This window comes from Symphalangus syndactylus, chromosome 13 (genome assembly GCF_028878055.3).
Source record: "Symphalangus syndactylus isolate Jambi chromosome 13, NHGRI_mSymSyn1-v2.1_pri, whole genome shotgun sequence".
In the NCBI taxonomy this organism is placed as follows: domain Eukaryota; kingdom Metazoa; phylum Chordata; class Mammalia; order Primates; family Hylobatidae; genus Symphalangus; species Symphalangus syndactylus.
Genome location: NC_072435.2, coordinates 83,194,823 through 83,483,180, shown reverse-complemented (window position 1 = coordinate 83,483,180; position 288,358 = coordinate 83,194,823). Strand labels below are relative to the sequence as shown.

Sequence of the window (288,358 nt, the reverse complement as noted above, 5' to 3'; positions counted from 1 at the left end):
TGAGATAATTCAGAAACCAAGTCTCTGACATTAAGGAGTTTAAAGACTCTCTGGGAAGTCAAGACAAGTGCAAATGAAATGGCATAGAATTATTACATAACAATTTCTAAAAAGTGCACAATATTAAAATGATGTAGAAAAAAGTAGGAGTAAATTATGATTAATCACTAAAGACAAGAGGTGGGCACCCATATCCAGAAATAAATTGGGTTGCCAGGTGCATAATACAAATGGAGATGTGCTGAGAAAAATTTTGAGAGGAAAAATTTATCCCTTGGCAGTCCTTCAAAACGACTTTAATTTTCACCATTAGTCCAACCCATCAACTATTCATTTAACCAGAAAATATTTATTGAGTATCACACACCATGTTGCATGGGCACTAGCATAAGTATTTTTCTTTCTTCTTCCTTTCCTTTAGTTGAGCCACTTGAACTATGATTGTCTTCTGGAAGAGATTAGGTAGACAGCCATTATCATATCCTAACATGCAATTATGAGCCACACCTTTTTCTCTTCTCTTGTCCCTAATTTTACTAAGCAATTACAATAGTCCTTAGATACTTCCCAGCTATCTATTGTATACACTATTGCCAGAGCAATCTTCTAAAATCATGATTCTCATTATCTTCTACTTACTATTCACCAGTCAAAATTTACTTGTTTCAGTGACCCAATTCTTCAGGGCTCTAAAAAAAGAGCTGAAGTGAAATGAAGAAAAGTTTCGACAGAGGAGAGGAGTTCAGGAAATGACTAGAACTTCATTACATTATGAAGTCTGTAGGTCCTGGTAAAAGATTCAAATGAGAGATAATTGGTAATGATACGATGGAGAAGGAGTGGATGAATATCTTTGAAATGTATCATCCTGTGGGCAGAAAGATAAGAGTTCAATATTTAATATGAGTATGATTGATCTGCAGATAATTATGGAGAGTTTAAAACTAAAGACAGACTTTTATCCATCAATCAATTCATACAAAGTAGGTAAATTCATACCATAAGAATGGAGGGCACGAGGGTGGTGGCTCACGCCTGTAATTCCAGCACTTTGAAAGGCCGAGGCAGGTGGATCACCTGAGGTCAGGAGTTCGAGACCAGCCTGGCTGACATGGTGAAAATCCATCTCTAGTAAAAATACAAAAATTAGCCTGGTGTGGTGGTGCGCACCTGTAATCCCAACTACTTGGGAAGCTAAGGCAAGAGAATCGCTTGAACCCGGGAGACAGAAGTTGCCATGAGCCAAGATTGTGCCATTGTACTCCAGCCCAGGCAACAAGAGGGAAACTCCATCTAAAAAGAAAAAACAAAAAAAGAATGGAGGAGCTTCTGGCTTCTAAGAAAGATAAACGTTAAGGGAAAGGAGCAAGGAACAAGGAAGTAATTTCTGGAAATCCCTGAATGTGGATATAAAAAAAAGAAGAAACAGGATTAAAGGGAGAAATAATAGAAGAAATGAATGTTATAAAATGTGTTTGTTTTAGGGCTTCTTAAAAAGTTATATTTTAGTTGCAGTCAAAGAATTTGTGTATAGGATGATGTAACTAAAATAAAGTGTTCAGTGAAATTCCTCCTGATTCTCCTTTGGGTCAGGTAGATTTTGATATTAAGCAGGCTAAATGGTTCCAATTTTTCTTTTCTGGGAATTAAATAAACCAGAGCTGCTTTTTTGACTGTTTATAAAAGAAGAAAATGAGCTGCCAAGACACAGTTAATAATATTGTATATGTTTGAATTTGTCACAGAGGAACTTTTAACAAGCCCTAGAATGACATCTTGTTTTTGCATACCCCCAGCCAAATAACTTCCCAAATTTCTTACTCTTAAAACAGCTCATAAGTATAAGCTGGTAGCCAAACTATAGCATGAGCCAAGAAACATTGCTTATTAAGCCACTAGGACAAACTGAGTTGCTTTAAGTGATTTTACCTACTGAATCATTAAAATGAACCATAATAATCCAATCTTTTTATTTATGTTGAAGTAGCTAAAGGCTAAAGGTGTTTTAATTTATCAACATGAGTTTATATAGAACTTGACTATGAAGAAAAACATCATTTTGGGATGCTATCCAAGAACACAGACCCTGCATGAAGAGACAGGAAGCAAAGAATGAAAAAGCAAAAGAAGAAAGTTCATACAGTCTTCCAACTCTTAACTTCCCATTATATAAGTGTTTCAGAGGTCCATATGCCCAGGGATGACATATACTGCCAAACCTTTATCCCTTTCCAATTGCCAATTGATCATAGTCCTCCTTTCTCCTGAATGAAGATAAGCCAACGCAGAATTCCAAGCAGCTACTACCAATTGAAAAGTCAGCATGTTATTCAAAAACAAAGTGCCATTTCTAAGACATTCAAAAGTTTTTCGGAAAAAGAGTTTGAAAGAGGCTTTTTTTTTTTTTTTGAGACGGAGTCTGACTCTGTCACCCAGGATGCAGTGTGGTGGCACAATGTCGGCTCACTGCAGCCTCCGCCTCCCTGGTTCCAGTGATTCTCATGCCTCAGCCTCCAGAGTAACTGGGATTACAGGTGTGGGCCACCACACCGGGTTAATTTTTGTATTTTTAGAAGAGAAAAGGTTTCACCATGTTGGCCAGGTTATTCTCGAACTCCTGGCTTAAAGTGATCCGCCCACCTCAGCCTGCGAAAGTGCTGGGATTATAGGCATAAGCCACCATGCCTGGCCTGAAAGAGGCAATTTTGTAACATACTTTCAGAATAGTATATGACCATAGGTTTATAATCCATTAATTAAAGAGAGCAACACAATATTATCTATCATCCATATCCATCCATCCTTCCATCCATTTATTTTTTGTTACATCTCTTAGCACAGAGTCCCATGAGCTGTTGCCTTAAAAGAGCTTTAAATTGTCAGTCTGAACTTCATTCAAATAATTAATTACAGTAAATCCTAATTACATGCAAAGAATATCTGGTTACACTTGTGCTGATCTTATACTGACTTTATTGCAAAGTTTTACAAATCTCTCCTTTATTCCATTTAACCTGCAACTTCTTCTAGTGCCAAATCCTTCAACTCCTAAGAGATAGGGAAAACATAGCTGCCATATATGTTATTTGTATTTATCTGGAATAAATGCAAGCACATGGTCCGCAGTTGCAGAAGGTAGGAAGACAATGGAAAAATCACTTAGAAATATGCTTCAAGGACTAGGCACCATGGCTCACGCCTATAATCTCAGCATTTTTAGAGGCTAACGGGGGCAGATCGTTTGAGCCCAGGAGTATGACACCAACCTGGGCAACATGGTGAGACCTCATCTCTAAAATTCTTTTAAAAAAGAAAAAGAAAAAGAAAAGAAAAATGTTTCAAGACAAAGCTTGGAGAGCACTAACTTTCTTAGGGAACTGGAAAGTCTTCAGGGAGGAGATTATGATTTCAATGGAAGAAGGCTAGAGGTTCTTCAGCAGAAGAGAAAAAAAAGGGTTTGGCATTTTTTAAAAGTATTTAAAAGGCCCATGGGATGCAGAAGCGGATAATGAAGTCAATATTGTATGGTAAGACCAGATGTGAATGATTTTGGATGCCAAGTTCAAGTGTTTGGATTTTTATAAATAAATAAAAATGACTCATTAGAGGTTTTTTAAAGCTGGTAGTGAGTACAGGATCAGATGTGGAGTGTAGATGAGTGTAACCTTATTCTTTTTTTAATTTTAGTTTTTCCTGCTTTTCTTTTTTGATTATCAGAAAATACCTATTTATATTTGAAATTATAGAATATAGATAAGTCATACCATGGAAACTAAAAATCACCCATAATCCCACTCATTCAGAGATTAATATTTTGTTACTTTTTTCATGAGTTAGGATAAATACAAACATTTGCATAATATATGTATAGTATTTATACGAAATTATGCCTTCTAATGAATTCTTTTATGCATATCTTTTTGCCTCTTTCACCTAATAATATATTGTAAACCTCTTTCCAGTAAATTCACATAATTGTCAATTTTTCAGTATCATAAACAATGCTGAGATAATGTTTTTGGTATTCATATTTTTACATATTTATTTCATTATTTTTCTAAAATGAATTCACAAAGATGGAATTGTGGATCAATGAGTTTTCATATTTTATACCTTATGATTCCATTTTCTTATTATTCCCTCTAAAAGGCTATATCCATTTACATCTCAATTAATATTTATGAGAATGTATGTTCCTCCCATGTCTGCAATATTTTGTGCTACCATTTTAAATTTTTGACTATTTGTGAGAAATTTCTCATTATAATTTTATTTTGTACTTTTTGATTACTCCTGAGGCTAAACATGTTATATACTTATGGGTCATTTGTTTTACATATTTGGGGACATTGTTTATTGATTTCTTCTACTGGAATAATTATTCTTTCTTTTTTATTTGCAACAATGCTTTAAATATTAGGTGAGTAAATTTTCAAGTACAACATATATTTTAAATATTCTTCTGGGTTTCGTTTTATTTATAATGTTCCTAAAATGCAAATTTTTAATTTTTAGATAGTAACATTCATCAAGATGTTTGTCAACTTAGTGATTTTTGTCTTTTATGCCTTAAATTAATTTTGATGAATAACGTGACAAAGAGCTTTAAGCAACCATCTTAACATCATCTGCTTAAAATTAGCTTTTCTTTATGAAATTAAAAAGCTACCTTTATCATGTTTTAAATTGTAAAAGTCAGTAGAGCAGAGTGGGTAAATTCATTGTACTTAGCATAACAGAAAACCTCTTTTTACCACTTTGATCTCCTCAAGTCTTAACCTCTTTAAGGGAGAGAGATGAAAATAGTACTAGATTATTATATTAAATAAGATAATTCATTTAAAGCACTTAGCATAATGCTTGGCTCATGATAAGCATCGGTGCATGATACTGTTGTTATTTTTATGTTAGTATATTGTTCTGGGTTTTTTAAAATTATCTTCATTGATTATTGTGTCTATTTTTGTACCTAAGTCATAGATTTAGTTATTTTGTAACTTTAAGTACTTTTTAATATCTGATAGAACAGTTTTATTCAGTCACTCAAAAATATTTGTTGAGTCTCTTCCTTACCTTTAAATGGCTAGGACATAAAGATATATGGATAACAAATTCAGTACTAGTTCCTAATCGATTAAACCTGCAATCACATCTTACTGAGGATTTAACCAGGTTGTCAACATCAAAGTATTTAAAAAATCATTTACTTTTTGTTAGATTCTGAAAACACCTTGGTCTAATAGCCACATGCCATTAGCAACATATTATTAAATCTAGTTTTTATCTACTAATGGCTAGTCTCACCCATTTTTATATCAAGCGCATTAATTTCAGTGTCAAAGGGCAAGTGTTTCATAGTCTTATGCCATTACTCTTTGGTATAGCCTGTAAGATTGGAATTTGTCCTCTTGTTGGCTCTTTAAAAACAAAAACACTTAAATGACATCACTTGACTCATAACACAAAGCAAATGTGTTTGCTAATAGATTTTTGAGAAGAGGAATTGAACATTTAAATTTGTCAATATTTATACAGACTGCCCAAGAGAGACTGATAATATAAACAGGAAAAATGCTGCATGTTTGAAAAGAAATGGACTGGGAATGAAACAGACCTGGATTTCGAACCTTGGTTCTATTTATTCCCTAGGTAAATAGGACAAAATTGTTGTAAATTTCCTATTGCTGCTGTAATCAATTCTCACAAATTTAGTATCCTACAACAAATGTAGTCTCTTAACAGTTCTAAAGATCAGAAACATAAAATCAAGCAATTCCTAGGGCTACATTTTTTCTGGAGGACTTAGAAATGTTTCCTTTCCTTTTCCAGCTTCTGAAGGCTACTGCATTCCTTGACTCGTGCCCCCTTCCTCCATCTTAAAAGCACGTAACAACCTCTTTCACTGTCAGTTTCCTTTCTGCTTCTGACATTCCTGTCTCCCTGTCTCTCTGTCTCTCTATCTCTTTCTCTATCTCTCTCTCTCAATCTGTGTGTGTGTGTGTGTGCGTGTGTGTGTCTCATAAAGATCCTTGTGATTACATTTAGCCCACCCATGTAGTCTAGGACAACAATTTCTGACAATCACATCAGTAAAGGCCTTTTTGCCATATAAGGCAGTGGTCCCCAACCTTTTTGGCACCAGGAACTGGTTTCATGGAAGACAATTTTTCCACAGACTGGGGTTGGGGAGATAGCTTCCGGATGACTCAAGTGCATTACATATATTGTGCACTTTATTTCTATTATTATTATATTGTAATATGTAATGAAATAATTATATAACTCACCATACAGTGGGAATCCTGAGCTTGTTGTCTACTACTAGACAGTCCCATGTGGGGGTGATGAGAGACCGTAACAGATCATCAGGCTTTATATTCTCACAAGGATCATGCAACCTAGATCCCTCGCATGCATGGGTCACAATAGCATTTTGCGCTCCTATGAGAATCTAATGCCTCTGCTGACCTGACAGAAGGTGGAGCTCAGGCAGTAATGCAAGCAATGGGGAGCAGCTATAAATACAGATGAAGCTTCACTCACTTGTCCACTGCTCACCTCCTGCTGTGCTGCCCAGTTCCTAAACATGTTCCCTGGAGGTTGGGGACTCCTGATATAAGGTAACATATTCACAAATTCCAGGAATTAGTATGTGGACATCTTTTGGGAGCCATTATTTAGCCTACCACAATCATAGTACTAGAGGAACTCATAACAATTGAGGAAGATACTGAAATGATTCATGAGTTTATTTACTGACATCTACCTTGCTACTTTTATAAAGAGGGTTTATTATACTGGTGCACATTTTGGGCAAATGTTAACCTCTTCACCTGTAAAATAGAGCGAATAGAACTACTTACATATAGGGATATTCTGAGGATTAAATAAGAAGTTTAAAGGGCTGTTCCCATCCCGTTATACAAGAACACTGTGGACATTGCACTAAAAAGTGACTCTTTTCAGTGCAAAAAAGATAAAAATAAATACTTTTGTGCATGTGTGCAGCACATTGGCATTCCATTCTAGTCACATTATAGTTACTTCAATTAATTTGTATGCTTAAAGGGAGAAAGAGAAATAATGTAAATGATCTCTGCCATTTCATTTGTCATTCCACCCAATGAGCATGTGAAAGTGACTATGAAATGTATTCTTTAAATCTACTTTTCCTATGGGATCAACTGTTTAGATAAACATACTCTTTCAGATATTATTGCATTTATTCACTTACATACCTATTTCTATGCTGTGAAGGCAATATGACAAGGACTTAGCCTAACACAATACCTTATAGTTGGTGCTCAGTATATGATAGCTGTTATTATTATGCAAATATTTCTTTAAAGACAGTGAGGGTTCACCAATAAACTGACAACATATAATGAGAGAGAGCAGGCTAGTGGAATGAACAGACTTCAGAGTCAGTTACATCTAACTTCAAATCCTGAATTTGCCATGAGCTATATTCTTAAAAATTTTCCTTTAACTCTCTAAACATCAATTTTGTCATTTTGAAAAAGGAAATTAAAATTATATCTCTTTAGATGTGATGATCAAATGAGAAAATACACTTAGAACTCCTCGAATACTGTTGGTCAGTAAATAGTAATTATTATTATTTAAATAAATATTTTCTTAATTAAAATATATTTAGCAAACAACTTTCTGAATAATAAATATAGTTATCATAGATAAAAAAATACAATTCTTACAATTCTGTCACCTAGGTTTCTGAAACATATAAAGATCTGTGGTCCATTACAAACTGTTTATTACTAATAAATTTTCAGTATGTGTCCTAGTCAGGCTATTCAAGATCACATGTAAGTGCACATACACAAACATGGATGTAAAACTTCCAATGTACCTTCAGTGATGGAAGTTTATTGTAGGAATTCAAGGGAATATGGAGTAGCACAGTTCTTAGTGTTAGCAACAACATAGTCATCTTCACGTTCCAGATCTTCTGAGACTGGGAAATGCAATAAACTCTACAGATAAGTGGCTCAATGTTTTTTCATTTAACAACTGTGGTTTTATTGAATCAATTTCTCTGTTTCACCAAATATTTAATTTGACCAACTTGCCAAGCCACAATAAAGAAGTCTGGATTTCTTTTCGCTGAGTCATTGTCAAGTTATCTCTGACTCCAGTACATCTTTGACCCAGACTACACTAAAAGTCTCAAGGCCTTCTTTGCCTTTTTCTGCTTATAGGCATGAGTAGGCTCCTTTGGGCTCTTTTCCCACTGGCCTCTGTGTGGAAATTCAGGCTTATACTTCTATGTCTCATCATGCCAGCTATGCTTTAAAGTAACAACCCTCTCCTCTGAATTATACCTTGCTCATAATTGGCTGTTCAAGACTTTCAAAGACCTCAGGAGTGTTTAGATGCGATCACGTATGTAAACTATCTTGGGAGAAAGATAAGAACAAAGAAATAATGATGAAAACACCCTAAAAAGAAAAAAGCACCATACGGAGGGGAGAATTACTTTAAAAATACATTTTGCAGAATTACAATCCTTTACTCCACTCACCAAAATCTCCACAACCCACCACAATTGCCACACTATGTGCCAACGCTAAGTACGTCAATTCTAGGAAGGCAGAGCCGTATATATTGGACTTGAAGACATGGCCTTTATGACGATTAATCTATTTCCTTTTTCATTTTTAATAAGTATTTTTTTTTAAAGAAAACCTGGTTATCCATCTAGCATCATGTTCTTACCTGTAGGTAATTGTTACCTTTTCAGCATTTTACTCTTGTGATTTCCTTAAATTTTTAAATTGCAGTTGATGTTTGATTTTGTTTGAAAAGAAATCTAAATGAGCTTAGAAACTCATGTGGATACCTGCGAGAACAGCATTGAGGAAGAAAGGCTGGGAGGGGCAAAGTTCCCCTGAGGCGGGAGTTCAGCAAGGAGGCTGATTGAGCTGGAGCGAAATGGATGAGGAGGGGAGAGGTAGGAGGTCAGCCAGGAGAAGGATCACGTAGACCTTTTAAAGCACGTTACTTTTTGTATATATTCAAAACAGAATGCAAAATCTAGGGCTGGGAGCAGTGGCTCATGACTGTAATCCCAGCACTTTGGGAGGCCAAGGCGGGAGGATCACTTGAGGTCAGGAGTTCAAGACCAGCCTGACCAACATGATGAAACCCCATCTCTACTAAAAATACAAAAATTAGCCAGGTGTGGTGGCTTACACCTGTAATTCCAGATACTCTGGAGGCTGAGGCAGGAGACTTGCTTGAACCCAGGAGGTGGAGGTTGCAGTGAGCCAAGATTGTGCCACTGCACTCCAGCCTGGGTGATGGAGTGAGGCTCCATCTCAAAAAAAAAAAAAAAGAAAAAAAGAACACGAAATAACAGCCCTGATATTTCCTCCCGTTATGCAATCTTATCATTCTAATCTGTCTTTAATTAATCTCAGATGGACTCCAGAAAAATATGTTGCTTTGAAAGAAGTTTTTATTGGATTACAAAGCACTGAAAATATATTTAAATTTTTAAGAATTATGTACTAGTAGATTTTATTCAATTCCATTTGAGAGGATACCCAATTCCAAAGACAATTGGACCGATATTTTTCTGTTCATCTATCATGTTCCTCTACTATCAGATTCTGTGTCTTTTTTATTTGGAGAAGGCTGCTCTAACTTCAGACTTAGATCATCTCTAATCAAATCTAATGGGAAAAGAGCAAGATGCTTTTTCTGGCCAGTCCTAACACCTTACTAATATTGATTGTGTCACACTCAAATTCCTGAACTTCGTTATAAATGACTAGCCAAGGGGATGGAATATATTTATTTCTATCACCATGGATTATATGCTTCTATCAATAGAGCGTCCCTGAATCAATCCACAATGGCAGTACTGGAATTAGGGTGAATTGATGTTGAACAATACACAAACAACCAAAGAAATGTCCAATCATTTGGCTACTTCATCTTCACATTCATAAACCCTCAAAAATATCTGTCTACATGATAAACTTATGTCACATCCTACAGAAAACACATCCTCCTTCGCTTTCCCAAAGAAATAATGGGAAATAAAAATCTCATTCATTGACCACACAGAGTTCTGGGTTCAAAATAGCTATTCGAGGTACAGTCCTTTCAGTCAGATCCATCTCTAACTCCTCTTCACCTAGAGAACTAATGCTATATACTGTGTTTAATAAATCCCAAAACATTCAATACACACTTTTAAGCTGCTGTTTTGGGAATGTAAACAACATTAAAGTGGTTGCTGATACGTAATTCATATAATATCTTGCATGACAGGGAAAGAAAGGACTCCTTGACCTAGGAGTGAAATATAGTTCTGCTCTCTAAGGACTCCTTGTCCTAAGAGTGAAATACAGTTCTCTAAGGACTTCTGTTGTTGAGAAGGAAATGGTTAATGGCAGTTTAGTGGACCACTTCTTCCCTAGTGGAGATAACAGGGGAAAAGAATGACTTCCCCAGATCTCCTTGTACAAGGGGATTTCCTATCTACAAAGTAGGATATTTCTGGTCTATTTTTCTTATTGTAGGCAAACCTGAAATCTATGGACTTTGCTTATACCTGCTGTTTGTGAGTAGCCTTTAAATAATTAATAAAATTTGATACCAGGTAAGATCTATAATTTATGTGCACCTGCTTTGACAATTCAATTTATTGAGTTTACACAATTCTTGTCTATGACCATATCTGAAGTGCATCCTGTAATTCTTTATCAGTGTGCTTCATTTAACCTCAGGTTCTAGAGCCTGAGGATTATTTTAAGGCTTGAGAAAATTTAGCCTCTTTTTTGTAAGGCTTGAGATTTGTCTAAAAGTAAAACTTACTTGAACTCATGGTATAGTTTTAACCTATTTCATTTTCTCTATCTCATGGAGTATTAAACAAGGGGTACTATCATGAAGAATCAGAGTATTTAAATCTGGACAACATGGCTGGATTTTCTGTCTTCAAGAAGTTGGCCATGGCTACTATAGTACTTTCAATCGTGGCCCCCTAAAAGATAGATTGAAATCCTAACTCTCAGTACCTCAAGAATGTGGCCTAATTTGCAAATAGGGTAGCTGCAAATGATTACTTAAGGTGATATCACATGGGAATAGGGTGAGCTCTTAATCTCATATGACTGTGTCTTTATAACAGGAGCAGAAACACACAGACACACAGAGGGAGACAGCCATGTGAATGATTAAAGTGATGTGTCTACATGTCAAGTAACTCAAAGGATTGCCGACAACTTCCAGAAGCAAGGAGAGAGGTATGGAACAGATTCTGTCTCGGGTGCTTCCAGAAGGAAGAAAGTCTGCTGGCATGTTATTTCAGACTTCTAGATTCCAGAACTGTGAAATGACAAATGTATGTTTTTCAAAGCCATCCAAATTTGTGGTACTTGGTTGCAGCAGTCCTGGGAAACTAGTACATGACACTGCACTGCCAGTTTCTTTAGCCCTGAGCTGAATTTCCTTTTTCTTTGTATCTATGCCTCTGGAGTGTATTTTCTCAATGGGAGCAATTCATCCCATTGTCAGGCAATGATTACTTAATTGGAAGAATATGGGAGGGGCTTGAGAGGCTAGGATATGATTTTTCTAACTACCAGTCATATCTCTTGCTTAGTTTCCCACTTCTAATATTGCTTGAATCGAATACTAGCTTAGGACAGAGAATTTTTGGCTTTTCTACCCTGCCACTGTAGTTACAGCTATCTCAGACTTCAAATTACACGTAGAAAGGAGGCTGGTTGCAGTGGCTCATGCCTGTAATCCCAGCACTTAGGGAGGCCGAGGTGGGTGGATCACATGAGGTCAGGAGTTACCAGCCTGGCCAACATGGTGAAACGCCGTCTCTACTAAAAATATAAAAATTAGCCAGGTGTGGTAGTGCGTGCCTATAGTCCCAGCTACTGGGGACACTGAAGCAGTAGAATCGCTTGAACCTGGGAGGCGGAGGTTGCAGTGAGCAGAGATTGCACCACTGCACTCCAGCCTGGGTGACAGAGTGAGACTCCATCTCAAAAAAAAGAAAAAGGAAAGAAAAAAAGAAAGGAGGAAAGAGAAAGGAAGAAAGAAAGAAGAAAAGAAAGAAAGAAAAAGAAAGAAAGAAAGAAAGAGACAGAGAGAGGGAAGGAAGGCAGGAAGGAAAAGAGAGAGGAAGAAAGAGAGAAGGAAGGAAGGAAAGAAAGAAAGAGAGAAAGAAAGAAAGGGAAGGAAGGAGAGAGAAAGAAAGAAAAAGAGAAAGAAAAGAAAGAGAGAAGGAAGGGAAGGGAAGGAAAGGAAAGAGAAGAAAGGGAAGGAAAGGAAAGAGAGAAGGGAAGGAAGGAAAGAATGAAGGAAGGAAGGAAGGGAAAGAAAGAAGAAAGAAAAGAAAGAAAGAAAGAGAAAGAAAGAAAAAGAAAGGAAAGGAAGGAAGGAGAGAGAGAAAGAGAAAAGAAAAGAAAAGGAAGGAAATGTAGGAAAGAAGGAAGGAGAAAGAGAAAGAAAGACAGGAAAGAGAGAGAGAAAGAAGAAAAGAAAAGAAAACAAAGGGAACCCTTACACCAAAACAATATTCTCTAATCTCTTTATTTTTAAATAAAATGGATCTGGTTTAAAACTTTCTCATTGTTTGACCTTATTTGATGTTCTAAATGCTGAATTCAAAACAAAGTTTCTCATCTTGTGGTCTTATTCAGTGTGGCCACAGGACATGCTGCTTTTTTTTTTTTTTTTTTTGAGACGGAGTCTCGCTCTGTCGCCCAGGCTGGAGTGCAGTGGCGCGATCTCGGCTCACTGCAAGCTCCGCCTCCCGGGTTCACGCCATTCTCCTGCCTCAGCCTCTCCGAGTAGCTGGGACTACAGGCGCCCGCCACCACGCCCGGCTAATTTTTTGTATTTTTAGTAGAGACAGGGTTTCACCGTGGTCTCGATCTCCTGACCTCGTGATCCGCCCGCCTCGGCCTCCCAAAGTGCTGGGATTACAAGCGTGAGCCACCGCGCCCGGCCCAGGACATGCTGCTTAAACCACTGCCTAAATAGAGAACAGTTTAAGCAGTTGTTTTGCTTACACTTAATAAAATGTCAACTTCCAAGACTGGAATTGAGGCCCACATTGCTCTTCATGTGACCTCCTGAGCTTGGCCAGACTAGTTATGAAGTCTAGTCCTTGTTCAAAAGTTGGCCAACCACTCAGTTGTGATTCAAGTTGTTTCTACTTTAACTTATGTTATTGTCTTTTCACATACAGTTTAACCAGGCCCTCAAACAATATCACTTCAACCCAATTTCCTACTTCTATCATATGCCTACTCTGTCCTGGCTCTATTCACATATAGGATCTCTCTTTACAGTGGAAAGATGGTTGCCACAATTTTAAACTTACATTTTCTCTCATTTTGAGTCAATGAAGTGTTAGTAAAATCTTGGGTCATTTCACCGACTTTTATTTAGTCAGGTTTCCAGTTGTAAGTGAATCACAGTGAATGGAGCAATGACATGTGCAGAATGACTTAGATCTGAGTCATATGCTCTGGTCCCCACACCTCCAGAAACACATGAGCTAATCATGAGAAAGAACTAACCCTCTAAATGGCTCTTTGTAGAAGTAAATTGAAGCTAGCCAGTCAGAAAATGTAAACTAAAATAATAGAATTATTAGGTTGGTGCAAAAGTAATTGCAGTTTTTACCATCACTTTCAATGGCAAAAACCGCAATTACTTTTGCATCAACATAATAGAAGGAAGGGTGGAGTAAAACAGCAGAGTAAGTATTTCCATGAAGGGCTAAGAATTTTGTTAAAGGCCTTTTCTGCATCTATTGAGATAATCATGTGATTTTTGTCGTTGGTTCTGTTTATATGCTGGATTATGTTTATTGATTTGCGTATGTGGAACCAGGCTTGCATCCCAGGGATGAAGCCCACTTGATCATGGTGAATAAGCTTTTTGATGTGCTGCTGGATTCGGTTTGCCAGTATTTTATTGAGGAATTTTGCATCAATGTTCATCAGGGATATTGGCCTAAAATTCTCTTTTTTTATTGTGTCTCTGCCAGGCTTTGGGATCAGGATGATGCTGGCCTCATAAAATGATTTTTAAACTTTCAGATATTTTTATGGTACTCATTAGAATTCTTTCTGCTTCAAGAATTCTCATTAGCTTTTTTTGTAAGACATGTCTTGTGGTGACGAACTTTCTTAGTTTCCATTTGGGGAAATTTTTTTATCTCTCTTTCATTTCTTGAGGACAGCTTTCCTTAATATGTTAGGGTTGGTTGGCTGGTTTTTTCCTTTAGCACTTTGAATATATTATCTCCCTCTCTATTGGCCTGTAAGATTTTTGCTGAAAAGTCTGCTGCTAGATATATTGAAACTTTCTTTTATGTTATTCATTTCTTTGCTCTTGCTGCTCCCAGAATCCTCTCTTTGTGCTTCATTTCTAACAGTTTGGTTATAACATACCTTGGGGTACTCTTATCTGAATTAAATCTGGTTGGAGACCTTTGACCTTCCTGTACCTAGATAATTACATCTTTCTTTAGGTTTTGAGCTCCTGTTTTTAAAAATAAAATTTCTACCCCTTTATCTTTCCCTTCTCCTTACTGAACTCCTATGATTCAAAAACTTGCTCTTTTGATATTGTCTCAAAAATCCTATAATATTTATTTCTTTTTATGCTTTTTTTCTCTTCTGACTGTCTGTTTTCAAATAATCTGTCTTCAAGTTCACTGATTCTTTCTTCTCCTTGATTAATTTTGCCATTGATGCTATTTCTTGCCTTTTTAATTTTGTTCACTGTATTTTTTTTATCTCCAGGATTTCTGCTTGTTTTCTAAATTATTATTTTAATCTCCCTATTAAATTTCTCATTCTGATCACATATTATTTTTCCAGTTTTATTATATTGTTTTTCTGTGTTTTCCTGACATTTACTGAGCTGCTGCTGCTGCTGCTGCTGCTTCTGCTGCTGCTGCTGCTGCTGCTTTTTCTCCTTCTTCTTCGTCTTCTTCTTATTCCTCTTCCTCTTCCTCTTCTTCTTCTCCTTCCTCTTCTTTTTCTTTTTGAGACAGGATCTCACTCTGTCACCCAGGCTAAAGTGTAGTGATGTGATTATGACTCATTGCAACCTCAAACTCTGGTGCTCAAGCAATCTTCCTGCCTCTGCTTGCTGAGTAGCTGGGACTACAGGTTCACACCACCATGTCCAGCTAATTTTTGTATTTATTGTAGAGACAGGGTTTAGCTATGGTGTCTAAGCTGGTCTCAAACTTTTGGGCTTAAGCAATCTGCTCACTTCAGCCTCCCAAAGTATTGAGCTTCTTTAAGATAGCTATTTTGAAGAAGAAGTAATAATACTTTTATCCAACAAAATAGACTTTAAGTCAAAAAATTTTTTAAAAGACAGAAAAGGTTCTTATATAATGATAAAGATGTCCATTCAGTAGGAGGATATAGCAATTATGAATATACATGCATTCAATATTGGGACACATAAATATGTAAAGCATTATTAATAGATCTGAGGGGAGACATTGACTGCAATGCCTAATAGTATGGGATATCAACACCACACTTTCAACAATAGACAGATCACTCAGACAAAAATCAATAAGGTACACTGAATTGAAACTACACTCTAAATCAAATGGATCTAACAGACACACATAAAGAACATTCCATTTAACAGCTACAGAATACACACTCTTCTCGACAGTACATGAAACATCCTCCAAGATAGGTCATGTGATATGACACAGAACAAATTTAAACAAATTTAAGAAGACTGATATTATATTAAGTATGTTTTCTGATTGCAATGGTATTAAAACTAAAAATAAATACAGAGAAAACTTCAGAAATTTTACAAGAACATGGAAATTAAACAACATACTCCTGACCAAACAACAGATCTGATATCATTTGGCTCTGTGTCCCAACCCAAATCTCACCTTGAATTGTAATAATCTCCACATGTCAAGGGTGAGACCAGGTGGAGATAATTGAATCATGGGACCAGTTTCCCCCAGGCAGTTCTCATAATAGTGAGTGAGTTCTCACGAGAGCTGATGGTTTAATAAGGGGCTTCCCGCTTTGCTGGGCACTCATTCACTCCTGCTGCCTTGTGTAAAAGTGCCTTCCACTATGACTGTAAGTTTCCTGAGGCATCTCCAGCCATGCAGAACTGTGAGTCAATTAAACCTCTTTTCTGAAAGGCTCTTGTGGTTCAAACCCTGAGAATGTGCCAACAAACAACACAAGGTGGTGTGGAGAAACACGCTGTTTTAATGAGCACCTGGGTGCAGACGGGCTGAGGCCTAAAATGGCGTCAGCCCCAGGTGAGGGCGGAGCAGGGGTTTTATAGTCTCCTGTATACAAGAAGTGTCCCAGTCTGACCTAACTGCTATGTGGTGCCCTGATGGCTCCCTCTCTCGATCTCCAGAGGGTACATGTCTTCCAGCCACCTCTCTTCCTGCTTCTTCTGTCTTGCTGATGCACGCTGCTGGTGCAAGTGGCTTTGTGCCTTGGGACTGGGCCTGAGGAGGGAGGAGTTATTCATCCCCCCCAAACTTTCAGGCCCTGGGGAGAATCTTTAATTCCTGTCTATTTGGTTATAGAAAAGGGAAAAGGGACAACTTTCTCAATAACTACTTCAGGTATGACATAAGGGGTGGCATGGGCACCTCGGAAAAAAGAAAAACTTAATTTTTGGGGTATTCTTGAGAGACGGGTTGGTATCCATTGTGTCACTGTAGCAGGAGCATCGTCTGGATTGTGTGGCAGTTAACTGTAGTTTCAACAAGTTTTAATGGCTTTCATTATCAGTGGGATAGGGGAAAAACAGGAGGAACCCAATGATGAAGATTACTGTCTCTACCAGCGTTTTAAATCCTCCTAAATTAGAGAACCACCCTCCTGGAAGGTTTGTGGGGTCCCATCCCTTCCAGGTTTGGACTGGTACATGGGCTACTTTTCTGATGTTTGAGGCAATCTCTAAAACCGCTTTTCTGTTATAGTCTATGTTAAGACAACATTTGGAGATATTAAACTTACCACAGACCCCACCCTCTTCTGCTAATAAGTAGTCTAGTGCTAGCCTGTTTTGATAGATTGTCTTGTGCATTTGGTTTTGTTGTTGTGCAAGCATTTCCAGGGCTGAGGCAGTTTGGTTAGTGATTATCTCTAGAACAGCCTGTAGTATAATTATTCTGTTTAGCCTATATATGGGAGTGTGATAACCCCATGAACCATCCTCAGCCCAAGTGGCAGGGCCATAATATTCAATGATCCATTGTGGAGGCCACTTGTCCTCTTGCCATCTTTGGCTTCCTCCTACCTTTAAGGATTGTTTTTCTCTGTTTAGGTTATCATATACAGGGACTCCAAGGGTGTTGCCCACCTGCTTTGGAAGTAAAAAGAATCCAGGTTTAACTATGCCTAGGAAGCAAGTACCTTGCCAGTGATAAAGTAGCCATGAGTAAGCCTGGGTTCCACATATCCAAAAGAATCCTTCAGGGGCAATCCATTGTAGGCTGGTGTTCATAGGATTGTCCCATAGCGCACTTAGGCAGGGGTATGCAGCATAAGGGTTAGTGGTGTTTGTACAGTACTAGGCCTTTTTTTACAAGACACAATTGAGGTAGCTTAAGTTAGAAGGAGACCAGGCTCCTTGGGGTAACCTTGGCCACCACTCTGCTGTGGAGGCGTTGACTGTTAGGGTTTGGTGACAGGGGCTTTCACCTACAGTGTGATGGGTTTCATCAGTCCACTTGTGGAATATGCACACTGCCCCTCTTACTGGGTTGATAAGTGTCTAGGACTGTGGGTGTTCCTGAGGACTGAAAGTGAGGCTGGGATTTTGGGATGCCAGTAACGAAGGGGGAATGTCTATCCCATACCACAGCCACTGTTCACTCATACGAGCTCCCTTGCATACCCAGCAATTGGACACATTCATGGTAAGTGTGATGCTTTCTCCTAGATCTACAGTTTTTTCCTGACTTGGGAAGGGATACATCTGCTTTTAGTTTTGTGTAAAAGCATGGAAATACCATGGGTGATTTTGGGTGGGTGGTGGGGGGAGTTGTTTGTTTTGGCTTTTGCTTTGGCTACAATCTGTTCTTGCTTTATGTCCTCTAGCACTTGAGTATTTACTCCCCATTGTCCAATTTTGGCGAAGCAAAGCCACTGCTTACCTTTTGGACATATAGCCCCATTACAACTGCCAGATACTTCTGGATTTTTTACTTTACAATAACCTTTCCCTGATTCAACACTTTCCTCAATTAAGTTTCCATAACAGAATTTTTCTATATGAGTATGGTAAGTAAAGGATTGTTGCATTTTTCCTCCACAGTGGAAAGACTGATAACACTCACAGCAGCTCAGAGGGGCTGCTGTGGACAGCAGGGCAGCTACTGACAATATTAGGATTTTGATGAGAGGTATTCCTGTATTAAGACTTTTGGTTGGAAGTGAGGTACAGCAGGCAGTTAGGTAGATATAGGCCAATTTCTAAAAGCAAGTGATTAGTCTTCCTCGTCTTTTGGCTCTAAGAAAGAAACAATTTGGTTAATTTAAGCATGGTAGGAGAAATTGGCCAGGATGACCACTTTGCTGTTAACGTTTTGGAGGAAGAAGTAGCCTTGGGGGTGAGCTTGACCCTGGTGCGATGGATCCAGTGACGGAGTTCTTGGACTCTCACTGCAGTTGGCATGTTGAGTGTCACAGTGTAATCAGCCTGTCCACTTCAGTTGTAGCTTTTTGTGAGGGTCAGGTTGGCAAAGAAATACTTCTGTGCCTGCAAGACAGTTATGTTGAGAGGACAAGGAGGTGTCAACAGGGAGAGGCATGACCTCATTTGCAGCTTCACGAATGAAAGATCATGTCTGGATTAAGAAAGGGAGGATTACCCGGGCAAGATTTGCAAGTAGACTTCACTCACATGCTGCCCGATAAATGGCTCTGCTATCTTCTAGTCTTTGTTTGTACTTTCTCCAGGTGGGTAGAAGCATTCCCAACAACTTCAGAAGGTGCAAATGTCATCACAGAAACTCTCGTCATACATATAATTACCCACCAGGCCCCGGGCTTGGCGGATATCAAAAGGCGGCAGCCAGAGGGAACCCTGAGGTCACACTGAATGGCAGATAGAGCAGGACTGAGTAATTTCTCAAACACGGCTGGAAAGGTGAGGACAAGTGAGAATAGGGCGGAGAAGTTGCAAGTGAGGTTTGTAACCAACATGGAAAGAGTTGTGGAGAGTTTGGAGGATAGGGATTATTTGAGAGTAAGGAAGAATGAAATGCCCTTCCTTGACATACCGTGGTCCTTGCTTTTGAAGGTTTTGGGCTTGGAAGTCCTCCTTTTCTTCTGAGGAGTAAAGAGGAGAGAACAAGGACAGGGACAGAAACTGGCCTTACACAGGTTGTAGGGCTACTTGTTTGGCTACCTTATCTGCTAAAGCATTTCCAGCCAATACAGGATTGCCTGGGGTTTGGTGGCCCCTGCAATGAATGATGGCAACTTTTCAGGAGTCTGGCAGCTTGAAGGAGTTTGCTGATGAGAGAGCCATTTATGACAGGAGTGATTTTTGCAGTTAGGAAACCCCATTCTTTCCAGATGGACGAGTGTGAGTGCACTATGTGGAACACATAATGAGAATCTGAATATATGTTAATTTGTTGTCCGCCTGCTAGGGTGAGTGCTTGAGTGAGGGTGATGAGTTCAGTTTTTTGGGAGGTGGTTCCTAGGGGGAGCAGACTGGCTTCAATATTGTGTGGGGCGTAACACTATAGCATAGCCAGCATGTTGGCATCCTTGATATAGGAAGGAGCTGCCATCTACAAACCAAGTAAAGGAGGCATCTGAAAGGGGTTGGTCTGTTAGGTTTGGAAAAGGTATAAGAAAGATTTGAACAGTGTCTACACAGAAGTGTGCAGGGTCTTGGGAGGCAGTAGCTTCAGGTAAGAGCATGGCCAGTTTAAACAGGAGCTGGTTAGCACAGTGATTTGGGGAGTTTCTATGAATAAAGCATACAGTTGGAGGAGCCATGGGGCAGAGATGAGACTTAGTACACTGCGGTGAGCTAGCATGTCTTTGATGTTATGGGTTGAATAAACTGTTAGGTTGGCATGAAGAGATAGTTTTAGGCTTTCAAGGGTGAGGACAGCATCTGCCGCCAGTGTTTGGAGGCAAGCAGGCAATCTGAGAACTGTGGTTTCAAGCTGTTTGGATAGGTAGGTGATAACCTGGAGGGTAGGTCCCTTAGACTGGGTTAGGACACCTAGTGCAACTCCACGTCATTCATTGATATGGAAGGAGAAATGTTTGGTGAGTTCTGGGGGAGTAGGTGATAACCTGGAGAGTAGGTCCCTTATACTGGGTTAGAACACCTAGTGCAACTCCACGGTCATTTATCAGTATAGAAGGAGAAAGGTTTGGTGAGGTCTGGGGGAGTGAGGATGGGGGCTGAGATGAGAGGCTTTTGGAGTAGACAGAAAGGTTGGGTAATAGGCTGTGCAGGGTTTAAGGTTCATGGAGAGGGCTTTTAGCAGCTTGGTATAACGGTTTGGCAAGTAGAGTGAAGGAGGGAAACCAAAGCCTAAAATATCCCACTAATGCTTAAAAAGAGAGAATTTCTTCCTTAGTTTGCAGAGGTGGGAGGAACTGGAGGAGGGATATGCAGTCAGTTTTGAGCTCTTGGGTTTGCAGGGTAAAGGCTAGGCCTAGGTAGATGACTGAGGGAGTGCATATTTGTGCTTTTTAAGGGGAGATCTGATACACCTGCTGTGCCAGGAAGTTTAAAAGAGAGAGAGTATGGGTGTTGCAATCTTTGAGAGAGGCTACATGGGAGCAGATCATCAACATATTGAAGGGGAGTGGACGACGGTTTTAGGGATAAGGGACAGAGGTCATAAGCAAGGGCCTGTCCAAAAAGGTAGGGGCTGTCTCTAAAACCTTGAGGTGGTATGCACCAGGTGAGCTGATGTGAAAGGTGGGTGTAGGGGTCTTCCCACGTAAAGGCAAAGAAGTCTTGAGAATCGGGGTGCAAAGGAATTGTAAAAAAAAAAGTATCCTTTAGGTCTAGGACAGAAAAATGGGTGGTATAATTGAGGGAATTGTGGAAAGTAAAGTGTATGGGTTAGGAACTACTGGACATACTGGGAGTACAGCTTGGTTAATGAGCCTGAGGTCCTAGACTAAGTGATAAGTTCCATCTGGCTTCTTAACAGGTAGAATTGGTGTGTTAAAAGGGGAGTTTATTGGGCAGAATAGGTGACTGGAAGGAGGTGAAAATGATGGGCTTTAGGCCTACAAGAGCTGCTTGGGTGATTGGATACTGCTTCTGTGAAAGGAACTGGGTGGGGTTTTTAAGGGTAATGAGGATGGGGGTATGGTGTTTTGCAACTGAGGGTGTGGAAGTATCCCAAACAGCAGAGTTAACTACGGATAGGGGATAAGCAAAGGTTGCATATTTTAGGGTGGGAGGTTGGAGGAGTAGAAGAAAGCTAGAAGCACTGGAGGGGTCTGGGTGGATGTGTTGGGTACCATGGGGAATGTGGAAGTGGAGAGTAGTATGGAGTTTTGAAAGGATGTCTCTGCCTAGGAGTGGAGTTGGGCATGAGGGCAGGACTAAGAAAGAGTGAGTGAAGGAAAAGGTGTGAAGGGAGCAGAAGAGTGGAGGGGTGGCTCAGGGTTTGGAGACTTGTCCATCAATACCCACAACAGAGACTTTGGAGGACTGGGTGGGTCCTGAAAAATTAGGTAAAGCAGAGTAGGTTGCCCTGGTATCAATTAAAAGATATATTGGCCTACCTGCCACCATCAGGGTTACCCTTGGCTTGGATGAAGAGATGGTAGTTGCCAGGGCATCCATTCCAGGGCACCATCAGTCTTCAGTGGCAAGGCCAATGAGATCCAAGTAGGAAGTTTTGGCCAGCTCAGGAAGAGATGGGGGTGGTCCTTGCAGAGGTCACTCACAGTATGACTTCCAGTGGGTCCTCCGCAGGTGGGACATGGCCTGATGGGCTTACCTGGGTTAGGGCATTGTCTGGACCATTGGCCTTCATTGCTGCACTTGAAACAGGTGCCAGGTGGAGGTGGATTACTAGGAGGCTTCCGTGTGGAGCTGTGGCCCCGTGGGCCTGCAGGGCCCCTGATGGCAGAGGCAAGCGTTTGAAATTCTGCCTGTTTTTGCCTTTTATCTTCCTCCTCATGATTGTTAAAGACTTTGAATGCTAAATTAAGAAGGTCTGGTTGTGTGGTTTGAGGGCTGTCATCAAGCTTCTGAAGCTTGCACTGGATATCAAGGGTGGATTGGGAGATGAATCAAACATTTAAGATAGTGGTTCCTTCTAGGCTGGCTGGGTCTAAGTTGGTATATTTTCTCATAGCTTCAGTTAAACGAGAGAGAAAAAGGGCTGGGTTTTCATCAGGACCTTGGGGGATTTCTGGAAGTTTTCATAGTTTACCACTTTATGGGCACCCTTTTAGAGTCCTGCAAGGAGATACACAATCATGTCTCGATAGCAGTGTCCAGGGGCCCCATCTTGATAACCCCAGTGGGGGTCCTGGCTGGGGACTGCCTCTGTGCCAGTAGGCTGGGTAGGAGCCTGGTGAGGAATTGTATCAGCATGTGCCTGAGCTAAGGTCCAGATACAGTCCCAGTCTTCTGGGGTGAGGATGGAAGACAGGATAATGTAGAGGTCATGCCAAGTTAGTTCATAAGACTGGGTGAAGTACTGAAACTCTCTAATATAAGAGGTAGGATCTTCTGGATATGAACCGAGTCTTTTGTTAATTTGAGAGAGATCAGTGAGGGAGAAGGGAACACAAACTCTAACAATACCTTCAGTTCCTGCTACTTCCCAAAGGGGGCACTCTAGCACAGATGCTGAAGTAAGGGTGGGGCATGGGTCAAAGAAGGCACCTGAGTGAGTATGGACGGGAGAGAAGGAAGAACCAGGAAGTGGTTTCTGTTGAGGGTTTGAAGGGGGAAGGGGGATTCAGTTAATAAGCAGTGGAGAATAGACAGGGATTTAAGGTGGTGGGATGGGTTTATAGGCCTCAGGAGAGGGCAATGAGGGAGGAGAATGGGTACAGGCAGTGCTAGAATTGTCCTGAGGAGAGAACAGTGTAGGAAAAGAAGTGGATACTCTTGGAGGCGGTGCTGGATGAGAAGATGGCAGCTGGGAAGGTGGTGGCTGAGGAGATGGCTGCTGGGAAGATGGCAGCTGAGAAGAAAAAGAGAAGGCTTGGGGGATTAAAGAAGATGGTTAAGAGGGAGAGGTAGGGGCTGGGAGGGGTGCACAGCAGTCTGCTGGATCAAACGACGAAAAAGAGGTAGGGTCGGGAGGAGAAAGGCGATCAGGGTGGCGATAATGGAGAAGGAGGATTTGAATAGGTGAGCAAGAATTGCAGAGGTCAGGTTGTAATTTGAGTGTGAAAAAGGCCTGGACATAAGGAATTTCTCCCCGTTTTTCCAGTTGCTTAAGTCAATTAAAATTTTAAAGTTGAATGTTCCATTTGCGGGCCATTTGGACCCATTATCAAATTCGTACTGTGGCCAAACTGAATTGCCATATAAAAGACAGGTCACTTGGGGCGGATATCTTACCCGAGGCCTAAAGTTTGCAGGTTTTTTATGAGGCAGCCTAGAGGGCTGTCCTTTGGAATGGAAGGCAGGGAATTTCCCATAACAAAGGGTACGCTGGGGAGAACAAGGAAAAGGAGACCGTCCGGGATGGCCTCAGGGAGATGATAAAAGGAGCAATCCTCACTGCTGCCTTTTTCATTCCTAGAACAGGATCAAATGGCTTAGAGGCATCCCCCTAAGACCAGATGATCAGCCAGTGCTTCAAACAAGCAGGAGCCTTCTTGGACCAACGCTGGAGTTTTGGACCAGAGAAACCAAAAGAGGCCGTGAGGATTTATCTCTGTTATCCAGGCTCCCAGGAAACTTACCAGTAGGTGAGATCAGTGACCAATGTGCATGCACAGAGAGGTGACTGGAGGCTGAGGAGCTTCCTTTGTCCAGCTGCTGTGGCCTGTTCTCCAGGGTGGAGGGGTAGGTCCACAGGGGACATGAACCAAAGCCCGTCTCAGGTTTCAGCACCTGATGCAAGACTCTTGTATTGGTTTGAACCCCGAGAACGCACCAACAAACAACACAAGGTGGTGTGGAACAACACACTGTTTTAATGAGCGCCTGGGTGCAGATGGGCTGAGGCCTAAAATCGCATCAGCCCCAAGTGAGAAGGGGGCATGGGTTTTATAGTCTCCTATAAACAGGAAGTGTCTCAGTCTGATATAACTGCTACATGTTACCGAGACGGCCTCTCTCTCTCCATCTCCAGTGGGTATGTGTCTTCCAGCCAGCTCTCTTCCTGCTTTTGCTATCTTGATGATGCACACTGCTGGTGCAAGTAGCCTTGCACCTTGGGACTGGGCCTAAGGAGGGAGGAGTTATTCATTCCCCTGAACTTTCAGGCCCTGGGGGAGAATCTTTCATTTTCTTTATAAATTACCCAGCCTCAGGTATTTCTTCATAGCAGCATGAGAATAAACTAATACAGTAAATTGGTACCGGGAGTAGCGGGGTGCTGCTGTAAAGATACTCGAAAATGTGGAAGTGACTTTGGAAGTAGGTAACAGGCAGAGGTTGGAATAGTTTGGAGGGCTCAGAAGAATACAGAAAAATGTGGGAAAGTTTGAAACATCCCAGAGACTTAGAGGGCTCAGAAGACAGGAAGATGTGGGAAAGTTTGGAACTTCCTGGAGATTTGTTGATTGAATGGCTTTGACCAAAATGCTGATAATGATATGAACAATAAAGTCTAGGGTGAGGTAGTCTCAGATGGAGATGAGAAACTTGTTGGGAACTGGAATAAAGGTGATTCTTTCTATGCTTTAGCAAAGAGACTGGCAGCATATTGCCCCTGTCCTAAAGATCTGTTGAACTTTGAACTTGAGAGAGATGATTTAGGGTATCAGGTGGAAGAAATTTCTAAGTAGCAAAGTGTTCAAGAGGAAGCAGAGCATAAAAATTCAAAAAATTTGCAGTCTGATGATGCACTAGAAAAGAAAGACCCATTTTCTGAGGATAAATACAAACCCACTGCAGAAATTTGCATAAGTAACAAGGAGCAGAATGTTAATCACCAAGACCATGGGGAAAATGTCTCTAGGGCATGTCAGAGACCTTCATGGCATCCTCTCCCATCAAGACTCAGAGGCTTAGGCAGGAAAAATTGTTTCCTGGGCCAGGCCCAAGGCCCCCTGTGCTGTGGGGCCTTAGGATATAGTGCCCTGAGTTCCAGCTGTTTCAGTTCCAACTTTGGTTAAAGGGGGCCAAAGTACAGCTCAGACCATTGCTTCAAAGGGTGAAAGCCCCAAAATGTGGTGGCTTCTACATGGTGTTGAGTCTGTGGGTGCACAGAAGACAAGAAGAGAGGTTTGGGAACCTCCACCTAGATTTCAGAGGACGTGTGGAAATGACTGGATGTTCAGGCAGAATTTTTCTGCAGGAGCAGGACCCCCATGGAGATCCTTTGCTAGGGCAGTGTGGAAGGAAAATATGGGGTTGGAGTCCCCACTCAGAGTTCTCACTGGGGTACTGCCTACTGGAACTGTGAGAAGAGGGCCACCATTCTCCAGACCCCAAAATCGTAGATCCACTGACATCTTGCACCGTGTGCCTGGAAAATCTGCAGGCATTCAATGCCAGCCCATGAAAGCAGCCAAAGTGGGGCTGTATCTTGCAAAACCACAGAGGCGGAGCTGCCCAAAGCTGTGGGAATCCACCTATTGCATCAGCATGACCTGATGTGAGACATAGAATCAAAGGAGGTCATGTTGGAACTTTAAAGTTTAATGACTGTCCTAGTGGATTTCAGACTTGCACAGGGCCTGTAGCCCCTTTGTGTTGGCCGGTTTCTCCTATTTGGAATATGTGTATTTACCCAAGGCCTGTACCCCTATTGTATCTAGGAAGTAACTAACTTGCTTTTTAACAAACAGGCTCATAGGCAGAAAGGACTTGCCTTGTCTCGCATGAGACTTTGGACTTGGACTTTTGAGTTAATACTGGAATAAGTTACAACTTTGGGGGACTGCTGGAAAGGCATGATTGCATTTTGAAATGTGAGGACATGAGACTTGGGAGGGGCCAGGGGCAGAATGACATGGTTGGGCTCCGTGTCCCCACCCAAACCTCACCTTGAATTGTAATAATTCCCACATGTCAAGGGCGGGACTAGGTGAAGTTAATTGGATCACGGGGGTGGTTTTCCCCATGCTGTTCTCATGATAATGAGTGACTTCTCACAGGTCTGATGGTTTTTTAAGGGGCTTCCCCCTTCACACCACACTCATTCTTTCTCCTGCTGCCCTGTGAAAATGTGCCTTCTGCCATTATTGTAAGTTTCATGAGGCTTCCCCAGCCATACAAAACTGTGAGTGAATTTAATCTCTTTTCTTTATAAATTAATTTGTAAATTCTTCATAGCAGCATGAGAATGGACTAATACCAGGTCAGTGAAAAAACTAAAAGATAAACTAAAGAGTTTCTTGAGACAAACAGAAATGGAAACACAGCATACCCAGATATAGAAAATACAGCAAAAGCACCACTAAGGAAGTTTATTGTAATACACGCCTACATCAAAAAAGAAGAAAGGTCTCAAATAACCAATTGTTGCATCTAAAGCCAATAGAAAAACAAGAACAGACTAAGCCCAAAATTAGGAGCAGGAGGGAAATAATAAAGATCACCACAGAGATAAATGAAATAGAGACTATGAAAACAACAGAAAAGATCAACAAAATTAAGAATTGGATTTTGAAAAAGATAAACAAAATTGACAAATCTTTGGCTAAACTAATTGAGAAAAAAAGGAAGACAAATAAAATTAGAACTGAAAAAAGAGACATTACAACTGATACAACAGAAATGCAAAGGATCATAAGAGATATTTATGAACAATTATATGTAAACAAATTAGAAAACCTAAAATAAATAGAAAAATTTATTGACACACACAACCTACCAAGACTAAAATATGAAGAAATATTTTAACAGATCAACAATGAGTAAGGATATTAAAACAGTAATTTTTAAAAGTTTCCCATCAAAGAAAAGCCCAGGACATAGTTGTTTTACTGCTGTATTCTATCAAACACTTAAGGAAATAACACCAATTCTTCTCAAACTCTTCTAAAATATTAAACAGGAGAGAATAGTTTCAAACTAATTATTAAGAGGTCAGCCTCACCTTCACAACAAAGCCAAACAAAGATGTTATAACAAAGAAGACTACGCTCCAATGTCCCCAGTAAACATAAATGTAAAAATCATCAACAAAATACTAACAAACCAAATTCAACAGCACATATAAAGTTTATTCATGGCCAGGTGTGGTGGCTCACACTTGTAATCCCAGCACTTTGAGAGGTTGAGATAGGAGAACCACTTGAGCCCGTGAAGCTGAGGCTTAATGAGCCATGATAGTTGAGGCTGCAATGAGCCATTATTGCACCACTCCATTCCACCCTGGGCAACAGAGCAGCATCCTGTCTCTGAAAAAATAAAACAAAAGAAAAAGAAAAAGGAAAAAGATCATGATCAAGTAGGATTTGTCCCTGAGATGCAAGGATGGTTCAACATACATAGATCAAAAAATGTAATACAACTCATTGATAAAATGAAGTACAAAAACCACATGATCATTTCAATAGATGCAGAAATGGCATTTAAAAAGATTCAAAATCCTTTCATGATAAAAATAAAAATTATCCACAAATTAGGTATAGAATGAATGTACCTCAGCACAATAAAAGTCATATATGACAAATCCACAGCTAATATTATGATCAATGTGCAAATGTTGAAAGTTCTTCCTTTAAGATTTGAAACAAGATGAGGACCCTTCTTCAAAGGCACTTCTATTTAATATAGTACTGGAGGTGCTAGCCAGAGCAATTAGGCAAGAGAAAAATATAATAGGCATCCAAATTGGAAAGGAAGAAATTAGATTATCTTTATGCAGATGAAATGATCTTACATATAAAACCCAAAGACTCCACCAAAAAACTGTTAGAAGCCTGAGCAACATAGTGAGACCTCATATCTACAAAAAATCAAAAATTACTCGAGAGGTGGCACACGCCTGTATCCCAGCAAGACCCTGTCTCAAAGACAAAAGAAAATGAAAAAAATTGTTAGAACTAGTAAGTGAATTCAGTAGTTTCAAGATAAAAAAAATAAGCATACAAAAGCAGTGGTATGCTTATTAGTGGTATGCTGTTAGTGCTATACACTAACAGCAAATAATCTGAAAAAGAAATCAAGAATATAGTTTTATTTTAAATAGCTACAAAAAATAATAAATACTTAGGATAAATTTAGCCAAGGAGCTAAAAAATCTTCACACTGAAACCTATTGAACATAATAAAAGAAATTGAAATAGACACAAACAAAAGGAAAGATAACTCATGTTCATGGATTTGAAAAATTATTATTATTAAAATGTCCATACTACCCAAAGTGATCTAAAGAGTTGATATGGTTTGGCTGTGTCCCCACCTAAATCTTATCTTGAATTGTAATCCTTACAATCCCAATGTGTCACAGGAGGGATCTGTATCATGGAGGCAGTTTTCCCCATGCTGTTTTCATATAGTGAGTGAGGTCTCTTGAGATCTGATGGCTTTTTAAGGGACACTTCCCCATTTGCTCTTGTCTTTCCTGCCACTTTGTGAAGAAGGTGCCTGCTTCCCCTTCTGCCATCATTGTAAGTTTTCTGAGGCCTCTCATCCATGCAGAACTGTAAGCCAGTTAAATCTCTTTTATTTATGAATTATCCAGTCTCAGGTAGTATCTTTCCAGCAGTGTAAGAATAGACTAATAACAAGAGTCAATGCAATTTTTATCAACATACAGATGACATTATTCACAAAAATAGAAAAAAGAATCCTAAAATTTATGCAGAACCAGAAAATACATCATATAGCCAAAGCAACCTTAAGCAGAAAGAGCAAAGCTGGAGGTATCACACTACCTGACTTCAAAATATATAACTATGGTAACCAAAACAGTTTGGTACTGGTATAAAAGCAGACACATAGACCAATGGAACAGGACAGAGAGCCTAGAAATAAATACACATATTTACAGCCAACTAATACTCAACAAAGTTGCCAAGAACACACAATGGAGAAAGAACAGTCTCTTCAATAAGTGATATTGGCAAAATTAGATATTCACGTGCAGAAGAATAAAATTAGACTCTTATTTCACACCATATATAAAAATCAAAATGGACTAAAGGCATACATGTGAAACCTAAAACTATAGAACTATAAGAAGAAAACATAGAGGAAGAGCTCCTTGACATTACTCTGAGCAATGACTTTTTAATATGACCCTAAAGGCACAGGGAACAAAAGCAAACACAGACAAATGGGGTTATATCTAATGAAAAAGGTTATGTATAGCAAAGAAAACAATCAACAGAATGAAGAGGGAACCTACAGAATGGCAGAAAATATTTGCAAACTGTACATTTGATAAGAAGTTAATATCCAAAATATATAAGGAGCTCAAACAACTTGATAAGAAGAAAATAACTTGATTGAAAAAATGGGCAAATTACCTGAATAGACATTTATCAAAAGAAAACATACAATGACTAATAAGTATATTTTTTAAATGCTCAATACCACCAATCATCAGGGAAATACACATTAAAACCACAGTGAAATAGCTCACATCTGCTCAAATTCTATTAACAAAAAGACCAAAGATAATTGTTGTCAAAGATGTGGAGAAAAAGGAACCCTTGCACACTGTTGATAGAACGTAAGTTAGAACAATCATTATGGAAAAGAGAAAGAAATTTATCAAAAAATTAAAAATAAAGATCTTGCAAGTTATCACAACAAAAAAGTGATAAAGGTTTGAGGTGATGGATATGCCAACTACCCTGGTTTGATCATTACACATGTATTCATATAATATATTGAAACATTACATATACCACCATATTATTATGTGTCAATTATAAACAATTTTTTAAATTTCAAAAATAATTAAAAATAGAACTATCATATGATCCAGCAGTTCCACTATGGGGTATAAGAAATAACAATACATCAGTATGCCAAAGAGATATCTGCACTCCTGTGTTTATTGCAATGTTATTTACAATAGATAAGGAATCAACCTGTGACAATAGGTGAATAAAGAAAATATAGTATACACACACACACACACACACACACACACACACAAAATGGAACAGCCTTACAAAAAATAAGTAGTGTCACTTGTGGCAGTGTGGATGAACCTGGAGGTTTTCAAGTGAATATTAAGTGAAATAAGCCAGGAACAGAAAGACAAATAGTGCATATGTGGACTCCAAAAGAACTGATGTCATAGAAGTAGAGAGTAGAATAGTGGTTCTTGGGGTTTTGGTGGCTGAAGGTGGGCATTGGGAAGATGTTGTCAAAAGATAAAAAATTTCAGTTAGACAGGAAAAATAAGTTCAAGAAATCTATTGTATGATATGGTTATTACATCTAATATATATAATATATTAATGTATATAAATAATATATTCAACAATACATTAATAATGTATTTTTGAAAAATAATAACACAGTGAATATAAAACATTCTCACAACCAAAATAACTATGTGAGGCAATGCATAGGTTAATTAGCTAGATTTAGTTGTTTCACAATGTATATATACAGTAAAACATGTTATACATGACAAATACATACAATTTTATCTGTCAATTTAAAATTACATAATACATAAAATACATTCTACATAAAAATACGTAATACATAAAAGAGAAGAGTTACTGCACCAAACAAAAATAAAAATGACCATTTTGATGTTCATCAACAGATGGGTGAAAAATCAAGACTGTGGTATATCCACGCAATAGAATACCACTTAGTAATAAAAGAAAATGAACTATTGATACATGCAGCAACAGGATAATTTTCAAAAACATTTTCAAAATAATTATACTTTTTAAAAATATATACAAGAAAAGAAGTTTACATGACTCATAGTTCTACAAGCTGTACAGGAAGCATAACAGCATCTGCTTCTGAGGAAGCCTCAGGAAGATTTTACTTATGGTGGAAAGCGAAACAGGAGCAGACAATTCACATAATGAAGGCAGGGATGAGAGACAGTGGAGGAGGGGGAGTGCCACACACTTTCAAAACACCAGATCTCGTGTGAACTCATAGCAAGAGCTCACTTGTCACCAAGGGGTTGGTCCAAGCAGTTCATGAGAGATCAAATCCCATAATCCAATCACCTCCTGCTGGGCCCCACCTCCAATACTAGGGATTATAATTTAGCATGAGATTTGGGTGAGGACAAATATCCAAATTATATAATTCTTCCCCTTACCTCCAATTCTTATGTTGTTCTCATATTTCAAAATACAATAATCTCTCTCAATAGTCTCTCAAAAGTCTTAACTCATTCCAGCATTAAATTAAAATTTCCAAGTCCAAGTTCAAAGTCTCATCTGTGACTCATTTCCTTTTACCTATGAGCTTTCAAAACAAGTTATTTACTTCCAAGATATAATGAGACTATGAGTATTGTGTGAACATTCCTGCACCAAAAGAAAGAAAACAGCCAAAAGAAAGGAGCTACAGGCACTGTGTAAGTTAAAAGCCCAGCAGGGCTGTCATTAAATCTTAAAATTCCATAATCTCTTTTGACTCCATGTCCCCCATGCAGGGCACACTGGTGCATGGGGTAGGCTCCCAAGGGCAGCTCTGCCCTTGTGGGTTTGCAGAGTTCAGCCCCTGAGGCTGCCATTATGGACTAGAGTTGAATGCCTGTGGCATTCAGGCAAGCTGCCAGTGGAGCTACCATTCTGGAGTCTAGAGAACAGTGGCTCAATTCTCACAGCTCCACTAAGCAGTGCCCAGGTGAGTACTCTATATGGGGCCTCCAACTCCACATTTCTCTCTGCACTGCCCTAGTAAAAGTTCTCTGTGAGACCTCTGCCCCTGTGGCAGCCTTCTCTCTGGGCACCTAGGCTCTGTTATACATCCTCTGAAATCTAGGCTGAGGACAAGCTTCCTTCATTCTTGCAATCTGCACAGCTGCAGGTTTAACATCACGTGGAAACTGCCAAGGCTTACTTTTGCACCCTCTGGAGCAGAGGCCTAAGCTATACCTGGGCACCTTTGATGTAGGTCTGGAGCTCGGGCACCTGAGATGTAGGAAGCAGCCTCCTGGGGTGGCACAGAGCAGTGACACCTCTGAAACTATTTAGTCCTTTTGGGCTTCTGGGCCTATGATATGAGGGGCTACTGCAAAGGTCTCTGAAAGGCCTTCAAGACCCTTTTCACCTTCTCTTGGCTATCAGCACTTGGTTCCATTTTAATTATGTAAACATCTCCAGTAAGTCTTTTCTCCACAGAATGCTTGAATCCCTTTCCCAAAAAAGCTATTTCTTTCTCTGCAACATGGCCAAGATGAACATTTGCAAACTTTCATGCTCTGTTTCCTGTTAGTAGGCCCTGGTATTGTTATTCCCTTCTTTGTACTCAAAGTTTATCTCCCACTATAAGAGCATGCAGTATTTGGTATTTGGTTTCTTGTTCTTGAATTAGTTCACTTATGATAGTGGTCTCCAGCTCCATCCATGTTGCTGCAAAGGATGAGATCTTATTCTTTTTTATGGCTGCACAGTATTCCATGGTTTATATGTACCCCATTTTCTTTATTCAGTCTACTGTTTATGGGCACTTAGGTTGATTCTGTCTTTACTATTGTGAATAGTGCTGCAATGAACATACAAGTGCATGTGTTATTATGCTAGAACGACTTGTATTCCTTTGGGTATATACCGAATAATGGGATTGCTGGGTCAAATGGTAATTCTGCTTTAAGTTCTTTCAGAAATTGCCAAACTACTTTCCACAATGGCTGAACTAATTTACATTCCTACCAACAATGTATAAGTGTTCCCTATTCTCCACAACCTGGCCAGAATCTGTTATTTTATGACTTTAATAATAGCCATTCTGACTGGTGTGAGAGGGTATCTCATTGCGGTTTTGATTTGCATTTCTGTGATTAGTGATGTTGAGCATTTTATCATATGCAGTTAGCTAAATATATGTGTTCTTTTGAAAAGCATCTGTTCAGTTCCTTTGCCCACTTATTAATGGGGTTATTTGCTTGTTGCTTGTAAAATTGTTTCAGTTCCTTATAGATTCCGGATATTAGATCTTCATCAGAAGCATAGTTTGCAAAAATTTTCTCAAATTCTGTAGGTTGTCTATTTAGTATGTTAGTTTCTTTTGCTATACAGGTGCAATTTAGTTTAATTAGGTCCCATTCATCAATTTTTCTTCTGGTTGCAATTGCTTTTGGCATGTTCATACTGAAATCTTTTCCCAGTCCTATGTCCAGAATGGTATTGCCAAGGTTATCTTCCAGGATTTTTATAGTTTTAGGTTTTACATTTAAGTGTTTAATCCATCTTGAGTCCATTTTTGTATTTGGCATAATAAAAGTTTCAATTGATCCAGTTTCAATCTTCTGTATATGACTAGCCAGTTATCCCAGAACCATCTACTGAACAAGGAGTCTTTCCCCCTTGATTGTTTTTCTTAGCTTTGTCAAAGATCAGATGGCTGTAGGTGTACAGTATTATTTCTGGGCTTTCTATTCTGTTTCATTGGTCTATGTGTCTGTTTTTGTACCAGTACCATGTTGTTTTGGTTACTGTAGCTTCATAGTATAGTTTGAAGTTTGATAATGTGATGTTCCCAACTTTGTTCTTTTTTCTTAGGATTGCCTTGACCATTTGGGTACTCTTTTGGTTCCATATGAATTTTGCATAGTTTTTTCTGGCTCTGCGAAGAATGTCTTTGGTAGTTCGATAGGAATAGCAGTGAATATTTAAATCACTTTGTGTGGTATAGCCACTTTAACAATATAGATTCTTCCTATCCATGAGCATGGAATGTTTTTCCATTTACATGTGTCATGTCCAACTTCTTTGAGCAGTGTTTTGTGATCCTTTTTGTAGAGACCTTTCATCTCCCTTTTAAGCTACTGGAAACACACCCTGGTAAGTTTTTGGATGGAGTGTTATGCAGATGTCTATTAGGTCCATTTGATCAAGTGCTGAGTTGAGGTCCTGAATATCTTTGTTAGTTTCCAGCCTCATCAGTCTAATGTGTCAGTGGGGTGATGAAGTCCCTTAATGTTATTGTGTGGTTCTCTACGTCTCTTTGTAGCTCTCTAAGAACCTGCTTTGTGAGTCTGGGTGCTCCCGTTTTGGCTGTGTACATATTTAGGAGAGTTAAGTCTTCTTGTTTAATTGAGCCCTTTACAAATATGTAATGCCCTTCTTTGTCTTTTATGATATTGTTGGTTTAAAGACTGTTTTATCTGAAATTAGAATACCAAAACCTATTTTTATCTGTTTTCCATTCGCTTGGTAGATTTTTCTTCATCCGTTTATTTTGAGACTATGGGTGTCATTGCATGTGAGTTGGGTCTCTTGAAGACAGCCTGCTGTTGGATCTTGCTTTTTTATCGTACTTGCCACTCTTTGCCTTTTCATTGGGTCATTTATTGTCATTTTCATTCAGAGTTAGTATTGATATGTGCATATTTTTTCCTGTCATCATGAGGTTAGCTGGTTGTTAAGCATATTTGTTTGTGTAGTTGCTTTATAGTTTCACTGGTCTATGTCCTTAAGTGTGTATTTCTAGTGGCTGGTAATGGACTTTCTCTTTCGTGTTTAGCATTTCCTTCAGGACCTCTTTTATGGCAGGCCTGGTAGTAATGAAATCCCTTAACATTTGCTTGTCTAAAAAGGATCTTATTCTCCTCTGCTTATGAAGCTTAGTTTGGGTGCATATAAAATTTTTGATTGAAAATTCTTTTCTTTAAGAATGCTGAATATTGACATGTAGGGTTTCTGCTGAAAAGTCTGCTGTTAGCCTGATGGGGTTCCCTTTTCAGCTGACCTGACCCTTTTCTTTAGTTACCTTTAACTTTTTTTTTTCAATCTTGGAGAATTTGATGAGTATGTGTCCTAGGGATGATCTCTTTGTGTATAACTTAGCAGGGGTTCTCCACATTTCCTGAATTTGAATATGGGCCTCTCTAGCAAGGTTGGAGAAATTTTCATGGATGATATCCTGAAATATGTTTACCAAGATGCTTGCTTTCTTCCCATCTTTTTCAGGGATACTAATGAGTCAAAGATTTGGTCACTTTACATAATCCCATATTTCTGGCTGTTTTTATTTTTTCATTATTTTGTATTATTTTATCTTTGTTTTTATCTGACTGAATTCATTTGGAGAACCAGTCTTTGAGCTCTGAGATTCTTTCCTTAGTTTGGTCTATTCTGCCATTAATACTTGTTATGGCATTATGAAATTCTTATAATATGTTTTTCAGCTCTCTCAAATCATTTTAGATATTTCTTATATTGGCCATTTCATCTATCATCTTCTGTATTGTTTTATTTGTAATCCTTAGATCCCTTGAATTGGGTTTTGACTTTCTCTCCTGAATCTTGATTATCTTTGTTGCTAGCCATATTCTGAGTTTTATTTCTGTCATTTTAGCCATTTTGGCCTGGTTAAGAATGCTTGCTTGAGAACTAGTGCAGTTGTTTTGGGGAAAGAAGACACTAAGGCTTTCTGAGTTGCCACATTCTTGCACTGGTTCTTTCTTATCTGTGTGGACTGATATACATTTAACTGTAGTATAATTGGAATACAGTCAGTAGACTTCTTTTCTGGATGTTTTCATAGGGCCAAGGTTTTGTGCAGGATTTTTCTTTGTAGCTGAATTCTTGTCCTGGGTTTCACAGGGCATTGGCAGGGGACCTATGATCTGTTTCAATCTTCTGAAAGTGTGCAATCCTTGCCCGCTCAAGTGCTGGCTTCACATCTTGGCTTGGCACTCCTGGACTGCACACTGCAGCTCTGGGGCAAGCTCAGGCTTACTGTTCCCTCCCAAGCTTAGAGGCAGCAGGGAGCGGACTTTGGCAGTGGTGGTAGCAGAGAGCATTTCACTTGTCTCTTGGGGATCCACACCAGAGAAATTCAGAGACACTATCAATCAGTGCAGTCAGCCTGAGGTGGGGCAGCTGCACTGTGAGCCTAAGCCATGGGGTCCCTGCCTGGTGATGAGCAGGCGAGGAGGAGAGTCTGAAGGCAACAGTGATGAGGGCTGCAGCAAAAATGATGGCCTGCCTCTCCCTCTGGGAGCTCCATGCCAGGGAAGTACAGAGCTGCTACTGGCCTAAGAACCTAGGTGGGGTTGGTGTGGCTATGCTAGGATCTCAGGCCAAAGGCCCTTGTCCTGAGAGGTGCAGTGGAGGTGAGGCATGCTGTTTCTTGCTGTTCTGCCTCCTGGATTTGGTCCCTTTCATGAAGGTGTGTAAGGGAGCCTGACCTCTCCTGTTGCTTGAGCTTCAGCTGCTAATGCCAGGATTCCTAGGAATATAAGGTTCCCAGGACTCCATGCATGCCTAAGCAGAAGCTCTGTCCAGACTTCATATAGCTCTCTGTGTCAGTCAGGAGGCCCCAGTGGGGACCTCATGGGGGAGTCTCCTGAGCTCAGTGTTGCAAATTTCCATGGTAGAAGTGAGTTCCCAGGGACATTCACTTACTCACGATTTCCCCACAGTGGGGGGACCTCTCCTGGCTCTGTGCCAGTCCTGAGTGGGTGGTTGTCCTGTCTCTCTTTTCTCCATTCTTCATGGATTGAGTTGATTCCTTGATGAATCCCAATGTGTCCACCTGGATGTTCCGTAAAAGAGTTGGTATTTACTCACCACTCTTTCTTCTCTATGTGACAGTGGCACACACTAGCTGCTTCTAGTCAGCCATCTTGGTTCCTCCCTTTCAACTCTAAAATATTCTGAGTGTGTCTTAGCCATCTCTGGCTGCTGTAACAAAATACCATAGACTAAATGGCTTAAAAAAAGGAAAATGCAGTACATATACACCATGAAATACTATGAAGCCGTAAAAAGAAAATGAGATCATGTTCTTTGCAGGGACATGGATGGAGCTGGAGGCCATTATCCTTAGTAAACTTATTCAGAAACAGAAAACCAAAGTGGTAGCTAAATTATGAACACATGGACACATAGAGGAAACAACACACACTGGGAGCTTTCAGAGGGTGGAGGTGGGAGGAGGGAGAGGATCAGGAAAAATACCTAATGGATACTAGGCTTAATACTTGGGTGATGAAATAATTTGTATAACAAACCCCTGTGACAAATGTTTACCTATGTAACAAAACTGCACATCCTGCATATGTACCTCTGAAGTTAAAATAACAGTTAAAAAAACCAGACTTTTTTTTCTCACAGTCTGGAGTCTGGGAAGTCAACAATCAAGGTGCTGGCAGATTTGGTTCTTGGTGAGTGCCCTCCTCCTGACTTGCTGACAACTGCCTTCTCATTGTATCTTCACATGGCAGAGAAAGTTTGATAAGAGGTTTTTATCATGAAATAATTTTGAATTGTGTCAAATGCTTTTTCTGCATCTGTTGAGATGATTATATGGTTTTTCTTCATTCTGTTGATGTGATGTATCATGTTTCTTAATTTGCATATGTTGAATCATCTTTGCATCCCTGGAATAAATCCCACTTGATTGTAGTGTATTATTGTTTGGAAGTGTTGTTGAATATGGTTTACTAGTATTTTGTTGAGGATTTTTGCGTCTATGTTCATCAGGAATATTGCCCTGTAGGTTTTTTTTATCTTGGTTTTTCCTTGTCTGGTTTTGGTATCAGTGTAACGATGGCCTTGTAGAATGAGTTATGAAGAATTCTCCTGTCTTCAAATTATTGGAATAGTTTCAGGAGGATTGATATTAGTTCTTTTTTATAGATTTGGTAGAATTTGGCTTTGACTGCATCCAGCCCTGGGCTTTTTTTTTGGTGGGAAAATTTGTATTACTGATTCAATCTTGCTACTCATTATTGGTCTGTTCAGGAGTTCTATTTCTTCCTGATTCAATCTTGGTAAGTTATATCTGTCCAGCAATTTACCCATTTCCTCTAGGTTTTTCAATTTGTCAGTGTATAGTTGTTCATGATAGTCTCTGATGATCTTTTGTATTTCTGTGAGATCAAGTTGTAATATTTCCTTTTTCATTTCTGATTTTGTTTATTTGAGTGAATCTCTTCTACTTTATTGGTTAGTCTAGCTAGCAGTTTATCAATTTTATTTTTTCAAATAATTAACTTTCTGTTTCATTAATCATTTCTATTATTTAAACTCCATTTTATTTAGTTCTGCTCTCATTTCTTTTCTTCTGCTAATTTGGGATGTTGCTTGTTCTTAGATTTCTTGTTCCTTGAGGTACATTGTTAGATTGTTAATTGGTAATCTTACGACTTTTATTATGTAAGCATTTATTGCTATGAAATTCCCTCTTACCACTGCTCTTGCTGTATCTCACAGGTTTTGGTATGTTGTGTTTCCATTTTTATTTGTTTCAATAAAGTTTTTCATGTTTTCTTTTTTGAGATGGAGTCTCAGTCACTTAGACTGAAGTTCAGTGGCACAATCTTGGCTCACTGCAACCTCTACCGCCCGGGTTCAAGCGATTCTCCTGCCTCAGCCTCCCTAGTAGCTGGGACTACAGGTGTGCACAACCACACCCAGCTAGTTTTTATATTTTTGGTAGAGACAGGGTTTCACCATTTTGGCCAGGCTGGCCTTGAACTCCTAACCTCAGGTGATCTGCCCATCTTGGCTTCCCAAAGTGCTGGGATTACAGGTAAGAGCCTCCATGCACAAGGTCAACAAAGTTTGCTATTTCCATCTTAATTTTTCCACTGACCCAATGGTCATTCAGGAGCATGTTTAATTCTTCTGTGTTTGTACAGTTTCCAGAGCTCTTGTTGGTACTGGTTTCTAGTTTTATTTCACTGTAGTGTGAGAAGATAGCTGATATGATTTTGATGTTTTAAAAATTGTTGAGAATTGCTTTTTGGCCTATCATATTGTTCTATCCTGGAGAATTCTTCATATGCTGATGAAAAGAGTATACATTCTTCTGTTGTTTGATGGAATGTTCTGTAAATTTCTGTCATATCCATTTGGTCTAATGTCCAGTTAAAATCCAATGTTTCTTTGTTGATTTTCTGTCTAGATATTCTGTCTAATGCTGAGAGTAGGGTGTTAAAGTCACCCATGTTATTTTGTATTGCAGTCTACCTCTCTCTTTAGATCTAGTAATATTTGCTTTATGAATCTGAGTGATCCAGTGTTTAGTACTGTTATATCTTCTTGCCAGATTGATTCCATTAACATTATATAATGACTTTGATTGTCTACATTATTTTTACTGCTTTTGGTGTCCAATTACATGGAATATCTTTTTTATTAAAATTTTATTTTAGTTTCAGGGGTATATGTGCAAGTTTAATATATAGGTAAATTATGTGTTGTAGGGGTTTTGTGTACAGATTATCCCATCACCCAGGTAATAAGCATGGTACCTGATAGGTAGTTTTTCGTCCTCACCCTCCTCCCATCCTCCACCCTCAAGTAGTCTCCAGTATCTATTGTTCCCTTCTATGTGTCCATGTGTGCTCAATGTTTAGCTCCCACTTATAAGTGAGAACATGTGGTATTTTGTTTCCTGTTCCTGCATTAGTTTGCTGAGGATAATGGTCTCCAGCTCCATTCATGTTGCTACAAAGGACATGAGATCTTTTCCTTCCTTCCTTCTTTCCTTCCTTCCTTCTTTCCTTCCTTCCTTCCTTCCTTCCTTCCTTCCTTCCTTCCTTCCTTCCTTCCTTCCCTCCTTCCTTCCTTCATTCACAGGTATATGTGCAGGTTTTTTATATAGGTAAACTTGTGTTGTGAGGGTTTGTTGTACAGATTATTTTGCCACTCAGGTATTAAGCCTAGTACCCATTAGTTATTTTTCCCGATCCTCTCCCTCCTCCCACCCTCCACCCTCTGATAGGCCCCAGTGTGTGTTGTTCCTCTCTGCGTGTTTATGTATTCTTATTCTTTAGCTCCCACTTACAAATAAGAATATGCCATATTTGGTTTTCTGTTTCTGTAAGTTTTCTAAGGATAATGGCCTCCATCTCCATCCATGTTTCTGCAAAAAACATGATCTCATTCTTTTTTATAGCTGCATAGTATTCCACAGTGTATATGTACCACATTTTCTTTATCCAGTCTACCATTGATGGGCATTTAAGTTGATTCCATGTCTTTGCTATTGTTGAACCAACTTTTCATCCCAGGGGTAAAGCCTACTTGATCATGGTGGAATAGCTTGGGATGTGCTGCTGGATTCAGTTTGCTAATTTCTTGAGAATTTTTGCATCTAGGTACATCAAGTTTTCACCTTTTATGTGTGTGTGTCTGTGTCAGGTTTTGATATTAGGATTATGCTGGTCTCATAGAATGAGTTAGGAAGTTCCTTTCTCCTTAACTTTTTGGAATAGTTTCAGTAGAAAGGCTAACAGCTCTTTATACATCTGGTAGAACTAAGCTATGAATCCATCTGGTCCTGGGCTTTTTCTGGTTGGTAGGCTTTTTATTACTGATTTAATTTTGGAACTCATTATTAGACTGTTCTGGGATTCAACTCCTTCCTGGTTTAATCTTGGAAAGTTGTATGTTTATAGGGATGTATTCATTTATTTAAAGTTTTGTAGTTAGTGTGCATATAGGTGTTCATAATAGTCTCTAATTTTTTTTTTTGTATTTTTGTGGGGTTAGTGGTAATGTCCCCTTTATCTATTATATGGAATACCTTTTTCGATGCTTTAACTTTCATCCTATATGTGTCTTTACTGGTAACATGAGTTTCTTGTAAGCACCATAGAGTTGGATAATTTTTAAAATCCTTTCAGCTATTATAAATATTTTAATATAATAATTTAATCTGCTTATGTTCAAGGTTATTATTGATATGTGAGGCTTTGTTTTTCCATATTGTTAATTGATTGTTTTATATATTATTCTTCCTTTCTTCTCTCTTATGGTTTGTCCTTGTGGCTTGGTGAATTTCTATAATTGTATCAGTTGAGTTCTTTCTCATCCTCAGTTGTGTATTGATTAACTAGTGAGTTTTATATATTTTTGTATTTTAATTTAGGTAAATGTTGTTCTTTTACTTCCAGATTCAGGTCTCCCTTGATCATTTCTTGTAGAGCCAGTCTAGTGGCAACAAATTCCCTCAGTATTTGCTTGTCTGGGAAATACTATATTTTTTTCTCATTTATAAAGGATGATTTTGCTGGATCTAATACTCTTGACTGTCAGGTTTTTTTTTCTTTCAGTACTTTGAATATATCATCCCATTTCCTTCTGGCATATAAGGTTTGTGTTGAGAAATCTGCTGTTAGTTTGATGGAATTCCTTCTATATAGGTATAGACACACTTTTCTCTTGTTGTTTTTGGGAATCACTATCTGTGACTTTAGACAGTCTGACTATAATGTACTGTGGAGAAGACATTTTTGCATTGTATATTCTTGGCAATAGCTGAACTTCTTGTATTTATGTAAATCTCTTGCTAACATTAGGAAGTTTTCATCTATTATTTTGTTAAATAGGTTTTATAATTCTTTTTCTTTTGCCCTCAAGGATATTGATTATTCAAATGTGTGGTTGCTTTATGTTGTTCCAAATGTCATGAAGACTTTGTTCACATTGTTTATACTTTTTTTTCTTTATATTTATCTGGTTCATTTATTTCAAAAGACCTGTCTTTAAGTTCTGAGATTCTTTCTTCTGCCTGATCTATTCTATTTTTGGAGCTTTCAAATGTATTTTGCATTTCCTTCAATGAATTCCTCAGTTCCAGACTTTCTATTTGGTTCTATTAAAAATATACATCTTTTTCATAAATTTCTGATTTATATCCTGAACTGTTTTCCTGATTTCTTTGTATTGTTTTTTAGAATTCTCTTGCATCTCACTGCACTTCTGTAAAATTAATATTTTGAATTCTTTACTTGGGATTTTAATTTTTTAAAATTAAGATATATTTCTGATTAGAGCAAGATGATCCTCAGGAAGAAAAAAAGAATTTTTTTTAAAAGAAAATATCTATTTCTGGTAAATTATTCTGTTTCTTTGGAGGAGTCATATTTACTTGCTTTTTCATGATTTATTTGTCTTTATGTTGATATTTATGCATCTGGTGTGTGATGGATAATATTGAGTGTCAACTTGATTAGATTGAAGGATACAAAGTATTGATCTTGGGTGTGTCTGTGAGGGTATAGGCAAAAAAGATTAACAGATTAACGTTTGAGTCAGTGGGCTGGTGAAGGCAGATCAACCCTTAATCTGGTGGGCACAATCTAATCAGCTGCCAGCAAATACAAAGCAGGCAGAAAAAAGGTGAAAAGGAGAGACTGGCCTGGGCTCCCAGCCTACATCTTTCTCCCATGCTGGATGCTTCCTGCCTTTGAACATCAGACTCAAGTTCTTAAGTTTTGGGGCTTGGACTGGCTCTCCTTGCTCCTCAGCATGCAGACAGCCTATTGTGGGACCTTGTGATAGTGTAAGTTAATATTTAATAAGCTCTCCTTTATATACATCTATATATATTAAATATTAACTTACACAATATATATATATCCTATTAGTTCTGTCCCTCTACAGAACCCTGACTAATACAGATTTTTGTACCAGGAGTGGTTCTAGAGAAACAGAATATTAAAGATAGAGTTTTCTCATTGGTTTTGGGGTTTCAGGAGTTGGCTGCTTAATATGATTAGACTCAAAAATGCTAAGGACTCTAAGAGTATGGAGAACACAGATAGTCCTTGGCATGGACTGTTTAGAGAGTTATGCCAAATAAATGCACTTGACACTCGTGATTCACTGCTCACAAGAGGCAAGAAGTTCAATGGCTATATACATAATATCTTTAACCATATGTGGAGAACCAAGGAACATAATGAAGCTGGTTAGTTGCTCCTAAGTTCAGTGGAGAAAGTGATCAAAGAAAATGATGAACTCAGGGATTCTGTGTCCCAGCTTCAGAAGCAGATACTGAGCCTCAAATCTGCTAAGATTGCTCTGAGTGAGAGTCTTATCTCTTGTAGAGAAAGAGCTGAAACTGTAGAAAAACAGACACAAGCTCCTATCATGCGAATGGGTGACCTGCAGTGAAAGATGCATGCACAGCCTTGCCAGGTGTCCACTGTTAAAGTGAGGGCATTGATTGGAAAAGAATGGGACCCTGAAACTTGGAATGGAGATGTGTGGGAGGACCCTGATGAAGCTGGGGACACTGAGTTTATAAACCCTGATGAACTTTTTTGCCAGAAGAAACAGCTTCCCCATCCCCAGTAGTGGTAATGTCCCCTCCCCAACCCATGCTGCTATCAGCCTTTCCACCTCTGTGTGAAGAGATAAACCCTGTGCTGCCTGAGGCACCAGTGATGACCTCCCCTTAGGCAGTTGCCAGGCAAGGTAATGTTGAGTCCCCCCAGGAACCACCCCCAACACCTCTGTTTGCTTCTAGACCTATAACTAGGCTAAAGTCCTGGCAGGCCCCAGGAGGCAAAGTAGAAAGTGTGACCCATGAGGAGGTATGTTGCACTCAAAAGAACTGCTTGAGTTCTCTAATTTATATAAACAGCAACCTGGAGAACAGGTATGGGAATGAATATTAAGAGTATGGGATAAAGGGGAAAGGAACATAGAGTTGGATCAGGCTGAATATATTTATTTGGGTCCACTAAGTAGGGACTCTGCTTTTAATGTTGCAGTTCAGGGAGTTAAAAAGGGTTCTAATAGTTTATTTGCTTGGTTAATTGAAATATGGATTAAATGATGGCCCACTGTAAGTGAGCTGGAAATGCCTGATCTCCCTTGGTTTAATGTAGAGGAAGGAATCAAAAGGCTTAGGGAGATTAGGGTGGTGGAATGGATTAGTCACTTTAGACCTACTCATCCCAGCTGGGAGGGTCCAGAAGATATACCTTTGACCAATGCCTTCTGAAATAGATTTGTGAGGGCAGCACCTGCATCTTTGAAGACCCCTGTAATTACTCTTCTCTGTATGTCAGATCTAAGGGTGGGAACCACAGTCACTCAACTACAAAATTTAAATACAATGAGAATAGTTGGATCCATAGGTGGTGGGGGCCAAGTGGAGGCACTCAACCATCAAAGGCAAGGTGGGCATAGCTACTGTAATGGACAGCAGAGGCAAAGTGGCGATCAGAATATTCTGACTTGTGTAGAGCTCTGGCATTGGTGAATTAATCAGTGTTCCTAGAAGTGAAATAGATAGGAAGCCTACTGCATTCTTACTTAATTTATACAAGCAGAAAGCTTCTAGGTCGAATGAACAAAAGACTACTTTGAATTATAAAAAGAGAGAATCACGGCCCCTCAATCAATTTCCAGACTTGAGCCAGTTTACAGACCCAGAACCCCTTGAAAGAAGGCAAAACCGGGTCCCCTTGAGGGAGGACCCCACTACATTACTGATAATTTATGCAGTGAATCTTTCTCCCATTCTTCCCCAAGGAGACCTTTGGCCTTTTCCCAGGGTAAATGTGCATTGGGGAAAGGGAAATGATCAAACATTTCAGGGACTACTGGATACTGGCTCTGACATACATATATCCTAGTAATTCTGTCCCTCTAGAGAACCCAGAATAATACAGGTGTAATAGTTGCTTCTTCCAAATTTGAGTTTACTTGTGTACAGGAGGAGGATGTTTTCCTGACATGTATCCTATGATGTTGGTTAGGTAGATGATATAGTTTGGTTGCTTGTCCTCTCCAAATCTCATATTAAAATGTAATCACCACTGTTGGAGGTGGGAATGAATTGGTGCTACCCTTAATACAATAAATGAGTTCTTGCTCTGAGTTCACGAGAGATCTGGTTGTTTAAAAAAGTGTGGCACTTCCCCCTCTCTCTCTTGCTTCTGCTCTTGCCATGTGATGTGCCTGCTCACTTTTTACCTTTTGCCATTAGTAAAATCTTTCTGAGGCTTCACCAGAAGCTGAGCAGATGCTGGCAGCACATTTCCTGTACAACCTGTAGAACTATAAGCCAATTAAACCTCTTTTCTTTATAAATTACCCAGCCTCAGGTATTTGTAGCAATGTGAAAACAGACTAATACAGTAAGGCACTTTGGCTTTGATATTAAGTGCACGTATTAATGTAGTCTCTGAATGTTTTCTTTGGCTGCAAAGGGCATTAGTGGTGTCTGTGATTTTTTCAGTTTTTTAGGGTGCAGTTATTAGTGGAAGTTGTCCCGGGTACTGGGATGCCAGTTGTGCCAGTATTCAGGCCACAGTGGTGGCAGTGGTGGTCTGAGTATGACTTTGTGCCCCAAGGCGGCATATGCTGGCACCTGTGTTGGTGGTTACTGGCAGGCTGATTCTTTGGCTTCCACGTGTCTTTCTCAGATGCTTGTAGTGACAGTGGTTGACTGGGCAGGTGGGTGGGTTCTTGGGCCCCGAGGCATCCAATGTGGCATGGACAATGACAGCAGCAGTGGTAGGATGATTCTCTGCATCCAGAGTGGTGTGCATTGATGTTGGTGTTGGCTGCAAATGAGCTGCACAGGCCAATCTCCAGGCCTGCAGGTGGCATTTGCAGGTAGGTGAGAGCTGACGTGATAGTGGCCAGGAGTTTAGGCCCATCCTCCAGTTCCTGGGAGAAGTGCTCAGATGCCCAAGTTGGTGGATTGGATTGTGCAGTCTCCAGGACCCCAGGCTATGTGCTCTGTCTCAGAGGTGGGGTGAATGTGGGCTGGGTGGGCTTGTGTTCATGTCCCCCCAATAGTTAGAGCAGGCACCAGTTGTAGTTGATAGGGGTGTGATGATCCTCAGGCCCTTCCTGGAGTGTTTGAGTGAGGAGGCAGTCACTACCATGCAAATGGTAGAGAGGGTGTGGTTGGCTTTGATGGCCACAGCCTGGGCCTCAAGGTGAGAAAAATGCATCTCTCTCATGCCCCATTCCCAGAGGGGCTCACCCCTCCAACCCTGGGGCTGGCAATTCCTGTTAAGCTTGCACCCTAGCCCTGGCTGCAGAAACCCACATCCATCTTGTGACTAAGTCTCAGTGGCAGCTCACACCCAATTGCATCACAGTCTCAGTCCTGGAAGCACTCACTTCTGGCACCAGCAGCTACAGCCAACCCCTTGCTCACTTCTCAGCCCTGGCTGCAGAAGCACTCCCAGATCATGCCCTAGTCTCAGCAGCAACAACCTAAATTTCCCTAACACCTCAGTCCCAGTATGCTGTCCCAGGAGAGTGTGCAGTCTGCCAAATGCTAGGTTTGAAAATGGCATCCTGCTGTAGCCGCTTAGGTCACAGAAAGGTTGTGAGACTCAGTGTGAAATCCCTCCCTGGAGCAATCCTATCCTACAGTCATCTCCTGGCAGCTCCCTATGTTAGTTTCAGGGATAGGGAGGGTCGAGAGACTCTTCTGTGGCCAGGATTTTACTATTCTGCAGTGGGGATGTGGGCTGCTGGAAGTCTCTCACTCACCCTTCGAGTTGGGAAGTTACTCCTAGCTAATCTGGGCTAAGCAGGCTACCTCCTTTCCTTCTTCCTTGCTTTCGGTGTTTCCTGTCACTTCTCTGTTGAATTCCAGAGCTTTTTCTTGGATACTGTATTTGAAGTCTGACTATCTATACACCATTTTGGTCTTCTAAGTGGAGGAGGTGAGCATGAAATTCTACCAGTCAGCAATCTTGAAGCCCCTCCTTTGACCCAAGTACTGCTTTTGCCTTATTCTCTTCTTCTGGGACTTCATTTAAATGAGTGTTACACTATTTTACTTATCACATGTGTCTTTTACATTCTGTTCTTTTCTTTATGTTTCTTCTCTTTATATTTCAGCTGGTTGAGTTTGTATGGGTGTGTTTTTGAGTTTACTAATTCTATTTTTTGCTCTGTCCAGGCTTCTGTTAAGTCAGCCTAATTTCATATGTTTTTCAGTTCAAGAATGTACAATTGATTCATTCCTATAGATTTCAATTCTATACTAAAATTCTATATATTTCAATCCATTTTGTTCATGTTTTATAATATAGTTTGGATATTTGTTCCCCATATCTCATGTTGAAATATTATTCCCAATGTTGGAGGTGGATCTGGTGGAAGGTGATTGGGTCTAGGGGATGGATTTCTCATGAAAGTCTTAGCACAGTCCCCTTGGTGCTCTCCTCATGAGAGTGAGTGAGTTCTCATGAGATCCGAATGTTAAAAGTGTCTGGCGCTTCTTCCCCTTTCTTGCTCCTGCTGTCACCATGTGACACGCCTGTTGCTGCTTCACTTTCCACCATGAGCAAAAGTCCCCTGAGGCCTCCACAGAAGCCAAGCAGATGCCACAACCATGTTTGCACAGCCTGAGGAACCATGAGCCAATTAAACCAATTTTTTAAAAAAATTACCCAAGTCTCAGGTATTGCTTATAGCAATGTAAGAATGGCCTAACGCAGAACATTGGTACTGAGGAGCAGAGCATTGCTCTAAAGATACCTGAAAATGTGAACTGGATAACAAACTGGGTAACAAACAGTGTTTGGAGGACTCAGAAGAAGACAGGAAGATGACAGAAAGTTTAGAACTTCCTAGAGACTGGTTAAATGGCTGTGACAAAAAATGCTTATAGTGAGATGAACTGTGAAGTTCAGGCTGACAAAGTCTCAGATGGAAATGAGGAACTTATAGGGAAATGGGGCAAAGGTCACACATGTTATGCCTTAGCAAAGAGTTTGGCTGCATTGTGTTCATGGCCTAGGAATCTGTGGAAGTTTGGACTTAAGATTGAGGATTTAGGGTATCTGGTAGAAGAAATTTCTACAGAGCAATGTGTTCGAGATTGACCTGGTTGCTTCTAATAGCCTAGCTCAGATAAGGGAGCCAAGAAGTGGCTTAAGAGTTGGAAGTTATATTTACAGGGGGAGCAGAGCATAAAAGTTTTGAAAATTTGCAGCCTGGCCATGTGGCAAAGAAGAAAAAAGCATTATCAGAAGAGGAGTACAAGTGGGCTGAGGAGCAGCCACTTGCTAGAGAGATTTGCAGGACTAAAATACAACCAGGTGCTGGTAGCCAAGAAAATGGTGCTTGTAGCCATCAAAGCCAAAAAGGCCTTGAAGACATTTCAGAGATATATGAGGCAGCTCCTCCCATCACAGGCCCAAAGGCCTAGGAGGAAGATATGGTTTACTGGGACAGGCCCAGGGCCTGCTATCCTGTGCAGCTTCAAGGCACTGCTCCTCACATCTCGGCTGCTCCAGCTCCAGCCACAGCTCAAGGGGGCCTAGCCAAAGCTCTGGTCACCACTCTGGAGGGCATAAGCCATAAGCTTTAGTAGCTTTCACGTGGTGTTAATTTAAGCCTGTGAGCATGCAGAGTGCAAGGGAGGAGGATACTTGGCAGTCTCCACCTAGATTTCAGAGAATGTACATATTAGTCTGTTTTCATGCTGCTGCTGAAGTCATACCCAAGACTGGGCAATTTACAAAACAAAGAGGTTTAATGGACTTACAGTTCCACGTGGTGGGGGAGGCCTCACAATCATGGCAGAAGGTGAAAGGCACATCTCACATGGCAGCAGATGAGAGAAGAGAGCTTGTGCAGGGGAACTCCCCTTGTATAATCATCAGATCTCGTGAGACTTACTCACTATCATGAGAAGAGCAAAAGAAAAACCTGCCCTCATGATTCAATTACCTCCTACAGGGTCCCTCCCACAATACTCGGGAATTCAAGATGAGATCTGGGTGGGGAGATAGCAAAACCATATCATTCCACCCGGCCCCTCCCAAATCTCTTGTTCTCACATTTCAAAAGTAATCTTGCCCTCCCAACAGTCCTCCAAAGTCTTAGCTCATTCCAGAATTAACTCAAAAGTCTGCAGTCCAAAGTCTTATTTGTGACAAGGCAAGTCTCTTCCGCCTGTGAGCCTGTAAAATCAAAAGCAAGTCACTTACTTCCTAGATACAATGGGGCTACAGGCATTGGGTAAATACAGCCATTCCAAATGGGAGAAATTGGCCAAAACAAAGGGGCTAAAGGCCCTGTGCAAGTCCAAAATCCAGTGGGGCAGTCAAATCTTAAAGCTCCAAAATGATATCCTTTGACTCCACGTCTCACATCCAGGTCACAATGATTCAAGAGGTGGGTTCCCATGGTCCTGGGCAGCTATGCCTCTGTGGCTTTTCGGGTTACAGCCTCCTTCCTGGCTGCTTTCATGGGCTGGTGTTGAGTGTCCACAGCTTTTTCAGGTGCACAATGCAAGCTGTCGGTAAATCTTCCATTCTGGGTTCTGGAGGATGGCGGCCTCCTTCTCACAGCTCCACTAGGCAGTGCCCCAGTAGGGACTCTGTGTGGAGGCTCCAACTCCACATTTCCCTTCTGTCCTGCCCTAGCAGAGGTTCTCCATGAGGGCCCTGCCCCAGCAGCAAACCTGCCTGGGCATCCAGGCATTTCCATACATCTTCTGAAATCTAGGCGGAGGTTCCCAAACTTCAATTCTTGACTTCTGTGTACCTGCAGACTGAACAACATGTGAAAGCTGCGAAGGCTTGGGGCTTGTAGCCTCTGAAGCCATAGCCTTTGAAGCCATGACCCGAGGTGTACCTTGGTCCCTTTTAGTCATGGCTGGAGTGGCTGGAACACAGGACACCAAGTCCCTAGGCTACACACAGCACAGACACCCTGGGATTGGCCTTTTTTTTCCCCTAGACCTTCAGACCTGTGATGGGAAGGGCTGCCATGAAGACCTCTGACATGCCCTGGAGACATTTTCCACATTGTCTTGGGGATTAATTTGGCTCCTAGTTACTTATGTAAATTTCTGCAGCTGGGTTGAATTTCTCCTTAGAAAATGGGATTTTCTTTTCTACTACATTGTCAGGTTGCAAATTTTCCAAACATGTATGCTCTTTTTCACTTTAACAACTAAATGCCTTTAACAGCACACAAATCACCTCTTGAATGCTTTGCTGCTTAGAAATTTCTTCTGCCACATACCTCAAATCATCTTTCTCAACTTCAAAGTTCCACAGATCTCTAGGGCAGGGGAAAAATGCCTCCAGTCTCTTTGCTAAAACATAACAAGAGTCACCTTTGCTCCAGTTCCCAACAAGTTCCTCATCTCCATCTGAGGCCTCTTCAGCCTGGATTTCATTGCTCATATCATTATCAGCATTTTGGTCAAAGCCATTCAACAAATCTCTAGGGAGTTCCAAACTTTCCCACATTTTCCTGTCTTCTGAGCCCTCCAAACTGTTCCGACCTCTGCCTGTTACTCAGTTCCAAAGTTGCTTCCACATCTTTGGGTATCTTTTTAGCAGCACCCCACTCTACTGGTGCCAATTTACTGTATTAGTCTGTTTTCATACTGCTGATAAAGACATACTTGAGACTGGGCAATTTACAAAAGAAAGAGGTTTAATGGACTTAGTTCCATGTGGCTGGGGAGGCCTCACAATCATGGCAGGAGATGAAAGGCACATCTCACATGGTGGCAGACAAGAGAAGAGAGCTTGTTTAGGGAAACTTCTCCTTATATAATCATTAGGTCTCATGAAATGTATTCACTGTGATGAGAACAGCACAGGACAGACCTGCCCCCATGATTCAATTACCTCCCAGCCAAACCATATCAGTGTGGAAAACCACGGGGTCCTGGCAGATGCCTGCTGCATGGGTGAGCCCTCACAGATAACTTCTACTAAGGTAGTGCAGAGAGCAAATGTGGGGTTGGAGGCTCCACCCAGAATTTTCACTTGGGACACTACTTAGTGAATGTGGGAAGGGAAGAAGACCAGTGTCTTCCAGGCCTGGAAATAGTTGATTCACTGGAGGCTTTCACCCTTCATTTGGAAAAGCCACAGACACTTGACTCCAACCCACGAGAGCAGCCTCAGGGGCTAAATCCTGCAAAGCTCCATTGGGTAGAGGTGCCCAAGGTCTTGGGAGCCCACCCCTCATATCAGTGTGCCCTGGATATGGGACATGGAGTCAAAGGAGATTATGTTGGAGTTTTATGATTTAATGATGGGCCTGCTGGATTTCACAGTTGTGAGGGGCCTGTAGCTCCTTTCTTTTGGGCATTTTCTCCCTTTTGTAATGAGAATGTTTACCCAATGTCTGTACCCCATTGTATCTTGGAAGTAAATAATTTGTTTTGATTTTACAGGCTGATAGGTAAAAGGGATTTGAAGGGATGGATTGACATAATTTTGATATTTGTCCCCCCAAATCTCATGTTCAGCTGTAATCTCTAATGTGGGAGGTGACTGGACCACAAAGGTGGATTACTTATTAATGGTTTAGCACCATCCACTTGGTGATCTCCTCACTAGTGAGTGAGTTATCATGAAATTTAGTTGTTTAAAAAGTGTGCGGTGCTTCCCCAACTCCTGTTGCTCCTGCTCTTGCCATGTGGTGTGCCTGCTCCTGCTTCACCTTCTACCATAAGTAAAAGCTCCCTCAGTCCTCCATAGAAGCCAAGCCAATGCCAGCACCATGCTTATACATTCTTCAAAACTGTGAGCCAATGAAACCTGTCTTTTAAAATAAATTACTCAGTCTGTTTTTTTTTTTCCCCACACCAATGCAAGAATGCCCGATAGTCTTTTCTTTTTACTATAGTTATTTTAAAGTATTTGGTAACCTTAGCATTTTTTTTGGCTAATTAGTATGTCTGCTGCTATTTTTTGTCTTATTAGTCATATTTTTCTGCATTTTTGGATATGTAACTCAAAATCAGATAAGTATATATGGGGTACAAGAGAGATCAGTTTTAGGTTTGATGCAGGCTCCCCTCTACAGGATTTTGTCACCACAGCAAGGCAAAAATATGGGAGATTTTACTGTACTTTTACAGTCAAGCCCAACAATCTCCTGTGTCAATGGAGAACTCAGTATATATCTCATGGGATGAACCAGCTTTGTGTTTGGTCTCTTCTAGTTTTCGATATATAATGCCATTCCCACGTGATTACCCAAAGTTCTGCCAGTTTCTCTTTCTCCTGGTATGTTTCCTTTGCTCAGGACAATCCAAAGTTTCATTCCATATGCAGAATTTGCAAATGCTCCAAAAGAAGAAATTAGCTGGAAATGGCAAATGGCTCTCCTTGGAAGGACTCTTCTCTCTGGATTTTAATTTTCATGGTTCTAATTGCTTTTATTCATAGCTCTCTAATACATTTTATTTTATTCCATTTTATTTATTATTATTATTTTGGAGATTCACTCTGTCACCTAGGCTGGAGTACAGTGGCGCTATCTTGACTCACTGCAACCTCCACCTCCCAGGTTCAAGTGATTCTCATGCCTCAGCCTCCTAAGCAGCTGGGACTACAGGCAGGCACCACCACGCCTGGCTAATTTTTGTGTTTTTAGTAGAGACAGGGTTTCACTATGTTGGCCAGGCTGATCTCGAACTCCTGACCTCAAGCAATCCACCCTCCCTAGCCTCCCAAAGTGCTGGAATTACAGGCGTGAGCCACTGCGCCTGGCTGTAACTCTCCAATATGTTTTAAAATATGCCCTTTAATGTGTCTTTTAAAAAAATAGTTGTAGCTGTGAGAATTTTGGCATGCCATGACCAACTATATCCTCCCTGAAGATGTTCTCCTCCACTCTTTTGGTATTGATTTCTAATTTTGTTGTATTATGGGCATAGTATTCTGGAATTTACTAAGGTTTCTTTTGTAGTCTAATACTTAGTCTACTTCTCCTATAAGTATTAAGAAATAAGGCATAATCTCTGTGTCAGTTGTAAAATTACATACAAATTTATAGTTTAAACTTACCATTATTTATTGTTTAAGCCTTAGGACACCTGATTTTTCTTTCTGCTTGATCCATTAGTTTCCTCGAGGGTTTTGTTAAAATCTCCAGCTACATTTTTTGATTTATCTACTGTCTTGTACTATTGTCTATTGTTGCTTGATCTATTTTTAGATTGTATCATTAGGTGGCATATGTATTTATGATAAACATATCTTCTTGTTCTATTATTCTACCAGTACACATTATTCATTTTTCCCTTATTCCTTTTCTTCCCTTTAGCTTTAAGTTCTATCTTGTCATGTATTAAAATTCCTATACTAGCTTGCTTTTGGTTCGTATTTCCTATTAGACTGTCATGCTTTTATTCTTTAACTTCTCTATATCACGTGTGTTTTGAGACAGCATATTGTTGAAGCTTTTATAACATTTATAATTAAATGTTATATATTTAAATATTCAAACATAAAATATAAATATCAAGAGCCCCTTTTTGTTATTTAACCCATTTATTCACTGTAATTACTGCTATATTAATTAAGTCTAACAGCTTCTGTAGTACTGCATTTTTAAATTTTCCCCTCTCTCATTATATTCCATCAGAATTTTCTTCTGATGGTTTAAAAGTTCTAGATCCTTTTTTTTTTTCTTTTTTTTGAGATGAAGTCTCTCTTGGCCACCCAGGCTAGAGTGCAGTGGTGTGATCTCAGCTCACTGCAACTTCCACCTCCCAGGTTCAAGTGATACTCCTGCGTCAGCCTCCCAAGTAGCTGGGACTATAGGCATGGACCACCACACCCGGCTAATTTTTGTATTTTTAGTAGAGATGGGGTTTCACCATGTTAGCCAGGCTGGTCTCGAACTCCTGACCTCAAGTGATCTGTCCACCTCGACCTCCCAAAGTGCTGGGATTATAGGCCACAAGGTGTAGAGTCTTTATGTATTTTTGTAGTATTTGTTTTAACCTAAGCCCATAATCATGCTTATTTGCCCTTAAACTTTGTCATTGTTTTGAGTAGGTAAACCATAGGCAAGCTTTTATAATCCTTTGGTCTCTCTCCCCTACGTCTCTTCCCTGCTTCACGCTGCACATGCTTTTTTTTCTTTCTTATAGTAAACTTTTTATCCACTGGCCATGCATTTGGAAGAGGATGGGGGCAATGAATGCCGGAGAATATGATGTTTAGTAAACCATTGGGTTCATTGTTCTTGGGCTTGGAGAAAATCTGGGCTAGAGATCTGGAATATATATAGCTGAAACTACTGCTCCACAGAAAGAGAAAAAGTGGAGAAAGAACACTAGTATTCATTAGAATTTAAGTGATAGGAAGAGAAAAAGAAGCCTACAATGAAAACTATAGATAACTGAAGCAAATAGTCATAAAGGAAACCATGTTAAAAATTTGCATGCTATCCACGGCCCAGGACTTTTACACATATCACTGTTAAAACTAGACCTGATTCTGCTAACAATCTGGTTACTCAATTTCACTCTCAAAGGTCAGTAACCGGGCCTGTCAGGGCCAATCCAAAATGGTTACCTGGTCAGAAGTGTTTGTTGCAGTTAGAAAGCTTTTTGAGACCTAATTTAGTTAGAAAGGAAGAATGGTAGAGAAACATCACATCCCTGAAACCCATTCTACTGCCTGAAACTTTACAAAGAAAGTCGTTCACTTGACTTAACCTTTGATATGGCTAATAAGATTCACCCATCATTTATACTTTTGTATGGGTTTGTTTAGTCAGTGTATGGTCCCAATATTTGAAACTAAACCATGGAGGCAAGAAATAAAGACAAAATTTTGACCATGCAAGTCTTTAAGAAAGGGCAAAATATGGTTTGAGGGTTATTTTATTTAAGGCAGAAACATGAAAGCATCACGTTATACGTGCTACTTGATGGAAATATGCTATTCACTGAGTCACAGAAATGTTGACGAAGAAAGTGAGTTACAAAGAACATGAATTTGCCTGGATCCAGTCTTCAGACTTTATCTTTCATTTTATGCTACCTCCCTGATGGCAGTGAACAGCACAAGGTAGTATAATTTTAAGGTGTCTCAGTTATGCATTTTATTTTTTTTTTAATTATTATACTTTAAGTTGTAGGGTACATGTGCAAAATGTGCAGGTTTGTTACATATGTATCCATGTGCCATGTTGGTGTGCTGCACCCATTAACTCGTCATTTAGCATTAGGTATACCTCCTAATGCTGTCCCTCCCCCATCCCCCCACCCAACAACAGTCCCCAGAGTGTGATGTTCCCCTTCCTGTGTCCATGTGTTCTCATTGTTCAATTCCCACCTATGAGTGAAAACGTGCAGCGTTTGGTTTTTTGTCCTTGCAATAGTTTGCAGAGAATGATGGTTTCCGGTTTCATCCATGTCCCTACAAAGGACATGAACTCATCATTTTTTATGGCTGCATAGTATTCCATGGTGTATATGTGCCACATTTTCTTAATCCACTCTATCATTGTTGGACATTTGGGTTGGTTCCAACTCTTTGCTATTGTGAATAGTGCCGCAATAAACATACGTGTGCATGTGTCTTTATAGCAGCATGATTTATAGTCCTTTGGGTATATACCCAGTAATGGGATGGCTGGGTCAAATGGTATTTCTAGTTCAAGATCCCTGAGGAATCGCCACACTGACTTCCACAATGGTTGAACTAGTTTATAGTCCCACCAACAGTGTAAAAGTGTTCCTATTTCTCCACATCCTCTCCAGCACCTGTTTCCTGACTTTTTAATGATGGCCATTGTAAGTGGTGTGAGATGGTATCTCATTGTGGTTTTGATTTGCATTTCTCTGATGGCCAGTGATGATGAGCATTTTTTCATGTGTTTTTTGGCTGCATAAATGTCTTCTTTTGAGAAGTGTCTGTTCATGTCCTTTGCCCACTTTTTGATGGGGTAGTTTTTTACTTGTAAATTTGTTTGAGTTCATTGTATATTCTGGATATTAGCCCTCTGTCAGATGAGTAGGTTGCAAAAATTTTCTCCCATTTTGTAGGTTGCCTGTTCACGCTGATGGTAGTTTCTTTTGCTGTGCAGAAGCTCTTTAGTTTAATTAGATCCCATTTGTCAATTTTGGCTTTTGTTGCCATTGCTTTTGGTGTTTTAGACATGAAGTCCTTGCCCATGTCTACGTCCTGAATGGTATTGCCTAGGTTTTCTTCCAGGGTTTTTATGGTTTTAGGTCCAACATGTAAGTCTTTAATCCATATTGAATTAATTTTTGTATAAGGTGTAAGGAAGGGATCCAGTTTCAGCTTTCTACATATGGCTAGCCAGCTTTCCCAGCACCGTTTAATAGGGAATCCTTTTCCCATTGCTTGTTTTTGTCAGGTTTGTCAAAGATCAGATAGTTGTAGATATGTAGCATTATTTCTGAGGGCTCTGTTCTGTTCCATTGATCTATGTCTCTGTTGTGGTACCAGTAAAATGCTGTTTTGGTTACTGTAGCCTTGTAGTATAGTTTGAAGTCAGATAGCCTGATGCCTCCAGCTTTGTTCTTTTGGCTTAGGATTGACTTGGCGATGAGGGCTCTTTTTTGGTTCTATATGAACTTTAAAGTAGTTTTTTCCAATTCTGTGAAGAAAGTCATTGGTAGCTTGATGGGGATGGCATTGAATCTATAAATTACCTTGGGCAGTATGGCCATTTTCATGATATTGATTCTTCCAACCCATGAGCATGGAATGTTCTTCCATTTGTTTGTATCCTCTTTTATTTCATTGAGCAGTGGTTTGTAGTTCTCCTTGAAGAGGTCCTTTACATCCCTTGTAAGTTGGATTCCTAGGTATTTTATTCTCTTTGAAGCAATTGTGAATGAGAGTTCACTCATGATTTCGCTGTTTGTCTGTGATTGGTGTACAAGAATGCTTGTGATTTTTGTACATTGATTTTGTATCCTGAGACTTTGCTGAAGTTGCTTATCAGCTTAAGGAGATTTTGGGCTGAGACCATGGGGTTTTCTAGATATACAATCATGTCATCTGCAAACAGGAACAATTTGACTTCCTCTTTTCCTAATTGAATACCCTTTATTTCCTTCTCCTGCCTGATTGCCCTGGCCACAACTTCCAGCACTTTGTTGAATAGGAGTGGTGAGAGAGGTCATCCCTGTCTTGTGCCAGTTTTCAAAGGGAATGCTTCCAGTTTTTGCCCATTCAGTATGATATTGGCTGTGGGTTTGTCATAGATAGCTCTTATTATTTTGAGATACGTCCCATCAATACCTGATTTATTGCGAGTTTTTAGCATGAAGGGCTGTTGAATTTTGTCAAAGGCCTTTTCTGCATCTATTGAGATAATTATGTGGTTTTTGTCTTTGGTTCTGTTTATATGCTGGATTACATTTATTGATTTGCATGTGTTGAACCAGCCTTGCATCCCAGGGATGAAGCCCACTTGATCATGGTGGATAAGCTTTTTGATGTGCTGCTGGATTCGGTTTGCCAGTATTTTATTGAGGATTTTTGCATCGATGTTCATCAGGGATATTGGTCTGAAATTCTTTTTGTTGTGTCTCTGCCAGGCTTTGGGATCAGGATGATGCTGGCCTCATAAAATGAGTTAGGGAGGATTCTCTCTTTTTCTATCAATTGGAATAGTTTCAGAAGGAATGGTACCAGTTCCTCCTTGTATCTCTGGTAGAATTCGGCTGTGAATCCATCAGGTCCTGGACTCTTTTTGGTTTGGTAAGCTATTGATTATTGCCACAATTTCAGAGCCTGTTATTGGTCTATTCAGAGATTCAACTTCTTCCTGGTTTAGTCTTGGGAGGGTGTATGTGTCAAGGAATTTATCCATTTCTTCTAGATTTTCTAGTTTATTTGCATAGAGGTGTTTGTAGTACTCTCTGATGGTAGTTTGTATTTCTGTGGGATCGGTGGTGATATCCCCTTTATCATTTTTTATTGCGTCTATTTGATTCTTCTCTCTTTTCTTCTTTATTAGTCTTGCTAGTGGTCTATCAATTTTGTTGATCTTTTCAAAAAACCAGCTCCTGGATTCATTAATTTTTTGAAGGGTTTTTCGTGTCTCTATTTCCTTCAGTTCTGCTCTGATCTTAGTTACTTCTTGCCTTCTGCTAGCTTTTGAATGTGTTTGCTCTTGCTTTTCTAGTTTTTTTAATTGTGATATTAGGGTGTCAATTTTGTATCTTTCCTGCTTTCTCTTGTGGGCAGTCAGTGCTATAAATTTCCCTCTACACACTGCTTTGAATGTGTCCCAGAGATTCTGGTATGTTGTGTCTTTGTTCTCGTTGGTTTCAAAGAACATCTTTATTTCTGCCTTCATTTCATTATGTACCCAGTAGTCATTCAGCAGCAGGTTGTTCAGTTTCCATGTAGTTGAGTGGTTTTGAGGGAGTTTCTTAATCCTGAGTTCTAGTTTGATTGCACTGTGGTCTGAGAGACAGTTTGTTATAATTTCTGTTCTTTTACATTTGCTGAGGAGAGCTTTACTTCCAACTATGTGGTCAATTTTGGAACAGGTGTGGTGTGGTGCTGAAAAAAATGTATATTCTGTTGATTTGGGGTGGAGAGTTCTGTAGATGTCTATTAGGTCCACTTGGTGCAGAGCTGAGTTCAATTCCTGGGTAACCTTGTTAACTTTCTGTCTCGTTGATCTGTCTAATGTTGACAGTGGGGTGTTAAAATCTCCCATTATTATTGTGTGGGAGTTTAAGTCTCTTTGTAGGTCACTCAGGACTTGCTTTATGCATCTGGGTGCTCCTGTGTTGGGTGCATATATATTTAGGATAGTTAGCCCTTCTTGTTGAATTGATCCCTTTACCATTATGTAATGGCCTTCTTTGTCTCTTTTGATCTTTGTTGGTTTAAAGTCTATTTTATCAGAGACTAGGATTGCAACCCCTGCCTTTTTTTGTTTTCCATGTGCTTGGTAGATCTTCTTCCATCCCTTTATTTTGAGTCTATGTGTGTCTCTGCATGTGAGATGCATTTCCTGAATACAGCACACTGATGGGTCTTGACTCCTTATCCAATTTGCCAGTCTGTGTCTTTTAATTGGAGTATTTAGCCCATTTACATTTAAAGTTAATATTGTTATGTGTGAATTTGATCCTGTCATTATGATGTTAGTTGGTTATTTTGCTCCTTAGTTGATGCAGTTTCTTCCTAGCCTCAATGGTCTTTACAATTTGGCATGTTTTTGCAGGGGCTGGTAGTGGTTCCTTTCCATGTTTAGTGCTTCCTTCAGGAGCTCTTTTAGGGCAGGCCTGGTGGTGACAAAATCACTCAGCATTTTCTTGTCTGTAAAGTATTTTATTTCTCTTTCACTTATGAAGCTTAGTTTGGCTGGATATGAAATTCTGGGTTGAAAATTCTTTTCTTTAAGAATGTTGAATATCGGCCCCCACTCTCTTCTGGCTTGTAGAGTTTCTGCCGAGAGATCAGCTGTTAGTCTGATGAGCTTCCCTTTGTGGGTAACCCGACCTTTCTCTCTGGCCGCCCTTAACATTTTTTCCTTCATTTCAACTTTGGTGAATCTGGCTATTATGTGTCTTGGAGTTGCTCTTCTCGAGGAGTATCTTGTGGCATTCTCTGTATTTCCTGAATCTGAATGTTGGCCTGCCTTACTAGATTGGGGAAGTTCTCCTGGATAATATCTTGCAGAGTGTTTTCCAACTTGGTTCCATTCTCCCCGTCACTTTCAGGTACACCAATCAGACGTAGGTTTGGTCTTTTCACATAGTCCCATATTTCTTGGAGGCTCTGTTCATTTCTTTTTATTCTTTTTTCTCTAAACTTCCCTTCTCTCTTCCTTTCATTCATTTTGTCTTCCATCACTGATGCCCTTTCTTCCAGTTGATCGCATCGGCTACTGAGGCTTCTGCAATCTTCACGTAGTTCTCGAAACTTGGCTTTCAGCTCTATCAGCTCCTTTAAGCCCTTCTCTGCATTGATTATCTTAGTTATACATTCATCTATTTTTTTTCAAAGTTTTTAACTTCTTTGCCATTGGTTTCAATTTCCTCCTGTAGCTCGGAGTAGTTTGATCGTCTGAAGCCTTGTTCTCTCAACTTGTCAGTCATTCTCCGTCCAGCTTTGTTCCATTGCTGCTGAGGAACTGCATTCCTTTGGAGGAGGAGAGGTGCTCTGCTTTTTAGTTTCCAGTTTTTCTGCTCTGTTTTCTCCCCGTCTTTGTAGGTTTTTCTACTTTTGGTCTTTGATGATGGTGATGTACAGATGGGTTTTTGGTGTGGGTGTCCTTTCTATTTGTTAGTTTTCCTTCTACCAGACAGGACCCTCAGTTGCAGGTCTGTTGGAGTTTGCTAGAGGTCCACTACAGACCCTATTTGGCTGGGTGTCAGCAGCGGTAGCTGCAGAACAGCGGATTTTCATGAGACCACAAATTCAGCTGTCTGATTGTTCCTCTGGAAGTTTTGTCTCAGAGGAGTACCTGGCCGAGTGAGGTGTCATTCTGTCCCTACTGGGGGGTGCCTCCCAGTTAGGTTGCTCGGGGGTCAGGGACTCACTTTAGGAGGCAGTCTGTCCGTTATCAGATCTCCAGCTGCCTGCTGGGAGCACCACTACTCTCTTCAAAGCTGTCAGACAGGGACATTTAAGTCTGCAGAGGTTCCTGCTGCCTTTTTGTCTGTGCCCTGCCCCCAGAGGTGGAGCCTACAGAGGAAGGCAGGCCTCCTTGAGCTGTGGTGGGCTCCACCCAGTTCGAGCTTCCTGGCTTTGTTTACCTAAGCAAGCCTGGGCAATGGTGGGTGCCCCTCCCCCAGCCTCGCTGCCACCTTGCAGTTTGATCTCAGACTGCTTTGCTAGCAATCAGCGAGACTCCGTGGGCGTAGGACCCTCCAAGCCAGGTGCCGGACACAATCTCCTGGTGTGCCATTTTCCAAGCCCATTGGAAAAGTGCAGTATTAGGGTGGGAGTGACCTGATTTTCCGGGTGCCGTGTTACCCTTCTTTGACTAGGAAAGGGAACTCCCTGACCCCTTGCGCTTCCCAAGGCAATGCCTCACGCTGCTTCGGCTCACGCATGGTGCGCTACACTGACTGTCCTGCACCCACTGTTTGGCACTCCCTAGTGAGATGAATCTGTTACCTCAGATGGAAATGCAGAAATCACCCACCTTCTGCGTGGCTCACGCTGGGAGCTGTAGACTGGAGCTGTTCCTATTCAGCCATCTTGGCTCCACCAGTTATGCATTTTAGCTTCATCCTAAGTATAATTTATTTTAGGCTATCTATGTACTTGTTAGCATAGATAGCTAAGGAACAAGCATTACTATTAGATTTCTAATCATTTGCTTGTTATCCTGTCACTGACATTACAGCTACTAGCACAAATACAAATTAAGTCATATGCATCAAATCCAAGACTTTAAGCCTTGTGTTTATACTGTGCTAGGAACTCTAAGCAATTTAAATATATTAATATATACAATATATCATATAAATATATAAATCCTCTTCACAACTTTAAGAGGAAAATGTTTTTCCCAACTTGTAGATGAAGACACTGAGGACATATAGGTAGAACAATTTCCTCTAAGTTATGCCAAAGGCAATACCAGGCACATATAGAAATGAAATTCGTATAAAATTCCAAGTCTGAGTTGTTTCCTTTTCTTAATTTGGTTGTTGTCACTCATGTTTGAAAATGTATCACTCTCAGAAACTTATTTAATGTCTTTCTCAGATGACTGCTAATAAATTACATCAGCTCTTCTTCATAAAAGAAGAAATCTCTATATACAATGTTGTATTTTTTAACACTAAAAGGCAAGCCAGGTTATGGTTTTAAGAAGTACCAATTTAATAATGAATACTTAGAAATATGGTACAGATACCATAGTAATATAAAATGCATACAATTTTAAATTATTTTCTTATAAACTCTCTACATGAATGGCTGACAGCTTCCAACAGATAAACTTTTGGACAAAGTTACAAGATATTTTTGGGCATTCATTTTAAATACCATCTAGTTATCCAATTAGGAGGTTTCTAAAAAAATAAATATGACAAATATATGGATTTCTGAAGTATAAATTGACATACAAATCTATATGTTTCCTTAATACTTTTCATTAAAGCATCTTTAAAGAAGCATTCTGTAACATGAAGTTGAGAGTTCAAATTAGATGTAATGAAAAGGCATGAGGTTTTATTAGAACTGTGTAATTCACACACCAAATTTTTACATAAAAGTAAACACAAAATTGAAAAGCAAAATACATTATTTTACTCTCCAAGTTACCAATTTCAGAAAACTACTCACTGGAAAAATTAATATTCTCAATTCTGAATGTTAATAAGAAAACACACTTGATCTTAGCCAAAAGGCCGAGAATCGATAATAAGAAAACATATAGGTGCAATTCCAGAAACTTAATTCTACCTTCTAAGAAGCAGTGAAGGAGTAAGGTAACACTGCCCCTTGGGGATTGTCAAAGCTTTTCTAGAACTGCTGGAGAGCTGATTCTCTTTTGAGACAGTAAGAATTAAAACTCTGTCCATTCACCAGCATACAAACCTGTGATAAGCTTTCTTTTCCAAACTTACATATGATCAGAACTCTGAACCATGGGTTAGTGAATTGACCTTAAATGTGCCCACCTCCTCCATCTCACTGAACAGGCAGCTCCAGAGGAAAAAAAAAAAATCATTATCTTTTCTCACCTGAACAGTTTGAATGAAATATCTATTTTGAAGTTATAGAGAAGAAATAATAATCTTACACAAGAGCTAGTTTGATGGAACTTAAGCTCTTAAATTTCATGTAATAAACGCTAGTTATTAGAATAATATGTTCTTTAGTGGAATTTAAACCATCAAAACTTAACTAGGTACGTTACTAGTTTTAAAAGTTAACATGGGAGAAATAAAAGGATTTTCCTGAACTAATTTAGAGCAGTGGTCTTCAACTCTGACTACAAATTAGAATCGAAGAGCTTTTGGAAAAACAAGCATGGCTCCATCTTCCAGAAATTTAGACTTAATTGTTATGAGGTGGATTCCATATTAAAAGTCCTCAGATGATTCTAACATGAAGTGAGGGTTGAAAACCACTGATTTAAAACAGTTATTAAATTATTAATTACTTATGGTGGTCTTGATTTAAATAAATTATTTAAAATTCAAATACATGAGCACTTTTTATGTAATAGGCACAGTTATAATAAGGTAATTTTTTAATAAAAATCATTGGATAACATTGATACATTTTATCATTTGAATTATATAAATTTATTAAAATATTACTCAAACTTCTATTATAGTCTGCTGTCACAAAAGATTTCCTTTTACTTTTCTGAACTACCCTCCACTTGATACTATGGCAAAAGAGATCACACTCAAACTTTTCCTTAAGATACATGGAGAGAGCGTAAGAATTTTAAGATTTCATTTTCAAGTCATAGTACATGAGGTATTCTCCATCTTTTATCTAGAGTCACAAGCCATAACCTAAGAACTGAAATTAGGCATTGTTTAGATGCTTAACAGAATCTCCTAGATCAAGACCAACTCCCACTGGTATCACTGCTTGCTTTAAACTACCTAAAAAAAAAAAAAAAAAAAAAAAAAAAATCTATGGCAGATCCTTAGGGAACCTAGTAAGAGTGGGTCTTTTAACGCAGACCTTGTATCTTATGACCTATTTATAAAACAATTCTTAAAAAACATTACAGGATATGGTTTTTGAAACATATATAATTAGAAATTAGTTATCGCAAAAGAACTAAAAAATATATAGTTTTGAAATACTACATAATTAGAAATTACTATCCCAGGATGATAGCCAGAGCTTTCATATTTTAAATTAGAACCAAATTTTTAAGGTATTATAAAGCTCATTTAAAATGTATTTTAATTCAAGAAAAAAAATCAGGTTTAAATTAGTAAGTTTAACTTGTAACTACTTTTTAGCCTATTTTTCAGGTTCAAATTTGCCCAAACCAACTGAAAACTTTATTAATACTATAGTAGGCTAATTATCTTTTATATCCAGACATTAGGCCAAAAATGTTGAAATTCTGGTTAAACCATAATATATGCATATGTAGGAAAATGCAATAGTAATTTGTTTTCCATACTTGATTAAAATAGGTTCAAATATTTTATGAAAGCTCAGTAGTCAAAATAAATATTTAATAAAAAGATATACCATAACAAACTATCAAGAAGTTAGTGTTTGAAAATAAACTGTCACATTGTTTTGCTTTCAGTCAAACAGAACTGAATTCAGTGGCTTAAGGTATCTAAGAATAATTAAATTGTGACTTTGGAAACAAAAAAATTAAAATCCAGGTTAAGACTACAGAGCTAACACAAAGATGAAAGAGAAGTTTACTATGTTATAACTCAAAAGTTTAGAGTTATTGGGACTTCTCAATGACTACGATCTAAGAAACATGAATAGTTTGGGGAGTAAAAGTAAAAAAAAAAAAAATGATTATGTGATTCATGTTGTGACACTCTCAATAAGTAAAATCAAACAAAAAATACAGTATATATGAGCACCATTAAAAATGTGTGTATGTAGCTATACATGTGTCAAACTTTACCTGATTAAAAATTGCATTTAAAGTTAAAAACAAGTATACAATTATGAAAATACATTCTCAAGCTAACATGTCATGACTTATTTTAAAATGTTTCATCAAACATTCCTTCTAAAACTCAGCCAGTATTCTTTTGTAGTGCAATCCTTGATTAAACAGAATTACTTAAAAAAAAAGTTCAATAAGTGTTTTCAATTCATAGTTAGATTCTAAGAGGTGGAAGAAAAATGAAGTAGGCGAATAAATGGGAATTAACAGAATAAACCAGCACATGTTGGATTTGTCCGCAAGGGATTATCATTCAGGCCTCAAAATTATTTTTAATTGAGAGCAGTAAAGATTACACTGCCAGAAACACCTTCTTTCTATAATAAAAGTTGTAAATCTGTCACTTTCACTGTAGTATTTCTCCTATATTCACTCACACTCTGAAAAGAGTGATACAGAATATACATCCTGGGATAATACAGGTCTTTAATGAAAATCTTATTTTGATCCTACTTCAAGGCAGCTCATGACTGACCATTAGGAACCCTTGAACTTTTTTTCAAAGCTCCCAGTAAAAGCAATCACATGATACGGACTGATGTTCTTTGATACCATTGTCATGATAAATATTAATGCTATTCACCATTTAAAATACGTTCAATCTCTTCTAGTCTTTTTAAAGCAGCAACTCTTTTCTTCTCAATTTCTTTGATGTCTTTTGTTGTTTTGTGGGGGGTCTCTTCGTCTCCATTTTTTCCTAATTGTTTGCTGGATTTAGACTGACTTTTATTATCACTTGTTTTTACTATTTGTGTTTGTCTGGATTCACCTCTAATTTCTTTAACACTTTCAGTTGGAATTTTCTTTCCTTCCACACTTGAAAACTTACTGGTTGGGAATACTGGCTCTATAAAACTAGATGAGGAAATCTTATCCCTGACTATATTCAAATGGCGCTGAATATATTCTTCATGTGGTGCTAATGCCAATGTTTCAAGAAGGCATCTTTCAGCTTTTAATAAGTCTTTTTCTTCAAAATAAACAACACAAAGATTGTGTTTTCCTTGCACATTGCTTGGATCCATCTCCAAAATCCTTTCAAAACATTTTTTTGCTCCTAGTATATCTTTCTTTTGATTCATCAGAATGTCTCCTTTTAAAATGAGGCCCTTGATATGATCAGGGTAGTATCTGAGTAACTCTTCCAAAATTGGCAAAGCCTTTAATTCCTTTGCAGTCTGGGAATACAGGAGAGCCAGATTAAACAAAGCACTTCGGAAGTCGGCTTGTAACTTTATGGCTTTCTTCATCCAAATCTCTGCTTCATTGTCCTTTTTGTCATCCATGGCAAGCATTCCCAAATTGAAATAGCCATTAGCATCTAGTGGCTCTTCATTTATATAACTTAGAAGTCGTTTTCTAGCTTCAGGTCTGAGTTTAACCTCACCTAGAAAGTTTTTTTAAAGAAAAAATATATTGTTAGTAAAATAATTAAATGCGAGGAACAAAGCCATTTTCAAATACTTAGATTACAAAAAGACAGCTTTGAAACAACTAATTTCCATAGTTAAAAAAAGTAGAAAGCAAAAATGTCGACGTCTTCATAGGAAAAGCAAAATATTTGAAACAGTAAAAAGATAGCTTATTTCTTTTCCCGTAAAGCAGTAACAGTGCTTCAGAAACCAAAAGGAGAGAAATGTCTTTTATAATTTAGAATTCAATTGGAAATGGAAAATAGAGAATTCAGAAAAAGAAGCATGGGATTTGCCAACAAAGACATGTATTCAATCTTGATTCTGATAACATTATGACTTTATATACTGAACATGTTATTTATCTTCTCTGGGTTAACTGAGTTTTCTAATAATTATATGATGTATGTTGAAAAAATGTTCAGCAAATAGTACCTATTACTGGGTAGAAAAAAGCTTCAGAATTACTATATCACATTTTAAAAAATGTTACTTCAAAGTTTTAGGAATGTTTTGAGGACAAAAACATACCATTAAATATAGGGCTATAAAATTAGGATTTAGGAAACATGTATCTTCTTTTTTTTGAGACAGGGTCTCACTATGTCACTCAGGCTGGAGGGCAGTGCTGTGTCCATAGGTCACTGTAACCTCAAACTCCTGGGCTCAAGCAATCCTCCCACCTTGGCTTCCCAAGTAGCTGGGACTACAGGCATGTGCCACCATTCCCTGCTGATTTTAAAATTTTTTGTGGAGACAGAGTTTTACTATGTTGCCCAGGCTATTCTCAAACTCTTGGTCTCTAGTGATCCTCCCACCTTGGCCTCCCAAAGTGTTGGGATTACAGGCATCAGCCACTGCCTGGCAGGACACAAATCTCCATTGAGATAATTTCTATTGCCAAAAAAAAAAAAAAAAAAAAAAAAAAGTTCAAGTTCTACAATTACAAACCTTATAGTACAATCTTGTGTTGAATAATGAGCATCCTTCATGATTATCAAGGTAGAAAACCTTACCAAAATATTAGCTTTTCTCCAAATTTATACTTTTTTGGACACCAAGCATAAAGATTTCTCTCTATTCTTTTATTTGGCAGCACAATGGATAAAGAAAATTTGAAAATAAATCAGGAGGCTTCAGTTCTTATCTTGGGTTAGCAGCCATATGACTTTGGGGCAATCATAAAATCTATTTGGTTTTCACTCTACTAAATAGAAGACTGGCAAATGCAAACTCAAAGGTCCTCTTTAGCTCTAAAATACTATGACTTTATGATTCTTTCATATTTTACAAAAGTTTTATGAAATGTATCTAAGAAATAACTAAACATGATAATAAAGAGATTTTTCTAATTTAAAAATTAGAAAGATTATAAATCATATACACTATCTTATGAGGCAGAACTGAAATTCCTATATAAAATATGGATGAAAGATCCAGATTTACTGTGGTTAATAATTTAGTTTTGCTAAATTATAGGAAATATAAAAAATTACAATAATATCTCAGAAAACGTAGTAAAACTGGATATAAAATGGTGCCAAAAGTATTTGCTCTTATGAATCAAAAGAAAATAAAATGCTATTTTTTTGAAAACATATGCTCTTGGCTCCTCACAGCCAATTATGTAAAAAATTTCACAAGTTCATATTATTTGGAGAGTTTACATATAAAATAAGTTACATTACGTTTATGTATATAAAATGACAAAATAGTTAATGTTGCTTAATAGACTGCCTGAAATATTAGTCTTAACACATGCCAGAAGAATTAAAAATCAGTATTATCATATGTTAGAATGCATGTTGCTTGAAAATAGTTTACTTCAAGTATTTTAAATATTCTTTCTATAAATCAGTTAAGCACAGTATTGCTATAAACTGTCAATACATAAAGTGTTTGCTATGGGTAATAAAGTTAAATTAAGGTCTTGTTATATTATAAACTACAATTTGTATAAACAGAAATATTTTGAGAAAACATACCTGATTCTTGCATTACTATAGCAGAGTTGAATAATGCTAGTTTATGCTTTGGATTTAGTTCCAGAGCACGATTAAAGTTTCTTAGGGCTTCATTTGGTTCTTTAAGTTCAATATGTACAATTGCCAAGTTGTACCAAAGATCTGCATTATTTCTGTCCAGCTCTAGTGCTTTAAGATATGCTTCCTTTGCTTTAAGAGGTTTATTCATTTTTAAAAGCAATTCTCCTCTGTGGAAAAATCAAATACAAGCTTTACTTACAACATTACTATCTCAGTTTGTAGATACAATTTTTGCCAAGTTTTAAGCCTTTCCACATACAGCTTTTTTTCTTTTAACTCAGACTCTTAAAAAACTCTCTTTCAAGAACAACTCTTTGAAACTGTCCTCAAATCTGAACTCCTTAGTTCAGTATATTTGGCTTGATATATTTTCAAATATTATTTAAGGAGAAAAAAATTATGCCTGATTTCAGAGGGGAATCTATCAGGAGGAATCCAGGAAGGAGGACAGAAAAAATATATTCTTTGACTTTATCTTAAAAGGAGACAGACTAAACTGCATCAGAAAAAGGACAGCTAGCCAGAGTGAGAGATTAATGAATTTGTCAGGTGACAAAATAACAGCATTAGAAGAAAAAAATGACATATAGTAGTGGTAAGAGAAATGCCAATATTTGAATCTATAATACAAGGCTCACTATGCAAAAAACCAAAATATTCAAAATCTGTAACCCCTTCTTATATTAATTTAGTCCTCATCAATGTCTTCTTATAATATGACCATTCTTAAAAAAGAAAAAAAAGAAAAAAGCTGGGCATGGTGGCTCGTTCCTGTAATCCCAGCACTTTGGGAGGCTGAGGTGGGCGGATCACTTGAGGTCAGGAGTTCGAGACCAGCTGACCAACATGGCAAAACTCCGTCTCTACTAAAAATACAGAAATTTGCCAGGCATGGTGGCATGCGCCTATAGTCCCAGCTACTAGGGACCAGCTGAGGCACAAGAATTACTTGAACCCAGGAGGCAGAGGTAGCAGTGAGCCGAGATCACACCACTGTACTCTGGCCTGGGTAACAAAGTGAGACTCTGTCACAAACAAACAAACAGAAAAAGGACTAAAAAAAAGCTAATCAGGTAGAGTGGGAGGGATTAGTCTGACCTGTAGATAACTTTGAGGAACACACTTAGAATTGAGGACCAGTTAAGAAACCACTGTATAAATCTTTCTAGTGTGGTTCTATTTTCTGTTAGAAAATTTTAAAAAGTAATTTTGCTTAAAGAATTATTTTTACATATGTAGAAATAATATATAAATAGTGATATGAGAGTTCTTATAATACTACTCTTTCCTATAGTGTCAGAACAGAAATAAAATAAGAGGAACAACAATTAATATTCTCATTAAAACCACTTCTAGAATGAATGTTTGTCCAAAACATTATTTTTTTAATGTAGAGATTGTTGAATAGTTCTTTATGGATTAATACATGACAGGCGTTATTTATAGATACAACCCTGCTAAACTCAATGGGCATGGCGGAACAAAGACAACCCCAACTTACAAACAGATTTTATCTCAAAAACTTAAATTCAGAATGTACTTTCCCCAAAGAAAAAATGTTACAAATTACTATTAGTTTTCTGGACCAGGCTACAAAACAAAGTTTAAAAACACATTTTTCCTCAAAAATAATACAAATGATAACACATACATGAGAAAATAAATGAAGTTTTAACATGTGGTGCCAGAAAACTTTTTTTTTTTGCTGAGAACCAAGATGTTTTCTTTGTGTCAAAGGCATCAATAACCTATCAACTCTAAAAACCAAGAAAGTTCCTGAGAGTTTGATATTAGAAGTAACTATTATAAAATGTAAGTTTCAAGTTTTAATTTAAATAGGAAAAGAACAATTTTGGTAATGGGAAGAAAATGAAACTAAGATAGAGTTGCTTCTACCCTTTCCTTAATACAAAACCTAAGTTGGCTCTTACAAGTTAGGGATTCCCCTTGCTAATTTCAAATCAATAAAATCTGACTGTCAGTCTAAAAAGTTATGCTTTTCTATGCAGTTGGTTGCTAAGTAAGATTATTAAAAATATAATTTTTTTCAAAAAAAGCCAATTCATTCAAAATGTACATGGAGATGCAGTTTCAATATTCCATAACGATAGCTTAAAGTTGAACTGGGATACCTGCTAATGTAAGCCTGCTTGAAATCGGGCCTCATGCTTATTGCTTGACGGTACAGCTGATCTGCTTCTTCCAGTCGGGACTCATTTGCTCGGATCAGGTTAGCCAGATTGATATAAACGTTTAGGTGGTTAGGGGCAATTCTGGCTGCATATTTTTTACCAGGAATAATCTGTTTAGAAGAAAAGGCATTTTCATGATTTGATATTTCAGTATCAAAAATCAAAAGTACATATTCCTATTGGCTAATTCAAAATAACTCAGAACATAGTGTAAAAAATACACTGGACTGAGAGATCAGGGTTCTACGCCTGTTTGGATCAAACCTAAGAGACCTTGACTTCTAAAAGTTCTGATTTGTTTGACTTCAGAAAAAGACAGATACAAATAAAAAGCTAACAATAATCCACTAAGGTGGCATGAATGAAACAATATATCCTTAATGCCACAAAGTATTATTTTATCTACATTTTTGAGGATACTGTAAAATATTTTTATTCACATTTTTGTGTTTTCTTTTACATTTTTATTATTTATTTTTAATACAGTGGTAAAATTAGTGGCATAGTCTTATGCCCTCAGAAAAAATAGCTTAAGCTGGGCTGAAGTTTTCTCAATTGTAATAATATTTATAGTAATATTAATAGTGATAGGGTAGTTAATTTTTTTTTTACAGTTGAACTGTATGACATTTTAAGGGTTATTTTATTATTTATTTATTTATTTATTTATTTATTTTGAGACGGAGTCTCGCTCTGTTGCCCAGGCTGGAGTGCAGTGGCACAATCTCGGCTCACTGCAAGCTCCGCCTCCCGGGTTTACGCCATTCTCCTGCCTCCACCTCCCGAGTAGCTGGGACGACAGGCGCCCGCCACCACGCCCGGCTGATTTTTTTGTATTTTTAGTAGAGACGGGGTTTCACCGTGGTCTTGATCTCCTGACCTCGTGATCTGCCCGCCTCGGCCTACCAAAGTGCTGGGATTACAAGCATGAGCCAACGCGCCTGGCCTTAAGGGTTATTTTAATCCTTAACTCTTAACAGTTAAATTGTATTTGTTATTAGTTTTTATCATATCTAATTTATTGTGTTCACTGGAAGTCTGGATCCATATATACTATGTATTATAAAAACCTTAACTTAATAATCAGAGTGTTTAATTTCCAAACGTCACCAGACAAGTGAGTCTTTAGTATTCTGGAATAAATTAACTACCCTATTGTCACAACCCAGAAATATTTTGCTGATAACACAAAAACTGACATAGGGTCAGATCTTCCAATTTTGATACTACCTTATATTTAATGAATCTTATAACAACTGATGGACACAATATAGCAAGAGATATATCAACTAATTTTATCACTTGTATTTATTTTTTGATAGGAATAATGTTGAATTGTATGCTTAATATACATAAATAAAATTATATTTATTTAGTCATATAACTCGCTGATAACTCATAATCAAGAATATCTAAAATTCATACTTTATGAATTTAGTTTTTACAAATGGACTATAAAAACAATTTTTAAAATTAAGTGAGCTATGGCCGGGCGCGGTGGCTCATGCCTGTAATCCCAGCACTTTGGGAGACTGAGGTGGGCAGATCACAAGGTCTGGAGTTTGAGACCAGCCTGGCCAATATGGTGAAACCCCGTCTCTACTAAAAATACAAAAATTAGCTGGGTGTGGTGGCATGCACCTGTAGTCCCAGCTACTCGGGAGGCTGAGGCAGAAGAATCACTTAAACCTGGGAGGCGGAGGTTGCAGTGAGCTGAGATCGTGCCACTGCACTCCAGCCTGGGTGATACAGCAAGACTCCGTCTCAAAAAAAAAAAATTAAGTGAGCTAGAAAAATGTAATTCTTTATAAAACTTACTTTTATATCAACTAACTGAAGAAAAGATAAAGATTTTCCTTCTAGATAATTCTACTCAATATGGACATCTAATAGATATGACACAATAGATAAATTATGGCAACTTACTTGAGGCATCAGTGATTTAGCCATCATGTAAGATTCTTCAGCTTCTTTGGTTCTATTTAAATTTTTATAAGTTCTTCCTACATTCATATGGGCGCCAATATCATCTAAAATTTTAAAACAATCATTTGTTGGCAAGTATACAACTGATATATTCAATATACTCAATGAAATGATTAAATGTATTCGGTATATAAACAAGTATTCAATGTAACTAATGAGAAGACATATTTCCAGAAACAAACACACTAGGCAAAAATGCAAAAGCAGGCAACAGGTCCTGCTTCTTCCTTAAAGTTCTTGTAATTTAACTTGTTATAACTTAAAACCAATGGTATACACAAAATTACTTAAAGCATGTAAAGACAGAAAATACATACATGGCATGAAAAAACTAGTTGGATGGATTTTTGAAGAGTTGAGACATAAGAGAGATAAAGGTAATGAAGAAATTTTTATTACCTTCCCTTCATTGTATTTTACTACACTAAAGCTTGCTTCCATTTACTTAATCTCATAGCTTAGGAATTCACTCATGCAGCCAAAAAAAACATGAAAAAATGCTCATCATCACTGGCCATCAGAGAAATGCAAATCAAAACCACAGTGAGATACCATCTCACACCAGTTAGAATGGCAATCATTAAAAAGTCAGGAAACAACAGGTGCTGGAGAGGATGTGGAAAAATAGGAACACTTTTACACTGTTGGTGGGACTGTAAACTAGTTCAACCATTGTGGAAGTCAGTGTGGCGATTCCTCAGGGATCTTGAACTAGAAATACCATTTGACCCAGCCATCCCATTACTGGGTATATACCCAAAGGACTATAAATCATGCTGCTATAAAGACACATGCACACGTATGTTTATTGCAGCACTATTCACAATAGCAAAGAGTTGGAACCAACCCAAATGTCCAACAACGATAGACTGGATTAAGAAAATGTGGCACATATACGCCATGGAATACTATGCAGCCATAAAAAATGATGAGTTCATGTCCTTTGTAGGGACATGGATGAAACTGGAAAACCATTCTCAGTAAACTATCACAAGGACAAAAAACCAGACACTGCATGTTCTCACTCATAGGTGGGAATTGAACAATGAGAACTCATGGACACAGGAAGGGGAACATCACACTCCGAGGACTGTTGTGGGGTGGGGGGATGGGGGAGGGACAGCATTAGGAGATATACCTAATGCTAAATGACGAGTTAATGGGTGCAGCAAAACAACATGGCACATGGATACATATGTAACAAACCTGCACATTGTGCACATGTACCCTAAAACCTAAAGAATAATAATAAAAAAATAAAAATAAAATAAAAAAAGGAATTCACTCAAAAGGTATAGCTCAACTCTACAAGAAAATGAATCACCAGGATTTTTAGAATTATTTCAAGTGTTATAACAAATACGCATCATGGTGGAACAGGGGCAAAGAGACTGAAAAAAACTTTGCCATTCGATTTTTTAAAATTTTTGTGACTGGCTGGAATGATAGTATAATGGAACATAATGATTTAAAAGGTTGTGTTAATTTTAGGATGTCAGGAACTTATGTCTCATTTTCTGATGTGGAAAGTAAAAATCCCAGCAGTTGAAATAGGAAAGAGATGAGGATTCATTGTACAGTAGCTTTTTAAAAAGATATACTTGCCAGTAAATATTTCAAAGGTTTGGAATAATGATAGAAGGAAGGTAGAAGATCTTAAATCAGACAGTTTTTACTCAACATGAACAGACATGAAAAGGTTTATTATGACTACTACTTGCCTTGTGATACCAATTATTTTGCAATTGTGCAATAATTCTTTGTCTGCAACTCCTAGGACACATAGGGGCCAAGCATATATATCTTGGGCATTCCCTGAGTAACAGTCCTAACAACTTGCTATATACTGTTTTAGGCTGGCAATTGTATGCACTGCACAAAAACTGGCAGATGCAGTCCAGGTTTGATTATAGATAAGTTTAGGAGTAAGGAAGTTGATTTTTTTCTTTTTAGATGTATTGCTGAGTCTCATGGAGCCAGGAGGGGTCAAGCAAAAAAAACGTTTAAGCTAGCCATTCTTAATTCTGGCTGCAAATCAGAATACCTGTGTAGTTTAAAAAAAAATCAGATACTTCAGCCCCACCTAGGTCCATCAAAACATAATGTTCAGAAATGAAATCTGCAAAAATATGTTCATAAAAAGTGTTAAAGGCAATTCTGATGTAGAATCAGGGCTGAAAATCATTGTATTACCAATTGCATATAAAAGTGTACAGTATAGTGATTAGATCAGGGTATTTGCTTGCATTACATGTATCAAAACATCACTATATATCCCATGAATATGTACTATTATTGTCAATTAAAAATATGGAGTAGTCTTTGCTTTTATATCACTTTTTTTTTTAAACAGATAAATCCATACCATATGTTTATAGAGTTCAGAATGTTATTTAGGAAAAGCTAACGTACATAGAACCTGAAAAAATTATACACTAAGAATTTAAGAATAAACTGAAAATTTGTTAAAATAAAAGTGTAATTATGCCAGCTGAGTATTTAAAATGTTATTGAAATTATCCCCAACCAATGTTACAAAAGAAAGAGATTATATACTTAGGTTAAAAATGAGGTGAATTACTATCTATTGAAATCATGTTCTTAGAATTATGGCCAGGAGATATTGTCATTAATGTAGACTTCAGAAACTAGAGTATAGCAGCCCTATGTTTTCAAAGAGCAGAGATGCAATTAGATATCGTTTAGCATCAAAAAGGCCACTCAATACAGCTAATAAAATGAAAGACATAATTTCTAAGCAATTCTTTATAATTTACAAAGTTTTAAGATTCTAGAGGGGAAAACAGTATCACTTTTAAGATAAATTTAAGAGAAGAAAGCAAGATGTAAAAAATCAATGACATTTAAATGACTAAAGAGCTAAAGGAACTTCAAAGAACAAGCCCACTCTTAGGAGAACCTATCAAAACAACAGCAGCATGAGTTAACAATCTAGCTTTTAATTCAATTGTAAATGAGGACCTCACAAATCTCAAATGTAGTCTCAGTTTGTCAATACTAGGTTTCTATAATCAGTTAATTTTTCCAGAATCCTAGTTGAGTATATTTCATTTCTTATCTCTCCTCACATCTCTAATATCATATTTTCACCAGGAAAACAAAGGAACTTTGTTTAGAAGGGAACTTACCTCACTGCTAAAGGTTATCAACTTACCTGCATGAATGTTTGCATGTGTTTCTAATAGTAACAAACACCTGTGTACACAGGTTTACACTCACCATTTGTTTGAAATGACAGTAGTTATTAGACACTCGTTCACATGTGATCTCAGTCATCCTGCCTAGGGATGCAAATATGATGTGGCTGGGAAGTTTTCAGGGAACTGTGTATGACTAATACACAGCTGCCCAACAGTGAAATATTAGCTGCCCAACAGTGAAGTATTCTCACATTGATGGCTTAGGCAACTATGTAGAGTTTCAGTATTTCCTGTCCACAAAACTATCAATTTATTTAAAAAGATAAATTTATAAATATCTGGAATCTCCTAGGAACTCTCTATCCTTCATAAATATAGATGTAAAAATTACTAATCGCATTTTAACAAATAAAATATAATAAAGATAATAAGTGACAATCAAATTGTGTATTACTGAAGGCAAGGTTGTTTTAACATTATGAAATCAAATGATGATATCCACTATATCAACAGACAAAAAAAATAAAAACCTTATCATCATCTCAAATGGTGCACAAAAGCATTTGACAGAATCCAACATTTATTTGTGTTAAAAATTCTCAGCAAATGAAGAATTAAGAAGGACAGGAGAGCTCTCCTATACTGCTGGTGGGAAATACATTTTTTGGAAAATAATTTAGCAGCCTTTAGAAAGTTAAACATACAGAAATCATATGACCATGCCATTTTTCTCTCAGGTTTTTACCTAAGAGAAATGAAAACATATATCCATAAAGACTGGTATATGAATGTTCGTAACAGCCATGTTTGTAACAGCTCCAAACTGTGAACAATCCAAACATCCATCAACAGGTAAATGGATAAACAAACTGTGGTATATCTACGTGAAGGAATACTACTCAGCCATACCAAGGTATGGGTTTTTGATTCATACAACAACATGAATGAGTATCAAAATAACTGTGCAGAGTAAAAAAGCCAGGAAAAAAAAAAGAGTCCGTAGAGTATAATTCCATTCATATACAATTTTAGAAAAAGCACATTATCTGTAGTGATAGAAAGCTTTTGCTTAGAGAAGGCTGGGCTGAAAAGGGGTAAAAGGGAGTTATTAGAAAAGGATCCAAGGAATTTGAGGGGTTGATGGATATTTTCAGTATCTTAATTGTAATTATGGTCTCACAGATAACACACATATGCCGAAACTTATAAAATTATATATTTTAAACATGTATAGTCTATTGGATGTCACATGTACTTCAGATTGCTATTAAAAAATTACAACTCAATCATTTCTTTGGGTTACTGCAAAAGCCTTCTAAATGATCTTCCTGCTTTTCTTTACTGTTTTCTGCATAGCCAGTGATACTCAAAATTACACCAGAGTATATGTGCAAAGGTTGCTCTCTCAGTTTATTATCATCTCGAAGAGACTTTCTCTGAAAATTTCTAATCTCTATGCCCTTTTTATAGCTTTTATCACTTTCATATAGATGAATACACATGTGCATGCATATGTGTGTGTATATATATATTTTGGGTGTGTGTGTGTGTGTGTGTATATATATATATATATATATATATATTTACATGTGGTGTGTATTTGTTTACTTATGTTTGTGCCTTTATTTAGAATGGAAACTCCGCAAAGGGAGGAAATTTGTTTTATTTCTTCTGGATTCCCCAGCACTTAAAACAGTGTCTGACACATGGTAAATTCTCAAATACGTGCCAGATGAACAAATATACCTACAGAGCCATTTGCTATCCATTCTCTTTCAGCCTTCTTCCCTGCATTATACATCTCTTTTTTGCCACCTCCTGTAGGAGTTTGGTCAGGGTGGTGGGAAAAGTTATAAGAAAAAGTTATAGGGAAAGATGCAAACCTTCTTGGAAGACCAGGAGGTTTTACAAAAGCTTCCGAAGGGAATTATGGCTGAAGGCAGCCAGATTCTCTCATCAGGAGCCTGAGAGCAAAGAGTAGATAACAAGGGAATGTAAAGGAATTTATCTAGATAAATTTGTTTACTCCTGTCTCTAGAAATCAACCTTTGATTATTCATGCAAAGGACTGCTCTCTACTGGGGGGTCGACAATGTTCATTACCCACAAATTGTGTTTGCTCCAAGCCTTTATCATTAAATCTGTACTAAATAAATGCGAGCGGGGCTGGCTTAGGGGGGCTGCACTCTCTTGGTGGCTGCTGCACTCTCTTGGTGGCTGCTGCACTCTCTTGGTGGCTGCTGCACTCTCTTGTTGGCAGTGCTGAGCCATGCGGTCGGTCCCCTAGCCACACTGTCACGCAAAATACCTGTGTCAGCATACTTCTTTCCTCCGTCACTCGGCCAGAGTCTGTGGGACAGACTCGGCAGGTGGTGCCCTGTGTGAGGAGGGCTGCAATGGATTGCGATGGAACCCTCAAAAACGAAGGTGAAGAGACTGTGCAGTAAGTCATTGGTGCCCGCTTGGGATTTCCAAGTTCGAGGGAATTGTTCAGGCTAGGGTTTCATCATGGGACAGCAGTTGTCAGCTCAACAGAAACAGTATATAAAAGTACTGAAACAGCTGCTTAAAGCTAGTGGAGCCCCAGTTTCACAGGCTCAATTAAGGGACATAATGCAAACTGCTGTTACCCATAACCCATGGTTCCCAGAAGAAGGTATGCCAGACATAGGGCTCTGAGAACAAGTGTGGAGAAATCTTAACATCATGCCCAAGGATATCGGATCCCAGTAGCATCTCTAATGTTATGGGCCTTAGTTAGGGCTGCTTTGGTCCCACACTACACAGAAGAGCCTAAAAAGGGAAGGGAGGAGAAACCGTCACCTACCTTACCGTCTCCTTCTCCCTCAGCCCCGCCAGTAAAGGGCAAAAATACCAAAGAGGAAATGGAGGTTTTACCTGAGCCCCCCTCCTCCAATAAATTGGAAGGAAGACAAGGGATACACTACAGCTATGGGACCCTGTCTTAGGTAGCGGCGTTAGAAGGGGAGCTCTTAGCCTGCCTGGCAATGCAAGATCAACAAGGCAATGTGATATGAACCCATTACTTTCAGCACTTATAAAGAGATAAGGAAAAGCATTAAAGAAAACTGAACTGCTAGCCCATTTATGAGAGGGTTAACTGAGGTCATTCTGCAGACCTCTTTCTAATAATGGCCACTGTTATTCCTCTCCTACCCCTGACATGGCTCTCTCAAAATCCTATTTAGGTAGAACAGTAGCCTTTAAAGGGAGAAAAATTACAAAGAGCCCATGAATTAGTTGGCCCATGAATTAGCTGAGGAGCAATTAAAAGCCAGCCATACAGAACCGTCAAACAGCCCTTGGAATTTGCCCATTTTCATCATTCCCCAAAAGTCTGGCAAATGGAGACTTCTGCATGACTTACAGGCTATCAGTGCTAATTTGTAACCTATGGGGCCCCTTCAACAGGATCTCCCTTCCCCCGTGGTGATTCCTCAAGATTGGCCTATAGTCATTATGGACTTAAAGGACTGTTTTTATACTATTCCCCTTGCAGAACAGGACAGAGAAAAATTTGTGTTTACAATACCAGCTATCAATAATGAAAGGCCAGCTCACTGATTTCATTGGAAAGTGCTTCCTCAAGGGATGCTGAACAGTCCTACCATGTGTCAGTATCATGTAAATCAGGCTTTGCTCCCAAGTAGAAAAGAATTTCCTAAATGCAAGATTATTCATTTTATAGATGATATTTTACTAGCATCCCCAACAGAGCCAGTACTTTTAAGTTTATATGCCTCTGTCATAAAGAATACACAGCTAAGAGGTTTAATCATAGCACCTGAAAAAGTACAATTGTCTTCTCCTTGAAAATATCTTGGATACATACTAACTTCTTGGTTAGTTACGCCTCAAAAGGTTAAATTAAATACTAGCAACTTGCATACCTTAAATGATTATCAAAAATTACTGGGCGATATTAATTGGCTTTGCCCCATCTTGGGCATAACTACTGATAAGTTACATAACCTGTTTTCTATCCTAAAGGGTAGACTCTCTCAGGTATTTAACTCCTGCAGCAAAAATGGAAATTGAGGAAATAGAGCAAGCTGTTTCTCAGAGGCAACTAGATTGCACAGACCTGTGATATTCAGTTCAATTGTGTGTTTTCCCTACTAAACATTCCCCAACAGGATTAAGACAGACAGCCCCAGGGCTATGCTTCCTAGGATGGGTTTTTTGCTCACGTACTGGGACTAAAACACTATCTCCCGGGCCGGGCGCGGTGGCTCACGCTTGTAATCCCAGCACTTTGGGAGGCCGAGGCGGGCGGATCACGAGGTCAGGAGATCGAGACCATGGTGAAACCCCATCTCTACTAAAAATACAAAAAAAAAATTAGACGGGGGTGGTGGCGGGCGCCTGTAGTCCCAGCTACTCGGAGAGGCTGAGGCAGGAGAATGGCGTGAACCCGGGAGGCGGAGCTTGCAGTGAGCCGAGATCGCGCCACTGCACTCCAGCCTGGGCGACAGAACGAGACTCCGTCTCAAAAAAAAAAAAAAAAAAAAAAAAAAAAAACACTATCTCCCTATATCCAGCTAGTTAGTAAAGTCATCTATACAGGCTGCAGATGATGCAATCAGTTTCTAGATTATGACCCTGATGTCATAAGAATTCCTTTCAGTAAAAAGCAACGAAGCAATATTGCCCCTATCTCTAGGTCTTCAGATAGCACTCTCTGCTTATGCAGGCCATGCAGAGCATGCCCTTCCTGCTGACAAACTACTTCAGTTCTTATCTCGTACTCCTGTAGTTGTGTCTACACAAGTAGTTCACTCCCCCATACCCAATGCTTTAATGCTTTTCACGGATGGCTCTGGTAAAAATGGAAAAGTGGCTATTTGGTGGAAACCGTGTAATTCCCTCACTCGTTCTGGATTTACCAGCACTCAGAGAGCTGAGGTTGGAGCCTTAATATTGGCCCTGGAGACCTTTTCTGTTCAGCCTATCAATATTGTTAATGACTCTGCTTACTCTGTTTATTTATTACAGAACCTTAAGACAGCCCTCACTAAGTCCACTCTCCAGCCCACCTTTGTACACTTTTTCTTCGACTTCAGCAATTGCTGGATCAACGTACACATCCTATTTTTAACACACATACTCGAGCCCACAGCTCGCTGCCTGGCCCACTGGCTTATGGCAATGAACAAGCAGACCTGCAAGTTATGACATCACTGCTTGACCAAACCACCCAATTGCATCAATTTTTCCACCAAAACTGAAGAAACTTAACTAAACAATTTCAACCTACCCAAAGACTAGCTAAACAAATTATTTTACAATGTCCACATTGCCAACTCACAGGCGTGTCCCCTCCTTCAACAGGTGTTAACCCTAGAGGACTAGAACCTAATCGGTTATGGCAAACAAATGTTATTCACGTCCTTGAATTTGGAAAACTTAGATATACATGTATCCATTGATACCAATTCTCACCTAATTAGCACACATGCTCTTCCTGAAGTCTTCCCAATATGTTATTAAACATTTTCTCTTAACTTTTGTGTTTATGGGGTGGCCCACAAAAATTAAAACTGATAATGGTCTGGCTTATGCCAGCTCACAATGTCAACAATTTTGTCACACGTGGAATATCCAACATTCCACAGGTATCCCTTATAACCCTCAAGGACAGGCCATAGTAGAACGTGTCCACTCTATCCTTAAAAATATGCTCAAGAAACAAAAAATGGGGAATATGAGTAAGGATCCTGCAACACTATTGGCACAAGCCTTATTTACCCTTAATTTTTAAAATTTAGATGATAAATTTCAATCAGCCACAGAAAAGCATTTCACTAAAGTCCTTCAAAACATAAAACCTGTGGTTTTATGGAAAGATGTAAATAGTAATGTATGGTGTGGTCCAAATGATTTGTTAACATGGGGAAGAGAATATGCTTGTGTTCCCACCAACTCAGGTCCTCTATGGATTCCAGCATGATGCATCAAACCATACTATGGTGTTGCTAGGACCCAACCTGGTACCCGAAATGAAGGAAACGACCCTGCAGGACCTGCAGCCCCAGAAGATGCGGTTTTCTTGAATGACACAAGCCCCAGACATTACCTGTGGGATGCTGAAGAAGACAACTCAGGAGGCTGAGGGAATCCTGCTCTGGACACAGACACCATTCACTCCAGATAATTTGTTCCTTACTATGCTTTCTGTTGTACATTACAACTCTTGTAGGACATTGGTTTTTCTTATTCTCTCACTTTGCCTGCTATCTGTACCTGCTACTCTCTATTAGGCCCATCTTCTAAATCCGCCTTTCTTTCACCCTGCTACCCGGGCAGACACCCCCTTCCCGGTCTTTCATAATGTAACTGCTTGGCTAGGAGGGATTAACATACCCCCAGTGGGGTTCCTTAGTAACGACACACACTGGACTCAGGGGCCAAGTAACACTATATGTCACTCCTTAATTGGAAAAGAATATTACTGATTATGTTCATGTTTGTCTTATGTTATTTACTAATTCTAGGATGCAAAGCCGGAATACGAGTTTTAACTGCTGTGCCTGACAAACCTGTTGCTGCACACATCTGTACTCTTCAATCAACAAAACCTGATGCAAAAAACAGAAAAGGGTGAGATGTAGGAGTTCGGTCAGGGTGGTGGGAAAAGTTGTAAGAAAACGTTATAGGAAAAGATGCAAATCTTTTTGGAAGGCCAGGAGGTTTTGCAAAAGCTTCAGAAGGGAATTATGGCTGAAGGCAGCTAGATTCTCTTATCCAGAGCCTGAGAGCAAAGGGTAGATAACAAGGGAATGTAAAGGAACTTAACTAGATAAATTTGTTTACTCCTGTCTCCAGAAACCAACCTTTGATCATTCGCACACAGGACTGCTCTCTACTCCAGGAGTTGACAATGTTTATTAACCACAAATTGTGTTTGCTCCAAGCCTTTATCATTAAATCTGTATTAAATAAATGCGACCAGGGCCTGCTTATGGAGGCTACACTCTCTTGGTGGCTGCTGCACTCTCTCATTGGTGGTGCTAAGCCGTGTGGTCTCCTAGCTGCACTGTCAGGCAAAATACCTGTGTCAGCATACCTCTTTCATCCGTCACTCAGCCAGAGTCTGCAGGACAGACTCGGCAACCTCCTTTCCCGGCTCCAGTGAAAATAATGCCATTAATACTTACCAGTTCATATTTACTGAATATACATTATTGCCTAGAAACTGGCCTAAGTCTTATATAACCAGTATTTAACATAATCCATACAAAAGAATGGAGGTATTACTCCAAATTTATAGATAGAAAGCTTAGAGTGATTGAACTAAATTTGAGAAAAGGTCTGATGCCAGAGTCCAAACTTTTAACTAACCATCACACTAGTTGTCCCTTTTAACCTTCTCCTGGTCACTGTCTTGCCCCGTCTAAACTATCTAACTCTAAGATACAGTAAAATAACATGTCATTTCATCTGTCAAACCCATCTAGGAAGAATACAGCTTAAAAAAACATGGAATAAGCCAAGAAACCTCTAGATGCCACATTCAATGTTTCTAAGTTTAAAATGCTTTATTCATAATATAATAAACTGGTTTACTTGTTTTCCTATCTCATGACTTATTATTAATAGAAACAGCAATTCTGAAAGTGTGATAGTAAAGTCAAACTGAAGAAGAAAGGTTCAGCAAATATCTCAAAAACAGCAGTGACAATTGACAATGAGGGGGAAAATTATTTAAAAACTGAGTGTCCACGCCTGCAACATCCTGTGATAGGCACACTATTCACTAGACAAAACTGAATGTGTACACACACCCCACACACACTTAACTTAGTATTTACAACAATGCTGTGAGACAGAAATTACCATCCCATTTTAGAAACAAAAAAGAAGAGTCTGAAGGGCCTAAGTAACATCTCAGTCTCAAAGCCTTTGTGTGCCTGACAATCAAAGATGGCTGCTTCTCTAAAAACTCCTAGAATATAATTAATATATGCATTGCACATCTCAAGACTTAAGAAAGTAATGAATTAAAATATTTAGTGACTGCTGACTGCATATAGGACCCTACTTGATGATGCAGGGGTACAAAAATGAATCAGATGTTCCTGCTACCCCAAGGAAGCTCCATAGTTTAAATAAATAAATATTTTAATTAGTATTTAAATAAATAAAATATAGCACTAAATAGAAAATTACAAATATAGGAAAGATATAGAGGAAGTTAAGGGGTTTTACAGATGAAAACTATTTGCTTATAGCTGTAAAGATAGGAAGAGTTTTTATAAGAGAAGTCACTGGAAAATGGGAGGAAAGGGAGAAGGGAGAAATTCTAGTCTCAAGGAAGAGAATAAAGGCAAAGAAGTAAGGAAGTACAGGACATTAATCCCATATTCCAAGAAAAACTAAACTACATGAAGGGCTAAGAGAGATAAAACTGAAAGGCTAGACCATCAGTTATATTTTTACAACTGTTTCTTCACCTTTCTCTAATTGAAACTTAGCTTTGTTTTGGAGACATGGTTACCTTTAGCCCTTTCAAGTGGTGACTGTGTTCTTTTCTATCCTTTGCCACACTGGGCCTGGGGGAAGAACAGGTATCTTCTTCCTTGATCCATGTTGCCATTTTTGGACAATTCTCTCTCCTTTTTACCATACTCACGTCTGATTGTAATTTAACTCTATTATCTACTATTCCTATCAGTGTTGTAGTCATCGATTCCTGGATCACAGACCCTGGCTCCCTGGTGCTTTCTCTAACATTACTTCTGTCAAAATTCTTAATGATTTAGTGATTTCATAATCCATATAGATATTAATTGTTGAATACTGTGGTCTTGATGACCTTTTTTCCAAATGATTTTCACCTCCTTTCTACCTTAGCCAGTTAGTGCAATGGTCATAGTTGTACTTACTAGAAAAAAACAACAGTGTCTGACACTCTGCACCCCTTCAAGGATATTTAGTAATGTGTAGGGGTTTCTTTTTGGTCATCACTCTGAATGGAAAATAATGATGGCATTTGGTGAATGGGGGCCATGTCTAGTACATATCCTATAATACAGTTCTACACTCAAAACGCCAATAGCACTCCTGTCGAAAAATACTGCTGCTCTAGCTACATCCTACTCAGAAACCAACAATTCCTCAGATCCACTGATCTTGTTACCTTTCCTCCATCCCTCATCCTCTCTCACATCCCTTCTTAACCAGCTTAGATTCTGTGGCTCATCATTTATTCACTCCTTAAATCCTTTCTTGATGAGTAATACACAACTGAAAAAACTTTAATCCTATTTAACAGAGTTTTCCATGTCTATGCCATCACTATTATAGCTAAAAAGTTGCAAGAGAAAAACATGTAACCATACCAACTTTTTTTTTTTTTTTTGAGACAGAGTATCACCCTGTCACCCAGACTGTAGTGCAGTGGTGTGATCTTGGCTCACTGCAACATCTGCCTCCCAGGTTCCAGCGATTCTTGTGCCTCAGCCACCCAAGTGGCTGGGATTACAGGCGCCCAACACAATGCCTGGCTAATTTTTGTATTTTTAGTAGAGATGGGGTTTCACCATGTTGCCCAGGCTGCTCTCAAACTCCTGACCTCAAGTGATCTGTCCACCTTGGTCTCCCAAAGTGCTGGGATTACAGACTCGAGCTACTGTGTCTGGCCCAAACTGGTTTAAAAAAGCCAAAACCCTCTTATCTTACCATCCTTTCTTGACTGCAAACCCAGCACTGCCACCATTTCTTATCAACACCCTTCAAAAGAGTTTTCTATACAAATTGTCCCCAATTATTCTTTCCCCATTCTCTTAAGCTCACTACTATCAGGCTTTTGCACCCATCATTCCACCAAAATTGCTTATCCATATCCATGCCACCCAACAACTCTATGTTAAGAAAAAATCCATAAATGTTTTTGTTTGTTTTGAGACACAGTCTCACTTTGTCACCCAGGCTGGAGTACAGTGGTATAATCATGTGATCATAGCTCACTTCAGCCTTTAACTCCTGGGCTCAAGGAATCCTCCCACCTGAGCCTCCCAAGTAGCTGAGATTACATGCCCACACCACCATGCCTGGCTAATTTTTTAATTTTTATTTTGTAAAGACAGCATCTTGCTTTGTTGCCCAGGCTGGTCATGAACTCCTGGTGTGACCCTCCTGTGTCAGCCTCCCAAAGTGCTGGGAATACAGGTGTGAGCCACCAGCCTGGTATCAGAGTCTGATATTAAGTGGCTATTATATATAATCCAGTTCAAAATAAGCAAGCACTGAACTCTAGTATTCAAGTCACTTAGAATAAAGCTAGTAAATAAACTTATTCCCCCCAAGGATAATCAAAACTTTTTAAAAAATAAAATTCATGAATTTATTAGTTAATAATGCTTACCTGGCTGAACATGAGTAGCCTGTAAGAAGTATTTCAAAGCTCTCTCAAAGTTCTTTTCATTTTCCAGAGCATGACCCACATTATTCCAAAGTTTGGCATTATTTTTATTTACCTTAAATACAAGCAGAGATAGAAATAAGTTACAATTAAAAAAATATGACTCCAGTTCATACAGATATTTGTTTGGTATACTATTAAGAAAATAATGTTCTATAGAAATGTCTCTGGGGATGACACAGGAGTCAAATAAAGACTGCTTCACCAAATTTACTATCCCTGCACCTGAACAACAACATACTAAAACCATAGCAGTCTTATTTCATTCACGTTATATATTAACATTTGACTGAAAATGTTATTTGATGAAAGCACAGTGGTGTTTCAAAACTTCTGCTCTGCCATTTGTATTTTTAGGAGCAAAAGCACTGGAACATGAGAATATGTTTAAATGTTGCACTGATGACTTATTTTTAGACTTGTCATATTTAAAGTTATTTATGTAGTCCATTATGGTAATGGAAACCCTGAGATTAAAGCTCTGAGTCAATCTGTGCTTTCAGAGTTCACAGATTGCCGTGGTGTTCTTGCAGATAGATGACACCTAGCCAAGGAACTAATTGCAGTGGTTGTGGCTATAGGTTCCAACCACTGTCCTGGGAGTGAGTATAAGCAAAATTCTGGAAAATTATGGGGCTCCACTGGTATCCTAGGAGTATGGATTAATAAGCATGGTAATGAGGTCTCACTTGCTGGCAGACTTCTAAGTTGGGAGAGAGAGTAGAGCTATTGAGTTGTATAAGAAGACACTCATCTGATCTTAAGCAGATGGAGAATCAAGAAATCACACAGACTACTGGAATGAAGCAGCAATCCAATAAAGCTAAGCAATGAAGAGTTAAGAAATAGTCCAAAGGAAGTAAAAATTCAGATATCCGAAGAGGGGTACTGGTAAGGGAGAGCTTGAAAAAATCTTTGCTGATAACCTTCATAGAAAACAAATTTTTGTTTTTTAAAAGACCTTTTTCCGATTTATAATGTCCATTCTATAGAAATCCTGTATCCTTCCTTTCTGCCAATTCTTATCTTTCTGATGGTATTGTAACCACTGGTTATTTTCCACATCGTTGGGTGCCTTTTTTTTTTTGCTGTACATTTTATTTTACTGAATTGATTCCGTCAATTATAAAACCATTATTTTAAGTACCATTGAGAGAAAAAAGGCCACTAATTTAAGATGCTTTTCACAGTAAGACTTATTTAATTTCAGAGATATAAAAAAGGAAAAAAATGAGCACCTTTAGAACCAATGAAATATAGTATTCTGATTTAAACATTGTGTCATTTGAGCTTCCAATAACTGTATAGCATTTAGGGAATTATCATATATGCTTTGGACATATAGCTAAGTATTATTCAGAGCATTTGGTTATGGCATATGTTAAACAACAAATTATTTTCATTAATCTTTTAGTAAAGTACTTAATATTGACTGTTAAATGTCTAATTAAAAATAAAGTTAAAACAGCTTAGAAACTGTTCCAAGAAATCACTGACGACATACTTTCCTGTCATTCTGAACAACACTTTACCTTCAAGGCTGACATAAACAATGTATATTCAGACTCCCAATCCCAATTTCTGTGGAATGTTTTTAAGGAATGAGTGAGTATCACCATAGACAGACAAATCCAGGATAGCTTTTTAAATACACTGTTTAAGAGAAAAAAAGCAAAACAAAAAAAGATTGTCTTCATCACCAAAAGCATTTTACCTTTTAGAACAGAGGTAAGAAGTATCTTAAATGCTCCTAAAATATCATATATGAATTTATATTCTAATTCATTCTAATGATCATCCAACTTTAGAGGATACAACACCACAAAAATTAAATACTGTGAATATGACCTTCCAGTCAATTGCATTATATATGCTAATATTGGCTATATTTCAAAAGCTGTTTAAAATAAATGATAAAAAATGGAAAAAAACAATTTTTAAATGTGACTTTTTACACTTACAGTCCTTTGTGCCATTTTCTACAACTGAGTATTCTTAATTGAGTTTAGAAAGGGGTCAACCTTATCACTGATCACATTTGAAAATGTTTTACTTACAATTTATACCAAGACTATCATGATATTTTTGGTTTATTTATCTATTGTAAAGCTAGAATTGTCTATTAAAAGGCATAGTAAAAGTGACTCTTCATTAAACAGAGGCAAATTACTTATACAACTTTAGGTTAATTATTTGAGGGCTCAATTCCTCACCTATCTTTATGATCTTGTTTAGTATTAATAGTCTCTGAGTCTGTGTTTTTGTTCCTATAACATGTTTTAATTTCTTTCATTTTGATAGATCCACTTAACCAGAACACACAAGTATGGATGAGAAAGAACATGGTCATTGGAAGCAGTCAGATGTAAATCTGAAACAAGACTGTTATTTACTAGCTGTGTGATCTTGGGCAACCTATATGGCTTCAATGTTCACATCTGCAAAGTAGACTTAAGAAGTGTCAAGATTAAATGAGAAATCTAAAGTGTCTATCATGGCCCTTGGTACATGGCAGGCATCCAAAAATGGGTAGTGATTATAAATGGATATATGGGTAGAAGCTAAGAGAAAAGGTTTGGTAGATGGTAGTTAAATATTGCAGACATGGATGAGATTATCTGTGGAACACATGCAGTGTGAAAAAAGTGGCTATAAGACTTTGAAAAATGTAAATATTGAAAGAGCAGGTGCAGCCAGAAGAATTAATCAGGACAAATACTTTTTACAGACACTAGGGAAATAAATTTTAAATTAAAAGAGTTGACTTAGTTTAGCTACTAGGAGGCACTTTGTTATATGCTTAAGGGTGAAGTGGAGAGAAGTCAGAATTCTGTGGGGTGAGGGGTGATTGGAAAATAGGAAAGTGAAAGAAGTGACTATTTCTTTTTCAAGTTGCAAACTCAAACTTAATATTATTACATTAGTATTACTTGACCTTTAACAATTAGCTTGATTTGATAATTTTAGTGCCACAGCATAAGTATACAATGAGATAATACCTATAACAATTATAGTTCCTAAGCATATATACAGTGTGACTATGCTGTTCCTTAACTGTTAGTTTGAGGCAACTAGGATACAAAAATTATAATGAAGATAGTGATGATAGCAAGAAATTACAGATTGCTTACTATATGCAATTTCAAAAGCTGTTTAAAATAAATGATAAAAAATGGAAAAAAACAATTTTTAAATGTGACTTTTTACACTTACAGTCCTTTGTGCCATTTTCTACAACTGAGTATATATTAACTCAATACGACTCACTTAAGTAGGATGACTATTATCTTAGTTCACTGAATATGGAAGTGGCAATGGTCATTTGTGACTTTATTCTCAGTAACATCCTTGTTTTCATTTGGATCTGACTCAAGTTTGTTCTGTCTCAGGCTGTAAAATCAAATTACATAAATATGGGGAAGAACACAGAGTAAGTAGGTGCCATGGAGCTTTCCTAACTTGACTTAGAAGACAAATGAGGAGACTATGGAGACGAAAAACCAAAAGATACAAAAGCATGACTTAGAAAACTGAACTAAATATTTAAATTTTTAAATGTGTCGCACTTAATTCCATAGTAAGCATTACATGAACTGACATTTAAATTCACCTTTTTGTTGATATTTTCTGCCATCCATGGGCTACCAAAATACAGAACCCCATGCTGGGAACATATAATACTCGCTCGGCAACAACAAATCCAACTGGAAAAAAAAGGTTCGATGCAGGAATAAATGGTAATGCCATTAAACAAAGCGCCTACAAAAAAAAAGAAGATTTAATAATTTATAATAAATTAAGAAATATATGGGCATCTGATACTTGAATCCAAATATTTTATCATTTAACTTGGATAGTGTACTGGTAAGCTATTTTTAATAATGCTGTGAAGAATATGAATTTAAACATAAAGAAGGCAACTTAGGCATTAACAAACATCAGGATGTATGTAAGCAAGGTGAAATGGAAACCTTGAATTCTAAAAGTTAAAATTAGAGGATATCTAAGAACTTTGAAAACAAGATTTCTAGGTGCGTTTGGGAGCGATTACTCCTTGAAATTAAAATCTAAACCATTACAGCATTTTAAATTTGAGAAGCATACTTAGCTATATCTCACTGGTTTTCTGTAAAGAATATGCTTGCACAGTAAAATATAAAAACTTTAATAAATGTAAATATTCACATTTTTAAGCAAAAATTAAATAAAGGTTCATCCACTCAAATAAAAAGTGGAAGTACTTTTTGAAATTGTATCTAAAATAACACACTCAAACAATCATAAGAAAACAATCCAATTTAAAAAATGGGTAAAGGAGCTAAATAGATATTCCTCAGAAGACAACACGCCAATGGCCATCAAGTATATAAATGTTCAACATCACTATCATTAGGAAAGTGAAAATTAAAACCACAATGAGATATCATCTCACACCTGTAAGAATGGCTATTACCAAAAAGGCAAAAGATAACAAATGTTGGCAAGAACGTAGAGTAAAGGAAACACTTGCACACTGTTGGTGGGATGTAAATTAGCATTGCCATTAGGCAAACAGTATGGAGGCTTCTCAAAAAATTAAAAATAGAACTACCATGTGATCCAGCATCCTCATTACTGGGTACAGATCCAAAGGAAATGAAGTCAGTATGTTGAAGAGAGATCTGACCTCCCCTGTTCATTGCAGCATTACTTAATTTACAATAGCCAAGATATGGGAACAACCTAAGTATCCATCAACAGATTACTGGATGAAAAAAATGCGGTACATACACACTTTGGAATACTATTTAGCCTTAAAACAGAAGGAAATCCTGTCATTTCTGACATGGATAAACCTGGAGGACACCATGTTAAGAGAAATAAGCCAGCCACAGAAAGACAAACAACACATGATCTCACTTGTATGTAGAATTTGTAAAAGTTGAACTCACAGAAGTACAGTAAATGGTGGTCACCAGGATTGGAGGGAGAAGGTTGGGGAGAGGTTGGTCAAAAGGCATAAAACTTCAATTAGGAGGAATACAAATTAAATAAATAAAAATTTTACACATCTAACTTATGTGCGTGTGGTAAAAATAAGATGATAATGAAATATGCTAATAGGTTTTTCAACAAAACAAAACCACAAAGGCTGATTAAAAAAAAGCTAAACATGTCAGTTTTTACAACTTTACTACTTTAAGAAACCACATGATATTGGAAACTGAGGGAATGAAATCAGGTGTCGTTCAGACAAGATAGCAGACTACTGTACCTTAGCATTACTTCACATAACATCCTGAAAGGTTAAATGTATTTAACTAGCTTAGTGTATGCATAAAAATAAAACTGCCCCTCTTTAAACCAACAGTCTTTCATTCTACAAGAATTTCTAAAATTATTAATATAACACTGAACACTGAAATGAAACATCATAAAAATGTTTAGATTTCTTACCATTTTGAAAATGGGATGACATGTGGTTTCCACATTATACATCCACAAAAAACTAGCACATAAATAGCTTGTGAAGGAAATAAGTTTGGTCGTTATTAGGAAATCTGTTTCTATGGACATCTGCTTCCATATTTTGTTACCCCGATTTGTTTTATAGTACCTAATTGAATAAACAAGTTAAACCTTTAGCTTCACAAGTTTGAGACTCTTCTAATGGGCTAAGGTGAAAGAATGTCTTTTTTTTCTATTTGACTTAATTTGTGAAATATAGAGATATATACATTGAAAAGAATACTCTCCACAAATGTTCACACATTAATGATTTGTAATAAGGCAACACTGAATCTGGAAAATCACTACCATCAAACTGGTCACCATCATACCAATTTATAGGCCTGACACTTCAGTTTTTTTAAATCAAAAAGGTAAGAAAAACTAAGAGTGCATAGAATTCACTTTCCATTTCCCAGAGATGCTTGACAAAAATAATCAGCAAAAAATGTGAAACAGATAAAGAAAAGTTCCTGAATATGTAGTTCATTGAAAAAAAATTATACCTATTAATTCATGGCCGCCCTAAGGCAATTTCACTTGAAGAAATTAAGTGTTAAATTCACTCAAAAGTGTATTGTAGACTAATGCATAAGCTATACAAAACAAAAAAAATCTCTCAGGAAAAATCTATAGGTTCTGGGATAAGGAATGTCTCTAATAATTAACTTATTCACAGGTCCTAATATGCTTTCTAATAATATATGCCAACCTAGTTAACTATCACTATCTTGTAATTTCCTTCTTCCAGTAACATAAACTGTCCTTAAATGTTATGATATCAGTAGAAAGAGCAAAGAGTTCGAGACAAATCTGCTTTACTTCTCATTTCCTACATAAGGCAAACCACTCAGTCACCTCCAGAATCTTTCTTTCTTTTCTTCTTTTTTTTTTTTTTTTTTTTACAGGATCTTGTCTGTCATCCAGGATAGAGTATAGTGGCATGATCATAGTCTACTGCATTCTTGAACTCTTGGGCTCAAGCAATCCTCCTGCCTCAGCCTCCCAAGCACCTAGGACTACAGGTATGCACTACCATGCCTGGCTAATTTAAAAATTTTTTTTAGAGATGGGATCTCACTGTCTTGCCCAGGCTTGTCCCAAACTCCTGGCCTCCAGTGATCTTCCCATTTCTGCCTCCCAAGGCACTGGGATTACAGGCATGAGCCACTGAACCCAGTTAGTTCTTTACAAATAAAATGGGGATTAATAACAACTTACATTATGCTGTTGACATATATATGACATCTTATCTAATAAGTGCTTAACATGGTATCTGGTAGGTACTCCTTTGTTCTACTTATCCCTTCCAGAGATCTTCAGAAAATATAACCATAAAAAAATAGTACATTTATTAGGACTATACCAAAAGTAGAGTTATGCTTAAAGCCACAGCTGTTCCATTTTTATACACATTTTAAATTCAGCTTACGTTACATACACCATTATTTTATTTGCTGAAATCTTAATTCCCCTACCTCTTTTTTTTTAACCTTTCTTTTAGCAAAACTCCAGCTTTAGATGTATTCTACCATTTATTTCTTTTGTCTGTATTTACCAGAGTGGCAACGCACTGCTAGAGAAAGTCCCAAAGCTGAACAGATTAATACTGTCATAAAAGCATGAGCACCAAGTTCAAATTTATCCTTAAGACTGTTTAGGATTTCTACGTTTCTCTGGAAAGTTCCTTCCACTCTTCTTGACTGCTTTGAATCATTACTTTTCTCAAATTTTTGACCCATGTCACTTTCAGCAGGCAACTACATTTCCTAATTTACAAGGAAAGCTAAAGCCATAAAACAAGAATTTCTTCAAATTCCTGCTACTAAACCTACCAACATCCACATTCATTTCCTTTCTTCTTGTAACATAAGGGGCGTCTCTTCTATCTCAGGGCAAACCTGTGCTCCGTATCTCCTGCTCCTCATAAACTTCACTAACAATTATCCCTTCTCTAATTTATTAACCACTTTCTCATCAACTGTATTCTTCCTATCTATATCTAAACATGCTCTTGTTCTCCAGCCTTAAACATCTTTAACAATACATCTTTTAAGCTACCTTCCCTATTTGTTACATACCTCAGGTACAAAACAAGTTCCCATGATCTTAGGAAAAGATTTTGTTGCCATAGTATCAAGTAGCCCACTTAACTAATCAACTTAAGTCCACCACTTAACCAATCAACATTTCAACTTAATAAGTATGTTCCTGCAAGCCAACCCATCAGGGATATCTGCATTCAAAAAAGTCAGCTGAGTAGCTGAGTACTCCAATAAAAACGCTTCTATATGCCAATCAATCAACAGTCTCTCCCTGACATTGCTCCCTCCTACCTCTGAAGGTCTACCAATGCCAGATCTCAATGCTTCCCCAGGCCCTACATAAGATTAGCAGTCTGTTACACTTGAAACCATTGCCTGACCAGCATAGTCTTCCCTTACTTAGGGAGGAAATAAATCAAGTTTATCCCATCCTTTGAAACAAAGTTAAATTATCCTACAGGTTATCTATACTAGCTCTCTTCACTTTCTCATCAAATCACTCACTGCACATAAACAAATTTCATTTAAGTAACTACAGACTAAAAGAAGTCCAATCCAACAGATTCTAGATCTCACTTTCCCCCTCAAGAGCATCTGTTAGTGTTAACCATTTGGTCTTTCTTTAATACACTTTCCTACTTTTCTCTTCATTCAATCTGTCTTCTATTTAGGATCCTTCTCTTCAACATCTAAATATAGGAGTTTCTCAAGCTAGTTGTAGGTATCTTCTCTTTTCACTGTATTTAGCCCACTCAACTGTTTTCTGGGGAGAATTAAGACCAAATACTCTAAGGCATCCATTATGAGTATGAGTGAACTTCTGTGCATGTAGAATGTTAACAGCTACCATCTTTGGTAGAACTGACAAAACCCCAGTTGAGAAAGGCTGCTCTATAACCTCATCTACGTTTCACCTTATCTACATCCTGGTTTCAATTACCACCTCTATGTTAATGAATAAGATTTCTATGTGTAGCTTAAGTATCTTCTATGAACTCCAGACATAAAGTGCTGTTCAAAATGTCCAACAGGATGTTTCAACAGTAACGCAAACTCAACATGTTCAAGGATAATAGAAAATACAATCTTTCAATCTACTCTGTATCTCAAGACATTCAAATTTCTCTAGAATATAAGTTCTCTGGAAACATGAACTGTGTATTTACTATCATAACCTCAGCACCTAAAATGCACTGCACAAAGGGTAAAGTCTAACTTTTTATTGAATGAATAAATCAATCCAGCAGCTACAGCAAAAAATTATGTATCTGCAATTCATTAAACATACTGACATACGATAAATGCCTGAGAAAATGTACTATTGTCTTCAATAAACTTTTATTTTTATTTTTGTTTTTTTGAGACAGAGTATTGCTCTGTTGCCCAGACTAGAGTGCAGTGGCGCAATCTCAGCTCACTGCAAATTCCACCTCCCTGGTTCAAGTGATTCTTGTGCCTCCGCCTCCTGAGTGGCTGGGATTACAGGCACCCACTACCACACCCAGGTAATTTTTGTATTTTTAGTAGAGACGAGAGTTTCACCAGGTTGACCAGGCTGGTCTCAAACTCCTGGCCTCAAATGATCCACCTGCCTTGGCCTCTCAAAGTGCTGGGATTACAGGCAAGAGCCAACGCACCCAGCCTGTCTTCAATAATTAAAAGGAAGACAAAACAGAACTCTTATGAGTATGAAGTGAGGCAGGGTAAGAAAATTAGAAAAAAAACAAAAAAAACAAAACAGTACAGAAAAACCACCACCAAAAAAAAAAAAACTTTTCAAATAATCAGAGTTCTCTGAACATAGTAAAAGCTAAGGGAGTAATAAATATAACCACCTTGCTCATGAGAACTGAAAAGCTCTATATTTCTAGTTGTATATCTTACATGATGTTCTTTTCTGTGCCAAGAAAACAAATAATATACAATATAATCACTTTCTTCAAAAAGTGTATAATCTAGTTGGATAAAGGTAAGAAATACTTTATGTGCTGAACATATGTCAAATTATGCCTGCAAATTAACTGAGAATTTTGGGATAAACTCAAATACGTTTATAAATTGGGATGCTGTTGAACAAAGAAAGGAATACTTCTAAAAAGATGCTTTTGCTGAATTACAGGTAGTTTCTTACTTATTCAACTGAATGTAACATCATTTGGAAAGTTAAGAAAAGTTTCTTACCATTAAAACAGTCTTGGAGGAATCACCAGAGTATCTGATACTGAATACTCCCAAAGTCCCCAGAAAACAAAAGAAAGTAAATGTGGCCAGATTTCGAATATCTAGTAATGACTCTATAAGTGGTATTGTTCCCATGGTCCAATCACAGCAGAGCTCTGAAGGATTTAATAACAGCCAAGCATTCACAGGAAGGAGGTAGTTAAAAGTTAGTTGCCTTGTAGGAGTTGGGCTTACAGCAGCTGGGTTATCAAACCTGTATAAAGGATTAAAAAAAGATTACAGATAAAACTTTAAAAATACAGAATTATTTACATAAATAAAACACTAAACAATAAACATTTTATATATCATCTTATTAAACAGAAGACACAGACAAATGTTATGTGTACCTCAGACTCTTGCTAGAGTTCAAACTATCAAAACTTTATGAAACATCTACTTCAGAGAAGTGATATTTATGAAGGACTGTTTGAAAGGCAAGCAGGTCATCCATTTCTGTTTATTATCAGAATAATTCAGACATGCATCCTATAATATTACAATACTACAAAAGTGTTCCATTAAACCTTTTGATTAAAAGTAGTAACAAAAAGTATAAAATTTATTGTTGTATGTGTTGTATGAATCACTTTTGAAAACACTCACCAATGTCATGAGACATTTCTTTTAGAGCTAAATGCTAATTAAAAATTATGCTTCCTGGAAAAAATTCACATAGTTTTCTCCTGTCACGGAGAGAGAAAACCATATCACCTAGCTTTCTTCCCTCTTTTCTTTGACTCCTAGGAAGCTAAAAACCAAATTTCTAGTAAAAAGTAGTAACTGTGTAGGCCTATGTAAGAATTTGTGTTCTACTTTTTCTCTTAGTAAATACTAATATATGCTTATATCATAGTTTATCTTTTCCCAGGCCACGACATATATACATTTCATTAGTTTAGTCTGTGTTCTAAATTTTATTGGTTATAACAGATAGTACTTAAAAGACCCATTTTCTCATTTTAAAATGAGTAAGCCAAGGAAAATCAACTACTACCACTTATTTGACTTGATTTTCTGAAAACATATCAAATATTTGATAAAAATAAATACTATTTGAACAAATAATATCATTTCAAAATTTTCATATGGAATCTCACAACTTACATATTATTTTTCAGATAAAAATAATAAATCTTGAGTCTGAACTTGAATTCTCAAAATAACCGGCAGAACTGAAGAAAAAGTTATCTTTTTGCCTATAATTCACTATTCAGAGTTTAGTTTTAAAAATTACAGTTTATTTAGGATAGCTGATTTAAAGAAAGAGTTAATGTCAAAATAAATCAAATCATATTAAATCCAACTTCAGAGGGTAATAGAATTTATACACACATACACAAACATATATACACAATGTTGAAATGCTTTATTTGGAAAATATTTATATGCTATAAGCACCATATTCATACCTACTAACACATACATAAATTCACACCTATAAACTATATTTTTAGACTGCAGATAGGGAAATAGAAAATAGTTGATTCAAATTCTCTAAAAGGAATAACAGAAAACCAATGAAACTAAGAAGGAAATCCAAAGTCTTATATAAACAATTCAATCTTCTCTATTTCCAATACTGTGATATCTGCACGAGTTCATTTTAGCATGGCTAGACTCAGAGGTAAAAATCCAGGACATTAACAAGTAATTATTCTTTAAAGAAAAAAAATGCTAGAGAGGATACTTATGTGAAAATATCACACAGTTTTGGGTTTAAAAAGTATCTGAATAAAATTTATTCTAACCAGTGGCAGCAATGCACGATCATGTAACATAATGTGAATAACATGTTGGCCTTTCGTTAAAAATAAAAGTTCTTGCATGTAATGGCAATAACTTAAAATTGAACAGGGAAATAGTATAAATTTCATTTTAAATTTTAGCCAAGTCAGGTGAAATGACAAAAGGCTAAATGTTAAAGTAGATAAATATGATATGCAGACTTAAAATTCAGTATATCTTCTGCTTTCTAGCCTTAAACAACTAAAAAACTGTATAAGAGGTATAATTTTTTTAAAACACTGAGCATAAGGTGAAAAAGGACTGTAATATCTGAGAGAAGAAAAACAAATAAGGGGAGCTTTTTCTGGAAAGAGTTTAGTACCTGGATAGTGTTTTTAGTCAGTAAAACAGCAAGAGGGAACCCAGGCTGAGCCTAGTGGTATACTGAATTGAGAGTATGAAGTTAGGAGCCCTAGGAGTGCGGGGGGCTGGAATTAGTGAGGCAGAATCCAGACAGAAGAAAGTTGCTGAGAAAGAGAACCTGAGACATCTGTAGAGGGTCTCTCTCCAGTTTTCAATATTGATGAGTTCTTTTTTTTTTTTGAGACAGAGTCTTGCTTTGTCACCCAGGCTGGAGTGCCATGGCACAATCTTGGCTTACTGCAAACTCTGCCTCCCAGGTTCAAACGATTCTTGTGCCTCAGCCTCCCAAGTAGGTGGGATCAGACGTGTACCACCACGCTGGTTAATTTTTCTATTTTTAGTAGGGATGAGGTTTCCCCACGTTGGCCAGGCTGATCTCAAACTCCTGACCTCAAGTGATCACCTCAGCCTCTCAAAGTGCTGGGATTACAGGCGTGAGCCACCACACCCGGCCCGATATTGATGAGTTCAAATCAGCACATATATGTGAGGAAATACCCATGGTTGGTGTAGTGGGTTGAATCATATTTCTAAAAAATTCATGTCTACCCTAACTTCAGAATGTGGTGTTATTTGAAAATAGTTTCTGCCAATATTAGTTAAGATGAGGTCATACTGGGTAAGGGTGGGTCCTAAATCCAACGACTGGGGTCCTCATAAAAGGAGAAGAAAGAGATACACTGGAAAGAAGGCAATGTGAAGACAGAGCAGATTGAAGTGATGGAGTTACAAGCCAAGGAATGCCAAAGACTGCTAGCAACCACCAGAAACCAGCAGACAGTTATGGAACAAATTCTTCCTTAGAGCCTCCAGAAGGAACCAATTGTGCTGACATACTGATTTGGTATTTCTAGCCTCTTGAACTGTGAGGGAACAAATTTCTGTTATTTTAAGCTATCCAGTTTGTAGTTATTTGTTACAGCAGCCTTCAGAAAACTAATACAATCAGGCAAAAACCTCCTGAATGTATTAGAGCTAAAAATTCCCAAATATACCGAGCCAGGAATAGTTCCTTGGCAGACAGTGTGGAAATCTTCATAATTTACAGTTCACGTCGAATAGTCAAAAAGATCTTGCATCAGTAGTGAAGTGAAATTAGTCTTATCCTAAATGCTATTGTGGTCCCACAAAACAAAGCTTAAAAGCAAGACTGGGCTGGGCGCAGTGGCTCACGCCTGTAATCTCAGCACTTTGGGAGGCTGAGGTGGGCGGATCACCTCAGGTCAGGAGTTCAATATCAGCCTGACCAATATGGAGAAACTCTATCTCTACTAAAAATACAAAAATTAGCCAGGCGTGGTGGCGCATGCCTGTAGTCTCAGCTACTCAGTAGGCTGAGGCAGGAGAATCGTTTGAACCTGGGAGGTGGAGGTTGCGGTGAGCCGAGATCGCGCCATTGCACTCCAGCCCTGGGCAACAAAAGCGAAACTCTTTTCTCAAAAAAAAAAGAAGAAAGAAGAAAGAAAAAAAGCAAGATTGAAAGATAAAACATTTTCCAAGTAACTTAAATGCATTCCAGAATAAAACTCAAAATTTATAGAATACATTAAGGTAAAATTCACAAATGGTATCTGTTCAACAATTACTGGACATGCAAAGAAGCAGAGAAATACAACCTATAATGAAGAGAAAATTTATTCAATAAAAACTGACCAAGCAATGACACAGATGACAGAATTAGTAGGCAAGGACATTAAAGTAATAGAACATGTAGAGATATAGAAGATATAAAAGAAGACTCAAATCAGACTTCCTTCTGAAGATGAAAACAGATTCAGTGGTAAGAAAAAATTAGATGAAATTAAGAGTAGATTAGATATTGCAGAAAAAAGATTAGTGAACTTGATACAGCAAAAGAAACTATCCAAACTAAAAATGGTAAAAGATTGAGGGAAAAAAACAGCTTCAGTGCAACAACTTCAAGAAACTTAAATATATTTAACTGATATACAAGAAAAAGAGGAAAAAGAAAAGATGGCAAAAATATTTGAAGACTAGCTAAACATTTTCCAAAATTTATACAAAATTAAAACCTACAGATTTCAAGAAGCTCAGTTTACCTAAGCACAAGAAACATAAATATATAAGAAACAATGGTAAACACGAAATATTAAAAACAGGCATAGAAAAAAATACACATAACATACATTAGCATAAAGAGATAAGGATAGAGGTTTTCCCACTGAAAATAATAAAAGCCGGAAGACAGTAGATTTACATTTTCAGAATACTGAATGAAAAAGCCAGTGTAGAATTCTCCACCCAGAGAAAATATCTTTCAAAACCTGATATTTTTAATCAAGAAATGCTAAAGAAATTCCTTCAGGTAAAAGGAAAAATAGTACCAGACAAAAATCTTATCCAACAAAGGAATAAAGAACACTGGAAATGGTGACTCATGGTTAATGTAAAATACTTTGTTATTGTTTAAATTCCTCCAAGACAATTGTTTAAAGCAATGTATGTTCAAGGAAAACATACACAAACTGCATAAAAGTTAAGTTCTTCCATATATAAAATGTATATTATATATATTTATACTATATATACTGATATTTTTTTATATATATATTCGAAATTAGAATATTCCTTGAAGGTAAACTGTGATAATCAGAGATGTTCTAAAATCCCTAAAGCAACACTAAAACAACAAAGATTTATAGCTAATAAGCCAACAAGGAGATAAAATGAAATATTAAAAAAAGGATCCAAAGGAAGGTGGAAAGAGAGAAAAAAGGGAACAAAGAATAGATGGGACAAAGAGAAAACAATTTTAGCAAGATGACAGATTTCCATCAAACTATATCAATAATCATATTAAATATAAATCAATGATATATCCCATCTAAAAGTCAGATTATCTGACCAAACAACAAAAGACTAAATTGTATGCACGCTACAAGAAATCCTCTTTATAAATAAAAGCATAGACAGGTAAAAAGTAAAAAGATGGAAAAAGATACACCACATAACACTAATGAAAGATAGCTGGGATAACAAAAAGTGAATTTCTGAGTAAAGACTATTACTGGGGATGAAGCTCATTTAATAATGACAAAGGGATCAGTTCCTCAAGATGACCTGACAATCCTAGTTGTTTACACACCTTAGTAGCAGAGCTTCAAAAACACATAAAACAAAAACCGATAGAAGTGCAAGGAGAAATAGCGAAATCTACAAGTATAGTCAGAGATTTCAACATCTCTCAGTAACTGACAGAATGAGTAGACAAAAATCACTAAGGATATAGGAGACTAAATTAACACTAACCTTAACACTTAACCAGTTTGGGATGGGTCATTCATTATTTTTATCGTGGGAGCTTTAAGGGTGTATACATATGTCAAAAATTATCAGTATGTAAATTTTAAATATATGCAGCTTAAAAAATGTTAATTATAGCTTAATAAAACTGTTAAAAAACAAAATAAATAAAATACTTTCTGCAACATTTATAATCATTAAAATCCGAAGTTAAAAAAAAGAATGAAGAAAACAAAGAACCAGAATTTCATACCTGGTGAATACCGGAAGTTGGGATTGAATAACCTGGACTCTAATCACAACAAGTAATAATGTACTGAACATCAAGACAATGAGTTTTACTAGTGTCTGCAGCATAGAAAATGGAATGCTACCCTTTCCACGGAGAAACTGTCCAGCAGTAGTACATAGTAATGGCAAAGTATACTGAAAAAGAAAAGAAATGTTTTAAGCAACAAATAACATATCTCAATGTTTTCAATACTGTAGTACTTTCTAATTGCAAGATTAGATACAAGTGTAATTATAAAATTAATGTGGAAGAATGTGTGAAGCTAATATTGAATAAAACTGAGCTCAATAGTCTTACCTAATAATGAATTATACTGTACAGTACTATTGCATACTTTTCCAAGCTGCCTAATGATTCCATCACTGAAATTTAACATACAGTTCTTAAAACACTTAAAGTATCATAAAATGTTAAGTAATTTTCAGTAGGTATGAGGATAAAACATGATTTCTGGTATTATTATTGGTAAACGCATTAATTTACATAATGATACATTTAGAAAATAAAAATAAAATCTGATTCAACTAGGATAAAAGATATCAATAAGAAAATTTATATATTTATAGTTTGGCTTACCCCCTGGGCAATAAACACTTCATACACACAGCAAATTCCTACAACTGTTATTCCTTGTTCTTTACATAATGTTGCAACAGCCACTAAAAACACTGTCAATGCAATTGGAGTCCATACTGCAATTTGAGAACAGAAAATATAAAAATTCAGAAAACAATTTTATAACATCAAAAAAAGATATTTTAAACTTTACTTGTGATTCCATATCCATATGAGTGCTACTTCTCATTAATTAGTAGTATATACTTTAAGATATACTTAAATTTTAATTTTTACTTTATACATTCAAAGCAAAATATCAACATGTATAATTTGAACTGAAATTTTTTACAAAGGGAAAAATTATTTAATCAAATACTAACTTTTAAAACAAAGGTAAGGTGGTGAATTTGGAGAAGAGAAATTTACAGGTTTGAGTGTCATAATTAATAAGCTATCATCCTGAAATGAAGACAAATTCCTGAAATTATGACAGATATCTTTATACTTTATTAAACTGATAAATTATTAAAACCTTAAAATTTAAAACTATTGGGAAAAGTAGGGTACCATACTTTTTTTTTTTAAGACAGGGTCTGGCTCTGTCACTCAGGCTGTAGTAAGTACAGTGGCGTGAACATAGCTCACTACTGCCTTGAATTCTGAAGTTCAGGCAATCCATCTGCCTCAGCCTCCCAAATAGGACTACAGGCATGTGCCACCACATCTGGCTATTTTTTTTTTTTTTTTTTTTAATTTCTGTAGAGACAGGGTCTTGCTATGCTGCTCAGGCTGGTCTCAAACTCTTGGCCTCAAGCCATCCTCCCACCATGCTGGGATTCCAGGCACGAGCCATTGTGTCTAGCCCATTCTTATAAAAACCAAAATGAAAGTGGTTAACAATAGGCACTTAAATATATACTATTCTTCTATTTGCAATAGACTGTAAGTTCTATTTAAATGAAAAACATACTTCATTGACTTCAAGTAAGTGTCTACCATGTAGTAGTAATTTGACTAAAGAGTAAGGAATTGTGAAAGTTCATTGTGAACTTGTGAGTTTGGGCAGCTTTTCCAGGCTTCAGTTTTCTTATGAAAAACTATAACCTCTAATTCTTTTCTAGTTTAAAAAAAGATCTGGTAGTATGACTGTGTGATCTCAGTTTGCTTTTCATTTTTTCTTTTTGAGACGGAGTTTCACTCTTGCTGCCCAGGCTAGAGTGCAAAGGCGTGGTCTCAGCTCACCGCAACCTCTGCCTCCCAGGTTCGAGTGATTCTCCTGCCTCAGCCTCCCAAGTAGCTGGGATTACAGGCATGCGCCACCATGCCTGGCTAATTTTGTATTTTTTAGTAGAGACGGGATTTCTCCATGTTGGTCAGGCTGGTCTTGAACTCCTGACCTCAGGTGATCTGCCCACCTCGGCCTCCCAAAGTGCTGAGATTACAGGAGTGAGCCACTGTGCCCGGCCGTGACCTCGGTTTTTATTGACTATTAACTAAAGCAAAAATTCAAATAATTGACTTAAATCTAAATATAAACAAGAACAGAATTCATGAATTGAATACATTTTCTTTTGTCATTGGGCTTAATATAGAAATACACCTGTTTTTGAAATTGTTTTCAAAGTACTCTATAGACTAAAATTACTGAAAGAAAAAATAACCAAAAACAAAGAAATAAATGAAAAAAACCAAACCCATGAAACTGTTGCAGATACTAAGTATAATAATATTCTTTCTTTAAAAAAAATCTTATAATCTCATTAGGCCAAAACATCAATACTAATATAATAGATTATATTATACTACAATGCTAAATTCAACAAGAAATTCATAGAGGAAGAAATCAGAAGATGGTTATTTACAAAACAGGCTGGACCTAATGTTGGCCCTTGAAGGATATACAGGACATGGAAAAATTGGGAAAGGTGGATGTATAAATAAATAGGGGTGAGGGTAAGCTAGGCAAATCAAGGATATAGAGAATAGTATGAATGGATGTGTATGTCTACATAAAAACTCATAGGAAATAATAGCATTGAAAGCAGATATTTTAAACAGTTTATATAGCCAGTTTGGCATATATTATTTCACTGAATCTTAAAATCACTCTATGGAGTAAGAACATGGATGTAATCATACCCATTTTTAAGATGAGGAAAGAACTGTAGAGGTATTTTTTAAAAAGTAACAAAGAATAAGGAGACCAAGACTTTAACATGGTTCTTCTGATTTTAAATTCAGAGCTTCTCAGTAATTTGTATTTCTACTCCAAGGAAGAAAAAGCAAATGGTTACCTTTTACAACCTTGAATTCCATCTCACCAACTAAGAGTAATAAATGCAAATGTCTTACTGAAACCAATCACTTCAGTTCTTCAGCCTCTAGTGACTATATTACTACATAAACACTTTGATTTTATAATCAGATCACTGTGGTTAAAAGTTACATGTGATTTTGTCCAAAACAAGTATACCTGGTAAATAAGTTAAGGACACTTAAATCCATTCCCATTTCAAGATACAGGCTTCTAAACTGACTCTACATGTGTAAAAGAAACACATCTTCAGCAATCACTTATTCAAACAGTTATTTTAAGTATCTACTACATTTCAAGGGTATAGGGAAGAGAGACAAGTAATAATATACTCTGTCAAATGGTGACAAAGTTTAAGTGTTATAGAGAAAAAAAGAGGATGAAGGGAAATAAAAATAGCACCACTGGGAAAGATGAGTAGTGATATTGATGACATTTAAGTGGATATTTAAGCAGAAACCCAAATAATAAAAAATCAAGTGTAAAGACCCTGAAATTGGATGACCATATTTACAAAAGGGGTATGGGACATGAATATACAAGTTAAAATGAATATAAATAATTACAACTTGAAAACCTTTGCACAGGCCAGTGTATACTAGATACAATAGGGACTACAAAGATGATGTGGAAACTGTGGCTTCAAGAGTAAAATTACTAAGAGTACAAAGTATCATAGTGGTTAAGAGGACAAAGAGAGGTCCAAGGTAGATTTCAGTATTTTTTCAATTAGAATTTAAAATACATTACATTCATTCACTTGCTTATTTCTTCAATATACTCATACTAAACACCTACTGTAAACTAGGAATCATTTTAGGAAATGAAGATCAAAAAACGGAGAAAAAGTTACCTACCCTAAGGAAGGTCACGTTCTATTGTGAGAAAGCAATAAACAAAAGAAAAATGTAAACTATGTATTTTCAGGTTAGAAATGAGTATTTTCAGAAATGCAAGTAAAAGGCATAGAAAACATTACTCTGTTTTTGTTTCGGTGAAATGGTGAACTAGCTTGACCTGTTGGTCCCTTCCCCAAAAATCAACCCTAGAAAAAGGTAAGTAAGAGGGAAAAATAGTTTCTAAGACACTTTTTTGTAAAAAAAAAAAAAAAAAAAACAAAAAAAAAACACAAAAAAAACCTTAGCATTTCGAGGTTATTTTAAGCATGTATGGTTCTGTGAGTGTTATGAGGGATTACATTTAAGGCAGAAGACAACAGTGGGAATTTTTTTTTTAACTTTTGTTCTATCCTCTCCTGACTGCTTTGGGTAGATCACTATCTGCTTCGTTACTGCAGAAATCCACAGCTACAATGGCTACTGGGTGTTCCAGAGGTAAAAGCAGAGCACTTCAGAAGTCTTGATGGGGTAAGAGGTAGGTATTTTTTAAAAGGTACAAACCAACCAATCACGCCTAGGCAGTAACTTCCACAGAGCTACCATTTAAATGCAGAGGGATGGTGGACTGGCCTCTTAATGCTGATTCTCTTAAAGAAAACAAAGAGTGTGCCTAGTAGCACTGGTAGGAACAATAGTGATCCACAGTAGCTCTACGGAACCTGGAACTTTATATCCTGGTTTATAATTCCTTTCATCCCTTCAGACTCACAGGATGAACAAAGAGTGGCCCTGGCCTTTCCCTTTAACAGGCACAGTGGTTTATAACTTTAGAAGAACATGTGGCTTGAGCTCACAAGCCAAAACAACTAAATATCTGAAGGATACAACAATCATAAAACAGAGAGAACAAACATAATAACATATACTACTAAATCAGAATTACTTAAAGAGACAGACTAAGAATTTCAAATAATTCTTTTTTTGTTTTGAGACGGATTCTGCCTGTCTCCCAAGCTGGAATGCAGTGGCGCAATCTCTTTTTGAGACGGAGTCTCCCTCTGTAGCACAGGCTGGAGTGCGGTGGCATGATCTCGACTCACTGCTACCTCTGCCTCCCAGGTTCAAGCGATTCTCCTGCCTCATTCTTCCGAGTAGCTGGGACTACAGGCGCCCACCACTACGCCCGGCTAATTTTTGTATTGTTAGTAGAGACAGGATTTCACCATATTGGCCCAGGCTGGTCTGAAACTCCTGACAATGTGATCCGCCCGCCTCAGCCTCCCAAAGTGCTGGGATTACAGGCGTGAACCACTGCACCCAGCCCAAATAAGTAATTCTTAAGGAAATAAGGCAAGATATTAGAATTGTAAAGAATAAGAAATCATTAAAAATCACCAAGTACAAGTATTTGGAACAAAAGATACAATTTGGTGAAAAGCTATTTCAGTTAGAACAGGGAAGGCTTTTCTAAGACAGAAATACTTAAGCTGAGGCCTGATAATATACAGTAGTGTATAAATGAGACTACTAAAGATCTAAGGGAAGAAAATTCAATAATGGGAAATGCAGGTATAAAGGTGGGTGCTCTGCCTTTTTGGGAACAGCAAGAAGGTCTATCTAGCTATAGTGAAGACAGCTAGGGCAAGAATGGCAGAAGATATTAAACAGGTAATTGAGAGCCTGATTATAAACCTGTAGGCCACAGTATTTTCTAACTTTACCATTCAGGCTTTGGTGAGGATGGTACTTAAAGAGGATATTGGTTTGCAATTCCATATTAGTTACAAAAGTAGCTCCTACTACATGATGCACTGCACAGGTAGGGGACTATCATTATGCACATTTAACAGATAAAGAAATGTAAGCACAGAGAGGTTAATTTGCCTGATGTATTACAGTGAATTGAACTAGTAAATAAACAGTGGAGCTAGAAATTGAAACCAGACTCTTTAGTCCATGCTTTTAAGTACTATGCTATGCTGCCACTCAAATTGTTTTAAGAAGGCATTGCGCAAAGCAGCAAAGGCAAACCTACTTCTATTACAAATCCAGAACACTCTAAGATGTTTGGCTAAATCATGTGTTTCTTGAACCTCAGTTTCCACACATAAAACTAGGCTTCTTGTCATGAGTACCTTGGAACTACAGTGAGAAAATCTGCCCCCTCCCCGAGAACTTAAAGGTTTGTGCCCACTGTGCCCACACTTGAAAAAAATCATTTTTATTGCCTGGAACTTGTTTTCTGATAATGCCAGGAATCATTAAGAGTAATGACCTAATGTATACGAAGCACTTTCCAGAGTAGGTCACAAGGTAGGAGCTCAATAAACAGCTATGATCAACACACAATGAAAGTTATATTCTAGGAGGCTTTTAACCTTGCCTAAACAATATGATAGTCTACCAGGTGTTATTTATCCAAAGACAATTGAAATACTGGAATCTATATCATTAATAGATAACAGAAGATGGAACTAGGACTAACTCTAAAACTCTTCTAAGGTTACTTGGTTTTTAAAATTAGATCATATAAAATCTATTAGCTCAAGATAAAAATATAAATTATACACAAACTTCATAAATACTAGCAATGTTACATATTTCATATTTTCACATATGCTAAAGTAAAACAATATATAAAGATGAATCCCAAATGCGGTATATAATGTGTTATAAGAAGCACTTGGAATAAATAAAAATTCCTTAATCAAGTTTTAGCACTGTTAAAAAAAATCAAATGTGCGACATGTACTTATGGAATTGTCTGGTCCTTTTGATCTGGTATATGACAAAAAAGCTGCTAGAAAAAAGATAGATGACAAAAGTTCTGCTCGTCCGACAACTCCCGTTACCTAGAAAGGAAAAATGAAGGGGGTTTGTATTAATAAAGAATATCTTGAAAAATTACTATATATAATGGTAAAAATACTTTAACTTTTCAAGCGCACATTTGTTTCTTAAACATTCTTTGGGTGCCCTCAGGTGGTGAATTTGTGAATCTTACATAAATAGAAGTTTATTAGTGACTCTTAACAGTTTATACTTTTTTTAACTTATTTTGAAATAAGACTTATAGGAAGTTTCAAAACTAGTAAAGAGAGGTCCTGTGTACTCTTTATCCAGCTTTCTCCAATGGTAACCACTTAAATATGGTAGAATATCTAGAATTTAAGTACTTCTTACATATTTTCTTAAAATATGAATGTTCTTAATATACAAAGGTACCATAAATTCAGAAAGTTATATCTCATAATAAATCTGAAAACTAAAGTTTAAAAAGACAATAAACTTTAAATAGTCCTTAGAAATTCTTGTTCATTAAAAAAAAGTGACCGAAGAACTGTATTCATGTATATATTTCTAAAAAGATTTTATATTCTTGAATGAAAAATGTTTATGTTTCAAAAATGTTAAATTTAAAAATTTTACACAGTAGGAAGTTAGACTTTGTGTACTAGAAAGTTAAGAATTAACTGTATGAATTTAAGAGTCTTCAAATATTTGGATTAAAGTCAGGGTTAAATTTTTTTTTTCTTAAAAATATATACCATTATAATCACTGTGCAGGATTTGTAAAACAGGAAAAAGAAAAAAAATCAATTCATAGTTTTACTTACTGCTTCTGTGTGTATTGGATGCACTGCAAAAAGTAAAGAAGCAATCACACTACTCTTGTTGTCCAGAAAAAGTTTGCATACTTTGAGAAATATCACACTAACCACAGCATGAAAAATCATATTCAGGAGATGATATGACATTGGTTTTAGTTCACTTAACAAATAATTTAAGCGAAATGTCAATACTGTTAAGGGACGGTAAGACTTGTGGCTTCTCTCCTACAAGGAAAAAACAATCAGTGATTATTAAAGTACCTTGGTCCAACAGGGTACAAAAGCTCATCATTGCATTTACCATTAAAGATATTAATATCTACATTTTACTGAGAAATAACAATAAAATATGAAATGTCTTAAGAGTAACACAAAAATAGTTTTATAATCTGTATTTTTCTATTTCCTTAGTCCACAAACAAGGTTAATTTCCTCCTTGATATACAGTGGTCAGAGAACTAACAGTAAAAGGACATTTGACAATTAATTCCTCTTCGATATAACAATTTTAAAAAAAGACAATGCCGGCATTGGTCAAGTTAGAGCACGGGATTCTCTCCAAAGCCTGCCTCCATATCTATTAGCAATACAAAAGCTCATATAACTACTGGCTAGATCTTCATAACGAAATGTAAGAACAGAATGCTTACCAGTTCAATTAAAATAGTGATGACTCAAAAAGGTACTGTCTAGCTGTTTTATGAAAAACATCTCCATAATGTATAAATCTGAATATATTAAACTAGGAATTCTCAAATTACAGAGAGTAATACAAGAGTAAAAACTTTCTTAGAATATGAAAATAGACACCATTCTTGTGGTATTCTCCTTTGGCAATAAATAAAATTTCATGTAAAGTACTGACTTTCTTTTTAAATTATAAGTTACATTTAATCAGAAATAATTCTTTCCCTAACACAAAACCAAACCAGATTTAAGAATAAAACACATAGTTCAAATATATATAAAATATTAATCAAGTTATTTTTTGTAGTTTTATACAAAGGGCATTGACATAGTTTGGATGTTTTTTCCCTCCAAATCTCATGCTGAAATGTGAGGAGGTTGAAATGTTGAAGGTTGGGCCTGGTGGGAGATGTTTGGGTCATTGGAGGTGGGTCCTTTATGAATGGTTTGGTGTCTTCCCCACTGTAATGAGTTCATGTGAGAGCTGGTTGCTTAAAAGAGCCTGGAACCTCCTCCCCTCTCTCTTGCTCCCTCTCTCACCATGTGATACACCTGCTCCCCCTTCACCTTCTACAGGTAGTAAAACTTTCAAGGCCTCACCAGAAGCCAAGAAGATGCTGTTGCCATGCTTGTACAGTGTGTGCAGATCCATATGCCAAATAAACATATTTTCCTTATAAATTACCAGGTACTCCTTTATAGTAATGCAAAACAGACTAATATAGGCATCCATATTCAGCTTCTTTGCTCTTCTACTTCCTATGATATTTTGCCATAACTTTCTGGCACACAAGTAGACTTAAGCCTGTTCATCCTTACTAGGGAACATTAGGAAACACAAAGAATAAATCTTTCCCATCTTGAAATTAGGAACATTTTAGTATCTCTGTACTGACTATATACTCCATGATGTACTATCTACTTAGAATGTTCTTTCCTGCTTGCCTAATTCCTTTACATCCTTCAAATTTCATCTCAGGCATATAAAGCTATTTTTAAGGCACTGTATTGAACTGACATGATTTGTACTAGAAAGTAGAAAAGAACTCTAGAAACCCTTTGGATACCTGAAATGTCACTGTGGCTACAATGGAACAAATATTCTAGGTGAAAGGATGTACTCAGAAAGTAGAAGGGAATATGTACGTTGAGTTGCAGTATACATAATTGTTCAGTTAGGACTATTAGACATACATATACTATAGGTGATGACCAACTAATAGACCAATTATTAACATAAGTAATTATTCACATAACTCATTAGGGATCTATTTCAGATTCCACTGTGACAAATAATCATCAGCCTATTAGATACCAAGTTTACTTTGTGAAAACACCTAGGGCCATTATGAATAAAACAATTCAGATCATTATTACTTTCGGGCATAGTAAAGAAAAAATTACTCAGGATATTAGTTGGCAATAAAAATACACAACAGTATAATGAATGATTAAGCTAACAGTTCCCTGTTAATGTGAATCTCAATATAGGGATGGCAAAATCATAATGAGATAAAATATTTGCAGAAGTTACCTTAGCACAAGGTACTTTATAGGCCAAATGCCAGAGGAAGGTGGCTCATTACAGCCCCCTTGCTCCCAGCCACAGCTATACCAAAGAATCCCCTGGATGACTTAAACAAGAGCCCCACCCTCCCTCCCACACAAAACAACAACTAAACACACACACATACAAAATAAGACAAAAATATTGATACCTACATCCCACTCTGAGATTATCTGAAATAACAGGTTTGGACAGAGCCTTGGTAATATGTTTTCATTCTTTAGATGCCCCAGGCAAATTCTAATATGGCAGTCAGGGTTGAGATCAAATGAACTATCAATAAATAGAGCGGCACATATCTATAGCATAAGCCTACTAGAGAGATAATCTAAACACTGAGAGGTTCACAGGAGTCCAAAGACCCCTAATATGGCAGTATTTATATGGCTTAGGAGAATGTCCTAAGCCCAAAATGTGTTTTTAAGACCTACATTGGCACAAAAATTCTTGTAAGATACGTGTGGACACGTATCTTCTAGGCTATCATAACTTGATGATATCAATGATTAGATCTTTGAATATGCTAATTCCAGGCTTATCATGAAACCTATGACACCTAAGGACTACCTAGAATAATTTTCCCTAGTGTCACATTTGCCTTCAGGGAGAGAATATGCCCATCAGAAAATACAAGGAAACTACACTCTTCACTCTTAATAAACTGTTATTCTAGTTTGTTCATCCATTCTGTCAGAACATATGAGTCTTTTTCTTAGTCCATCTGCTTACGGGCTTTCTGAACAAAATCAAATTTTCAATCTGCAAAGCTGAGAAAATCACTGAACAGATCACTGACACCATGGTATGTGATATGTGTGTGTCCCTGCCCAAATCTTACATCAAAATGTAATGCCCAATATTGGAAGTGGGGCTTGGTGGGAAATGATTGGATTATTCGGGTGCATTTCCTATGAATGGTTTAGCACCAGCCTGCTTGGTACTGTATTTGCTACAATGAGTTCTTGTGACAGCTGGCTGTTCAAAACTGTGTAGCACCTCCCACCGTACTCCTCTTACTCCTGCTTTTGCTATGTGAAGTGCCTGCTCTCTCTTCCCCTTCTGCCATGACTGGAAGCTTCTTGAGGCCTCCCCAGAAGCAGATGCTGCTATGCTTCTTGTACAGCTGGTAGAACTGTGAGCCAATAAAACCTCTTTTCTTATAAATTACCCTGTCTCAGGTATTTCTTTATAGCAATACAAGAATAGCCTAATCTAGAAAATAAGACCATTTAATATGGCCAGCTAAACTATCAGTTCAAAACCTCAACATTATGACTAAAATCATAACAGATACTAGCATAAATTGAGGGAATGGACACATAGTTCTGAGGGTCTCTGGAGATCAAAGGTAGGTATATAGGAGGACAAGCTGTCTAGAATAATGTATAATAGGGCTGTATTTTCCCCCTTATTATCAAAAGATTTTTTTTCAAAAGCTAGAATTGGGTGAGAACAAAAAGGCGAATAAAGTCTTCTTACTAAATAAGACAAAATAATTATATATGCTTGTGATCAGAGGAATGAAAGAGTCCATCCCTAACCTTGAGAGGCTTCCAAATTTGGGGAATGGGGAAAGCGGCCACAATGACCGAGAAACATACTGTTAACATTGCAGAGAGTTACATGTTATGTTTCAACAATTTATTCAATATCTATGTGCCAGGTAGTGTAGATAAAGTAATTCATTTATTACTTGAGGCCTTAAATGACTTATGTTTTTATTCTACTTTTCCACCTGGGAAATTTAGGTTTATTAATATAGAATTTTAGTTTAGAAATCAATATCCCTTAGAAATTTGAAGCATTACTCTCTTTTTTATTTTGGAAAGGAATTATCCTCTTTTACAGATCAGGAAAATGACTTTCCATCTGAAAGATGTATTCTCACCTATTTCACACAGCTAATATATGACATAACTAAAATTAGAATCCATTCTATACGATATCAAGCTGATAAGAGTTTAATCCCAAAGAGTTTAACAGTGACCTTCAAAACAGTAAAAATACCCTCATAAAAGTGAACCATATGGATGAATAAAAATTAAATTATTGAACTAAACTTTTGGGTTCTCAATATATAACCTGAATAACTATTATGTAAGAGATAGGACAAAGATTCAAAATTTGTAATAACCACTTTTTCTGCAAGAGAAATTGGCAATATGTGTACTTACTATTTTTACTCAAAGTCTTATCTATTTATATTGAAGTTGCCATATTTTAAAATGTTGAAATATATCACATCTCTTTTGCCTTACTCACAAAACAGAAAAAAGAGAAAGTCAATTAGCAAGAAATAGGCATGTATTACACCTATTGCTCTCCCTATACATTTGGTTTTCACATAAATATATATTATTTTTAAGAAGTTAAGCCAAAACTACCTATTGGGTACTATACTCGCTGTCTGGGTGACATATCGGTACCCCAAACATCAGCATAACGCAATATACCCATGTGACAAACCTGCATATGTAGCCCTGTATCTAAAAGTTAAAAAAAAAAAAAAAGCAGCAGCCAAGGTACACAGGCAAAGAAATAATCAAGTGCTGCTTTAAAGAAGATAACCTCATCCTCAGCTTCCTGTTCAATTTATTACAAACATGTTACGTTTCATATAAAAATTTTAGGGTTAAAAATCTGTAACTGCTGTGATGATAATGTTGATAAAGACCTAGAAGTAATAAAATACCAGAATATTTCAAAATCTGAGACATAAACAAGTAATATATAAGTAATTACTTACCTCAGACATAGGGGTTCCCCAGAAATCATTTTGAAATAAAGTTTTTAAAGGTGTAGATGGATGCAAGTCTTTGTTATCCAGTATTGCTGAAACATCATCAAAAACAAAACCACAAAAGAGGCTGTTCCAATAGCAGGCAGTAACCACACCTACTATTAAGGTTATTTCTTTTAGATTAATATCAGCCATCTTTTCTATAAGCACTTCTGGACAAAAACTGGAAAAAAAATCATGAAGATAAAATAAGGAACATATTTATTCCAAGTAAGTTCAATTTTAGTAGGTGGGTAAGTAACTGCATACTAATTCTCCAGAGAAAAGCTCAGCTAAAATGCCATCCACTTCTAAGAAGCATAAGCTAATCACATTGTTGAAATTCAGCCCCCGCCCCCACCCGCTTACTGGATAAAGCCAAGTAAACTCCTCTCCTATTCCAAGGTAGAAGACTGGAGAGTTCCTCTGCAGATTATTTAAAACATAGGGTCTCTGATAACAGGGGCATTAAGTCAGCCCCCTCTCTTACGGGATAAAGCCAAGTAACCTTCTCTCCTATTCCAAGGCAGAAGACTGGAGGTTTCCTCTGTGGATTATTTAAAACATAGGGTCTCTGATAACAGGGAAAAGGCAGCATATTGAAAATAAAGGCTAAGTAAAAAAAAAGTCTGTCCATATATTTTAGGTTGAGACCCTCCATCCCTTTTTTACTGGGCACAAAATTCCATAAAACTTTACAACACTGAAAACAAATAGGATTCTAAAAGCTTCTGGAAATAAAAAAGGTTCCAGAGTAAGGATCAGAGATCAAAAATCATTTTTTTTCACCCAAAATGCTGTGAGTTAGAAACAAAACAAAAAATTCCCTTCCAAATTAAAAAAAGGAGTAATGCTTCAAACTTCTGAGGGATATTGATTTCTAAACTAAAATTCTATATTAATAAATCTAAATTTTCCAGGTAGGAAAGTAGAATAAAAACCTAAGTCATTAAAGGTCTCAAAAAATTTACCTCTGATGTTCCTTTTCAAGAAACTAGGAGAAAAGGTACACTAGTAAAATGAAACAGTATATTAAGAAACAAAGATACAGAAATCAGGAAATAGGATCCAATATAAGACAGCTATATATACATGTAATTTAGAAAAACCAAATGAAAACAACTCAGGATATCTACCTTTGGGTAGGTAAAAATCAAGTTTTGTGTACAGGTCAGAAACCTCTCTTCCCATAAATAATCTCAGGCCACTGGCTTGGTAACATCAATTCACTTGGGGTGACAACCTGTTGTTTGGTTAAATGTTCTAACCACAGGAAAGTTTAAAATTAATAGAAGAAAAAAGTAAATTAAACCTGTGGTTTCAATGCTTTAAAGTTATACTTGGGAACAACTTATGTATCTAATCTTTAGAGTACTTGCAATGTTTAAGAGAATCTAACATCCTGGAGACTTTGATACATTAGCTGTTAAATTATTGTTAAATAAAATAATTTAAAATAAATTAAATAATTTAAAAACATATAATAATATGCATAATAAACAATATTAAATTATGCATCTGATTTTTTAGAGTAACTGCAACCTTTAAGAGAATCTGACATCCTGGAGACTTTGATATATTAGCTGCATAACTATAATTTTAAAATATATAATAATATGTAGAATAAACATATTAAATATAATAAACTACTGACTATGTAGTTTCTGGATTCACAACTATAGTTGAAAAGTATAATAATTAGGTAAATACACAAACAGTATTGGAATTTTTGTAAGAACTTGGGATTTGCTATAGTTTTAAGTTTTATTTCCTAAATTTAATCAGTTCTTTAAGTATTGAGAAAGTTTTCTTTAAGTTAGGCATCTGAAGTACTTAAAAATGAATACATTCAAAATAATTCAATTCTTCAATATATCTTTATTTGATGTGTGTGTATATATATATATACACACACACACACAAATATATAGGTACGTATATGGTTCTTCTGTTAGTTGTGCCTGGGTCACTCATGTGCTTATAGTTATCCCGTGGCTTGATCAGGGCTGGATGGCTTTTAAGGTGTAGATTTCTCAGCTTTGAAAACTAGTCTCTGCTACTTATTAACACATCCTCTAATAGGTTAGCTTGGGCTTCTTAAATGATGATCTCAGGACAACAGGAGGGCAAGGTTCAATGCACAAGCTCTTTATAAGGCTCTATTTAATGCATATTTTAAAAATTATTATTCAAGTAAGGTACATCCTGAATCAATGGAGAAGAAGTTATAAAAGGGCCAAGATAACAGAATTTTTAAGATTCCCCAAGGGAGCACAGTATGAGAGAAAGGGAGAGAGAGCATGTTAAGAGCTCAGTTGTGGAGTCATCCAAGAGTCACCTGCAAAGTAGAGGTTGCAGGGAAGGGACAGATTTACACAAAGGCGTAGACAGACAGGGACATGACTCACTGGGGGCCATTATTGTAAACATGTAACACACTATTCTTGTTAGTTGTGAGAACTTCTAATTTTTCCTAGGCACAGAAGCAGACTCACAAATGCAGTTTAAGTGGATGGGATGACTGATTTCTGTTTGCTTACAAAAATGGGGTGTTACTATATATGTGCACAAAATCCAAGTGCAATTGGAAATGTGAAAGGAAAATAAAACTTGGGATCTCAATTCATTATGCCTATAAGAAAAAATTAGGGTGAAAGCTGAGTCATGCAAGAAACTGCTCTCCTTTTGTTCTTAGCAGACAGCTACACATCAAATGTTAAATATCTCCACAGGTAGCTAATTTATGACATTCACCTTATCTTACGTAAAGTGCTGATTTACCACCCCACATGAATACATAATATCTATTTCCCTCTCTGCTCTTTTTCTCTTGCAACATGTAGATTACCGTATCTACCCATTTTCTCTTCCAGTGGATTTTTCCCCTTTAAATATTGAAGCCCTCAAAATCATCTTAGAGAAAGGAAGAGACTACAGACTATGTAGTCTCTTCTATGTAGTCTCTTCTATGATTCAGTGTTTATTTCTTTTGGGCATGTCCCTAACCTTGGCAAAATAAACTTCTAAATTGAGACCTGTCTTAAATACTTTTTGGTTCACGAAGACTTCTCATGAGCTACATTATAGATATACAAAACTAAATACAATCCCTTCAATAAAATTGTAAATTGTATTAAGGCAAATTGTTTTGCCTTAATTTCGTGGACAAGAATGAGTGTGCAGCAAGCAGACACTTGTCTTCCTTCAACAATGAGGAAACTGGAAAGATTAGTAGGGAGTCAGTGTGAATTAAGCCATTAACCATGGCTTAATTTGCCATGAAGATAAGGCAAAACAAAATGTTTAGAATACACAATGGATACAAAATGGCCATGCTTTGTTTAAGAGATTGGAGAAGTAAGATACTATGACTTTTCTTGGTAAGTCAGCAAAAAGGAACTAGAAGTAACATCTAAGGAATATAAATTCATTGCTACAGAGAACAAAGGTAAGCAATTATAAAAGGTGAGGCCTTCTTGTGAAGTGATTTTGGTCAGATAAAACTGTTCACAAAAGCCTAGGGCAGAAAGAAGGCTGGTCCAGACAAGTGTTCTTATAACAAGGCCACTTACAACATCGTCACATAAGTCCCATTTCTTGATGAAAACTGACAGGTGCAAAAAATCTGATGAAAAATAATAGAGCTTTGGCAATTTTCCTCAAAAATATACAGTGAGTTACTGAACTAGAACTTGAGTTAAATTTCCTGACTCACAGATAGGTACAAACAGACTACAATGCATAAATACTTAGTTGACTTGTTCAAGCCAGAGCTGACTTGTTCACTGCTGTATCCCCAGTGCCTAGCACAGGAAACAGGATAAAAAATACTCTTAGAATGAGTTAAAGAATAAAATTTAGGTAAGATTTTGCTTTTAGTTACAATTGTCACTGAGATCTAGGTTACAATATTAGCTTCATCAATTATTACTTAACTTCTATGAACTTGTTCTCACTTCTGAAAAATTAGAATAAAATTTACCATTAGAGACCAGGCACCTTGAGTTTATGAATGTGAGCAAGAGGGTGGTGGCAGTAAGGGTAGAAAAGAGTAATACAGACAAACAAAACCAAACTTGTAAGTGAATACATAAAAATAAACTATAATGAATGAAAAAACCAGAAGAAAAGGTGTTACAGCACAGATTTCTATTATGAAAATAAACACGCAGTAGTAAGCATAGTGTATGACATAACATGTGCTCAGTAACTATTAAATTTCATTCCTACCATTGTCAGAGGTATTTGAATCACAACAACTCCATCTTGAGTAGGGGCTGGGTAAAATAAGGGTGAGACCTACTGGGCTGCATTCTCAGGATGTCTGTCAGTCATTCTAAGTCACAGGATGAGATAGGAGGTCCGCACAAGATACAGGTCATAAAGACTTTGCTGATAAAACAGCATGCAGTAAAGAAGCCAGCCAAATCCCACCAAATCCAAGATGGCGAGAAAGGTGGGACGTCTGCTCGTTCTCACTGCTCATTATACACTAATTATAATGCATTAGCATCCTAAAAGACACTCCCACCAGCGCTATGACAGTTTACAGATGCCATGGCAATGTGAAGAAGTTACTCTATATGGTCTAAAAAGGGGAGGAACACTCAGATCTAGGAATTGCCTACCCTCTTCCCAGAAAACTCATGAATAACCCACTCCTTGTTTAGCATATAATCAAGAAATAACTATAACAATCCTTAGTCTACCACCTCCAGTGGGGGTGTATGCACCTCCAATTCTTTCTTGGCGAGATCCAAAAGCCCTCTCCTGGAGTCTGGAACAGAACCCCTTTTCAGAAACACCATCCCATGTTAAATTATGAATTAAGAACACTGAACATGAAGAATATTTAATTCAAATTATTGAGTAAACACTTACAAAATTAAAATATAACATTTAATAAAAATAGCAAGATTGAGGAACAAGCACTTCACAAATATTGGTTTCCCAGAATGTCTGAGGTGTATAGAAGTTAAGAATATGTCCTCCAGCTGGAGAGATCTGTGTTCAATCACACTATTTAAGTTAGAGTACTTAGCTTCTACAAGCCTCAGTTTCTTAACTTAGATAGAAAATGAGGACAATGTAAGCACCTGTTTCACTGGATTGTAAGGAAGAATAAACAAGATAATGAATAGTATTTGGCATATCATCTTTCAGAATAGTAAAATTGTCATTCCTATAAATCTAACTAATGTCTTTAAAATTCATCTCACAAAATCAGTATCTTTTTATTTTGTACTGAGCTACTTATTTTACCCAAACTGGGGGTTTAAAAAGAAACTCATTACTTATTTTCGAAAGGAAAATTTACTGTGAAGTACAGTAATTTTCTTTTTAAAGCAGCGTTTTTAAAAAACAAAAAGACAAAGCACTGGTCCAGATAGTTGGAAATACCATTTAGATTTAAGTCTACAGCTTCTTAGGAAAGTTAGGTAGAGATGTATCATACTCCAGCATGATTGTGAGCAGATAAGCAGGATGAGCAAAACTTGCACGAGTAAGAGTGGTAAACACCAGAGTAGGCGCTTTCATGGAAGGGCACCCTAGGTAACCAAGCAAGTGGCAACAGTACAGGTGAGTTCTCGGGTCCCTTCTCTCTCCGTCCCCGGCAGTGGCCCGGACAAGTACTATCCTCTCCTCTCTAGAGCCTTCACTTCATACCACCTCCACAACCATCAAGCCCCACGATCCGCGAAGGGAATGGTGCTACAGGTAAGGCGGGCGGGGTCAGGGGATGCCGAGACCTCTTGTCAATTCTTCGCTCGCCCCGGAACTAGGATCACCGCTACGCGGCTCTCACTCTAACTACCAAGACAGATTCTGATACTAAACAAGGCTAAAACTTTTTGTTTTTTCCTTCTTACAGAAGGCACTACCCTGGACGCCGCTTGCAAACGCCTGAAGAGAAGGCAGGGTGTTCCCACTTTTTCAGAATGGGACCAGGCCCTACGGCCCCAATAGGTGAAGCTTCTCTAACCCAGGACTGCTCCCCTCAACTCCTCCCAATATGCTGACCGACAGCTCGACCTCACCTGGGAGCGGTTCCGCCAGGGGATGGCTTAGGAAAACCTCAGGAAGAGAGGCCCAGCCAGTGACGCCACTGAAACTACAGTCATGGTCTACCTCGTTCAGGCCACCAGTTCGTAGGCGCCTGAGCCGCTGCGCCTCCCGCCTCTTGGTCCTTCCCCGCCGCCCCGGTACCGTCGCAGCCTTACGCGTTGCATGCCGGGAGCGCCTTACCTCCTCTTCTCAGGGACTTCAATTCCCAGCATGCACAAGCCTCAGGCAGAACTGCACTCTGGGATTTGGAGTCCTCGTTCCACGCCTTCTCATCATCCTGAACACTGAGTCCTGGGACTCCGGAGGAGAATCTAAACGTAAAGTATCACCCACGGTCGTGAACTGTAGGCTCTCCTTGCATCCGGGATCTTATTCTGGCCTTGGCGGAGTTGGGGATGGTGTCGCCTAGCACCCGCTGCCGCTTTGGCTTGCTTGGGACCGTTTGGCTGGACCCAGAGTCCGCGTGGAACCGCGATAGGGATCTGCCAGGGCCCGCGGCCGGGTCCAGCTTGGTGGTTGCGGTAGTGAGAAGCCTCCGCTGGTTGCCAGGCTTGGTCTAGGTGGGTGGATCCCTGTAAGCAGGATTAGCGAGTCACTCCACGCTCAGGTTCTTTAGCCTGAGGGCCCGTGTGCCACAGCGTAGCTACTCCGCCCCTTCCAGCCTCGGGTCCATAATACCGCCTTGCTTCGGTTCCAGTTTCCGCCGCACAACTTCACTCATTCCAGTTGTTAATTTCTGCATTTTTTTTCCAGCGCCAATTCTGTTTCTCCAAATCAGGCGTGATTGTCGGCCTTCCACAGACCCTCGCGCTTGCCAGGATTAGGGTGTTCGCGCGCGTTGTGGGTAAGGGTGTGGAGGAAGGGACCCAGAAATCTTAGTCCTAACTTAGATTAGTGTTAGCAAGGAAGCTTTCCGTCACATTTTATTTAGCCGGTACATTCTGACAGTTTGTGCCGACTGCTATTTTTGATCAAGGCTATTTTGCCCACTTATGTGTTTTGTGGCCCGCTTGTCTGTTTTGCTAACATCAGAAGGCTATAATGAAATAATCTGCAAAAAATGTAAGGTGCTAGAAAACCAATAATACTGTGTACCTTGAAAATGCTAATATCCACCTGTTTTGTTACAGAGGTGGAGCACAGTGAAAGAATTCAAGATGCCACCTAATATAAACTGGAAAGAAATAATGAAAGTTGACCCAGATGACCTGCCCCGTCAAGAAGAACTGGCAGATAATTTATTGATTTCCTTATCCAAGGTGCTTAATTGGTCAATAATAATAGATATGTACATTAACTTATGATTAATTTATTAACAAAATATGAATTTATTTTTTTCAGGGACAACTATAATTGTCACAATCTGGAAGAGTTCTTATATTTTGCTTAAAGGTTATAAAATATAAAACAATTGCTTTTCTGTTTACTTAGGTGGAAGTAAATGAGCTAAAAAGTGAAAAGCAAGAAAATGTGATACACCTTTTCAGAATTACTCAGTCACTAATGAAGGTTTGTATGTAGTAGATTTTAACTATAGGTTTGGCTATTAGTGGAACTATAAAAATCTGTTTTTATATGAGGTAATCTTTGTGAAAATACTTGGTAATATCTACATCACCACTAAAAAATGCAATATATTTAAATATGAATTAAGTATTTTAGTGTGTAAAACATTGCTAGTTTCTACTTAAAGTTTCTAAAAGGGTGTGTAGGGGAAATAGAATGAGTATGTTGAAAAATAACATAAGGAAATATATCTTGAGATCCAAATGACAAATGCAGACAATGACTGCTATAGGGATTTGTTAAGAGGGGAAGTGATTTAAGAGGTGTCAGAAGACTTCACAAAGGATCAATACTGAGGAGTAGTGTTAGATAAGTGGAAGGCAATGCAGTGGTAAGATAGTAAGGGAATTCTAGAGCTGTTGGTTACCACAAATAAATACTGAGAGTAGGAAATATGTTTATTCTTTGCATTTGAGGAAACGAGGTGCAGCAAGTTTGTAGCAGACTGTAGAGAAAACAAATCTTGGGTAAGTACTTTGAGATAGGTTGTTGAGGGCCTTAAAGGTATATTTTATGCTGTCAGCAATTGAGAAGGCAGTAAAGGTTTTCAAAACACAATTGATAGGTACAAAAATACGCCTTAAGAAGGCAAAACTGAGTATATTATACAGGACAAACTGAAGGAAATTGGAGTTGTGTAGACATCACATTATAGAGGAGTTTAAACCTGAAATTATGGATTAGAATAATAGCAATTGGAACAGAAAAAAAGTAGTGGAAAAACATTACAAAGGGAGATGTTGCATTACTGGATATAAGACTTGAGGACTTGAGGTAAAAGGGAGAATCAAAAATGTTTCATGCTATTAAAAATCTAGAAATTGTAGTCTTAAGTAAGAAAATTGCCTGACATGGTGGCTCACGTCTGTAATCCCAGCACTTTGGGAGGCCAAGGCAGGAGGATTGCTTGAGCCTGGGAGTTCGAGACCAGCCTGGATAATATAGTGAGACCTTGCCTCTACGAAAAAATTTGCCAAGCATGATGGCACACCAAGCATGATGGCATGCACCTGTAGTCCCAGCTATTCAGGAGACTGAGATGGGAAGATTGCTTGAGCCCAGGAGGCAAGAGGTTGCAGTGAGCTGAGATTGTGCCACTGCACGCCAGCCTGGGTGACAAAGTGAGGCCCTATCTCAAAAGCAAAAAAAAAAAAAAAACGAACTATTTATTCAGCAAATATTTACTGAATGTCTCCATGTGCCAGCCATTGCTGGCACTAAGGATCATAACAAATAAAACAGAATTTTTATTTTCAATGCTTACATTCCAGTATAAAGGCATATTGAAATAACTTTTTTTTAATGTTTAGATGAAAGCTCAAGAAGTGGAGCTGGCTTTGGAAGAAGTAGAAAAAGCTGGAGAAGAACAAGCAAAATTTGGTAAGCACCTTGGAAAAAGTTTATTATGGTATTAAGTAATGAATTCCATTTGTTCATTAAACTGTAGAAAATTAAATTATATTCTATAAAACATATATGTTCAGTTTATTTTTAATATATAACATTTAATAATAAATATTTCTAACTCCTATTTTATGGATCTGCCATATAATACTTTTTGTTACCTTATAATCATGATGGACTCTTTCAAAAGGATTAATTTTGTTATTGAAATTTATTTAAAAGTTTGTTTTGTGGTAACTAATCAATTAAAACATTTGTCTTTTTTTTTTTTTAAAAATAGAAAATCAATTAAAAACTAAAGTAATGAAACTGGAAAATGAACTGGAGGTATGTCTTTTTGTATTCCCTAGGATGTAATTGTCATTAATTTTATTTTGAATTGTTTTCAAATTTTAAAATTATTGGCTGGAAAAATTATAAGGATGATTGTAATCATGGCTATTTGTTTATTCTGTATGTGTTCTACATGCCTGTTATGTGCCTTATATTGTACTAGGGACTGAGCATATGGTTGTGAACAAAATAAAAAGTTAACTGCTGGATGGAGCTTATAGTCTTGGGAAATATACAGAAAGATTACTAATAACTGAGATGGAGGGTGGGTGGGGATTTGAGGAATAGTGACCAAAGGGTGTTATAGAAGTAATTTTTGACAAAGCTGAGGGCTAAAATATGAATGTATTGTTGAGGAACAAAATACATTGAGATTCCTGAGAAGGTAGGAATGTAATACAAATGGATCAGCCTTTGAAAGGAGGAATACCCTTTTCCTTTGTGTTAGCCGAGGAGGAAGAGTGGATGAGTGTAGCAAGAGTGGATGTGTATAGAAGCTTTTATGTTTGTAGGCATAATGCCTGGGAGTTGAGAGGTTGGTGATGACATCATCTGTTAAAAAGAGTGGGAAATGGTGTGGTCACATTTTAAGGAAATTAGGTAAAATCTGAAATATATTGGAGAAAGGACTGGAGAGTTGGGAATCTGTAGTCAGACAGATTGGAGTTCTAGTCCTGATTCTTTTACTCGTTAACTCTCTGAACTTGGATGACCTATTGTTTTTGATTGTGTATCCAGCTCCTGGGAAAATGCCAAGCGTTTTCAATAAATACTAAATGAATTATGGAGTTGGATCAATTCTGTGTTAGTGTTTAGCTAGGTAGCTGCTGTAGAATAGAAGGGTAGGACAGTTGAAGATATTGGTAGGAAAGTGGTTGAAGTGATGAAGTCTTAACTGAATAGATAAGAAAATCAAGATTGGGGTTGGGTGGGCAGAAGGGTAGGGATATGGAGGGAGAAGTCGAGGGATTAGAGTGTCCTGTGAGGTCAAAGGACAGGCATAGTGGGAATAATTGAAAGAATGTTCTGGTTGGACAAGGATCTGATGTGGGTGTGGGAGTGAGAGACTATAGTGAATTCAAGAAAAAAATATAGGCTAGAACAAAAGTTATGTGGAGATTGCTTAGTGGGCATTTGATAGACGTCTGTGGGCCACATGCTTAAATTCCCAATGCATTTTGCGGAGTTACTGGGAAGTTGGTGGCTTGTTTCTACCATGAGTAGATAAAGATGGAGAGCAAGATATCTTGTGAGAAAGCAGCTGAAGTTTTTATAGGATGATGGAGGAATGATAGGAGCGATCACCTGAAGTTGCAGGGTGGGGTAAACCTAGAAGTACCAACACCTTCTTCTGACCCTAATATGTATGGGATCTGAAAGAATGAGCACCTTCCAATTGAAAGAGTTCCAAGGGCATTAATATCCTAAAGGATCCAAGTTGCAGCTAAGCCAAGGAGATGGAAAGGAGGATTCAGTAAAGAATCTGAGGATGTGAAATATTAATTTATCTTGGAAGAGAATTTTAGAGAGCACAATGGAATGCTTTTTGAAGGAAAGAGTAAGAACAATTTGGTTAAGGTAGAGGAATAACAGAACTATAAGGTAAAGAAATGAACGTGAGACATATTAGATGACCAAATGATTTGATGTTCTTGGCCATGACCTAAATTAACCAGATTATGAGGTAAAATGGATTTAATTGGCTACAGACCTTAAGATAACCAAAACCTGAGCTGTTTAATATGGTAGCACTAGCACTAACCACTTGTAGCTATTTATATTTACATTGGTTAAAATTAAAATGAAAAATTTAGTTCTTCAGTTGCACTAGCCACACTTCAAATGCCCAAACATAGCTACATGTAGCGAGTGGCTACTGAACTGGACAGCACAGAGAGCGTGTCCATTATGCTAGAAAGTCCTATGGGACAGCACTGGTCTAAACAGTGCATGGTATGAGAGAAAGGGCAGGTTAAGGCACTCAGCTTCACTGACTGGGGCGGAGATTCTGATGGTTTGTACTCAGGTTCCAGATCCCTGAGGCTCAGGAACCTTTGCAGTTTAGTCTGGTTACCTGTGGCCCAGTGGTTACAACAGAATGATTAACAGTCAATTCTTTGCATCTGTGGGTGGCTCAGGAAAAATTTAAGGAGTTATTAGCTGTGAACTAAACCTTAAGTAAGTTAAATTTAAAAAAAAAGTTCTTAAGCTAATATAATTTTAAATATCTGCACTGAAGTATAATGCGAATTTAAAGGCAGTATAATTATTTGCTTGTTGTTGACTCATTTGAACCTCAAAATATAATGGGATTAATTTATACTTTGGGTTTATTACTTTAAGATGGCTCAGCAGTCTGCAGGTGGACGAGATACTCGGTTTTTACGTAATGAAATTCGCCAACTTGAAAAACAATTAGAACAAAAAGATAGAGAATTGGAGGACGTGGAAAAGGAGTTGGAGAAAGAGAAGAAAGTTAATGAGCAAGTAAAGCACTTTTTTTTCCATGAATCTTCACTGTTCAAGTTACCTGGCTTTTTATTATTATTGGTAACAGTATCAATTTTTATATTGTATGTTATATTTGAAAAATGATGTACACTTATCTCTAAGGTTTCATATCACTGTTCATTTTGTCATCACCAATTTTAAAATATAATGGAACAGGTACTTCTAGTGAATATGACTTGAAGATTCTTTATATTTAGAGGTACATTTTTCTCAGGACATCAGACTTGTTACCTAAAATTAACGCTTTTGTCTGGAAGATTGGTATCAAGAAACTAATAGATTTTCATAAAGAAGTGATCTTTCCAGTGACATAGTTTATTTTCGGTAAAAGTTATATTTGTTTGTTTCAGTGTATTTATATGATTAGTAAGTTCGCAGATGAATCTTTCGATATATTCAATAATGGTTAATTAAATATCTTGTTTTTGGTTGTACCTTATTTTATGTGATATATATATGTATAGTTTTTGAGAAGTTGTGTTCATGTCAGCAGTTTATAAATCACATATTTAAAATAACATTTTTAATGCATAGTTTTTATTACCTCATGTTATTCCTTGTTATAAACTAATAATTCTTGCAGTGTTCACTTAAATTTAGTTTTAGGAAAAAAGTTTTTTGCAGATCAACTTGTATTTCCTGGAAGAAAATTTCCTATTTTACCTCAGCTTCCTATTTAATGTTTTATTTATTTATTTACTTAACATTTATTTGTTTTTTATTTCACCTGAGCTGTTAGTAAACTTAGTAAAATTTGGTGCCTACATGTGGTAACTGTCCTGTCCCTTATACCCAGAAACGTTTTCCACCTTTGTGTCCTTTAGGTCATTGTTGTGTTATATTCCATTTATTTTATTTTTTCCATTGTTCTCTCAGAAATTGAGGGTCATACATTTTAAGAAAACAATGATATGCTATTTAAGAGAATGTATCATAAATTGATTTGTAAGGAAAAGTATCCACATTCTTCATATATCTATTTTACTCTAAAATGTTAAAGAATCAAATAGAAGTTAGCTATCAAAACAATGTGGTAGAGACAGTATGGATTGATGCCACTTAAAGGTTAGGAACAAGCTCTTAGAGCATTATCTGTTTAGTTAACTCTGCAAAACATAGCAGACCTGTGGATTTTTTAATAGTCATAAAGGGTCTAACTTATAATATATACTGATAGATTGCTTAGGGGGATGTCTGTGGTTTTCTGGACTTTTGTTCTTCTATATAGACCTGTATCAGTTGACTTATCATTCATACCACACACCCTTAGCTAATCAGAACTACCTTGTCCATTTATATCTTAGACCATTATCTTTTTTCATAGTCACACACAGAGAAAACTTGAATATATGGCCTGTGTTCCTTTTTGGCTGCTCAATTCCTTGAGATGACATACGGGTATGGGTTGCTTTGGCAATTACTTCTTTGTCGTTAACCAGTCATTCAGTTTTATTGAGTCTTTACAGCATACTAGAGACTGTGCTAGTTACTAGTGATATAGTGGGCAACTATGTTCTGGTTCTCAAGAATATTCATAGTCAATAATAAGCATAACATAGTGATAATATAATACTTAGGGAGATACATAAAGTCATATTCTGGCATACTCTGGAGAGGGATACCATAATCAGTCTTGAGGTGCAGGATGTGATCTGTAAACTGAGACCTGAAGTAGAGTTAGACTGGTAAGAGGAATGAGGATGTATATGGTGGTTAAAGAAAGAACATTCTGGGTAGAAGATATAGCATTTGCTAAGACCTAGAGGTAAGAGATGTTATGGAGTATTTAGGAAACTACAGTTATTCATGTTGACTGAAATATAAGTGAAAATAGCTTTCATAGAGTCCTTACTATGTGTCAGGCACTTCATATGCATTAATTCATTATTGCTTGATACTTATATGAGATAGTTGTCATTTCTGCCGTGATACAGATGAAGAAATGGAGACACAGAAAGAGTAATTGCCCATGGTTGCACAGCTTATAAATGGTAAAGGTAGGATTTGAAAACAGTCTTACTCAAGAATCTGTGCTATCTTGCCTTCCCAGTTTTAATTCTTACGATCCTCTGGAGAGATAAGCAAGGGCCAGTTCCTAATGAATTTGGTTCTTTTCCTAAAAGGAGCCAATGAAGAGTTTTGAGCACAGAATATCATGATGAGATCTATACTTTAAAAGTTTACTGTACTTTGTAGAGAGTGGATTGAAAAGGGCCAAGACTAGTAAGGAAACATTTGTGTTAATTCAGGGAAGTGCTAATGATGGCATTTGCCTGAGAAAGACACGTATGAGAGAAGTAGATGTAAATGGATGTGGTGAATGTAATTGGTTGTTGGAGGAGAGGGAGGATGGAGAGTCTGCCTAATTTTGTGGGTTGGGCCACTGAATGGGTAGATAGTGCCATTCATTAAGGAGGAACACAAGAGGAATTAGGAAAGCTTGAGATTATTTCAGTTTTGTAGATGTTGAGTTTGAGGTTCTTCTGGGCATATTCAAAAAGGTTATCTGTGGATATGGAATTCACAAGAGACCCTGGACAGATGATAAGGATTTATGAATCATCAGTGTAGACATTATTAAAGCCAGAAGAGTGATTGTAAGGCACATCTCTGAGAAATGTCTAATAAAGCAATGAAATAGGAAGAGTGCTTTAAGGAAAAGCTCAAGAAAGGAGAAACAGAGTGTGATGTTTGAGAATACAAGGGAAAAAAGCATCAATAGCATTAAATGCTTTAGCATTAAGTTCTTAGCTTCTCTTGTAAAAATTTCCCAATTCAGAACACAGTGGGATTATTAACTTTCAATTGATAATAATAATAATAGGCAAACTTCTAAAATGTGTATTGTACTTTGCATTTTATTATAAACTTTCTTTAAATTTTTTATTTTGAAAAATGTCATATCTTCATAAAGATTGTAAACACACTGTTGGTGGAAGTGTACATTAGTTCAACCATTGTGGAAAGTGTGGCAATTCCTCGAAGATCTAGAAGCAGAAATACCATTTGACCCAGCAATCCCATTACTGGATATATACCCAAAAGAATATAAATCATTTTCTTATAAAGATACATGCACACATATGTTCATTGCAGCACTATTCACAATAGCAAAGACATGGAATCAACCCAAATGCTCATCAATAATAGACTGGATAATGGAAATGTGGAACATACACATCATAGAATACTATGCAGCCATCAAAAAGGAATGAGAGGTCAGGCATGGTGACTCATGCCTGCAATCCCAGCACTTTGGGAGGCCAAGGCAGGCAGATCACTTGAGGTCAGGAGTTCAAGACCAGCCTGGCCAGTATGGTGAAACCCTGTCTCTACAAAAAAAAAAAAAAATTAACTGGTCATGGTACTGCATGCCTGCAGTCCCAGCTACTTGGGAGGCTGAGGCAGGAGAATGACTTGAACCCAGAAGGCAGAGGTTGCAGTGAGCTGAGATCGCACCACTGGACTCTAGCCTTAGCAACAAAGCTAGACTTTGTCTCAAAAAAAAAAAAAAAAAAGCAAGAAGATCATGTCCTTTGCAGGAACATGGGATGGAGGTGGAAGCCATTATCCTCAGCAAACTAACACAGGAACAGAAAACCAAACACTGCATGTTCTCACTCATAAGTGGGAGCTGAACAATGAGAACACGTGGACACATGGTGGGGAACAACACACACTGGAACCTGTCAAGGGGTTGGGGGAGGGAGAACATCAGGAAGAATAGCTAATGGATGCTAGGCTTAATACCTAGGTGATGGGTTGATCTGTGCAGCAAACCACCGTCGTACACTTTTACCTATGTAACAACCTGCACATCTTACACATGTACCCCAGAACTTAAAATAAAAGTTGATGGAAAAAAAAAAGAAAAACAATAACCACCTACATACCCTTCATATAGATTCACCAGTTGTTAATGTTGTGCCAACTTTGCTTTATCTTTTTGTCAGGATTTTTACACACACATATATTTCTCTGTCTCTTGTTTGTTCAATCACATTTTTTGCTGAGTCGTTTAAGAGCTAATTGCAGATATGATACTTTGCACTTAAATACTTCAGCTTGTATGTTTGAAAAAGAAAGATGTTCTCTTACAATGAACACAATATAATTGTCATGCTCAGGAAATTTAATATTGATTTAACACCATTGTCTAGTCCATAATGAGATTTCTTCTAATGGCCCAATAATATCCTTCAGTCTCCCCACCTCCAATATCCAAAGTTCCGTAAAGAATCACATACTACATTTGGTTCTTTCTTATAGACTTTTTAAATATCGTTGTATTCCATTGTGATTCTATCGTCTCCTTGAATAAAGAGGAGAACCAGAAAAATGAAAGGTCATAAGAGGAATGAGGGTTGGAGAACAGGTGAAAAAAAGCATCATAATGTTTATAATAATGTTTGCCTGTTTGGAGAAACAAGAATCACAAATGAAATAACTTATATGTAGATAAGAGAATGCTGTATAACTTTTTGCTGTTCTATTCACTGATCATTTTTCTGAGAACTCTGTATGCATCTTGTTTAACTCATGTCAACATGTATGAGAAAACTGAGTTAAAGAGATGTTAAGTAACTCATTCATGCTTTACTAGAAATTGGTTGATGAGGGACATAAACCTAGGCCAGTGTGATTTTAGATTGCTTCTTTTAACCATTGTGTTGTATTGCCTTATATTTCTAAGTAATTTATGTTCACTGAGAGCAAATAATAGTCTAGCTATGATTTCAAAAAGTGAAATAAAGATGTTGGGCAGAAAACCATTTTATTAGGGTATTTTTTGGGGGAGCAGATTAATTTGTTTCTATATTCTTTGGTTAGAGTTTGTGTGTGTTCTTTTTAATTCTTTAAAAAGAAACTGTTAATTCCTTCTTAAATCCTTAAGTTTTGAAAATTTTGGCCCATTATTTATGTGTTAGGTTGATATTAAATGCTTAATAGCTTTAACATTTTCTACTTTGTTAGAGAGGATTTAAAATTTAAGTAGATAAGCTGAATATCTGGCTTTATATTAAATTACTGCTGATGGCCAGGCACAGTGGCTCACGTCTGAAATCTTAGCACTTTGGGAGGTTGAGGCGGATGGATCACTTGAGGCCAGGAGTTCAAGACCAGCCTGGCCAACACAGTGAAACTCTGTCTCTACTAAAAATACAAAAATTAGCCAGTTATGGTAATGCATGCCAGTAATTCCAGCTACTCGGGAGGCTAAGGTGGGAGAATTGCTTGAACTGGGAGGCAGACGTTGCAGTGAGCCGAGATCGCACCACTGCACTCCAGCCTAGGTGACAAAGAGAGACTGTCTCAAAAAAAAAAAAAAAAAAAAATTACTGCTGAATTTTATCTTCTTTTTTTTTTACTATTTTAGTTGGCTCTTCGAAATGAGGAGGCAGAAAATGAAAACAGCAAATTAAGAAGAGAGGTTGGTAAAAAATTTTAGAGGTTGTGGTGGTTCAACAAATGTACTTGTTAAAAAAGTCTACATAAATTTATATTTTAACCAGGACTGGAGTCTTCTAAGTAACTGATGTTTTCAAACTGATTTTATGATACGACTTTGTCTTAGGGAAATAGAAAACAAAGCAAAATGTGAGGCCATTAAGTATTACATTCATCTCGGGTCTATGCGGGTAACTCTTTTTTTGTTGTTTCATAAGCCATTCTTTGCTAGTTTTCTAATTGAATAGATGACTGGATTTCTATTCTTATTTCTCTTACCCAGAATCTTTAAAATTTCTTGTTACTTGTGGAATCTTATAAATTCTGATTATCATTTGGTTCTACTGAGCCAAATAATGTTTGTACATTGTTTATTCTGATAGAAGTTCTTAAGTTTCTAACATAATTGAAATATTATTTCTTTTGGTAGATAATTAGTAGTCTTACTTTCTTTGGTTATTCAAGATAATATACATCATTTTCCTAAAATTTTTTTGTTTTCTTTAGTTTCTGATTATTATTTTTAATTATGCATTGCCTTTCTCATTTCTAATTACCATTTCCTGTCCTTTTCTGTAGAACAAACGTCTAAAGAAAAAGGTGAGGCTTTAAGGGTGGTGAAATCTTGGGAATTTAAAGATATGTTGTGAGAGCACTATTCAGAGGATATAATTTTGTTATTCTGAATCGTTTTGTAATGGAATGTTGTGTTTGGCTACCTTCAGAATGAACAACTTTGTCAGGATATTATTGACTACCAGAAACAAATAGATTCACAAAAAGAAACACTTTTATCAAGAAGAGGGGAAGACAGTGACTACCGATCACAGTTGTCTAAAAAAAACTATGAGCTTGTCCAATATCTTGATGAAATTCAGGTAAAATGGCTAGAAGTCGATTCAGAGCAATGGTTCCTAAGAATTTTAATTTCATTATAATGTAAATATAATATTTAGCCCTACATGTAAATTCCTTGGTATAAATCTGTCACTATATACTTGTAAAACGTGAAATAAATTACATCTTTGAAGTTGCAACTTTTTAGCCATTTTTATATTTGCCTATCTTGGTCATTAAGAACAATTGAGGTCCTTATGTACAATTTTCTTGATACAATTTGATTTAATTGGTCAATGCCAGTTAGTAAAGGTCTATAAAGAATTCTCTTTTTTTCTAGAGGACACTTATGGCTGCATTTAATTTTAATTTTGTTTAAATTTCAGTTTTTTTAAAATTACTTCTTAATTATAGTGTCTAACTTTTTTAGACTTTAACAGAAGCTAATGAGAAAATTGAAGTTCAGAATCAAGAAATGAGGAAAAATTTAGAAGAGTCTGTACAGGAAATGGAGAAGATGACTGATGAATATAATAGAATGAAAGCTATTGTACATCAGACAGATAATGTAATAGATCAGTTAAAAAAAGAAAACGATCATTATCGACTTCAAGTAAGAATTTCTTTTAGAATAACTTATTTATTCAGACTTCATGTTATCTCATTACTATTTATTTGACACTAGAAAGTACTTTTTCTAGGTTGTGAATTTTTGTCTGTCTTTTTAATAGTGTAATATGTTGTCATGTTGGTATATTTGTCCATATGTGTTTCTCCAATCACCTCACAAACACTAATTTTTGCAGTTTAGGGTATATAAATGATACTTGAATGAATGTGTAGATAGCAGTCATTATGGGGTTTTCTATAAAAGACTCTTGAAAATCCTGTGGATCATAACATTTCATTTTATTTTAAAATAAATACATTATAAATATATTAGAAACCAATACATTGTTCAGTATTTATGTGGATTAAACTTGTTTAAAAGGTAGAATAATGTTTAAAAATAAAATTTTCTAGTAATGAAAGATAATTATGCAATTATAAGACACAGAAACTATTAAATGTCACCTATAATTCCAGGATGACTTCAGTGATAAATATGCATAAGCAATGTAGTGTATCTGTGTGTATGTGTATATAATAAGTATGAATATGTATGTGTGTATGTAGATATATTTATATATATAATGTATATGTAAATATGCATAGGTGTAAATATATGTTACATCAATTTGCAACAACTCTTGAAATAACTGTTGTCTTTTAGGTGCAGGAGCTTACAGATCTTCTGAAAGCAAAAAATGAAGAAGATGATCCAATTATGGTAGCTGTCAATGCAAAAGTAGAAGAATGGAAGGTATTTTTTTCAATTGACATAATAACTTTTTGTATTTTAGATTTTAATTTTAGTCTTATTTTTGTTTAAATGTCTTATACTGGTTTATAACACTTTTATTAGGGTTTTTAAAACATTATTTTATTTATTGGTTAGAAGAGCTCTAAAACTGTCCTTTTTGATCTCTAGCTCATTTGTTACTGAATGACCTCTCACATCAATGAGTTGAACTTTAAACTTTTTGATAGAAGTCTAACTCCAAAATATATTTGGCATCTAAAATATATAATTCTAAATGTAATTTAAATTTTTTCACTTAACTCATAGTTACCTTGTATACATTAGTTAAATAGTTGCAGGTTTAATTTTAGTTTTTCTAACTAAATGTCAGGTTAATCAGTGGGAATGGGAATAAGCAAAGGAATCAGAATAACTTGGGAAGCCTTTTCAAAATACACTTTTCTTCCTCACCACCACTCTCCAACCTTAACCAAATTGTCAGGCCTTACCATATTAGAAGCTGGGATTATGATGGTTGTATATTTGAAAAACATCAGAGATTATTCTGAATGAATAATTCTGATTTTAAAAACTATCACTTCTAGAGTCATTGCTTTCTAGTAGGGTTCACATAAATCTTGTTGGCAGTTTGGAATTGGTTAGCATCTAGGGAGCTCAGATAACCTGTATTTTAGACAAAAGCAGTAGCAATGGAAATAAGGCCTATAGAATCAGTCATGCCTCCATAAACTTTATATAAAGGGCCAGAGAGTGACTATTTTAGACTACCTGGTCTCTGCTATGACTAAACTCTGCTTATAGCATGAAAGCAGCCATTGACAATACGTAAATAAGTGAGCAAGGTGGTTTTCCGGTAAAATTTTATTTACAAAAGCACATGGGAGGCCAGTGACCTGTGTGCCGTAGTCTACCAACCCCTGGAAAAAACAGTTGTCTTTACCAGATTTAATGTTGGCGGGGTAAATGGTAACGTGTTATATGTATTCTGTACTTTGTTTTGACTTAATATCATTTCATAATTGTTTTATATCAGTACATACAGTATTGCTGTTCTTTTTAAAGGCTATATAATTTTTCTTTTTATACAGGTGTTAATTTGATAATTTGTGAAGTTTATGAAGTTTCCAATTTGGGGGTTATAAACTGTTTTAATGAATATCCTTATATATGTTATTTTGCAAATGTACAAATATATCTGTGGAATAAATTGCTGCAAGTGTTGTAATTGTCATGTATGTCACAAATACATTCTAACAGTTTGTCACTTTTTTTTTTGCTTTATGGCATTTTTTGCTGTGAAATATTTCTTTTTATGCTTAAATGTATTATTTTTTAATGACTTTACATTTGTTATAATGAGAAAGGCTTCTGAGTATAAACTTGTTTTCTCATCTTTTCTCCTAATATCTTGTTTTGTTTTTGTTTTTGTTTTTGTTTTGAGACAGAGTGTCACTCAATTGCTCAGGCTGGAGTGCAATGGTACAATCTCAGCTCGCTGCAAATGCCACCTCCTGGGTTCAGGTGGTTCTTGTGCCTCAGCCTCCTGAGTAGCTGGGATTACAGGCATGTTCCATCATGCGTAGCTAATTTTTGTATTTTTAGTAGACCTGGGGTCACACTATGTTGGCCAGGCTGGTCTTGAACTCCTGGCCTCAAGTGATCCTCCTGCCTGGGCCTCCCAAAGTGCTGGAATTATAGTCATGACTCTGTCTGGCCTTCTTTTACATTTAAATCTTCGAAACATATAATTCATTTTGATGTAAGGAGTATAATATGGATGCAACAGAGCTACTCTGTTGTCCAAACATCATTTATTATTTCATCTTTCTCCTGTTGAAATACAGTTTCATTTTTATTATATACTCCTTTTGAATTTGAATTTAATTTTGGAGTCTCTTTTATTGAATTGATTGATCTATTTTCTAGCAGTGTATACTTGTTTTAACTTATGTATGTTTTAATATCTGAAAATGTTATTATTTTTCTGCTTTTAGACTTATTTATGAACATTTTTAATGTTAATTATAGAACTGGCTTGTCCAGTTCTTAAAAAATATCTTGTGGATTTTTATTGGGTATGTGTTAAAGTTATAAATTGTTTTATAGATTGATTTAGGATAAACTTTTTTATGATATTTGGTCCTTCTAGCTAATGAACACAAGATACCTTTTCTTTCATTCATTCAAGATATTTTATGCCTCTTAGTTGCATTTTAATGTATACTTCATAAAGATCAATTGTATAAAACTTTTCACAGTTGTATGGAAGTACTTCTTGTTGATAAATGAGTTTTGAAAGGTTGAAATATTTTTAAAGATTGAATTATTAAAAAAGAAAATTCAGTGTATATTTTAAAATCATTTTCTATTTGAATTTCAGGTTGTATATACAAAAGGAACAGAGATTATGCCAGTAGTAGCTCATACTTTCTCACTTCAAATAATTTTTATTTTCTGTATCATAAATCTAATTGTGTTTATTATTTATGATAATGAAGAAAGTTTTATTAACTTTCCTTTTGCATAACAGATTCTATTTTGTTTATTTCTAGCTAATTTTGTCTTCTAAAGATGATGAAATTATTGAGTATCAGCAAATGTTACATAACCTAAGGGAGAAACTTAAGAATGCTCAGCTTGATGCTGATAAAAGTAATGTTATGGCTCTACAGCAGGTAAAATCTTATCAGAATTTGGTTTATCAACCAGTTTTATTACAGTTGGAACTCTGAACGATGTCTTTTATTTATTATATCATCAGTGCCTAGTGTAGCGGCTTGTACTACCAAGTGTATAATAATGTCTTTTGAAATTTCTTATACCACCTAGTCCCAATAAAAAATTAGAATTAAGTTTGGAGTCCGGATTAGAGTTAGGGCTAGAGTTATTGTGTTTATTTTTCTATGTATATGTGGATAGTACACACATTGTTTTGGTTAGAAATTATTTAACAAGAAATGATTAAAAACTTTTAGAAATTTAAAAATAATTTTATAGTCTGTTAAGGTTTATTTTACTGTATCTTAGTCCTAACATACCCTACACAATGTGAAATAAGCTAAAAGCATGGTTATAATTTGACTGTGCTACCTATTTTATTTTTAGTGAAAATAACCCAAATAAAAGGAAATCACACTTTTATTATTTGTGCTGTAGTTATAGTCCACAAGTAAGAAGATGATTTGAAAAGTATATGCTGAATAAGAGCAATTAAGGGGACTATATTTTTGAATAAAATACGAAAGGGGAAAAAGCTAAGTTGAATAAAAGAGAAAGCACAGAGCAAAACAGAAACATACAAAATGGTAAAAAGATGGAATTGAATGGAGGATGAGAAAAGTAACATATAAGGAAGTATAGAAGCCACAAACATTAGGGAGTTCTGGAAATCCTATTTTCCAGAGTGTTAGCCATTATATCCATCTTTCAGTATTGGAGTAACAGCAGTGTACCTATCATTGTGTATTACAGTTGAAGTGTACAAAATGGTAAAAGGCATACTTTTACCCACAAGAAAATATGTTCTACAGTTTTGTTGAAAAAATCAGACCTACTTTTTTCCTTACCTTTTTAGGTTAATATTCATGAAGGGATATATATTGTTTTAAAATATTTTATAGGGTATACAGGAACGAGACAGTCAAATTAAGATGCTCACCGAACAAGTAGAACAATATACAAAAGAAATGGAAAAGAATACTTTTATTATTGAAAATGAGCTCCAAAGAAGCAAAGGTATTTTTATAAATATATAGTTATTTTATCTACCATTATGTTTTTAACATACTTTATTTTTATTAAAATAAAATGTCAAGTCAGTATTGAGTTTTCTCCATTTGAATTTTATATTTTCAAAAAATTGTACAAGATATTATTTATTATTATACTTATATTACTAGTGCTTACATTTGTAAATGATGGATGTATTTTCTATTATTTTTCTCCTCTGGTGAAAATTACATTAACGTTTATTACCAGGTCACTGGTATGAAAGAAATGAAAAATTGTGATACAATTATTTTTATTTAACTTTTTATAATTAACAAAGAATGGAAGATAATAAAATTTTGACCAGTGTAACAGCATTGCAGATAGTTTTCAGAGGTAATTTCACATTAATCTTACCCAAATTAGTGTTTCATCATATTCTCCTTACCCTGAGCCATATTACCTTGTTTAACACATCAAATTCTATGAATATAAGTTCTCACAATATCTGTGTTGTTATATTTCCATAGCACTACATACTATAGTTATGCCAGGGCACACTAGTGCGAACTGTTCATGGGAAATTCATGGACATGTTTATTATAATTGGTGACTATATATATATATACATATATATATATATGTATATGACATGAAGAAGAAATAGTGATTCCGTACGTGTATGTGTGTATAAGTGTAGTGATGTGGTGTTTGCAGGTATGGTTGTAATTTCAAAAATGAAGCAGAAGCCTTGCTGAGGAGATAATTGAACCAATACTTAAAGGAAGTAAAGGAGTGAAACATGCAGATGGCTCTAAGCAGTGGGAATAAGTTCAAAGGCACTAAAGCAGGAGTGTACCAAGCATGTTTGAGAACAACAAAGATGTCTTTTTGGCTGGAGTAGAGTCAGCAAGTGAGGCAGTGATAAGATCAGAGAGGTAAATAGAGGCCATATTATGTGGAGCCTTATAGTTCATGTGCAGACTTGGCTTTTAAGTGAGAAGGGACACCAGGGAAAGTTTCTGAAGATAGGAATGATATAATTTGACTTAGGCTGTGTTTGCAGTAGACTGTAGGAGTGGTAAATAAGAATCAGGGAGATCTGTTAGAAGACTGTTGCAATAATCTGGAGAAAAGTGATGGTGGTTTGGGGCATAGTGGTAGCAGTGGAGTTATTGGATGCAGCAGTTCTGGATGTATTTTGAAAGTGATAAAAATGGAATTTGCTAACAGATCAGATGTAGGATGTGAGCGAGAGAGAACTCTTGGTCTGAACCAAAAGTTTTGGTCGTGGTGAGGTTGTGGGAAGAGCAGGTTGAGAGATAATCAGGTACTTAATTTTAGACATGTTAGGTTTGAGATGCTTATTAGACATTCAAGTGAAGGTGTTAAGTAGGCACTTGTATATAACAGTTTAAGGTTTAGGACAGCAATCTAGGCTAAAGATATGTTTGGTAACTGTCTCTGTAAAAGTAATTGAAGTAATGAGGCTGGCTAAGATCACCAAGGGAGTAAATGTAGGTTAAGAAGAAAAATCTAAAGAGCTTCTACTTTAGCAGCTGGGGAGATAAAAAGGAGCAACCAAAGGAGACTGAAAAGGAAAGTCCAGAGAGCTAGGAGGAAAAGCAGGAGTATGGAGAGCCCTGAAAACCACATGAGGAGTGTAACCAAGGAAGAAGAAACAACTACTTTCAGAGCTGTGTTCATTGCTGCTGATAGGTCAAGATGATCACTAAAAGTTGACTGTTGGACTTAGCAATGGTCATTTTTGATTCAAGAGAAAATGGGTAGAGACGAAATGTAATAAAGAAATATAGGAACTCTTTTCCAGGACTGTTTCTATAAAGAGAAGGAGAAAACAAGGTGGTAGCTTGAGGGGAAAGAGGGATTAAGAAAACGTTTTTCTCTTTAAGATGGAAGAAATAACTCATGATTTTAGGTTAATAAGAAAGCTCCATTAAAGAAGAAACATTGATGAATCAATGAAGTGGAGAGAGAGAACTTCTAGAACAATAATGTTTTTAAGAATGCAATGGGATGGGATCCTAGTGTGCCAGTGAAGAGGTTGGCCTTAACTAGGAACATAGAGTTCATCCATAATTATAGAAAAGAAGGTAGAGTGTATAGATACAGATGTAGGTGGCTTGGTAGACATCCTGGTAATGGGAATTTGTTGAAGTTCTAAATGGGTTGCTGCTTTTTTCTCAGTGAACAAGGGAGCAAGGTTCTTAGCTGAAGGTGAGGATAGGAGAAGATATTTCGTAAGTTTGAGGAGAAAGAAGAGAAGCGAAAGTATAAAATGGTCATCTGAAAGATTGAAGACGTGGAGAATGTGGTATGACTGTTGAGTAGCTTCAAGAGCCCACGATATATATATGTATTTCTATATATGTGTTTATTATATTTGTATCAGAACACTTTGAAAGTAGTTTAAACTGCTTTAAAAGGATGACTAATGGTATGGATTGTGCATATTCTAGTTACTAGGAGAAAAAGTGGCAATTGATCTGTGCTGTCAAATAAGGAAAAGGACTTATCTGATAACACTTTAGTCAGTCCGTAGTATATAATCCCTAAAGCTCATAGAAGGTGTGTGTACTAGACTGTACTCTATATCTTGAACTTAACTTGTAAAACGTAATGGCTAATGGTATTCTTCCTTCATAAGATTAGGATTAGGTTTAGTTATCAGGAACAGAGAGCTGAAGAATAATGACAAAATCAAGATAGACATTTATTTCTCATCTATGTAATGGCCTAGAATTAAGCATTCCAGGGTGTTGCCTTCCAACACCAAAATCCATCCAAAATGGATGCAATGCAGCTTTATCTCATGTCTGTATCCCAAACAGCAAGATAGAGGAAGAGGGGACAAAAGTTAAAAGCATGTGCTGAAGGATAGGCAGGTAAATACAGTGTTTATTGTGTAGGGCCATGTGGAAGAATGATAGGAGAATAGATATGTGGACGAAAGGGAGAATAGATACTGGGGGACAACTCAGCCTGTGTCATGTTCCACAGCTTAGCTGTTAGCTCCAGACAGCTGGGCTCATTTCTTAAAAACTTTTGTGATCTCAAACGTACTAGACTTATGTCTAAGTCCAATATTAAATATATAACCGATATATTAGTAAATGCTTCTAATGAATGAGTGTGAGAATCATCTGTGTCAATAAATTTTGGAATATTAGCAATATTATGTTTTGGTCTTTTAACAATTTAGTAAGATATTACAAGTAGGCATTTAGGAAGTTTTTAGCTTAGTTTGGATTAAATTTAACTGCAAGTGACAGAAAAAGCAAGCATAATACAATAATTTAAACAAGATAGAAATTTATTTCTCTATAATATAGACAAAGTTGAAGCAACTAGGGCAGGATTTGTGTGATAGATGCACAAATATCCCCTATCAGGGACCCTATATCTTGTTGCTACGCCTATCTCAACGTGTGGTTTCTAACTCATGTGAAGTTGCCACCCTCATATCCATGTGGATTTCAGCTAGTAGGAAGGAAGAAAGAGAAGAGAAAGATTACTCCTTTATTTTAGAAACATTTTTTTTTGAAATTCACATATGACCTTTGCATTTATATTCCATTACTGAAATGACCACACATAGCTGCTTGTGCGTAAGTGGAAATTTAGTTCTTTATTTCAAATGGTCACTTGTCGAGCTAAAAATCCATAGTTTTAGTACAGTGGACAAAAGGGAGGTTAAATACTAGGAACAGCTAGCAGTCTGTGTCACAATGATCATTCTTTGTAAAGCAGTATTTTGCAACCTTTTAAAATCCATACCCCTTCAGCTAAGAAGATTTTACTGAACTTTAGTTTTTTAGTTAATTGTATTAGTAAAACTAAAACAAAACTTTTATCTTACAAATATAAAATGACAACTTTAAAGGATTTTTTTTAGTGGCATACCACTTTTCGTGCCACCATATTGGGGTCACTGATTTGAAGGAATAAGTAGTCAATTCAATTCATGATTTTTGTTTTTACTCTGTAGGTGCTTCAACCCTTTCTCAGCAGACTCATATGAAAATTCAGTCAACATTAGACATTTTAAAAGAGAAAACTAAAGAGGCTGAGAGAACAGCTGAACTGGCTGAGGCTGATGCCAGGGAAAAGGATAAAGAATTAGTTGAGGCTCTGAAGAGGTTAAAAGATTATGAATCGGTATGTATTTTTATCTTGTCATTCAAGGAGCCTAGAATTATTCTTGCCATTCACAGACTATTCTGTGCTATTTACTGCATACCATTTAAAAAACATTCCATAAGTATCTTTTGATAAAGGTTATCCTCATTAATTTATACTAAACTATTGAAACCTTTGAGCATTTACTTTTTGCCAGGAGAATTGTTTTCAAACCTTTGATCACAGTGATTTGTCCAAATAATCAGTTTTGGTGAAGCAACAGGATTACTTTTTTTTATTATCTGTGTTCATTGGGCCACCATGTAAATGTGACACCACTGGCCAATTTGACAGAATTTATGGCAGGAACATACTGTGTCAATACAACCTGCTCTCCACTTTTTATACTTTTTCATTGGTTACAACTAATTCAAGCAACTAATGACTTACTTATTCTACTGGTATTGCTGATTTGCTTTTAGTAATTCTCTTAGTATTTTGGTAAGTGTTTTATATGTAATGCATATTCAGAGTCATTTTGCCTTTAGGATATTATATTGGAAAGTTTTTTTTTTTTTATTATTATACTTTAGGTTTTAGGGTACATGTGCACAATGTGCAGGTTTGTTACATATGTATCCATGTGCCATGTTGTTTTGCTGCACCCATTAACTCGTCATTTAGCATTAGGTATATCTCCTAATGCTGTCCCTCCCCCCTCCCCCCACCCCACAACAGTCCCCGGAGTGTGATGTTCCCCTTCCTGTGTCCATGAGTTCTCATTGTTCAGTTCCCACCTATGAGTGAGAACATGCGGTGTTTGGTTTTTTGTCCTTGTGATAGTTTACTGAGAATGATGGTTTCCAGCTTCATCCATGTCCCTACAAAGGACATGAATTCATCATTTTTTATGGCTGCATAGTATTCCATGGTGTATATGTGCCGCATTTTCTTAATCCAGTCTATCATTGTTGGACATTTGGGTTGGTTCCAACTCTTTGCTATTGTGAATAGTGCCGCAGTAAACATACGTGTGCATGTGTCTTTATAGCAGCATGATTTATAGTCCTTTGGGTATATACCCAGTAATGGGATGGCTGGGTCAAATGGTATTTCTAGTTCTAGATCCCTGAGGAATCGCCACACTGACTTCCACAATGGTTGAACTAGTTTATAGTCCCACCAACAGTGTAAAAGTGTTCCTATTTCTCCACATCCTCTCCAGCACCTGTTGTTTCCTGACTTTTTAATGATGGCCATCCTAACTGGTGTGAGATGGTATCTCACTGTAGTTTTGATTTGCATTTCTCTGATGGCCAGTGATGATGAGCATTTTTTCATATGTTTTTTGGCTGCATAAATGTCTTCTTTTGAGAAGTGTCTGTTCATGTCTTTCGCCCACTTTTTGATGGGGTGTTTGTTTTTTTCTTCTAAATTTGTTTGAGTTCATTGTAGATTCTGGATATTAGCCCTTTGTCAGATGAGTAGGTTGTGAAAATTTTCTCCCATTCTGTAGGTTGCCTGTTCACTCTGATGGTAGTTTCTTTTGCTGTGCAGAAACTCTTTAGTTTAATTAGATCCCATTTGTCAATTTTGGCTTTTGTTGCCGTTGCTTTTGGTGTTTTAGACATGAAGTCCTTGCCCATGCCTATGTCCTGAATGGTATTGCCTGGGTTTTCTTGTAGGATTTTAATGGTTTTAGGTCTAACATTTAAGTCTTTAATCCATCTTGAATTAATTTTTGTATAAGGTGTAAGGAAGGGATCCAGTTTCAGCTTTCTACATATGGCTAGCCAGTTTTCCCAGCACCATTTATTAAATAGGAATCCTTTCCCCATTGCTTATTTTTGTCAGGTTTGTCAAAGATCAGATAGTTGTAGATATGTGGCATTATTTCTGAGGGCTCTGTTCTGTTCCATTGATCTATGTCTCTGTTGTGGTACCAGTACCATGCTGTTTTGGTTACTGTAGCCTTGTAGTATAGTTTGAAGTCAGGTAGCATGATGCCTCCAGCTTTGTTCTTTTGGCTTAGGATTGACTTGGCGATGTGGGCTCTTTTTTGGTTTCATATGAACTTTAAAGTAGTTTTTTCCAATTCTGTGAAGAAAGTCATTGGTAGCTTGATGGGGATGGCATTGAATCTATAAATTACCTTGGGCAGTATGGCCATTTTCACGATATTGATTCTTCCAACCCATGAGCATGGAATGTTCTTCCATTTGTTTGTATCCTCTTTTATTTCATTGAGCAGTGGTTTGTAGTTCTCCTTGAAGAGGTCCTTCACATCCCTTGTAAGTTGGATTCCTAGGTATTTTATTCTCTTTGAAGCAATTGTGAATGGGAGTTCACTCATGATTTGGCTCTCTGTCTGTGATTGGTGTACAAGAATGCTTGTGATTTTTGTACGTTGATTTTGTATCCTGAGACTTTGCTGAAGTTGCTAATCAGCTTAAGGAGATTTTGGGCTGAGACAGTGGGGTTTTCTAGATATACAATCATGTCATCTGCAAACAGGGATAATTTGACTTCCTCTTTTCCTAATTGAATACCCTTTATTTCCTTCTCCTGCCTGATTGCCCTGGCCAGAACTTCCAGCACTATTAACTGTTGCATATTACATCATTATTATTACTGGATTTGGTTTGTAAAAGCACAATAAAAAACCAGTGTAATGATATAAATTATAGGCATATGTACATTTTCCTTTAGACTTAGTAAAAAAAAATCATGAACTTGATGAATTTATTCAAGTAAACCATGTTACATTTTAAATTAAATTGGATATTTTTCAGGGAGTATATGGTTTAGAAGATGCTGTTGTTGAAATAAAGAATTGTAAAAACCAAATTAAAATAAGAGATCGAGAGATTGAAATATTAACAAAGGAAATCAATAAACTTGAATTGAAGATCAATGATTTCCTTGATGAAAATGAGGCACTTAGAGAGCGTGTGGGTAAGCCATCTTTTAAGTTACATAGTTTGCGCAACCTGATTTACAAGTGTTTTTTTTTAAATTTAAATTTTGTTTATTATTATTTATTAAGTAGTTTAATGCTTTTTTCAAATACTTTTATAAAACATGTAATAGAAATAAAAGTGGAGCTAACCTGATTGAAGTGGAATCAGATTTTATGGGGTTGGAGTGGTGGGTGGGCAGGGCTGGAACATTGCTTTATTCGGTCTAGCATCTCCTCAGTAATAGCTGCTTGTTTAAAAAAACGAAAGTTTATTAATACCACATATCAGAGGTTAACCTTTTTTTTCCCAACAAAAGTAGGATCTGTATTACCCATGTTTGTTTGCAAAATGCTGTTGTTACAGATGAGATGTTTAAACCTCTTGCTCTGTGTTGTGATTCTCCTGCCTCTGCCTCCTGAGTAGCTGGGATTACAGGTGTGCACCACCGTGCCCGGCTAATTTTTGTATTTTTAGTAGAGATGGGATTTCACCGTGTTGGCTAGGGTGGTCTCCAACTCCTGACCTTAAGTGATCCACCCGCCTGGGCCTCCCGAAGTGCTGGGGTTATAGGCGTGAGCCACCGCGCCTGGCCTGTTAAAATCTTTTAAAGATTTTTAAGTACTTGATTTTTATAATTCAGACTGCTTACGTTTTACTTTCTTCGAGTATTTTAAGGAGTAATTAGTAATATAGCTTGAGAGTTCATATATTTGTTTTAATAATTAGCTTATTAATATTACTAATTTGAGTGTTATGATAGTGCAGACTAAGTTGCTGCTTTAAAATGAAAATTAATATCTAAATATCGATATCATTATTGCTAAATTTCATTTAATGCTTTCTTAGTTAAAAATGATAATTTGTAAAAACTATTATCTAAAGAAAAGACAAATAGACAAATAAGTATTTTATACAGATATATATGTGTGAAAAATATCTAACTTGGATCCATAGTTGTGCTTGGACCCCAAGTTAGACTTCTGATCAACTTGGACTCTCAGATCACAGCCTTCTGATCAGCTTGGACTATCAGATCGCAGCCAAGAATCTGGAAGTTCCTAAAGATGACTTCTGGTCAGTCTAGGTAGCTGTCATAGACATCATATTTTCTGTGCTTAAAAAGCTCCAAATCTTGGTTTATAATTTCCTTTAGGTTTTTGTTAGGATTTCCATTAATAATTGTGATAAAATTTTAACTTGGGTTACAGTTTAAATATCTGGAAAATTCTTTCACAGAAAGTTACCTCATTCTTCAGTGATATTGGCTAAGTGAATTATAACCAGTTGCTTGATGGTATATGACGTTTTTGCAGTTTATTTGAATGTTTTTAAGTTTTTAATTATATTACTTTCTATTGTAGGCATTGAACCAAAGACAATGATTGATTTAACTGAATTTAGAAATAGCAAACGCTTAAAACAGCAGCAGTACAGAGCTGAAAACCAGATTCTTTTGAAAGAGGCAAGTGTGGTAGTCAGTTGATTATTTTCTTGGTTGAACTATAGAGAAATACTAATAATTTATACTTTGCAGATTGAAAGTCTAGAGGAAGAACGACTTGATCTGAAAAAAAAAATTCGTCAAATGGCTCAAGAAAGAGGAAAAAGAAGTGCAACTTCAGGTATACTCAGTTATTCTAAACCTTTAAAAAGAATTATTGGTAAGTGAGTTGTCTGGGTATGAAATTATTTGTGTATTAGATGTTTTTGCTGTTCTATTGTGGGTCTGCTACAAATTTAATAAATGACAATAATAACCTGAAGGAGATAAGTGTCAGTGGGTTCAGTCCTGAATCTGAAATAGGCAAAAACAAAACAAAACAAAATAACAAAAACCAAGCAAACAAAAAATAAAATCAAACCTTAGAATTTTGGAATTTTTGAAAATTTTAGGGTATAGTATTTTAATTTCTAGACAGCGCCAATATGTTGTGATTAATAATAATAAAACTTGGTAGTTTTTATGTTAATATATGTTACTCAACATTTTCCCTTAAGGACTATGCCTTGAAAAGCTTTTCTTGTAAATTATTATTATTATTATTATTATTATTATTATTATTATTAATATTTGAGATGGAGTCTGTCTTGTTCTGTTGCCCAGGCTGGAGTGCACTGGTGCGATCTTGCTCATTGCAACCTCCGCCTCCTGGGTTCTAGTGATTCTTGTTGTTTTAGACTCCCGAGTAGTTGAAACTACAGGCGTGAGCCACCACGCCTGGCTTATTTTTGTATTTTTAGTAGAGACAGGGTTTCACCATGTTGGCCCAGGCTGGTCTTGAAGTCCTGACCTCAAGTGATCCATCCACTTTGGCTTCCCAAAGTGCTGGAATTATAGGCATGAGCCACCATGCCTGGCCTTAAATTATTCTTTACTAAGTGAAAGTAATGTTTTATTGAATATAAATTAGCATCTTTTTTGGGTTTATTTTACTTGAGTTAAAGAGAACAGTTGGTTAAGTTTTATAATAGCCATTGCAGTGCTTTTTTATAAGAAGACCACACAGAAGGACTGTCTTTTTCACTTGCCCCAAATCCCCAAGCACATATATGAGTAATAGCAGAGTGGTTCTTTTTAGCATTACGATTTCTATGATACATCCAAAACTTTCTCAAGAAATGAAACTTCATAATTTATTAGTATAATAATCAGTTTACTCATTACTCACCATTTGTATTTACTTTATATGTCTTTTAACTGGTGCTTATTAAGTAGCACTTTAATATAGAATAGGCAAAGAATGGTAGAGAAGATGAAATTCAAAAATTAGGTTCTCACGTTATTAATAGTTCATTAAAAATGAGCTGGATGAGAAGGTTGTATTGGCTATGTAGAATTTTCGAAGGATTTTGGAAACAATTATTCTACCTTTGCTTTAAAACTTGATTGTAGGTTTTAAGAATTAAAGTGTTGGGATAGTAGGAGGGTTATTTTAATGTTTTTAGTTTGTTAATTCTCTTATGTATAGGATTAACCACTGAGGACCTGAACCTAACTGAAAACGTTTCTCAAGGAGATAGAATAAGTGAAAGAAAATTGGATTTATTGAGCCTCAAAAATATGAGTGAAGCACAATCAAAGGTAATAATAAAGTATTGCAAAGAGAGTAAAGGAAAATATTTTTATTGTGCTTTCATTTCTTCCCCCTTTATCTCATTCTTGAACATCTAATCTTGTTATTGTTGTTAAATAAGTAGAGGGAAATATTTGCTTATTTAAATAACCTGTTGATTCAAAGATTGATTAATGAGACATTATTTACTCTGAATACAGATTAGGAGTTCAGATAAAGCAGAGCTGCTGCATAGGAGATCATCATTCAATACCCCACAGTCAGATCAGAATGAGACAGAAGAGAATATGACCATAGGATCATTATCAAGAATGTTATCTGAAATTCACCATAGTGTAGAAAGTGGAATGCATCCTTTTGTCCCTTTAACTAGACTTTCTTCATCCATGCAAGTTAAAGAGAATTCAACTCCAGAAACTATTACAATAAGAGAGATTTTTAAAGCACCATGTCTGCAGTCTTCGAGAAATCTAGAATCGTTAGTCAGCACCTTTAGTAGGGAAAGCCATGAAGAAATAAATGACGTATGCCGTTTTTCTGATGACTGTATGAGGAAGGTGTCAAGAAGCCATCAAGCATTAGAGAAGACTAGTTTTGTACAAAAAAGCAATTCATCTTTTCACGGCTTATCAACAGCTTCAGACGTAATGCAGAAGTTATCACTTAGGCAAAAATCTCCAATATTTTGTCAACAAATTCATGAAAATAGAGCTGACATGGATAAATCACAAGTAGCAACATTAGAAGAACAGGTTCATTCCCAAATAAAGTATGCTGATACCAATTTGAAAGAAGATGTAATAAAAAGTGAAGTAACCTTACAGACAGAGATATTGAAAAATAAGCTTGAGGTTAATCTTCCAGACCCTGTGTCTATTACTGCACAATCAAAATTATCTCAGATAAATCCTCTTGAAAATCTTATAGAACAGTTACGGAGAGAACTAGTATTTCTTAGATCTCAGGTGAGCTTTTCTCCAAATTATATTTCTGTGGTTGCTCTTTGATGATGTCTCTAACAAAGTTCTGTAACAATTATAGTTAGAATATTTTTGTTTGCACTTTAACACCAGTTATACACATTGTACTTTTTAAAATCTAAAATGCAGTACATTGATATGAACTCATTGACTTGTCTAATTTATTAAATTTTTCTTTAGAATGAAATCATAGCACAGGAATTATTGATCAAAGAAGCACAGAGTAGAAATGCAGAAATAGAGCTTGAACATCACAGAAGCCAGGCAGAACAGGTAGTGTAAAGGCAGAACATTAAAAGAGATGATTGTGGTACTAAAGACAAAAACCATTATATCTTTTTGCCTTTTACCATGGACGTTGGGAGAGGGAGAAAGTGGGATTAAGATCACCATCTGCTTTACTGTTTAGATTTTAGTTTATTTTTATGATTGCTGCTATGTCTTCATAGCTCTTTTTTTGTTTTGTTTTGTTTTGTTATACTTAATTGATCAAACTTTTCTTAACTTGAAAATTATAGACTATTGTGATATTTTGTTGAAAAAAATCAATTTTATTCTCTCTGCTTTTTTCAGAATGAATTTCTTTCAAGAGAACTAATTGAAAAAGAAAGAGATTTAGAAAGAAGTAGGACAGTGATAGCCAAATTTCAGAATAAATGTAAGTTACAATTATCTTTTACTTTTCTACTCTTATTTTTCCTGTACTTAAAATCATGGGCCTAAAAGGACGTTAACACATTCTCTGTTTTCTAATCTGTTTTACTCCTAATTACCTCTGTACTGTATATACTTCAGTCTGTCACTCATCCAGTTGGTTTGCCTTGCTGTTTTCATTGTCAGAGAATGTTACTAATATGAATTTTTTGTGAGAATATATAACTCCTTTTTCTTGTGTGTTCTTTAATCAAAATGAAGTTAGAACACCAAATTTAAAATACTTTAATATAAAGCATAGTTTAAGTTAAGGCAGAAGTATGCCTGTGATACGTGTGTATATGCACATGATATAAATAGGTCTGTCATTTAACTCAACTATTCACGTTGGGTTTATAGTTGAATTTTTTTGTATGTTTATTTACATTTGCATTTTTCCAATGATGTCCTTGGTATATGTGAAATATTTGTCATCTGTATAGAATAGTGTAAATTGTGAAAAAGATCTGATCATCCAATGAGAAAACTGTGTAATTACAGTAAAAGAATTAGTTGAAGAAAATAAGCAACTTGAAGAAGGTATGAAAGAAATATTGCAAGCAATTAAGGAAATGCAGAAAGATCCTGATGTTAAAGGAGGAGAAACATCTCTAATTATCCCTAGCCTTGAAAGACTAGTTAATGTAAGTTATTTTTCTATGTTAATATTTTTCCCCTATCACTTTAGAGAGATTTTCTGCTGTGTACAGATCTCCATAGTTTCTGATGAGGTATTTTTAGTCATTTGAATCATTGTTTCCCTGTATGTAACATGTAGTTTTTCTTGAGCTGCTTTCAATACTTTTCTTCTACCCGTTGGATAATTGTTATTAATCTGTCTTCAAGTTCACTGACATTTCCCTCTTTATCTCTGTTCTTTTGATTCAAGGGTCAGCTTGAAACCTTGAGGAGTTTTTTATACCGACTTTGGAGCTCGTTTTTGCTGGCTGTTTTCTTATTGGGATTTTCTTTTCACTTATCCCATGGCTTTGGGCTGTATCCTGTGGTTTTCTAGATGAGAAAGATGATAGATCACTGCAATTGCACCCTGCCCTATGACTAAATCTTTAAAAATGGCAAAGTCAATCTTTGCTGGTCCTGTCTTCCATATTTGAGTGGTTTTTCCCCCAAATCTGCTTGCTTTTGTTCATTTTCTAGAACATTTAGGCAGTTTTTTTTAATTCATTTTTTATTTATGGGAGTGTAGATCTCTTAGGAACTTACGACATAAGAAATATTATGAAATGGCTTTATTCTAAATGTTTAAAGACTTACTCATTGCTATAAGAGAGATTTAGCCATCACTAATATTCTTTATATATTTACCATATAGGGACTTGAGAATTTCACAGGATTGAGCATCTGTGTATAAACTTGAATAATACACACATTTTAGATGGTTAATATTTAAGTATATGTCATTTATGTTATCTGAACATATTTAGCATACATTGTCATATTATTTCCCAAATTTGTGCTTGATTTCAAATAGGAAAAAATTTCTTATTATTTATTGAATTGCTTTTTTAAAAAAAATCATGATTAATCAGTAGTTGGATACTTTTTTAAACAACACTGTAATTGCTAGCAGTGAATGAGAGTGATACTGGTATGTTAAAAACTTCCTGAGGCAAGAAAATAATTTGATTCCCATTATATCTTTCTCATTCTGACTTTCCTTCTCTGATTGGTGATTTTGTTTTGCCTCTGCCACTTTGAATGTCTAAAATGATTCTTTATGCTTTTTTTATGTGAACATCTTTTGTCTGTGATGATGCCCACTACTGATACTGTGTCCCAGATCAAACTTAATTTTCCAAGGGCAGCTGTACTTAGTGACCAAATGAAAACACAGTGAATAGCCCAAGAAATCCTGATTTCTACTTATGTTGACAATCTCTGGGCCTTCCTGAAGCCACTGTTTGCATAGACTTCATTTCCTTTTATCCTGGATTGTCGTTGTTTTTTCAGATTCATAGGCCCTGTCTGAAATTCGCAAATCACCTAGCAATACTTCTCTAAGAAATCTTCAGAATCCATGACAATTTAGACCAGATAATTCTGGATTATGCACTTCAGTTCACTTTTTGTTACTACAAGATATTTTTCAGTGCCCCTAACAGCTATCTAACTCATTCTCATTTTACCGAAGTCCATGTAGACAAGGCACTATTCCTCAATGAGACAACTAACTAGACCACCTTGTTGTCAGTCAGAGTACCTTCCTCTACCTACTTTTATCTTCCTTATATCCTCTTTGAGTTAGTATAAGTTATTACTCTGCATGTCCTGCTCTAATCTCCTTCAGGGGAAGGCTTTTTTGAATCTACTACCTAGAGTTAAACCCCAGATCACCTTCCTGAGTAGGAGATTGCATTTGGGTCTATTCATTTTACCTTATTTGGCTTCTACCTTCATTTTTTAAGACTTACTTTGCCTTTAACAGTTTTTTCCATACAGTTCATCTAAAGTCCAAATATATTTATTAGATGTGTGCATTGTGTGTATATACTTATGTATGCCACTGTTGGAGATTTCGGGCCAGTGATGCTACTCTGATAATATTTTAATATTTGACATATTATTTTTGCTTACTCATTATTCTTAGATAATACCATGTTATGATACCTTGCCTTTATTTTTATTTATGCTTCAACTGTGTGGAGAGGAAGCACTGAAAAATTCACTTAATTGAATGTTGTATTGGTCAATTGTTCAATATTGTATTGTATTCCATTCCTTTGCACATGCTTTGAATGCAGGTGCTATATAATTTCAGAGAAAAATGCCTCATTTTAACTGTACAAAAACCCTGTGTAGGGAGCAGAGCTAACATTATTTTCCCCTTTTTAGAGACAAGAAAACTGAGATACAGAGAATTTAAGTCACTTGCCCAGCTGTTAAGTGACTGATTAAAATTTGAACCCTGGTCATCTTATTCATGTCTGGTTGTTTTTCTAGTCTACCAGTCTATTAAGATTAGCTAGATGTTTTTTAATTGTTTTAATGAAGTAATTACTATCCTTGGTAATGTAAATGAAAATTTAATAGATTCATAAATAAGAATTTGAATCGGCATACTTTATTATCATGCTTGGCAATGAAAATAGGAAAATGCTTAAATTTCCATTTTATTTAAAGAGAGACTGTTTTTTACTATGATTTTACTGTTTTTCTCCACATTTCTAATATATAATATAAATTTGCTAGGCTATAGAATCAAAGAATGCGGAAGGAATCTTTGATGCCAGTCTGCATTTGAAAGCCCAAGTTGATCAGCTTACTGGAAGAAATGAAGAATTAAGACAGGAGCTCAGGGAATCTCGGAAAGAGGCTATAAATTATTCACAGCAGTTGGCAAAAGCTAATTTAAAGGTGAGAATTTTATTAAATAAAAGGAAATGTTAAACATAATGTAGATTTAATAGGAAACTTTTAATTTTTTTAAAAGAATGCTTTATGAAAAAATGCCCCTTGAATTAATTCTTTCAATATTAAGAAACTGGATTTCTCTTATAAAATTATAAGTGGAAAATAAGTGCCTTATAAGATTAAAAAGAATACAAAAATTCTAAATCTCATACCTAGGCATTTCTAAGCAGGAACTAAAGTATGGTTGAAGTAAAATTCCTGGCAGGGCATTCACATATCTTTCAATTTGTCTTTCTTTGGGTGTAAGAGTTGTGATTCTCATTGCTGGATTTTTTTTTCCAGATAGACCATCTTGAAAAAGAAACTAGTCTTTTACGACAATCAGAAGGATCAAATGTTGTTTTTAAAGGAATTGACTTACCTGATGGGATAGCACCATCTAGTGCCAGTATCATTAATTCTCAGAATGAATATTTAATACATTTGTTACAGGTATTGAAAATTTTGTTACAGGTATTGAAAATTTTACATGCGAATAACAAAAATCATTGGTAGTATGTTTCTTTACGTTTTTATTTTTATTTTACTTTATTTTAATTTTTCCATCACCAAAGCATCAGATAGTACTTTTCTCAATATTTAGTCTTCATGTATTCCTTTTGAGTTCTCAAAATAGTAACAGTGAAATGCATTTTGTATGGATTTTGATGTTAGATGGAATATTATAAATAAAAGCAATTTATACCATTCATTCCATTCATCTGCACGAGCAACATGTTCACACGTCTTGTTCACACGCCTGTCATTCATGTGAAATATATGGTTCACAAGCAGAACAACAAGTGGCTACTATAAAGCAGTGTTATGTAAATGAGCACTTGTATTTATTGCTGGGTGGAAAACAAAAGAATAAAGTCTGTCAAGGCTTTTTAGTGTCATGATAGAATTGTTCCCCTTTTTGCGTTCACAAGTAAAAACAACTTTTTTTTTGAGACAGAGTCTCACTCTGTCACCCAGGCTGGAGTGCAGTTGCGCTATCTTGGCTCACTGCAACTTCCACCTCCTGAGTTTAAGTGATTCTCATGCCTCAGCCTCCTGAGTAGCTGGGACTACAGGCATGCATCCCTGGCTAATTTTTGTATTTTTTTTTTAGTAGAGATGGTGTGTCATCATATTGGCCAGGCTGGTCTCAAACTCCTTGTCTCAAGTGATTCGCCTGCTTTGGCCTCCCAAAGTGCTAGGGTTACAGACGTGAGCCACTGCACCTGGCCACAAGTAAAAACTTCTAAACCAAATTATTCTTCATCTTTGTCTTCCCTTTACCCAATAAAGTGTTAGTTAATCTACCACCAAAGAGGAAAGGGTACTCTACTATACTACTTGCCCTGGGTTTCTCAGTTTTGCTGTCTATATAATGGTCGTTATGAATGTCCTAATGACAGATCCTTTTCATTATTTTATTTGAAATTTGACTATCTGTAACATCACATACATTATAAATATAATTACAAATATATGTTCAGAATCAATGAAAATATGTTTTTCATTATACGGGCCACTATTTCTCTCTGCTAGGTGATCCATTTGTGAGTATACTTGAGTTACAATTATTAAGTACTCATTTTTATTTTGGAAATTACAGGAATTCACCTTTTTCTCAATGTTGGGATTTTTATTTTTATTTTGTGTTATCTAAGGACAGCCTTAACTACTTATTAGAATATTGCTTTATATATTATTCTTAAATGTATAATTTTAACATTATTATTTCTCTTATTTACCGAGGTGTAGGGACACTATCAGCAAATATTGGTAGTATGGCATTGTCTTATTTTGAGATAAAATTCATGTTTTTTCATCTTTATGTAAGAAATATATCAGAAGTTTGTAGTAGATTAGAGAGTACCAACTGGGAGTCTGAAAACCTGTCCAAAGTGGCAAAACAGGTACTTAGACTCTCAGTCCTAAGGCTGTATAGAGCTATAAGCATGGCAAGACCTTTGGAGTTAGACAGACCCGACCTCAAATGTTGGATCCATGTATATGGAAAGCACCTGACAACACGCCTAGCATATGTACTTGGTAAAAATGATTGCCAAGTGTAGTGTTAATGAGTTTTTGGGTATTGAGTAAGTTATTTAAATTTCAATTTCATCTTTAAAATGAAATAATTGGAAAGGATAATTTGAGTGAGGGTATGAAATTATGTGTTCATAAGAGAGGGTATGTGGCCGAGTGACTAGAGGTGAGTTTGTAACTATTCTATCTAATAAAACTTTGCAATCTGGTAATTTGTGTGCTAAAAATAACTTTACCTGTTGTATAGTACTCTTTTTTTATGCCTTAAACTAAAATGTTCAAAATATCTTGGAAAAAATGATGTGTTGCTTACAGATTTGGTGACTTTTAACTTTTCTATAATGTTGTCAGAATATGAATTTATACTTTCAAATTCAGCATTTATTCAATTTTTTTTGCATTCTTATTTCTAAACCACTTTTCAGGAACTAGAAAATAAAGAAAAAAAGTTAAAGAATTTAGAAGATTCTCTTGAAGATTATAACAGAAAATTGGCTGTAATTCGTCATCAACAAAGTTTGTTGTATAAAGAATACCTAAGGTATAGGTATTAGCAAAACTATAAATATAATTGCAGTATATTCTTGTTAATTGTGAAAGTAACATAAGAATAATTTATGTTTTGTTCTTCTCTTCTTCTTCTTCCTTTGCAATTGTATTATTTTTTTTACTCTGGTAGCTACTGTTAAGAACTTGTTTATGGACACAGTGTAGCTTAATGATTACATTAAGCCTGGGATTATCCTGTCTGGGTTTGAGTCATTTAACATTTGCTTTTTGTAAGAGCTTGAGCAAGTCGTCTTACCTATCTGTGTCTCAGTTTCCTTATCTGTAAGTTTCTTTGTAAGTAATACCCTTTTCATAGGATTATTGTAAAACATAAGTGAATTATTAGATGAAAATGCTCGGACTAGTGCATGGCACATATGAACAGTTTGTAAATGTTAGCTGTTGTTAGCATCATTCATCATCATCACCATCATCATTGTTCACGTTATGTTTATAGGGAACTAACATATTTCTCCTTATTTCTGTCATCTCTTCTAAATCAATAGAATTATTTCCTTAATAGGAATTAGAATACCTACTCAAAGGTGATTTAAACACTGAGAATAATTATTATCTGACCTAACCAGAACCACAAAGCTAGTTGTAGGGCAGGTCATATTTGAAGGTTGTTGTTATCGCCTATGATGGTTGTAAAATAGCTGCATGAATTCAAGAAAGATGATGTGCCCATTGAAGAAGAAGAGCATTTTTTTCTACATAGCTTTTATTTTTAAATAAACATTTTTTTCTGGTGATACCTGGCAGACATTGACTCCGATCTCATTTGCTAAAATTGGATCACATGTCCATGTCTGAACCATTCATTTGCAAAGAGAATGATACCACTATACTGGGTTTATGCCAAGAACATTACAGATGTTTGTGGAATGCTCATGTGTAGACCACAGTGTCTTACACAACTTCAAAAAAATAATTTATACATAAATATGTTTTAAATTACTTTTTAAATTCACAAGAATTTATGGTATACAACATGGTGTTCTATATATGTATATACTGTGGTATACAACATAGTGTTCTATATATGTATATACTGTGGAATGGCTAAATCAAGCTACTTAACATATATATTACCTCACATACTTTTTTTTTTTTTCCTTGAGACAGAGTCTTGCTCTGTCACCCAGGCTGGAGTGCAATGGCACTATCTTGGCTCACTGCAACCTCTGCTTCCCGGGTCCAAGTTATTTTCTTGCCTCAGCCTCCCAAGTAGCTGAGATTACAGGCATATGCCACCAGGCCTGGCTAGTTTTTGTATTTTTGGTAAAGACGGAGTTTTGCCATATTGTCCACGCTAGTCTCAAAACTCCTAGCCTCAAGCAATCTGCCTACCTTGGCCTCCCAAAGTGCTGGGATTACAGCATACTTCTTATTTTTTTTTTTTTTGTAGTAAGAACACTTAAAATCTACTCTCTTAGCAATTTTAAAGTATATAATATATTGTTATTAACTTTAGTCACTATTTTAATTAGACTTAAAAGAAGATGTGTTTGTATTCAAATTATTTTGTAAGCATTTAACACCCAAATTTGAGAGTGGGGTCAGAATGTTGGAATTTGATTTCTAGAATTAGTATAGGGTATTATTTTCCTACTTTTTTTCTGTGTTCAATAAAATGTTCTAAGATTCAGCTTCAATTATATTATAACCCATTTAGTGGTGAATCAGGGAAGAATGAAAATAATTTGATAACTTTGTTGCCTTGCATTTATTTAAAAAATTTTTAATTCTAGGCTAAACCCTTTTTAAATGAAATTTTAACTTCTTGTGTTTTCAGATACTGAATAGCTATGCTACCTCTTGTGTTGAGAAAACTTTAAATTTGCATAATCTGAAGTTATCTTTTCTTGTAGTTAAACATTTTATTAGGTTTACAGTATTGTCTTTTTGTTTCATTTTGTTTTTAGTGAAAAGGAGACCTGGAAAACAGAATCTAAAACAATAAAAGAGGAAAAGAGAAAACTTGAGGATCAAGTCCAACAAGATGCTATAAAAGTAAAAGAATATAATGTAAGTAAAACATTTTTGACATTAGTATGCAATATTGTACAAACTAGGATAGCTAGATTCAACAAGTAATATGGATGTGTCTTTGTGCAGAATTTGCTCGATGCTCTTCAGATGGATTCGGATGAAATGAAAAAAATACTTGCAGAAAATAGTAGGAAAATTACTGTTTTGCAAGTGAATGAAAAATCACTTATAAGGCAATATACAACCTTAGTAGAATTGGAGCGACAACTTAGAAAAGAAAATGAGAAACAAAAGAATGAATTGTTGTCAATGGAGGCTGAAGTTCGTGAAAAAATTGGGTGTTTGCAAAGATTTAAGGTACATCTGATTCTTATTTTGCTTTTTCTGACTATGAAAAATTTCAAATATGCAGAAGATAGGATGGTATCAATAATGCTTATCACCTGAATTAATAGTTAACATTTATTAACATTTTGTCATAATTGCTTCTTCTGATTTTTGTGGGAATGTTTGAATTGCAGACGTTCCTCCCCTAAATATTTAATGTACCCTTTTGAAAAAGCCTTTTTTCTTTAACCATAGTAACTTTATTATACCTAACAAAATGACAGTAATTTTCTAATATCGCCTAATAACCTGATTATAGTCACATTTTTTACATTTTTTGATCAAGGAATAAGCATTTGGATGTTACATCTCATAAATCTTTTTAATATAGAATCCCCTTGGTTTTCTTTTTCTCCAGAAAATGTTTGAAGATGTATCTGACTTTTTTTTGTGTGTGTCATTTTACTTGTTCCTGTGTCCCTTGTATTACTAAAAGTTAGGTCGGAACCCTAAGTTACATTTAGGTTTAAACATTTTTGGCAAGAATACTTCATAAGTAATGCTCTATACTTTATATTGCATCACTACAAGAGTATCTGGTTGTTCCATGTTTTGTAATTGATTACTCTGTTAAGGAAAAGGCAAGCAGACCAGGTGTGGTGGCTCATGCCTATAATTCCAACATTTTGGAAGGCCCAGCCAGGAAAATTGCCTGAGCCCAGACCAGCCTAGGCAATATAGTGAGACTCCATCTCTACAAAAAATGTTTTTTGTTTGTTTGTTTTTTTTAATTAGCTGGGTGTAGTGGCACATACTTGTAATCCCAGCTACCTAGGACATTGAGGTGGGAGGATCGCTTGAGCCCAGGAAGTTGTGGGCTGTAGTGAGCTGTGATCATGTGCCACTGATCTCCAGCCTGTGTGCCTGTATAACAGAGCGAATCTCTCTCTTAAAAGAAAAAAAAAGAAGAAAAGATAACCATATACCTCCATTATTAAGCAATTTAGTTAACTGGTGATATTTTGATACCATACAAATAACAAATTATTTGTCAGTCCTAACGATTTTAGCATTCGCTGATGATTGTTGCCTAACCAAATTATTAGGAGTTGCAAACATCGTAATTTTCTAGTTATATTATGCACTTACATTTATTAACAGATATGCTTTTGTAAAATAAATAGCGTTTCCTCATTAGCCCAGGCTATTTGTTTATCTTGAAGTATAGCTCCTACTACAAAGGCAAGATAAATGCTTTTCTCTTTAATTACCAGTTTTCAGAATACACACTTAGTGTGCTCTGCGCTACCTGCTTTTTTTTCTCCCCTCCGCTTTCTCTTTTTTAAGTATCAGATTAGACTCACAGACTTTTAAATATTCCATGTGTTTTAGTTGGAGTCATATTCTTTTGTCTCAACTTTAGCCAGAGAGAGTCCTTTAAAGTTGACTCTTATATTGTCTTGACAAAAATTCATTAGTCTTTTGAACGAAGCCTCAAAGCTTGACTTGTTTTCTAGCATAAGATGTCTTAGACTTACCTACATACTTCATGCCCATACTTGGAGTAAACCATTTCTTTAAAGAGCCCAGGTTCCTTTTAGTGGGGAAGGCATTTAGATACCAAAAACTGGCCACTGGGCATCATTGCTCTCAGAGTATCATTGCTACTAGTCTCTCAGACAAGTTAGAAAAATATGTATATATTTAAACTATGAGTTCATATTGTTATTTCCAGTTTGATTATAACATTATGGGGTAAGTAAATAGTATGGGGTTTTTACTAACCTTCTTTGATTTTGCACTTGTATTTTTTTCTTACATAGAAAACCTTTGTTATTAACATTAAAATGTTTGTTTTATCCTACAATATACATACAATAATTTGAAAAATAATACTTGAATTGATATTAATAGTAACAACAACAGCAGTGCTGCCAAACATAGTTTAAAATTTTATTTCATGTCTTATTTTCTTCAGAATATATCTTGCTGAGAATGTATAGGCAAAGTGTTCTACACTTACTTGAAATAATTGTCTTCATGCAATTATGTTATACATTTGATATATAGTTAGGCTCATTTGTTTTTCATTTTTTTTTATTTTAGGGATTTTTTTTCCTTTTTACTGAATTTTAATATATACAGTATATATGCAAAATATTTAATCAGAGAAATCTTAATTCTGGTCTTATGCCTTTCATATTATTCTGCTCCACCCTCTGTAGGTAACTTATTATCTTTCTCATGTTTCCTTTTTGGAAACATAAACAAAGACAAGACAGATTACATGACATGTATACCCTTCTGCACCTAGTTTTATACCTTACCTTGTAGTTTATTTTTAAGCATGTAAATGTTCAATGTACATGACTAAATTTAGACAGGATCATAGGAACACAGAATTAAAAGTGAAATTAAAATGGGCTTGGGTTCTTTACTATCCACTTTAAAGGGTGTAATGGATGATGTCAGGCTAATAAACCTATTTTCAGCTTGATCTAAAGCTTAATACTGAGCATCAAGAAATTCTTTAATAAATATGTGATTTTTATTCAGACATGTAATAAGGAAATGTTCATGTTCTTATTTTTGTGTTAGATTTTTTTAGAATCTACTTTTCTTAGAGTTTTATAAATACAATTAGTGTTTGAGATAGAAAGAGAAAAGAATTACAGTTTTCTTCCTCTTCTACCTGCTCATGAGCTTGATTTTTTTCTCCCAACAATTGAAGAGCCAAGAAAAAGGGAGATTCTTAAGAGATGGGAAATAGAATCTCATCTACCCGTTTCCCCCAGAACAGTGAAACTGAATCCTAAGGGTAAGGTAGAATAGTGTGTACTTAACTTAGATGGAGAAGAAAGGCTGCCAAAATGAGATCTGAAGTGCTATTACAAATATTTCCATCATTACTGTACTTCAGAATGAATTATAACCGTAAGTTTTTTTACTTCCTCATTCATAAATTTGATTATTCCTTATACCACTTCTCAGCTTTCATCACTCTTTATTGTACTTTTCTATGTAATGTTTGCCTATTATAGAGCAACTTAAGAGAACTATAAGTTTGGACATTTGATTTTAGTGTTGATAATAGAATATCTTTGAATAGTTCTGTAGTTGATGAGTAGAACCATGAACCAAGTAACTTAAAGTCCTTGATGTTATTTATTGCAGAGAACTATAATAGAAGTTCTCCCCCAGTGTTTCCATCATGTGTACAAAAAGTTTTCTTTTGTTATTAAAGCTAGTCCGTTTAGCTTACAATAAACATAAATAGCTAAGTTGTGAAAGTTACCTATGATAATGCTAGTTTTCCCATTTATCTATTAAAAGGCAAGTTATTTTCTGATCTTAAGAAATTTAGAAAAGCCATCCAAAGATACATTCCGAGTGATATATTGCTGCTGTTTGTTATGTTTTCTCAAATTAATTGAGTTTTATTTTACTATGACAGGAGTTATAAAAGTATTTTATTTTTATTATGATTAAGATTTTCAAAGTAACATATTTCTTATATGAAAGAAATTAATGTTATTGCATATTTTTCTTACATGGGAAATCATATATTTTAAAAATGATTTTAAAATTTGTTTTACTTTAAGTTGTATTATCTTTCTCAAAAGTGGCTAGTGCTTGACCAGAAAAAAAGACACCAGCATAACTCAGTGTATCTTTATTTACATAGGAAATGGCCATTTTCAAGATTGCAGCTCTCCAAAAAGTTGTAGATAATAGTGTTTCTTTGTCTGAACTAGAACTGGCTAATAAACAATACAATGAACTGACTGCTAAGTACAGGGACATCTTGCAAAAAGATAATATGCTTGTTCAAAGAACAAGTAACTTGGAACACCTGGAGGTAAGTTTGTGTGATTCTTGAAGCTTGTGAAATTAGCCATTTTTCTTCAATATTTTTGTGTTTGGGGGGATTTGGCAGATTCTAATTAAAGTTTTCCTGTATTTACATAAATTTAAGAGATATAATTATCCATATTATTCATTCAGTTTAGTTATAAATATTTTGTTCCCGAATAACACACACACACACATATTATCTATTTATAGTGGCTGAATGACTTCTGAATGATTATCTAGATCATTCTCCTTAGGTCACTTGCATGATTTAGCTGAATCAAACCTCTTTCAACCAGACATCTAAGAGAAAAAGGAGCGTGAAACAGGTAGAATATTGTAATCAAAGGAGGGAAGCACCCATTAAGTGCCCATCCCTTTCTCTTACCCCTGTACCCAGAACAAACTATTCTCCCATGGTCCCTGGCTTTTGTTCCTTGGAATGGATGTAGCCAACAGTAACTGAAATATTAAGGGCTCTTCCTGGACCATGGATGCACTCTGTAAATTCTCATCATTTTTTATTGTAGAAATACAAAAAACTAGAGTAGCATATCATAAGTTACAATCTGTGAATATGGACCAGACCCTTTATAGTTCTCTTACAGCCACTTGAACTCCATACCTTTTACTGAGGACAGAACAAGCTCCTGATTTGTTCATCTTCCTCATCAGAAATAGAGGCTTATGGATTTTGGATTATTCTTATCTAAGATCCTCTCACAGGAGTAGAATAAGATCAAATTCTATTAGCTCAAAAGCTTTTGCTGGCTCATACAGACACATTCAGTAAATGAAAACATTGTTCTGAGTAGCTTCCAGGATTCCTACTAAATTATGAGTCATGTTTATCAATATTATTTAGAAGTAATCATAATCAATTTGCTTTCTGCTGCTTTTGCCAAAGAGACGTGATTATGTTACTTTTTATAGAAAATTATGCCTATTTAGTGTGGTGATAATTCTTTTTTTCCATTCTCCATGTCCTCTGTCCTATCCTTTCCAGCGTTAGAAAGTCCTAGGCAAGAGACATCTTGTAGATAATGTATCAATGAGTGATTTTTAACGTTATCATTTTCCCAAAGAATATTTTTCATCTTTCCTAAAGATTTTTTTTTTTTTTTTTGAGATGGAGTTTCACTTTGTCACCCAGGCTGAGTGCAGTGGCACGATCTCGGCTTACGCTTGCTGCATCCTCTGCCTCCTAGATTCAAGCAGTTCTCCTGCCTCAGCCTCCAAGTAGCTGGGATTAACAGGTGTGCACCACCACACCAGCTAATTTTTGTATTTTTAGTAGAGACGGGGTTCGCCGTGTTGGCCAGGCTGGTCTCGAATTCTTGACCTCAGGTGATCTGCCTGCCTTGGCCTCCCAAAGTGCTGGGATTACAGATGTGAGCCACCACTCCTGGCCCCGGTTATAATTGTGAAGATCTCATACCTATCCCTATTGGCAGTGTCTTAGTTTTATTTTTTATTATCTTTATTGTGGCAGCCATTATTCCTGTCTCTATCTCCAGTCTTACATCCTCCTTACTGCCACAAGAATGATCATTCTAAACATGAATCCTACCCTGTGACTCCCATGTGACTCCCATGTGACTCCCTGGCTTAAAAACTGTCAAAAGCTACCAGTCACCTCAAGGGTAAAAGTCAAGTCCCCTACTTATCTCATGTCATCTAGAGCAAGAGATGAATTTTGCTAGCTGAGTTTTCTGAGCACAGTGTTCTTTCTTATGTATGTTCTTTTGTACGTGCTCTTTTCTATATATAGGGAAACATTTCACTCTTCCAGTTGTTTTGCTCAGTGAATTTCTATTCCTGTTTCAAAACTTTGTTCGGGCATTACCTTTTTTTTCTTAAGCATCCTTTTTTTAATGGAACAAAGTCACTCCTGTCTACACTAGTTCTGCACTCTTATACATAGGTTTTGTACATAGTACACATTTATATCACATCAAATTATATGTGTTTACATATCTGTCTCCCTTAATGGAATATAAGCCTTTTGATATAAGGAACTATTTAATTTGTTTCTGTGTATTGAGTATCACCTGTTTGGCACAGAGTTCAAGCTAATACATGAGAGTGATTAGTGGTGGAGAGCCACAGTGCGTGTGTTGTCAAATATGGTGCTTAGGAAATCATTGTTGCTTTTTGAGAGGTAAAGGTTCATGAGACTAGAGGTCATGAAAATCAGATTTCATATGTGAAGAATGGAATAGATAATAAAGAAATACAAAAACTGGATGGGTAATAAAGCAAAAGAAAAACTGGAAATTTGATAGTAGAAGAAAAAAGAAATAGATGTAGATTGAGGTAAAATCAAGAAGAGGATTCTTTTTTTGTTTTGTTTTGTTTTGTTTTGAAATAGAGTCTCACTACGTTGCCCAGGCTGGAGTGCAGTGGAGTGATCTTGGCTCACTGCAACCTCTGCCTCCCAGGTTCAAGCAATTCTTCTGCTTCAGTCTCCTGAGTAGCTGGAATTACAGGCACCCACCAGCACGACTGGCTAATTTAGTAGAGACAGGATTTTGCCATGTTGGCCAGGCTGGTCTCAAACTTTGGATCTCAGGTAATCTGCCAGCCTCAACCTCCCAAAGTGCTGGGATTGCCAGGCATGAGCCACCGTGCTCAGCCTTTTTTTTTTTTTAAAGGAGACCAGTGAAGTTTGAGGGAGGAGGGAAAGAAAATTTACAGTTAGTAGGGAGAGAGTGATGAAGATAAGAGATGAAAGTGGTAATAAGGGAAGTAGTAAAATATCAGGATAGGTGGGAGAAAAAGAGATTTGTAACAAACAATAGGATTATCCTGTGAAAAAGGATGAAAGGAAGAAAAAAATGGATAGAAAGATACTTAAAACACCCTCAGCCTTCTGTTTTCCCTCCTGTGTATTCATAGTATATAAAACTATAATTATGTACTTTACTTAAAAAATATATTATTATTACCTTATCCTGCTTATTTAATCATAGCATGTCCTCTTTTTAGTCTCATTACCCTGTTTGTATTATTCTTCATGACACTTAATACCTGACATTGTATTATATATTGGCTCATTTTCCAGGTACTCCACTCCAATATAAGTTCTAGGATATAATTTATTTATCATTGAAATCCATTGCTTAGAGTACCTGGCATGTAGTAAATAGGCATTCTGTTTTTTCAAAGAAAAAATAAAGGAACTTAAGATATATATTTATGTTATATCTCCAGCCTTTTTCCTCACAGCTCTATTCTGTTTTACAGAATTACCTACTTTACAATTCCTGTGTTTCAAGGGGATCTCAAATTTAACGTGTCCACAATGAACTCCTGATTTCTGTTTTTCTCCTAGTCATTCTTATTTCAACATATGTTGTTACCTAACCAGCTAGTCAAGGCAGATACTTTAGAGTTATTCTGTAGTCATTCTTTTTCCCTACTATTTTTGTTTTCCAAATGCAATTTATATGTGTCTTCTTCATCCTCACAGCTCTAACCCTTGTCCAGACCAGCATCATCACTCATCTGGAGTTCCACAGTGTCTTTCTGGCTAGTTTCCCTGATTTCTCTATTGACCCCTTTATTCTCTACAGTGCAGCCAGAATGATTGTTTAAAACTTCCTCCTTAAAATCTTTAAATTGTTTTCTTTTATACATTAAGTTAAATTCCAGTTCCTTGTCTTGGCATGCCATGCCCTGCCTGGTGTGACTCCTGATGGTCTCTCCAACTTTATGTTTTACTACTATTGACTCTTATTTTTGCTTACTCTGCTTGGGTGCTCCAATCCTCCAAATCTTTTCCTGCTCCAATCATTTCAATCGTTTTTTCCTCTCAGATCTTACAGTATTCCAAATGCTTTCTTCCTTTGGAGCATCTGGGTTTACTAATAAATACTTCGTACCTCACAGTTCAGCTTAAATACCACTTATTTGGTGGTTAAGACATCCTTCAACCACTCTATCTAAATGTTCCCTTCTATTATTCACTGGCTCAGTACCCTGTTTTTATTTTCTTTCTAAACGTCAACTTTTTTTTTTTTTTGAGTCAGGGTCTCACTCTGTTGCCCAGGCTCGAGTGCAGTTGCACAATCATAGCTCATTGCAGCCTTGCCCTCCTGGGATCAAGTAATTCTCCTACCTCAGCCTCCCAAATAGCTGGGATTACAGGCAGCATCACCATGCTCAGCTAATTTTTTGTATTTTTTTGTAGAGATGAGGTCTCACTTTGTTGCCCAGGCTGGTCTCAAACTCCTGGACTCAAGTGATTCTCCCACTTCAGCCTCCCAAAGTGCTGGGATTACAGGTGTGAGCCACTGCACCTGGCTGATACTGACTTCTGTTTTGTTTTGTTTTTTTGAGATGGAGTCTTGCTCTGTTGCTCAGGCCAGAGCGCAGTGGTGTGATCTCAGCTCACTGCAACCTCCGCCTCCCAGGTGAAAGGGATTCTTCTGCCTCAGTCTCCCGAGTAGCTGGGATTATAGGCAAGTGCCATCATGATCGGCTAATTTTTGTATTTTTAGCACTATGTTTAGTACTGTGTTGGCCAGGTTTGTCTCGAACTCCTGACCTCAAGTGATCCACCCACCTCAGCCTCCCAAAGTGCTGGGATTACAGGTGTGAGCCACCGTGATCGGCCAACATTGACATTTTTAATAGACTTTTTGTTTGTTTACTTGCTTATTATCTGCTGCCTTCCACACTCTGGTGAAATCCTGCCACCCACCCACACACACATAGGCACTGAATGGGCAGAACTCTGAAGGCCAGAATTTTATATTTCTTTTCACTATAAACATCATCATCTGTCACTGATGGCACACTAGGATGCTCAGCAACTGTGTGCATGAAGGAAGTAAGCACTAGTTTGTGAAGGTTGCAAAACTCTTGAGTATTCCAAGAGTTTTGGCCAGAATGAATGTACAGCTTTAGTGGCAGAAGCTAACACTCGGAAATTGAGGCCGTATATTGGATAACACAGGATTTGGATTATTATTTTAAAATAATATTTTACATTATATATATATATATATATATATATATATATATATATATATATATATGTATATGTATGTATGGATGTGTATTAGTCCGTTCTCATGCTGCTATGAAGAAATACCTGAGACCGGGTAATTTATAAAGGAAAGAGGTTTAATTGACTCACAGTTCCACAGAGCTGGGGAGGCCTCAGGAAACTCAACAGTTATGGCAGAAGGGGAAGCAAACACATTCTTCTTCACATGGTGGCCGGTATTAGAAGAATGTGAGCCGAGCGAAGGGGAAAGCCCCTTGTAAAACCATCAGACCTCATGAGAACTTACTATCATGAGAATAGCATGGGGGAACCACCCCCACGATTCAATTACCTCCCACCAAGTCCCTCCCATGACATATGAGGATTATGGGAACTATGATTCAAGATGAGATTTGGGTAGGGACACAGCCAAACCATATCAGTATGTATATGTATACATGTATTATATATATATGTATGTGTTTGTATGCATACATGTATTATATATGGAGGATATTCTAATTTTGTAAAAAACTGAATTGTGAGTTTTAAGGAGATGTTATATAAAGTTAAGACAATGTCATTTTGTGGTGTTGGTCTGAATTACAATGTAGTTTCTTAGTGGTATTTTTCCTTTATTCAGTGTGAAAACGTCTCCTTAAAAGAACAAGTGGAGTCTATAAATAAAGAACTGGAGATTACCAAGGAAAAACTTCACACTATTGAACAAGCCTGGGAACAAGAAACTAAATTAGGTAAGTTTTATGATTCTGATAATATAAAATGATTAACATCTAATAATGAATATTTCTTATTTAAAGTTCCTTTTTTATACTAGATTAAAAGGAAGTATTTTGACTAAAAAAAGAACTTTCTGCCTAATAGTTTAACTTAGGCAGATGAATAATCCTGTACTTAACCCCACCAAAGTTTAGTTTTTAGTCCTTAAGTTAGATTTGTTTCTAATGAAATCATATATGTTAAAAATTTATGACTAAGTATTAGCTACTTTGAACTGTTTAACAATTAAAACTGATGATATTTTAATAATGGTATTATGAGTTCTTTCACTGAGTGCAAGTTATATTAGTTATATATCACTTGATATTTTTAAATTAAAAGATACCAGGAAACAGCAAAGAAAATTTGAAAAGAAGTTGTATTTCTCATAGTTTTACTACTATATTACTGTATATTTTTGCTCCTGTATGCTTACATATTTTATATATTTTAAATTATTATAAACATTGTTCTATACTGTGTTTAGATAGTAATATCAAAAATATTTTTGTGGCCGGGCGCAGTGGTTCACACCTGTAATCCCAGCACTTTGGAGGCTGAGGAGAGCAGATCACCCAGGATCAGGAGTTTGAGACCAGCCTGGCCAACATGGCAAAACCCCATCTCTACTAAATGTACAAAAATTAGCCGGGCGTGGTGGCAGGTGCCTGTAATCCCATCTTCTCAGGAGGCTGAGGCAGGAGAATTGCTTGAACCTAGGAGTCGGAGGTTGCAATGAGCCAAGATCATGCCACAGCACTCCAGCCTAGGCGATAAGAGTGAGACTCCATCTCCAAAAAAAAAAAAAAAAAAAAAAAAAAAAATTTGTTTTATTCATCATACTTATAAATATTTATACAATATCCTACTGTGTTTGAGTGATTAAATCACTAGCTTTTTATATTTTTGCTATTGCTTATAGAGCCACAGTGAACATTTTCATGTATATCTAACAGAGATATTACTGTCTCAGAAGGTATTGAAATCTTTGTTGCTCTCATTAGAGTTTTCCATATTAATTTTTCAAATAGTTATCTTAGTTTATAAGATTTTCATAATTTTATCTCATATATTGTGCTTCATAATTTTCAAATAAATTTGCTGCTTTCGATAATGTATTTTCATGTATTTGTTTCCTAGACCTTAGAGCTATTCAAGGTTTTTATTACTAAATAGAGCTGTTCTCTTAAATTGGTAATGAGATACTTGGTTTAGAGAAGCCTAACATTGGGAAATCTTACATAAGCTACTTTCAGAAATGCAATTTTTAGCTCAATAAGAGATTAAATATGAATTGACTTTTGTGTAGTATTTACATGGAAGAAGATACCATTTAAATGAAGACATAAGAGAGTATTACGTACAATTTTAGTAGGTTCTTTTTATTTTATCATCTTTATTTTTAATAAATACTGAATTCCCTACGGAAATTCTTTAATTTTTACGTATCTTAATCTCTTTCATATATGGATTTATATCACTGAAGTTTTAAGAGTGTTTCCCTATTCCCTGTTGCCCTTATATCTTTGTTTAAAAATGTCACATCATTAGCTTTTTTCCATCTAGGAATTTGTTAGTGTTGGGCTGTTGTGCTCTACCCTCTCTTTAAGAAAACTCCAAACCCAAGAACATATAAGATGGCTAATCTGCTTCAGCCCTTGTGATGTGCTTTTCTCTTCTTATCAGAGTTTAGCACAACACAGAATGGAGAAGGACTCCTTTATATATTGGTATTTATTGCAGTATTTTTCTATATGGTGCCTAAGGTTACTTGAATGAGTCTTTATTCCATAATGAACTGATTTACTAATGCTTTTAGCACCTGTTAGTGATCCATTGTTAGTTACTTGATTACTGCTTGCAACAGCTATTCTAAAATAATAAATTTTAAAGATAAATACAGTACATAATGAAGTAACTTTTTAAAACTGAGATAGAGACCAATTTTTTTTTCAGGAAATGTATATTACTTTGAGAAAACTCAGTTATAAAACTTGAACTTATGAAGCTGGAAAAACAGGAGGGGGCATTATTGGTATTGTAGAAGGCTGTTTACAAAGTGAGTTGCTGCTTAGTTCCTTTAAGTAATTGGCTACCCTAAACACATCAGTTTTAAGTTGCTGAAAATCAAAACACTCTACCAAATTTTGTTTTTTTTCTAGACCATGTTTACAAAGCAAAAGTATGTTTTCTTCCCCCTCCTCAAAAAATGACTAACTAATAACACTCCTATGCGATGCCTTTTTATGGTAAATTGAGGCTTTTAGTTCTCTTTCCATTTAGCCACAGACTTTTGTGTCCAAAGACAAGCTATGTAACTGCATATATAAGATTAAGGCATAACCACTAATAAAAGAATGTAAAATATTTGATATTAGGTCTGTACAAAGACCAAATAATACTCATGATTAGACCAGATTATATTTGGTAGACTCTATCCATCATATGGCTTCAGATTTTACTTTTCAGCTTGGCTCTGTGAGACTTTAAAAATCAAGTCATTGCACTTACATTCACAAAGTCACATTGCTTTACTGCATTGCTTCTCATACAGTTTATCTCCTTTCAGTAAAATGTTTGCTTGCCATTTTTAAAATTTCTTATATGTGACACTTCTACACTAAATCCTTTATGTTGTTAGTTCTACAATTCTGTGAGGAATAGGTTTTTTTTTTAATCATTTGATTGATGAAGAACATTAAGTTCCACAGAGATTAAATGGTACAGGCCTCACACAAGCAGGAAGTAACAGAGCTAAGATTAGAGTCCAGGTCTGATAGAATTCAGAAAGCTAATGTGCTTTCCATGGAACTATAATGCTTTCTAATATACAGCATCTAAAATATCTGAGATAATTTTAATATAAACAGCATGAGATTGACTTAAATATTATTGCATATAGGTAATGAATCTAGCATGGATAAGGCAAAGAAATCAATAACCAACAGTGACATTGTTTCCATTTCAAAAAAAATAACTATGCTGGAAATGAAGGAATTAAATGAAAGGCAGCGGGCTGAACATTGTCAAAAAATGTATGAACACTTACGGACTTCGTTAAAGCAAATGGAGGAACGTAATTTTGAATTGGAAACCAAATTTGCTGAGGTTTGATATTATAAGTTTTATCATACAATTATAGAATAAAGAATTAGTTTTGGTAGACATTGTATTATTGTTAAGAGGTTTGTTTGGATCTCTGAAATAGCTTATTAATATAGTGACTGTTTCATGTAATAAATAAAGATTTAAATCTGAATTGTTTAAAAGGAAAGCAGATATTTCTGTAAGTTATTGTTTCTCACCAATGTTATATTATTAGATTTAATGTATGAAATGTTATTTACTAAACAATGGAATTGCCTTTCACCACCGTCCCTTCATTTAACAAATATTTATTCATTGCCTATTACATGTGAGACCCTGTGTTGGGACTGGCAGTATAGCTAGAAACAAAATAGACAATAATCTCTACTTTCAGGGACTTTACATTCTAATTGGAAGTTTTATATATTTTTGATGTGGTCAGAATCATTAAACTGTGTGGCAGTAAATATAGTTTGCAAGTATTTAACAATTTATGATTAAACACAACTCTTACCTTGAGATTTAATATATTTTCAAAGCATTTATACCATTTTTGTTTTAACTATGTCACTAAATCTATATGAGTAAGATTTTATTAACTCATTTGGATTTATTTATTAGATGATATAATCGAAGTAAAATATAATGAGCAGATTGCATTCTAAGCAAAGTAAGAATATTACAAGTTCAGATATTATTAGATAATGAGTCACCTAATAAAAATGACTTTTGGTGGATTGGAATATAACCAGAGTTTCCATAATTTGTTTCTGATTCTTTCATATTTTTTACCCTCCTTCAGTCTGTTCTTAACACTTCGCACTCAATATAATATGTGGACTAAGGGCCAAGTAAAGAGGATTGCAGTACTTTAAAAGCTAAATTACAAAGAAAACCTCACCAAAAATTGATGTATCTGAACATTTTTTGTTACATTTCCTTAGGTTACCAAAATCAATTTGGATGCACAGAAGGTGGAACAGATGTTAAGAGATGAATTAGCTGATAGCGTGAGCAAGGCAGTAAGTGATGCTGATAGGCAACGGATTCTAGAATTAGAGAAGAATGAAATGGAACTAAAAGTTGAAGTGTCAAAGTAAGTGCATATAAGCATTTTAGTCGTTTGACTAGATGTATCTTCTTTAATTTGTCTTTAAGAAACCCAATTACAAGTATATAATTCTTAGTAGTAATTGATACTGATTTGTTTTTACAAGAACAGGATGAAGTAATATTAAGATCGGTTTTAACAGGGTTAAATAATAATACTGATGAGAATAATATTGTTAAAGAGGAAGTGACTTCTCAAGATTTGCATTTTTTAGAGTTCAGGAATATTATTGCAAAAAGGTCCAGTTCCTCCACATACTGATTTTTTGGGGAAGGGGTGATGGAGGAGGAGTGGTTGTTTATTGTATTTAAACTTAAGTTTCTTCATTTTAATAAGGGAGTAATAAATAGTACCTCTTCTACCTGTTTCATAAGGTTGCTGTAAGAATATAATACAAAATTCAGATTTTGATTTAGTTTACATTTATCGGGCATCTACTATGTACTAGTCACTGTGCAAGGTATTAAACATATATTGACTTCTACAATTATACTTAACCTTGAGGTTATATTTTTGTTTTCATTTTATATGAAGAAATATGCCCAGCTAGTTTAGAACACAAAATATATATAAGGAGTAAATACTGCTTGCTGGTTGGGCGTGGTGATGTGCGCCTGTAGCCCCAGCTACTCGGGAGCCAGAGGCAGGAGAATCGCTTGATCCTGGGAGGTGGAGGTTGCAGTGAGCCGAGATCGCACCACTGCACTCCAGCCTGGTGACAGAGCGAGACTCCGTCAAAAAAACAAAAACAAAACAAAAAAACCGTGTGCCAGCCATATGCTGTGTTTTCATTCTCTTTTGTAATTAGGTGATATTTCAGTAGAAAAGTATAAGGAGCACTTAGTTAATCTGTCAAGCACAAATAGTAAAAATATTTTATGGCCTACTCATAAAAATATAACCATTCCTTTGGAGCCTTGATAGTTCTTTTGGGAATATCAGTTTTTGACATCTTTTTCACTATGAAAGACCCCTTTTTAAAAAAAAAAAATTGATCCTTTCTTCTCATGGACCTCTTTTGATATGAACTAACTTACAATAGTTCATTTTAATCATATTTTGTTAATCATGCAACTGGCAATGAGAGCCTCTGATCAGTATGAGGAAACCTGCCTTATCTGTAACACTGAACTAAAATTATTCTAACCCAAAGCAAAGAAACTTTACATTTTGCTTTCCTGTATTAGCTTATCACAGTATTCATGAGGGAGTTTGAAGGACTTATTACCATTAGGCTCTTTTTTTTTTTTTTTTGTAATTTTATTAAATGCATGTTTTGTTTCTTTTCACATTTCTGATAACTTGTAGATTAAAACAAATCAAAACATACATTAATCCATCTAAGGATCCTAGAAATTTTACATTCTGTGTTCTTAACTGTGTAATGGTCTTAGATAAATACTAAATACCTTATCCTAGAATATTCGAAATTATGACAATAAATGTTTTATGGAAAAAAGTGTGGGAACAGAAGTTCTTTGGCTATATACATTTGGAAAATACTATATAGTAAGTATGATTTGAGATAATTATATATGATAGAACCTCTGAGAGCACTGAATATATGTTAGGAATATTCAAGAGGGAGGAGGGTTGTTGGGAATGAAATTTTTTTTATATATCAAACGTGATAACCTCTCATGGAATTATGTTTCATGAAACAGTTTAGGAAATCCTGTTTTAATATTTCATACAAAGGAGAGATAGATGCTGAAAATGAATGACTTTTTGAAAAAGGGTCTAGAAATTTTGAATTTTGGCATTTACTTAGAAAGTGTACTTAATTGTTCCTGAAATACCTTATCATTTCCTAGACTGAGAGAGATTTCTGATATTGCCAGAAGGCAAGTTGAAATTCTGAATGCACAACAACAATCTAGGGAAAAGGAAGTAGAGTCCCTCAGAATGCAACTGCTAGACTTTCAGGTATGTGCAGTATTGGCTCTTCTATATAGAATCCACTTTTTTTCCTAAATTTACATTAGATGTTGGGAGCGGGATATGTTATACTTTTTGTTTGTTTGTTTCGAGATAGGGTCTCATTCTGTTGCCCAGGGTGGAGTGCAGTGGTACATTCAAGGCTCACTGCAGCCTTCACCACCTGGGCTCAGGTGATCCTCCCACCTCAGCCTCTTAGACAGTTGGGACTACAGGCACGTGCCACCACACCTAATTTTTTTGCATTTTTTGTAGAGACAGAGTTTCACTACGTTGCCTAGGCTGGTCTCGAACTCCTGGGTTAAAACAATCTGCCCACCTTGACTTCCCAGAATGCTGGGATTACAGGTGTGAGCCACCATGCTGGGCCATTGTTACATTTTTAATCAAAAGATATACCAACCAGAGGCTGTTATTCTTGTTAGTTGGAATCTGATTAGAAAGTTCTTTAATTTGAATATTGTTCATTAATCCAGTACAGCATTTAAATGCCTATAGATGAATTGTGCTGCTGATCAAAATTAGGACGCTGAGAACTGTGGTTAGTAAATCTTTAATAACAGTATTTTCTCTTGTATTTGTATGTAACTTTTTACATATTCTTCCATTATATATGTTGGGAATTATAAAAACATATACATTGTCCTAATCAGTATTATGTTATTTGCAATGGAAGTTAAAAAAAAACAGTAACAGTCAGGCACGGTTGCTCACGTCTGTAATCTCAGCACTCTGGGAGGCCAAGACAGGTGGATCACGAGGTCAGGAGTTCAAGACCAGCCTGACCAATATGGTGAAACGCCGTCCCTACTAAAAATACAAAAATTAGCCAGGCGTGGTGGCACATGCCTGTAATCCCAGCTACCCAGGAGGCTGAAGCAGGAGAATCACTTGAACCCGGGAGGTGGAGGTTGCAGTGAGCCGAAATCACGCCATTGTACTCCAGCTTGAGTGACAGAGGGAGACTCTGTCTCAAAAAAAAAAAAAACAAAAAACACCAGTAACATACCCCACTGTTATTCAGTTACATTAGGATTTTAAATTTGTTTGATTCTAGGTTTTTTCTTTTACAATTCTTTGGTAATTATTTGTATTAAAGCAAAGTTACATTTTTGTAGATCTCATGTGCCACTGTGTTAAAACTTTGCTTAGTAAATTGTGATTTTTAAATCTGTGATAACTTTCATTGGAAAAATTTGAAACTTACTACAAATATATTTTTTTTAATATCAGGCACAGTCTGATGAAAAGGCACTTATTGCCAAGTTACACCAACATAATGTCTCTCTTCAACTGAGTGAGGCTACTGCTTTTGGTAAGTTGGAGTCAATTACATCTAAACTGCAGAAGATGGAGGCCTACAATTTGCGCTTAGAGCAGAAACTTGATGAAAAAGAACAGGCTCTCTATTATGCTCGTTTGGAGGGGAGAAACAGAGCAAAACATCTGCGCCAAACAATTCAGTCTCTACGACGACAGTTTAGTGGAGCTTTACCCTTGGCACAACAGGAAAAGTTCTCCAAAACAATGATTCAACTACAAAATGACAAACTTAAGATAATGGAAGAAATGAAAAATTCTCAACAAGAACATAGAAATATGGAGAACAAAACAATGGAGATGGAATTAAAATTAAAGGGCCTGGAAGAGTTAATAAGCACTTTAAAGGATATCAAAGGAGCCCAAAAGGTAAACATTTAAACTTGATTTTTTTTTTTAAGAAACGGGGTCTTGATCTGTTTCCCAGGCTGGAGTTCAGTGGTGCAAACATAGCTGGAACTCCTGGGCTCAAGTGATTCTCCAGCCTCAGCCTCCTGAGTAGTTGTAGCTGGGAGTACAGGTGCACACCACCATACCTACCTAATTTTTTAAAATTTTTAAATTTTTTTGTAGAGACAAGGTCTCACTTTGTCACCCAGGCTGGCCTCGAACTCCTGGCTTCAAGTAATCCTCCTGCTTTGGTCTCTCAAAAGTGCTGAGATTATAGGCATGAGCCACCGTGCCCAGCCAATTTTAAATTCATTATCTTCAAAAGAGTTACATGATAATTTCTTAATATGTGCCTATATGAAAAATGCTTAAGATACAAATTCCAATTATGATTCATTAATTTAGATTTTATAACTTAGCAATGTTGGCTATTTGAATGTCTATTATATGTAAAAATAAAATTAGGCTTTTCTAACCAAAGATTTTAGTGGGAATGTTCAGATTGTATAATAGCAAAGAATTTTAAATACTGTAGAAAAATTTAAATTAATTAAACACTAATTATTCTTAAACATTGTAGTAGTTATCAATTGATTTCTACTTTTCATAATTATCTTTGATCTACAAGTAGTGGGCCCACATTTACTTTTAATATGGTTTTATCTTCATTTAGAAAGAATTAAATGAAAAATAATTATTTTGCAACTATATCCTATTCTCTAGGCTAGAAACATTTAGGATTTCTGTTTTTGAAAGTAATATCAAAGTTCCAATGACCTGCTTATAGTCAGTGTTCAATGAATGTATAACAAATGAAAGTGAATATTAGTGATGTCCATTCCAACATAATTTGAAGATTTTTATTGTAAAATCCCACATATTTGTAGAAAAGTCTATGGAAATCCTAAATAAAATTTTGTCATGTAGCTTGACAAAAGATAACATTGTGTCTTATTTATGTTAGAATGCCCATTACTTTCAATTAAAATCATTATCATCAATGGAGGAATGTTATTTGTTGATATAGCATTTATATTTGTGTATATAAATTATAAATCTTAGGTAATCAACTGGCATATGAAAATAGAAGAACTTCGTCTTCAAGAACTTAAACTAAATCGGGAATTAGTCAAGGATAAAGAAGAAATAAAATATTTGAATAACATAATTTCTGAATATGAACGTACAATCAGCAGTCTTGAAGAAGAAATTGTGCAACAGAACAAGGTTTTATTTTATATTTATTTCGTTTTTTTCCTAAGATTTTTTTTTTTTTTTTTTTTTTTTTTTTTGAGATGGAGTCTCGCTCTGTCGCCCAGGGTGGAGTGCAGTGGCGCGATCTCAGCTCACTGCAAGCTCCACCTCCCGGGTTCACGCCGTTCTCCTGCCTCAGCCTCCCGAGTAGCTGGGACTACAGGCACCCGCCACTGCGCCCGGCTAATTTTTTGTATTTTTAGCAGAGACAGGGTTTCACCGTGTTAGCCAGGATGGTCTTGATCTCCTGACCTCGTGATCCGCCCACCTCGGCCTCCTAAAGTGTTGGGATTACAGGCGTGAGCCCCTAAGATTTTAAACAAGAATATTGGACAAGTGACTATGTTATCCTTCTAATTAAGTTCATCTTCCATTACTAATTGATTATATAATAATTTGTTTTTTATTTTCTAAACTATTCTAAAAATTCGTATTTATTTAACTTTTATAACAGTAGTCTTAAAAACAGCAATACATAAGGAACCTCATTTGGTAAGTTAATTTTTATTTTGATATTGGTTATTTGACTTTTCACAGTTCCACATTTCTACTGGCTCTCACCGCTAGAGTAAGAAGGCAGCTTCTTATAGAATAAAGTATATGCTTCAGAGACAGATAAAATTCATCAAACATATGACTGTCTCAGAGATTGTTCCCTCTGCTTAAATTGTTCTTACCCTAGATACCTTTGGTATTTATACTTTCAGTGCCTGCAGGTCTTAGCTCAAATGTCTTACCTTATCAGTGTATCCTTCACCAGCCACCTAATATACAACAGTAAATCCTACTATCCAGATTCCCTAAATAGAGATTAATTAACTTAATTTTTCTCCAAAGCGCTTGTAACCTTCTGACGTATTACATACTTACTTGTTTATTATTGACTGTCTTTCCTTCACCAGAATGTAAGTTCCATGGTGACACGGACTTGGTTTTGTTTACTGCCATGTTTGCATTGCCTAGAATGATGCTTGGCACATAATATATGTCATCAAATATCTTTTGTATAGCTGGATGGATGGATGGATGGATGGATGGATGGATGGATGGATGGATGGAGAGACTGAAATCCTTACTTCACATCTGCCTTTCTCTGTGATCTTACACAAGTTACTTCACCTCTCTGAGTTTGTATTTTTTTCCATAAAAGGAAAATAATTACAGTTTCTTCAATGTGTTGTGAGGATTAGATAAGAAAATATATATAAAATGCCTGTTATATGCCTGTTGTCTTTGTGTATGTGTCTGACACAAATTGTCTGTTTTTTAGTTTCATGAAGAAAGGCAAATGGCCTGGGATCAAAGAGAAGTTGACCTGGAACGTCAACTAGACATTTTTGACCGTCAGCAAAATGAAATACTAAATGCAGCACAAAAGGTATGAATGATTAATCTTGTTTGTTACTCTGTAGCATAGTCTAGAGTGTTAACTCACAGAAATATTTCCTGTATCAGATGTAATTTTAATTGATGTTATATTGTATATTTAAAATATAAGAGGGGTTTAATCTATGTTTTATCATACAGCTGTAAAAATTAATAGTTACTCTCAATGCTGTAACTGCTTTTTTAAAAAACATACTATTTGTTAATAGTTTGAAGAAGCTACAGGATCAATCCCTGACCCTAGTTTGCCCCTTCCAAATCAACTTGAGATCGCTCTAAGAAAAATCAAGGAGAACATTCAAATAATCCTAGAAACACGGGCAACTTGCAAATCTCTGGAAGAGGTAATTAGAATAATTTGCATTTTTATTAGTGTATTATTTGGTATGTTTGGGGGGCTTTCTAAATAATATTTCTTTATGAGGGCAATGCATAGAATGGTGAATCTGTTGCTGATTTGACTCTTTTTCTATTCTCCTATAATGTTTCTAATAGCCAATAATGAACAGCAGATATAGTTAATTTAAATTCACTATTTAATTACTACTTGTTACCTTTAGGTACACTGAATATGAAAGGAAACAAAAAGCATTTAATTGTAGCTCTATGAGCAATATATTCTCTTATATGATCTCTTTATTCTTTTTTTTTGGTTTTATTTTGAATTGCATGTTACATAATCTATGAATCAATTTTCAGTTCATTGCCTTTAATGCATGGTTAAAGGGTTGAAGTTAAATTAGAAATTACTTTCTGTTCTAACCTAGATCTTGAATTTGATTAGTAGGTGATCAAATCTGTCATCTTCGTTAAATTATTCAGAACATAATGTAAACTGAATGTGATTTCCATTTTAGCTTTCATCTAAATGAACTGCAAATACATTTAAAAATATACATAAAGAAGTTTTTCAAGTAAAACTGTACATTTTTAATCAGTTCAGGAAACTTAGATTTTCTTCAGTAATTGTAAGATTTGTCATTTATGTGAATTGCCATTGAATTACTTAATTTAAAATACCCACCTTAATCCTCCTGAAGAGTAAAAATTTTTCTGTTTTTTTCTCTTTGTTTTAATAAGCTGTAGATTTTATAATAGTAATTTATTGACTTGGGCCTCTAAAATTCCAGTTTTGTACTTAACTGACTTATAGATTAGTCTCCTAATGCTCTGCTAGTCAATGGACCAAAATAAAAGAAATAATTTATTACATATTCTTCCTAAATCTAGTATCACCATACATGTATAGTTCTAAACTGTAATATCTCAATAAAGTACCTTAATTTTTATTTTCATCATAACAATGAAGTTTCTAACATATGTAATAGTCTTATAAATAAGCATGCAAATAACTGCTGTCAATTAGAATTAGTCAGTTTAACCTTATTAAGTATCAAATGGCTATTGTACATATGATGTGAAAAATAAAGTGAATTTTTTTTGGCTAATAACTAATCTAAAATTCAGATGAAGCATTTTAAAGGACAAAAAGATACTTTAATGATTTATTATAATTTAATCATTGCAGAAACTAAAAGAGAAAGAATCTGCTTTAAGGTTAGCAGAACAAAATATACTGTCAAGAGACAAAGTAATCAATGAACTGAGGCTTCGATTGCCTGCCACTGCAGAAAGAGAAAAGCTCATAGCTGAGCTAGGCAGAAAAGAGATGGAACCAAAATCTCACCACACATTGAAAATTGCTCATCAAACCATTGCAAACATGCAAGCAAGGTTAAATCAAAAAGAAGAAGTATTAAAGAAGTATCAACGTCTTCTAGAAAAAGCCAGAGAGGTATTTTATTATATTATGAGTTATGCTGTTTTATGCATTAGTTTTTTTAAGCAAATGCTAAATATTATTTTACCCTAAAGTGATATTTCTTTTCTTGCTTTCAAATGATTCTATTTAAGAATTATTACTTGCATGTAATTGGATTACACCTCTGTCAGTAAAACTGGAAGTTTGTGTACATCTATCTTTCTCTTATACACTGACTAAACCAGGAGTAGCTATCATGGTGAAATCACATGATTTTGAAAAATATTTTAATTGAGTTTATAGGTGAGGGTTGAGGCAATAGGGTAGAATGAAATATATCACACTGGTAATCAGTAGAAATCAGATTTGTTAGAACTTTGTGGGGGAAAGCTAACATTTAATTTTTTTTAGAAATAAGTTAAAAGATGATAGATACGTGTTATTCTAATGTTAAGAATAAATTATGAACTGAGGCTGGGCTTGTCAACTTGAACATTGTCTGAGGGGACATGCATACCGATCTAAATACATACATACATGGAGATATTGTTTCTTCCTCATCTCAAAGGAATTTTAGAAGATTGAAGAGAAAATATATAAGGTCTTCAAAATGTGAATTTATTTTAATTACAATTTAAGATATAGTTTTGATTTTCTGTAAAACAGGAGCAAAGAGAAATTGTGAAGAAACATGAGGAAGACCTTCATATTCTTCATCACAAATTAGAACTACAGGCTGATAGCTCACTAAATAAATTCAAACAAACGGCTTGGGTAAGATTCTAAGAACTTTGTTCCATTCTTTATTGATTTTTGAGACCATGTAAATTAAAATTCAGCTCTCTTCTTTTTTGGAATGGAAGTTACCCTTTTTGTTGCCAAAATAATCTTCTGAAAACATAGCTCTGATCATTCTTCCTCCTGTAGCTAACCACTGTTCACAAAATTATATTTATACTTCTTAGCCATATACTCAATCTTCTATTGCCTGCCTACCTGCCTTTCTTTTCAAATTCTACTCACTGTGAGTTTACCTATATCTAACTTCCTGAATTCAGCTCATATTTGCCTCTTTTGACCATTCTGTTCCATATGTATGAAATGACATGCCTTTCATCTTTTAATGTGTAACCTTAGCATATTTGAGCCTTACCTCATTAATTCAGTCAACATTTATTGATCTCCTGCTACGTGCAGACATTTTGCTAGCTATTGTAAATACAAATAATAAGGTCTGCATTTCCTGTCTTCTTTAAGCCTTCATTGCCTATTAAATCATTACATTTTAGATTCGATACTATATTGATCATTTGAGGAACCAAATTAAAAATACAGAATAAGTATGGCATTGAATTATACATGCCTATTGCTAATATATTAATATTTTATAGGATTTAATGAAACAGTCTCCCACTCCAGTTCCTACCAACAAGCATTTTATTCGTCTGGCTGAGATGGAACAGACAGTAGCAGAACAAGATGACTCTCTCTCCTCACTCTTGGTCAAACTAAAGAAAGTATCACAAGATTTGGAAAGACAAAGAGAAATCACTGAATTAAAAGTAAAAGAATTTGAAATTATCAAATTACGGTAAGTCTTCGAAATGTACAAATAGGTAAATGGTAATAGTGATATAATGAAGATAAACATAAGTGTTTGCTATGCCAGGCACTGTTCTAAGACTTTTAAGTATATTGTCTCATTTTTATCCTCAGGACTACTGATTACATATGTTATCATTTCCCCATTTTAAAGAGAGGATATGGCCTCAGGAATGCTTAATAGCGTGCCTGGGGGTAGGTGGGAAAGCCATAATTGGAAACTAGTCAATCTGACTCAAAAGCCAATACAAATTCTTTTCCAGAACCTCGTTTTTACCTTCTTTGAGCCTAAGTTTCATCTTATTTATTTATTTATTTATTTATTTATTTATTTTTATTTATTTATTTTTTGAGACAAGGTCTGGCTCTATTGTCTAGGCTGGAGTGCAGTGGCATAATCTCGGCTCACTGCAACCTCGACCTTCCAGGCTCAAACCATCTTCCCACCTCAGCCTCCAGAGTAGCTGGCACTACGGGCAGGTGCCACCACACCTGGGTAGTTTTTTGTATTTTTGTAGAGACAAGGTTTCTCCATGTTGCCCAGGCTGGTCTTGAACTCGTGAGCTCAAGTGATCCGCCCACTTCGGCCTTCCAAAGTGCTGGGATTACAGGCCTGAGCCACTGCACCCAGCCTCATCATCTTTAAAATGGAATTAACAGTACTTACCCTGGCCCTTTCAGGGTGGTTATATGAAGGTCAAATTATACCATGTATGAAAGTAATTTGAAAACTGTAAAATAACATACAGATAGAAAACTTTTGTTTACACACTTATGAGTGTCTGCCACATAATAGAGATTCTAAACATTGTTCAACCAATTTATCAGAACATAGATTTTAAACTCAAAATAGGTTTATAGTTACGTAGTTTCTAATCATTGTAATATTATCTCTATGGGCCTAAATTTTATTATCTGAAAAAACATGAGAAAGTTGAGCTGCTTGACTTGTAATTCCATTTCAGCTCTCAAGCCCCTGTTAGAGTGTTTGATTCCTTACTCACTTATTCAAATGCCTCTGACAGAATTAACACTATTTTCGCTTTGCTAAGGAGCTGCCACTGTTAAGCAATTCCCCTCTAAAAGAAAGAAAATTGGCAACAGCATATGTGTATTTTCAGTTTCTTTTCCTCATTCTATTAAATTTTATACAAGAGATGTTATTTTTGGTCTAGTAAATTTCTGTCATGTTTTGGAGTATAAAATTACTCGTGCTTTTGCATCCAATTTGTGGGTGTAGAAAATCATCTTTTGAAATACCTTATATAATACATTTTTTTGCCACATGAAATACTTGAAGTTATTGTTGTGTACCTTATGTCATTTTAGCCCAAAATTGTACCTGTATTCTCTGTGTGCATATTTTGATGTATATTAGGAAATTATGGATCTGTGTGATTTCTTAAGTAAAACCTGATATTTTCACAATTTGATGATGACTCTTTAAAGTTAGACTTAAGTTTTGCCAAAAGCAAGAAGCCTCAAAGAGTAACATTTGTTCATGTCTTAACACTATCTCCCTCTTATTGGTCAGAATCTCAGTACGGATGCAGTGTGCATATGCACAACAATATATTAATTCAGTTTAACAGACTTAATGCTGAATGAGCAATAAGATTAATTGAATTAACTAAATCTTTTGACAGTATCCACTTCCATATATATAGTTATAGATATAATGCTAGTGAATTTGAACTGTAAACAAATTAATAATACATGTGATTTCTGTGCAAATTTATGTTAGTCTTTTCAATATGTCAATATAGGGCAGTATTTCTCAAATACAGAGGATCAGTTTTGCACCATTGTCCCTCTTGGGGACATTTGGCGATGTCTGGAGACAGTTTTGATTGTCATGGCTAGGGGGTGCTACTGGTATCCAGTGGGTAGAATCAAAAGATGCTGCTAAACATCATATCATGCACAAGGCAGCCCCACCACCAACAAAGAATTATCCAGTCAAAAATGTTACTAGTAGTATGGTTAGGAAACTATTATATAGAGGAAGCAATCACATTTTACAAGAGCCATAATATTTAAAATGCCTTTTTGTTCATTCTCTGTATATTTGACTAGAGTCACAAAATAACTTGATAAGATTGTTGCCAAAAATATTAGAAACTAGAAGAAAAATGTGTTGTTAAGTTTAAGAGTAGTTAAGTGAAATAAAGAATTATTATTCTTTGGATTTGGATGCCTGCATCAAGATTTAGATTGTAAGGATACTTAGGACTGAACATTTGCTCTATATGAAATTTGTATTAATCAAGGTATTAATTGCAGCAACCACTCTATTAATTACATATGTTTGGCCAAGTGTGGTGGCTCATGCCTGTAATCCCAGCAATTTGGGATGCCAAGACGGGCTTATCACCTGAGGTCATGCGTTCAAACTGGCCTGGCCAACATGGTGAAACCCCATCTCTACTAAAAATACAAAAATTAGTTGGGCCTGATGGTGCACGCCTGTAGTCCCAGCTACTCAGGAAGTTGAGGCAAAAAAATCACTTGAATCTGGGAGGTGGAGGTTGCAGTCAGCCGAGATTGCGCTGCTGCACTCCAGCATGGGTAACAGAGTGAGACTGGGTCTCAAAAAAATTAAAACACACACACACACACACACGCACATATGTTTATTTACATCAGGCTCCAAGAAAACCATGAAGATGAAGTGAAAAAAGTAAAAGCAGAAGTAGAGGATTTAAAGTATCTTCTGGACCAATCACAAAAGGAGTCACAGTGTTTAAAATCTGAACTTCAGGCTCAAAAAGAAGCAAATTCAAGAGCTCCAACAACTACAATGAGAAATCTAGTAGAACGGCTAAAGAGCCAATTAGCCTTGAAAGAGAAACAACAGAAAGTAAGTAACAACAGAAAATTATCAACATTTAGGAAAAATATGTGGTAGATTGCTTTTAGAGAAGATTTGTAAATTTATAAAAGATGGTAGTATAAATCTCCATGTTGTAATAAAAAGTATGAGCTTTATCTTATGCTGTTAAACAGAGTATTTTAGACAATGCTGTTTTTGAGGGCAGATATAGTCCAATTTATCTTTTTATGCTGTTGTCAATCAGATTTGTGAATTATCTATATGAAGTTAGGAAAAATCTTAATGTACATTACAAAAATATAATATACATTACATTATATTTTCCTTTTTTCTACTGGGATTTTATGCTACTGGGGCTATTTTTAACAAATGAACAATTTTGAACAGTTTGAGGGATTGAGGGAAGTATGATAATGACAAAAAGAGGTGAAAAAAGGGGGTCATAGAGATGGTTTTGTGAGAAGGAGTTGGTCAGTGTATTCTGATTTATTAGGGGTTTTTTTTAGTTTATCTCAGATTTGATCTATTTAAATTGTTTTAGAAGATGCTGGTGTTTTTCTGTGCTAGCTCATGAAATTTATGGGTAAACTTTAAGCCTTTCCTAGTCCTTTTTTTGTCTACCTAAATTCAATTAATTTCATATGGAAGGATGTACTGAGTAATATAAATATCTAAACTTGGATGTTTGAAAACAAAACATACCTGATTTTTGTAATAGCTTGATTTAATGCTGAATTCTCAAAATCATTATTAAGATTTTGAACTCTCACATTCAGTGTGGAAAGAATTGAGTGTAATTACAAAAGATTTATTTGAAAAAGTTGAGTTGTTAATTTGTGAAATATGTTCCATTAAACTCATAATATTTTAGAAAAATAGGAAGTAATAAAGCTTGTTTATTTTTCATATCATATATTCATATAAAATGTCAGTTTTCCTTTAAAAATTACATTTTTTTTTTGTAATTTTTAGGCACTTAGTCGGGCACTTTTAGAACTCCGGGCAGAAATGACAGCAGCTGCTGAAGAACGTATTATTTCTGCAACTTCTCAAAAAGAGGCCCATCTCAATGTTCAACAAATCGTTGATCGACATACTAGAGAGCTAAAGGTGAACATCAACACGTGTTAATATAACAAAATTTCTGATAATTCCTATTGGAAGAGAATTCATTTATGATATATAGTAATTTTGCTGATGAATAGGGAATTTATAATGCACTATTGGTGGATAGACATAGACACACATGCATTTTTCAACAATAAGTCTCTATGATACTCATTTATTGATTATCATCTTGGGGATTAGGAAAGGATAGGCCATTATGAACTACTGTTTCTAATGAAATTAAATTTAAGAAATATTTTACTTAGGATTTTTTTAAGACTTCATAATATTTTTAGAGCAATTTTAGGTTCACAGCAAAATTGAGAGGAAGGTACAGAGATTTCCCATATATCTCCTACCCCGAAAGTGGTACATTTGTTACAATTAATGAACCTATATTGATACATCATAATCACCCAAAGTCCAAGTTTACCTCTGTTTTAGCTCTTGGTATTTTACACTGTGTTTGTTTAGACAAATGTATAATGATATGTATCCATCATTATAGTATTATACAGAGTATTTTCACTGCCCTAAAAATCTTCTGTGTCTCTTCTTCATTCCTCCCTCTGCACCTCACCAAACCCCTGGCAACCAGTGATCTTTTTACTGTCTCCATAGTTTCACCTTTTCCAGAATATCTTATAGATGGAAACATACAGTGTGTCCCCATCATTCTCACCATAGGACAGCTAGGAACTCCTTTCTAGTGGCATACATATTGTCTATCTAGTATTGTAAGTTACCCTTTTATATCTTATCTTTATAAACTAGGTTAGAAATTACTTCAAGTCAGAGATTTGTTCTGTACTACTCTTATGCTTCATAGTGTTTAAAACGTTGTCATATATATTGTTATATACTTGTTTATTTAATTAATTCAGCCAAAATGAAATGTACATATTTGATAAAATTTTGTTTGTGGGTGTTTGTTGAAGACGAATTCCTTTACACTAGTTTTATTTTATTTTTTCTCAAAGTCGACTTTTTTCCTCAAGGTAGACTTGACATGAATATGAAAAAAGATATGTAGTTTGTGGTTATTTTTTTCTCTTGTGTACTTAATTCAGACTGAATTTTTTTTATAATGGTTTATTTTCTGTTTTATGTTCCTTTTATCATTGATACTTGATGAAGACTCTTGAATAATACCTTTCTTTTTCTCTTATTAGACACAAGTTGAAGATTTAAATGAAAATCTTTTAAAATTGAAAGAAGCACTTAAAACAAGTAAAAATAGAGAAAATTCACTAACTGATCATTTGAATGACTTAAATAATGAACTGCAAAGGAAACAAAAAGCCTATAATAAAATACTTAGAGAGAAAGAGGAAATTGATCAAGAGAATGATGAACTGAAAAGGCAAATTAAAAGACTAACCAGTGGATTACAGGTAATTTTATATTTAACTCTGATAACATCTGATTTACAATATAGAGGTAGTAGTTTATTTCTACTTTTACCATTTTATCTATGGTGTTTGTTAAAACTGACTTTCAGATCACTTTGATTAATTAATTTCTTTTGTGACTTCTATTGTGTTTATAGTTCTAGAGTAGCATATTAGTATGTTGTATTAAAATGCAGAAACAGCTACCAGATTATCTTATGTATTAAGTGTCATTTAGAAAGTATGGTCAGTGATAGCTTCAGAAAGTTGCTATTAATATAATTGAAATATTTACTATTTTGTTTTACATTTATTTGTAAAAATATAAAGATACATTTTATTTTTTAGGACAAACCCCTGATAGATAATAAACAAAGTCTAATTGAAGAACTCCAAAGGAAAGTTAAAAAACTAGAGAGCCAATTAGAAGGAAAGGTGGATGAAGTAGACCTAAAACCTATGAAAGAAAAGGTATGTGAAGAAACATACTGACTAATATGCTTAAGGTAGTGACAGAGTAAGTTAAATACATAGTTGATTAACAGTTAATATACTGCCTTAATTTGATGACCTGGCTGGATTAATTCTATATGAATTTTGAGGACTATAAGCAGTATTGGATAACGTAGAAAAGTCTAAAATAAGTTTCTGTTCTGTAGGAATTTAGAGTCTACTTGAGGAGATACCTGTAATGTAACTCTTACTTGGAAATTACTGCATCAATTCCATTCACCTTTCTGACATTAGAGTACCTCTAAAGTTCCTTCACACCTTACATATATTCAACTGTGTATCATTTCTCTCCAAAGTAATCATTTACACAGGTTGGTGCTTTTGACTTTTGGGACGGAAAGATAGACATTTTAAGACCCCCCACTTTGACCCAAATAGGTCCTTTTTAATCTTTCAGGAGACTAGGCTGTTATTTCAGATAGCAAAGTGATTTGGAATATATTCACTATTTGCAGTAATAATCAGTAACCAATCTGCTCATAGATTAATTCTGTGGGAGAAATCGCTTAAAATTTTATAGTTCATAGTAAACCGTTTTGTAATAAAAATTACTGATTGAAATAATCAACCGTATGTTTATCCTGCCCTCAAACCATAACAATAATCAATGCAAAAGACTTCTGTGACCCCCAGAATATGTGGGGATTTCTCCACATCAGCAAGCAAGCAGTTGGTTTTGCAGCAGACACCAACTGGGTGTCATCCAATTCAATTCACCATCTACCTGGAGATAGTGTCAGATCCCACAGATATCTTGCTTCCGAACAAATCACAAGTCCAGGCCTCCGTGACTTCCGGAGTTCCCACATCCCCAGCCCCCAGCTTTGGGTTTGATTAATTTCCTGGAGTGGCTCACAGAACTCTGGGAAACATTTACTTACATTTACCAGTTTATAATAAAGGTTATTACAAAGGATACAGGTTAAGAGATGTGTAAGAGGAGATATGGGGGAAGGGGTGTGGAACTTCCATGCCCTTCTGGGGTGCCACCTTCCTCTAGAAACCTCCACATGTTCAGTTCTCCAGAACCTTTCTGAACCCAGTCCTCTTGGTTTTTAGGGAAGCTTCATGACATCGGTATTTCTTCTCCTAGGGTATGGGGCAGGACCCCCTCGTATTAGGGTTTTAAGACCCACAGTCAGAAAGGCAAGAGAATATTACAGTCCTACCTTAGGCAGGTGAAAGGAGGACAGGAGAAGGTTAGAGAGACTCTTTTCTGAGGTATGCTCCGAAGGCCTAACACACTCAATATTATAACTAAAGACAAGGACAAGGGCTATGAGAGTTATAAGCCAGGAACCATGGAAAAAAGCCTATATATAATAATACCACAATACCCATGGTACCATTCATGTTTGTTGTTTTTCTGTTTTTCAGTTTTCTTTCAGTCTTGCTTCCCTTAATCTTAATTTAGCAGGTAATGCCAGTTGGGATAAAATTGTCCAAACCCAACAAAGTACTGTGTGCTGCAGGATTATTTAATGCCATACCTTATGTCCCCCACTAGTATTTACATTTCTGGGAGTACAGAAAAATTCTTGTACATATTTCAGAAAAAATGAAATTAATAACTATCAACTACTTAGTGAAGTTTTTACTTTTTTTTTTTTTGAGACAGAGTTTTATTCTTGTCGCCCAGGTTGGAGTGCAATGGCGCAATCTCAGCTCACTGCAACCTCCACCTCCCGGGTTCAAGTGATTCTCCTGCGTCAACCTCCCAAGTAGCTAGGATTACAGGTGCCTGGCACCACGACTGGCTAATTTTTGAATTTTTAGTAAAGACGGGGTTTCACCATGTTGGCCAGGCTAGTCTCAAACTCCTGACCTCAGGTGATCTGCCTGCCTTGGCCCCCCAAAGTGCTGGATTACAGGTGTGAGCCACCATACCCAGACTGAAGTTTTTACATTTTTTAAAGGGCACTTATTAGCTGAATTAAATAAGGTAAAAAAATTGATTAGTATTAGAGACGAGAATTGGAGAATATAGTTCTCTAGTGTTTGAGAAGGTCGTTTTGATAGGACAACTAATCTTAATGAGAATTTGGCTTTGTTTCATTTTTTTAAATTTTTTGAGATGATGTCTTACTATGTTGCCCTGGCTGGTCTTTGAACTCTGGGCTCAAACGATCTTCCTGTCTCGGCCTCCCAAAGTGCTGAGATTATAAGCATGAGCCATCACCCCAGGAATTTGACTTTAAACCATGGTTCTCAACCCTTTCAGATTCAACATTCCCTTTAATAAAAAATATAATGTTTCATAATTTCCCCTTTACTATTATAATTGAAATGCATAATTAACATAAACTCCACCTACTTACATAATTTCAAAAATGTCATTATGAATGTCCGAAATGAAATATATAGGGGGAACATAAAAGGAATATTCATATTTCAACATGTAAATGCTTTGGCATGACTCCATTGGAAAATATAATAAACTAGTCATGTGCTTGCACCTTCATTAATGTGAATTCAAAGCTACGATTGCAGACTGACACAAATGTGTTCTATTGGCAACTGATGGGTCATGACGGTATCGCCATTTGTAATTGGATTTCCAAATTGATAAACATATTGTTGGTGCAGTTCTCAGCAAAACAATGTCTATAATCTTACCTTTTATAAGACTGTTGTATTCCTAGAAAACTTAGTGTATAGTAAAACCATTAAAAAATTACTTAGTGTGAATGTGTTAGTTGGAGATAAATTCTTAGCTCAGACCAGTGTAAGCAGAATTTTTTACTGTATTGATATCCAGTAGAACATTTGAAAGTTGTTCAGTGCATGAGACTATTCTGCATTGGATAGGCTTTCTTTGGCTCCTTTATCATAGTTATAATAAACTATGACACCTACCCCTGAAATGCCCTGATTCCCTTCCGTTTCTTTTTCTTTTTTCTTTTTAGCGTTTAAAACGAACTTACTACAAAATAGATTTAGATTTATTTCTTGTTTTGTTATCTGTATCATTTGCTCCCTTCTCCCCAATCTACCTAACCAACTAGCAGAAACTAGATAGTAAGATTCATGAAGATACAGTTTTTTATCTGATTTTATTCATTTGTTCTATTCCTGTTGCCTCTAGAGTAGTACTTGGCACATGGTTAGCACTAAATAAATACCTGTCAAATGAGTGAAGTAATGTGCATTGAAGACTTGAAGGGGCTCTGATGCTAGGAAATTGTCATGGGATAATAGATGAGGTTGGTCGTTTGTACAGAGGATTCTCGTTAGAAGCTTACTCTAGTCATGGTTGTATTAGAATCTTCATTTAAAGACTCCTGAAGGGTGTTCGCATTAGTCAGAACTGTCTCCCAGAATTTTATTTGTCTTGTGATAGAATAAAGCATAGTTAGCCTAAAGAGCAGTTTTCCTAATAGCTCGGCATGCCCGAAGATTCTAGGAGTTATACAGGTTAAACATCTAATCCAAAAATCTGAAATGCTCCAAGATACAAAATTTTTTGAGCACCAATATGATGCCACAAGTGGAAAATTCTGATGTGACCTCATATGATGAGTCATAGTCAAAACTTTGTTTCATGTACAAAATTATTAAAAAATATTGTATAATACTACCTCCAAGCTATGTGTAGAAGGTGTATATGAAACATAAGTGAATTTTGTGTTTGGACTTGGGACCCATCCCTAAGATATCTCATTATGTATATGCAAGTATACCAAAAATATTAAAAAAAATCCAAATTCTAAAACACTACTGGTTCCAAGCATTTCGTAAGGGATGGTCAACCTGTATAGCAAAATGAACATATTTACATATTCTCTATGAAATATTAGTTTACAATTTTTCTAGGCAAATTATAATTGATAAATCTTAAAATTTAAAATAACACTGGTAATTTTCCTACATTCTTCGTTATTGTTACAGAATGCTAAAGAAGAATTAATTAGGTGGGAAGAAGGTAAAAAATGGCAAGCCAAAATAGAAGGAATTCGAAACAAGTTAAAAGAGAAAGAGGGGGAAGTCTTTACTTTAACAAAGCAGTTGAATACTTTGAAGGATCTTTTTGCCAAGTGAGTTTAAATATCATTATAAAACTAATTATATGTAGAATCCTTTAGTGACCTGGAAATTATATGGCTTTATCATAGGTGATAATATGAGAAATGGTCTAGTTTAAATGATCATTTATTATCTATGATTTACTTACTTTCTATTTTCTTTAAAATGTGTTTTAAATATATTGTAACAATTATAGATGGATTTTCCTGTGATCTTGTTATAAATTAGCTTATGACAAATATAGGATGTTACAATTATTGTAATTTGGTTTGGTAATGAGTATGCAATTGAAAAGCCAAACACTGAATGGTATATTTCATGGTTCTATATTAAATTCCACAGAGCCGATAAAGAGAAACTTACTTTGCAGAGGAAACTAAAAACAACTGGCATGACAGTTGATCAGGTTTTGGGAATACGAGCTTTGGAGTCAGAAAAAGAATTGGAAGAATTAAAAAAGAGAAATCTTGACTTAGAAAATGATATATTGTATATGAGGTAAGCTATTAGGTGGAAATGTTCTACCCATTATAATGAAGAAAAACTGGTTGACCCCCGGAAATTGAAATAATAAATGTGTGTTGTCTTAAGCTTGGGTTATGTTGTCTTTTCCCATGTGAATTGAGATATTCCTGGTTCTTCATATGCCACATAATTTTGGATTGTATTTTTGATCTTTTGAATATTATGTTGTGAGACTCTCGTTCTTATTTAAATTCTATGAGAAAATGTAGATACTTTTGTTTTAGCATGCAATCGGTCTCATTAGGTTCAGGCCACAAGTTCCAACCTCATTTCTTGGGCTGTGGTTCCATTTTTCATTTTTTTTTTTTTTTTGATTTTTTTTTTGAGACAGAGTCTCGCTATCACCCAGGCTGGAGTGCAGTGGCTCGATCTCGGCTCACTGCAGGCTCCGCCCCCCCGGGGTTCACGCCATTCTCCTGCCTCAGCCTCCCGAGTAGCTGGGACTACAGGCGCCCGCCACCTTGCCCGGCTAATTTTTTGTATTTTTACTAGAGACGGGGTTTCACTGTGTTAGCCAGGACGGTCTCGATCTCCTGACCTCGTGATCCGCCCGCCTCGGCCTCCCAAAGTGCTGGGATTACAGGCGTGAGCCACCGCGCCCGGCCTGTGGTTCCATTTTTCAAAGCCTTTACAATACTCTTCAGATCTGTCCTGCCTGTGTACCTCACAATAGGTGGTCTGGTATGTGAGCTATGTACTATTAGTTCAGTTCTTAGAAACTTTGGTATTCTGATTAGGATCGATCCATACATTTGCAGCTCAAGAGTGAGCCCAGAAGTTCATAAACAACTTTATAGGGTCCCTTTCTTGAGCTCCCCCCTCTTTGCCATCTCTCTGATACTTTATTTCCCTAGGGATTTCCATTTGGGGCTTTAGTTACCCAGCGATGCCGTATACTTCAGGAATTGCACACTTCTGCAGCCAAGCAAGCAAGGAGAGTAGAAAGAGGAAGAAAAAAACGACTTCTACCTTACCCTCTTAGTATCATAGCTCTACCAATTGGAGAAGATTTCCCTCCCAAAAAATATTAGCTTCTGTGAGTTCCCATTGCAGCCTCTATTACCACTGCTATGGGATGGCTTAAGGGTTGGGGTATGAAAGAACAGATAGAAGAAAAAAAAAGTGAGGTGTTTTCATATTCTCTCTTGAGTGTTAAAAGATTCCCTTTCTCTTTACTTGAGCTAGAATTAGAAGCTTTACCTGGAGCGCTCTCCGTCAGTGCAGACACCCATCTTCAGGTTTCAAATAATGTCTTCAGGGCAGGCAGTAACAGAATAAAAGAAAAGGTAAACTCATCACCTGTTTGCTGCTATTTTAAGTTCTGGTATTCTATTGTAATCTGCCTTCTACTCCTTTGCAAAGTCCTCAAATGGTTGCACTATGCATTTAGGAGAGAGAAGATTGAATGTATTTACTCCATTGTACCTGGAACCAGACGCCCCTGCCCTGCATCACCCGATGTCATTTCTTAGCAGAGCCTTTGAGATTTTTGTGTGTGTGCTTTACAATCTCTTTCCAAGTTATATCTTTTTTTTTTTCTTCTGATATAGTCACAGTCATGAAAAGCAAAATAAAATCATGTGTTAACATTTAAAACTTTTTAATTTTCTTCTAACAACAGCTAAAACTATTTAATCTTCTGTTTCGCTCATTTCTTCCAAGGTAAACTTCAGCTGGTTTTATGTGATTTGCTATTTTTTCTTCTTTGTATTTACAAATGATCTGTGATCATATTACTGATCTTTGTAAAGGGCTGATATCTACCAGCAACATTTGGATATGACAATATTTACCCTTTGTAAATACACATTTTCTATTTATCTTCAAAAATTACCATTCATTAGTCTGTGTTAATGTCTGTTTACTATTGTGTCATTATGAATGTGATGTGAACATACGAAGTTGAACTTATTTAAACAAACACTCATGAGCTTCTAATCCACATTCTTTCCTTTTCCTTCTAAGTTACCATTTCCTAAAAATCTTTTAGAAGTTTATAGGGAAAAAACAAATTATTGAGGAATTTTTCTTTCTCTTGACATCTGTTTATAGTTACTCTCTTGTTCCAGCAGTGGATATTTCCCCTCCGTGTTTTTCTTTGTCTAAACATATGTTCAAAACAAAACACTTTTATTCTTCTTTGCAGGTTTTACAAGGATCAAATTTTAGTTTTGAAACCTGCTATTACTTTTGGAGGCTCTTTTTTTTTCTCTAATAATGTGAGTTCATGCGGGCTGAAGTAATTGGAGAATACTTTATAGAAAAGATTGAATTTGTCTTCTCTCTGAACTCTAGTTTGAATTTCTAAATTTTAAGAATCATCTAGATATTAAAGAGGAGGGGCATATCAAAGAGGAGAACCCTAGCAGAGATAAGAGGCAAGAGTAAATGTTTCATGTATGGGTAAGAGTGAATTTGTATTTACCTAAGTAGAGGTAGACTCCTGGACAATAAGGTTGGATAGATGTGGAGGTGGCAAACCACGGAGGGTCTTGTAGGTTAAGCAGATGTTTTTAGACTTGAAGTGTTAAATGATTATCTGAAATCATTGAGAGTCTTTTTAGATCCTTGAGCTTCTTGAGAAGACCATGGATATTATGCAGTTATTATATAATGTTTTAAAATAGTATTTTAGTTTAACTATCTTATGTAATTCCATATAAATAGATGCCTGTTCTTTAAAAATGTTAATGTATTTCGGTAAATCAAAATATACTTTTTGACTCATCATTTAAAGGAGGCCTTCAGTGAATGCTCTGTAGATGATTATTTTATAATACTAATTTTGATATCGTAATTTATTTGTTGTAAAGTTTAGAAGGTTTGAAGAATTTAAAATAAATATAGTGTTAATAAACACACTGAACTTTTTTTTTCTATCTTGTATTTTTATATAGTACAACAGAAAAAAGATGAAATGTGAATAGTAAAGAGTCTGTGATTGTTGTTCCTAGGGCCCACCAAGCTCTTCCTCGAGATTCTGTTGTAGAAGATTTACATTTACAAAATAGATACCTCCAAGAAAAACTTCATGCTTTAGAAAAACAGTTTTCAAAGGATACATATCCTAAGCCTTCAGTAAGTGTATATCTTTTATTATTTTTTTCTTTTTTCCATGTTTAAATGCATGAAAGTAAAATCAACTTCTTTCTTAATCTGGCCAAAAGCATTACATCTTTCTCATTAATAGTAATACAGTAAATTCAACTTTTATTTTTAACAGGTAGTGATGTGTAATAATTTATTTAATCCTTTTTAATATAGTAACAGTAAACTTAAGATTCTTAAGCTTTTCATAAAACTCATAAATGATTTCTAGAAATTTTAAATCTGTAGTTATCATTATGTATTTTGCTGTAGCAGCAGTATACGGTTAAATAAAATAGGAAAACATGTTCCAAGACTGTTTTCATTCAAATATTTATGGTATATTTTTAGCTTATAAAACCTCATTAATCGTTAATGTAAAATTATTTGTTGGATTTTTTAAATATTTAGTGTATTATTTTTGTTTCTTTTTTCTTTTCATGTTTCTTCATTCTTCCACCTTAAGCAGAATCAGGTGTGTGATACAACTATGTTTTCTATCCTTGTTACCATTATTAATAAATACAAGGGCATGATATTTTTCACAAAAGAAACACTTTGTTCAGAACCAAAAAAGATCATGGCAACACTCAGAATTAAAAATGGTAAGAGACTAGGTACCAAAGATGACTTACCTAATTGGGTACCTAGAAATATTCTATGGTATTAGAGTAATGATGAAAAATACAAATTAGAACATATTTTAGATCCTATTGAGTTAAATAAATCAGAGTCAAGACCAAACAATAAATAAAGTCAATTTACATCAACAAATGGTAAGTTGGCAGATTTTAACTCCCTTTTTGAAAATGAACTATGATCCTAAGGTTGGTAAAATTAATCAAGAATGTTGTCAAAATGATAAACATGAAAATGAGGAAGAGAATAAGATAGGAAAGAGTGAGAAAGGAAAGAGACACATAGCTGAAAATGTGAGTCACAACAACTACATGGATCCGTAGAATCTGCTATGGAGGACTGTGATTATGTGACACTGATGCCGTGGCTCAGTGTGCTGAGGGTGATGCACAGGCAGGCGATGAAACTGATGTGTCAGTCCAGCCAAGAAAGGACGCGTCCCCGGTTTGGATACATGGCCGTCCTTTCTTTCTTTGTTAACTGAATTTTCTTATAGTAAGTAGCTTACATACATATATAGTGCAAATGGAAAAGTGTGTAAGATTTAGAAAAAGCATTAACTATTAGTAAACTTTATCTTAAGCTCTAACTTTTGATTAGTTCCTACAAGAATTAGTGAATATGCATTTCTAATTTAGTGCTTTTTTTTTTTACAATTGGTGTTCACTTAATGTTATATTAGATAAATGAATAGCAAAAATAAGGCACTTTAGAGGTGATTGTTTTGCCTTACAAACTTCTAATCCATCCAGCTGTATTTAGAGGTAAGATCTCACTACAGCAAATTGTATCAGTAAAATTTTGTTACAGTGTTGTACAACGTCCTAAGATATATACTAAGTTCCTTCAGTGGCTTTTTTTGCCATGTTTTATAACAGATACTTTTGTTATAATGAGAAAAGGAAACTTGGATGTGTTGCTGTCTATATTGTGTTAGGCTCAGGCAGGGTGCTGCGGCTTACTCATTTAATCACTTTGGGAGGCAGGGCCAGGAAGATTGCTTGAGGCCAAGAGTTTGAGATCAGCTTGGGCAGCATAGCCAGACCCTGTCTCTACAAAAAATTTAGACAGATGTGGTGGAACACATTTGTAATCCTAGCTATTAGGGAGGCTGAGGTGGGAGGATCATTTGAGCCCAGGAGTTCGATGTTACATTGCCCTATTGCGCTCCAGACTGGGCAACAGAGTGAGACCTGTCTCTAAAATAATAATAATGGTAATGATAAATGGTGTTAGGCTGTGTGCCTAAGTATATTTTTCACATAGGCTGGGTAAAGTGGCTCATGCCTGCAATTCCAGCACTTTGGGAGGCCAAGGCAGCAGGAGCACTTGAGGCCAGGAGTCAAAGACCAGCCTTGAGAGACCCCATCTCTACCAAAAAAAAAAAAAAAAAAAAACAATTAGCTGGGTGTGATTGTGCACACCTGTAGTCCTAGCTACTCGGGAGGCAGAGGTGGGCGGATCACTTGAGCCCAGGAGTTTGAGGTTATAGTGAGCTAAGATTGTGCCACTGCACTCCAGCCTGGGCAACAGAACAAGACTCTGTCTCAAACAAAAACAAACAAACAAAAAGCACTTTGCAGAATATTAGTCTAACTCTACAGTTTATGGACTTTTTATGTATATACTTTTGGCTAGCTTACATTGAGGTACAGAACAAAAATTTGTTTAGCATTTATCGTTTTTTTCTTTATACTGTCTACCTCAGATATTCCAGTCACCTGTCATGGAAACATCAACTAAAATTAAATATCTATGTTAAGAGAAAATGGCTGAAAGTGATTTAATTCATAACACTTTTTTTTCACGTGCTAATAAATAAGAATTTGAGACTTCCACTATGCATTATCTCTAACTCCTATCCACTAAGAATTTGATTTTAAGTAGTTTATGGCTTTTAACCGGATTATTCTTCTGTAAGAGTTTGGAAGTCTCATGAAGTTCATTATACAAGAATACTGTTTACAAGAGAGAGTTTCATTAGAATTTATTTTTCAGAAATTTGGACAATCTCAATGAATACCTTTAGTTTTATTATTTCAAAATTCTAGGGAAAAAATGATCCATAATCACTAATAGTAACTGCATCATATTTTAGTGAGAAATGTGTTAAAAATATCCTCATGTGAGATCTTCGTTAGATAGAATTACCCTCTACTGTAATATTTAATATATTTTATATCTACCAATCAGTGATATTCATAGGTGTTTATCATTTGCTGAATCAAATAGGAACCACAGAAGACAGGAAGTTTGGGAGATGGAAGAGCTCAGGGACAGGAAATCACAGATGTCCGTGTCTGAAATAACCTTAAAAGTTACCCTGTCTAATGCCTTCATTTATAAACTGTAGCGGTAGAATTTGCCTAGTATTAACCTAATAGTGGTAGCATTTGAATGTATACTTGGGCTTTCTTATTAAGTGGAAATGTATTCCTGTGATTTACATATATCAACAAAAATGTTTGTCTTCTTTTTTTTGCTACTACATATGTGCATATGCACACACATCTCCTCAAACAAAAATCAGATGGACACATGCAGTCACTGCATCTAAAAGATGTTATAAAGTCGTGTGTAATAGGTATTTTATAATAATATATTTTAAGACCCATAATGTCAGTGGAGTAACTGACTTTACAGCCCATCAAGCCAATAGAGAGAGAGAGGAGGAAAAAACGAAAGTTGTGCTGAATAATTAAAAAAAATTATTTCCTATGATGCTTATAACAGTCCTATGAGGTAGGTAGTATTCTAATTTATAGCAAAAATGCATAGAAAAATATAATTAAGCACAGTTTAAAAAAATAAAGTTTAGAATGAAAAGTAACAATGAACATAAATAATGACCCAATGTAGATTCAGGTCAAAAGAAATGAAAATATAATATTAATGGTTTTCAAAGAGGGAACCATTACTTTAGCTCAAAGAATGAAGGAGAGCTTTCCGAAGGAGTAAAGAATTATGGCAGTTCTTTTGTAGCCCAGTGTATTCATTTGCTAAGGTGGCTGTAACAGACTACTACAGATTTGGTGGCTTAAACAATAGAAATTTATGGTCTTAGTTCTGGAGACCTACAAGTCCAAAATCAAGACATCAGCAGGGTTGATTTCCTCTGAACAGTCAGAGGGAAAGATCTTTCCCAAGCCTCTCTCCTTGGCTTATAAATATCCATCTTTTCACTGTTTCTTCATATCATCTTCCTTCTGTACATGTCTCTGTGTCTAAATCCCCAAATTTTCTCTTTTCATAAGGATACCAGTCATAGTCGAATAGGGTTTGCCCTAAAATCTCATTTTAACTTGAATACCTCTGTAAAGACCCAGTCTCCAAATAAAGTCACATTCTGAGGTACTGGAAATTATGATTTTAATATATAAATGTGGAGGGTAAAGGGAGCACAGTTCAACCCATAACGGTTAGATAACAATCATGCTTTATTTTGGACTAGTAAAACCACCATAAATCAGTTTAACCATTATGAAATTATACATGAAGGCATTATATGTGTGGACAATATTAAGTCATACTTGATTTGCTTCCATTGTAATTAAAACAAACCATATTACAAACTTTTGTTCTGCAAGTTTTGTATTCTAACTTACTTATTTTTGGCTTTCTCCAGAACACTCTGATTTTCTCATACTCCTTTGAGGAAAAAAAGTTACCTTTTGACAGTATTTTCTTATCCAGTATGTCTTTTATGGCTTTTATTTATTAAACTTTAAAAATATTCCTAATTTCATTTCCCTGAAGATTTCAGGAATAGGGTCAGATGATCATTGTCAGAGAGAACAGGAGCTTCAGAAGGAAAACTTGAAGTTGTCATCTGAAAATATTGAACTGAAATTTCAGCTTGAACAAGCAAATAAAGATTTGCCAAGATTAAAGGTGAATTTAATGTTTTTTATTAGGAAATCTAATGCCTAAAACTCCTTCCTTAGTTGTTATGTTTACTTTTATTAGCTTATTAAGAAGTCAAAAATGCATATTCCTAATATATCATGGTGGTGGTATACTTTATACATTTGCTTTTTAGCATTTATTTGTTGAAGGCCTACTTTTTATCAAACACTCCTGCAGGAGCTGGGAAACAGCAGTCAAAAAATTCCTTATACTCATGGGACTTACGTTCTAGTGGAGAAGGCTGACAATAAACAAGTCACTAAATAGTATGTCATCTGATGTTAGTGCTAAGGAGAGAAATAAAGCATGACTGGTGTAAAGATTATGGGGAGAGGGAAGGGGTGTAACTGAAAATAGAGTAGTAAGGGAGGTCTTCCCTTAATAAGATGATATATGAACAGAGAGCTAAGGAGAGATAAAGGAAGTGAGTCATACAGATACTAGAAAAATAATTACAGACAACAGAAATAGCAAGTTCAGATGTCCTAAGGTGGGAAGATACGTGGTATATTTCATTAAAAATTATCACACTGTAAAATATAAGAATAATTTGTTTCTTTTAGAAATTTTACTTTATTCTGATATTAGTAATGATTTTTTAATCTTTGGTTTTCCAAGTCTTACCCTGTTTATGGGAAGCTTTTATTCTTTTGGCTAGCTAATTGCTTCAGTTCTGTTTTCTAATCTAGAATGTTAGCAATCTTTTAATTCCACTGGTAATGATATAGTTAAGCTAAGTCTTACTTCTCACACTTTATTTAGTTATTTAGTTATTTATTTACTCAGGGCACTAATCTGCCATTTTTTTCATACTTTTTTTTTCCTTTTTTTGGTACTGCTTCTTATTCTGGTTTTTACATTGATAGAACCAATGTTAGACGTTCATTTGCCTTTTGCTGTGTACACTTGGGTAAGGATCTATATGTGCAATATATGGGACAGTTAAAATCAGAATTCTAAATTTGTATTATTGCATCAGGCAATAAAGTGGGAAATACTTCTATATTTCATATACACAGTATTCTTGTATTAATTTAATGTCTTAGTTCAAAATCTTCCTCATTAGTATAGAGACCCAATTATTTGATTTGGCAATATAGTGAAGAGATTGATGGTTCACATGAATTGTTTGCCTTTTCTTTTCAATGGCTGTAGCTGTGTTAAATTATTACATGTTTGCTTGTTATCTTTCAGAATCAAGTCAGAGATTTGAAGGAAATGTGTGAATTTCTTAAGAAAGAAAAAGCAGAAGTTGAGCGGAAACTTGGCCATGTTAGAGGGGTATGTGAGAATTTACCATACATTTGTTTTGGTTTCAGCAGTGATAAGCCAGAAATGAAAAGTTTAGATATGTTGTAAAAGTACTGATATGCCTCTACAAGTGCCCTATAGTTTCAGTTTTTATTCTGCATCTGTAATATAAAACAGTAAGCATTTCTATGTGTCTCAAATTAATGTATTTTATCATCTGTTATATCTTACATACTTTCATCTCTCTTTTTATTGGATACGCCTCCATACCTTGAAAACATTTAACTTCCAGGAATCCTTTTGTTTATGGAGGTAACTGCTAACTGGTCCTTGGTCCAATACTGCCATTTTGTAACCATTTGTTATGATATCTTCCCAGCTTCTTGGTATAATGTTTTATAAGTATATTGTTCCTCCCCCTCTTTTTTTGTGTTCTTGTAATTTTCTCCCTATGTTATTTTTTATTCACCTTATATAATGAATAAATGTTGCTTATGAGGTCAAGGCCAAAGACTTAAGCTCCTGCTGATTTCATGTTGCTGAGTGTCATAAATGGAAGCAATCATAATGCAGTCATTCTGGTAGTAATATTAAATATATGATGGATTCAGTGAAAATATTATGTGTTATTAGAAAAATATTCAGAACAGCCCGGGGGCGGTGGCTGACACCTGTAATCCCAGCAATTTGGGAGGTCGAGGCGGGCAGATCACTGGAAGTCAGGAGTTCAAGACCAGCCTGGCCAACATGGTGAAACCCCATCTCTACTAAAAATACGAAAATTAGCTGGGCGTGATGGCTCATGCCTGTAATCCCAGCTACTCAGGAGGTTGAAGCAGGAGAATTGCTTGAACCTGGCAGGCGGAGGTTACAGTGAGCTATGGTCGCACAACTGTACTCCAGCCTGGGTGACAGAGCAAGACTCCATCTTTAAAAAAAAAAAAAAAAGGAAAAATATTCAGAACAATATCTTGCTGACAGCAACATTTGTTTCACCAGTGAAAATATGTGTTAATTCGACCTTTTCTATCTAAGTTAATTATGAAAGTGCACACTAAAATGATGTAAAAGTTTATATTTCAGGATTATTCTTATTCATGGATGATTAACTAAAATGCAAAAAGAAATTAAGCATACTGTTTGGCTAAACTGTTAAAATTTATTTTTATTTTAAATGATAAGCAGTTAAACTTATTAAGTGATGACTCATCTCTGTTGATATATTTATGCAAGGTTTTTTATTCCAGATATCTCTTCTATTTATATTAAACAGAAACTGTATTTCTAAGCAATAGCATTTCTTAGAGAAAATTGCCTCTATTATGTTGCAATTAAAATTTAATTACTCATGAGCTCTTTAAAGACACAATTTCTCTTGTGTGGTTTTATTTCATATAAAGAAAAACTGATATACTGGAGAGAACATTAGCTAAATAGAATATTTAGACTTAATCATTTTGATCAGACATCAAGGCTAGACTGTTTAAGCTGTTAACTTATTAGCTGCATGATTTTAGGAATGTCAGATTTCCTTAGTCTTGGTTTTCTTGTATTTAAAATGGAAATTATAATTCCTATCTCACAGAATTGTTTTAAGGATGAATTGAATTAATACAGTTTTGACTTCAAATATCAGGAATTATTAATATTGAGTATAATAAGCCTGTTGTATTGTTGGTACTTTGTATTATACTTTCTAAAATATTTGATTAAAGATTTAACATATTCTTTCGTAGTCTGGTAGAAGTGGAAAGACAATCCCAGAACTGGAAAAAACCATTGGTTTAATGAAAAAAGTAGTTGAAAAAGTCCAGAGAGAAAACGAACAGTTGAAAAAAGCATCAGGAATATTGACTAGTGAAAAAATGGCTAGTATTGAGCAGGAAAATGAAAAATTGAAGGTAATTTTTTTAATGTGATCATTTTTAGGGGAATATTTTACGTTTTAATTTGTTACTATTTAGGAAAATTTCAAATATGCTCATTACTATATAAAATGGCCTTAATGAATACAGTACATATTTTATACATATAGAAGAAAACTTATGAGAGGAAAGGCTAAGGGTTATAGACTAGGTCTACCTAATCTTTCTTGTTATTTCAAGACCAATACTTTTCACTTTTCTCTCTGACAGCATCGATTAATTACCTGTGTCTCTCTTTTTCACTTTTCTCTCTGACAGCATAGATTAATTACCTGTGTCTCTCTCTCTTTTTTTTTTTTCTTTTGAGATGGAGTCCTGCTCTGTCACCCAGGCTGGAGTGCAGTGGTGCAATCTCGGCTCACTGCAAGCTCTGCCTCCCGGGTTCATGCCCTTCTCCTGCCTCAGCCTCCCCCAGTAGCTGGGACTACAGGTGCCCGCCACCACGCCTGGCTAATTTTTGTATTTTTAGTAGAGATGGGATTTCACCATGTTAACCAGGACGGTCTCAATCTCCTGACCTCATGATCTGCCCACCACGGCCTCTGTGTCTCTTTGTAAAAATACAGATGCCCAAGCTCCTATCCCTGAAATTGATTTAATTATTTTAGGGTGGGTCCTGACACAGATATGTTTGTCATTGTTATTTTAAGTCATCAATTTATTCTAATGTGTAGCCAAAGTTGAGAACTTCTGTTCTCACTAATATTCAAATGAAGACTTTAATTCTAATCATATCAAATATGGTTTCTAAAACTACTTTGAAGTAAGATTTATGAGTTTATAAGATTGTCTTTTATTTCCTTGTTTTGATAATATATACTTTTTATTTTGTTTGTTTTTTTACTAGGCTGAATTAGAAAAACTTAAAGCTCATCTTGGGCATCAGCTGAGCATACACTATGAATCCAAGACGAAAGGCACAGAAAAAATTATTGCTGAAAATGAAAGGCTTCGTAAAGAACTTAAAAAAGTATGACTTTTATGACTGATTATAACTTTTGATTTTTATTTTACTTAATACCTCTTGGAAAAACTGAAAGTAGATCCTTGATGAGAGTGTCAATAAAGTTAGATATTAAGAGATTGAGGAATTGTGTTTCTATGCCTGCTGCCATCACATTCCACCATGAAAAACATTGATAATAAAAGTTAGTATGTTTAGGCCAGGCGCAGTGGCTCATGCCTGTAATCCCAGCACTTTGGGAGGCCGAGGCGGGTGGATCACGAGGTCAGGAGATCGAGACCATCCTGGCTAACATGGTGAAACCCCGTCTCTACTAAAACTACAAAAAATTAGCCGGGCGTGGTGGTGGGCGCCTGTAGTCCCAGCTACTTGGGAGGCTGAGGCAGGAGAATCGCTTGAACCCAGGAGGCAGAGGTTGCGGTGAGCCGAGATCGCACCACTACACTCCAGCCTGGGCAACAGAGCGAGATTCCATCTCAAACAAACAAGAAAAAGAAATAATCTACATTACTTACACATACTTTATGCTTATAGCTAGGTCTCGTAAGCATTAGGAAGTCAAAACAATCTTTTACATGTGTAAAGATATAAACTATCCCATTTTTCTAAATATATAGAGGAACAAAATGTCAAATTTAAAGTAATCACTAGTAACTAAATATATTTCTCTGACCTCATTTTCATGATCTGTTGTTTTAATTATTATTGGCCATATTGCTTCTTTAAAGGAGAGAAATGTTGAATTTATTGAAATTTTAATCAGCATTTAGAGCCCCAGGTTATTTATGTTTTCCAATTTGTAATGATAATTTTGAATACACTGAATCTATGAGAACAGTATTATGTTTTCTCATAAAATACTAATTAGCATTTAATGATAGGAAACTGATGCTGCAGAGAAATTACGGATAGCAAAGAATAATTTAGAGATATTAAATGAGAAGATCACAGTTCAACTAGAAGAGACTGGTAAGAGATTGCAGTTTGCAGAAAGCAGAGGTCCACAGCTTGAAGGTGCTGACAGTAAAAGCTGGAAATCCATTGTGGTTACAAGGTAACAGAGTTTTAAACTTGTACAAAGTTTAATCATTTCAAATTTTGGCATTGTTTTAAAAGACAACACTATTCTGAATAACCTGGTTTCTTCCTGATGAACAGTTTGTTTGGTTGTTGTTTTAACATAATACTTTTTTTTCTGATGTAGTATTGTTGGAGACTTTTTCTTCCTTGAAATGTTTAACTTGTTTAACCTTGTTTGGGTGGCAGGGCATGGAACAGAGTAGAGCTGGGGCTGGGCGAAGGAGTTGGAGCTGTGTGTGCGTCATGAAGCTGTCATCAGCCATGAGCCTGGGCTGAGGCTGCTCAGCTTCTCCTGAGTGCTATTTTTCTCCAACCGCAGCTTCAGCTTCTTGATTGTATAATTTGCTTTCTCAAGTATGAGCCAGGAATAATTGAGCTGTCTTGTCACAATGTGTAGCATACTGGATCTAGGCTGTGTTGCAATGCTTTTAGAGTTATATCCTGGGCAACTTTCTCTTCAGATAGCCCCAAGAGATGAATTCAGCAGCAGCTTTGATGTCTTACTAGCTTCTGCTTTCTGGTACTTGATTTTCTCCCACCCTGAACACATGGGATTCCAACCTGTGAAACTAGTTTTTGTGGCTATGAAAGAGGTAGTGGGAGTTTATGAGTAAACATTCAGTCTGTTGCCACTATCACCATGTGTGGTTCATCATGACTGTGATGAGTAGGTAAAAGGCTCTTTGTGTCATTCTCATTTCCAATTTTAAGCAGCTGCTTCAAGGAGTCTGGAAGTCATTGACCAGTGGGATCCTGCCCGTGTCTTTTCCCATTAAAGCCATCCTGTATGAAGTGGTATCCTTTACCATCTAGCACATCTGCCACCCCCATTTCAAAAGGCATACTCATCTTTATCTCAACATTCTCATACAGTTCCTTATGTCCATGCACCTCCAATATCCCCTTTGATGTCTTTGAGGGTTTCATCTTCCATGTCTGCTATTTGGAATGGTCTTGATGGGAGGCAAGATAGTGATCACTACAACTAGGATGGGAGTCTTAGTACTGTGAGGATACAGCAAGTCCCACAGAGGGCCTGCTGCACTGTACTTGCCCCTGTCAACCAAGTCTAAGGAGAAAGATTAAGCAGGCACATTAAAGGACAGCCCCGATGGACATGAAGTCCTGGAGGAGTCCTTGGTTCCTGTCCTAATACTAAACCTAGAGTACCCAGAATCCACACTTCTCCACTCTAGCTCTCACTTTTCCCATCTACACACTGGGAAAAATTATTGTCATAAAGCCAGTATCAAGGTGAGATGAAATAACAAATGTGATGATATGGAGTGGGAGAAGGGGTCTCTTCTACTGTCTTCTTGGACCCTAGCAGTGGCTCTGAGCCAGCAGCCCTATCAGTTGATTTCTTGGTCGTTCCTTTGTTTTCTTCTATAATCACATATGGACTCAGAATGAATTTTGAGTTAGTCTGAAATCTGTTTATTCAACAGATATTTACTTAGTACCTCCTATTGCCAGACTCTGCTTTATGGTGGATATTATTTTTTTAAAATCCCACCTTGCCTAGGTTTCTTCAAAGGACCAGGTAGCTTCCCTGGTTTTGAAAGACCCTAATTCTTACTATGATCTTAAGTAAATTATATCCTTTCTGTGGGCTCAAGTTCTTTCTAAGAGGGCTCTATGGGGCTACAAAAGAAATTGTTAGTGCAAAAAGAGTTTATAAGGTTTATAAATGGTTAGTAGAGGTGATGATGATATTTAACCATAATTGAAGATGACTTTGCATTTTAGATCATATACATGTTTTTCATCTAAGAATGATACAGGTCACTGAGCATACCATAAGCCTTCAGTAAACCATTTGCAGAAGACATAAGTCTAAGTAAAAATCTCTTGACAGAAGGCTCGTTTTGATCCTTGACCTCAAATTTAGGTTCCCTAAATCCATTAAAAAAGAGAAAGAAAAAGAAAAAAATTTACTAAAGTTTAATTCTGGGAGGATTATATACCCTTCTCAATAAAGCAGTTTAGAGAGATCTCTTTTGGGATCCATGACACAGGTCTTGCTCATCCTGACATCTTTATAGGTGCTTTATTATTTTTTCAACAAACTTATTAACACATATTTTATGTCAGGCCTTTTCCTGACTACTGGGACAAACCAGGGTGATGTGGGGGCTATTTTAGATAGGGTGATCAGAGGAGGCCTCTCTGTTTGGGTGGCTTTTGAACAGAAAATTAGATGAAGTGAAGGAGTAAGCTTCTGATATTTCACTGTTTACTTCTGGTAGATCTGTGATAGCCTCTGTCAGGTTAAAAACATTCCCTTCTAATCTAAGTTTCTAAGATCTATCAAAAGCTGTTTTTGAATATATTTAGACAATCATAATTTTCCTTTCTTGTATTATCCTAGCAGATTTTGTTGCCAAAGCTATACTGGCCATTTTAACTTAGAATGCAGTCTTTCTATTCATTTCTCTGGAAAAGTTTGGATATTGTAAGCATTATTTTTCTTTAGGTATGATGAACCTGTAGAACCGTTTGGTTCAATTACGAAATTTTTTTTCTGGAGTCTGTACTTTTTTGAACTATTAATCGTTTCTTTAATGATTATAAATCTATTCAGATTTTTACAAGCTTTATCCCTCTCCCATCGTACACTATTTTTCTTACCCATGCTTTTGCACAATTTTTTCCTCTCCCTTAGTGTTTTTCTACCTAGATACCTCCTGTGTGTGTCTGTTTATGTGAGAAAAGCTTTTTATTTGCCATCTTTATATTTCTAAGAATATCTAGTAATACAGAATTTTATATTCTGAAGAATTTTACTTTGCATTTTCTTATTTTGTGATTGAAAAAAAGGTATTAATTTTAAAATGGTCAATTCAGGCTCCATCCTTGGAAAATACCCAAATCCTTTATTTTGACTGGGCCATCTGTTAATTAGGGATACCTTATCTCTTGCCACCACTTTTTAATGCTAAATAAATATGTAGCTAAAACTTTGACTAGAAGAAACAGTAAGATAAGATATTCTTGCTTATTTTTAGTACAGTTATTTGAACTGACTTTTAAATCAGTGACATAAATTATTTGCCATGTCTATACTTTTTTCCTTATACTTTTAGAATGTATGAAACCAAGTTAAAAGAATTGGAAACTGATATTGCCAAAAAAAATCAAAGCATTACTGACCTTAAACAGCTTGTAAAAGAAGCAACAGAGAGAGAACAAAAAGTTAACAAATACAATGAAGACCTTGAACAACAGGTAAGTAATTTTTCTTTACATTATAAAATAATGCATAATATCGCAAGATGTTCCTGGCATTGTCTTATATAGATAAAAATGGACTCGATTAAGAAGACCCATCTAACTGAAGGGCACCCCATTCACCCATTTGCTTAAGCCAGAAACTTTGGATCATCAGCGACTTCATTCTTTTCATTCTCCACATTTTTTTAATCATTAAATCATGTCAGCTCTATTTTCAAACTATATCCCAAATATGACCACTTCTTGGCATCTTGAGACATCACTACCAGTCTTGTCCAAGCTATTGTTTTATACCTGAATAACTGCAATAATTTCCAAGCTGGTATCTCAGCTTCCACTCTTGCATTATTTCACCCTATTTCTATTTCCGGTCTGTCTCCACATAGTTGCCAGGTAACCCTTTTAAAACATAAAGCACATCACAAAGCACAAAGTCCTATCCTCAGAATCTTCCAGTGGTTCTCTGTCACCCTAAAATAAAACCTAAAAGTTCTTTTCATATCCCAAAACAACATATGAGGTCTGGCACCCAGTTTTCTTCCCAATCTCATCTTCTGCCACTTTTCCCTTCATTTCATTCACAATGTTTTAACCACATTAACCTTCTTTCAGTACTTTAAACAATCCAAACTCATCAAGTCCTTACACCTGTTTCCTTTGTTTAGAATACTGTTCAAATATTCTCATAGCTTGCTCCCAGACTTCATGTCTCTGCTGAAATAGAGGCTCCTCAGAGAGACCTTCCCTAACCCTAACCCTAACCCTAACCCTAACCCTAACCCTAACCCTATACTACTTGCCATCACTCTTTATCCTCTTACCCTGGATTATTTTTTCTTGATAGCTCTTCCTACCATCTGGAACTATATTACATCATATCATATTAAACACGCATTCTTTGTGTTTCCCCACTAAATGAGGACAATGCAAGACGGAACATTGCCTATTTTGTTCACTGCTGTTAGCCTCTGTGCCTAGGACAATGCCAGTTATGCAGTAGTTACTCAATACTTGTTGAATGAATGGTGAATAGAACATAGAAATTTGCCTATGCGTGCTTTTGAAAACCATATTTTAATATTATGCTTTGTTAAAAATGTGTATCTTTATAAATCCTCATATTTCCATGGCAAACCTTATCTTCTAATTTTTCATTGTCCCCAAAGATTAAGATTCTTAAACATGTTCCTGAAGGTGCTGAGACAGAGCAAGGCCTTAAACGGGAGCTTCAAGTTCTTAGGTACATCATGTGTTCATATGACTACTTTGTTTTTTTCTTTAAAAAAAAAAAATTATTAGTTTTTATATACTCAGAATTGCTACAACTAGAGACAAGCATTTTTCAACTTTACTGCCTAACAGGCTTATTAGGTCCTTATTTCTTCCCTCTAATGCTAATCACTCTCTTTTTCATAACACACACTGGAAAGAAAGGATAAACCCAACTCTAATATAAGTTTCCAATTTGTAATTTAGTTTAAACTTTTCTAAGAGCATAGAATGAGTTAAACCTTAGCTTCCCAGAGGAAAATACTAATGAAAGAGAACAAGTAATTTTTTACTTTCAGGGGTCTCTGTAGCCTGCTTTCATTAGGCTCCTCTTATAACAAAACCACACTTGCAAATGACATCAGGTCAGATATTAAGAAAAACGTGAAGGCTTTTGTATTCCAGGCTTTTTGTTTGAGAATGGTGACACTGTAGCATTGAGAGTAAATGTTTACTTTGATAAAGACTAGCTTGTTCTGATTACTGTACATCACTAGTTCATAAGAAATGCCTATATATTTTATGAAGCAATATCTGCTTTTTTTTTTTAACACATTATCATTGTGTTCTAGATTAGCTAATAGTCAGCTGGATAAAGAGAAAGCAGAATTAATCCATCAGATAGAAGCTAACAAGGACCAAAGTGGAGCTGAAAGCACCATACCTGGTAATGTATTTTAAAAAACATGTTAACTACCCCCAAGTTTTTGAATTTGGGTTTGCCCTTTTTTTTTTTGGCTCAGATTTCTGATCATTGTCTCCCTATAAAATCGAATTCCTGATAAGCTTTGGGTCTCTTGTCTCTCCATGCTATTAATATAAAAATATTCCCATTTTTCTCTTTGTGTTGTTTATACTATAGAGTAGCAAGTACCCAAGTGTTTTTCTCTTTGTTCTTCATCTGGGTGTTACAGATTTAATCACAATACAGTGCTAAGCAATGAATACTAAATCTGTTGCTTCCAGTTTCTAAGTATAGGCTCTTTCAAGTCCTCTGAACATTTTTAAAAATTGAAAATAAGTAAATACTGCCTGTATTTTTTTCCTTTTACAAAGTAAAAATATCTTTCTGCTCCCTTCCATTCCCATTCAAAAGTGATTACTAATCATTCCTCATTCCTACATATACATACACACATATTTTGTATACATATATATCACACATATGCATACATGTGTTTGTATGTTCATGTGTACAATGTACAATAGATCCTCATTATTTGTGGATTCTGTATTTTCTAAATCACCTCCTCACTAAAGCGTGTATGTAATCCCCAAATCAACACTCGCAGCACATTTGTCTTGGAAAGTTTGAATAATCCAACCTACATGTCCCCAGCAGAAGTCCAGCAAGGCAGTGCTCAGTATTCTCATTTCAGTTTTCACAGAGAAATGAGCAGAGGATGGAGACAGTAGAGGGCAGCACAGCATAGTGCAAGAAGCTGTGGCTCTGGGGCCTGTTGGAAGGGATTTGAATCCCAATTCTGAAGCTTGTTTAGTGCTTTAGCCTTAGGAGAGTCATGTAACACTTCTGAACCTTGTTTTCTTATGTAAATAAATAGAATTTACCAGGATGAGTTATCTTTAGGATTTAAGGATTATCATCTGTGTGAGATATGTAGGTGTATGTATATATATGCTTGTCTGTACATATTTCCCCTAGCAGCAGTGGTTTGATATTCACGAATTGGGCTAACTTTATAGACCAAAACTACTATGGATAGAGAATAGACTTTGTTTGCATACGTATATATGTTTTCTTGGCAAGTAACATAAAATTAAACTAATACTATACACATTTCTAGCATATTTGCCTTTAACAGTTTATCATGGACATCTTTTGAGGTCTGTTCATAAATCTATCTCATCCATTTAATAATTCTATAGTGTATTATTGCATGTATAAGCACATTGAACCATTTATGTTTTGATGGATATTTAGTTTGCTTCCAAGTTTCTGCTTTTATAAAATATGATTAATCTATTGACCTAATTATGCCATTGTTTGATAGGATGATAGAGATGCCATTCTCTCCAAAGGATTATACCAATTTATACCTGAACTATCTTTGACTATCTCTTGTAGCTTTTTCAATATGCTATGTAGTCCTATTACTAATTTGTAATAAAAGCCATCATGTGTGAGTTGTACTAGACACTACGCTAATTGCCTTACAAGCATTCTATATTTACAACCATATATGATAGGTATTACTGTCTCCATTTTATGTGATAAACAGATTCAGAGTGGTTAAGTAACCATTCCCCAAGCCAGCTAGGAAATAGCAGAGGCAGGATTAAAATCTAAATCTATGAAACTCCACAGCTCCTTGGCATTCCTAGCCCTTAACCCGCTATGCTATGCTACATCTTGGTAACTAAAAGTACATATTAAATACTCTCAAAATATGTCTCATAGCAGCCAGCTTGGTATGTACCAGACTAGACACAGTATTAATGCTGTTGATGTGAGGAAAATTTTATAATTTTCCTTCCATCCATATACTAACCAGGCCCAACAGTGCTTAGCTTCTGATATTAGAGATCAGGTGCATGTGCATTAAGGGTCATATGGCCATAGATAGTTCTCTAATCTTTCCAAGCCTGTTTCTTAAGGGAATTTCTGAACCCTCAAAATTCCTCATTTCTGATGTGAAGTAGACAGATTACCTGTCATTTTTCAAAGATTAAGGCTTAAAATCAAAGCAGAACTGTTTTGGAAATTCTAAATCACCGTCTATATAAATGGCAAGATAACTTTTAAGATACTTATCCCAAGCCCAGCACAGTAGCGCACCACACCTGTAATCCCAGCACTTTGGGAGGCTGAAGCGGGCAGATCACCTGAGGTCAGGAGTTCGAGACCACTCTGGCCAACATGGTGAAACCCTGTCTCTACTAAAAATATAAAAATTAGCCAGGCATGGTGGCACTTGCCTGTTATCCCAGCTACAAGGGAGACTAAGGCAGGAGAATCGCTTTAACCTGGGAGGCAGTGGTTGTTGCAGTGAGCCAAGATTGCACCATTGCACTCTAGCCTGGGCGACAGAGTAAGACTGTCTCAAAAAAAAAAAAGAAAGATACTTGTCCCAGCCATGAAAATGTTTGCTGCCCCTTACTTTCTTGAGACTTTTAGTATTTTATTATTTTTCAATGGCTGTAAAATATGACTTATTAAATGTAGTGTAATATAATCTAAAGAAAAGAAATATCTAGCAAAGATAGCATTAAAGCAAAAATCCTATTTGCCTGCTGATAAAGTTAGAGGTATGTTAACTTGCAGGGTGAATCCAATAAATTAGAACTTTTGTAATGTATTTGGAGACTTTTGTTTTCCTACCAAAGTATCAGGGCTATGTCTTACCTACCTTTGTATTACACAGCCTGCATGACATGTTTTGCACATAGTAATTGTGCAGTAAATGTGTAATAACCTACATGGAATAGCCAATGTTGTGTTGGATAGCGGGAGCATTTGGCTAGCTTATGGTTATAGCCCCTTACCCAATGGTCTGCTTTTCTTCTGTTGTACTTTTAGTACCTAACAAGTTTCCCTTGCTTTAGGATTTTTTTCCATGTAAAAGTTCTATCATGTGAAGAAAAAATAACTTGGCCTACACTTCTAATACCTAGCACATACCTCTTTCTGCCTGCTATGGAATTATAATACTTGATGGAGGGAGGTAGCATCAAGTGTTTACATCCTGAAGTTTTTCAGCCATAAAATCCAGTATTTTCCAGGTTCTAGGTTTCATAAAACGTATCTCTGTTCTCTAGAACAAATCCATTACCTTGAACTCATTCGTAGTGGGAAAAAGCTGAGTCTAATTTGTATAACTTTTTCGACAGATGCTGATCAACTAAAGGAAAAAGTAAAAGATCTAGAGACACAGCTCAAAATGTCAGATCTAGAAAAGCAGCATTTGAAGGTAATATTTAATTATATTTTAGTATCGTTTTGTGAAAACAGCTGTTGAAAACTATTTTCATTACCATCTTTAAGTACGTATCCTAAAAAATTCAGTAATAACATCTTATATTTGACCTTTATATTGCAAAGTTAATTATGTTCATTTGACTATTCCTAACATATTTATTAAATAAAAGCTAACAAAAAATTCAGACTCAACATAGGATTAAGTAGTAAATTTGTTTTTTAATTGTAACAAATATATGCCATTAGCATGTTCTTAAGTTTTGGGTCACATTGGCAACAGTGTCTTTAGTTTTTTTTGAAATTCTTTTCAGGAATCCTAAGGTTATAGTTCCCTTAAAAAAATATTTGCTATGTTTTACCTCTTTTAAGACTGTAAACAGGACAAAAAGGCATGGATATGAGAATTAGCTAGTGATCACTGGCTATTCTAAATAGTCACTAAGGCTTGAATTGTCTCTTCACCAGATGCCTAATTGTCAGAAGTCCCAAAGGTTTCCCTGATCATATTAATAACTTTATAAAAAGTTGATCATTATTCATTAAATATTAGATATTTGTAAGGAAAATATAAATGAAGTCTAAACCAAAACTCTTAACCAGACTAACTTCAATGTTATGAATCACAAAATCTTTTTGATTGATTACTCTATTGAGAGGATCTTACATGCTTTTCGAGAAAGATTAAGTCCCACTGTAAGAGATGATAAATTTTAGTCAAAGACTAGAACACAACTTACGGAATAGATAACTGGACTTGACAGTTAACAACTTAGTTATTTACACTGTACAATGGAACAAAGAAAAATCTTAATTCTTCTGCCTTTATTGCTGTATTCGACCATTCAGGAATACTTTGGCATTCATATTTACAATTAATTAAATCTCTTAGTTCAAACCTAAAATATGTATATTTCCTATATGCAACTTTTAAAGATAATGTTTCTATTAGGAGGAAATAAAAAAGCTGAAAAAAGAACTGGAAAATTTTGATCCTTCATTTTTTGAAGAAATTGAAGATCTTAAGTATAATTACAAGGAAGAAGTGAAGAAGAATATTCTCTTGGAAGAGAAGGTAAAAAAACTTTCAGAACAATTAGGAGTTGAATTAACTAGCCCTGTTGCTGCTTCTGAAGAGTTTGAAGATGAAGAAGAAAGTCCTGTTATCTTCCCCATTTACTAAAGGTCACCTATAAACTTTGTTTCATTTAACTATTTATTAACTTTATAAGTTAAAATATACTTGGAAATAAGCAGTTCTCTGAACTGTAGTATTTCCTTCTCACTACCTTGTACCTTTATACTTAGATTGGAATTCTTAATGAAAAAAATTATATGAAATTTTCAGCTTATTATAAAAGTAAAGTATATACTTGAAGACTTGTTATGGCCATCAAATAGGCAATGAGCTCTGGTGAATTTCTCTACATTCATAATGTTTTAAGTTTTTTAAAGAATATGAGGGCAAATTCAGCAATTTTAATATTTAAAATTGGAGTTTATGTATACTTATTTATACATGTTAAGATTCTCAAATCCTATGATATATATACAGATGTAGACATACACACATATAGGTTATGAGGTTGAGCCGTATGTTTTGTTAAATATCTAGCAAAATTAAATTGAGCTTAAACTATTTAATTTTGAAAATTAGTGACATTAAATTGTTGTCTTTAAATTACCACTTAGTTATAGTGGAGAGAATCCAGCCTTTGTAGAAGCTTAGGAGCTTAGCTTACTATTACTTATGTTTTTATGGCTAGAGATTAAAATTAATTTGCTGGTTTTTAATAAAATTTTGAATAGGTACTTGATACTGGAAAATTCATTTCTTCACAAATGGTAGAAAACATATTGATGTTTCATAATGAACAGGAACCTTAAGATATTTTTAAATATGGTAGAATGTTCAAGATTAGAATATAATGATAAACTAATTTTATTTGCATTTTATACATCAAATATTATATCTTTGAGTCTGGCAAATTTCTGATTATCTATTTTTAAAAAATGATTAAACAAACACTTAATATCAAAGGCAGAGTCACATTTGTTCAGGTTCATGTTGATAATAACTGGTCTTGAATTCATGTAAGTATCTGGAATTGGCCAGCATAAGCCAAGATGATGGCGATGGACCTGGAAAGAGAAAAAAGGTATTAGCTTTAGCATACAGATACTATCTTCATTCACTTAAAAATATTTATTTTGAGTGCCTACTGTCTGCCAGGTACTGTGTAAGACTCCACTTTATCTTACTGTTTTTTTTTTCATAGCTGTTCTTCTCCTGACATATTACATATTTGTTTATTGTCTATCTTCCCCATTAGAATGTGAGCTTCATGAAGGCAGACACCTTGTTTTGTTGACTGTATGTCCAGCATCTGGAAACATGCCAGGAACATTAACAGGGGCTCCATAAAATGTTATGAATCATAGAGCCCGTTGCTGAGTACAGACTAGCTACCTGAAAAATGTGGGCAAGGAGGCATTCTAATTGAAAGGAATGTTATATGATAGAATGGAGTTTTTTGCTCTAATTGCAATCATGTCAATATGGTTACAGCAACCACAATGTGAATATGTTTGCGGAGGCAGAGGTGGAGAGCAGTTCTGGGAAATTAAGCAGGGGCCAGATCATGAATATTTAATATAACTAAACAGATTTATGCAGGAAAGTAATATGCTCATTCGTTTGTGAAGAATGGAGAGGACAGGGCTAAAACTGAAAGATACTATTTTTGAAGGGTGATATGATACTTAAAGCATGAATCTTGGCTTAAATTAAAATTAACGGTTGGGAAGAAGTACATAGATTAGAACTGTTAGGAATTGATAACTGGATGTATGAAGTAATGAAAAGGGGTTAAAATTAATATCCAAGTTTTTACTTCAGTGAATTATGTGGAGTCAGAGAGTTACAACTAGGCCCAGTTTTGAATATTATGAATTTCAAGTACCTGTGAGAAATCAAATAGACAAGTCCAGGAGACAGAAAGGGAACAAAGTATAAGATAATTCATTCTGTATATATCAACTGTTACCTTGGCACTCTTTTTACTCAACAGATTCTACACTCAAGTCTGGGAGATGCTAAGTTAAGTTAGTACAAGATGTCTCAGACAGCACTACTGTGCAACATGAATTTCCACGCAGGGGATATATAGTATCACTTTAATTCTGAAGCACACCTGTTACGATCAATGCCTCACACAATACACACTGAGAAGCACTGTTTTACCTCTTAAAAAATGGTGGTACATGAGATGAGAAAATTAAATTTCTTTACTGCAAATAAGAATTGCTGCCATTTGTAGAGAGAATTTTAGTATCACTTCTACTATGTTGTAGGAATATAAGATGACATACCCCACCGGAGCTATTTTTGCCATTACCTTTATTAAACAGCCATCACTGCAATGCCATACTATTCCTTCAATTTTACCCTCTTTGCAACCTTCAAACCAGGACAAGAGATCCTTGTGCTTCAATGAAGGTAGATTTCTTATTTGAAATGCTCCATGTGGTATAAGAAGATGTAATGGATGTTTCTTGCTCCCTAACCCTAAGTGGGAAAATTTGCCATTAGCCATATTCATTTAAAGGAACTTTCAGAAAGAACTAGAAAATGTACCTCTTCAAATAAAGTCTTTTGAAACACTTAGGAATAAAGGTAGAAAGGCTGGTTGGTTTCTTTAAAAAGAATATAACCCAGTGCACTGGCACCTTATTCCAGTAACTCTAAATTCCACCTTGGTGTACTCTTCACTAGGGTTCAGCAAACTATGACCTGCAGGCCAAAAGTCTAGACAGATGATACCTTTTTTTGTAAATAGTTTTCCATGAACACAGCCGCACCCACTCATGTAAGTACTGTCTGTAGCTCCTTTCAGAAGAGTGGCCCACAAAACTTAAAATACCTACTCTGGCATTTTGCAGAAAAAGTCTACCAACCTTTGGTACCAGTGTGGCACTGGCCACATTCAGCTATTCTTCAACATTTGCCAAACAGCTGCACTGTATCTCTGATAACTTGTCTAATTACCATCTTAGCTTCTTTACACCTAGCATTCTACTTTTGATCTCTATATAGGATTTTCCTATTTATTATAGCTTTAGCATCCTTAGGTCTGTCTTCCCATCCCTTTGTCAGCAAGGTGTAACCCATAGTGCTCTCAGTACTTACACTCAATTCATCATGATATATATTTTGATACTTAACATGGTATTCATTGCCAATTCTTTACTTACTTTATACCGTTGGCTATTTAAATTGATGCTATAATAACAATGAAAAGTGCATTTTCATCAATCGACTCAACTCACCTGAATTTTTAAAAGCAAGGGGGTTACAACTGAGTCATTACTTTTCATACATAGTTGTGTAATATTATTACAGGAAAGAATGAGGATAAAAATCAACCTTTTGGATTAATAAAATGGTTTCATTTCTCCGCAAATGTAAAGTTAACAGAAATGGATATAATCCTAGGAAACTAACTCAAATTTGATAGTCATTTCTTTAGTGTGTGTATGTTTTTTAAGTTGACCTAGAAAGTTCTCTTTATAAATGTCAGTTACAATAACTGAACAAGAAAAAGTCTTCACTCACCATATGGGTTTCCATTGATATTTGTTCCTATGAGCTCCAGTGTTTGTTCTAAGAGATCTGAAAGTGGCACTGCACTAATTTCCAAAAGTCCAGAATCATCAGGATGATGTTTTAGTACCAGGGCAATTTCAAATTCATAATTAACTACAGAGGAATGCCAGCAATACTGTTTGTTGTTTTTCTCTACTGGTACCCAACCTATCATATAAAGAAGAAAATTATTTGTTATTAGATTGTTTTTCTTTGGATTGACACTATAGGTAATTTCTATTTTTGTGGTAAATTTCCCATGTTTTCTGGGTGTCTATCACAAAGAGATATTACTTTAAAATTCAGTGGGAAAGTTAACAGTTTATTACTTTTTTAAAAATCATAAGGGTTCATTTTTTATTCTGTAGAATTAACCTGTTATTCACTACACAGCACCTAGCATTCTCTTCCTAGAAAATTCACCCTTATTCAGTAAGAACTGAGCATTATTCTAAGACACAGCACTCAAAATTTTTTATATAAAATAAGTTTTCTCTCTACCTTCTCTCAAGCTTCAGGGACAATGGACATAATGCAGTAAGTGTTCCAAGTTTATTAAAATGTTCCAGTATATACCGAACAATTTACTGATGCCACGTTTATTGCTATTACCCTTCTCATTCTTATTGCCAGAATTGGCTCCCTTCATTACACTAGATTACTGTAATAACTTCTTTGCTGGTCACCTAGCCTCCAGTGAACTCCAACCCACTTTTATCATAGTTCTATTTCTAAAATTTAAATTTGCTTTTGCTGTACCACTGATTAAAAATCATTATCTTCAGGATAAACTTCAAACTCCTTTAGATAGAATAAAAGGGCCTTTCCGATCTGAGCCCTGGCCTCAACTTTTACAGCCGCTTCATGATGTCATATACCCTGAACATTCTAGCTGCAATAAAGTGTTATATAAAATATCCAAAATACCCCATGCCCTCTCCTCTTCCTGGGAGTTTGCCTAAACTGATCTTCCCTCTTCCTTGTCAGCTGAATTCCTGGTCCTTAAGCTTCAGTACAGATGTCTGCTCCTCTTGGGAGCCTCCACTAACCACAAGCTGAATGAGGAATTCCTCCTCTTTTCTCCAGTGGTACCTGATGTATTCATTCCTGTTAGTTCTTAAATCATACTATTATTGGTTGATTTCTCCCAATGTCTAATTAAAGATCATTGAGGACAAGGGTTCTGACCTTCATTTTTGTATTACCAGAAACTAAGAGGACTTTGCACATAATGGGCACTCAAGACATGCCAGTTGAGAACCTATAACCTTAATCTGGGATATCTTCCTATTCAGCATACCTTTGCAAAATTTTCCCATCCCTAATCTAAAGGTATAGCCACTTCTTAAATCTCATTTCAGACTAGATCATCTCATCTATCCTGACAAGAACTTGGAAGCTATTCCCTCTTCTTTTGTTTTTTTTTTTTTTGAGACAAGGTCACAGTCCAACACTCAGGCTAGAGTGCAGTAGCACGATCATGGTTCACTGCAGTCTCAACTTCCAGGGCTTAGGTGTTTCCCACATTAGTCTCCCAAGTAGCTGAGACTACAGGCGCACAATGCCATGCCCAACTAACTTTTTGTAATTTTTGTAGAGACAGGGTTTTGCCATGTTGCCCAGGTTGGTCTTAAAACTCCTAGGCTCAAGCAATCCACCCACCTCAGCCTCCCAAAGTGCTGGGATTACAGGTGTGATCACTGCACCTGGCATCAAGGCTATTCTCTTTTGACGCTTTATTGTCACAGACTACAGCTAGTAAAAAATGGCCGTCTTAGAAAAGATTATAAACCTAAGAGGACATTCTTGATATGAAACATCTTTGATATAAAATGTAGGACTTTACATAAATTTGATTCAGAAATTCTGTGCTATATATATTAATGAAGAACCAGATTAAAATGCTGTAATTTCTGATTGAATGGATATTTTGATCATTTTACTAGTAAACACAAAACTGCACTAGAAGAGATATCATGATACCAGGAATGTGTCCATTTTCATCAGGCACTGGGTTCCCATTTATTTGTTCTATTTCCTTTGCTGGTATCCAGCACTCTGGAGCTAGTTTGAAGTCCTCCTCAACATTCCAAAAAAATTCTAAAAGATATTAAAAAGATAATATTGTATGTGGTGATACTTAAAAAATGTAAAATACTAAACAGACTCAAAATGGGAACAGCTACTAAAACCTCATAATATCAGGTGTGATATAATTATTCTCCGTTCATTATCACCACAACGTGACTGTACTTAAGATTAGGGTACTAACAATTTAAATATTCAATTTCATATACGCCATTTGTATACAGTATTTAACAGTCGAACTAAAGTAACCATATTCCATTATTAGATTTATGAATTTTTAATATACTATGAATACAAATATAAACATAAATACATGAATGCATAGATATACAATGAGTGTATCTACTACAGATATTTAAAAGCATTTTAATAATTAAAAATATTAATTTCCCGAGATTTGTACTTGATTTATAAAATTACATATTTGTCTCTTACACAAAATGTGTCACTCATTTCAATATGCAGTAATTTGTATGTTTTAATAGACTCATAAAGAAGAGTGACAAATATGAAAATATTTTACAATATTTTTCAATAATATCCTTTTATATATAAAAGTATTCAATTATAGTTTTCCTAAATTGCTTAAATTATACAGAAAGATATAATGTACAGAAATACCATAGCAATAAATATGCCACAAATTTCAGCTATTTAAACATGAAAAGTTAAAAAAAAAACTAACCTTTTGGGTTTTCTTTTGAATGTAGAAAGTTTTTAAATCTTTTTTCAGCTTGTTTGTTGGGTTTTCTATCTAGTCGAGCCCAAAGGTATGGCTGATCTAAACAAGTAATAACAAAAGGAAAAGTATGACGCAAACAAAACTTATCTTGAAAGACATTTCAGAATACAGTTTGTCAATAAACAGGAGGCTAATTTCTCAAGACAAAGGAAAATATGCAGTCTAAGAATATATACCTCCTAGCAGTACCTGATGCTATGAGAAGACTATTTCTCTGGTTAAAGAATGAAGCGGATGAGACAAAAAGTAAATATATGATCTTTTTTATAAGGACACTGCATAGTCATATTGTATGAGTAAGCAGCATTTATGGGCAACTGAAGCTACCTCTACAAAATGGAAACATAACCAGATAACTGTATTCACCCCACCCCTCCCCCCCAAATATAACACTGTGCTGTAAGGGTTAATTCTGACACATCTGGAATCAGGCTGAGCTGTTTTGCATGGCACTGACCCCTCATCAAGGCATGAAAATACTAATAATGTTGATTTGTACTCATGGATCTGAGGAGTTGCAGGACACTGTGCTAGTATTCTTTATTGGTAGGAGTGAGACTGATAGCTTGGTCTGAGAACCCTGGAGGGCTCTGCTGTTGAAGCTGGTTACTTAGCATCAAGATGCCTACCTACGTGACCAGTAAAAATATAAAAATCCCCAGCTGTGAGTCCATTTTGCATTCCCTGGTTCCAAGCTGTTTGCCTGCACACATAAGTGGTTCCTGATCTAAGAAAATGTGTCCTGCCAAGGCCCTAAAGCAGGGAACAATAGTAGCTTTTACTTGGCCTCTCCATACTCCTTACTGTGAGACAGTCCTTGGCTATAATACACATCTTTACTTTTAATGCCTTAGTAGTAATAATTTAGTAGTAATAAATGTGGATTTGTAAGCATTGTCACTCTGGGTTCTGTGACTTGACTTTAGCAGTTAAATTCTAACCCAGTTTGCCATCCTCATGCATAATGATACACACTATAGTTTCTTAATAGACATCAGAGTCTGAAAAGTCTTTTACAGTTTTCTCAAATATACAAATCCAAGGTTTATAAAGAAACTGCTGTACAGTGGTCCAAATATTCTGAACTACTTATTAGCTATCCAGATAAATAATATGAAGAACCAGATTAAAACGGTATTATCATTTCTGGTTCAATGGACCTTTTGTTTCTTTTTAACCAGTAAACATAAAAAATGCAATTCATTTACATCCATTAGAATGGCTACTATCAAAAAACAAAAACAAAAATCCAAACAGAAAAAAGCAGAAAATAAGTGCTGGTGAGGAAATTGAAAAACTGGAACCTTTGTGCACCGTTGGTAGAAATGTAAATGGCTGCAGCCACTATGCAAAACAGTACAGTGGCTCCCCAAAAACTAGAATTTCCATATCATCCAGTAATTCCACTTCTGTGGAAGCACAGCCTCAGATACCTGTTCATGCCTGTTTACAGTGGCATTATTCGCAAGAGTCAAAAGATGAAAGCAACCCAACTGTCCACCAATGGTTGACTGGATAAACAAGATGTGCTAGATACATGCAATGGAATATTACTCAGCTTTAAAAATAAAATTCTGATACATGCAACCAACATGAATGAACCTTAAGGACATTATGCTAAGTGAAATAAGCCAGTCACTAAAAATAAACACTGTATGATTCTACTTATATGAAATACCTAGAGTGGTCAAATTCATAGAGACAGTAGAGTGCTGGTTACAAGGGGCTGGTGGTGGGAGAACAAGGAGTTGTTGTTTCACGAGTAGCATTTCAGTTTTATAAGATGAAAACAATTCTTGAGATGGAAGGTGATGATAGTAGCACAACAATGTAAACATACTTAATGCCACTGAACTGCATACTTAAAAATGGTTAAGATGGCAAATATTATGTATGCTTTAGCCCAGTTATTTTACTGCATTTCAGAATAAATTTCCTGATACAAGGAATGTGTCCAGATGTCCATTTAATGCCCCAGGAATGTGTCCAGAGCTATCTTTTTCTGGAAGTGAGAGGTAATCTCACCATCCAAAAATAATCGCAAAAAAAAATCTCTTTTCCATACATTTCTTCTTAAAATGACTGATAATTTCTATTTGCATTTCTACCTTTTAAACTACATTATAGTGAAATTAATTAGAGACACTGCCAAGAGGAATAAAGCCCCTGGAATCAGTGCAGGAAGAACAAGCTTAAGGGTCACACAAACATAGGTCCCATTGCCAGTTCAGCCATTCAGTCACTATTGGGTCTTGGACAAATTAAGTTTACTAAACCTCATTTTTATTGTCTGTGAAATGGAGAGGCTACTTGTACAAATTGGAGATAATATATATCAAGTACCATACTGCCTGGGACCTTAAGGGTATTAAGTAAATATTTTAGTTACCTTCCTTTTTTCCCCTAAGAAGAAAATACAATAATATAATAAGTAAACTGTAACAATTGTGACCTTTTTGTTTTGCTACTATACTTAGGTTTCCAAGGGTTTATGAAGAGCAAATGCCTCATTTCAGATAGACTGTAAAGTGATTAAGAAAAATAAGTAATATTTGTAGTAAATATTAGTTTTATTTTACCTTTATAGGTAGTAACATAACAACATGTTCCATCCACTTTTTCTGTTGGAATTGCACTGTATATATCTGCATCTAATGCCTTGTGACTTATAGTTTCAGTTGCCAAAACTTTAAATGGCTTAAAAAAAGAGAGAGAGAAAACCGGTTTAAGATAGATAGCCTCAATGTCTTTGCACACATGCTCACCTGAAATCTTCTTAATTTCATTAGTTTTAAGGGATGATCTCCGGTTCATCTTTCAGAATGATTTAAAAATATTTATTCTGTGAAGTTCCGAATTGTTCCCTCCCTTCTGTGCTATCACAGCAACATCTGATTTTCTACACAATTCTGTAATTATTTACGTTTCTTTATCCACCTCTGTTCTTTGCAACGCTGCATCCCTAGCACAGGCATTCAGTATATTTAATCATATACCTGCAATTATTTACTAAATGCCTAAGATTAAGCATTGTCTTCAGCACTGGAAATACAGAGGTGAACAAAAAAGTACCTGCCTTGGGTGAAACTTGCATTTTAATGAGGGAGACAAAAGAAGCACAACGCATAATATAATGTTAGCTATGACAAGCAAGTGCTAAAAACAAATGGGTAAAGGAAAGAGGGAGGAGGTGCTATTTTCGATATGGTGGAAAGGGAAACTTTGAGGAGGCAACCTTTAACCAAATTTGAAGCAAAGGAATACCATGTAAATATCTGAGGAAAAAAACAAAAGGTAAGGTTTCTTGATGTGTCTGAAGAATGCAAGGCAGACACTGAGTCTGGATCTGTGTGAAGGTAAAACTAGATTGTATGTTTAATTAACTTAAACTTCGTAAGTGCTTCTGGTAGTTCAATACAAGTATCTTTCAATCATAATTTTCAGTTTTCCCAAGAGTCAATCTGCTCTTCAGTACATGAGACTTTCCCCTTTTTTTATAAGCACAAACATTTTTGTGATTTACAAAACTTGTTTTTTAATTAAGACTTGGTTCATAAGGAGTCTTAGCAAGGATGTGGTAATGTACTCCTGTCTCAGGTCACATTCTCAGGGAGCAGGCAAAAGAGATGGAAGATAGTTCATACTTTGTTTTTGCCTTTTTTAACCTTTTTTTTCCTTGCAAAGCTAATTGATGCTCATTATAGAAAATTTGTAAATGAAATATACAAAGGCATAAATCAATCACCCACGTCATCACCCTTCAAATGTATCACAAAGAACCTTTTGGCATAATTCTTGTCTCTTTTTCAGTGCATCTTTCTCAACATAATTGACATCAGTTTCTATTTGCTACCAAGAAGTTTCTTTAAGAGCCAAAATCAAATGATTTCTGGATTTACTTTTTTCATGTTTTTCCTCCTCAACTGCATGATAAACAACTGCTATTATAAGCACAGGCTGAAAAACTATGATTTTCATCCTTTTCATGAAGCAATTATCATTAGTATACCTTCATTGTCACAGAGCTTGCATCTCTGTCTAAACACAACAGATCACAGACTTTAAAAGCATCTTAATTTTCAGAACAATTTTATCCTTGATTCAGTTTTATATCCTAAAAATCTTCAGATGTATCATCATAAAGTTCAACAAATACTCTTAGGAAAATATATTATCTGCTTGAAAGGAAAGTTCACCCCCTGATGGTTTCCTACCATTAATAGTGATTTATATTAGACATGACAGTACTACAAACTTAAATTTCTGAGCTGTATCAGCTATGGTTTATTTACTTAAAAAATGTTCAAGATGGCAAAAGAAAAGTTGCCTCTATAAAACAAATCTCTTGACTCTTGGGTTAGGCTTCACTTTGACAACAGTTTTCTTCACAGTTACCTGACATCCCCATGTAGTCTGATGAATTGTTTACTTTGAAAGTTGTATTCAGGAGTCTATGTTGATCTAAAAATCTTTGTGGTAACTCATTCAACAAAGTTTGAGCATCTAGTTTGTGATCGGCCTTGTCCTAGACTATGCAAGCAGAATATAAAAAAGGAGTAAAACCTGCTGGCATCACCTCTTAGGCGAGACCTCATATTAGCACTCCTATAAATACAGCCCCGCTGATAGCACAAGCTGGCCCACTATGCCATCTTAGAGATGTTATACCACATACTTCAGAACCATTTTAGTTCTATGTCTTTGCACCATGAGTACTCAAGATTTGAGGCTGATTTTGCTTTCTTCATGTTTTTCCCCTAACAATTTTCATTGTTAAAACTACTAAGAATCACTTGCCTTTTGTTTTTCCTTTGAGTTTGTTTGCTTTGAGAGTACTCACTTTTTGTACCTTTCAGCTTTATCAGTAGTGAGCTGTTTACATATTTAATTTATGGTTTTTCTACTGTCAGGAAGAAGAAGGGCACCAAGGATGAGGAAAAGACAGTTTCTTGGGTTCCTACTAACTTTTTATCTATAATTCATTTTCATTTCTGAAAAAGACTTATGCCACTTCTATAGTCTGTATCTGAAGTAGCATCATCTTACAAAATGAAACAACGCTGTACAATATAAACATACTGCTATGTGTGAGCTTAAGACTAATGCACTATTGCAAACAGGTAAACTAAGAAATTAGCCCCTTCTAGTACCGATTCAATACTTTTAAAATATAATCATCTAGTAGGGATTCAGTACTTTAAAAATACAACTGGTTTTCACTAACTTATGATGCTGGTTTCAAAGGATATCAATTTAACCCAGGGTAGTAGAGCCACAGGGTCTGGTCCAATAGCAGTGTGGGTGTATCTAAATTTATCAAAGATCCTATGGGGGGGGGAAGACTACTCTGCCCCATGGAGCTCCTGATGAGTATAAACATTCCTTCCATAAAAATCAATCATCTGCTCTTTGCTATCGACATATCCAAAGGACAACACGAGACACTGAGGGGTACACAAAGTTCTCCTTCTCCACCTGTCATAAAAGGCTTTAGACTATTAATGGAAAAACAAGGTACGTGTATTAAAATAGGGAATATCAATTGAGTGGCCCTCTACAATTTCTGGGTAGCGGAAATCACTGAAATGGCTAAGTTGATTTAAGATTTTATGGAGAAGAACTGACTTGAAAAATTAAAAACACTCTAGAGGTGATCCAGAGTGAACAGTCTGAGCAAAAATATGAGACAGGATTGTGGTTGATATGTTCACAAGATGAAATAGACGGTTAAAACAGAGAATCCACTTTAAGGACGATGGAAGGTAGATTGAGCCTCATTACTGGGAGGCCCTGAATTATAATTAAGAATGTGGATGCTATGCTATGTAAACGATATTGTAAGCTGTTCTTAACTGCAGAGAGGTAAGAGAAGGGGCTGCTTATTTTCCCTGGTGGAGAATACTTTTACAAACTACTCCCCTCTAACATACGAAGTTGAAAATCACAGTAGAGTGAAATACTAAAACATGATAATGTTTCATATGGATTACATTTGTTACAGCTAAAAAAAAAAAAAAAAAGCCAATTACTGCTACAAACTGAGTAATAACTGTGGTATTTTGACGAGGAAAGAACATGGTGATGATCAGTCTGAGTGGCAAGTAAGACCAATTAGGTGGTGCAATGAGCAGGACATGAAATATTAACTGTAACAGCTGTGACAGCAATAGAAAGCATGAAAAGATCAGATGCTATAAGGTAAAAAGCATCAAAGTGAATGGAAAACTGGCATGAAATGATTCCAGGGTTCATTCTTTAATTCAACAAATATTTATCCAGTGCCTACCACGTGCCAGGTCCTAGAAGCTGGGAGTAAAGATAACAGGGCAATCCTTGCCTTAAACAAGTTTTAGTCTAGAAGACGAGAAAGCCAGTGCCAATGATGAAACTCAAGTGAGACGGATTTCCAATGGACATGTTGGTTTTGTTTGAAATCAGCAAAGTTGGGAAGCACCCAACTAATCACTGGGGATTCTACTGATCAAAGACTACAACGTTTTATAGTACAATATGAAAAAATTACCCAAATATAGGTTACTCACTAGCATTTACCGAGGGCACACTATGGAAAACACGTTGCTGCAATAGAAAACCTTGAGAACACCAAAGTCAGAATAAATTAAGTAATTACTGGTAATATGAGGTGTGAACTTCAGTGACCTAATTAGGCTACTGTCAACACCGCCACTGGTTCGGACAGAACAGGTAAAGCAAGTCTTCTAATATCTACCCTTTCTTACTGCACTCTTGAAAAGTAGTAAAGCTCGGACTGTGGCAATTACCTGATTAGGGGGTTTCCCCAAAAGGTGCTGACCTGAAAAGAAAGGGACATGCTGTGGATGTGGGTTATCCATTTCCCTGCGAGGACAAGTTTGAATCTCCTGATAAGGAAAGTTCTTTCGCAAATTCCCTCCCTCACAACTAAGAAAAGTACAAGAACCTGGAGCTCAGGGCGTACGAACTCCCACCCCAGACCTCCCCGGCGAAACCTACAGAGGCTCCTGGCCTGCAGGGCAGTTCTAACGCGCCCAGCCGCCCTCGCCGGGTTCGCACTGAGCCAGCGCCGCGGGGAGGAGCCCACGCGGGCCGCCAAGCCTGCCCGGCGCTCCTCCGTACCTGATGCTCCCTTTTGGAGGAAGGTTCCTCTTTCACCTCCGTCACAAACACACACGGCATTTTCCGCTGCACGGAGCCCAAGCGCTTCATGATGAGCACAACAAGCAGTGCGAATGGAGGGCGCGCTTTCGAGCGGCGCCCGGTCCAGTCGTGGAGAAGCCCTGCAGCAGTCACCCTCGGAGCTCAGGCCACTCACACTCCGCGCCCAGCCACCGCGGCTGCGCCCCAACTACCAAGCCCAGCGAGGGGCGGGATCACCCGTCCAGAAGCGGCTTCCTGGCCGCGGCGCCTTCTGGGAGTTGTAGTGCAGAAGCTGAGGCACCTGGTGCGTTCCCACGTGCGTCCTCCGCCCCCCACCTCTGTTTTAATAACCGTGGGGGGGAAAAAAAAAAAAAAATGTGTTTCCCGAACGTGTGTACTTAGCAATACCTAGTAACCAATGATTTTGTTGGAAATTAAATAAGATCAAGTTATAAGCAATGAACATTTCAGATGTCGATTTAACACAGTTCCAATGGAAACTACTTGCCTGTTATCTTTAGTTTGTGGGGGAAGCACTGTAGAAGTTTAGAAATAGCTAGAGACATCCCCAGTTCCCAAGCAGAATGAAAACTGCCTTTCCGGTAAGACTATCAGAAAACCCTATAATAAAACACCTGGGATCAAAAAAAAGTTATCGTTTGAACTACGCGTTATTGTGCAGCATAACATGGTCGAAACCGTTCTGATGTTCTTTTCGGAGTGAGTGCGAAATTTCAGCCTTAGACTAATCCAAAAGTACAGGAATACCTACAACCAGATTTCATTCTCAAGTTTTTCATAGCAATCTTGTTTAATTAAAGGTGAGCTCCAACAGCCCAAATGGCTTGAGTAATGGTAGTCAATCAACTGCGAGCTAAAAACAGCTTTAACTTACTGCTCAAAAGAATATTTTGAGGGTAAGTGATAAGATGGACAATGACTAAATAAAATAAATACTAAATATTCAGGAATAGTAACCTTTCCATCTCATTGCATGTAGTAGTTCCTAGCCTGAAGTTGTAGGGAAATTTTGAATTTACTGCCATCCTTTATGGGCTTGGACTAGGCCCAGGTCTCATTTCTTTGTCTTATCTGCTTGTACACAACTGCCAACATGTTACTGACTTAGCCCTTGGAAAAATTAAACAACTGTATCTCACTTAGAGGTATCTAACTAGTAAGGGGGTTCTCAAAGAATAAAACATCTCCTTTAAAAAGTTCACAGTTATATTGAATACTGACAGTGAAAAAAAATAAAATTTAAAAAAAGTTCACAGTTTTTTTATTGCTGGATTCAGAGGGGAGGGAGGAAGAAAGAGATTTGCCATTTCAAAGTGTTTACTTTCTTTTCTACTATCTTTTTCTCACAGGAAAACACAAAAAGTTCTCCCACATCACACCCCGCCCACATTTATCAAAAAAGAAAACACCTGATGCTGGCTGTGTGCTGTTGGGACCAGAAACTTTTTAGCATTTTATACTCGAGTGCCAGTGACTTCTTTGCTCCTTCAGAGGCATTCTAAAAAGCGGCTTGTTTCACGAATCTCAAAGAGACAACAACTTTCACAACTATCAACTGTCACCTCCCAAACTGCCACAGAACCTTTTAAGTCCAACATTCTGTCATTTGTGGGAAATACTCATCTTCTAAAACACACTCTACTTATTCTTTGAATAGTAGTTGCAAAGCTAGTCATGTCTCAGGAAGCACTTTCTATTTCCAAAACTTTGGTTTCATCAGTACCTGGAGCAAAGCTTCTGGCAGAAACACAAATCCTCATCAGGAGAGAGGCACAGGATCAATTCACGGTTAGAAACTGGACTCCTGCTCTGATGGGTAGCAGCCAAGTGGGCAATAACTTTGCCCAATTCTCATAATTCTGAAAGGTCACCAAGGAGTTGCTACCAGCCACTGTACTTAAAGTGGTATCACAGGATTACAAAATAGAAGAAAGTCTTTCTTCTCTAATATGTTAGTGCTCTAGTAAGCACCAAAGATGAAAGACACGCAATGTGAGCCTGCTTTGGCCAACACAAAATACTTACAGAATTTTCAGGCCTACTCCCAGCCCTGGAGACGAATTTCCCATCATTCTTCATTACAGTAATCATCCTCATAGGGCAGTAATAGCTTTTTTTTTTTAGACGGAGTCTTGCTTTATCACCCAAGCTGGAGTGAAGTGGCACAACCTTGGCTCACTGCAACCTCCACCTCTTGGGTTCAAGCGATTCTCCTGCCTCAGCCTCCTGAGTAGCTGGGATTACAGGCATGTGCCACCACGCCCGGCTAGGTTTTGTATTTTTTTTTAGTAGAGACAGGGTTTCATCATGTTGGTCAGGCTGGTCTTGAACCCCTGACCTCATGATCCGCCCACCTCTGCCTCCCAAAGTGCTAGGATTACAGGTGTGAGCCACCACGCCTGGCCGTAATAGCTTTTTTTTTTTTTTTTTAAGACCAGAATGAAATTCACAACAGTAAAGAATAGAACTGAAGAGAATAAGGAAAAGAAAAAAGGGGGTGAGGGAGAAGGAAAAGAAAAGAGAGTTTAAAAAGATAGAGAAGGTAAGATTCCAGGCATTCTAAAGACTACCAAAATGTACAGATCTATTTTATGTGCTCTGCAATGACAAAAAAAAAATCCCATATGAGTTTGACCTGTTTTTGCTGTGTCTACTGGAATGTAGCTGTTTGCACCTAACTTCAAGAAGTAAACACTTTTTTTCAGACTTTCTCCTTTGTAAAACAGGAATTCTCACAATGGCTTTAATCATGATGTTACATGTAACATGCAATAATAGTGTTTGGTAAGAATATTTGAAAACAGTCCAATGAAGCTACAAGTTCGCAGGTGTAGACAGTGTTTATCTGGAGGCAAAACCCACTTAAAATATTTCTTAGGGATGTTTCTCCCAGTAGTTTAAGTACTTACTTCATGGGTGCTTTGTTCTAGAGTTAGAAGGTAGGGCAAAACAAAATGTAGTTATATTTTTCTATGTATCTTTGCCAATATTTTCAAGGGTTTAGCCAAATCTTTATTCTCTACTTCATTTACCTCTCACACTACCTCGTTTTTTTAATTATGTTCAATTTACATTTAAAAACTTTTTTCTAAATTTTAGTTTATTTTACATATCAGATTTTTATCCCAAAGCATTGTCTTCAAAAGTTCATAGCAGCTTATGTTTTTTACATAACCGAAGTGAGAATTCATATTTGTCTTAGTCTTTTACATTTCTAATTAAACATACATGACAATTTAAAAATATATTTTTATCTAGAGTAATCTGTGATTTTCATGTCACCTTTTATGTTATTTATTGATATGATTTGGCTGTGTCCCCACCCAAATCTCAACTTGAATCATATCTGTCAGAATTCCTATGTGTTGTGGGAAGGACCCAGGGGGAGGTAATTGAATCATGGGGGTGGGTCTTTCCCATGCTAATCTCATAGAAGTGAGTAAGTCTCACAAGATCTGATGGCTTTATCAGGGGTTTCCACTTCTGCTTCCTCCTCATTTTATCTTGCTGCAACCATGTAAGAAGTGCCTTTTACCTCCCACCATGATTCTGAGGCCTCTCCAGCCATGTAGAACTGTAAGTCCAATTAAACCTCTTTTTCTTCCCAGTCTTTATCAGCAGTGTGAAAGCAGACTAATACAGTAAATTGGTACTAGTAGAGTGGGGTGTTGCTGAAAAGATACCCAAAAATGTGGAAGTGACTTCGGAACTGGGTAACAGGCAGAGGTTGGAACAGTTTGGAGGGCTCAGAAAAGACAGGAAAATGTGAGAAAGTCTGAACCTCCTAGAGACTTGTTGAATGGCTTTGACAAAAATGCTGATAGTGATATGAACAATAAGGTCCAGGCTGAGGTGGTCTCAGATAGAGATGAGGAACTTGTTGGGAACTGGAGCAAAGGTGACTCTTGTTATGTTTTAGCAAAGAGACTGGCAGCATTTTGCCCCTGCCCTAGAGATTTGTGGAACTTTGAACTTGATAGAGATGATTTCAGGTATCTGGTGGAAGAAATTTCTAAGTAGCAAAGCATTCAAAAGATGACTTGGGTGCTGTTAAAAGCATTCCATTTTAAAAGGGAAACAGAGCATAAAAGTTCAGAAATTTGCAGCCTGATGATGCAGTAGAAAAGAAAAACCCATTTTTTGAGGAGAAATTCAAGCCAGCTGCAGAAATTTGTATAAGTAGCAAAGAGACTAATGTTAATCCCCAAGACCATAGGGAAAATGTCTCCAGGGTATGTCAGAGACCTTCACAGCAGCCCCTCCCATCACAGGCCCAGAGGCCCAGGAGGAAAAAGTGGTTTTATGGGCTAAGCCCAGGGTCCCCGTGCTGTCTGTAGCCTAGGCACTTGGTGCCCTGTGTCTCAGCCAATCTAGCCATGGCTGAAAGGGGCCAACATAGAGCTTCAGCTGTGGCTTCAGAGGATGCAAGCTCTAAGCCTTGGCAGCTTCCATGTGGTGTTGAGCCTGCAGGAGCACAGAAGGCAAGAATTGAGGTTTGGAAACCTCCACTTAGATTTCAGAAGATGTATGGAAATACCTGGATGCTCAGGTAAAAGTTTGCTGCAGAGGTAAGGGGTTCTCATGGAGAACCCCTGCTAGGGCAGTGTGGAAGGGAAATGTGGGCTGGAGCCCCCACACAGAGTCCCTCCTGGGGCACTGCCTAGTGGAGCTGTTAGAAGAGAGCCACCAACCTCCAAACCTCAGAATGGTAGCTCCGCTGACAGCTTGTGCCATGCACCTGGAAAAGCCACAGACACTTAATGCCAGCCTGTGAAAGCAGCCAGGAGGGGCTGTACCCTGAAAAGCCACAGGGGCAGAGCACCCAAGACCATGGGAACCCACCTTTTGCATCCACATGACCTGGATGTGAGACCTGGAGTCAAAGGAGATCATTTTGGAGCTTTAAAATTTGACTGCCCTGCTGGATTTAGGACATGCAGGGGGCCTGTAACTCCTTTGTTTTGGCCAATTTAGCCCACTTGCAGTGGCTTCACCAAATACCAGTACCCCCCACTGTATCTAGGAAGTAACTAGCTTGTTTTTGATTTTACAGGCTCATAGGTGGAAGGGATTTGCCTTGTCTCAGATGAGACTCTGGACTGTGGACTTTTGGATTAATGCTGAAATGAGTTAAGACTCTGGGGGACTGTTGGAAAGGCATGATTGGTTTTGAGATGTGAGGACATGAAGTTTGGAGGGACAAGTGGTAGAATGATATGGTTTGGCTCTGTCTCCACCCAAATATCAACTTGAATTGTATCTCCCAGTATTCCCACATGTTGTGGGAGGGAGTCAGGGGGAGGTAATTGAATCATGGGGATGGGTTTTTCCCATGCTAATCTCATGATAGTGAATAAGTCTCATGAGATCTGATGGGTTTATCAGGGGTTTCTGCCTTTGCTTTCTCCTCATTTTCTCTTGCCACCACAGTGTAAGAAGTGCCTTTCACCTCCTGCCATGATTCTGAGGCCTCCCCAGCCATGCGGAACTGTAAGTCCAATTAAACCTCTTTTTCTTCCCAGTTGGGTATGTTTTTATCAGCTGCATGAAAACGGACTAATACATTTATGAGGAATATTTTTTATTAATTTCTGCTGGGTTTTAATTATCTGATTAAAGATACTAAGAGGAAGATATCAGTAATTGCTTATTGAAATGTTTCGTTCTGGAAATCAGAGTATTTCCCTTGTTTTCAACAAATTCTCAAAGCCTTCAAGCACTCTGAAACCTTTCTGCTATAGGAAAAAGATATTCCTCTTTTTATGATGGATGAATAATAAATGGAATATAGCTACAAGATGAATAAGTAGCCCAATATATTTTCAGGTACCTATTAGTATATCACAATTTGAATGTGATTTTTCCCAAATCAGTGGATAGCAGAGAGTACATATTTAAATAATTGTTTTTATTATCTTAGAATATGAATAGCTTATTTACCTATGTCAAATTTTTAGTGTTATTCCCAAACCCTCTAAGGAAACGAAGATTTAGAAATAGCTGTTTACTTGTGAAATACTAATCACTTTCCATTATAAAAGTGTAAACTAGTTTATAGTCCATATTCAGCCAGAATATTGAAAGATTAAAATATGCTATTTTATTTTTGCTAGTCCTTTGTAGTTAATATGCTAAAACTAAGGGAAATACAGGGTTCACTCAGGTAAATTGTAGTTTACCTGAGTGAACATTGGCCTACAGTTACATGTAAGGTCATTTATGATGAGCAAACAATGGATTAGGTAACAATGATGAAAATTCTAGAAGTTTGAGTTTGTGTGCTTACTAGCAACCACTTTCAACATTTCTGCAAAGCTAGAGAAGGTATCTTCTAATTTAAATTTCTTTAAGAATTATCTATTGTGTAATATACTGTCAACAGGAGGTCAGTTTTAAAGGAATACTACTGATAGCCTGAAAGACTGTGGAAACGAAATTATTTTTGCCCCTTACACACTGATAGTTCTTGTATTTGCATTCCTGCAATTCATATATATTTTTCAAAAAAAAAAAACCATTGGATTAGCAGCAAGAGAGTTGAAAATGGCAGAAGTTGGGAATGACTGCTATTTCTTTTTTAATTCCACATGCATAAAGGTAAATATTGTACAATTGACAGTACTTCACATGCTTAATCTTTTTAGTAGAATGAAGATATGGCAATAACTTGTATTTCTAAACAAAAATTTACTATTTTCTTGCAAGATATCTTATATATGTAAAATCTGGAGCTTATCATGTATTTTTGACATACTGAATTTCTCTGAAGAAATCTGAGATAATTTAAAATTATTATTTGCTTAAAACTACCCTTATACATACCAGTTACATGCCTATAGCTTTTGAATCTTCATGTGGCACTTTTCCCTATATTATGACACCTTGAGACATTAACTTCCTAATATTGAAACATCATATATTACAAGATATTGTTTTAGTTAATATAATTCCAGTCATTATAAATTCAAATAGTTGAATTCAGGTAAGTGTCAAACTTAGTGTAATAAATCTGTTTTCCTTTTGAAATTTATTAACCCAATTACTGAATTTTCCTCTGTCAATAGGCTAAGTAATAACAAATATTTAAATATCATTAAAAAGAAAAGAAAATTAATATAAACAAATTGGCCACATATAAATTAAAATTTATAAAGTTAAATGGGAAAAACTGACAATTCCTCCAATGTATTAGGACGATTGGATCTTAATAAAACCAGATAAAGGTAGAAACTCAATATTTGGAGCTTCGTGCTCATGCAAGAAATAATCCAGCGAAAAAGATGATGTGTCTGGTTTCAAGTGTTTCCTCTCTGTTAGGAAACCTGAATGGAGTCAACCTCTCTGACCACAGAAATTGGATTCACTTCTATTACCTGTTAGATTAAATGCTAGGATAATAAAGAATAATAACAGATTTCATGTCCCAGGTAGGCAAAGTGTTTTGTCTATTTCACTGCTGTATCCCCAAGTACTTAGCACAGTGACTAATGAGTAAGTTACCAGTAAATAATTAAATGAATAAATAATAATAATAGCTCACAATACCTTATATCACATCATTTTTACAGCTAACCTGTAAGGAAAGTAGTTTTTATTTCCTGTATGCAGATGAGAAAACTGAAGCACAGAGAGTATGAGTTAAGTATTAACTTTGTGACAATGGCAAGTAGTGGAGCCCAGGGTTTCAAATACCAGTTTATTGACTTGAAAACCCCTGCCCACTAACCCGTGCTATAAGAGTATATGGATATACTTTAACAAGGGGGAGAGAGTGAAGATGGAAGTAGGAGAGGGATAAAAGATAAAGAACAACCGTGGAACATGTGTCAAAAGAGGGAAGAATGTTATCCACTTCTCTTCCCACACAACAGGGGCTTGTAGTTTTTACCAAATGTGCGTTTATGTTTAAAATAACATAGAATTTTTAAGAAGTAATAACAGCCCATTGAAACAATCCACATCTACTTTTGTTGGCATATAAACAAGTCAGTGAGTATATGTATAGGCAATTGTTTATCTTTCTAAGCCAAAGGCACAAAGCACATATATTTAATGTAGTATATTGTAATATAATAATTAAAATTCCACAATAACATAAATTTTAAGCTCCATAAAAACTTAACAGTATCTCCATAGACTGAGAAAACATATTATCTAGTAAAAGGATTGATTAATAGAAATCATTTTCACAATTAGAATATAGGTAGAGATTCTTAAAAATTTCATCTGGCTTTCTTCAGAAAGAGAAATTAAGTTGTTCTGTCATTAAATTGTGATCAAAGTGTCACTGGATTCTTATATCTCTATTCCTAGGGAACCATATGAATTAACAAATAACAAAACATGGCATTATCAGTGATTTGCGGCATGTTGTACTATGTAATCATTAGACTATCTTGTTGCTTTCTCACTAAAGTTAGACTAATTTGCTAAAATTTAGACTTATGGTCTAAAATCAATAGTGTATATCTTTGTGATTCTAATTTAATCTACTCATATTTTTTAACTAATTAGCAACCTATTGTTGTTGAACACTCATGTCAGCATATTGAGCTTTCTACACTGTTTACTTTTTCTTTTAGGGTTCCCAGTGCCGATTCCGACACTGTGAAGAGTCCCTTGGCGGTGACACTGTGTGCTCATTATGGAGAGAGAGGGAATGTTTAGATCCACTTTGCAGATTTAGACACATGGAAATGCAGGTAGAACTACTTGGCATCATCATTTTTGTTAAAAAGTATTTCCCTTCAATAATGCTGAATTATACTTTTACAAAACAACATGGAAGAAATCATTCTTCCTTCTACTATTTGATTTTAGGCATTTTGCAATTTTTTCAACTTAATGGAGAAACATGTTATAGAAATACCCATCGCACCTTTTGAATAGCAGGGCTTAAAACACTGAAAGCTGGAAGACACACATGATCCTAAATCAGTTAACTATAATTGTTTTTGTGTCCTTTTGCTGTATTGTAGCACGTTGTATTTGTTGTAAATATGGCATCTAATCATTACATTTCCCCCAATCTCCTTTTATCCAGCAAAACTGCAGCATTTCATGCTTCTGGGAAACTCAACCTCTTGGTTGTGTGAAGATTAGCTGTATCTTTTATCACAGCAAACCTCGAAATATCAATGGATTATTTTTGCCACCAAGTAGCAGTGAGTACATTTTTTGAATAATATAGATTTACCATATTCTAATCTGGTTTTGGAGTAGCAGCATAGAATGACACATTTAAAAAGTATGACAAGGTGAGCAATGCAATTTAATAGCCAGTGGGTAATTTGGAATGATTCTACATGAGATGAGAAAAAGCTTAGAATGAATCATGAAGTAACTAACAAGATGAAATGAACAAAGAGCAAGTTAAACTTTCTCTATGTGTATCTAAAATGGATTTTATTCATATGAAAAGTAAGACAGCTACTGACCTCACTAAATAGAAGGAGGCTGTGTCTCAGCAAAGTATCACACAACTGAAGCCAAGCTTAGAGGTCATGCCTTCACTGGTGGTCTCTGTGAATGTGCAGAAAGCTATCTCGTAGGTGGAGAGAGCAAGGGCAGGACCTGGGTTACACACTTCTGCTTCTAGTAGAACAGCTATGTGATGGTTCTTTCTAACACTTTAATTGTGGAAAAAAATGCAATGCCATTGCTACAAAAGCCATGGCACAATTCAGTCTAACTAAATGGTACTGAGACTCTACCATGTGATGTACCTTTAAGCCGGTTCTGGGAAATGGATGCAGAAGACACCACAGTGTAAACCAGTGAATGGTAAGAACCTTGCTGAAGAAGTTGGGGCTAGTAGGTTTCCCTGATGCTTGTAACTACTTTACTTTCCTTCTATGGCCACCAAGTTTCTCTGATGGAATGGTTTTTTTGTTTGTTTGTTTGTTTGTTTTTTGAGATGGAGTCTCGCTCTGTCACCCAGGCTGGAGTGCAGTGGTGCGCTCTCAGCTCATTGCAGCCTCTGCCTCCCGGGTTCAAGCAATGCTCATGCCTCAGCCTCCTGAGTAGCTGGGACTACAGGCACACACCACCACACCCAGCTAATTTTTGTATTTGCAGAAAAATATACAACCATGCTGGTTGGTTAAATTCATGATCACAAATCTCAAATGAGCCCTTACTGCTGACTGCCAATAACACTACATGGTACTCCCCCAGTTCATTCCTATTCTCCCAGACTGCTTTTTATACCTCCTTCCCTCTCCTTAAACCTCCATTGCCTCCTCCTCTTTGATGATGACCTTATGTCTTAGGAACTGAGAAACTTTTAATAAGAAGAGAACTTCTGCAGATTTCTGTCACTATATCTACCCACCTAGTAGCATCGGTACTTACTTCTTCCCTACTCTTACCAGGAATCATCCATACTCCTATCTAAGCCTATCCTTCCACTTGGTAACTAGACATTGCCTTCTCTTGTCTACTGTAAGACATTGATTTAATGATTCTTCCCTCTTTTTCTACATAAGCATTATTCACTCTTACTGAATCATTTCTATCAGCATACAAACATGTATTTATTTAATTATTTAAGGAATTCTCCATTTTGATCTATTCTCTCACAAGCTACCACCCCATGTTTTTTTCCCATTGCAATAATTCTCCTCAAAGTGGTTATTTATTATTGCTGTCACCAAATCCTTCCCCCATTCTTTCTTAATCCCATGCAAATCAGGCTTATTCACTCCTTTCAACTGTCACATACACATTATTAAATCCAGTGGCCAATTCCCAGTCCTTATGTAGCTTGAACCATGAGCAAGATTTGACACATTTAATCATTCCTTCTTTCTTGGCATAATTTTCCTATCTAGCTAGCAGGACACATTCTCTTCATTTCTCTTTCTTTTTTTTTCTTTAACTTTTATTTTAGGTTCTGGGGTACATGTGCAGGATTGTTATATAGGTAAACTGTGTGTCATGGAGATTTGTTGTACAGATAATTTCATCACCTGGGTAATAAGCATAGTATCTGATAGATATTTTTTCTGATCCTCTCCCTCCTACCAGCCTCTACCTTCAATTAGGCCCCAGTATCTGTTGTCCCTCTCTTTGGGTTATCATTTAGCTCTCACTTATAAGTAAGAACATGTGGCATTTGGATTTTGTTCCTGCATTAGTTTGCTAAGGGTGATGGCCTCCAGCTCTATCAATGTTCTGGAAAAGGACATGGTGTCATTCTTGTTTTATGTTTGTGTAGTAATCCATGGCATATATATACCACATTTTCTTTATTCAGTCTACCATTGATGGGCATTTAGGTTGATTTCATGTCTTTGCTATTGTGAACAGTGCTGTGATGAACAAACATGTACATGTGTCTTCATGGTAGAATGATTTATACTCCTGTGTGTATATACCCAGTAATAGGGTTGCTGGGTCAAATGGTAATTCTCTTCTAAGTTCTTCAAATAATTGCTACATTGCTTTGCACAGTGGCTGGACCAATTTACATTTCTACCAGCAGTAAATAAGTGTTCCCTTTTCTCTGTAACCTCATCAGCATCTGTTATTTTTTGACTTTTTAATAAATAGCCATTCTTATTGGTATGAGTTCGTATCTCATTAAGGTTTTGATTTGTGTTTCTGTGATGATTAGTGATGTTGAGCATTTTTTCATATGCTTTTGGCCACATTTATGTCTTCTTCTGAAAAGCATTCATGCGCTTTGCCCACTTTTTAATGAAGTTGTTAGTTTTTGCTTGTTAAGTCCCTTATAAATTCTGGATATTAGACCTTTGTTGGATACACAGTTTGCAAATATTTTCTCTCATTCTGTAGATTGTCTGTTTACTCTGTTGGTAGTTTCTTTTGCTGTGCAGAAACTCTTTAGCTTAATTAAATCGTTTTTGTTAACTTTTTTGTTGTAATTGCTTTTGGCATCTTTGTCATGAAATCTTTGTCATGTCCTATATCCAAAATGGTATTTCCTAGGTTATCTTCCATGGTTTTTTAAGTCCTTTTTTTTTTTTTTTTTTTGAGATGGAGTCTCACTCTCTTGCCAGGCTGGAGTGCAATGGTGCGATCTCGGCCCACTACAACCTCTGCCTCCTAGGTTCAAGCGATTCCCCTGCCCCAGCCTCCCAAGTAGCTGAGACCACAGGCACGTGCAACCATGCCAGGCTAATGTGTTTTTTTTGTGTTTTTTTTTTTTTTAGTAGAGACGAAGTTTCACCATGTTGGCCAGGACGGTCTTGATCTTCTGACCTTGTGATCCACCTGCCTCAACCTCCCAAAATGCTGGGATTACAGGCATGACCCACCGTGCCTGGCCTACATTTAAGTCTTTAATCCATCTTGAGTCAATTTTTGTATGTGGTATAAGGTAGGGGTTCAGTTTCCATTTTCTACATATGGCAAGCCAGTTATTCCAGCATCATTTATTGAATGGGGAGTCCTCTCCCTGTTTCTTATTTTTGTCACCTTTGTCAAAGATTAGATGGTTGCAGGCATGAGGCATTATTTCTAGACTTTCTATTCTATTCCATTGGTCTATGTGTCTTTTTTTGTGCCAGTATCATGCTGTTTTGGTTACCGTAGCCCTGTAGTATAGTTTGAAGTTGGGTAACATGATGCCTCCCTTTTTGAACTTTCTGCTTTAAGATTGCCTTGGCTCTTTGGGCTCCTTTTGGGTTCCACATTAATTTTAAAATATATTTTTCTAATTCTGTGAAGAATGTTATTGGTAGTTTGATAGAAATAACTTCGAATCTGTGAATGTCTTTGGGCATCATTGCCATTTTAATGATGTTGATTCTTCCTGTCCATGAGCATGGAATGTTTTTGCATTTGTTTGCATCATCTCTGCCTTCTTTGGGCAGTGTTTTGTAATTCTCATTGTAGAGATCTTTCACCTCGCTGGTTAGCTGTATTCCTAGGTATATTATTCTTTTTGTGGCAGTTATTAATGGAATTGCATTCCTGATTTGACTCTTGGCTTGGATGTTGTTGGTGTATAGAAATGCTACTGATATTTGTATGTTAATTTTGTATCCTGAAACTTTGCTGAAATTGTTTATCAGACCAAAGAACTTTCGGGCAGAGATTATGAGGTTTCCTAGATGTAGAATTATGTCATTTGCAAACAGGGATAATTTGACTTCCTTGATTTCTATTTGGATGCCTTTTCTTTCTTTCTCTTGCCTGGTTGTGCTGGCCAGGACTTTCAATACTATGGTGAGTAGGAGTGGTGACAGAGAGTATACTTATCTTCTTCCAGTTTTCAAGGGGGAATGCTTCCAGTTTTTGCTTATTCAGTCTGATGTAGGCTGTGGGTTTTATATAGATGGCTTTTATTATTTTGAAGTATGTTTCTTCAATTCCTAGCTTATTGAGGGTTTTTAGCATGAAGGGATGTTGAATTTTATTAAAAGCCTTTTCTGCATCTATTGAGATAATCATATCTCAATATGGTTTTTACTTTTAGTTCTGTTTATGTAGTCAGTCACATTTATTGATTTGTATATGTTGAACCAGCCTTGCATCCCAGGGATATAGCATACTTGATCAGGATGGATTAGCTTTTTGATGTGTTACTGAATTTGATTTGCTAGTATGTTGTTGAGGATCTTGGCCTCTGTGTTCACTGAGAATCTTGGCCTGAAATTTTTTTTTTTTTTGGTTTTCTTTCTGCCACATTTTGGTATCAGAATGATGCTGGCCTCATAGAATGAGTTAGGGAGGAGTCCTTCATCCTCAATTTTTTGAAATTGTCTCAGTAGGAATGGCAACAGCTCTTCTTTATAAATCTGACATAACTCAGCTATGAATCTATCTGGCCCTGGGTTTTTTTTTGATTGGTAGGCTTTTTCTTACTTAGGCAGTTATACAACTCAGTATTGGTCTCTTCAGGGATTCAGTTTCTTCCTTGTTCAGTCTTGGGAGGTTGCATGTGTTTAGGAATATATTCATTTCTTCTAAATTTTCTAGTTTGTACCCATAGAGGTGTTTATAGTAGTGTCTGATAGGTTTTTGTATTTCTGTGGGGTCAGTGGTAATGTCTCCTTTGTCTTTTTTTTTTTGAAACAGAGTCTCACTCTGTCACCCAGACTGGAGTGCAGTGGTGCGATCTTGCCTCACTGCAACCTCTGTCTCCAGGGTTCAAGTGATTCTCCTGCTTCAGCCTCCCAAGTAGCTGGGATAACAGGCATGCACCACCATGCCTGGATAATTTTTGTATTTTTAGTAAAGACTGGGTTTTGCCATGTTGGCCAGGCTGGTCTCGAACTCCTGGCCTCAAGTGATCTGCCTGCCTTGGCCCTCCTAAAGTGCTGAGATTATAGGTGTGAGCCACTGAACCTGGCCTCCCTTTGTCATTTCTAATTGTGTTTACTTGAATCTTTTCTTTTTTTGTCTTTATTAGTCTAGGTAGCAGTCTATCTTTCTTATTAATTTTTTCAAAAAATCAACTCCTGGGTGTGCTGGTCTTTTGTGTGGCTTTTTGTGTCTCTATTTCCTTCAGTTCAGCTCTAATTTTGGTAATTTCTTGTCTTCTGCCAGCTTTAGGGTTGGTTTTCTCTTGCTTCTCTAGTTCTTCTAGTTGTGATGTTAGTTGTTAATTTGAGATCTTTCTTTTTGATGTGGTCATTTAGTGCTATAAACTTCCCTCTTAACACTGAGTTAGCTGTATCTCAGAGTATCTGGTATGTTGTATCTGTTCTCATAAGTTTCAAAGAATTTCTTGATTTCTGCCATAATTTCATTGTTTACCCAAAAGTCATTCAGGAGCAGGTTGTTTAATTTCCATGTAATTGTATGGTAGTGAGTGATTTTCTTAGTATTGATTCCTGTATTTATTGTGCTGTGGCCTGAGGGCATGGTTGGTATGATTTCATTTTTTTTTTTTAATTTGCTGAGTATTGTTTTATGTCCAAATGTATGGTCAGTTTTGGAGTATGTGTCACGTGATGATGAGAAGAATGTATATTCTGTTGTTTTGGGGTGGAGAGTTCTGTAGATGTTTATTAAATCCATTTGGTCAAGTTTTGAGTTTAGTTCCTTAATATCTTTGCATTTCTGCATTGACAATCTGTCTAATGCTGTCAGTGGAGTGTTGAAGTCTCCCACTATTATGGTATGGGAATCTAAGTCTCTTTGTAGGTCTCTAAGAACTTGCTTTATGGATCTGGGTGCTCCTGTGTTGGATGTGTGTATATTTAGGATAGTAAGGTCTTCTTGTTGAATTGAACCCTTTACCATTGTATAATGTGTTTATGTTTTTTAATCTTGTTGGTTTAAGTCTCTTTGGCCTGAAATTAGGATCACAACCCCGATATTTTCTGTTTTCCATTTGCTTGGTAGATTTTTCACAATTTCTTCATTTTGAGCCTATGGTATCTTTGTATAATATGTGCAATGGGTATCTTGAAGACAGCATATTAGTGGGTCTTGCTTCTTTATCGAGCTTGCAACTCTGTGCCTTTTAATTGGTGCATTTAGCTCCTTTACATTCAAGGTTACATTGATATGTGTGGATTTGATCCTGTCATCATGTTGTTAGCTGGTTATTATTGCAGACTTGTTTGTGTGGTTGCTTTATAGTGTCATTGGTCTGCATTCTTAAGTGTGTTTTTGTAGTGACTGGTAACTGTCTTTCCTTTCCGTATTTAGTGTATCTTTCAAGACCTCTTGTAAGGCATGTCTGGTGGTAAAAAATTCCCTCAGCACTTGCTTGTCTGAAAAGGATCTTATTTATCCTTCACTTATGCAACTTAGTTTGCCTGGATGTGATATTGTCGGCTGGAATTTTTTTCTTTAAGAATGCTGAATGTAGGCTTCCAATCTTTTCTGGCTTGTAGGGTTTCTTCTGAAAGGTTCACTGTTAGCCTGATGGACTTCCCTTTGTAGGTGACCTACCCTTCTCTCCAGCTGTCTTTAACATTTTTTTCTTTTGTTTCAAACTTGGTTTCTTTGTTTTTATTCTACCTTCCTAGTGCTTTGTTATCACTCTCCCCAGATTGTTCTTCCTCTTTTCCCCAATCTCTTACATGTGCAGAGTTAGTTCTTGGTTCTTTTTTTCTCTGTTTACTTTCTTGGTAGTCTCATCTAGCCTTATGATTTTGAATATGATCCACATGTCAGTGACTCCCAAATATAACAAGAGACTCTATTTGATCTGGTGCCCTGTTAGCTCTCTGAAGTTTTCTACCACACTATATTAGTCTGCTTTTACACTGCTTTTGCACTGCTGATAAAGAGATACCCAAGACTGGGCAATTTACAAAAGACATATCCAAGACTGGGCAATTTACAAGAAAGAAGTTTAATGGACTTACAGTTCCACATGTCTGGGGAGACCTCCCAATCATGGAGGAAGGCTAGGAGGAGAAAGTCACATCTTACATGGATGGCAGCAGTAAAGAAAGAGAGTTTGTGCAGGGAAAGTCCTCTTTTTGAAATAGTCAGATCTCATGAGACTTACTCACTATCACGAGAACAGCATGGGAAATACCTGCCCCATGATTCAATTACCTCCCATTGAATTCCTCCTACAACATATAGGAATTGTGGGAGTTACAATTCAAGATGAGATTTGGGTGAGGAAACAGCCAAACCATATCATTCCATACCTGGCCCCTCCCAAACCTCACGTCCTCACATTTAAAACCAATCATGCTTTCCCAACATTCCCCAAAAGTCTTAACTTATTTTAACATTAACTCAAAAGTCCACAGCCCAAAGTCTCATCTGAGACAAGGCAAGTCCCTTCTGCCTGTGATCCTGTAAAATCAAAAGCAAGTTAGTTACTTCCTACATACAATGGGGTTACAGGCATTGGGTAGATACAACCATTCGAAATGGGAGAAACTGGCCAAAACAAAGGGGCTACAGGCCCTATGCAAGTCCAAAATCCAGCAGGGCAGACGAATCTTAAAGCTCAAAATGATCTCCTTTGACTCCAGGTCTCACATCCAGGTCCCACTGAAGCAAAAGGTGGGGTCCCATGGTCTTGGGTTGCTCTGCCTCTGTGGCTTTGCAGGGTATAGCCCCTGCTCCTGGCTGCTTTCATTGGCTGGTGTTAAGTGTCTGTGGCTTTTCCAGGCACACAGTGCAAGCTGTCAGTGAATCTACCCATTTTGGGTTCTAGAGGACAGTGGCCCTCTTCTCATAGCTCCACTAAGCAGTGCTCCAGTAGGGACTTTGTGTGGCAGCTCTGGCCCCACATTTCCCTTCCACACTGCCCTAGCAGAGGTTCTTCATGAAGGACCTTCTCCTGCAACAAACTTTTGCCTGGGCATCCAGGCATTTCCATACGCCCTCTGAAACCTAGGCAAAGGTTCCCAAACCCCAATTCTTAAATTCTGTGCTCTTGCAGTCTCAATATCACATGGAAGCTGCCAAGGCTTGGGGCTTGCACCCTCTGAAATCACGGCCTGAGCTGTATCTTGGCCCCTTTCAGCCATGATTGGAGTGACTGGGACACAGGGCACCCAGTCCATAGGCTGCACACAGCATAGGGACCCTGGGCCCAGCCCATGAAACCATTTTGTCCTCCTAGGTCTCTGGGCCTGTGATAGGAGGGGCTGCCAAGAAGGTCCCTGACATACATTGGAGACATTTTCCCCATTATCTTAGGGATTAACATTCGGCTTCTTGTTAATTGTGAAAATTTCTGCAGCCAGCTTGAATTTCCCCTCAGAAAATAGGATTTTCTTTTGTATCTTATTGTCAGGCTGCAAACTTTCCAAACTTTTATGCTCTGTTTTCTTTTTAGAACTGAATACTTTTAACAGCACCCAAGTCACCTTTTGAATGCTTTGCTGCTTAGAAATTTCTTCTGCCAGATACCTTAAATTATCTCTCTTAAATTCAAAGTTCTACAAATCTCTAGGGAAGTGGCAAAGTGCTGCCAGTCTCTTTGCTAAAACTTAATAAGAGTCACCTTTGCTCCAGTTCCCAACAAGTTCCTCATCTCTAACTGAGAATACCTCAGCCTGGATTTCATTGTCCATATCATTATCAGCATTTTGGTCAAAGCCATTCAACAATTATCTAGGAGGTTCCAAACTTTCCCACATTTTTCTGTGTTCTTCTGAGCCCTTCAAACTGTTCCAACCTCTGCCTGTTACCCAGTTCCAAAGTTGCTTCCACATTTTTGGCTATCTTTCCAGCAGTGCTCCACTCTACTGGCACCAGTTTACGGTATTAGTCTGTTTTTATGCTGCAGATAAAGACATACTTGAGACCGGGCAATTTACAAAAGAAAGAGATTTAATGGACTTACAGTTCCACATGGCTGGGGAGGCCTCACAATCATGGTGAAAGGCAAGGAGGAGCAAGTCACAGCTTACATGTATGGCAGCAGGCAAAGAGAGAGAGCTTGTGCAGGGAAACTCTTGTTTTTAAAACCGTCAGGTCTCATGAGACTTATTCACTATCATGAGAACAGCACAGAAAAGACCCACCCCCATGATTCAATTACCTCCCACCAGGTTCCTTCCATGATATGTGGGAATTTTGGAAGTTACAATTCCAGATGAGATTTAGGTGGGGACATAGTCAAACTATATCACACATCTGTATGCTTGCTTGCTCTACTCAAATCACACTGTATACTTGCTTTTCCTAGTGCATATTAGCATGTTCCTGCTTTAGGGGCTTTGTGCAAAACACTCTTCCCTCAATATCTTCATGGCTAACTCCATTATTTCTTCACAGCCTTGCTAAAATATGTTTTACATAAGACTATTCTGAACACTGTATTTGAAATGTAGTCAGCCTTCCCATGCATGCCTTAACACTTCCAAACTTCCTTGCCTTGTTCTACTTTCTTATTGCCATATTCCCAATGATTTCTCAGATACAATATAATTTACTGGTTTAATATGTCTATTGTTTGTTGTGTGACTCCTCCCTATAGAATGAAAGTACCATAAGAGCAAGAATCTTTATTTTGTTCACTGATGAATCTCAAGCACCTAACATAGCCACATAGTACTGTCTCTCACATAGTGGCCAGTTCTACTCTGGGAATCCATGAACAGCATTTATTTATGTTAAATCTGTAACTATTTTCCTGCTTTTTGACACATTTCTGTACTCTAGGAAAAAGGATTCAATTTCCAGACTGTAGATAAACTAACAAGCTCAGTTGAAATATGTATTGAACTACTGCATTGCCCCTTTATTTGGAAATATTTCAATACCTCAGAAGGTATAATTTGATTCCTGGCAGACCTAATATTTCCTATGATATTTCCAGGAACATCTATCTACCAATGCCCATAATAACCAAAACTGGGGCCCTAAATCTTTTCACCTTAGACAAAGATTAATTATAAAGTAATACCTTTGTGAATATCCACCTTTATGAGTGTCAGTAAATGCATATGATTAATTGATAAATTTAGGGTGAGGTTATTACAAACCATTTCATAGCAAACTGTAACTGGCTAAGTATAGGTTCATACAGAACATTGTGCAATGTGTGTAATTTTATCTTAGGTTAAAATAAGATAAAATTTAGATATTTAAATGTGCAACCTGTGAAACTTTAGGGCTTCTGCTTGATGAATTGAGACCTGTCACATAGTCCGTATTCAGTAGATGACTTGGAGCCACAGCAGTGCTATCTAAATCACCAGCTGTGTTTTTCCAGTATGAGGCACTTACCAAAGGCAACTTCCTATTAGATGATTTGCCACTGTATGTTATCTTTAAGCACTAAGTGCAATTATCAGGAGTCCTACATTTTTTTGTCTGGGCGTATAAAACTGCCAGTTACTCTTTTTGCAATTTAAACTTCAACCTGCTAGTGAATTTTCAAAGGTTTTGGACTCTTTTAAAAGATATTTTATTTATATGTTTATAAACCATGGAATTTTTAAAGACAACATAATCTCTCTGGTTATCATTTCTAAGTTTAAAAGCAAATAGCTGCTAAACCAATTGAGAATGCTAAGAAAACATAATTCTGTTAATATTTACCATAAACATTCCCTAGACATTTTCTGAGTACAGCTCATACTTTTTTGCAAGCCTGGTAGGCACTTATTCTTTCTCCTATGGTGTGCGTTAGAGGTTAGTGTACTCTCCTAGACAAACTATTGTTTTAAAAAAGTTCTTATATTTTGCTGAAGAAAAATTTGTTCCAAACACAGTAGCTAGCTTGAACATGGAAATTGCTCATCTTTCCTTGGCTAGTTGCCACTTTATTCTGTAATGAACAATTGAATAGGATCATTTGATTTTTATTTATTCTAGGTCAGTGTCCAGTGATGCCTTGGACAACTGATTTGGCTGCTTTAAATTAAACTTTGGTCAGCTTTCTTTAGAATGTCTAGCCTCTGTGTTTATTATTTGCCTTTTATTTGAAGTCTTGAAAAGCCACTTGCTAATAAATTGTTTTTAAATAGTTTAATAAACACTTTGACTTGAATATTTGAGTCAGTACACACAGACTAATTTTTGTGCATGTGTGTTTCAGAAAAGAAGACAATTCATAATGGCTATAAGGATAAAAGTTCTTCAGCTTAGTTCTTTCCTCTCCGGGGAAGGAAGAGAGGGGTTAAGAAAATGCCATAGCACACCAAATGGTAGCCCCTGGGATAATTTATGTTGGATAGCAGATTCTTTATCCTGACTACATACTGCGTCTATTCTCATCCAAGGTCCAAAGAGCATCAAAACCTACAAAAACATAAAGGCAGGAACTCAAATATTACTTCTTCAGGCTTAACATTTGTTAGTCATGTTTAAGACCTCCACATCTTGCTTTTTAGGACTGTATAAACTTGCAGTTTAATTATGGCTTTTAAAAATGAAGTGGAGTTATAAGAGATTAGAAAATCGCATACCCAGTGTTTTAGAATAATCTGTTAAGTGTATTACATGTGGCAGCGCTATGCTGAGTAGTTTTCATGCTTAATTTTATTTAATCATCATAAAAACTGGCCGAATAGATAAAGTTAGTCTCCCGATTTTACAGATGAAGAAAATGAGGTCCATAGAGGCCAAATATCTTAGGCAAGATAATACCTCTCATAAGTGGCAGTTTCTGAATTCAAACATAGTTCTGTCTGATTCTAAAAGTATCTCAGCCGGGTGTGGTGTCTCATGCCTGTAATCCCAGCACTTTGGGAGGCCGAGGCGGGTGGATCATGAGGTCAGGAGATCGAGACCATCCTGGCTCATACGGTGAAACCTGTCTCTACTAAAAATACAAAAATTAGCTGGACGTGGTGGCAGATGCTTGTAGTCCCAGCTACTTGGGAGGCTGAGGCAGGAGAATGGTGTGAACCTGGAAGGTGGGGCTTGCAGTGAGCCGAGAGGGCGCCACTGCACTCCAGCCTGGGTGACAGAGTGAGACTCCGTCTCTAAAAAATAAATAAATAAGTAAGTAAGTAAGTAAGTAAGTAAAAAGTATCTCACAAAAATCAGACATAACATTTAAAGTATACTCCAATGCTTTTTGTCATTTGAATGACCCATGCATCAGAACTCCTGATCTGTCATCTGCCTTCTGAGGGGCTAATTCTATTTCACTCTACCCCATAGACTTCTTTTCAAAGCTATTAAAGTTTTTTATATTTAATAGAAGACTGCCTTTCCCCTTTAATTTACAGTATAGAGTGAGATATTCTAGCACTTCTGAGTTATGTGTACTTCCATTAATTAGGCTTCTTTTCTCTTTCTCAATTTATATTTCCCTCTCTTTTCTGAAACTTGTTCTCTTAAATCACGTGAAGCTCAGAAGCCCAAATACCCCATCTGATGTTTGTCTTACCCATAGGCTCTCAGTTCTGGCTCCACGTTAGATTTACCTGGGGAGCTTAAAACAACAACCACCAAAAACCAAACAGTTCTCAGCCACCACTTAGACCACCAGTTAAACTGATGCTTCATCATACTTTTGTTTTCCCCCCAACTTTTTAAGACATTTTGTAACTTACAGAAAGTTTGCAAGAATAATTCAGTGAACACTAGCTGTCCATGTATTTATTTATTTATTTTTTAGAGACGGAGTCTCACTCTGTCAACCAGGCTGGAGTGCAGTGGTGCCCTCTCGGCTCACTGCAAGCTCCACCTCCTGGGTTCACACCATTCTCCTGCCTCAGCCTCCCAAGTAGCTGGGACTACAGGCATCTGCCACCACTCCAGCTAATTTTTGTATTTTTGGTAGAGATGGGTTTCACCGTATGAGCCAGGATGGTCTCGATCTCCTGACCTCATGATCCGCCCGCCTCGGCCTCCCAAAGTGCTGGGATTACAGGCATGAGCCACCGTGCCCGGCTGAGATACTTTTGGAGTCAGACAGAACTATGTTTGAATTCAGAAACCTATCTTCACCAATTAACATTTTGTCACATTTACTTTCTCTTTTTTCTTTACTATATTTACATATCTGCATATAAGGTACAAATACACATTTCTTTATTTTTGTTTTTTTTGGAACCATTTGGGAGTTGGTTACAAATATCCTCACACTTCATTGCTAAATACTTCAGCATGTACTTTCTAAGTTCAAGGGCATTCTCCTGTATAACTGCACATGACTACCATATATAGGGAATTTAACATTGATAGAATCAACAATGTGTAATATTCAATCTGTATCAAATTTTCCTAATTGTCCAATAATGCTTATAATAGCAATACTTCCTCAAAATTTAGTATGTATAGGAATCACCTGACAATCTTGTTTAAACTGCAGTCTGATTCAGTATATCTGGGCTGGAGTCTGAGGTTCTGAATTTCCAATAAGCTCATAGGTTCCTGGGACCAAGCGTTGAGTAGAGCAGCCTTAAAATTGTTAGTTTTATTTTTTCCCCCATCCAATTTACAATTAAGCATCATTCATTGCAAGTGGTTGTCATGTCTCTTTATTTAATCTCTTTTTAAAAATCTGATGTCTCTTTAAAAAAATTCTCAGGACTTTTTTTTCTTCCTTGTCATCTACATGTGTTTTTTTTTGGAGACAGGATCTTGCTCTGTTGCCCAGGCTGGAGTGCAGTGGTGTGAACACAGTTCACTGCATCCTTGACCTGGGCCCAAGTGATCCTCTCACCTCAGCCCCCTGAGTAGCTGGGACCACAGGCTCATGCCACCATGCCCAACTAATTTTGTAATTTTTGGTAGAGATGGGATCTTGCCATATTATCTAGGCTGGTCTCAACTCCTGGATTCAAGCAATTCACTCACCTTGGCCTTCCAAAGTGCTAGGATTACAGGCATGAACCATTGCACCCTGCCCCATATCATATACATTTTAAAAGAGTTCAGGCTAGTTGCTTTGTAGGATATCTTTTAAATTCGGGATTTGTTCATTTGTTTCCTCCTAATTACTTTTAGATTAAACTTTTTTTTTTTTTTTGCAAAGATACTACAAAGAAGATCAGTCAGTTATTTTAAAATTTATACAAGTGTTGTATAGATTTGCCCTAATGCCCTAACCAAAGAATTCCATGGGGGTGCTCTTAAAGAATTAGTGAAAAGGGAAGAAAAATAATTTGTGAAGAACCTCTGCTCTGTGAATTTTACAAAAATTAGCATTTCTTGTACTCTTTGAAGGACAAAAGAAGAACAGTGCCCAATTCCTGTGAGTCTAAATAAAAACAACTTGTTTAATTATAAATAATTTGTTTATACAAAAGGCTCTTTTAACCTACGTGTTTTGTATTGCATGTGTGTTCTAGCTATGGAGGTATTTATGGGAGTAGGAAGTACTGCATTATGATGATTGTGTTTATGACATCTGTTTTAAAAAAACTGAATTTGTTTTGAAAATTGACAAAGCATAGAAAATAGATGTTCAAGTATGAAATGCCCTGGCATGATGCAATATAATAGTCTATTGTAAGTACTCATAGAGACTTCTTGGTCATAAAGAGTGGAGTAGTGCTAAATGTTTTAACAACTGGCTCCTTTTCCCCCACCTTGCTCCCCTACCCCAAAAAACAAATGGGAAAAAATCCAAAACAAAACAGCTCTGGTGGTTCACATTTCCCAGTTGCCATGAAGCAAATATTTTCTGTACGGCCAATTTCAAGTTATAAATGTGACATCAGTATTCTTGCAAAATTCCTGAAAATTTGCCAGTTCTACATGCTTATCTGAGCCCACTCCAGTATATTACTGGTTTTAAGGAGAGAAACCCAACTCAATTCGATTTAAGGGAAAACTGGAATTCTTGGCTTATATAATTAAAGAGATTAGGGACAGAACTGACCTCAGACCCAGCTGGATCTGTGTTTCCTTCACCAACCCTTGGTTCTGAGCTAGTTGTCCTTCTCTATGTACTACAGTTACTCCAGAAGCTCCAGAACTAGATTTTGGAAGCAGAATAGGCAAAGATTAAGAATAGTAGCTCTAGCTCAGATTAGCTTGAAATATCAACCTACCACATATTTGCCACTGTAAACATGGGCAACTTAATGTCTCTCTGGTCCAATTTCTTCATCTGTATGGTAGAGATAGTAATAGTACCTGCATTGGGTTTTGGACATTTAACAAATTAATACTCAATAGTTTAGAATTCTTGGCAAAGAGTGAGTAATCAGTGTTATCATTATCATCATCATTCTAAATTAATCTCAGAAGAAGTAAGTCTTTCTGCAACTAAAGCCCGAGTATTGAATCTCATCTAATGGTGTAGAAAATGTGCTCATCCCTAATAGTTGTTCAAGCTAGGGGATGAGCTCATCTTTGGGTCCCAGGGGTCATCCTCACTCATGCTAAGTTGATTGAAAATGGGAAAGAGGTTATTCCCTTAAAAAAAACTCTGATATACTTTACCTAAAATAAGAGAAATAAAATGATTACAGGACAAGCAAAAATAGTAGGTAATCACTACATAATATTAACAAAAATACATCTTTCAGAAGAATCATATGAAATATATGTGATCACCCCAAAGTTGATCATAGTGACATGAAGCTATGCTTTTGGTAGAAAAATCAAGGTGACAAAAATTATCTATGTGTAAATTCATGGAAAGTACATTATGGTAGTTTCTTAAAATGCAAAGACCATTGGTATTTGTGATCTCATAGGAAAGTTGCTCAAATCAATGAAGATGTAATAATATGTGTCAAATTCAGCACACTTTTGTTTTAACCATTGTAGAGAGGTAAACTTAACCAGTGTCTGAAGTTTTACTGCATTACTTGGTTGCCAAGTAATGCACTTGAATTATTTATCTCATATTTCTAATTGGGTAGTTTCTGTTAACTATATGTGCTCTTTCCCATCCTATCTCTTTCTCCTTCTGATATGTATTTAAACACATTAAATACAAAGGTGTGATGAGCATTGGTCTTTATTTTTGATGAAATATCCACTACAACATTTTTGATTAAACTTTTTCATTATAAGTTTAGTTGAAATGGTGTAGTTTTCAACATTTTATCAATATTGACTTTAAAAGTAAAAATTTTCCCATTATAAATGTATCTAATGACATCTTACCATAATGATTCCATACTTATCATCTATTAAAAAATACAAGAATAATAATCTCAATTAAAATTAAACAGGTTCTAAGACTTGCATGGAAGTGCAAAGATCCAGAAATAGTCAAGAGATGCTTGAAGAAGAGCAAAATTATAGAACTTGTTCAACCAGATTTCAAGGCCTATGAAGTGATAGAGATTAGGACAGTCTAGTATTGGCCACAGGCTAAACAAATTGGTGAGTGGGACAGAGTAGATGGAAACAGACCTTTCCATAGATGGACACTTGATTTGTTAGGTGAACATGATAACCACTACATTATGGAAACGGATCAGACACTTGATTTGTAATAGGTAGCATGGATGAGTAATGGGTGGTCTTTTCAGTTAATGAGGGAAAAATGGACTTCTCTCTCACACAATAGATACAAATCAATTCGAGGTCAATTATTGATCAAAGTGTAAAAGGCCAATATTTAAATATTTCAAAAGATAATAAGGTCATAAAATATTGACCATTTCAGAGAATATGAATAAATTTGGGTGCATTGAAATTAAAATTTGTATTTATCAAAAACACCATAAAAAAGGTAAAAAGATAAACCACCAAATAAGATAATATTGCAGCATGTGTGCTTATGTGACTCCAAGGAAAGACCTGAAGTCAATACTTGAATACAAATCAACAAGAAAGGCCAGAGAACCTAATGGAATAGGTTTCTCTGTTTCACCACTATTGAGATTTTGGACTGGATAGTTCTTTGTTGTTGGAGTCTATCTTATGTATTGTAGATTGTTTAGCAGCATCTTTAGCTTCTACCTACTAGATTCTAATAGAACCCTCCTCGTTGTAACAACCAAAAATATATCCAGACATTGTCAAATATTTCCTAGTAGGTAGGGAGTAAAATTGTCTCTGCTTGAGAACAACTATCATAGAACAATAAACAGAAAGCATATAAACAGGCATTTGAAAAGGAAGAAATTCAAATGTAAACAAACAAGATGATCAGTCTTATTAATAGTTAGGGAAATCCAAACAGAAAGCACTTTGAGATATACCCATATTATTGGCAAATATTAAAAATTCTATCAATTGTTAGTGAAGACAAAGAACATTAAGAATTCTTGTGCACTATAGGAGGATATATAAATGGATACAAGTACTTTGGAAAACAGTCTAACATTATCTTGTCCAGTTAAAATTATGCATAACTTAGGACCAAGCAATTCCACTTTTGAAGCATATATTCTAGAGAAATTCATTACCATGTACATCTGGATGCATGTATTAAATACAAGAATGCACATAACAGCATTGTTTGTAATGGCCAAAGGCTAGAAACAGTCAAATGTGCAACAACAGTGGAATGCATAAAGTGTGGTACATTCATTCAATACTAGACAGTGATGAAAATAGGAGAAACAGGTGAGTAAGGATGTATTTAACAGATAAAATTAAATGAAAGAAGGCAAGAAAGAATAGATACTGCTTAATTCTATTTATAAAATGTTCAAAAATAAGCAAAATTAAACTTTATGTTTAGGGATGCACACTTGGTAGTGGGATCATGAGAACAAACAAAAAGTGATTACAGTAGGTTAGGATGAAGATACCTATTGTGGGTATGGGGAAGGAAAATTGTGTGAACGAAGAGGATGTTTAGGAGGCTATTATTACATGACTTAGGTGTTGGCTTTGTGATACTTGTTACAATATATATTTTATAGTTTCTATACTTTTCTGTGTATATGTTATATTTCACAGTTTTAAATAGGTAAAAAACGCTTAAGCAAACAATTCTTTATTTAAGAATTATATAAATAATTCTTTATATTAAGAAACAATTCTTTATTTCCTTCTCTTAAAACTATTGCCACTTAGGGCTATTCACAATAGCAAAGACATGGGAATCAAGCTACGTGCCCAACATTGATAGACTGGATAAAGAAAATGTGGTATTAATACATATACACCATAGAATACCATGCAGCCATAAAAAGAATGAGATCATATTCTTTGCAGGGACACAGATGGAGCTGGAGGCCATCATCCTTAGCAAACTAATGCAGTAACAAAAAACAAATACTGCATGTTCTGACTTACAAATGGGAGCTAAATGATGAGAAAAATGGACACACAGAGGGGAACAACACACACTGCGGTCTGCCAGAGGGTAGAGGGTTGGAGCAGGGAGAGGATCAGGAAAAATAACTAATGAGTACTAGGTTTAATACCTGGGTGATGAAATAATCTGTACAACAAACCCCCATGGTACAAGTTTACCTATATAACAAACCTGCGCATGTACCCTTGAACTGAAAAGATAAAAAAAAAAGCTATTGCTGTTTAACTTTCTTCACATATTTTTACCCTAATATTTTTTATGCTTGAGCTTATTGATCACCTATTAAAATTAATATAACAAAAATATATATAAATTTAAATTTTCATTTTTTTTGATGATAAAGTTCCACTTTTAAAGCCATATGGTCTTTAACATGCCTTTAGGATTGAATTATTATTACAATTATCACTGGCATTTCATTTATTAAAACAACATAATTACATTACAAATATTGATAATTATTGCACATCAAAGTACAATTATATAAGAAAATTATCTCTTAATTAGATGAACTGATGATCAAAATTATTCTTATCTGTTTATAAAACAAAAAAAGGTATATATTGCTGCCATGGCTTGTTTGTATTCCTCCAAAATCCATGTTGAATATGAATAGGATTAAGGCCCTCATAAAAGAGGCTGCACACAGGGCTTGGCCCTTTTTGCCCTTTTGCCCTTCTGCCTTCTTCTTCTATGTGAGGACACAGCATTTATCCCCTCCAGAGGGCACAGTAACAAGGCACCATCTTGGAAGCAGGGAGTCCTCAATAGAGACCAAGCCTACTGGTGCCTTGACCTTGGACTTCTCAACCTCCAAAACTGTGATAAATAAATCCCTTCTGTTATTTATAAATTACCCAGATATTTTGTTACAGCAGCATAAATGGACTAAGACACTTGCTAAAAACTAATGTTCAGAATAAGCAGGTTATTCTAGTATTTGCTAAGTCAATTACAATATAGTAAACATTTTATAAACTGAAATAAGATGAGGACTCGCTTCAATTAGAGGATTTCACAATATTATAAAAGAGGTTTTTTAACTATCTCAATTGGAATATTTTATTTGAAAATTGTATCTGGGTTTTTTTAAGATATTGTGAACAATCTGGCAAACTTGTAAATAATTCTACTTGCATTAAAAAATTGTGATGACTAGATAACTTTCAGAATAATGATGTGAAGAATTCTATGAACCTATTCCCTAGTGAAATAACCATAGTTGATGAAAATTATATGTTAAAAATGTTTCCAAGTGTTAAGAAATTGTCCTAAGGGCATACAGCAAATGAAATCGTATTAATTCAATAAAATCTACTAAAGCCAGTAAAAATGGCAGGTCTGTTGTATTGGAAGCACCACCCATTCCTTTCACCACCTCTTAGTTTAGTGTGACAGAAGCTCTACTCTGAATGGATACTGCCAAGAACACAGAGCTCTTTCTATGTCCAGCTTCCAGTCAAGAACTGTAGTACCTTTCTGGGGGGAGGAAGCTGCTAACATTTCTCATCCTCCTCAATTCCCAACTCCATGTTGCTAGAGCTGTATTTATCAGGCCTGAAACTTGTTTTCATCCAGCCCTATGCACAAAGCAAAAGTTCTATCCCACGTGCAGCAGGCTAGGAATAATAGTACCTCAATTACCTTTGCCTCAGATGGAGCATGGATAGAAGTCCCATGCCAGGAGGCCCAAGTCATAAACACCAGAAATTACCACCCCTGCTTTGTGCTCTAATTTTAAAACAGGGGCGTCACTCCAAAAGAATTAAATGACTGTCTTTGCTCTTAGCATTAGCACTGAGATTTTGTGCAGGCAGAGTAGAAAACTGAAGCTCTCCAAAAGAGAACTGAATTTATTTGGAATAGAACATAGCGTGGGAGAGTTTAAGACTATGGACGCTCTGAAAACTATGGTGATTGGGGATAAGCATTAAGAGGAGGCTAGTAGCTCTATGAGAGCAGCAAAATAAACTGTAAACCAGCTAGAAGTTTACCAAAGACAACCCGGTAAAGAGACAGTTAAAAAGAGTTCCTTTGGGATTGGAACAAACGTGAAAGATTGGCCTCAAAGCTTAGCTCTGCAAAGGGGTCAGAATTTACTTGGGTTAAACTGTGGAGCAATTTATGCCCTAGTGCACTGATGAAAACAATGGAGCATTACACCAGCAATGAATGGAAGCTAACATCTCAGTGTGATACCAACAGAGGTGGACAGCTTAACAGAGAAACCAGGGAATGGGGCAAAATGAGCCCTGCTAAAGTCCTTGTTATACCTGTTAACTGTGGACATGCCAAGGCTACATCCGCTGAGGAATGACAACAGAGATTGCATATTGTGGGAGAAAATAAGTTTTACTAAAATATTCCAGTGAAGTCACTCAAAAATTAAAAAGGAAACAACAAGCTTCAGGTTTAGGATGAGACGTCAATATTCGGAGTTGCTACAATGTATTATCACAAATGTTGAGTTTTCAATAAAAATTATAAGACATGCAAAGAAACAGAAAAGTATAATCCACATACAGAAATAAAGGAGGCAATAGAATGCCTATGAGAGGGTTGTGATGTTCAACTGTGCATTGATTCTTTTTTAACTTTTATTTTGTCTTCAGGGGTACAGGTTTGTTTGTGCAGGTTTGTTCTAAAGATAAATTGCACGTCCTGGGATTTGATGTACATATTATTTCGTCACCCAGGTTATAAGCATAGTACCTGATAGGTAGTTTTTCAATCCTCACCCTCCTCTCATCCTCCACTCTCAAGTTGGCCCCAGTGTCTGTTCTTCCCTTCATTGTGTCCATGTGTACTCGATGTTTAGCTCCCATTTGCAAGTGAGAAGGTACAGTGTTTTGTTTTCTATTACTGTATCAGTTCGCTTAGGATAATAGCCTCCAGCTCCGTTCATGTTGCTGCAAAGGACATGATCTCATTCTTTTTTATGGCTGTGTAGTATTTCATGGTGTATATGTGCCACATTTTCTTTATCCAGTCTACCATTGTTGGGCATTTAGGTTGACTCGATATCTTTGCTATTGTGAATAGTGCTGTGATGAACATATACATGCATGTGTCTTCATGGTAGACTGTATATACCCAATAATTTGATTGCTGGGGCAAATGGTATTTCTGTTTTAACTTCTTTGAGAAATTGCCAAACTGCTCTCCACAATGGCTGAACTAATTTTACATTCCCACTAGCAGTGTATAAGCATTCCTTTTTTTCTGCAGCCTTGCCAGCATCTGTTATTTTATTAGCTTTTTAATAATAGCCATTCTGATTAGTGTGACATAGTATCTCATTGTGGTTTTGAGTTGCATTTCTCTAATGATTAGTGATGATGAGCATTTTTTCATATGCTTGTTGGTTGCGTATATGTCTTCTTTTGAAAAGTGTTCATGAGCAGACAATGATTTAAAGCAGTAATTATAATACGTCCAAAGACCTAAACTGCTGCGTAAAGAAGTAAAGAACGGTATTATGACAACATCTCAACAATAGACACAATTGATGGATAAAAACTACGAAAAAACCCTAACAAATTGAAATTTTGGAGTTGAGCACACAATATCTGAAATGGAAAAAAAATACTATAAGGGATCAAAGGTAGATTTGAGAACTGCAAAAGAAAGAACCAGTAAATTTGAAGATAAATCAACAGAGATTATACAATCTGAAAAACCAAGAGAAAAATAAATGAAAAAAAGATGAGCAAAGCCTGAGAGAAATATGAGGCATTTTACAAAAATGTAAGGAAGGAAAAAATAATGGCTGAAATCCCCCAAATTTGATTAAAAAATTAATCTGCATATACAAGAAGCTCAACAAACTCTAAGTTGGATATATACAAATATATCTGCAGCCAGACACATCATATGAAAAAAGATAAATACCAGTGATAAAGGCAAGTTCTGGAGAACAACAAGATAAAAATGTTTTATTGCATATAATAGAACCCCAGTATGATTAACAGCTACCTTCCCATCAGAAACAATATAGGTAGTATTCACTGTAGCTAAAAGAAAAAAAACTGTGGCGATCAAGAATTTTTGTCCAGAAAACTAGTTTTAAACGCTGTATTTCAAAAATAAAAAGGCAAATAAAGACATTCCCAGAAAACAAAAACAGAGAATTTGTTGCCAGTTTGTCCACCTTAAAAGAAATACTAAAGGAAAACTTTCAGGTGGAAAGCAAGTGACCTGAGTCAGTATTTCAAATCCATATGAAGAAACAAAGTATGCTGATAAAGGTAGTTATGTAACTATAAAACTATCATAAGGGCAGATTTCCTTCTATAATCTGATTTTAAAATTTCATAAAACAATATATAAAATTATATTTTTTTAGTTTGTTACATTTAGAAATGTAATATATTTAACAATAGCCACACAAAGGAGGCAGATGGAAGCAAAACTGTATGATGACAAAGAAATGACACCAGATAGTAACACAAATCCATAGGAACAAATGACGAGAATTAGAAATTTTAAATAAAAAGGTTAATAGTCTCTGTTTACAGAACAAACTATAAGTACCTACTTGATCTTTTTTCCCCTCTTAGCTCCTTTAAGAAACATACAATTATCTTAAGTAATAATTATAACAATGTATTACTGGGTTTGTCATGTATAGAAATGTAATATATGTAACAGTAGGAGCACAGAAAGGAGGAAGAGGGCATAGAGCTATATAGGAGTAACCTCTTATATCTGTCTCACTGGTGTTAAATTAGTATAAATGTGAAATAGATTCTGATGTTAGGAAGCATACAGTATGCCATAGAGCAACCTAAGAAAATACTATAAAAAATGAAGAATGATTAAAGGAATTTAATATTATACTAGAATCAAAAGGCAGAGATTGTGAGAATAAAATTAAAGATAAAACTATATGCTGTCTACAGAAAACACTTTTTAAATTCAACAGCACAAACTGTAAATAAAAGAATGGAAAATATATACCATGCAAACAATTATAAACAAGAAAATAAAAGACTTGAACAACTGTAAAGCAACTAGACCTAACAGACATCAGCAAAACACTCCATTTAACAATTGTAAAACACACATTTTTCTCTAGTGCACAAGAAACATTTTCCGGTATAGATCACATTCTAGGTGATAAGACAAGCCTGAATAAATTTAAAATGATTGAAATTGTGCAGTGTATGTTTTCTGAATATAATGGTTTAAAAAGTTGAGAGAAAAAAATTGGGACATTCACAAATATATGGAAATTAAATAGCACACATATAAATAACCAAGAAATTACAAGAAAATTACGAGGGTAATCAGCCAATACTTTGTGTTTAGTAAAAGTAATACATAGCATACCAAAACTCATGGTATGTAAGTAAAGCAGTGCTTAGAAGAATATAGGTTGTAAATGCCTATATATTTTTTAAAAATCTCAAATAGATAACCTAGACTTATACCTTAAGACACTGGAAAAAGAAGAGCGCATTAAACTTAAAGCAAACAGAATGAAGCACGTAATAAAAATTAAAGCAGAAATTAATGAACTACAGAATATGAATAAAGAAAACCAATAGAGAAAATCAGGGAAAGCAACAGTTGGTTATTTGTTAAAATCAGGAAAATTAAAATTCTTTAACTTGACTGACCAATAAAAAAAGAGATAGGCTGAAATTACTAAAATCAGAAATGAAAAATGAGGCATCACTCCCAATATTACGAAAATAAAAAGAATTAAAAGGGAATAATGTGGACAACTATATTTCAACAAATTAGATAACTTAGATAAAACAGACAAATTTCTAGAAAGACACAAACTACCAACACTGACTCTAGAAAAAAAGAAAAAAATTGAATACATCTATAGGAATAAAGAGATTGATTGGGTATTTAAAAACATTGCCACAATTAAAATCTGGGCTCAGATGGCTCCAATATTGAATTGTAACCAACATTTAAAGAAGATTAGCACTAATTTGTCACAAATTCTTCCAAAAAAACAAAAGATGATGCAACACTTTCCAACTCATGTCTATGAGATGTTCTAAGACATTACACGAAAACTACAGACCAAACTTTTCCTATGAGTAGAGACACTGAAAAATACTCAACAAAATTCGATTACACTAAATCTGACAGCTTTAAAATGAGATTATATTCCATAACTAAGTGAGATTAACACAGAAACAAGGTTCGTTTAACTTCCCAAAAATCAATTTCTGTAATAATAATAATATAACATAATAATATAATAAAGAGCAAAAGACACACGATCATCTTAACAGATGAATAAAAAACAGTTGATAAAAATTTGACACACATACATTATAAAAAATATTCCACAAACTAGAAACAGGAGAAAGCTTCAACCTGATAAAGAATATATATGAAAAATCCAGGGCTGACAATATACTTGATGAAATACTGAAAGCCTTACCTCTAAGATTAGGAACAAGACAAGGGTGTTCATTCTTGTCATTTGTAGACAAGACAGGGAAATTGTTGCAATATCATCAGCTAAAAGGCTTCTAGATTGGGAAGAAAGATGCAACATTATCTCTATTTGCATATGGCATGATCTTTTATTTAGAAAATTCTAGAAATCTAAAAATTATTAGAAATAAGTTTAGCAACATTGCAGGATACAGTATTAATATACAGTAATGGATTGTGTTTCTTTACAGTAGCAATGAACAAACTGAAAGTGAAATGAAAAAAATCCCACTTACAATAACATCAAAGAGGAAAAAATATTTAGGAATTAATTTAACATAATATGTGCAAAGTTTATATTCAGAAAACTACAAAAGATTGTTGAAGGAAATTAAAGAAAACCTTGAAAAACAGAGATATCCTTGTTCATAGATTGACTTTGTGGTTGGTATGCCAGTATTCTCCAAATTGATCCACAGGTTCAATGTAGAACTTATCAAAATCCCAATGGACTTATTTGCAGAAATTGAGAAGCTGATTCTAAAATTTATATGGAAATTTAAGGGACCCAGACTAGTGAAAAAAAAATCAGGAAAATGGAAACCAAATTTGGAGGAGTTACACATCCTTATTTCAAAATCTACAAGTTACTACAAAACTGAAGTAATCAAGACTATTTGGACTAGCATAAAAATTGATCTATATGTCATTGAGACAGGATTGTAAGACCAGAAGTAAACTTTTATATGAATCAGTTTATGCTCAATTGATTTTCAACAAGGGTATATAGACCATTCAATGGGGAGAAGAATAGTATTTTCAACAAATGGTACTAAGAAAACTAGATAGCCACATGCAAAGTAATTAAGTAGCACAACTGCATCACATCATAAACAAAAATTAACTCAAAATAGATTAAAGAACAATATTCCATTTTGGAACATTGGATCACTTTAAAAAGGAAATCCACACCCATTAACAGTTACTCCTCATTTCTTTCCAACAAAACATTGGATCATTCCAAAAAACAAACTCACACTCATTAACAGTTACTCCTCATTTTTTTCCAATTCCCAAAACCTACACAGTCACTACTTTACTTCTTGTTCTTATAAATATATCTATTTTTGATATCTTATATAAATGGAATCATACAATATATTATTTTTTGTGAATGACTTTTTCCACTTAGCCTGTTTTCAAAATTCATCCATGCTCTCACATGCAGCAGTACTTTATTACTTTTTATAGCCAAATAGCACTCCATTCTATGGATATGCCACATTTTATTTATCCATTTATCAGAGAATGGAAATTTAGGTTGTTTCCACTTTTTGACTATTATAAATAATGTTGATATAAACATTTGTGTGCAAATGATTACATTTGTATAATATGGACATATATTTTGATATCTCTTGTTATGTAGCTAAAAATGGAATAGATGGAACACATGATGACTCCATGTTTAACCTTTTGAGGAACGGCCAAATTGTTTTCTAAAGTAGCTGTAGCATTTTACATTCCCAACTGCAATGTACAAAAATTCCAGTTTCTTCACATCCTTGTCAACACTAGTTATTGTCTTTTTAGTAAAAAAATTAATCATTGTAATCACTGTAGTATGAAAGTGACATCTCATTTGGTTTTGTTTGTTTTTGTTTTTGTTTTGAAACAGAGTCTTGCTCTGTTGCTCAGGCTAGAGTGCAGTGGCATGATCTTGGCTAAATGCAGCCTTAACCTCTCAGGCTCAAGTGATGCTTCCACCTCAGCCTCCTGAGTAGCTGGGACTACAGGTGTGCGCTATCACACTTGGCTAATTTTTGTATGTTTTGTAGAGATAGGGTTTCGCCATGTTGCCCAGGCTGGATCTCATTTATTCTTTCTGCGTCACCTCGGGGTTCTGAGTGTTTCTTCATTATCTGGCTGAGAGGGCTAGGAACTGCTTTCTAGCAAAATCTGGGACTTGCTGGCCGGTGCTATCATGGCTCACCTCCATCTGCCAGGGAGCTGGCTATTTTTCACTGACTGCTTTTTCTTTTGGTGTCATATCTAAAAAAGCTTTGCATGACCTAAGGGTTCTTCTATGACTTTTATAGCTTCAGCTCTTTCATTTTGTTCGCAGATCCACTTTGCATGAATTTTTGTTCTAATGTGATGAAGTTGTGCAACTTAATTACTTTGCATGTGGCAATCTAGTCGTCCCAGCAACATTTGTTGAAAATACTATTCTTTCCCCCATTGAATCGTCTATGTACTCTTGTTGAAAATCATTTGAGCATAAGTTCATTCATATAAAGATTTAGTTCTGGTCTTGCAGTCCTATTCCAATGATACATAGATCTACTTTTATTTTTATGCTAGTCTAGATAGTCTTGATTACTTTAGTTTTGTAGTAATGTCCATATAAATTGTAGAATCAGCTTCTCAATTTTTGCAAATAAGTCCATTGGGATTTTGATGAGAGTTGTATCATACCTATAGATTAATTTGGAAAATATTGCCATACCAACCACAAATCAATCCATAAACAAGGATATCTTTCCATTTCAATAGTTTTTTAACTTTTTTCAACAATATTTTTATCTTATTTCAACAATCTTTTTCAGAATGTAAATTTTGCACATCTTATGCTAAAATTAATTCCTAAATTTTTTTCTCTTTGATGCTATTGTAAGTGGAATTATTTTTCATTTTTCAGTTTAATCATTGCTAGTGTGTAGAAACACAATCCATTAATGTATTATTATTGTACACACTTTAAAATAATATATAGTTAATTAGGAGGGCAATGATTGATCATTAAGTCTACTTATCATCACATATATCTTGAACAGACTAAAATGTTGCATTTTCTGTGCAGATATCACACTACAGAAAGAAAGTCAGGAAGGAATTCCACACCAGACCCAGAGTCAGGAACATCTGAAACCTCAGGAAAATATATCACGACCCATCCACCATCCTTTAGTTTTAAAAACTAATTTTGAGGAAGAAGAGGAAGTAGATGAACAAAATGGTTAGTAGACCTTTTTTCAGGTTTACAATGCATATTCAAAAACCTTACATTTTCTACGTATGTGTTTAACTATAAAGGTTTATGATGTAATATATAAGGCAGATTTTGCTGAGAAAATAACTATAATTGTATTAAACAAATTTAATTAATTATGTTCTAATTTGTTCTACATATTTATGATCTTTTGGATTGGAAAGTTTTTGTTATATGATGGCTGGGAGACAGATCTTATGCTTAAGTATACATAGGTGCTTCATATACACCATGGAATACTATGCAGCCATAAGAAAGGATGAGTTCATGTCCTTTGCAGGGACATGGATGAAGCTGGAAACCATTATTCTCAGCAAACTAACACAAGAACGGAAAACCAAACACTGCATGTTCTCACTTATAGGTGGGAGTTGAACAATGAGAACACATGGACACGGGGAGGGGAACATCACACACCAGGGCCTGTTGGGGTGTGGGTGGCCAGGGGAGGGATAACATTAGGAGAGATACCTAATGTAGATGATGGGTTGATGGGTGCAGCAAACCACTGTGGCACGTGTATACCTATGTAACAAACCTGCACGTTCTGCACATGTATCCCAGAACTTAAAGTATAAAATATATATCTATATAAATGTGTATATATATATATATATTTATATATCTACAGGTGCTCATAGAGATACTAATAAGCTATCTTTTTTATATATAACTGTTTCTAAAACATTGATGTACATGTGTATCTGTTTACATACATACATACAAAAAGTTTCAGGTTTAATCCTGGAAGTTATAGAGAACTATGTAGTAGTTAATAATCTATAAATTACTGTCATTTGCATTATTCTAAGTCATCCTCACAAGAGTATGAACAGGCTTAGGACCCATGTCTTTGCATTTTAGTTCATCCTTTGCCTCCCATATCAACCCAGCACAGTGGTGCCAGAAAGTGTGTATATACAAGATAAACATGAAGAAAAACTCTCAGTCTGTCTTTGTGCTGGAATATGTCCTTCTATGGACTATGGGCCACCATAGTTTCTGTGCTTAGGGATATACTGAGCTATTTATTACTGTTCTGTGTGCTGCAGTTCCATGTCTCTCATGCCTACCTCAAACTCAAAATAAACATACACCATCTCAACACTGAGTCTATACATTCAGCATCTCATTTCAAAGTACATAATACATAGCCCCTTGTTTTCTCTTGACATTGTTTTCAATACTTAAAATGTAGCAATTTGAAGCATTTACTAGTATGCAAAATTATTGATTTTAAAAATATAAAAAAGTAATCTATCCATGAGAATGGTATTTGGGGTTTTCCTTTCTGGTTGATAAATTTTCAGATTATTTGGTGTTGGGACAATTTAATTTAAAAATATATATCCTATAGACGCTTCTAGTTTATGGACAAAGACTCCTGAAGAAATTGAAGAAAAAAGAGCAATAAAGGAGACGTGTTATAAATCTGGTAAGAAATCAAACATTTTTGTATTTTCTAATACTTGATGTGATAAATACACTAACCATTACTTTTCTTATGGTTGATTAGGGGAATACTACAGATTTCATACTCCTCCAGATATTTTATCATCAAAAAGCATGACCCCTACAGCAGAAAAAGAGTTAGAAAAGCCCTTGGAAAATGGCAGTGAATTGCAAGAAGGTAAGAAATGAAAAGGCAGCATTCATAGTGATCTATAAGAGATACTTGGTGTGATAGACTGAATTATTTAGTATGATGTACAGAAGAATAAAATGATAAATAATACATCGTAATTGAGCACCAGAAGAAAGTGTTTGTATTGGATGACCCAAAGCTGCTATTAATGGGATTATGTTATCCTAGAGAGGTGACAGAATGAATAGACTTCATTAACACGTAATGACACTACAGACTCCATGGGGTAATGCTGTAAATAATTTGCTTTTACCATTTTATTTGTCTTTGAAATAAATACCCCTGTAAAAGAGGTCTAGATTTTTCTTTCTGAATAGAAAAGTAAACCTAGCCCAAGAAGAACAAAAGAGAGATCACAGAATGACGCTAGTGGCAGAACAGAGATTATTTGGTCATTGAATGAAAGTCTTCTGTGGACCAGACTATTTCAGGGGCCATGCTGGAGAACAAATCGAAGGCTCTGCGTTTTATGGCGCTTACCTTTGGAGAATCTGATTTACTGTGGATGAACATCTGCAAGATACGCGTCTGTTTTGTAGCGAACTATTCAAACGTGGCGATAGGTGGCAGCAACACACCATCAGACAGAGAAGAGTCCGCAAACCTTGGGAACCATATAGGGAAGGACAGATTGCAGGCCCGCACTACTCAGAGGAGAAAAAACAAAAGGAAACAAAAACAAAAGAAGAAAACAAGTTAGCAATGAACATTAAAAATGGCAGATTATAAAGACAATTATATGTACTTTTGCTTTATATTATGCTTTAAAAGGCTTTTTATTTTTAAATAGTTTCGGTTAATTCCTATATACCCTTCACCTAGATTTCCTTCAAACGTTAGCATTTTAGCACATTTGAATTTTCACTCTCCTAAATATATACATTGTTATTATAATCTTCTGAATTGTTTGAGATAATAAGTTACAGACATGATATCTCTTTGCTTTTACATAACTGTAGTATAAATATAAAAATCAGAAACTAACCACTGATAGAATATCATTTACAACCTTCTTTTCCCACAAATTTTACCAGTTATGCCATTAATGTGCTTTATAGTAAAATAAATTTTTTCCCCTAGTCTAGGATCCAATCCAGAACCACACATTGCATTAGGTTGTCATGTCTCTTTTATTTTGCTTTTAATAGTTTATTTTAGAAGAAAATTATCCAGAAATGCATGAGGAAAGCTGAGAGTATTATTTAATTATCAATGTAATTAGCATTTTGTAGTCAATAGTGAGTCTAATACTTTTTATCTGATTGTTCATGGTGAACAGATAAAATCAAAAGCAATATTATAAAATTCCTTATATGAGAAACATATCAAACTAGATATATTATGTATATACAATAGTGTTAGATTGCTTACAATTTTTAATTGCCATTGAATAAATAATCCAAATAGGAGAATATACTTGCTTACTTCTTTGTTGACACAGAATTTAAAACTCATGTATTTATTAATTTAATGTTCATCAGATCACTGTGCAAACAATACTTGCATTAACTTTAAAGCTTTTTTACTCTCATCACGAATTCTATCATAAATTTCTTATTTAAGCATCTAATAATTTCTGGGGTGACGTTTCTTCTTCCTATTTCTAGGAGATAGTCTTACAGTTCCGACAAAACTTAGCCAATATGAAAGGCAAGGTGAAATAAAAACATCATTGCATGGGAAACCAAAGACTGACATTGATGCTTTTGAAGATGGAGGTGAGTTAATTTATTACTGATTGACTCTGAATATATCACCACATAATAAATGAGTCTGAATTTTTATCTTTTACAACTAATTTTCTTTTTTTGTCCATGTCATGTTTAAACAAGAGTTTGGAGGTATATCACAAAATCAGTTGCTTTCAGAGACCAAAATCTCTGCCAAATACCTTGTGCGAATTTGTGTTCAGTGTGTAAGACATTCCATTTTCCATAATTTAATGAGAAACCTGTGTGTGTGTGTGTGCACATGTGTGTGTGTCTGTGTGTAGGCTCAACTCCAGACTGTAATGAATTCAGGTGTTATGTAGGTGCTGTAATAAACTATAACAGAGCTATAAATGAAGGAGGCACTTAATAAATCATTTGATTAAGTCTACTTTTTATTTATCTATTTATTTATTTATTTATGAGACGGAAGTCTCACTTTGTCGCCTAGGCTGGAGTGCAGTGGCGTGATCTTGGCTCACTGCAACCTCCGTCTCCCGAGTTCAAGCTATTCTCCTGCCTTAGCCTCCTAAGTAGCTGGCACTACAGGTGTGCGCCACCACACCAGGCTAATTTTTGTATTTTTAGTAGAGACGGGGTTTCACCATGTTGGTCAGGCTGGTCTCAAACTCCTGACCTCAGGTGATCCACCCGCCTTGGCCTCCCAAAGTGCTGGGATTACAGGCATGAGCCACCGAGCCCAGTGGACTTAAAGTCTACTTTTAAGGAGCTATATTCAAATATATATCATTTGTCATCACATTCTAACTGTGTATTATAGCTTAAATATTTTGGAACTGCTTTTTAGCATAAACTTGTTGGAAAATCTGTCTCTTGACTGAAAATTCCAAGCGTTTGTTTTGAAAATATATAGAGACTTTGTGGGGAGGTTGAAAGGTGTGGCTGGTGGGAAGAATGTGTGTGAAGAATGGGAAGGAGGTTGAGAGCAGGTATCAGTAAGTACCGGTATCTCTTAGGCATATTGGTGATACTTTCTGCTGTCCTGGTGTCAGCCATTTTCTTCTGTGTGCCTCCCACTGCCTTTTTTTTTTGGTGCTAATTTGATTATTTTTTCTCCTTTCTTATATCTGCAGCAGTTTTAGTCTAGCTGTTTTAGTCTAGCTGTCATTGTTTTAGTCTAGCTGTAATTGTTTGATTGCCTTGAAGCAATAAGTTTTAGCTACAAAATAGAAACACTGGCAGTTTCTCCCAACGGAGTTCACACTGTCTATATAACCTATATAAGTGGTATCCACTTAACCCGAGCAATCCTAATTGAACAGTTTATTGAAATATCATTAAATCAGATAGACTTTTTGGTTAATAAAAGGTTATTTTCAACCATTGATAAACTAATGGTTTCATATAAAAATAAACTTTCCTTCACTTTGTAACATTAATAATATATTTCCTACTTTGTTGGGAGTTAGAAAATGTGAGAATGTCATTATACTGTCATTAGCCTATCTAGTATTAATAATATTGTTAGAGTAATGAACTAGTTGAAAAACCATACCAAAAGAATATTAAAAAAATTCCATTATCTGGTATACTAAATTCTGGTATAGTCAAGCTTATTGATTTTCCAGGCATCATAATGTTCTCTGTGTCACTAGATAAAAAAATCTTCTAGGTATATGTGTATGATAGGTATATCTAAACATATTTAGGCTCCTGTATTCATAAGACATCTTTGAAATGAAGATGATCAAAACTGAAATTATAATTAATGAATTAGTATTCATTTCAAGAAAAATACTTGAGGCATTGTCTTGTCTTAATATTATTTTAATGTGTTATTGCACTTTAATAAAGGTCACAGATCTGAAGTGAATAGCTTGTTAAAATTTTACTTGTATATTTATCAATATAACCATATTTATGGCAATCCAGATGGCTCCTTCTCTCCAAGTCAATAGTCTTCTCCCAGTGGTAACCACTACTCTGGTCGCTATTACTATAGGCTAATTTTGCATTTTTTGACCTTTATATAAGTGGAAATATACAGTTTGAACTCTTTTAGTTTGGATTCTTTTACTTAATGCTCTTTGTATTAGAGTGATCCATGCTGTTGACTGTAGCAGTAAATATCTTTTTTTTTTTTACTTTGCTGTAAATATCTGTAAATATCTATAGATAGATAGATAGATATATACCACATATATACACACATATCTACATATAAGACATATACTGTATATGTGTATGTATATATAAAAACAAACATGGGCATTTCTCTCTCTATGTATATAGTATATATACACACACAGTTGATACACACACAAATACACACACAATTGATTCTTGTTATTCCTGGTAGCTATGTTCTATAAAGTTGACATGAACACTGAATTAGCAAACACTGAACCATTGCTCCTCAGGGAACTATGTACACACACACATATACATACATCTCACAGAGATTATAACCTTAAATCATAGAAATTACTGATCCTGGTATATTCTGTTTTCCTTATTTTACAAAAGAGAAAACAAAGTTCAGAAGTCTTAAGTGACTCTCTTGAGGTTGCCTCACTAACAAGCCTCAGAACTGGGACTCAAACTCCTTCCACCTCTCCCCAGAATGAGAGCTTCTTCCACTGTGCTGTGCTGCCCTCTCCTGTCTCCAGCCATTCTCTGGTCATCTCTGTATGAACTGAAATGAGAATGCTGAGCATTGCCATTGTTAGACCTCAGCTAGGAATGTGCGGGTCCAGCAACTCACAATTTTCACCACTCTGCATACGTTTGCAAACAACAAACAAACATAAAAACAACGCACGAAAGCACCATGAGTATTGATATTGGGATTTGACGGACAATATTTCCAGTTTGGGACTATTATTAACATCCTTGTACATGTCTTCTAAAGGCCATATACATACCTTTTCTTTGAGATTAGCTTGCTCTGTATCCTTCCCACAATTAGTATTTTCAGTCCTTTAACTTTAGCCTTTCTGGTGGGTGGCAAGTGGTACATCATTGTAGTTTTAATTTGTATTTCCCTGATGACTCATAATGTTAGCACCTTTTCATAAACTTATTGGCCATTTTGACTTTCTCTTTTGTCTGGTGCATTTTTAAGTCTCTAGCCCATTTTAAACTTTTTTTTCTTATTGATTTCTCTAGATAAATCTGGATACTTTCTGACAACCTACTGTCCTATTCACTAATTCTCTTCCTCTCTGCTCTTTAATCCATATTTTAAATTCTGAATTTCTATTTGACCTTCCTATTGATTTTCTCCTTAAATTCTCCATCAGTTCTCTATTTTGATAATGTTCCTGTTATTTTTTGCAACTTCCTGTTTGATTACGCTTGGGTATCTTTCATTTTCCTCAGGTTTTTGCTCAATTGTCCTGTCTTACTATGCCTTCTAATATTTTATTTGATGCTGAACAATATAGATAAAAATTACATAGTGTGTGAATGATGTTATTTCTCCACAGAGAAACTTTTCTCCTGGCAGGCAGCTAGACTATCAGCAGGCCACCTTGATTCTGTGCAGGACTAGCTTTGGGCTTTATTAGGGATGATGCCGTAGATGATACATTATTTTTCCTTTCTTTGAAGGTATAGTCCTTATTCCTTGGATAAGACCCTTACCCCTAAAACATTGCTTTACTGGGTTATCACCTGAGACATGGGATGTTCACCAAGATACTTCTACTCTGGCAAAGGTTGAATGCCAAATTTTACTTCCCAAGCAGTGTGTAGATGCTGAAATCTCTGACCAGTTTTTAGCCTCCCAGATGCTGTTTTTGCTTATTTCCTAGGGTTCCACACTGTACCTGAAAAGTATGGGAGTCAGATAACAATTTAAAGGGAGTTTTATGCCTATTTCAGAGGAACTTCTTTGTTGTTCTTCCTTTTTCATTCCCCCCTCAATTTCAAGCCAATTAGTCCCAGACTTTTGGCTCTTTCTTTTTCACCTCCTTGGTGTCACTTTCAGGGAAAAATCTGTAGTGAGTGTGGAGTGTAACTCCTTCAGGGAAAAAAGCCAGGGTGAATGTGAACATACAATTGACTTTGTGTCCTTCCATTGCTCTCAGGCATTGCAGTCACATGCACTGGGTTGTTTTCCAATCAGTTTGTTTTGGTATTTTATAGTTGTTTTTGAGATGAAAGTTATTCTAATAAAAGCCATTTTGGTCATGGTAGAAACCAAAAATCTTTTTGACATTTTTATCACTGGTTTTGTGTAAGCTCCTTGAGGCTAGGAACTGTATATAATCAATCACTATAGATAAATCTCTGTAGTAGAATGCCTGGCACATTATGTGCACTCAGTAAATACTTGTAGAATAAAGGATGATATGTTCAAATGCATTGAATGACTAGGTGAATGTAGACATGTTTATAAACTTTACAGTTAACTGGAGGTTAATTTGTTGGAACAATGAGCCAAATTTACAGGGTAATTTCAAGCAATGATAAACATACATTCTTACATTTAGGTGCAAAACATTAAATAGTGGCTTTTCTTTAAGCTGGGAAAAACCCAATATGATGGTGTTTTTGAGGGGAAAATAGAGTGATTTTTTTTGGCCACAATGTTTTACAACAATTTAGGCATGTGTCTTCACTACCAAACAGCAACGGTAAAGTCACATTGGATTATTAGAAGCAGTACAGAAAGATAGTTAAATGTGATTTAAAGTACTCAGTAAAGGGTCACATTCCTAGAAAATTACTCCATGAATGGCAAGTATTATTTTACTAGTTCTGCTGATTTCTCCACAGCTTAGTTCACATTTGGGTGTCATTTTAAAATAAGGTTATTTGAAACAAATACGTTAAGAAAAGGTAATTTGTATGGTGAAGAATTTTGGAATTTTGTATGTAACGTTTGAAGCAACTATGGATATTTATCCTGGGAAATAGAAGTCCTTGGGGAAATATGGAAACTGCTTTAATATATCTGAAGATGTTATATGGAAGATAAATTACATTTACTCTGAGTATCTCTAAAGGGTGGGACTAAAGATTATTATACATTAAGGAAAATTTTGTTGACTCTGAATTTTCTTGCAATTATCTATATGTAAGTTTACATACTGCATATTCATATACATATATATTAATATTCATGTAATCTAAGCATATAAATATATGGAGATGGATATGGTATCACTGAGAAGTGTCCAAAGAAAAGTGAACCAAAGGGGTATTGTAGAAAATGTTCCTGTGTTGAAAGCTAGTTTGTACCACTTTCTGCCATTGTTGCCACTGACAGTAAGGTTTTGTCATAGGAGGTGACTGTTATGTTCCGCAGAGGGTCATATTTCTTGGAGTCGATGAAAGTGAAGCTTTAACTGAAGAGAAAGAAATCACCATATCAAAATGTTCAAATACTAAAGGTAATGAATTATTATATAATTTTGATTCATTTGTAATTTGGCTGGACAAGTTAAAGATAGGCTTGCTTATTATAAAAACCAATATAAGAGGAATGGTAATAAATCAAAATATACACTGAATAGGAGTCAAGAGCTCTAAGGGTCCAGTCCTGGCTCTGTCCCTAATTGTATGACCATTTTTTTAGTTTTCTTACCTGAACAGTAGCCTGTTGGACTGTATAATTTCTAGTATTGCGAGTTCTAAAGTTACTGGCTCTCTTAAATGGCAATACCAAGTCCTTTAATTTATAATATCAGTATAAATGAATTTTGTTAGAAAACATTGCTTGTGAACATTGTGAAGAGTTTAATCTCAAAAAGACTTTTGTATTTTATAATTGTTGCTAACACTAGTCTGTGAATAATCAAGAGATATGATAAAATACATCCTCTAGAGTTTTACACTGCCCTTAACTGCACTTAAAATCCACCAGCTGGTATCTCTCTACTGAGTGCCTCTCAGTCGCAGACTAAAAGTACAGCTGTCCTGCAATTAGGGGGCTTCACATGCTTTCAATAAAAATATAAACCCATTTTATCTACCATTAAATATTCTCAAGCATAGGAAAGGTTGCCTGTGATCAAATTATTTTTGTGGAAAATTGTAAATCTTTCTCTCATTTTCTCACTCAGAGATGGAAAGGTTTTCCCCAGTCCATCAAAGAAACTCTTAAAGCTGCTAATGTGGTAGCCACCAGCTATGTATGACTCTTTAAATTTAAGTTAAAGCTGAATAAAATAAAAAATTCAGTTTTTCATTGGCACTAGCCACATTCCATGTGCTCAACAGTCACAGGAGGCTAGTGGCTGCCATATTGAACAGCACAGATTTAGAACATTTTCATCATTATGGAAAGCTCTACTAAGGAGTCCTGCTCCAAAGCATATAGCAAGTTAAAGTTGTTAAATTTAAAATATTTTCAGAACCGCAATTTAAATGGGACCATTCAATGTAAAAATGCAAAACCTTTTAAATCTTTTGTATGGAAATATTAAAAATACTGCCACGATTTTCTATTTACATATTGAAAATGATGGCTATAGTTTCCGAGTTTTGTTTTGTTACTCGTGACATTTCGAAATCCATGTGGCAACTAGGGAATGTTAATGACGCTTTTCTCACAATTCATAAATATATATATTATTTTAAAGAGGTGTTCCCATCATGTAATGTTTGAATAGTGAAATAACAACTGAAATGCTTTTTTTAAAACTAATATTCACATTTTATTTTCTTAATTTGCTTTAAAAGATAACAAGGAGAGTCCTCATCCAAAGCGTTCCCTAACTACTCGACCGGTACCTACAATGCATGTATTAAATGCTACTGAGAATATCAGTATGAAGTGCAGAGAGGACCCCTCTTCAAGTGAGACATTAGCTCTATCACTTTTTGGCCTTAGATATATTTGTCTTACCATGGATTTGTTTTGCTTATTTAAAATAGAATTTTAAAAAAGAAAGAAAAAAGGTTTAAAAATTATTCAGAACTAAGAATTAAAGACAATATCCTCTACTAACTCTGACAGTGAACTGTGATGTAGGTTCTAGTAAATTATATGTTCTCCCACTAGTTTAATTTTGGTATTAAAATGAATAATACACTACCATTTTGGAAGATTCACTAGCATAACATTTTAAATTGCACCCATAGTGGAATAATACATTGGCAGCTTTTTATTATGTTTTGGATTATTTTTTATTAGTTTGGCTTCTCCTTGACATTCAGTTCAGTGAGCTACTTCTCTTGATACAGTTAAGACTTGGGAATCTTCGATTCACAGCCGAATTCTACCAAAGGTACAAGGAGGAACTGGTACCATTCCTTCTGAAACTATTCCAATCGATAGAAAAAGAGAGAATCCTCCCTAACACATTTTATGAGGCCAGCATCGTCCTGATACCAAAGCCTGGCAGAGACATAACCAAAAAAGAGAATTTCAGACCAATATCCTTGATGAACATTGATGCAAAAATCCTCAATAAAATACTGGCAAACCAAATCCAGCAGCACTTCAAAAAGCTTATACACCATGATCAAGTGGGCTTCATCCCTGGGATGCAAGGCTTGTTCAACATACGCAAATCAATAAATGTAATCCAGCATATAAACAGAACCAAAGACAAAAACCACATGACTATCTCAATAGATGCAGAAAAGGCCTTTGACAAAATTCAACAACCCTTCATGCTAAAAACTCTCAATAAATTAGGTATTGATGGGACGTATCTCAAAATAATAAGAGCTATCTATGACAAACCCACAGCCAATATCACACTGAATGGGCAAAAACTGGAAGCATTCCCTTTGAAAACTGGCACAAGACAGGGATGCCCTCTCTCACCACTCCTATTCAACATAGTGCTGGAAGTTCTGGCCAGGGCAATCAGGCAGGAGAAGGAAATAAAGGGTATTCAATTAGGAAAAGAGGAAGTCAAATTGTCCCTGTTTGCAGATGACATGATTGTATATCTAGAAAACCCCATTGTCTCAGTCCAAAATCTCCTTAAGCCGATTAGCAACTTCAGGAAAGTCTCAGGATACAAAATCAATGTACAAAAATCACAAGCATTCTTGTACACCAATCACAGACAAACAGAGAGCCAAATCATGAGTGAACTCCCATTCACAACTGCTTCAAAGAGAATAAAATACCTAGGAATCCAACTTACAAGGGACATGAAGGACCTCTTCAAGGAGAACTACAAACCACTGCTCAATGAAATAAAAGAGGATACAAACAAATGGAAGAACATTCCATGCTCATGGGTTGGAAGAATCAATATCGTGAAAATGGCCACACTGCCCAAGGTAATTTATAGATTCAATGCCATCCCCATCAAGCTACCAATGACTTTCTTCACAGAATTGGAAAAAACTACTTTAAAGTTCATATGGAACCAAAAAAGAGCCCGCATCGCCAAGTCAATCCTAAGCCAAAAGAACAAAGCTGGAGGCATCACACTACCTGACTTCAAACTATACTACAAGGCTACAGTAACCAAAACAGCATGGTACTGGTACCACAACAGAGACATAGATCAATGGAACAGAACAGAGCCCTCAGAAATAATGCTGCATATCTACAACTATGGGATCTTTGACAAACCTGACAAAAACAAGCAATGGGGAAAGGATTCCCTATTTAATAAATGGTGCTGGGAAAACTGGCTAGCCATATGTAGAAAGCTGAAACTGGATCCCTTCCTTACACCTTATACAAAAATTAATTCAAGATGGATTAAAGACTTATATGTTAGACCTAAAACCATAAAAACCCTGGAAGAAAACCTAGGCAATACCGTTCAGGACATAGGCATGGGCAAGGACTTCATGTCTAAAACACCAAAAGCAATGGCAACAAAAGCCAAAATTGACAAATGGGATCTAATTAAACTAAAGAGCTTCTGCACAGCAAAAGAAACTATCATCAGAGTGAACAGGCAACCTACAGAATGGGAGAAAATTTTTGCAACCTACTCATCTGACAAAGGGCTAATATCCAGAATCTACAATGAACTCAAACAAATTTACAAGAAAAAAACAAACAACCCCATCAAAAAGTGGGTGAAGGACATGAACAGACACTTCTCAAAAGAAGACATTCATGCAGCCAAAAAACACATGAAAAAATGCTCATCATCACTGGCCATCAGAGAAATGCAAATCAAAACCACAATGAGATACCATCTCACACCAGTTAGAATGGCCATCATTAAAAAGTCAGGAAACAACAGGTGCTGGAGAGGATGTGGAGAAACAGGAACACTTTTACACTGTTGGTTGGACTGTAAACTAGTTCAACCATTGTGGAAGTCAGTGTGGTGATTCCTCAGGGATCTAGAACTAGAAATACCATTTGACCCAGCCATCCCATTACTGGGTATATACCCAAAGGACTATAAATCATGCTGCTATAAAGACACATGCACACGTATGTTTATTGTGGCACTATTCACAATAGCAAAGACTTGGAACCAAGCCAAATGTCCACCAACGATAGACTGGATTAAGAAAATGTGGCACATGTACACCATGGAATACTATGCAGCCATAAAAAATGATGAGTTCATGTCCTTTGTAGGGACATGGATGAAACTGGAAAACATCATTCTCAGTAAACTATTGCAAGGACAAAAAACCAAACACCGCATGCTCTCACACATAGGTGGGAATTGAACAATGAGAACTCATGGACACAGGAAGGGGAACATCACACTCAGGGGACTGTTGTGGGGTGGGGGGAGGGGGGAGAGACAGCATTAGGAGGTATACCTAATGCTAAATGACGAGTTAATGGGTGCAGCAAACCAACATGGCACATGGATACATATGTAACAAACCTGCACATTGTACACATGTACCCTAAAACCTAAAGTATAAAAAAAAAAAAAAAGACTTGGGAATCTTGCTGATCCCTTCCCTTCTTCCTTCTGTTCCTTGTTTTATTTATTGAACCCCTATAATATTCTTGGATCGCAGCCTGGCACTGATGGGAATACTTGTGATTTGCCCTCAAGAAGCCCAGTTTAGTGGCACTTGTTAAAAATATGGATTCCAAATCCTTGCACTGGGAGCTTGGGAATGGATCAGAGGCATGATGTTTGAGGAGGAGACAGTGAATCAGAGCTTTATTGAGGGCTTAAAGCTTAAGCTGAAAGTTAGGGCACAAAAAGATTAATTAGTTTACTGTAGAGAACTAATGTAGTCTACACTGTACACTTGATGTTCAGTTTCTCTGTGCAGCGGTCACTTGTGAATTTTCAGGAGTCTTGCACAGTGAAGTAACAGAATGCCCCCTCTACAAAATTGTTTTAAGATTCTCTGGAGATATGTACCATAGAAATTCCTGAAAAATTGAGAATACATATAAAATATTGATGTAAAAACATACAAATACAAAGTGAAAAATTTAATATTCTTAGAACTTATAAATTCTGATTGCTCAATCTTGACCAAACTATCTGTACACCCAACTTAAGAGCTTAAAATAATAAGGTAAAATTCACTGAAAGTATTTTACGTTAATCCAACTTCTTAAGAAGTAGTAGTTTTGGCTAAAAGAGTACAAAAAGATTCATGTTGAAAATAAGAGTTCTAAAACTACTTAACAATAGCGTTATAATGAGATTTATAATTATATTTTGAATGGAATTTTATGTTCCTTTAAAAGAATCCACACATTCCTTTAGAGGAAAGTTTTTCTTTGAGGAAAGCTACTTATGGAAAGTTATTTCATCAATCTATTTCCAAGATAGATTTTTTGGCACTTAAAAATAAATCACCTTTTGTTCTAAAAAGTAAAGTATTAGGATGGTGCATTTATTTTTTCCTCTTGCTTGACATGTGAATGCACAGATCTGTAATTATCACCTACAGTAATTTCAGAGATGAAAGCATCTCTTAAAAAACTGTAAAATTTGTATCTTTTCTAAGTGAATGATGTCCAGCCAGTGAAGAAGCCTCATTTTAAAGGTGTGAAAAAAAGAAAATGGATTTATGATGAACCAAAGAACTTTCCTAACTCTGGAATGTGGAGAGGTAAGGTGTCCATATATTTGATATTTCTAAATTGTAATTTTAAAAGAGATTAAATATATCTTCTACCTGAAAAACAAATTACTGTCATGTGACGTAAATGTTACTTTAGGGGTCAACTCAACTTCTCTAAACTTATTTTGGCTTCTATTGGCTTCCATTATGCTATCAAGTATTTACAGTGCAATATGTTATTTATGGGTGTGAAACCAGCCTGTTTTATTCCTCAATCCCTCCCACCTTTCTTTACAGCAGTACAGGCCCCAAGTCCCCAAAATAAAATGAGTTATCGCCGCAGTAATAAAAATCGAAATGCTGAGAATGCATCCTATATCCACGTTCAAAGAGATGCTGTCAGGACTGTCGCGTTGAATGCACCTTCCTGCAGCAGGCCCATGCATGGGTCCTTCAATAAAGTCCATGTTAACAAGGAACCCAGACCCAACCTCAGTCCAGGTGAGGTCGTTCGTTGATGTGGTTTACTCTTGTCTGTGGTTTGCATTCCCATGGAATTTCCTGATAGCTTGGCTAATCTTCACTACAACCTACTCCCCTCTTCTTTTCCCTGGCCATCACCACCACAGAAACTAGTGAGAGGATTTCTTCCATGTGCAGTCCTGCAGATGATTGAAAGGATATGGAAGAAAACTCATGTTGTGTGCAGATGACTTTAGATCGCACCTCCCTAGAGTTTTTTTCTCAGAGCACTGCACTTTGTTCCTCCTGGACAGCTTTATGTCACTCTGGAGGATTGTTTTGGAATGGCTGACATTTTCTTGTTCCACTAACTGCATGGTTCAATTTTCACTGTTAGGCTAGTGCCTTGACTTTTCTGTAGGACTTCATGATTATTTTCTGAAAGGGTTGGTTTGGGGATTAATTGCCATATTTTTGACAACCTCTCATCTCTCTCACCATAGATAGATTGCTTCTAAATCATTTCATCATGTAATAGGCAAAGTCATAGTGTATGTCAGGAAGTACAAGGTTACAGGGGAGAAGAGAACCAAATCTCTTTATCTCTTTTTCTTCCTATGTCTCATATGGATTTTGTTCTTTTGAAGTTGGGTTTCAGTTCTCTAAACTTAACAAAATGCTGCTCAATTCTATATGATTTCATGTTCGTATTTCTCCAAGTTCACGGTTTAGTTAGTGGAGTTCTGAATATTTTGAACTTATGGAGACATAAGACTATATCTTTCTTAGTTTATTTTATAATTTAATAAATTTTTTAAAAAGTTTATGGGTACACAGTAGGTATATATATTTCTTTTACAATTTAAATATACATTAGCTTATTTAAATTATTTTTGTTTTTGCTTTAAAATAGAATGATATATGGATGTGTATTTGTAAATAAGCATATTCTCAGGTGAAACTTGCTTTTAATTTTATTTATTACTATTATTTTATTTATTGATATTGTTATTGTTGTTATTGTTTTACTGCAACTGGATGGCTGTGAAGAGTACAATGAGTACTAGAAGAGTTGCCAATGTCTAGGTTTGTGTGAAGGTGCCAGAATTCATACTCTATATTGCTTTTGCACTATTAGTGCAAATGTCAACACAAGAGAAATGCAAATTATTGGTATTATGGATCATGCTTTGAGAACACAGCTGCATAGTAATATTTGAAAACACAAATATAACATTGTTAGATAGTAGTAGAAATGTAGATATGTCAGAGAAAAATAAGTATTTAAGGACCAGGTGAGGATATAAATGCTTTGGCTATCTGGGGCAGTGAGTTCACTATTGCATCATGCCAATTACTGCAACCACGGAAGTCACTTCATGGAAGGACATGGGACTTAGGCTGTACCTCATAGTTTCACAGTTTTTAAATAAAAGCTCTAATAAACATTAGCAGAATTTATGCAAAACTATGATGAAGTGATGCAGTGAAAATTTTTATTACATTTAGATATCATACTCTCCTGTAGCTTACCCTTATTTGAAGCATTGAACAGCCAATTAAGAATCTGTAACCATGCTCACTTATAACTTAAATGGTCTTAATAAACTCACTTGTATCCCTGATGCCTTAGCTTTGAAATGGTAAAATGAATTACTTAGAGAATAGCTTCACCCCTGAGATGTTTATAACTTTGAAACACCCTTGGAATATGATTTTAAAGTTATAAAATATTTAATTCCGGATTTTTTTCCCTCAGACAAATATATGTCAACATCATGTAATGATTCAGCATGGCGAAAACAAATTCCTTTTTCAAAAACATATTCAAAACGTGAAAAGATATATCCAGGTAACTATTTATAAGTGGTTTTAATGTATCATGCAATTCTGAAAATGAGTAAGTTTTGAAGTGCAAGGAGTATTTTAGAAAACATGAAGATAAATAAAAATTTCAAGATATACATGCCCACTTAATTACTTGGAGTTTAGTAGATATCTTGTCTACTAGTAATTTAATTTTACTGTTCTACTGTGTTCCTCTTTGCCTATTTTTATGTGTTACCCAAAAACGTTTTTATACAGTTCTTTCCTGGACAACAAACAGTAATTGCAGCAATCATGTAATATGTTAAGATGCATTTTTTTTTTTTTTTTTTTTTTTTTTTTGCTGTGCTGCGAAGCAAATATGTAAAACTGTATTTTCACACAAGACATTAAAGCTTTGCTATATCTACCATAGACAAATATTGGCTGGTATAGGCTGACAGGACATCCAAGATGAAATTTCTCAGCCAGCAGGTTCTGAGGGACTGTGGTCTCCTCCTTGTGGAACTCTGTGCTCTGGGAGACTGAGGTTCCTTGGAACCTCCTCAGGGTAGAGGTTTGTTGTATCCCTGACCTCAGGTTTTTCTTTTGCTAAACAGCTTGGTGTCTTTTTCCCGACTGTCCTGGGCTGGTTCAGTAGGTTTGGAAATCTACACGGGATAAAATGCTTTCAATTACTTCTCAGACAACTGAACATTTCAGAAAAAGTTCCAGTTAGGGAACTCCTACTGACTACAACTGTGACTCAAGGCACAGATGTGTGTTATATGTTTATATACTGATGATCACTGTTTTCCATTGTTCCCCCATCTTTCCCAAATCATATTGTGCTGCAAGAGAACCCTGCTGCAGTGCTATTTAATTGATTATACTTTCTCTTAACTTTGTGTGAATTTTCACATGTGATAGCACTGAATTTGGGGGGTGGGGAAAGAGGTGAAGAGTTGATGAAAATCCTGGGTGAAACTTGAAATTGTTGAGGTCTATAGCCTTTTCTCCTGTGGTCCTCTTTTTTTTTTTTTTTTTTTTGAGACGGAGTCTCGTTCTGTCGCCCAGGCTGGAGTGCAGTGGGGCGCAATCTCGGCTCACTGCAAGCTCCGCCTCCTGGGTTCACGCCATTCTCCTGCCTCAGCCTCCCGAGTAGCTGGGACTAGTCTCCTATGGTCCTCTTATGGGTGAGGTGATATTTGGAGTATTAAGGGATGTGCTCCTCCCTTATCCCCGTCTTGATGACTTCTTTTGTCTTTCAATAGCCTTCTCCCCTCCCATCCCAGATAGTTAAACATAAATTACAGGAGAAATTTAGGAAAGAAAGGGTCACTTCAGCACATAATACATGTACCATCTATGTCTAGCACTGAATCTATGCATCAAGGTACGGCTGCACTGCAGTTCCCAGATGCAATCTAGGGAGAAAAGCTTTGAAGAGAAATTTTTCAGTGCTATCTGGGTTAGGGAGAAGACAAGCCACGTCTAATATGAGAGGACTGGAGACAGCTTCTCGAGATTTTTCAAGTGCTAAGGTTGCGTGGGAGGGCATCTCACATTCCTGTGAGCCTCAAGTGGGGGAGAGTTCATGGGAGAGAGGACCAGTGGGTCCGAATGAAGTCTTCTGGCCGGGATTAAAAGGATAAGCACCAGAAAGAGGCTTTTGTTGAGCCATATTGGGGTGGGTCAGTATTTAGCTGTAATCTCGACAGATTGCTTCTGTCAGAGAGCCAAGGAGAAACTGAGCCAGCATCCACTGACCAAATCCTTGTTAATTAAACTATGGTCTGAGGACTAGCTGCAATGACATCACCTGGGAGCTTTTTAAAAATGTAGAATCTCCATCTCAGACCTGCTGAATCAGAATCTGCATTTTAACAACATTCCCAGGTGATTAAGACACACATTAAATTTCAAGAAACCTTAGACTGGGTATCTAGGCCACCATTAAAGAAAAATAAGAGCCCAGCACAGGACCCGCCCATGTCAGGACTGTTGAAATTATATTCTCTTACTAGCTCTCCCACAGCCACAAACATTCTCTCCTGTTCCAATTCCAGAAATTAGGATCAGTAGCAGGGAGGTGGGGTACAGAGAAAACCCTGAGAAAAAATTTTAAATCTGAATGTGACTGAAATGTAAAAGTGAGATGCCTAATAAATCACTGAACTGGACTAAATTTACATGCAGAGGAAGAATGAGAACTTAAGAAATTAGATTTTATAATGAAATAGTTTGTTTTCTTATTTTCTTTTGATTGGGAAATGCATAACCTCACAATGCTTATGCTTCCCAATTGTTGTCATCACCAGCATAGGAAGAGAAAGATTAGCTTATGTTTCTTCCTGCACATATTCCTGCTAGGTCACAGAGCAGCATTTTCAACATTTCCCAGTGGACAGATGGACGGCTGGAAGAAAGGAGGCAGAAAACACAAGCTGCCATGAGTCTGTTCCTCTAGGGCACTGGCAGCCAGGGCCACAGAAGTGTAAATGGACAGGAGAAGCCTTTTGGAAAAATGTTGTTGGATACTGTGGGGATAATGCAATAATACAGGAGAATGCACACGTCTGTGGGAATTAGGGGCAGAAGCTGAAGGCAACTGGAGATGTCATTCTCATTGGTGACCTTCTCTTGAGGCCACATGTCCTTTGTAATAGGGATATTGCTGGTGCGAGTGAAGTTGCTTGTCTCCATATGATGGAGCCTTCGTTCTGTTCATTCTGCATGTCCCATAGCACAGCGTTATATACAATGTCACTTCCATTCTTTTCCACCCCTCCATCCAAATGCAAAACATAGTAAGCATCAAAAAGAAGTGGACTATTTGAATGGCATTTTGAAAACTGATAAATTAAAACAATAAGATTAGTTTTTCTTTGCCTTTAGATTTAGGGCAAGTAATTAGCAAAAGAAGAACAAAATATCAGTGCACTAAACAAGAAAATAATTGAAATATTTTGTGTATTTTATTATTAGAGCCAAGAAGAAATGGGAGCAAGTAAACCTGGAGGTTGAGAGAAGATAAAAATGAGAAAAAAAGTGCCAGACATCATCTGATTTACAATCAAGAATGAAAATTCAAAGAATGAGATACTCAAGTACTCCATGCTATATAGTGGATAGCCAAAGATGATAAAAATGCAAATTCTGAAAATAAGATGCAGGAAGTACGTTGTGCTCTTTCAAAACTGATAAAAATGCAAATTACCAACAGCTGCCAGTGTATTTATGTAGGTCTGGAATTCATTGCATGCATTACTCCAAACATTTTAATAAAATTTAAAAGTTTGACAATTAAAATCATTCTTTAATTGTAAACCAAGTTATTGCACAGATTGAGAAGTAAAACTGTGCCTTTGATTTCTGTTTTGCAATATTCTTTATGGAAGAAACCTCACTTCTTATTTCTTTACCTGGATTTTAAGCTGGGCCCTCAGCAATGATAACATATAAAATGTAAATACATTGAATGAAGTCTCAGGGTTACAGTTTGGTGATGAATATGTTAGAGGAATTCCAATAGAAATACACTTTAATGCATGGTAGAAAGAGACAAAGATTGGTTTATTACTCAGGGCAGTTGTTGAACAATGTTTTAATTGGCAGCTACAAAATCTGTCTGCTGAGGTTTGCTAGATTCAAACTGAAAAATAAACATTTTCCTACCATGAAAATAAAAATTATATGATTATATTGGAGAAAAGGACATGTTTAAGAAAAAAGTGAATTAATAACAAGGTGTTCCAAATGTCTTAGTGATATTTTAAGGCATTAGTAACTCCAGAAGCATAAATATTTACAAGTGAAAGAGAGACATTATTTGAAAACTAATTTTGATTTCTTTTTGCCCTTTTTAGAATTGTGTTTTGAACAGTACTTTTAAATTTAATTTTTAAAATTTTCATCAAAATGAACCACCCGCAGTGACTGAAACAAAAACTTAAAAATTTATTCTTTAAATTGAAAAACATGTTAGAAAGCAATATAAGTAATTAACATTTAAAATGATGTGACATTTAAAATGATGTTTTTGTAAGTGTAGTATTTATACTTCTGAGTTTATTAAAGCTTAGAAATTCACCAAGACTTTGAGATATCTCGTATTTATATTTGCATGAATTTTGTGGTTATTGATACCATCTTTTTCAATATTTATTGGGGGGAAGGAATCAGGGTTCTTACAAATATTTTATTTTACAGCATCTTTATAATATGTGGAGTAATAAAGCGTAGGTTTTGGCTTCTAATGGTGCTCTGTGTACACACTTTCAAGAAAATGGGGATATAGTCAGTTATTTTTTAACAAGGGAGCAGATAGAAATGGAAACTGTGGGCTGGGTGCAGCGGCTTATGCCTGTAATCAGAGCACTTTGGGAGGCCAAGGCAGGTGGATGGCTTGAGCTCAGGTGTTTGAGACCAGCCTTGGAAACATGGTGAAACCCCGTCTCCACCAAAAATACAAAAATTAGCTGGGTGTGTTGGTGCACACCTGTGGCCCTAGCTACTCGGGAGGCTGGGGTGGGAGGACCACTTCAGCCAGAGGTTGCAGTGAGCCAAGATTGTGCCGCTCTACTCCTGCCTAGGTGACAGAGTCTCAAAAAACAAAATAAATAAATAAATAAATAAACAAACAAATAAATAAATAAAATAAATGAAAACTGTGCCAGCAAAATATCTTCGTGAGATAGATTTGAGAGGGATGTAAGAAAATAGCTGAGTTGACAGGCTGTCTAGATTGAAGCTGATGGGAGACACAATTCCATTTAATGAACAGATCTCTGTCCTTCTAAAACTCCAACTAGTTATGAAGAGGAAAAGTTCTAGGAAGACAATCCAAAAGAACTTCCTGAAGTGCAAATTCTTAGTGTGTATCTTTATTGTATATTAAATGCTGAAGAATCAATGGGGAATGAGGAAAATCTGAAGGAAGTCCTGAACGTGATTGTACACATGTTGTTCCTGAATAAATGGAAATGTTCATTATGGTAAGCTTTGTCTAAAGGAACACATAGATGACAGCATTAGCCAACTGTGTTTCTATATGTGTGATTTAGGAAAAAGGCAATTGGTTTAAATGGGGGGTAAACTACAAACCAGGGAGGAAGAAGGTAGCATACACCAAAATAAGAATATATAGGAGACAACAAAATAAGTGAACAACCAAAAAATTAGTTAGCAAAAACCTATTCTTGTTGATTCCTGAACATGCAAATATTGCATTTAAAGTTAAGTTTCACAATGCCAGTGGGTGGATAATTGCTTTTGTGTCACATCTAAAAGCTTTTGATACATTTCACCAGAATTCCATGACTCTACTCTTCAATATGCAGCATTGATAAAAATGATAATAAAGGTAGCATCTATTAAATGCTTAGTATATTAACTGGCTAAGACTGCTGTAACAAAGTACCACAAATTGAGTGTCTTAAGCAACAGTTCTGGAGGCTAGAAGTCTGAAATCAAGTTCTGAGCAGGGTTGTTCTTTTCTGAGGGCTGTGAGGGAAGGATCTGTTCCAGGCCTCTCTCCTTGGCTTGTAGATTGCTGTCTTTTCCCTGTGTCTCTTCACATGATCATCCCTCTATATATGTCTCTGTGTCCAAATTTCCCCATGTCATAGAGACACCACTATATTGTATTAGGGCCCATCCTAATGACCCCATTTGAACTTTTCTCTGTAAAGACCCTGTCTCCAAATAAGGTCACATTCTTAGGTAACAAGGATTAGAACTTCAACATATGAGTTTTGAGGGGAACATAGTTTTGAGTAGATCTTAGACAAATTCACTGTTAACATCCCAGTCTCCCTATGCCTTTAAATCCTTTCATCTACAGTAAACAAAGCAGATCTGGCATTTCTATCTCATTCACTCTTGGCCATGTTTTGGGCCCAGGTTTGAGCCAACAAACCAAACAGAACTCTTTCTTTCTTTCTACCTTTTTCTCTTTTTAAAATTTGAGACAGCATCTTGCCCTGTCACTCAGGCTAGAATGCAGTGGCAGGATCATGGCTCATTGCAGCCTTGGCCTTCTGGACTCAAGTGATCCTCCCACCTCCACCTCCTGAGTAGCTGGAGCTGCAGACATGTGCCACCACACCTGGCTAATTTTGGTATTTTCTGTAGAGACAGGTTTTCAACATGTTGTCCATGCTGGTCTTGAACTTCTGAGCTCAAGAAATCTACCCACCTTGTCCTCCCAGACTGCTGGGATGACAGGGATTGGCCACCATGCCCAGCCAATTAGAGTTCCTTATAACTCCCCAAGCTGCCACATTAAATGCAGAATCTTTGCACAATGTGTCTATGTCAATAAATTTGGTTTGGTCTAACTTTATTTTCTTTCCATCACTATTCACCACCTTTAGTATCCATTTTCAGACATATTCCCTGTATTTTAATCTGTATAAATTAGAAAACTCAATTTTCTTTTGGAGTGTAGCATACCTCCTCATGGATCACACTTTGTACCTCATCTTTAGGGTGATGAGTCTAGTTATAGGTCTAGTATCAAAGAAGGATGGTGGGGTGGATCTTGAGGGGAATTAGCATCTTTTAAGGCAACTGTCAGGGTTAATCTCAGATAGGGGTGGAGAGGTTGCTTCCACTGGGAGTGGAGCTACTATTTTTAATGGTGAAGAAGACTCAGAATGTCCCCATCTTTATCAGAGTCTTGCTAAATATCCCTATTTCAACTTTCAGGATCACATTCCTTCCCAGTCACTGTCCTCACTAGTTGACACCCCCTGCAAGCCTGGGAATTCTATTTGCGTTGTAAGTTAGCCACTTGCAAGAGGAAATCCTGGGTTTGGTTTTCAGCAATTTCAGCCTTGTGGCTACAGGAAATAACATTCTCTTTTCAGGGTAGGCATGTAGCTTTCAGGTCATTTATGGAATGGAAATGACCTGAACTGGAAATTCAAATCCTTGAGCTCATCTTTTTCTTTCTCCACTGTCTTCAGGGGTACTAGGGGCAAGCAGCAAAGCTCATTATACTTGTTAGTTTGACAAAAATATTCAAAGGTATCATAAACATGTCAACAGATCCTTGCCTCTTATAAGTGGTTGATTGGGAGTTTCCAGTGGTGACATTTTGCCTATTTCTATTGTCACATCATGTCATGAACTAGTAATCTTCTTTCTACAACTGGAAATAGAGTTATTAGTGTGTTTAATCAGATTATAGAGCCAATTCCTTTCTGCTTTAAAACAGAGAACTTGTGCTCATGTGTTTCTCAGAGAAATGTTGCTAAGAACATTAGTTGTAGAGTGGACTTTTCTACTTGGACACCTGCCTGCATTCTATTATGTGATTATACTATGCATAGTGATTAGCTTATTTATTCTCCCATCAGTCTATGAGTGTTTTCAAGAAAAGAACAATGTCTTTCCCTCTTTATATTTCTCGTACCTGACATATAATTGATACTTAATATTTATTGAGTGATCTAATACCTGTCACTGAAGTTTCTTTTCCTTGGATCAACCAGAACAGTCATTAGAAATGTGGATCATTGCCATGAACCTTGTGTTTTGAGTGACTCGCACATGCTAAGAACTCCCGAGGGCCATGGAGATAATTACACTGAGGTCATTGGCAGTGCTATATGAGCCTCTCCCCCAAAATAGTGCTTCAAAGGGTAAACCTTGCTATCAGATGGGCGGAGAAGGAGAAACTGTTTGCAGGATGTTGAAGGAGGTAGAGAATGTGGGCTGTTCTGTCCATACATGTGCACAGGGTCTCTTGAGCCTTGGGACATATTATAGCAGGGAATGGGAAGAAAAACAGGATGCAATTCATCCCAGGAGCCTGAGGCTTTTCATGTTTTTCTTCCTAGAGTAGAACTCTGAGTTGTCCCAGGATTCTAAATATAAACCTGGTTTTCTATAACATTATGTGGGTATATTTGGTAGCTTTATTTATAACTTTAAAATATTTAGGTATATGGTATATAAGTCTTCATATCTACTCTTGCCTGAGGATCTGCAAATAATACACTCAGCACACACAGGCAAAAGAGCAACATTTTCTGTCTAATTATCATTTTTTTCCTGTCAATTCTGTAACACTTGCAATTTTCACATGGATTGTTTCTTGTTTCTTTTATTACGCAAACCATGGACAGAAGGAGAAAGACTGGCTGTAACAAGAGTCTGGCTTTTTGCCGGGGACTTGTCGTCATAG

At 36.1% G+C, this 288,358-nt stretch overlaps 3 protein-coding genes and 1 pseudogene across 13 annotated transcripts; 1 reads left to right on the top strand and 3 right to left on the bottom strand.

Annotated features, from left to right (window-relative positions):
* Positions 1 to 21,821: 21,821 nt before the first annotated feature.
* On the bottom strand, positions 21,822 to 28,655 carry LOC129460251 (transcription factor NF-E4-like; annotated as a pseudogene).
* Positions 28,656 to 61,588: 32,933 nt separating this feature from the next.
* Positions 61,589 to 119,707, bottom strand: TMTC3 (transmembrane O-mannosyltransferase targeting cadherins 3). 3 transcript variants are annotated; one of them, XM_055236562.2, is made up of 15 exons: positions 119,502 to 119,588; positions 113,833 to 114,010; positions 113,431 to 113,647; positions 108,437 to 108,655; positions 107,572 to 107,671; positions 101,685 to 101,800; positions 101,070 to 101,242; positions 95,363 to 95,615; positions 89,260 to 89,408; positions 87,182 to 87,302; positions 85,593 to 85,704; positions 71,985 to 72,088; positions 69,999 to 70,168; positions 67,807 to 68,033; positions 61,589 to 65,796 (listed from the first exon to the last, which is right to left on the bottom strand). In XM_055236562.2, the coding sequence occupies exons 3-15, from the start codon at positions 113,617 to 113,619 to the stop codon at positions 64,985 to 64,987; spliced, it is 2,745 nt and encodes a 914-aa protein (XP_055092537.1). In that variant the 5' UTR covers positions 113,620 to 113,647; positions 113,833 to 114,010; positions 119,502 to 119,588; the 3' UTR covers positions 61,589 to 64,984. The 3 variants fall into 3 exon arrangements, with proteins under 3 accessions (XP_055092537.1, XP_055092536.1, XP_063471209.1); XM_055236561.2 differs by lacking the exon at positions 113,833 to 114,010 and having other exon boundaries at positions 119,502 to 119,707; XM_063615139.1 differs by lacking the exons at positions 113,431 to 113,647; positions 113,833 to 114,010 and having other exon boundaries at positions 119,502 to 119,628.
* Positions 119,708 to 119,790: 83 nt separating this feature from the next.
* On the top strand, positions 119,791 to 283,479 carry CEP290 (centrosomal protein 290). 6 transcript variants are annotated; one of them, XM_063615135.1, is made up of 71 exons: positions 119,791 to 119,846; positions 120,283 to 120,373; positions 120,660 to 120,788; positions 120,961 to 121,038; positions 122,406 to 122,475; positions 122,780 to 122,826; positions 125,176 to 125,319; positions 130,721 to 130,774; positions 131,371 to 131,391; positions 131,517 to 131,669; positions 132,059 to 132,241; positions 132,902 to 132,991; positions 135,544 to 135,666; positions 136,612 to 136,726; positions 140,709 to 140,878; positions 143,632 to 143,794; positions 145,161 to 145,261; positions 145,334 to 145,421; positions 146,769 to 146,881; positions 147,074 to 147,838; positions 148,034 to 148,126; positions 148,427 to 148,511; positions 149,048 to 149,190; positions 151,757 to 151,921; positions 152,261 to 152,410; positions 154,423 to 154,538; positions 156,475 to 156,577; positions 156,668 to 156,898; positions 160,554 to 160,727; positions 166,357 to 166,468; positions 169,396 to 169,601; positions 170,525 to 170,676; positions 172,506 to 172,617; positions 173,863 to 174,318; positions 175,402 to 175,566; positions 176,864 to 176,971; positions 177,189 to 177,323; positions 178,508 to 178,774; positions 179,408 to 179,515; positions 180,133 to 180,332; positions 182,990 to 183,203; positions 184,149 to 184,286; positions 185,456 to 185,677; positions 186,023 to 186,145; positions 190,076 to 190,221; positions 190,553 to 190,708; positions 193,690 to 193,813; positions 198,218 to 198,352; positions 199,562 to 199,648; positions 201,355 to 201,519; positions 202,391 to 202,513; positions 203,389 to 203,561; positions 206,674 to 206,815; positions 207,988 to 208,061; positions 208,663 to 208,757; positions 211,940 to 212,019; positions 212,977 to 213,099; positions 230,180 to 230,233; positions 232,088 to 232,147; positions 235,240 to 235,359; positions 235,701 to 235,821; positions 263,461 to 263,616; positions 265,007 to 265,084; positions 265,166 to 265,279; positions 266,902 to 267,012; positions 272,256 to 272,363; positions 273,655 to 273,771; positions 277,840 to 277,944; positions 278,194 to 278,397; positions 280,118 to 280,210; positions 283,153 to 283,479. In XM_063615135.1, the coding sequence occupies exons 3-71, from the start codon at positions 120,687 to 120,689 to the stop codon at positions 283,176 to 283,178; spliced, it is 9,648 nt and encodes a 3,215-aa protein (XP_063471205.1). In that variant the 5' UTR covers positions 119,791 to 119,846; positions 120,283 to 120,373; positions 120,660 to 120,686; the 3' UTR covers positions 283,179 to 283,479. The 6 variants fall into 6 exon arrangements, with proteins under 6 accessions (XP_063471205.1, XP_063471206.1, XP_055091741.1 ...); XM_063615136.1 differs by lacking the exons at positions 119,791 to 119,846; positions 120,283 to 120,373; positions 230,180 to 230,233 and adding an exon at positions 119,881 to 120,089; XM_055235766.2 differs by lacking the exons at positions 119,791 to 119,846; positions 120,283 to 120,373; positions 147,074 to 147,838; ... (13 more) ...; positions 280,118 to 280,210; positions 283,153 to 283,479 and adding an exon at positions 119,881 to 120,089 and having other exon boundaries at positions 212,977 to 213,841.
* RLIG1 (RNA 5'-phosphate and 3'-OH ligase 1) lies at positions 212,227 to 226,883 on the bottom strand. Of its 4 annotated transcripts, none has more exons than XM_055235775.2 (7): positions 226,616 to 226,883; positions 222,079 to 222,196; positions 219,443 to 219,538; positions 218,653 to 218,769; positions 216,640 to 216,837; positions 215,423 to 215,592; positions 212,227 to 214,166 (listed from the first exon to the last, which is right to left on the bottom strand). In XM_055235775.2, the coding sequence occupies exons 1-7, from the start codon at positions 226,703 to 226,705 to the stop codon at positions 213,978 to 213,980; spliced, it is 978 nt and encodes a 325-aa protein (XP_055091750.1). In that variant the 5' UTR covers positions 226,706 to 226,883; the 3' UTR covers positions 212,227 to 213,977. The 4 variants fall into 4 exon arrangements, with proteins under 4 accessions (XP_055091750.1, XP_055091751.1, XP_063471210.1 ...); XM_055235776.2 differs by lacking the exon at positions 226,616 to 226,883 and adding an exon at positions 226,282 to 226,472; XM_063615140.1 differs by lacking the exon at positions 218,653 to 218,769 and having other exon boundaries at positions 226,616 to 226,855.
* Positions 283,480 to 288,358: the final 4,879 nt, after the last annotated feature.

Coding starts and splice junctions, on each gene's coding strand:
- TMTC3 (XM_055236561.2), bottom strand. CDS start 113,619: ATGGCTGATATTAATCTAAAAGAAATAACCTTAATAGTAGGTGTGGTT. Junction 107,672..108,436: donor ATCCAATACACACAGAAGCA/GTAAGTAAAACT, acceptor TTTCCTTTCTAG/GTAACGGGAGTTGTCGGACG. Junction 70,169..71,984: donor CTAAATCACTGATGCCTCAA/GTAAGTTGCCAT, acceptor TCTTCTAAACAG/ATTATTCCTGGTAAAAAATA.
- CEP290 (XM_063615135.1), top strand. CDS start 120,687: ATGCCACCTAATATAAACTGGAAAGAAATAATGAAAGTTGACCCAGAT. Junction 122,827..125,175: donor AACTGGAAAATGAACTGGAG/GTATGTCTTTTT, acceptor TATTACTTTAAG/ATGGCTCAGCAGTCTGCAGG. Junction 135,667..136,611: donor ATGTTATGGCTCTACAGCAG/GTAAAATCTTAT, acceptor AATATTTTATAG/GGTATACAGGAACGAGACAG.
- RLIG1 (XM_055235775.2), bottom strand. CDS start 226,705: ATGAAGCGCTTGGGCTCCGTGCAGCGGAAAATGCCGTGTGTGTTTGTG. Junction 222,197..226,615: donor CCTCCAAAAGGGAGCATCAG/GTACGGAGGAGC, acceptor TCTTTTTTTAAG/CCATTTAAAGTTTTGGCAAC. Junction 219,539..222,078: donor TTATGTTACTACCTATAAAG/GTAAAATAAAAC, acceptor TTACTTGTTTAG/ATCAGCCATACCTTTGGGCT.